The sequence below is a fragment of the Vanellus vanellus genome, assembly GCF_965231255.1.
Source record: "Vanellus vanellus genome assembly, chromosome: 3".
Taxonomy (NCBI): Eukaryota; Metazoa; Chordata; class Aves; order Charadriiformes; family Charadriidae; genus Vanellus; species Vanellus vanellus.
The window spans coordinates 128,754,573-129,000,781 of record NC_138907.1 but is presented as its reverse complement, the minus strand read 5'-3'; the positions used below and the strand labels follow the sequence as shown (position 1 = coordinate 129,000,781).

The 246,209-nt window shown below is 55.0% G+C and overlaps 3 protein-coding genes across 5 annotated transcripts; 2 read left to right on the top strand and 1 right to left on the bottom strand.

The window, feature by feature from the left end:
- Positions 1-2,249: 2,249 nt before the first annotated feature.
- Positions 2,250-10,594, top strand: LOC309670652 (interferon-induced very large GTPase 1-like; the record flags this gene model as incomplete). The annotated part of the gene is made up of 1 exon (XM_082481707.1): positions 2,250-10,594. One exon carries the CDS (start codon positions 2,250-2,252, stop codon positions 9,552-9,554), a length of 7,305 nt encoding a protein of 2,434 aa, XP_082337833.1. The 3' UTR covers positions 9,555-10,594.
- A 7,295-nt stretch (positions 10,595-17,889) lies between these two features.
- SELENOI (selenoprotein I) lies at positions 17,890-52,585 on the top strand (the record flags this gene model as incomplete). Its single annotated transcript, XM_082480955.1, has 10 exons — positions 17,890-17,937; positions 40,496-40,564; positions 40,883-40,991; positions 42,781-42,855; positions 43,291-43,553; positions 44,281-44,389; positions 46,279-46,327; positions 47,167-47,347; positions 48,170-48,352; positions 50,729-52,585. The coding sequence occupies 10 exons, from the start codon at positions 17,890-17,892 to the stop codon at positions 50,843-50,845; spliced, it is 1,203 nt and encodes a 400-aa protein (XP_082337081.1). The 3' UTR covers positions 50,846-52,585.
- A 13,013-nt stretch (positions 52,586-65,598) lies between these two features.
- On the bottom strand, positions 65,599-184,134 carry OTOF (otoferlin; the record flags this gene model as incomplete). Of its 3 annotated transcripts, XM_082481596.1 has the most annotated exons (50): positions 65,599-65,779; positions 66,314-66,414; positions 66,561-66,739; positions 67,403-67,644; positions 69,394-69,492; positions 71,820-71,908; positions 72,422-72,564; positions 73,266-73,426; positions 73,982-74,152; positions 74,729-74,856; positions 76,109-76,246; positions 77,168-77,302; positions 78,086-78,210; positions 80,873-80,939; positions 81,340-81,474; positions 82,154-82,183; positions 84,235-84,305; positions 85,293-85,455; positions 85,748-85,909; positions 87,029-87,148; positions 89,116-89,277; positions 89,749-89,883; positions 90,444-90,568; positions 90,966-91,155; positions 91,638-91,790; positions 93,027-93,143; positions 94,599-94,689; positions 95,142-95,242; positions 95,907-96,027; positions 98,549-98,732; positions 99,209-99,317; positions 100,357-100,580; positions 101,270-101,456; positions 102,067-102,253; positions 103,535-103,694; positions 104,857-104,941; positions 105,827-105,889; positions 106,351-106,482; positions 110,084-110,138; positions 110,441-110,567; positions 113,385-113,458; positions 119,396-119,425; positions 121,563-121,610; positions 122,581-122,601; positions 130,362-130,448; positions 135,059-135,270; positions 141,974-142,073; positions 164,883-164,971; positions 174,877-174,935; positions 184,056-184,134. In XM_082481596.1, 50 exons carry the CDS (start codon positions 184,132-184,134, stop codon positions 65,599-65,601), a joined length of 6,147 nt encoding a protein of 2,048 aa, XP_082337722.1. The 3 variants fall into 3 exon arrangements, with proteins under 3 accessions (XP_082337722.1, XP_082337723.1, XP_082337724.1); XM_082481597.1 differs by lacking the exons at positions 121,563-121,610; positions 122,581-122,601; positions 130,362-130,448 and having other exon boundaries at positions 84,235-84,365; XM_082481598.1 differs by lacking the exons at positions 119,396-119,425; positions 121,563-121,610; positions 122,581-122,601; positions 130,362-130,448 and having other exon boundaries at positions 84,235-84,365.
- Between the last annotated feature and the right edge of the window lie 62,075 nt (positions 184,135-246,209).

The window sequence follows — 246,209 nt, the reverse complement described above, 5'->3', positions numbered from 1 at the left end:
CCAGAGGAGAACCACGAGGATGATCTGAGGGCTGGAGCACCTCTCCTATGAGGAGAGGCTGAGAGAGTTGGGGCTGTTCAGCCTGGAGAAGAGAAGGCTCTGGGGAGACCTTCTTGCGGCTTTCCAGTCCCTAAAGGGGCCTACAGGAGAGCCGGGGAAGGACTTTTTACTGGGGCATGTAGCGATAGGAGGAGGGGGAATGGCTTCAAACTGGAAGAGGGCAGGTTCAGATTGAACATGAGGAAGAAGTTTTTCCCTGTGAGGGTGGTGAGGCACTGGCACAGGTTGCCCAGAGAGGCTGTTGAGGCCCCATCCCTGGAGGTGTTCAAGGCCAGGCTGGACGTGGCCATGGGCAACCTGGGCTGGGGCGAGGTGTCCCTGCCTATGGCAGGGGGGTTGGAACTCGATGGTCTTCAAGGTCTTTCCAACCTAAACCATTCTATGATTCTATGATTTTTCACATCCACTGGGGTGGGAATGACGTGTGTCCTGAGAACCAGCTCCTGGAGCAGAAGGGGTGTGGGTCGAGGGCTCTGCACTGGCAGCTGGAGTGGGAGCACAGGTCACCCCTCTGCCCGGTGCTCCATATTCGGGTGAGTGTGTCCTCTTGTGTGGTGCTGACCCTGGCTGGACGCTCGGTGCCCACCAAAGCCGCTCTGTCGCTGCTCTCCTCAGCCGGGCAGGGGAGAGAAATACAACAGGAGGCTCACGGGGTGAGATCAGGACAGGGGGATCACTCACCCATTACCCTCACGGGCAAAACAGACTGAAATTGGTGAAATTAATTTAATTTATTGCCAATTAGACGTCAGAGTAGGGTAATGAGAAGTAGAAATGAAATCTTAAAACACCTTCCCCCCCCTCCCTCCTTCCCGGGATCAACTCCACTCCCCATTTCTCCCTCTCCTCCCCCCGAGCGGCGCAGGGGGACGGGGAACGGGGGTTGTGGTCAGTCCATCACACAGCGTCTCTGCCGCTCCTTCCTCCTCAGGGGAGGACTCCTCACACTCTTCCCGGCTCCAGCGTGGGGTCCCTCCCACAGGAGACAGTCCTGCACGGACCTCTCCAATGGGAGTCCTTCCCATGGGCTGCAGTTCTTCACCAACTGCCCCAGTGCGAGTCCCTCCATGGGTGCAGTCCTTCAGGGACAGACTGTTGCAGCACGGGTCCCCCACAGGGCCACAGGTCCTGCCAGGAGCCTGCTCCAATGTGGGCTTCCCACAGGGTCACTGCCTCCTTTGGGCATCCACCTGCATCCCGTAGCGTCCTCCAGGGGCTGCAGAGGGATATCTGCTCCACCGCGGACCTCCACAGGCTGCAGGGGGATATCTGCTCCACAGTGGACCTCCATGGGCTGCAGGAGACAGCCCGCCTCACCATGGTCTTCACCACAGGCTGTAGGGGAACCTCTGCTCCAGCACCTGGAGCACCTCCTCCCCCTCCTTCTCCACTGACCTTGGTGTCTGCAGAGTTGTTGCTCTCACATTTTTTCACTCCTCTCCACTGGCTGCTGTTCCATGGGTTTTTTCCCCCTTAATTATGTTATCCAAGAGGTGCTACCACCATCGCTGTTGGGCTTGGTCTTGGCCAGTGGTGGGTCCATCTCGGAGCCGGCTGGCATTGGCTCAATCAGACATGGGGGAAGCTTCTGGCATCTTCTCGCAGAAGGCCCCCCTGTAGGCCCCCAATACAGAAACCTCACCATGCAAACCCAATACACCTGTGAGTGCGGGGGGCCGTGAGATGAGCACGTGAGTGTGCTCCTGTTTGCTGGTGAGCCCCAAGCTGGATCAGCCAGCAAGCAGGAGACCTGTGGGGCTGGTTAGAGGGTGCAGGATGCAGGCTGGGGTGTTGGATGGACGGGGGCTGTGCTGGTGCTCGAGGGAACCAGGAACACCCATGGCTGCCTGTACTTATGTGTTTATGAGTCCTGTTGGGTACATGCGGACACTGTTGAAGGCAGCACCTTGTCCACAGCAGGTTGTGTGGCCAAGTCAGAGTTGCGTCTGTGTGTGTTTGTGTGTTCTCTCTGGGATACACACTCAGCTTCAGGGTTGAACGTGCAAACAAAGCAGGCACATCCACTGCCCCAGGACAGAGACCCCCGGGTCTTGGGGTGTCCCAGGCTGGATTCCAGCAGCTGGGTAGGAGGAACCCCTGGGCCTGCAGCTGCTGGAGAGCCCTCTTATAACAGCCCACGGCCTCTTATAACATACCTTAAAGAAAGTCTGTTTTCCTTTTCCACAGCCATGGATTGTTCACAGGATGACAACCGAGAGGATGATAAAGAGGCACATCCTGCTAAAAAACTACTGGCAGAGGCATGTGAGAATGAAGGCCTGGATGCTGGACACTGGGTCTCCAAACTGTCGGAGATACTGGGAGTCAAGTCCAAAGAAGCCCTGAAACATCTTCAATATGAAGACTACCTTAAGCTGGAGTGTGAAGTACGGTACCCCTGGGAAACAAAGGCACTCCGAAAACTCCTGCAACTAGCAGACAACAAAGAAAGTTTTGAGGAGCTGCAAAAGAAGCGCTCGGAGATGACAAAGCGGAGACAAGAAGAGGCCAAGCAAGCCCTGAAGGAGCTGAAAGAAATACAAAAGAGCCGCAGCCACAGCAGGGATGTTATACGAGAGAAAGAGGAGGCTCTGTGGCAAGCCATGGAGATTCCCAAAGAGTTCTGGCCACCACCAGATAAGTCATTGGTGGATGTGCTGGAGAGCATCCAGAAAAACCTGGAGCAGCAGGAGTCATCAGTGGTCAGGGGTGGGAACGTCTCCGACGCGGAGGTGCTGAGGCTGGCATCGGGGGGACTGGCCCTGCAGGGCATTTACAGAACCAGCAGCGTTGGGGATGTGCTGGCAAAGCGAGACCAGCTCATCAGGCTTCCCGACGGATTCAAGCTCGCTGGTCCAGAGCAAGGGCCGCTGCTTGAGCGGAAGGAGTTCTCCTCCTCTGCAGCAGAAGCCACTTTCACCAAATCCGTGGAGCAGCTGGGGTTCAGCATCAGTGCCTCCGCCAAAGCCGGGTTCTGGGGGTTTAATGCTGAAGCTGGGCTAGATTATAGCAGCTCCTCGCAGTTGGAAGACACCCACCAGTCCCGCTTTGAGCAGAGCTACCATTGCATCACCAAGTACCAGTACATCCCTCTGGCCTCCTGCTACTTCCAAAAGCATCAGCTTTGCCTCTCGGACATGGCCCTGCGGGAGCTGCAAGACATCGAGCATCTTCTGAGCATCACTCAGGAAGCAGACAGGCCCAATATGCTGAAGAGCAGGTGCGCGAGCTTCTTCAGCAGGTTTGGGTCCCACGTAAACCAGGGTCCCCTCCACTTTGGGGGGATATTCTGGTGGAAGGCATCTACGGAAGGATTCAGAGCTGAGCAGCGGGAAGAGATGAAGCGACAAGTATCTGAAGCCCTGGACAGCTACATCGGGGCCAGCTACGGCGGCTTCAGCGTCAGCGTGGACATTTCGAAATCCAGCTTACAGGCTTCTTTTCAGAGAAGAGACGGACAGAGTGCCCACACAGCGGTTCAGCTCTACGTGACCAACACAGGGGGCCCATCAGGGATGGAGTCTCTTCTTCAGTGGAAAACGGGGCTTGTAACTAATAACTCAACCTGGTGCGTTATCGACCGAGGCTTTCAGCTCATCCCAGTGTGGGATATAATCCTGTTCAATCACAGCAGCGATTTTAAGTCCAGCTATCAAATGAGCAGCAGCCTCAGGGCTGCTTATGAAGCGCTAACGAATTACAGCGTCGGCACCATGTTTGGAGAGGATCTGCTCAGTGCGGTGAAAGATGCCAGAGCTTTCATAGAGGGTGTGAAGGCCTGGGAGGTGACGGCAGTTGAAAGGAAACTGCTCCGGCTGATAGAATTCAAACAGAATCTGAATGAAAAAACCAAAAACCATAGTGTCTGGATCAATGTATGCCTGTCAGACAAAGCACTGCAGGAGTTCCTGGTGAATACCGTTCTGTTTTGCAAGAGGTCACCTCCAGAAAACACCACCTATATCAAGTCTCTGTTGAGGTGTCTCCTGGATCCTCATGTCTATTCGGTCAAGGACTTCCCCAGGTCTTCTTTCATTATGCAATGGATCTTCCAGACTGAGCACGTGCTTCCCGAAACGCCCAATGTTTCTGAGCTTGAAGATCTCACCAAGACACTGCTGCAAATGAAGGATTACATCCAGGAAGTCACCTACGCACCAGAAACCTCTGCATCTGCCATTCACGAAGCAAAGATAAAAGCCACCTTGACTACAAGCCTAGCTGTTTATTCCTTACTCCAGTTTCTCCAGGAAAGGGCACAGAAAGACACAGAACTGTTGGTGCTCTTAATTATGACCAGCATGGGATACCAGGTGGAAAGCAGCACCTTTCGGTACCTACTCGGGTGTCCAGAAATTAACTTCATGATAAAAGAAATGCAAACGGGACATAAGGAGTATCTGAATCTGAAGGAGCAAGATGTTTACAGAGGCCAGGCCTTCCTGCTGCACATGGGTCTAACCGTAACACCCGACTATAAAGAGGTGTCCCCTGAGCAGAAGACAGAGCGTTTAGTTTTCATGGAAGATCAAATGAAAAACTTATGGTCCACAGAGATAAAAACTCTCCTGGAAAAGCACAGGGCCTTCAAAGACTGGGAGAAGCTGGAAAGTGACTTGCAATCCTTCATCAATGGGCACTTGGATGACACATGTGACGATGTGAAGAAACAAAGTATAATCAAAGACATGGAAGACACTTTCCAAAGAACAGAGCCTTCCACTCAGTCCAAACCCAAATCGGATGGCAGCGAATCCAAAGGAAATCAAGCCGCTGCAAACCAAGAGTTCCTCCGCTTACTTAAGCGCCTTGGACTAGAAAGTCACTATCCAAGAAAAATGGGAACAGAAGATTTCCACATCATATACAAGGCATCGTTGTATGACAGCCAGCCCAGCAAGGACGATGAACTACCCTTCTACTTCTTGCAAAAGCTATTAACCCTGGATTATCGGGTGAGGTACCTGACTTGCAAGGATGAGAGCAACCCAGGAGTTGCACCCGTGCCAAAACCCACAGAGAAAGAGCACGAACCCTCAGATTCCTTTGATGACTTTTTCTCTGATTTGGAGAAAGAAACCCCTAAATCTGCAACCAGGGACAGTCGTGTGCACCCCATGGACCTCCAGATGGCAATTTTCCATTGTGCCGATGATTTCATGAGACAGTACATTTCAACAAAGCTTGCTTTCTGCCAATTCGCGCTACCTCTCCTGGTACCAAACCCGTGCACTTCACAGATAGAGTTCCCCATCTGGTCCCTCAGCCAAATCAAGAAGAGCTGGAAAGGGACTGAGAAGTTGGGAAAGCAGGTCACTATTAACAGTTACAAAAACAAACTCATCTATCAGGCAGAGATACCCATTGTGTCCTTCCTACGGATCGGCAGTTCTCCCTCCTCTTCCAAGTCTCAGATCCTGAATGCTCTGCTGAGCAAACAAAAGCACGACACTTTTTTCCACCGACATTGCAAAGGCAGCACCAAAGACTGTTTGCTGATGAAAGGTGTCGTGGAGATCGCCTGGTACTGCCCCCGGGGCAGCGACGATGACAGCTTTGACTGCTGCGTTGCTTTCTGTAACCTGCACGGAGATGCAAGGGATCACCAAGAACAGCTGCAGTTTTTACAGGAGATATCTGCTGTGAACGTGGCTTTTGTATCCGAGTCTGATCAGAGCGACAAGAAAGGGATGAACATTTTACGTGACCTGTGGCAGTCGCAGAGGCCTTTGGTTTGTCTTTTCACTGAAAAAGAGAATGTTGCGGCTGGCCGATCTAGCCAAAACATAAAAATAGGTATGAAGAACAGAAATGAAGCAGAATTGATGGATGAGCTGACACGAACACTCAGGGATCTCCTGGAAAGGTCTAACACACTTTCCAGCCTTGACGCCTGCGTGGACAGAGCTCGCAAGCGCGGAATCTTAATCGATGAAGATACAGACGCGTGTGTGACAGCCAAAGAAAAGGCACAGGTGCTGATGGAGCTTCTGAAGAAAGAGAAGTTGTTTGAGATCAAATCCCAGCTGCTGCCTCTTCAAGGAAAACTGTGGTACACCTGGTGCAAAAAGGACAAAGAACTCACTCGCCTGCAGGAAAAGAGGAACAAGAGCATAGAGCATCATCGGAGCCAAATTGAATCAGAGAAGTCAGTGATAAGAAAAAAGCAGCTAGAGAAAGCATTCCCCCTCAACCAGCTGATGAAATCGGTCCTTAGCTTTCTCCAGTCACAGCCAGAAGATACCAAGAAATACTTCCTGCAGTGGATGAAGGTCTTTATGGATGACCTGTCCTCGGATCGCCTTGACGAACTGAGGAGACAATACCACCTGTTATGGTCTCAAATCCTGGCACTAAAGAAAAACAGTGAAAAAACCAATCTGAAATCTCTGTTGCTGAGTAAGTTAGATGACCTCTCCAATGAAATCAATGATTCCTCCATTGGCCTTGAGCATATTTTGAGAGAGGTAGGGCAGATCTATGAAGCTCTGGAATCAATGAACTCAAAGGATAAACATTTTGTCAAACTACCTGAAATTGCAGCTGATCTGATGGTTTCAGGGTATCCCATCGAGCTGATGGACGGTGATGCTTCTTACGTACCATTACGATGGGTCGGGGCAATCTTTGACAAATTAATCGAGATGCTAGGAGACAAACGAGTATTTGTTCTCTCAGTGCTTGGCATCCAGAGCACAGGGAAGTCAACCCTGTTGAATGCCATGTTTGGTCTTCAGTTTAATGTCAGTGCAGGGAGATGCACCCGGGGAGCGTTTATGCAGCTGATTAAAGTGGACGAGAAGCTGCAACGGGATTTGGACTTTGATTACATGCTAGTTGTTGACACAGAGGGACTTCGTGCCATAGAGTTGGCCAATAAACTGTCCCTTAATCATGACAACGAGCTGGCCACCTTTGTCATTGGCATCGGCAACATAACTCTGATCAATATCTTTGGAGAAAATCCTTCAGAGATGCAAGATGTCCTTCAGATTGCTGTGCAGGCTTTTCTGAGGATGAAGCAAGTAAACCTCTCCCCGAGCTGCCTGTTTGTACACCAAAACGTGGGAGAAATAACTGCCAGGGAACAGAACATGGAAGGACAAAGACGTCTGCAGGAAAAGCTGGATGAAATGACCGTGACCGCTGCCCAGCAGGAATTCTGTGATGTCTCCTGCTTCAGCGATGTCATCCGCTTTGACGTGAACACCCACATTCATTACTTTGCTCACCTGTGGGAAGGCAACCCCCCGATGGCACCACCCAACCCCACCTACAGCCAGAACGTCCAGGAATTAAAGAGCAAAATTCTCCAAGCTGCCAAGAAGGAGTCGCAGGGCAGCGTTTTGAGGCTCTCGAGCTTGAAAGTTCGAATTAATGACCTCTGGAATGCTTTGCTGAATGAAAACTTCATTTTCAGCTTCAAGAATTCAGTGGAGATTGCTGCCTACAAGAAACTGGAGACCGCATTTAGTGAGTGGACCTGGCAGCTGAGGAGTCACATCTTAGACTTGCAAATGAAACTGGACAATAAAATCCGGAATGGGGAATTGCAGAACGTCACCGCAGAATACCTTGAAAAACTCGTGCAAGGGACAAGCGAGGCCATCACGAAAGACATGGAAAAGTATTTCAGTGAAGACAGAGACTGTGAGATACTGGTCCAGTGGAAAAGCAGCACGGAAATGAAGCTGAAAGAACTAAAAGAATCTCTTCTTCTTGAAACTAGAAAGAAGTGCGAGAATCTTATTGAACTAAAGAAGAACCAGTGTAAACTGGATGAAAGGAAGTCAGAATATGAAAACGAGCTCCTGAAAAGGAGTAGGCAGTTGGCTCTGTCTCTGAAAGGCCAGAGACTAAGCGAAAGAGAACTGAGAGACAGCTTTATTTCTCTCTGGACAATCTGGGTTGCTGAAGTCTCCTCTGCTGCTCGCCCTCCGGAACAGGTTAATATTGATGTGGAAATAGAAGATGTCCTTCTAGAGCGCTTTAAGGAGCCGAAGGTACACGAACGAATCAGGGCGTTTCCCGCACAGACAGCATTTTCTGTTGACTTGGAGAAACACGTCTCTAGGAAAAGACGTTGGCACTTCTTCAATATGAATTTTGATGAAGCCGATAAAAACAACATAAACCACATTACAGACAGCATCATAGAGCGTGTGAAGGCAAATATTGATAAGAAGGAAAAGGAGAAAAGGGATTACAGTCGAAATTTTATTCATGAAATACTAAAGGAAGTAGAGAAAGGTATGAACTCTGTCCCTGAAAGTGCCAAATATAGTTTTAATAAGGATTACGGAATAGATTTGTCACTGCATCTGTGCATAATGGCAGCAGAAAGGTTTAAAGCCATGCACGCAGCATTCAGAAAAGCAAACGATCCAGTCATCTACCTGCAGAGCAAGAGAGAGGATTTCTTTAAATGTTTCCAGATTTCCTGCCAGGGAGCCACTTCTGTCACAACATTCGCTGTTTTCCTGTGCGACAAGATTGGCCCAGCTCTTCGCCAGGCGGTCTATGAGAAGACAGCTCTTGCCATAGCTCGAGACATGAAGGGTAAAATCCCAGATTTCAACGGCAATAGATCCTCTCTGGAAGTCTGCATACTGAGATACATGGCAGAAGAAGAAAACTTTGAGAATTTCAAGAAGTACCTTAGTTCCCCAGGAGACTTTTTACAGAGTTACATTGAGACACGTGTTGAGAGGTACTGTCTGGATAGGAACAGGAGGCTGGAGAAGTTTTTAGACGACTCCCTTACTCTCTGCTACGAATGCATCCAGTCAGCTGTTTTCACATCAACCAACATCGTCAAAGACAGAAAAGACAGAAAAGACAAAATCTCTCTTTGGCTGGATGAATTTTGCAAAGCCCTTGGAGAGGTGCTGAGCTTGCCCAGAAGCGACCTGAAGGGCATTGAGCATCAGGAGGTAACAGACATAGAGTTCCTGAACAATGCCATGACAGAAGCACTGGTTTCCGTGAGGAACGAGCTCAAGGAAGAGCTTGCTTGTGCTGATATGAGCTCATTTGAAAGGCAGCCTCACACAATCCTGGCGGAACAGTTTGCGGGGTGCTGGAACCAGTGTCCCTTTTGTGGGGCTGTTTGCACAAACACCATGCCGAATCACGATGGAGACCATCAGCTTGTCTTCCACCGTCCGCAAGTTTTGACGGGATACATGTGGTATAGAACAGACCATCTGGTCATCGATATTTGTTCCAGCAGCGTTGGAAGTGACTGTTCATTCAGGATTGGTGAAGACACATGGATCCCCTACAAGAAATACCGGGATGCAGGACCTCCTTATTCCACTTGGAACATTCCTCCTGATACATCCATGCAGACGTACTGGAAATGGTTTGTGTCTCATTTCAGGACAGACCTAGAAAAACTGTACAATGGGAAATTTCAAGGCAAAGGAGAAATCCCTGCTTCGTGGCAGAATATTACAAAGCAGAAAGCACTTGAGGGACTGGAGAAGATTTAGGCCAAGTTGATGCGAGGGAAGAACCACAACTGCTTTGCATTTTAGAAGAGCATAGTACAAGTATACCCGCAAAATATTGTTATAATGGCTTTGACCCCAAGCCACATGAAGAAAACAGTATCTAATTGCTCACCAAGCTGGGTGAATAAGGCGTGCTACTCCTGCCATCGCTCCGAAATTCCCTTGCTTCACGCTGAAGTCGGAACTTTCTTTCCTTCTTGCCATACACATTTACCTCCGCTTTGTCTCAGAGAAAAAACCACCAAAGCCCATCCCTGCAGCGAGCAGTCGTGTGGCCAAGATTAAGACCAAGTGCCACAGGAAGAGCAAAGGCAGCACAAGAAAATACCAGTTTGATCGGCTGCTAGGAGAAAATAAGTGGCGCTGGCAAAAAAAGACTTTTCCTGCAGCAGGCACTTGTCACGCTTAAAGAACGGGCTGCGGGATGTGGGCGCAGCTCAGCCTCGGCTGCAGGCTGTGCTGGTCTGCTTTGGGGCTGATCGTGCCCTCGTCGAACCCTTATTGATAAACTGAGCAGTGGCTGTTCTGTCTCCAATGGCATTAAAGCAGTTAACACAACAGCCTACGCGGGTTTAGGCAGTGGTTTAACTCAGTGTTTATCAGGTATACTTCACGGGTTAAGGTGCGCGACTCCTAGGCAGGTGCCTGGGCCTGATGAGCTTCCCTCCAGCTCTCGGCCGCAACAGCAACGGCTCTTGCCGTCGCCTCAGCTGCCGAGCAAAAGCCTTTGTATGATCAATGTGAAGAATTATGTATCTTTGCAGCTTCCTCAGCATCTGTCGGCAGCGTGTGAGGTTAGTGTTTGTGCCGTCAAGATGGGCTGGTGGCAAGGCAGCCATGGTCTGGAGAACATGTCACCAGCTGGGACTGCACCAGGGAGGTGGGCGGTGACTTTTGCTGCTGCATGGTTCCCGCAATGCTGCTGGAAAGGCAAGAAGCAAGCCCTCCTGGAGAGCCAGCCGCGGCAGTGATTCAGTATAATCCCTTGTAGCCTTTGCTAATAAACTAGTCGGGCTGGACTGGACTGGTCTCTGTATCCTTTATTTTCAGGGGAGCCACAGCTGTGTGTGACTTCAGCGTTGGTGCTGTGAAGACAGGCAGGTGACAACTGGGAGGTATAAGAACGGTCTGTGAAAGGGTGCGCGGAAGAAAAGTGTCTGCTCCTTTCTTGGCCTCGGGTCACGGACCTCGTTCAGTGTCTGAAGGGATCATAGTAAGAGGAGGATGCCATAAACAAGAACATCCAATTAAACAAATCTCCCTGACAAACGGTAAGGGAGGCAGTGGTGGGAACCCTAACTGATGAGCGAAAGGGTGGGAAGGTTTATTCCAGCAAAGTTATCTGACTGGGGAACTGACCAACTGGGAAACTAAGGGAAGAAAGGGGAACCAAACTCAAAATATACCAAGACACAGACCTGACAAAACAGAGGTGGAGATGACAGGAGACAAACCTCGCCAGTGTGAGCGTGCGCTGCAAGGACTCAGTGCCAGTTACTGGTGAGACCTCTGTGTGTGTGAGTGGATTTGGGGGCAGCTACTGGAGTCAGACTGGGAGTGTAGGTGCCTCTGGCCCATGGTGTCAGCTACTGGAGTGAATGGGGACCCACTGCAGGTACTGGAGTGAGTGGGGGGGATCTCAGTGTCAGGTACTGGAGTGAGCGGGGGTCTTTAAACTCCAGACACTGCGGTGGGAATGGTGTGTCCTGCACCCAGGGGGGGGCAGCCCCCGGTCCCAGCACAGGCTGGGGGTGGGGGGATGGAGAGCAGCCCTGCCGAGAGGGGCTCGGGGGTGCGGGGGGGGAAAGCTGGCCAGGAGCCGGCAGCGTGCGCTGGCAGCCCAGCGAGCCCCCGGCATCCCGGGCTGCATCCCCAGCAGCGTGGCCAGCAGGGCCAGGGGGGGCTGTGCCCCTCTGCTGCGCTCTGCTCTGCTCTGCTCTGGGGAGACCCCCCGCAGTGCTGCCTCCATCCTGAATACATGAAGTTCCATCTTAACATGAGGAGGAAAAACTTTCCTGTGGGGGCGGCAGAGCACTGGCACAGCTGCCCAGAGAGGGGGGGAGTCTCCCCCTCTGGAGCCATTCCAAACCCGCCTGGACGTGTCCTGTGCCACTGCTGGAGGTGCCCCTGCTCTGGCGGGGGGTGGCACTGGGGGAGCTCCAGAGGGCCCTTCCAACCCCCACCACTCTGGGATGCTGGGATTCTGTGATTCTGTGACTGGTGTGAATAAGGAGAGTGAAGGACTGAGCACCAGCAGCTGGAGCAGGACCACGGGTCACAGCCTTTAGGTAATCTTCATCTTTCAAATGTCCAAAGTCTAATGTCGTCAGTCTAACCTCGATACCAGGGAAGGTCATGGAGCAGGTCATCTTGAGTGCCATCAAAACCCACATAATGGGCAACCAGGGGGTCAGGCCTAGTCAGCATGGGTTTATGGAAGGCAGGTCCTGCCAAACGAACCTCATCTCCTTCTATGACAAGATAACCAGAATATTGGAGGAGGGATAGGCTGTTGATATTGTATACCTGGACTTTCGAAAAGCATTCGATACTGTCCCCCATACAATTCTTGTGGAAAAACTGGCTTCGCACGGCCTGGATGAGCATACGATCCGCTGGATCAAGCACTGGCTGACTGGAAGGTCCCAAAGAGTGGTGCTCAATGGATTTAAATCCAGCTGGCGGCCGGTCACAAGTGGTGTGCCTCAGGGCTCAGTGTCGGGACCATTTCTGTTCAACGTCTTTACTGATGATCTCGATAAGGACATAGGGTGTATCATCAGCAAGTTTGCAGATGACACCAAGTTAAGCAGGAGTGTTGATTCCCAGGAGGATAGGGAAGCTCTACAGAGGGACTTAGATAGATGGGATCACTGGGCCAACATCAATGGTATGAGTTTCAACAAGGGCAAGTGCCGGGTCCTGCACTTGGGCCACAATAACCCCGTGCAGCGCTACAGGCCTGGGGAGGTGTGGCTGGAAAGCTGCCGGGCAGAAAGAGACCTGGGGCTTCTCATTGACAAGCGGCTGAATATGAGCCGGCAGTGTGCCCAGGTGGCCAAGGAAGCCAACGGCATCCTGGCTTGTATTAGAAATAGCGTGGCCAGCAGAAGTAGGGAGACGATTGTGCCCCTGTACTCAGCACTGGTGAGGCCGCACCTCGAGTATGGTGTCCAGTTTTGGGCACCTCAATACAAGAGAGATATGGAGGTGCTGGAGGGAGTGCAGAGGAGGGCAACGAAGCTGGTGAAGGGCCTCGCAGGCAAATCCTATGAAGAGCGGCTGAAGGAGCTGGGACTGGTTAGTTGGAGGAGGAGGAGGCTGAGGGGAGACCTCATCACTCCCTACAACTATTTGAAAGGACACTGTAGAGAGGTTGGTGCTGGTCTCTTCTCACAGGTAATTAATGACAGAACAGAGGGAATGGCTTCAAGCTCCACCAGGGTAGGTTTAGACTGAACATTAGGAAAGAATTTTTCCCAGAAAGGGTGGTCGGGCATTGGAATAGACTGCCCAGGGAGGTGGTTGAGTCACCATCCCTGGATGTGTTTAAGAGACGTTGAGATGTGGTGTTGGGGGATATGGTGTAGGGGAGAACTTTGTAGAGTAGGGTAGGTGGTTGGACTCGATGACCCCAAGGGTCTCTTCCAACCGAGACAATTCTATGATTTTATGATTCTAAAGGCCTGTGTGCCAGTAATTCCCAGCTCCTCCTCCAGCACAGGGATCCAGTACTCTGCGTGGAGGCGCACGCCTTTCAGTATCTCTGTCAGTCTGTCCTGGCCCGCATCTCCCTCAGAGGGATCCTCTGGCATGTCCTTCCTTGCAGACATCACTGTGGGAAGGACTGCAAACATGGAAACATTTTTTGTTTTTGCCAAGAAAGGTTGGAACAGATGATCCTTGAGGTCCCTTCCAACCTGGTATTGTGACTCTATGCCTTCAGGTGACACAGGGATGCACTAGCTCTCCCTGTCTGCAAAGTTTGTAACTACGGTTGAAGACGTCCCTGCTCATTGCAGGGGTGTGGGACTAGAGGACCGTTATGGTTTGAGGAACCCACAACTATTTATTGTTGTTTAGACAATTATTCTGCCACCAGATGACCCCCCCCCAACGAGGAAAGGGAATTGGGAGAAAACAAGGAAACTCGAAGGTTCAAATATAAACAGATATAATAGAATAAGACTAGATCATAGAATCACAGAATGGTTTAGGTTGGAAGGGACCTTGAAGATCATCTAGTTCGAACACCCTGCCCTGGGCAGGGATACCCCCCCCCAGCACAGGTTGCTCCCAGCCCCGTCCAACCCGGCCTTGAACACGTCCAGGGATGGGGCAGCCACAGCTTCTCGGGGCAACCTGTGCCAGGGGCTCACCGCCCGCACAGGGAAGAATTTCTTCCTAATATCTCATGTAAATCTCCCCTCTTCCAGTTTAAAGCCATTCCCCCTCGTCCTATCCCTACATGCCCCAGTAAAAAGTCCCTCCCCCCCCCTCTCCTGTAGGCCCCTTTAGGGACTGGAAGGCCGCAATAAGGTCTCCCCGGAGCCTTCTCTTCTCCAGGCTGAACAGCCACAACTCTCTCAGCCTCTCCTCCCAGCAGAGGGGCTCCAGCCCTCGGATCATCTTTGTGGCCTCCTCTGGACCCACTCCAACAGGTCCATGTCTTTCTTATGTTGGGAGCTCCAGAGCTGGACACAGTACTCCAGGTGGGGTCTCATGAGAGCAGAGCAGAGGGGCAGAATCCCCTCCCTTGACCTGCTGGCCACACTCCTGATGCAGCCCAGGATACGGTTGGCCTTCTGGGCTGCGATCACACACTCTGGCTCATGTTGAGCTTCTCGTCAATCAGCACCCCCAGGGCCTTCTCCTCAGGGCTGCTCTCCAGCCATTCCCCGCCCAGCCTGGAGTTGGGCTTGGCATTGCCCCGACCCAGATGTAGGACCCTGCGCTTGGCCTTGTTGAACTGCATGAGGTTGGCTTGGGCCCACCTCTCCAGCCTGTCCAGGTCCCTCTGGATGCCATCCCTCCCCTCCAGCGTATGTATCTCGCCACACAGCTTGGTGTCATCGGCAAACTTGCTGAGGGTGCACTCGACCCCACTGCCAATGTCACCAAAAAAGATGTTGAACAGCGCTGGTCCCAGTACCGACCCCTGAGGAACACCACTTGTAACTGGTCTCCACTTGGACATTGAGCCATTGATCACAACTCTTTGTGTGCGACTGTCCAGCCAGTTCCTTATCCACTGAATGGTCCTTCTGTTGAATCCATGTCTCTCCAATTTAGAGACCAGGATATTGTGTGGGGCAGTGTCAAATATAAACAGATTTAATAGAATAAGACTGGATAGTTAACATTAATAACATTAAAGAACCAATATTGATCCCAATACAGATACAAAATACACAAGGATTATCTTCAGCCCATTCTATCAGTAGAAGCCATGTATTCCCGGCGGGCGACAGCAAACGTGGGACACTGTGAGTGCTGTGGCTTCGGGAGGAAGGGAAGGGCTCGGGAGTCTGGCACCAGGGCAAGAAGTTCTCAGGATGGCAGCCATCAAGGGAGAGAGAGAACGTTGCAGCAAACTTTCTAATTTATACTGAAAGTGATGCTCATGGCATGAAATAACCCTGTGTCCTGGTTTGAGGTAAAACAGGACGAATTTTGTTCAGTAACTTTACTTTTTAGCCGGGCCTCTTCTAACTACTGAAATAAACAGCATATTGTTCGCTCCCAGAGTGATCAGACCTACGTTTATAGTTGATGCCAAGGAATGGTGTGCAGAGAGGCTCTTGCTCATATTTATTGCTATCGGGAGCGGAAAAGCGTAATGGGGTCCCACCTGCGGGGAGGAGCGGACAGGACAGGTGACCCAAAACTGACCAACAGGGTATTCCATGCCATCTACCTCATGCTCAGTACAAAAGCTGAGGAATGAAAGGGTCAGCGCTCTCTTTCTTCAGTGGCCGACATCTGAGGAGGACTCTGTCTGTTTGTCTGCCTTTGATCCCGATCCTGAATCCAGAGCTGGAATCCAGTTCCTGTCCATCACTGAGTCCCATCTGGAACTTCCCCAGTTCCAGCCGGTGACGTGATTGTCACCCTGGAAGCTTGATACGGTTTTGTATATATTTCATTGTTTTCTTTTTATTTTATTATTAATATTTCATTGAAGTAGTTTAGTTCCTTCTAAACACATAAGTGTCTTTTTCCCTCCTCTGCCTCTCTCTTTGAGGAGGGGTATGGGGAGAGTATCTGTCGCTCGCCTGATAGCTGGTTTGCCTGAAACCACGACACCCCGTTGGCCAGCTTGGGTCAAGTGCCCGGGTCTCGCTCCTCCTCATCCCCGGGTTAACTCGGAAACACTGAGACCTTGAAAGCCCCATACCATAGCTGGCTATAAAGTAAATATTTTCACAAATTCAGACACTAGAGTTATCTAAAAGTGGAGCTTTCCCAAGCATTAGAAGAGACCTTACTGAAAAATAAAATTACTGAAAGGGAAATTAGTCCTGTGTCATTCAAACCAGGACAACGACCCTTAAAGATCCCTTCCAACCCAAACCATTCTGTGATTCCATCATTCTAAGGTTCTCAGTGACACTAACTCACTCAAAAGAAGTCATTAAGGAAGGCAAAAGCCCTGATGATGGTGGGATGTGAACGTAAAGCTGATCAGGAACTGCCTGGTAGGGATCTGTCTTATGCACATGGTGGGAAAGATGGGGGCTGCAGAAGGCAGGTGACGTGGCTGGGGCAACAGGCTGGTGCTGGAAGCAGAGATGGGGAGATCCGAGTGTACCGACTTTACTTTCACTTTCTCTTTGCCTTTTCCTTCTTTATCTTCTTCTCCCCCCTCCTTGCTCTAACCTTCCCATCCCTCCTCCCTCCATGTACCCCCCTATTCCTCCAACCCATGGGATCCCAAACACATATCCCTTATCCCACCTGTCCCTGGAGCCGGTGGGACACAGACAGGCTCCCCATGGAGCCCATCGGTTCCCCTCACCCCAGCCCTGCCCTAACTGCCCCTGGGATTCTCCCACCGGTCCCGGCCTCATGGCCGCTGGGACGCTCCCAGTCCAAACTGCATCAGGAAGGTCCCCCAGAACAGGGCCCTTTGGACCACCTTTCTCTTACACTTTCCTTTAAGGGAAAAATGATTAAACTTCAGTGAAACACACAAGTGGAGTGAGCAGGGCTGGGGCTGGGAAGATGTTCCTGTGAGATGGGAGACTGAAAATGTTGACGCTTTCCTTTCCATTTGGCGGAAAACATCGTAAAATCCCAGACCTCCCCATTGAACAGTGGTGGGGGATGAGGGGGGTGTGTGAAGATACACAGAATCACAGAATCACGTAGGTTGGAAGAGACCTTTAAGACTGAGTGCAAACATAAACCTCACGCTGCCACGTCCACTACTGCCACCGGTCCCCTCAGCAGAGCCCCAGCCGCCTGCGCCAGCCCCCGCTCCTTCTCTGGATGGAATCATTCAGGTTGGAAAAGAGCTTGAAGATCATCGAGTCCAACCATCAGCCCAGCACTGCCCAGCCCACCACCAACCCACGTCCCTCAGCACCACGGCTGACCCTCTGTTAAACCCCTCCAGGGACGGCGACTCCACCACGGCCCTGGGCAGCCTCTGCCAGTGCTTCACAACCCTTTTGGGGAGGACATTTTTCCTAATATCCATCCTGAACCTCCCCTGATGCAACTGGAGGCCGTTCCCTCCTGTCCCTTTGCCTGTTCCTGGGGAGCAGAGACCGCCCCCCCCTCGCTCCCCCCTCCTGTCAGGGCGCTGTAGGGAGCGAGAAGGTCTCCCCTCAGCCTCCTCTCCTCCAGGCTGAACACCCCCAGGGCCCTCAGCCGCCCCTCACCAGACGTGTGCTCCAGACCCTTCCCCTGAGGAGGACCTTCTTCTGAACCAAACACCTCCTCCCGGCCCGCAGGGGGGGTGAGCGGGTCCAGCACCCCCCCGGGATGGCGGCTGCGAGCCTGGCCTCCCCGAGACCACCCCTACGGCACCTCCTCAGGCCTTTATCTCCCCCCCAAAATGTCACTTTTTTACACCCAGCGGCAATGCCGCCCGCCCGCTCCCCTCAGCGCCCGCCGCCCTCCCGCCCTCCAGGGGGCGCTCTCTCGCAGCCGCCCCTCCCCACACACACCCCGCGCGGCGGGCGGGGCGCCGTGACGTCAGGGCCACGCCGGGTGGGCCGATGCGGCGGCGGGAGGCGGGTTACGGCGGCCGGCGGGGGCCTGGGCGGGCGCGGAGCGGCGGCACCGGCACCACCGACACCGGGTCGCCATGGAGTACGTGACCGCCGAGCAGCTGGCCGGCTTCAGCAAGTACAAGGTGCCGGCGGGGCGCGGGGTTTTCGGGGGGGGGGGCCGGCCTTAAGGCCCGGAGATGGGGGCCGGGGGGGCGCCTCGGGGCCTGACGCCGTGAGGGAGTGTCGGGGGGCGCCGTGTGGAAGGGAAATACGCGGGGACGCGGCCGCAGTGGGGCCGGGGGAGTGGGGGGTGCCGTGGGTCCTGGCTTCGGGGAGGGGGGGGGGGTGTGGGGCCCGGGGCCGTGGTGGGCCTGGAGGCAGGGGCTGCCGTGGGTCCTTACCCCGTGGAGGGGTGGCCGTGGAGCCCGGTGTCATGGGGTGGGGGGCAGCCGCAGCGGGGACCGGGGACCGGGGCTGGGGGGGGCTTGCCGTGGGTCCTGGCTCCGTGGAGGCGGGGGGCGTACGGCCCGGGGTCTGCAGGCAGGGGCTGCCGTGGGTCCTGGCCCCGTGGAGGGGAGCCGTGGGGCGGGGGGCAGCCACAGTGGGGCCCGCTGCCGTGGAGGGGGGTGCTGTGCAGTGGAAGGGTGGTTGTATGAAGTGTGTGATCCCCCCTCCCCCCCGGTGCCCAGCCGTGGGGCGCGGTGGGAGCTCGGCTCCGTGCAGGGAAAGGGGGTTCCCCCCCCATGTCTTGTTCCCCGGGTGGGCTGTGCAGTGGGGACCAGTGCAATGTAATAAAATGCTTCTTCTCCTCTCCCCTTTCCCTCCCGCCAGCTGTTTCATGGGTGGGTGTGGGGAAACATGTGAGACGTGGGACCCCCCCTGTGTGCCCCACAGCAAGTCAAGGGGTGTCTGCCTGCAAACCGCCCCCCCCCAGCCTGTTTCCCAGCAGGGACGAGGATGCCATGTGCAAAGCTGTGGGGTACAACATCCAGTGCAATACGGTGTGAGCATGTCTGTGTGCCAGGTGGTCACCCCCAGGCTGTTTGTCCCCCCCAGTGTGCTGTGCAGTGCGGTCCAGTGTGGGGACAGCAGGGTGTAGGTGGTGGCAGTGTGATTGCACACCAACTGTGCACCCCCAGCCATGCTCCTGAGTTGGGGACACACCTTAGAATCATTGAATAGTTTGGGTGGGAAGGAACCTTCAAAGGCCACCTAGTCCAACCGCCTGCCATGAGCAGGGACATCTTCAACCAGACCAGGTTGCTCCAAGCCCCGTCCAACCCGGCCTTGAATGTTTCCAGGGATGGGGCAGCCACAGCTTCTTGGGGCAACCTGCGCCAGGGGCTCACCACCCCCACAGTTAAGAATTTCTTCCTACTATCTCATCTAAATGTCCCCTCTTCCAGTGTCAAACCATTACCCCTGGTCCCACGGCTCCCCTCCCTGACCCAGAGTCCCTCCCCAGCTCTCCTGGAGCCCCTTTAGGCACTGGAAGGGGCTCAGAGGTCTGCGCAGAACCTTCTCTTCTCCAGGCTGACCCCCCCACCTCTCCCAGCCTGTCCTCCCAGCAGAGGGGCTCCAGCCCTCCCAGCATCTCCGGGGCCCCCTCTGGCCCCCCTCCACCAGCTCCATGTCTCTCCTGTGCTGAGGCCCCCGAGCTGGAGGCAGCACTGTGGGGGGTCTCCCCAGAGCAGAGCAGAGCGCAGCAGAGGGGCACAACCCCCCCTGGCCCTGCTGGCCACGCTGCTGGGGATGCAGCCCGGGATGCCGGGGGCTCGCTGGGCTGCCAGTGCACGCTGCTGGCTCCTGGCCAGTTTTCCCCCCCAGCACGCCCGAGCCCCTCTCGGCAGGGCTGCTCTCCATCCCTCCTCCCCAGCCTGTGCTGGGACCGGGGGCTGCCCCCCCCCCCGGGTGCAGGATGCTGCACTTGGCCTTGTTGGTCCTCAGGGGTTCACATGGGGCCACTTCTCCAGCCTGCCCAGGTCCCTCTGGATGGCATCCTGTCCCTCCTTCTCTTCCTACAGTACAGTGCAGTACCACATTGCTGAGTGGGGTGTGATCACATTGGAGATGTGTGCTGTCCCTGGGAGTGGGGGGCATTACTGGGCGCTGTGTGGGTTTGATTGCAAGCGGCGCTGTGGCAGCTTGCCTGTCCCCACACCCCTTCCTGGGCTGGCAGCGATGTGGTCAAGAAAGGCGTCTGCGGCATGTCACCCCACGCAGCGAGGACGGTCCCTTGCCCAGTTGTGCCGTGGCCTCCCCTGCTGTGAAAGGGCTGCAGAGGAGGGGGCTCTGGGTTCGTGCATGTCTGTTGCAGTGGGAGCAGGGCCAGCCCAGGGGCTCCCCCCACCTTTAGGTCAGGACCACATTGCGCTGCCCTGTGGTTGTTCTCTGCACAGTCAGACCCACCGAAGCGTGCCAGACATCGTCCCCATCTCCTTGTGCGAGTGTGCCAGTCTCTGTCTTGTTGAAAGAACTGGAAACCTTCTAAGGAAGCTGCTGTAAGTGCAAACAAGCTCTGCTCTGGCAGTTTGAATTCCGAGGGGCTGATTTTGGGCCAAATTATGTGGCATCCTTAACATAAGGTAACACTGGATTGCGTGTTTACGTGGAGGGGTGGGTGTTTACCACATTTTTTCTTCTCCCACACCAGCAGTGAAGCTAAAATGATTCACCTCACCTTCTCCTTTGCTTTGGTCATGTTCTTAGGATCCATCACATTGCGCACATTGCAGTCATCCTTCCATGGTGGTTCATGGACTGTCATTTAAGCGTGCAGGACAGTTAGGACAAGTCTGATGCGTTCCAGGAGTGAAGCAGGTGACGTGCTGTCTTGCTTAGCTGGGTGAGGCTGGCTGTGTGGGTCTGATCTCCTCCTGGAGCTGTCTGTGAGGGCAGGAGTGCTCTGGGCTTGCTCTCGCTCTCCTTTTGCACACTTGGAGCTGATGAGGTAGAGATAAATAGACTTGGTAGAGCGGGTTTGACCAATGTGACGGGTTGCATGAGGTTCCCCGTGGAAGAGGGATTGTATGGGGATTCAGCAGTAAACTTTAGGTGTGTTTAGAAAGGCAGCGAAAGAGGTGGTTTTGTGTGGGTGCTGGATAAAGGTAAACAAAACACACTCAGCTTTGAGCCAGGCCTCCCAAAGTGACTAATTCTGCTCCTGTGAAGATAATCCTTTTGTTTAAAGAGGGAGACTGTGGTGTCTTTGATCTCTTTCCAGTAGTGCTTGGGGGGATTTGTGGTGTTGCTGCCTTTCCTCCCAGTACCTGCGTGGTGAGAAGGGGGATCTTCACCCTCTTACAGATGGTGCTGGCAGTTGAACTTGGGAGTGTCCAGACAACTTCAGCGACCTTCTTGTTTGTGTAACAGGCACCAAAGACCAGCTCCCAGGTCATGGTCTCTCCAGAGATGCCCCTGATGGAAATGGCGTCGCAGTTAAATCTATGAACAGGACCCTGAGTGCAGACCAGGGCGAGGAGGAGAGTCCCGTCTTGCACATAAAGCATGTGTGGGCAGCATCGGTCGCTTACGGTCACCAGGAACAATGGTGTTGTGTTTACTGGCCTTCGTTTCGGATGGCGTAGGGCTGAAATGTGCGAGCAGGTCTCTGGAGGTATCAATCCCAGCCTGCCACAGCTGAACCAACAGGCAGAGGCCAATAAAGCTGTGTATGCCCCGAGGGCAGGAGTGCGGTCTTACTGGCAGAAGTAGCTTTGCTGGAGAGATTGTGGTTTTACTGAGTCAATCGGGACTTTGATAAGAGTGGGTGGTTCACACTTGGCACTCAAAGAGCATCATTCTGCCCTATGCTGACCCTCGTCTCCGCATGCTCATCGGCAGCGTGAGCACCCGTGGGTGAAACCGCTTTTCTGGAGCTTGCAATAAACTGTGTTAAGAAGAGCAATCAGTGCTGACACACCAGGCTGCCATGGGGGTAATGAAACCCCAGGCGGTCTCTCTGCACTGTTCCCTTCCTATGTGTCTTGTTTGCTTGGGCAGCTTTTTTTTTTTTTTTGCTATTTTAACCTTGAGAAAGTGGCTGATCCAGGCACAAATTGCTGATACTGGGTCTCATATTCCAGCCTTGTTTTAGGCATTGAGGCTTGTCCTGCTCTCCCCTTCTCTTGAAGGTGTGACTCTAGATCCATCACCGCTCTGTGGATGAAAAGCTGGTTGACCTTCTGGGTACAACTAACTCTTCTTGCCCAGAAAACTTCTGCAACAGGATAAACTGTCATCCCAAATGGACAGGGCAAGGAAGGAGCAGTGTGGGATGTGTACGGATGGGAGTGCGAAGTATCAGAAGAGTAATTTAGCTGTTGCTGAACTGCTTTGTCTGCATCGTCCCCGAAGTGGGCCTGTGTTTCTAACCTTAGTGGAAGAGGTCAGTGTGTGGCAGCAGCGCAGCAGGTCACCTGAGAAGGTGGTTCACCTTGTGTAACTTGAATATCTACCCAAAGCCAGTGTAGCTGGAAAGCAGCTAGGACGAGTGACTGCTCTTAGGTGGGACCAGCCACAAAGGTGGTCAGAACCAAACCCTCTGCAGGAAAACTGCACTGGTTCCTACTGCAAAGGGCTCCGCAGCCTTTGACTCTGCCTGGCAGTAGCTCTCCAGCCTTCCCGCAGTAGATCTGGAGAAGTGCAAGCAGATTTGGGGAGATATGGAGGAGGCAACATGTGTCCAAGGGAAGGAGCCTGTCCCTGCTCTCAGAGAGGAGCTAGTGTCTCTGGAGCCGTTACAGCAGGAGCAGAAGAGCTTCATGCAAGATGGTCCACAGCTTTCTCCAGCCCTGGCTGGTTTACTCCTCCCGTTGCTGCCAGGAGCGCATATGGGAAGCGGCGAGTCAGGAGTCCAGATGGTTTTAGCTTTGCAGCGTGCACATTTCTGCTGGCTGGGGGAGAGGTAGGTGTACGCTCCTTCTGTCACAGGCTGGCTGGGTGCCACGGGTGGTAGGGGTGTTGAGGGAACCGTCCTTTAGCTGCTCTTGAAGGGACACTGAAGAGCTCCTCTGCCTGAGGAAGCTGTGCAGCAAAAAGTGCAGCATTATCGGAGAGTTTTTAAGTGTACATCAGTTCTGCAGTAGGAGACTGTGGGATTTGGGTGTAGTGTATGTACCCCTGGAGACAATTTCATTTAAGCTAACCTAAAATGGGAAGGAAGGGTTTCTCTGCGGGAACGAATAGTTAATGCGTTACAGCCCTGCCTGGCAGCAGCGTGCTGAGGCTTCCCCCGAGGAGATGCTGTCCGCGGCGGTCAGAGAGCCGGATGAATCCTAAGCATGTGTGCTCCAGCACTTCCTCCGCCTTGTCAGCCTAGTGCAGATGATCGGTGTTTCTGTCAGGGTGGAGGTCTTGATATCAAAAATAAAGCTCTTGTTTTGAGGCTGTAGAGCAGGATGCATGTGTCAACCTTCCGAAGAAAGGCAAACCAGACGCTCTGCTGTTGCCCAGTATTGAATGTCCTCTGCCAAAACCAGACGGTCAGTTAGTGTTAAGTATTGAATGTCGTCTGCCAAGAAAGATGCAGCCAGGCACTGCTGTTTCGGAGTGTAAACCTTGCAGCTGGATGCCAGAGGTCATGATCTGCTTCATAAAAACCTGTCTGCAAATTGCTTTCTGGCAGGCTTCTGGGCAACCTCCTTCTATAAAATTATGGGGAGGGGGTGAAAATGGGACTGTCTGGAACATTCACAGAGGTGTCTGCTTTCTCTCGGAGAAAGACCTACCCCTTTCTTCCCCCCAGACTGCCTCCGAGTCCTCTTTTCACAGCGCAGCCCAAACAACTCTCCCTTATGCAAGTTGTCTCGGCTTTCCCTGAGCGTGGTGCCCAGAGCTGGATGCAGCAAGCGAGCTGGAGCCTCGCCGGCGCGGCGGAGAGGGGAAGGATGGCTTCGTGCATTGCATACAGCACTCGTATTACTTCTGCTTGTGCGTCTTGATGAGCTGCGTGTCGTTTTCTGTGGCATCGTGACTCTCGTGGCTCGTTTCAGTGGGCTGGGGAGGCTGCGCTCGCAGCTGCCGTGGTGCCAAAAGTGGCTGTGGAAAGTGAGACTGACTGCAAGTGAGGGCAGAGCGCTGCAACTTCACGTGTCCTGTTAGTTACAGACAGCTTTGGTGGTTTGTCGCTGTCTTTTTGTATTCCAGTCGCGTGCCCTGTGTTTCCCGTAGCCTTTCCTTGCCCGTTGTTGTCTGAGCTGCTTGTGAGTCTGCTTTATTCGGCTCTACCCTCTGCGGTCCTGCACTGTACTGGTGTCTTCTGGTGCGATGGAATTGCTGATGGCTGTTCCTGGGTCATGTCTTACAGCCAGACGTGGTTGCTGCATGGCTCTTCCTTCCAGGAAAGTATTTGAGCGATGTGTGTTGTGTGTGGGGCCCTGGCCACGTGTGTAAGTGGTCTCTGCTCCTCACCGCGTGAGCTGGGTGGAAATGCAGATACGAGCCTCTGCCGTGTGGCTGGCTGGACCTCAGCCTTTCCTAAAGGGTATGTTATCTGTCCTCAGATGTAATGGTTTGGGGGAAACGTCAGCAAAGGAGGACGTGGGAGTGCCACTCCTTACGTGTGGACCGAGCTGTCTCATGATAGGAAGGCGATGATGTGTGTCATGTTTGGGTCCAAAGGTGGGACAGGCTGGAGTCTCACTTGGGAGCAAGTATGAGTTCAGTAAGAGGAAAGTGGATTGGGGCTCGGGAAGTGCCTTTTACAGCAAAACTACTGCACCCAAAAATCCTTCCATTTCTGTGTCCCGGCTTCTGAGCAGGAGCTGGTGGTGGCAGCCCATGGGGACCATGCAACCAGCAGCGGCACGGGGGAGGCTGGTGACAGCCCGCTGGCTGGTGGCTCTCGTGAAGAGGTTCTTTGTCTCGTTACCTGCGTGGGCGGTGAAATGAAGTCCTCTTGGTGTCTGCTGCCACACGCCTGCTGGGCTGAGGCCTGGGGGCAGCTGGCAGTGCTCGAGCACTAAGAAAAAGTGTCCAGGCTTGATGCTTATCCCACCCTCTCTCTGCAGTGACCTGCACTTTGCTGTGGGTTTGGCCATTGACCTGCTTGAAGTTGGTACCGTTGTCCTAGCACGGCATCCCTCGGCAGGTCCCAGCATCACTCTTCTACCGAGACACCCAGCGTGGAGCTGCCCAGAGCAGCCACTGCAGGACGGCCACAGCAGCGAGGGGTGACGTCTCTTGCCTTGGGAAAGCAGGGCTCTTCCCCAGCTGCTTGTTCCTGAGAATGGAGAAGGCATCTCATGCTGAGCGTAGCTGTGCGGTTGAGAGCATGCAAGCCCTGTGGTGGGTTCATACATAGCAGAGATTTTGCAGCGGGAGGGGCTGGTCTGTTATCCCAATAAGAAGGGCACTCAGACTCTGTAAGGTGCCGTTTAAAATGCTGTTTATTAGAGCTAACACTACAAGGAGAGAATAGTATAGATAGTCTTACAACCCTTTTAGATGGTGGGAACCCCAGGTGGTGTAGCATCGGATGGGCCTCCAATCCACACGCAGCGTGCTGGGTGGACCCTGTCCGTAGAAGAAGCTTCCCCTGTTTTGACCATTTGAGCTATTATAGGATTTTCTTACAGGAAAACAACTCTATTCCTTATTTCCAGTGTCAGGTGGAAAGAATGTTCACATGAGAGCTTCTTGCTGCACTTCTAGATAAAGGCAAGGCCACGCAGGTGGCCCAGTCACCGACGCTGAGTGGGAGCTGCCCACAGGTTCCTCCGCTGCAGCGAGCTGCCTGAGTTTATCCTGCGTCCGAGGGATCTGTGCAGCGCAGCACGGGCCTGGGCACACTCGGGCTGACTGCAATGTGAGTCGCTGACTTCATCTACAGCAGTCACTGGGTCAGGGTCACCACGGGGTTTGCAGTAGCGTGTTGAGCACGGCTGGTGTGCAGCGTCAGATAGGATCTTAGCTTGGGAGACCTGGTGCACTGAATGCACCGAAGAGCTAGGCATCTAGCTTAAAGGATTTCCTTTTATTGTGGAAAGTACTCTCCTCCTGGGTGCTCTTCTCCCTTTTCTGCACCCTTCTTCCAGGTGGGAACCCCTGATCTCCTGGGCTGTCATCATCCTGAGCCAGTGCCGGCAGCAGACCTGCCAGGCAGGTCCACGAGTCGTGTGTGTATCATGCTTTGGCTGTTGATGGAACAGTTTCTATAGGTCCCTTAAGCAAACAGCAGCACGAAGCAGGACTTGCTGGTCCCACGTGGTGTCCTCTCTGCTCTGAAGTAGAGGGTCCTCTTCCCCTCAACCAGCCTCAAGAAATCCTCTTACCTTCAGACTCCAAGTGCCACGGAGAGCAGGGCTGCAGATGCTGCGTGACGGGGAGCAGATGGCTGGAAGCTGTCCCTGGCAGGCTTTTATAGGCTGCTCTGGAAAGACGAGCCCTAAAGAGATCTCTGCAGGGTTTACTCTGCCGAGCAGAGACACCAATGTGTGCCAGTGGCGGTTCAGACCGGTGGAACAACAACAAAACTGGTAGTGAGAGCAGTAGAAAGGAAGGCTTTTTGATGTTAGTGCTGTGGATGTGTGGCTCGAGGCCCTGGTGGTTAAGAGGCTGGTCTTCCTCACCCGGGGACATGCAGCTTGCCTTCTCCTGCAGGGGCCTTAGCAGGAAGGGTGTGAAGGAGAGGAAACCTTTGAGCCCTGTTCTTGAATCACTTAACTCCTTCCCCAAGGGCTCTTCTAATTGCTCTGAGGCTGTGAGTGTCTGCCTTTAAACGGCACACAGCTTCCCAAGGTGCTGCTCTGTGTCGTGGAGAATGCTGTAAGGACGTCCAGAAGTCCGGGCTGTGGGGCGAGGATGCACTGGTGGGGACAGGGCCAAGGCAGAGGCTGTGGGGCAGGGACAGGCGTGGGGACAGGGCCGTGGGGTGAGGACAGGCCTAAGGCAGGCGGTGTGGGGCAGGGACAGGTGTGGGGACTGGGCTGTGGGGCAGGAGCAGGCCGTGATACCTCAAGAGGCTCCTGTTGAACCCTACCTAACATGGCTTCCACAGCCCCATGCAGGGCTGGGGGGCAGGCAGGCGGTTTGGTTGTGCCTTGTGTCCTGGTTGTCAGTACCTTTGTGGGGCCCTGCCTGCCCCCGGCACAAGTGGACATGGGGGCTTTCACGTTACGAGTTATGTTACCTACAGTTCCTGGTACGTAGACGCCCCTACGTGTTACCAAAGGGTGTCGTTTCATGCCGCTCTTCATTGAACTATTGATTGCGTGCAGGACAGCTGTACAGGTGGTCTTCCTGCTCACCTTGACACATCATGGGGTTCATAGTATCATAGAATCATAGGGTTGGAAGGGACCTCTGGAGATCATCTAGTCCAACCCCCCCGCCAGAGCAGGGACACCTTAGAGCAGCTTGCACAGGAACGCGTCCAGACGGGTTTTGAATGTCTCCAAAGATGGAGACTCCACCACCTCCCTGGGCAGCCTGTTCCAGTGCTCTACCACCCTCAAGGTAAAGAAGTTCCTCCTCATGTTTAGGTGGAACTTCCTATACTCAAGTTTGTGCCCGTTACCTCTTGTCCTGTCACTGGGCACCACCGAAAAGAGCCTGGCCCCATCCTCCTGGTACCCACCCTTTAAGTATTTATAAGCATGGATCAGGTCCCCCCTCAACCGTCTTTTTTCCAGACTAAAGAGACCCAATTCCCTCAGTCTTTCTTCATAAGAGAGGTGTTCCTGTCCCCTAATCATCTTGGTGGCCCTGTGCTGCACCCTCTCCAGCAGTTCCCTCTCCTTCTTGAGCTGGGGAGCCCAGAACTGGACACAGTACTCCAGGTGCGGCCTCACCAAGGTTGAGCTCATGAAGGTTGAGCTCATGAAGGATGACATTGCCGCAAGCATCAGCCAGTGGGATGTTACATGGTTAGAAATTCTTTTAAACTAAAAGAGGGTGTATTCAGACTAAATATAAAGAAGAAATTTTTTACAGTGAGGGTGGTGAAACACTGGCCCAGGTTGCCCAGAGAGATGGTAGGTGCCCCATCCCTGGAAACATACAAGGTCAGGTTGGACAGGGCTCTGAGCGACCTGATATGGTTGCAGATAGAATCATAGAATCATAGAATCAGTGAGGTTGGAAGGGACCTTTAAGATCATCAAGTCCAACCATTAACCTACCCTGATAAAAACACCACCACTCCTAAACCATGTCCCTAAGCACCTCATCTACCCTTTTCTTAAACACCTCCAGGGATGGTGAATCCACCACCTCTCTGGGCAGCTTATTCCAATGTTTAATAACCCTTTCAGTGAAAAAATGCTTCCTAACATCTAATCTAAACCTGCCCTGACATAACTTGAACCCATTTCCTCTTGTCCTATCACTTGTCGCCAGGGAGAAGAGGTCAGCTCCCATCTCTCTAAAACCTCCTTTCAGGTAGTTGTAGAGGGTGATAAGGTCTCCCCTCAGCCTCCTCTTCTCCAGGCTAAACAACCCCAGATCCCTCAGTCGTTCCTCATAAGGTTTGTCCTCCAGACCCTTCACCAGCTTTGTAGCCCTTCTCTGGACACGCTCCAACACCTCAATGTCCTTCTTGTAGTGAGGGGCCCAAAACTGAACACAGTACTCGAGGTGAGGCCTCACCAGTGCCGAGTACAGGGGGATGATTACTTCCCTAGTCCGGCTCACCACACTATTCCTGATGCAGGCCAGGATGGTGTTGGCCTTCTTGGCTGCCTGGGCACACTGCTGGCTCATGCTCAGCCGGTTGTCCACCAACACCCCCAGGTCCTTTTCTGCCAGGCAGCTTTCGAGCCACTCCGCCCCCAGTCTGTAGCGCTGCATGGGGTTGTTGTGACCCAAGTGCAGGACCCGACACTTGGCCTTGTTGAACCTCATACCATTGGCCTCAGCCCATCTGTCCAGCCTGTCCAGATCCCTCTGCAGAGCCAATCTACCCTCAAGCAGATCAACACGCCCCCCCAGTTTAGTGTCGTCTGCGAACTTACTGAGGGAGCACTCGATCCCCTCATCCAGATCGTTGATAAAGATATTAAAGAGAACGGGCCCCAGCACCGATCCCTGGGGGACACCACTCGTCACTGGACACCAACTGGATTTAACTCCATTTACCACCACTCTCTGGACACGGCCATCCAGCCAGTTTTTTACCCAACGAAGAGTATACCTGTCCAGGCCATGAGCAGCCAGTTTCTCCAGGAGAATGCTATGGGAAACGGTGTCAAAAGCCTTGCAAAAATCCAGGTAGACAACATCCACAGCTTTTCCCTTGTCCAGCAAGTGGGTCACCTTGTCATAGAAGGAGATCAGGTTTGACAGGCACGACCTGCCTTTCACAAAGCCATGCTGACTGGGCCTGATCACCCTGTTCTCTTGCATGTGCCGTGTGATGGCACTGAGGATGATCTGCTCCATGACCTTCCCAGGCACCGATGTCAGACTGACTGGCCTGTAGTTCCCTGGATCCTCCTTCCGGCCCTTCTTATGGATGGGCGTCACATTTGCCAACCTCCAGTCAGCTGGGACCTCCCCAGTTATCCAGGACTGTTCATAAATGATGCACAGTGGGCCGGTGAGCACTTCCGCCAGCTCTCTCAGCACCCTTGGATGGATCCCATCCGGCCCCATAGATTTGTGCACCTCCAGGTGCTGAAGCAGGTCCCTCACCATTTCCCTTTGGACTACAGGGGCCTCACTCTGCTCCCCATCCCTGTATTCTAGCTCAGGGGTCGGAGAATTCAAGGAACAACTGGTCCTACTGCTGAAGACTGAGGCAAAGACGGCATTAAGTACCTCAGCCTTTTCCTCATCCTTGGTTACTATGTTACCAGCCCCATCTACTAGAGGACAGATATTATCCTTGGTCCTCTTTTTATCGCTAATATATTTATAGAAACTTTTTTTGTTGTCCTTGACAACAGAAGCTAGGTTTAGCTCTAGCTGAGCTTTGGCCCTTCTGATTTTTTCCCTACATCGCTTTACTACCTCTTTGTAATCCTCCTGGGTGGCCTGCCCTTCCTTCCAAAGGCCGTATATCCTTTTTTTTTCCCTAAGCTGCAACACTAGCTCCCTGCTTAGCCAGGCCGGTCTTTTTCCCAGATGTCCCTGCTGGTTGCAGGGGCGTTGGACTAGATGGCCTTTGAAGGTCCCTTCCAACCTAAACCATTCTATGATTCTATGACTTTTCAGATGAGCGGCTATAAAAATTTGAGGTGTTTTTCTCCTTTCTTCTATTGTTCTGCGGTTAAATTTGGAGTTTTGAACCTCTGCCCAGCTTAGTGGTTGGAGGACAGAGTAGCAGCACTTATAGGTTAACTGGAGACGATCTGGCTCACGAACCTTGGCTGATGTTTTGCTCTGTGCTAAGCAGCGAGAAGAGGGTAAGGGCTTTATTTTGCTTTCTAGAGGCACTTCTGACGTGTGTTGTAAGGTTTTGATGAGCGATGAGGTCCACTCCCAGAACCTAGCCTGTGTGTTACATCTCGTTATCTTCAACAATCCTGAAATTGCTGCCGGCAGCTTGGGGTGCTGTTTGCTGCTGCCACAGGTCTGGTTTCTGAGCGGTGGCCTTTGCTCTGTGGGGTATCAAAGATATCGAACCGTGTTTTGGTGGGGGATTCACAGACTCTCCGTTTTTAGCCACACAGTGGCAGTGATGAAGCCCTTTGTGGTTGGGGACCTACCACTACTTCAGGGCACGGTGGGTCCTGCAGGGTTTCCTAGGAGGAACTTCAAAACTCTGTGGGTTTTTGTGTGAGGAGATGACTCACCGGAGACACGTGGCTCAGCTGCATTGGCTGCCAAAGAGCCTGTGCATCAGCACGGCTGTTGGGCCACGGCTGCTCTTCTCTGGGTGGTTTGGTTGATGCTGACGGGGTGAGGTTTGTGCTGCTGCAAACCACCACTCTGCCCTTTCCTTCTGGGGACCTGAGCTGTCTTTGGCTCCACACTGCTGGCTGCCTGGGGTTTGCACCGCAGTCCCTGCCCTTAAAGGCATGAACTGGGCAGCTAACATGTTGTGGGTGGAGGTAGTGGGCTCCTTGCCCTGTCATAGAATCACAGAATGGTTTGGGTTGGAAGGGACCTTTAAAGGCCATCTAGTCCAACCCCCTGCCATGAGCAGGGACATGTGGGAGGTGATTCTGCCCCTCTACTCTGGTGAGACCTCACCTGTAGTACTGCGTCCAGCTCTGGAGCCCCCAACATAGGAAAGACATGGACATGGTGGAGTGGGTCCAGAGGAGGGCCACAAAGATGATCAGAGGGCTGGAGCCCCTCTGCTGGGAGGACAGGCTGGGAGAGTTGGGGGGATCAACCTGGAGAAGAGAAGGCTCTGGGGAGATGTTATAGCAGCCTTCCAGTGCCTAAAGGGGGCCTACAGGAGAGCTGGGGAGGGATGTTTTACAAAAGCATGTAGGGATAGGATGAGGGGGAATGGCTTCAAACGGAAAGAGTGGAGATTTACATGAGATATTAGGAGGAAATTTTTCAGTGTGAGGGTGGTGAGCCCCTGGCGCAGGGTGCCCCGAGAAGCTGTGGCTGCCCCATCCCTGGAGGTGTTCAAGGCCAGGTTGGACGGGGCTGGGAGCAACCTGGGCTGGGGGGAGGTGTCCCTGCCCAGGGCAGGGGGGTGGGACTGGGTGATCTTCAAGGTCCCTTCCAACCTAAACCATTCTGTGATTCTATGATCTTCAACTACATCAGGTCGCTCAGAGCCTTGTCCAGCCTGGCCTGGAATGTTTCCAAGGATGGGGCAGCCACCACCTCTCTGGGCAACCTGCGCCAGGTGCTCACTGCCCTCAGTGTAGAACATTTCTTCCTTATATCCGGTCTGAATCTCCCCTCTTTAAGTTTTAGGCCGTCACCACTTGCCCTATCGCAACAGGCCCTGCTAAAAAGTTTGTCCCCATCTTTCTTATACACCCCCTTTAACTACTGAAAGGCCACAGCGGGAGCCCTCCTGGCTCTTCTCTTGCTGTGCAGGTGAAGGATGCAACTCCTGCTCTGCCCAGCTGACTGCTGCCCGCATCCCTCTGCCTCCTTTGCCCCACCTGAAACAGAAGATTGCTGTCCCCGGCTCTGGGGGTTGGGGACATCTGCCAAAACCAGGCGCCTTTCTCAGGAGTAGGAAGCAGAGCTTCTCCTCAGCAGCCTTTTGCTCTTCAGATTCCCTTTAAAAAGAAAAAAGTATGTTACTTACTCTGCATTTTTGCTTTGGATATCTGATAGATCTTTGCTGTCCTGCTTGGAGTCTGCTGAGATGATTGTATCTGTCTCCCACACCCTCTATATGGAGCAGGCAGCTGGCCAAGTGCTCCGGCGCTGCTCGGCTCCCCTGTCCCCGTTGTCAGTGCAGAACTGGTCCCAAAATGGTCTTCTCTCTAGTAACAGATGATAGGACAAGAGGGAAGGGCCTCAAGTTGCACCAGGGGAGGTTTAGGATGGATATTAGGAAAAATTCTTTCCCTGAAAGTGTTGTGAAGCACTGGCAGAGGCTGCCCAGGGCAGTGGTGCAGTCGCCATCCCTGGAGGGGTTCAAAAGCCAGGCAGCTGTGGTGCTGAGGGACGTGGGTTAGTGGTGGGCTGGGCAGTGCTGGGTTGATGGTTGGACTCAATGATGACTTGATGGTGGGTGGCATGTGGAGGGAGCCAGGTCGCAGCTCTGCACTGAGTGCTCGCCCAGTGTCGTAAGATGTGCAAAGAGGTCATTTAAAAATAGCGTAGGCTGCTTGTCAGTCCATCTTGGGTCTCTTTAATTGCGCTGAAAGTTTACTGCGATGTTTATTGGTGTGTGTTGAATCCTGGCTACAGTGAACACCATCATAAAAGTCACTCTCTGCTAATTAGCAGCAAGTATTTGGCTGCTGGGACTGTTTGGAAGAGAACTGGAGTCCGTTGTGGAAATTAAAGTATCGCTTCCCGTAGCTGGCTCAGAAAATGGCCGTGTTGTTGGGGCTTGTATAATTGACCTGACTTGCTGTGCTTCAAGTCTTGCACGAAGCAGGATGTCAGGGCTTAGGAAGTAACACAGCTTTTTTCTGTTAGTTGTGAATTTCCTCTTCATGGGGAGGTGGGATGAGGGATATAGAGAGGCAGTGTTACGTGCTGTAGAGGGTGATGTGCTTTGGGAAGAAATGTTTTGTTGGTGCCTTTCACGTAGGCTCTGTCGAAACTTGAAGGTAGTCTTCCCCCTCCTTCCCCGCAGCGCCTTGGTTCATCTGTAATCATCTCCTGATGTGCGTGGGCTTGTGTTTTCCTTTGGTAGGTATGCTTAAAAGTTCAACTTGATTTATTTTTCTAGGGTTTGTAACGAACTCTCTTTTCTTGCACTGACTCGTGTATTCTCCTGGTTGGTGGGTTGGCATCAAACCCAACTCTTTCCTGGATTTGGCCCAGTTCTGCCGTGGCCTTGTGGTCCTCTGGAGAGGAGACTAGAGCTGCGATCTTGCAAGCATCCCTATCTCCCTGGAGGGAGCTGCAAGGGGCAGCCCAGGCTGGAGGGGCCAATTCACCTCGCCGACCCAGCAGAAAACGGGGTTTGGAGTGGTCTGCTGGGGGTGAAGGCCCTCGGGAGGGCACAGGGTGGAAGTCGAAGTGTTCCTGGGGATGGGGATGGAGGGCGGCTGCTGCCTCCTGCCCTGCCTCCTTGCCTGGGTTGCACTGCCATGCTCACCCTGGTCCCTTCTGTTCTCCTCGGGCACCAGGAGCAGGCTTGCAAAACTGCTCTGGTGCCCCTCTCAGGTACTTCAGCCCTCTTGTTCAAAGTTTATAACAGCTCTGGAAGCAGTAGGAAAGTTGGCTGTTGCAGCGTCATTGTAATGGGTTTCCTGTTTGTGCATTTTTGCTCCTGCCTTTTCTTCCTCCCCAGAGTCACTGCTCTGATCCCTCGGTTCCCACTCCAGAGGTTCCTCGCTGGCTGATCCTCCTCGAACTGCATCCCTGCCTCAGGGCCCTGACGGTTCATCTTTCCCGCTCCTGTGCTCACCATCTGTCCATCCTTTCTGCAGCTGATCACCTCGAACTGTAGCAGAAGTGGTGGTGACACGTATTCATGGATATTTAATGCTCCCAAACAGAGCACTCCTGGGTGCAGTGGAGACTGGCAGGCTGTTTGCTGAAGCCTGCCATCAACATCAAGTGTTGCTCCATGTTACGTATCCACAGGGAAATGATTTCCCTCCCCCAGCACCGTGATGGGATGGGGTTGGGAGTTGGCAGTAGGGTGGTGGGGTTGGCTGTCCACTCTGTCCCACTGCAGGGTGACCCTGGTGCTGGTGCGGAGTTGCAGCCCTCTGGATGAGGACTGACCGGTGTGCGGGGTCCCTGTCGGTGGGTCTTTGTAAGGTGAGCTCCTGGGGTGACCTCAGGCTGGTCCCTTCATGAGCCACTGTGCTGGAGAGCGAGTCTGGCCCGTGGAGGGGCTGGCTCTGGGTTAGGCTGGGTGGAGATGTGCTGTGTATTGGCTCTGCCCAGACCTCTTGCTGATGCTTGGCACCCAAGCGTGCTCGTTTTGTCCCCCTGCAGTACCTCTGCTCTGAGGCAGAGCTGTTGGCCCGATGAGGACTGCTCTCCCCACAGCTGATTCCTCCTGCTGGAGTGGGGCCGTTGCCACACGCTCCTCATCCACCACGTCAGCGGTCCCAAACTCCTCTTGTGCCCGTGGAGCTGCGGGGAAGAGCGAGCTTCTCCCTGACGCTTGTCACTATCGGCTTTGCTGGAGGAGTGGTCCCACCACCGTCTTTGCAGAAGGTGGGGGATAATCTCCCTGCTGGTGCCAGTGAGAGCTGAGGGTCTGAATGTGAGAGTGTCGGCAGGGCAGAAATCTGTTTTTCCCAATGAATTTGCACATCCCGCGGGGCTTGGGGAGCGGGAAGGAGGCTCCTGCTCAGTGTGGCCGTTCCCTATGGAGGAGAGGGGCTCTGACCTTGCTGGGACCCCTGCGTGCTGAAGCATCTTTAACTGCTAGGTGTCCAAACCCTGCATGATGGGAAACAGGCAGGAGGAGGGAAGCGATGCTGGCGTTGAAGCTTGCGCCGCCGGCTGCTCGGGCGGTCCTCCCTGCCGCAGGCGGGACGCTCTCCCTGCTGTTTTCTGACTGCTGAGCTGATGCTGCTCCTGGTGGGAGCCAAACCCTGGGGGGGCTCCTGTGGTGGTTGCAGGTTTACCGCTGCCAACGTGCTCCATTCTTATGCCAGCTGAGAAGTGACCTTAGAAAAAATAAACAGGTCTGGAGTTAATAAGTACCATTAAAGCATGATGTGACTGCTTGTGCGTCAGCGGAGTGTGGGCATAGTGCAAATGTGAATTGTTTGCACTGGCACGGCTCTGCTCAATTACGTTTGCCAGGGATTGTCATGTTCGCTGCCTCCTGGCTTATCTCAAGCCTGATGGGAGAAGGTTCTTAGCCTTGTGCCCTCTTCGTACTTAAGGAGATTTGTAGGAAACGGCCTTATGGACTTGATGGAGCTGCTCTGCCGAGGCTGCTTCTGACCCACTCCTGCCGCAAGCGGTGAAATGCAGGCTTGGGGCCGGCAGGGCAGGCTGCCATGGACCTTGCCGAAGCGCCTGCAAGTAAAACGGGGTGTACAAATCCATCTTTGCTTGCTGTCACCAGTGTGGGTGCCTCTGCCACCAGTGCTGTCCTCCCCCAGCCCACCCTGGATCTGCTTGGGTGTCTGACACCAGTGCGCCCAGGGCACTCCTGTGACAGTGTTCGGTCTGCTGCTGGCTCCGGGTAACCGGATTACTTAAAAGTGGAATTGTTTTTCTGGACAGGAAGGCTATTAGTAGAATCTGGGCTATAAATCTGTATATTTTTTTTTTTTCCTCCTTGGACACATAATTGGATCTTCCAGAAGCGTCCCGGTTGCATGATTAACATTGTTTTTAAGCTGTATGAGCCATTCGTGTCTTTAAATCCCATGACGGCAGTCAGCTTGCTGCTGATGGCTCCGTGGTAGCCGGCACTGTCTGCTGACTGTTGGGATGCCCCGTGGCGCCCTGCGGGGTGGCCGGATGGAGCGAGCCGGGGCTGAGCGATCCCGTGGCTGTCCTGGCAGGGATGGGGTACAGGGGAGGCTGCCGCCGCACAGTGCAGGTGATGAGATTGTTGCTGCAAAGTTGGCTTTGCTCTTTTCTTAAGAAGTTTAATACGAAATCCCGAGGGGACTGTCTGAGCTGGGCCGGCTCCTTCCTGCGATCAGGGAGAAGCGGCATCCGTGTGCGCGGTGCTAGTTTAGAGCAGGGCCTGGTATAAATGTCTGTCTGCTTTGAGAAGGAGCCTCTGGGGTGTATGAAATTCCTTCCGTGCGCTCACGCTTTTTGTTTGACCTTCTCTCCCTGAAAATGAGGGAGAAATCAAGAGTCCTAACTGGTGGGAGTCATCGGCTGCGATAGCAAAATGACTTGGAGAAGGAGAATAGTCACATGCGTGAGTCACTAGGCTGATGTGTAGAGATCCAAAATGGAAACGATGATGCTAATTTGCAGTGAGGATGAGATGAGTGAACGATGGAGTGTAGTGAGCTAAAGCACTGCTGTGTTTTACGAGTGTGTCATGAGAGCAACGGCAGCAGCAGAGTGGGAGATGAGCTCTGGGGGAGTACGAGCCCCGTGCCCCAGCCTGGCGCTCTCGGGGGCCGTTGGGCCCCTTCCTCAGCTTTTCTCTGAGGCACAACTGTGCATGAACAGGTGGATCGAGACAGATATCCTGAGCCTGTATTTCTCGGGAATGTCAGTCTCCAAAATCACTGACCCTGGAGAGCAGACATGGGAACGAGGAGCCTGGCTGAGGACTGCCTGTAAGGACAGGCTGCTGCCTCCATCACCAGCATGGCGTGACCGGCTCTCTTCAATTCATGGAATCATTGAATCGTCAAATAGTTTTGGTGGGAAGGGACCTTTAAAGGCCATCTGGTCCAACCCCCTGCTGTGAGCCGGGACATCTCCAACTAGACCAGGTTGCTCAGAGCCCCATCCAACTCGGCCTGGAATGTTTCCAGGGATGGGGCATCTCCCACCTCTCTGGGCAACCTGGGCCAGTGTCTCACCACCCTCAGTGTAAACAATTTCTTCTTGATATTTCATCTAAATCTCCCCACTTCCAGTTTAAAACCGTTCCCCCTCATCCCATGGCTCCCCTCCCTGATCCAGAGTCCCTCCCCAGCTCTCCCGGAGCCCCTTCAGGCACTGGAAGGGACTTGTGAAGCATCTCCGCAGCTTGCTTTGCTTCCAGCTCTGGCCATGCAGAGGACCTGCACCCGTAGAAGATGGTGATCGTGCCTGTGGTCCCTGTCCCTCCTCCTTCGCCCGCTGCCAGCGTCTCCGGCAGCGCTGCTGGCTTGCTGTCCCCTACGGAGCAGAAAGGTAGAAGAGGAGTGACTGCAGGAAGGAAACCAAATAATGAAAAGCAGTTGCGGGGAGGCTGGGTATGGTGGACGTTTTTGAGTTTTGCTGCTGCAGATGCCCGGCAGGTCATTGGTATTCTGGCAGGCGGCTGTCCTGGGCAGGCAGCCTTGTCCCGGCTGCCTGGGAGCGCTGTCCCTTCGGGTGGCAGGCAGCCTGGTGCCAGAGCCAGCCCCAGCTCGGTCGCTTTGGTCTGTTGCTGTCCTCTGAGCTGGCAGAGGACCTACCTGCCTTGCTCAGCAGGCAAAGGAGTGTCCCTCTGGAAGACCGGTTGAAGCTGGCATGGTTGTCTTGGCAAATCTCTGCAAGACAGCTGCCCTCTCCCCCGAGAAACCGGTCATTCCAGGTCTTTGAGTTCTGCAAGCAAGGTGGGAACATGTGTGACCGTGGGGAAAAGCTGCTTACTGGCTGTTATCCCCAGTCCCCAAGAGTGGGGGGAGAGGGGAAAGCTTCCCGGGACACGGGCCTGTGGAAACATCCCCGAGGTGCCTTATAAACATGAGCACAGAAACTCCAGAGCGCTTCCCCTGCCTTGCCCAAGCGTCGCATCTGTTTTCTTGTTCCAGGCTGTTTTGAGGATAATGAGATTTAATCAATCTCCACCTCTCCTCTTCCAGTGGTTCAAATCCTATTATCTCGTAAAGAGTTTGGAATTTTGTCCCCCAAAATTGCATTAAGCTGGGATGGAAATTCCTCGCGGCTTAAACCTTGCCTCCCCGTGCCATCGAGTTTGGGGTTTTGTAGCTGCTTGTTCTGCAGCTCCTACGGGCTTGCTGACATGGGGATGTAAGCACTGGGGCTAACCACCAACGAGATGGACTAACCCATCATGAGGAGGACAGGGAAGAGGTGCTGGGGGTCCAGAAATGCTTGCCAAGGATGGGATTCCCCCGATTAGGAAGAAATGCTGTGAGCTCTTAGCCTGTGTGCTCAGAGCCCGGCGAGACCTGGTGCCCCTTCTTGTGGGGTGTTGCTTTGCCCTTTCCCACCACTTTCACAGAGAATCACAGAATCCCAGGCTGGTCAGGGTTGGAAGGGACCTCTGGAGATCATCTAGTCCAACCCCCCACCAGAGCAGGGGCACCTCCAGCAGTTGCACAGGACGGCATCCAGGCGGGTTTGGAATGGCTCCAGAGTGGGAGACTCCACAACCTTTCTGGGCAGCCTGCTTTTGAAACGGACGGTCTGTCCCCTTTTCTTCCAGGGCTTCCAGCCAAGGAGAGGAGCACAGAGGGAGGAACAAGCCATGGGTGCAGAGACGGTGGCTGGTTGAAGGCCGTGGGGTGGGTGGGGACCCGGAGCTGATGGGTTTCCTTTTACCAGCCAAACTCCCCTTATCTCGAGGACATAATGTCGGTGGTGGTGCAGGAGGGGTGGAGGCTTTGATTACTTTCCATAACATTGCTCGGGATTCGACTTCCGTGGAATGGCAACAGATGCTGATGGTGGGGAGCTGCGGGGGTGTTGTCCCATCCGTGGGGTCCCAGGGTGGGTGGGTGGGCACGCGGACCTGCCCTGCTCAGCCCTGAGCATGTGAACTGAGGAGTTCTGTAGCGTATGACATTTTTTCTTGGGATTCTTATCAAAGTATTACTTAGGGAAGAGGACTTTAGACGGGGTAATCTTTTCTAGGAAAGGACTGTGAGCTGGAGAGCAGATAGCAGCTCATGGTGCTCTTCAGAGCCAAATGATGTCAAATTTTAACTTTCTAACTGGAAACTGTTTCACAGCTTGTCTAGGTCTTTGATTTTTATTTCTATTTTCATTTTCCCCACCACATACACACCCCAACCACCTCAAATGATCTGAAAGCAGTGGGGTGAGGGGCAAGAGCTCTTCCCCATTTCCCAAGGGCAGCAGCTGCCTCTGCGGAAATCGCAGTGCCTTAATGGAGAGGAGCCCTCTGACACCCGTCTCATGTGGGGTACCCACGGTCCTCTGGTGTTCACCCAGCAGTCCTCCCCCTTTGGAAACGTGGAGTCCAGCTCACCGAGCTGGACACAGGCAAGGAGCAAGATGCTGATCCTTCACCAGGTGAGCAGGCATCTGCTTCAAACTGCTCGGCCCCAACTGAAAAAGGAAAAATGACATGGGTCCTACCTCCAAACAGCGACATCTGTCACTTGTTTGGCTACGATTACTTCGCTCCCTTGCTGGTCCCAATCTCTGTCCCCTCCTCCTGCATTGGGGCCTGGTGCCTGTGAACCAGCCCAGGTCACCTGTGTGGCTGCACTGGGAAGCTGGTGCCTCTGTGTCTCTCTCTAGTGCCAAATGACCCTCTGTGCCTGAAACTTGACAGGATGTGTGGGATTTGGAGATACTTGCGGATGTGTGGTGGTATGGTGGTGTATGTGGTGTTTTGGAGTATCTGCAGGACAAGGGAGGACCTTGCTCATAAATGCCTGCTGTCTTTCCGGAAGGAGAAAGTCTCTTCCAAGTGACTGGAGATGGGTGAGACAGCGATAGCGGCCATCTCAATGGGCTTAGTCCTTGACGGAACCTCTCGTGCAGGACCTCTGGGGTCAGTCACTGGTTGTGTCTGTGTTGCTGGGAGCTGTCAGCACACAAATGTGTCTCTCTAAGCTCTCTGTTAGTATCCTGTCCATCAGAGAAGAGTCTTCCATTTTGGGGGCCCCACCAAGGGGGCTCATTGGTGTCCTGGAGCGTTTGGTGAAAGGGGAGCTGTGTGTGAGAGCTGAGGAGCCTGGAGACCAGTGGGGCTGCAGGAGTGGCCCCAGCTCTCATGGCTGGTGGGGAGGTGTCCCCCTCCCCTTCTGCACGGTGCCTTCGGGTGCTGAGCTGTGAAGGTCCCTGGTCCTGCTCATCTTGTGGGGCAGGACTCTAACAGGGTTGCTCAAGCAAGAGCAAGCCAAGCTGTCCTCTGTGGGTCGGTCCCATGCTGTGGATGCCTGGGGCCACGGACTGTCGCTTCTCCTCCAGCTTGTGAAGAGTGACCTGTGGGGTGGCCATCGGGGTGTGGGGCTCTGGCGGGAGCGTTGGCTGCAAAAGAGGTTGTGCGTCCCCGAGTCTCTCCCCACCTTCCAGAAACTGCCATGGTGGGCATGCTACCCACTCTTCTCGTGGGGCTGCTCAGGGCACCTCAGGGCTGCCTCTGCGGGTCCGTGGCCAGTGTCGCTGGAGCTCGTGGGCGCTTTTTGGGTTGTTTAGCACCCTCCCTGGTGAGACTCCATTCCTGACCGAAGTGTTCTTGCAATGCCAAGACTCAGGTAGCAGGTGTCCTCACAGAAAGCTCAATATTTGGGATTTCTGCCTTTTCGCAAGTGTTGTTGGAGTCCTAATCATTGTGTTTTGTTTTTCCCTTGTCGTTCACAGTACAGCGCCGTGGACAGCAACCCCCTGTCTCTGTACGTCATGCATCCCTTCTGGAACACGATAGTGAAGGTGAGACCTCGTCCTGCCCTGAGTGGGACAGCAAAACTCCAGCCACCACAAAGTCTTCTCTGTAAAACTGTCAGCTGAAAAGCCCTGCTTCGTTTGTGGTGCAACTAATTACAAAGGGTGCTGCCTTCCAGCCTGCCCTGAGCTCACTGCATCGCAGCCTAAAGCTTCCTGCTGCCCCGTGATATGCCAGATGCGACTCAGTGGTGTTGTCTGAGGCCTGGATGATTGTAACCAGGTCTCTGCCATGGCTGGGAGCAGCATGTGGTCCTTATTATGTGTTTTAATGAGTTCATGTGTTCTTTTGCTGCTTTCCCATAGATCTTCCCTACCTGGCTGGCCCCAAACTTGATAACGTTTTCTGGCTTCCTGCTGCTTGTCTTCAACTTCTTCCTCATGGCATACTTCGACCCTGACTTTTATGCTTCTGGTAAGGCTGCATGTTCCCGTTTGGATGTGGAGCATCGGAGCGGTGAAGTCTGTCACCTCCTCTGCCGTGACTTCTGGTTGATAAGACCTCTTAGTCTGGGCGTTCCCAGAGACAGGGGGCTGTGTCAGAGGAGAGACAAAGCTGAGGGGTTGAACTTGCTGGGCTTCATGATGAGGACTTGTCCGAATACGACGCCTTCCCTCTGGCTGCTGGGTGGACATGCGTCTGGCTGGCAGCCTGCGGGCGAGGGAGGAGGAAACAGCTGAAATCTTGAGTAGGAATTGGCTCTGCCTACAGAGCAGACAAGACCCCAGTGCCCTTAGTGTAAAATCTAACAGGGTAATGTAGGAAACTCTGCTTCCCTGAAGTCAGCAGGTAGAGCCTTGTTCTTTGCATCCCAACTAATTGCCCTCTCACAAAATTATGCCGGTGCCACATTCAGACTAACAAAGGCAAAATCCTCTTTCTCAGCTTCACCATTCTGCATAAGGCAAGGAGATGCACAACTTTAAACTTTCTAACAGTACCCATGTTCATCTGTTCGTGAATCCGAAGGTTCAGTTGTGTCCCCTTCCTCGGGGGGGTGTCCCAGATTAATACAGCGTGATAACTCTCAAGTCTCTTATCAATAGCTTCCTCTATATTTTTTTCTCCCTTTGCCCCTGTGAGGTTTGGTTTAGGTTGCTCAGAAGAGTTCATCTAGTTCTTCTAAAACTGAGCCAATCGTCAAAACACAGTTAAGTGGGAAAAATACTGGTGTCTTGGGATTGTCTTTATCAAGTAGGTAGATGAGTGCTGTTCTCAATGTGCCAGGCTGTCAAAAGCTTGGGTGGCATAGTGGCTGTTAGCTGAGATGTGGACTGTGTTTTGGACCATAAGCTATAGGAAGAAAAGCTGACAGTAGCTCAGGGAAGGAAGTTTGGTGTGAGAATCCCCAGGACATCAGATGTCCAGAAACTTGGGCTCTGCCAGAAGGATGGTGAAGCTCATGCTTTGGGACCTTTTGGGACCTGCTTGGAAAGAGAACTTTTCATTTTGCTGGTGAGGCCTCCAGAAGCTTGTGCCTCCCCTCCTCATCAGATGGTTTTGTAGATGTGACACCCTCCGTTTGCTGGTGGGAAGGCACCATCGTGCTACTCTAAGGAAACAGGAGGTGGCATGGGATGGCCATAGGATCATTGCTCCCCCTACGAGACCTCCATGTGCCCTGCTGCGAGGTTGCTGCCAAGAAGCCATGCCTCCTCCTGCTTTTTTTCACATGCACCTTTGGGCTCCCTCAGTTGCAGAGAGCTAGGCTGGCTGTCTGCCGACAGTGCTGGAGGAGGTGGAGATGTTATTAAGGAGGAACTCCGTTTCAATTGGCAGAATGCAGACTGGAGAGTGGGAGGGGAATCCTCACCTGTGTCTGCAGAGGCGCAGGGTGTTACCACATCTCAAAGAGGCTCTACTTGATGTTCTATGAGCAAGTCATTGAGGAGAGTCTGATCTGCATACAGTTCCATGCCATGCGTTTGGGCTGCAGTTGCTAGCTGCCATCACCAGTTCTTAGATCCTGTGACTTTGGGGGGCTGGGGACAGAGGAAAAGTATGTCCTGGAAACCAGAGTCCTCAGTGACCGTCTCTGCTGCCATGTCCCAGAAAGGTAACAGCTCAGTTCTGCTGTTTGAGTTGTGTAGGTGCTTTGTCTCAGTGAGCTGCCGGTCCTTGTTGCTGTGCCTCTTGTGCCAAAATAAACTCATTCAAAGTACATACTGAGCTGTCCTGACTTGGGTCTTTCTGATCTCTGCAGCTCCTGATCACCAGCATGTTCCAAACGGAGTGTGGGTCATTGTGGGCCTCCTCAACTTCATTGCCTATACATTAGGTAAGACTTTATCTAGTTGATTGTGGGGGTTTTTGTCTGTTGTCCATTCACGCTGCGTCTGCATGTCATCTTATCTCTGAGCCCGTTGAGAAATCTTTGATTCTGGGCTTCTGCCATGCACTATTCCAATTGCTGCTCAGGTCTAGAGCAGTTTCTGGGAGCTGCTTTGCAAAGTGAGTAGAAGGAAGTTGTCCCAGAGCAGCTGATGTGAAAGGAGGATGCTGGAACCGGCTTTGAGACAAATTCTGAAATTGTCTTTGGTCTGGTTTAAGTAAATATAATATCTTCAGACTTTATTGCAATTTTCAGTCTCAAGTAGAGTGGGGGGGTGGGAAGCACACTCCCCATTAGAGGATGGAGGTAGTGAAAGCTGCTGTTTGCTGGATTCACGCTTTGTCCAGCAAAAATCCCCATTTCTCCTCCTTCTCTTCCCAGACGGCGTTGACGGGAAACAGGCTCGCCGGACCAACTCCAGCACGCCCCTGGGAGAGCTCTTTGATCACGGCCTGGACAGCTGGGCATGCGTGTACTTTGTCGTGACAGTCTACTCCACCTTTGGACGGGGCTCCACGGGTGTCAGTGTCTTCGTTCTCTACCTCCTCTTATGGGTGGTCTTGTTTTCATTCATCCTCTCCCACTGGGAGAAGTATAACACAGGGATCCTCTTCCTGCCCTGGGGATATGACATCAGCCAGGTGGTAAGTACGCGCCGCAGCCGCTGGTCGGCTTCAGCAGCAGCTCAATAAACTGCTAGCGTGCCCGGGGTGCCATAGTGCCCACTGAGATGTGCGAGGGATGCATGCAGCTCTGGTATGTGTCCAGAGCCTGGTAAATTGGTCACTGCAACACGCTCTGGAGGTGGGTGTCTTCAGTCTGTCTCCAGGCATCATGGAGAAGGAGAGCTTTCCAATGGTGGGTTTAGATCTGATATTGGGAAGAAATTCTTGGCTGTGCGGGCGGTGAGCCCCTGGCGCAGGGTGCCCCGAGAAGCTGTGGCTGCCCCATCCCTGGAGGTGTTCAAGGCCGGGTTGGACGGGGCTGGGAGCAACCTGGGAGGGAGGTGGCCCTGCCCAGGGCGGCAGGGGGTGGTACTGGGTGGTCTTCAAGGTCCCTTCCAACCCAAACCCTTCTGTGATTCAAGCTGTGCGAGGGCATCTTTGCCCCTGCTGCGAGGAGCAGCTCCTGGTCGTATCCTTCTCAGCTACTACACTTATTAGACCTCATCTTGCAACATGGGATGTTTGTGGATTTTCTTTTTTTAATTATTTTATTTTTCTTGTTTCTGCCAGTGGGGAGAACTGAACATGGTGTAGCCTAAAGCATACTTGCCGAGCTGCCTGCCGCGCGCGTTGCGCTGCCGGGTCGGGCGCTGCCAGACTCGCCCGTGGGGCTGCTCACGCCTGCTTGTCCTGTGCTTTCTTTCAGACCATTTCAATTGTCTACATAGTGACAGCCATTGTGGGAGTTGAGGCCTGGTATGCACCTTTCCTGTTTAATTTCTTATATAGAGACCTATTCACTGCAATGATTATTGGTAAGAAACTCCATGTTGAAGCCTGTCTTTTAAACTCCACCTTTTTAATGAAACCCAATGTCTTAATTACATGATAACGCTGTTCTGTTTGCTGTAATGAAAGCTCCTGCAGGCTGTTATTGAAGTGACTAATTGAGGGTGTTCTCGCAGCCTGCCCTTTCCCAGCATTTCAAAGCATTGCTCTCTTCTGCTTAGTTGCTTTGCAGAAGTTAACTCCGGTCTGCCCGGGTCTGCGGTGACCAACACAGCAAGGCAGCGGAGCGCTGCGCTCGCGCCTCGGGTATATTTTGTGCCAGTCCTGAGGGTACGGGCGCACGCTGCCGCTCGGGGCATCGCCCCGGTGCCGCCTGCCTGGGGCTCAGGGTTTGTGCCGACAGACACTGGGTGTTTACCGGCCTGGAGCGGTGCAGTGGGCAGATGAGAGCTGCTGCTCCGGGGCCCGGTGTGCCACGGTGCTGGGATGCAGCCGGAGCTGAGCACCGGCCCCTGGACGGATGCAAAGCAGGAGACTCCCTCGTGCCCGGGACCTGCCAGCCTGTGAAAACCCAACACCTGCGTTGCCCGAGTGCTGGGGCTGTGGACTTTGCGTCACCCAGGGGAAGCACGCTTTGTTTTCAGCGAGAGATGGGGGGTTGCAGGGAATAAACTGCAGTCCGGTGTGCAGATGGGAGCCGGCAGCCCCCCCCCCCCCTCCAGCGCTCGGGCTGTTTGTAGAGCGTACTCTCGATTTGGGGCTCCCTCGCCCCGGGGCAGGACCCGGAGCCCAAACGCTGCGCGGGAGCCTGGGGCTGCTGCAGGAGGGAGGTTACATGGCGGTGGGGAAAAAGCACTCTGCTGCTTGGGGATCCTGCCCTCCATCCACCCATGGGAAAATTAAATACAAAAAAATAAATAAAGTTAAATAAAAGCCCAGCCTTTCTCTCCAGTGGTCAGCCAGAACCAGCCGCTGCAAAGCGGGGAGTAATGCAGGTGAAGCTTAGCGACGGAGAGCTGTCTTTGCTGGATGAAATTTGGCTTACTCAGAAGTTCCTGCTTAGTTTAATTTTTCTTAGTCTATGTCCCTTTCTTTAGGGATTAATTGTAACTACTTAATTTCAAGTCAGCTTGTCTTGAACTGCGTTGTCTAATGCTTGCACTTTCCTCGATCAGGTGGATATTCTGAGCTTTCCTTTGGCAGCCGTATAACTCAACATATGAATAATAAATGCACTTTTCCTTTGTGAAAAATAGGGCACGATGCCGACATTGGCTGGATTTGTGCACTTGGATAAGAGTTGGGTTATTAAAAGCAGGAATGATTACAGCTCTGTTAAAATACCTACTGCTGTATAAACATGGAAGGAGTTGTGAGAGACTCTCAGGGGTTTGACTGTAGCGGATGATGTTCCCCGTTGACGTCTAGAATTCCAAAGTTATTCAGACTCTTTGTATTATTTGTCAAGTTAAAAGACAAGAACTTTTTTGCACGATGGGAACTGAAAATGCTTCCTCACAGCGGGAGAAATAGCAAATTAGCTTTAGTACAAAGACTGAAAACTCTGTTGCGCACAGCCGTGTCGCTTGTGGAGTTTGAACTCGCCTCCTGTCTCATTAAAGACAGTATTATAATTAAACTTTGTAACTGTTTAAAGCATAATACTGGGCTCATTAATGCAAGTTTTTAAAATTGAGATGTCTTTAATTTATAGCAGAACTTGACTTGTAATTACAGCTCTTGGCCCAGAATTACGAGCACCTACTTTTAAATGTGCCGAGCTATTCTTGGTGCGCCCCTGAGCTATTTTTGTTGTCAGCAACTTAAACCAGAGCACAACCACCTGCGCGTTCGCGGGGTGCACGTGATGGTCTCCCTGTATCATGGGGCAGTAACGTGGCTCTTTCTCTTCCAGCTTGCGCGCTCACTGTGACGCTGCCCATGAGCCTCTATAACTTCTACAAGTAAGTTTCTCCGTCCTCAAGTCTCCCTCCCTGCACTAGCGCCTTTGCCAGAGCCCCCAAAGCCTCTTAGAACTTGGTTTCCATAGCAGTTTTCAGGCAACTGTCTTCAATGTGACAAAAGGGCTCTGACACACCAGGAGATGAGTTGGGTTTGTTCATCCTGGAGAAGAGAAGGCTCTGGGGAGACGTTGTAGCGGTGTTCCAGTATCTGAAGGGCGCCTACAAGAAAGCCGGAGAGGGGCTTTTTACAAAGGCATGTAGTGACAGGGTGAGGGGGAATGGCTTCAAACTGGAAGAGAGGAGATTTACATGAGATATGAGGAAGAAATTTTTCAGTGTGAGGGCGGTGAGCCCCCAGCACAGGGTGCCCCGAGAAGCTGTGGCTGCCCCATCCCTGGAGGTGTTCAAGGCCGGGTTGGACGGGGCTGGGAGCAACCTGGGCTGGGGGGAGGTGGCCCTGCCCAGGGCAGGGGGGTGGACTGGGTGATCTTCAAGGTCCCTTCCAACCCACACCATTCTGTGATTCTATGAAGGTCCCAGTTTGCAGGGTGCACTGGGAGCAGTGGGCTGTCAGCCTGCTCAGCAGGGGCTTGCAGGGAGGGGGCCCAGCTTTTGTAGGCTAGTCCTGCTGGTCACAACGCAGGGAGCCAGACACCCAGGAGCTTTTTGGGTTAACAATGAAGGTGTGCATCTTCCTCGCTTCACCATCGTTATGACTGATATCAGCAGTTTTGGGCAACAGTATGGCCAGTGAGATTTTGCAGCCCTCTCCTGAGGGCAGGGACCAGGTATTTCTACCTGTGGTTCCAGGTATTCTCATGTCTTCGCTTGCCTTTTAGGGCCTATAAAAATAACACCTTGAAGCACCACTCTGTGTATGAAATCATGCTGCCGCTGGTGTCCCCAGTGTTGCTCTTCCTGCTCTGCACCACGTGGATCTTCATGTCCCCGACGGACATCCTGGAGGTCCAGCCCAGGCTCTTCTATTTCATGGTGGGAACAGCCTTCGCTAACATTTCTGTAAGTAGCTTTTGCTTTATGCTCCAGTTTATCCCTGGGGGGTGTGAAGCCTGCCGGGCTGTTTGGGAGGCGGGAAGAAAAACACCAGCTCGAATGTGAGAGAAGGGAGACGCGAAGATTAACTTAACAGCTTTTCTGTTTTGCTGTGATTGAACGAACAAACAGGGAAGTAGACAGGGTTTGGGGTCTGCGAATTTTGCGCTGCAGCTCTCACTCTTGAGAAACTAGAGAATTAGTTAAATTGAGTGTGTTTACACTCGCGGGTGTCCTCTTGTGTTGTAGATAGCGAACTGCTAATACGAAAGGAGTTCCTGCTTCCTTTTTGGGGATAAGCATAAAAAGGGGAGGACTAAAGCTTTTGTCAAAATCTGATTTAGCGGCATTTTGCATTTTTGCTTGCCTGAGACCTTAACAAAGGCACTTGTGCTCATCACCTCAGATGTGCGGCTGTGTGTCCGTGCCCTGGGTCCAGCGGGTCACGCTGCTGCTTGGCAGGGTTTTCTGCTGATAGTGCAGATAATGCTGGTATGGCTCGGTCAGCTCAAAGGAACTCCTTTTACTTTTTAAGATGTCCTTGATACCTGTTTCCTAATTGCCTTCCTGCCTCGTGAGGCTTTGCTCTGTGTCCCCCCCCCCCCAGGAATTCTAATGCAAAGAAGGATCCCGAGTGAGAAACTCAGTGAAATTGCATGATGGTAGTTGTAAGTGGGTTGGCACAATTGGCACGTGTATGTGCGTGTCTGTCCTCTCTGCACTGTGGGCAGCTCTGGGCTTGCAGAGTCGATACTGGGCGCAAGCTCTGACAGCTTTCTCTTCCCACAGTGCCAACTGATCGTCTGTCAGATGAGCAGCACGCGCTGCCAGCCTCTGAACTGGATGCTGCTCCCCATAGCGGCGGTACTCTTTGTGGTGATGTCCGGGTTCGCGCCAAACAGCGAAACGCTTCTCCTCTACTTGTTAACTGCTTTCCTCACCCTGGCGCACATCCACTACGGAGTGGTCGTGGTAGGTGAACTCCGCACGTGGGCTTCAGGCTTGGCTGCCCTGCTCTGGCTGCGGGCGTTGCTTGGGCGCTGCTGCTGTTTGGAGCTTAAAAGCAGGAATGTCAGTGAGAGTAACGGGGAGTGCCGGGCTCTCCTTGTGCTGGCTGTGACCATGCAAGAGTTGAGCTGACTTCCTGGCGAGGGGCTTGTGCGGGCTGTCGCATGGGTTTGAAATGAACTTCACACAACGTGATGGGGGGCTGCTGTAGCGGTGATTAGTTCGAAACAAATACTTGCATCTCTGCTGCCGTGTTTAACTCATCCAGGCTGCGGTTGCAGCTTAGTGACCAGCTGGGATGAAAGGCAGCATGGGTGACTCCCACCCTGGGGCGGTGGGAAGGGAGCTCCGGGAGATGCCCGGAGCAGCAGGTACTGTGTCTGCCCATCGAGCAGGAGTGCTTAATTTGGGAGTCTTGGTATAAAAAGTTGGTGCTGTTGGTGTTACTTTGCTTGGTGAGTTTGGTCTGCGACCTTGCTGACATGCCCTGCACTGGAGTCACTGGGAGAGCTGGGATAGAGGGGGACGTCCCTGCTAGGGAAGGTGGGGACACTGCAGCTGCAACGCCTTCTCCCCCGCTGCAAGGGCTGTGTAGAGATCCAGCCACCTATTTCCTCCCCTTGCTCTGTGCCAGCTCTGCCCGGCTCCCCGAGTTTCGATAAAGAAAGAAAACAAACTCAGGGGAGACCCGAGTCCCACTGGAAATGCCCCGGGAAGCTGCTGAGGATCCAGGGCAAGGGACCCGATGTCCCCTGGGGAGCTGGCGCTGCCACGTGCATACACGCTCCTTGGGGAGCAGTCCCCTGGGAGCAGCAGCTCTAATGTGGAGCCTCCAGAGTCAAGTTTGAACTGTAATTACAGCAAAGAAGTAACAGCCAGGTTGTCTTGTCTTTCCAATTAGTGTAATGAGGCTTCTATGCAAGAAGGATTTGAATAGCTAAGAAGCTTAAATAAATTTGGTCTTGGAATCACAGCTGGAGATGGGGACTGACCGGGTGGTGTAATCCTCCTGCCCAGGCTGGCCCGTCCCCTGCGGCGAGCTGCTGGCCGCTCTGCGCCCCGGCGTTTGTGGCCCCCTCCTTCCCCCGCTCCCTCTTTCCAAGGGCCCGACTGCGTGGTCTCCTCTTCCAGGGTGAAAGAAACTTTGAGCCGAAGGGCCTTTTAAGGCTCTGTGACTGGGATGTAATCCCAAACTGCTCCGAACTGGGGAGTAATGATGAGGAGTAGACTCTGCGCTGACTCTGTGCCCAGCTCAGCCTCTGGCGCTGCTCGGCACCGCTCGCTCTTGGTTCTGCAGGGACCGTTACCTCGCAGTCACCAGATGCCGGTGCCACACCATCCATTTTATCCTCCTGTCTGCGGTTCTCTGAACCGTGCCTGAGAGCTCGTTTCCTGGTGCAGCTCTCAGTCCTTTGTGGTTTTCTCACGTCCTCAAAAGAGGTGGTGAAAGCTTCTTCCAACGGCTGTGTAAAAGGGGCCTGATTATCCACAGCCTGGTGTGCGGTTCCCCTCCGCTCTGCGTCCTCGTGGTCGGAGCGAAGTACCCGACCCTCAGCTTGAATTGCAGATGGAATCAGGGAGCAATTTTTCACGAAGGTATCCGAGATGATCAAATTAATTTAAGCAAATCATTAACAATTCTACTGAGAGGGGCAGAGAGGGAGCAGTCCCGCAGGGTAAAATCCTGCCTGCCTGGGCTCAGGGCAGGCGTTTCTGCCTCCAAGGAGGGCAGGGACAGAGGCGAGCCCGCTCCCGGACACGCCAGGCTGCTGCTCGGGACGGGAGCAAGGCTGTACCTTGCAGGACCATGCTCCCGGCCGGCCCGTAGCACGAGACGGAGGCTGCGGTCCAAGACCTGCGGTCCATGAGGATGGAGCCAGGCTCTTCTCAGTAGCAACCAATGATAGGACAAGGGGTAATGGATTCAAGCTGGAACACAAGAGGTTCCACTTAAATTTGAGAAGAAACTTCTTCTCAGTGAGGGTGACAGAGCACTGGAACAGGCTGCCCAGGGAGGTTGTGGAGTCTCCTTCTCTGGAGACATTCAAAACTCGCCTGGACGCCTTCCTGTGCAACCTCATCTGGGTGTTCCTGCTCCGACAGGGGGATTGGACTAGATGATCTTTGGAGGTCCCTTCCAATCCCTAGCATACTGTGATACTGTGATACCTGCCGCAGCCGGGGGGGAGCGTGTAGGGTGGGCAACGGTGGGGAAAGTGGGTGCGGGGAGGTGGCGGGGCTTTGTCGGCCGTGCGGGGAACTGGTCTGGCGCTCTGCCCGCTTTCCTCCTGGTCCCTCCCAGCCTCGCTAACCCGCTCCTGTTGTCTGCCTCGTCCCCAGGTGAGCCAGCTGAGCAGGCACTTCAATATACGGCCCTTCTCGCTAAAGAAGCCCACGCCAGATTGACTAGGAGGGGAGGAAGAGAAAATCAGCTTGCGGTCTGCAGAAGTACTGTAAATAACTGCTGCAAATACCTGTAAATACTTCGACCATCGCCACAGATCTAAACCTCTCCTCTGGACAGACATCAGGGCACAGTACGCACGGTATCCGGTGCAGCCAGGGCACGGCCGGTACGGGGCAGCCTGCGCTGCTGTTCTTCGAATGCAGGCTTTCGGTTTTGGGTGAAACTGGACGCGGAGGGTAGCCTTTCAGGTCACTATTACTGTATATTAGACCAGCTGAATGTTCCCGGTGAAACCTCAAACTCCGGCTCTTGCTGGGGTAAAGCTGGTTGGGGTATGCGAATGGCTTTACCTGAGCAAAGCATCTTGACCTGTCACCAAATTCCACATCACAGCTGATTTCTACAAGGTGAGGGGAGCATCCTGGTGGTGAGGGGGGTTCCTGTCTGTCCCTACTCCTGCTAGACAGCCCTCCTCCGGGGCTGGTACTTAGGGGGCAGACGGTGACAGTTCTCCCATGTTCTGTCCCGCCTTCCTGCACTCACCTAGTTGGGTAAACGCACCTTTTTTTTTTTTATTTAAGAGGAAAAAAAAGAACAACACACAAAACTTCGAGTCATATTCTGTATAGGGGGGTGCTTAGAAAATCGGGGCTCGGTTTCCTGTAAAAGCGGGAGGGCGGCTTCTGCCTCCCCTGCTTGAGCTGTGGGTACCGGGGACCACGCTCGGCTGTGTTCCCGTCTGTCCGCGTGCGTTCCCCGCCTGGCAGTGGGGTCCGGGCTCCCACGGGCAGCAGAGAGCGGCTGACCCCAGCCTGCCTACTCCCCGCTCTCCCTGCCAGTAGGAACTTGCTGTTTCAGGTCGGCTCTGCTGGGTCGCAGCACGCTGCCTGAGCCTCTTCTCCTGCAGCAGCGCAGCCAGGCTCAGCCCGCGCATCGCCCTTCCCACCAGACCATTGACGGCAGCAAATCCACCGCTTAGAGAAGCACCTTAATAAGTGTTGTGTTGGTTGTGTGTACACTTTCAGAAAGCTCACAGGTGTTTGTGTGGTGGGGTCCTCCCCAAATATCACTTTATTTTCAAAACCGTTGTCCCCAGCGGCTGCATGTTTCATCCAGGGATATATTTGTTTACTGTCCATTTGTAAAAGACACGTTTGCATCGATTGTTGGTTTTGTTTGGTTTTTTTTTTTTTTTTTTTTTTTTAAACTTGTTTTTATAATTGAGTTAGAGTGGGGTGGTGAAGACTGAATGCTGATTTTCTTTTCTGTTCACTTTATTTAATGAAGACCTGTGCTTGAATGAAGAGTGTAGCTTAAACCCAGGCTCTGGAAAGGCTGCATCCGGAAGCGAACAAGCACAGCAGATTGTGCATATGTAATCTACCATGGGAACAAAGTCGCTTATACACTGATTATTGTGCAACGTGGTTTGTAGAAGCTTGGTCACAGCGTTTTCCTTCTGCAGGCGAAGACTCCTCCTGCTTTAGGAAACCTTCAAACTGTAACTACTATTTAATGCTTTTTCTTTTGTAAATTTGAATCATCGTCACGCAGACTATGAGGCTTGAAATCCCGCTCACGCGTGCACGGGGGCGCGACGTCGGGGCCGCTCGGTCGCGGTGCGCCCTGCGAGGAGCGCGCCGGGGCGTTCGTCTGGGCTGATGTCGTGGGAGGGCTCGGCCAAACGCCGGTGCGCTCCTGTGTCTGTACGGCTACCACGGCTCTGGGAGGGCGGCTGGTCTGGGAGAGGGGGCAAATCGTTTTCAGAGTTTATTTAATAAAGTAGCTTACTCCTATATATTTTACTGATGTTGTACAGAAAAAAAACCCAACCCTAAGTGTACGAATGAATCGGGCTGCGCTTGAATTTTTGACTCTTGCTATTTAATGAAGTGTAACAGTTACGAACGGAGGATAAATTTAAGTCACGCTTGCACAAGAATCACAGGGAATCTTAAAATGGGACACAACGCTTACGTATGGGACGTGTTCAGATAGCAAAATCGTGCTAGCAGCGCTGACAAGGAGCGGCGGTTGGATGATTTACGTTCTAGTTACGTGTTTGCAGGACCGGGGAATAACTGAGCCGTTCCCTCGGGCTTCCAGCTGAGCTCTGGGCTCCCCAGCCTGGAGCTGGCCGTGTCCTGTCGCTTCCCGCTAGCGCTGCAGGGCCCTGAACGCTGGGCCGGTCCCAGTGCCCTGAGAAGTTGTCTGATCGTAAGTCTTAGGATGTCGCTTTGTCTCCGTAGTGCACTGTTAGTCTGTTGTCTCACCTGACCGTGAGCTGCTGTGCTTTTGCAGCCCCTCATACACCCTGGAAAACCCCTTTGGGAAGTTACAAGTGTGGGGAAGCCGGGCTTGCTCTCGAGAGTCCTGCGAGTACTTGTGCTGTAGGAGAAAGATCTCTCTTAAAAACTGGAACCGCTTCCTCTCTGCACAGGCTTTATCTTGGCAGAGTCCCGGATTTTTGGTGCCTTAATTTATTGCACCTTGAAGCTAGAAAAATATCTCCTTAAATCAGTGCTGGAAAACACTCGCTTGTCTCTAGAGCCCCCGGTGGTGGGGTGTGGCATGCAGGGAAACAAACTATATTGATAATAATGGTTTTAAGTCTTAAGAATAAATGTATTCCTCCCTCGCTGACAGCATCTGAGGGTAACTGTGTTACGGGGGTGGCTGCTTGCCTCGCTGGCTGACTGTTCCCAGGGTGGGATGTGCTCCTTGGGCCGGGACGGGGTCCTGCGCTCGCTCCGCAGCAACTCCTGCCTCCGAGAGCTGATCTGCGTTGTCTCTTCTTCCAGGGATAGTGTTAATCATAATTCCTTAATTACCGATGGACCCGCTGAGTTGATAACAGGACTGTCTTACACTTTCCTAAATCTGTTTTGCACATTTTATCTCAATCCAGAGTATCACCAGGCAGAGACCCTGTTCGGGGAGGGCTGTGCAGACCCGCTGGCATGTCCTTCTCCTGGCCTCGGGCTCCAGGCAGGTCCTTGTGCGGTGGGAAGAGGTGGCCAGTGCTGCCAGCTCCTCCTGGTCCTTGCCACGCGGCGGCCGGGCGGCCTTCGCTCTGAAGCAGGTTTTTGTGGGACCCTGGGACATGAGGACACGTCAGCGCAGGACTTGTGCGGCCGCACCGGAGAGGCAGCCCCGCTGGCAGCTGCCTTCGTCTCGGTGCTGTGGTTCGTATCACGGCTCCCGTCTCTGCGCCCATCCAGGGACCTGGTGCAGGAATTCCCAAGCGCAGCCGGTGCTGAGGGTGACGCGCAGGTTTTGGGACCTCCTGGGGTTTGGGTAAAACCGCCTGTTGTGCTAAAAGATAAGTTTTCCAAGTACAAAGCTTGCGGCTGACCTGCGGGCGTGCAAACGCTACGAACAGCGAGCAGCTCCCTAAGCGTGTTCCTTCCCCCGGTGCGTCTGTGTCGCGGTTAACTCCTCTCGCGCAGTGGGTCAGCGTAAGGTCTCTCCTGTAACCATCAGCCACCCGATCCAGGCGGCTTTGCCGGAGCCGGGGCAGCAGAACGTTGTAAGCGTGAGCTTCTGAGGGCTCTGGAAACGAATCTTTAAGCTCCTTAAATAGAGCTGGCCTGATGTTCCCTCCGGGTGCGGTGAGTACCTGCGGTTTGTAGTCTGAGCGCTGTTTTGATCTCGGACAGCTCAGTTCTAGCAAAGCCCCTAAACTCTTCTCCTCTGAGGGCATCTGTGCCTGCTTGTGATGGACCTGGGAAGCCTCTAGAGGAGAAGTGCTTGCTAGAAACTAGCTCAGATATCTTTTTTTTTTTTCTCTTTTTTTTTTTTTATTTCTTTTTTTTTTCTTTTTTTTTTTCCCCATCCACAGGTCTGAGGGAACAGTTGATTTTGCGCACACAAGCTGTAGCTGCGCTCTGGTCACTTTAGTTTATAGCAGAACTGTGCATTGGGGTTTCTGTATCCTTCTGAAACCTGCAGGAACGTTCCCAAAGCAGTCTTGTTTCCAGTTGTCCCTTTTTGCATATTGTGCACCACCGGCTTGAGGCGCGGGTGTCCTTCAGCGCAGCAGCATTCCCTCACACCTCTCCATCCCAGAGCCCTTCGGTGCCGCGTGTCAGCCTTGCTTTGGGGGCTGATGGACCTGGGTCAGCTCGTTTGCTCTTTGCTTTTCTAGCGCAGATCTGCAGCCCTGGCGGGGGGTCCCAAACGCGGCTCACCCCGCTTCTGCCCACCTAATTCTGCCTCGCTGTGCTGTGTCGAAGCAGTGGCCGAGGTGACATTGATGGGACATGGTGACGATGGGTGCTACGCTGACCTCTTTGCTTCTAGAAAAAGTTCATTGTTAGTTTGTAGAAGACCCCTTGGCCCATCCAGGTGTGGTCAGACCTGGCTTGAGAGGGCTCCAGGCTGGTCTCCAAGGCGCTGGTCAGGGCGTCACTGCCCCAGGAGCAGAGGTTCTCGGTGAAATTTGCCACTCGCCCTCCATGGTGCCGTTCATCCCAGGCAGCGGCGTCTGTGGTGGCTGTTTGGTGGGAGCTGGTGCTGCGCTTCAGGTTGAAGACCTCATTAATCAAAATATCCCCCCCTCTTCCCAGCAGTGTTTCAGACTGATCAGCTTCTGTCCCTCCGGCTTTCAGTGGCTGCTGCGTTCGGTACTGGTCCGCGTTGTGCTGGCGCCAGTGCCGCTGGAAGAGGAGGGTGGTGGGTCCCAGGCTGGTTTTGGCTCTGGTCTTCTGAGCGAGTGCTGAATCGCTCTCTTCCCCGGCTGTAACCCCGCACCTAAATGCAACGCAAAGCAGCAGCGGAGGAGTAAACTGGGGCATTTCCCACTCAACCCTTACACCTGAGTGGTTGTGCAAACAGTCCGGGCTCTCTGGGCTCCTGCTGCCAACGCAGGACAGGGACCTTCTCCCCAACCCCGCAGAGCATCTTCGCAGGTCTCTGTCCGTGTGGCTGTTCGGTTTTCCTGAGCAGGGTGGGGAAGGAGTTGGTGATGCTGCCTCGTCGTCATTCTAGAAGCAAAGTTGGAGGCACTAACTGGACTCTGCAGCTCGGTCTTCTGCCACCGACCCCCTGCGCAGTGGGGCTGGAGAGCCAAAGCTGCTGCCGGGGGCTGTGAAATGATGCGGGGAAAGATGTGTTTGGTGTGGTGCTTTGGTTCTGTCCCTTCCCCCTGAGCCTTTCTGAGGAGTTGCCATCAGCGGGAGTGCTCTGCCGGGCTCCACACCGGAGCCGAGCAAGCTCGGTCCCTCTGCGTGGGGTCGCCCCTAAACCCGGCTCAGATGGAGCAGCCTGGCTGTGGCAGCGGTCCCGGCACTGCCGCGGTGCCCCATCGCTTCCCTGGAGTGCTGTCGCTGGGGGTTTAGGTACTGCAGTGGGGTTGAATTCCAGCCTGTTGAATGCTATTACTGAAATATTTGTGTTTAAACCAAACAAAAAACTATTAAAGTTCAGTAAAGAATAAACTTTTCCAAGCCTTTTAATAGGGTTTGTCTTTTTTTCCCTTTCTGCTGAGCAGGCAGCCCAGCGCCAGGGCACGTCTGAGCCGCGGTGCCTGGGCTGGAGCTCCAGCCCCGCCTGGGGCAGCCCTGCATGCCATGGAAGAGGTGGAAAAGCTCCTGCGGGCTCTCCCTGGAGGGATGGGGTTTATTCACCTGCAGTGACAGGCTGCGGTGTGGTGCTTGTGGAGGTGCTGTGGGGAAGGCAGCGAGCTGGCTGCAGCACGGGGGAGGACCCGGAAAGGAGAAGGCAGCCCCATGCCTGACCCATAGAATCATCAAATGGGTCAGCTTGGAAGGAACCTTAAAGGCCATCGAGTTCCACCCCCCTGCAGGGGCAGGGACACCCCCCCAGCCCAGGTTGCTCCCAGCCCCGTCCAACCTGGCCTTGAACACCTCCAGGGATGGGGCAGCCACAGCTTCTCGGGGCACCCTGCACCAGGGGCTCACTGCCCCCACAGGAAGGAATTTCTTCCTTATATCCAATCTAAATCTCCCCTCTGTCAGTGTCAAACCGTTCCCCCTCGTGCCATGGCTCCCCTCCCTGACCCAGAGTCCCCCCCAGCTCTCCCGGAGCCCCTTTAGGCACTGGAAGGGGCTCGGAGGTCTCCGTGGAGCCTTCTCTTCTCCAGGCTGACCCCCCCACCTCTCCCAGCCTGTCCTCCCAGCAGAGGGGCTCCAGCCCTCCCAGCATCTCCGGGGCCCCCTCTGGCCCCGCTCCACCAGCCCCATGTCTCTCCTGTGCTGAGGCCCCCGAGCTGGAGGCAGCACTGCGGGGGGGGTCTCCCCAGAGCAGAGCAGAGCACAGCAGAGGGACACAACCCCCCCTGGCCCTGCTGGCTACGCTGCTGGGGATGCAGCCTGGGATGCCGGGGGCTCGCTGGGCTGCCAGCGCACGCTGCCGGCTCCTGGCCGGCTTTCCCCCCTGCACCCCCGAGCCCCTCTCGGCAGGGCTGCTCTCCATCCCTCCACCCCCAGCCTGTGCTGGCACCGGGGGCTGCCCCCCCCCCCCCGGGTGCAGGATGCTGCACTTGGCCTGGTTGGCCCTCAGGAAGATCACATGGGGCCACTTCTCCAGTTTGTCCAGGTCCCTCGGGATGGCATCCTGTCCCTCTAGTGTGTCACCACCCCGCTCAGCTTGGTGTTGTCTGCAAATCTGCTGAGGGTGCCCTCAATCCCACTGTCCATGTCATTGATGGAGATATTGGATAGTGCTGTTCCCAACTTCTAAAGAGCCCCTGGAGTAGGTGCTGTGTTTACACGGGCTGTGGGGCTGTGTGGGGCTGTGGCCACGGGGCCACCGGCTGCTCCCGTGGTCCACCTGCCCCAATATGTGGTGCTTGAAACATGGAGCGGGCAGAGATGCTGCGTTTCACGGGATGACCCTTTCCTGAATCCGGGATCATGGCCCACGTCAACCACAGCTCATCCCATGGGGCGCTCTCCCTGACTGCTCAGGAACGTGGTCCCGGAGAGGGAGGTTTGGTGTCACTGGAAACCGGTGTTTTCCCGACTGTCAGGACAAGTCGGGACTCAGCTCTGCCCCAGCGAAGCTGCGCCCCGTCACAGCGAGCTCAGCGCTGTCGGCTTCGGTGCTAATCGGGGAGATCCCGCCGATCCCTGCGCACGGGGCAATAAGCTGCTCTCGGCGGCTGCGGGCCCCGGGCAGGAGACCACAGAGACCCGATTTAGCCAGGGAGGCTGAGGTCAGGAATTAGGAATAACGTCCTCGCGAGCCCCAGACTGACCTTCTGCGGGGGGGTGCGGGGGGTCACCGCCCCTCTGGGCCACTCAGCTTCGCAGCAGCGGGACTGTGCTGGAGGTGGAGGTGGCCAGGGACACAGTCCTCGCTCCGGAGGGTGGCCCAGTGGTGGGGGAGGGGAGAAGAGCTGCCTTCTCCTTTCCAAACCCGCACCTCGGGGCTGGGGGGCACATCTTGCTTTGTGGCCACCAAATTGCATCAAAATTCCGCCCCGACGCGGAGGTCCGAGTGGCCGCTCTGGGCGTGCAGCTCCGGCTGTGCCTGGGGACGCGCACGGGTGGCACGGGGCTGAGCGGGGAGGGGTGGGCTGGTGGCAGCTTCGGCTGTCTGCGGGGAGAGGTCCCAGAGCAGAGCGCAGTGCTTCTGCCCCAGAAGCTCCTGGGGGACTCGGCAGACTGGCTGGGAGGTGCAGGATTTACATCTCATGCCCTAAATTCCCCCTCCATGACTTTTGCTCAGCAGATTCACAGCATCCCAGACTGGTGGGGGCTGGAAGGGCCCTCTGGAGCTCCCCCAGTCCCACCCCCCGCCAGAGCAGGGGCACCTCCAGCAGTGGCACAGGACACCTCCAGGCGGGTTTGGAATGGCTCCAGAGGGGGAGACTCCCCCCCTCTCTGGGCAGCTGTGCCAGTGCTCTGCCGCCCGCACAGGAAAGTTTTTCCTCGTGTTCAGGCAAATTTCCCGTGTTCCAGAAGGGAGAACGTGGTAAGTGGTCACAGGAGTTTCAGCCCCGGTGTCCCTCAGACTGATGCCATCATATTTGGGACCTCTCTGTGGTAGGGAAAGCTCTGTCTTCCTCCACCGGCGCAGAGGAACACGGGCACTGCGGTGGGGCGTCCTGGGGCCCCCGCGGTGCTGCTCCTTCCTGCAGTGCTCTGCACCGGCGGTGACCCCCGGGGACTGTCAGTGCCAGCCCACCTGCTGGCATTTCTACGGAAAATAGCAAGAATTGCTCAAATTGCCTGAAGAGAAGGCTCCGGGGAGACCTTATTGCAGCCTTTTGGTACCTAAAGGGTGCCAACATGGGAGGTTTAGGATGGATATTAGGAGAAATGTCTTCCCCAAAATGGTTGTGGAGCACTGGCAGAGGCTGCCCGGGGCAGTGGTGGAGTCACCATCTCAGGAGGGGTTTAACAGAGGGTCAGCCGTGGTGCTGAGGGACGTGGGTTGGTGGTGGGCTGGGCAGTGCTGGGTTGATGGTAGGACTCTATGATCTTCAAGCTCTTTTCCAACCTGAATGATTCTATGATTTTTCGGGAGAGCTGGGGAGGGACTCTTGATCAGGGAGAGGAGTGATGGGATGAGGGGGAATGGTTTTAAACTGAAAGCGGGGAGATTTAGACTAGATATAAGGAAGAAATTGTTTACGCTGAGGGTGGTGAAACCCTGGCCCAGGTTGCCTGGAGGGGTGGTAGGTGAAGTTGCTTTAGCAGGGGGGTTGGACTGGCTGGTGATCTCTAGAGGTCCTTCCAACCCCCACCATTCTCTGACTCTATGTGATTCTGTGGTGGCTGCCCCATCCCTGGAAACACTCCAGGCCAGCTTGGACGGGGCTTGGAGCAACCTGGTCTAGTTGAAGATGTCCCTGCTCATGGCAGGGGGTTGGACCAGATGGCCTTCGAAGGTCCCTTCCCACCCAAACCATTGTACTCTATGATTATAAATAAAGGTGCCCGATGGATGGTGGTGCTGGGGCAGGAACCTTGCTCTCCTGACAGTGAAATAAAACCATTGAATGGTTTGGGTTGGAAGGGACCTGAAAGACCATTCAGTCCCACCCCCTGCCCTGGGCAGGGACACCTCCCCCCAGCCCAGGTTGCTCCCAGCCCCGTCCAACCCGGCCTTGGATTGTGGGTGTGAAACAGCCCCAGGAGCCACTGTGCTCCCCAAGGGAAGGGGTTGCTCTGCATCCCGCAGCTCCATGGGGGATGACCGTTCCCCAGCCAGTGGGACATGGCAGCGGGCAGGGGCTCTGCCCCACTGCGGACCTACCCGAGCTGCTGCAGAGGGTGGGAAATCCTCGGGCTGTGGCACCGACCCAGGGGCCCCAAACTCTGGGGGAGGTCAGCTTGGGCCGGGCCACTTCTAACCCACCTTAGCAGGACGTGGGTGAGCAGCCACCGCGGTGCCGGGCTGGGGAACCTCTGAGCAGCGCGTGGGGGACGGGGTGAGGGCAGAGACAGGGACTTGGGGGCAGGAGCCGTCCTGGGAGCATGGGAGGAGGCTGCAGAGCCTTGAGCAGAGCCCGGGAGCCGTGGGCCACGAGCATTCCCTCCGGGCTAATGCCGAGATGTATTTAAGTGATGCCTCCTCCTTTATCAGCTGTCTCAACGGCTTCCTCTAAGAGGATTGCTGCGGTAGGTGTAATATACTTAAGGGATTGTTAATAACAATAGCGTTTCGGCAGCACACGTGTGCCGGCGGCCCCGGCTGGTCACGGACCATTCAGACCTCTCAGATTTACAGAACAACACACACAATAATTAAACTTTTATTTTACGAGCTTATTAGGAAAGAAAACAAACAAACAATGGCTCCATCCCTTTGTGCAGACTAAGGCAACATGGGAGTTCACTAATCACAAAGAGTGTGGCCAGCAGGGCGAGGGAGGTCATCCTCCCCCTCTGCTCTGCTCTGCTCTGCCCCGGGGAGGCCACATCTGGAGCACTGTGTCCAGTTCGGGGCTCCCCGGGTCAAGAAGGACCGGGAACTGCTGGAGAGGGTCCAGCAAAGGGCTACGGAGATGATGAGGGGACTGGAGCGTCTTTCTGATGAGAAAAGGCTGAGGGACTCGGGGCTGTTCAGTCTGGAGAAGAGAAGGCTGAGGGGGATCTTATCAACGCTTATCAATCCCCAAAGGGCGGGTGCCGGGGGATGGGAACAGGCTTTGTTCAGTGGTGCCCAGTGACAGGACAAGAGGGAACTGGCACAAACTTGACAGTGGGCAGTTCCATCTCAACCTGAGGAGGACCTTCTCTCCTGTGGGGGCGGCAGAGCACTGGCACAGCTGCCCAGAGAGGGGGGGAGTCTCCCCCTCTGGAGCCATTCCAAACCCGCCTGGAGGTGTCCTGTGCCACTGCTGGAGGTGCCCCTGCTCTGGCGGGGGGTGGCACTGGGGGAGCTCCAGAGGGCCCTTCCAGCCCCCACCACTCTGGGATGCTGTGCTCGGCAGCTCCCGGGAGGGCGTCAGCCCACCCCAAACCCCCCTTTATATCCCCCACCGTATCTTTGGTGGGTCGATGCTTCCTGTTTATAGGCAGGGAGGACGGCTTCTGCCTTCCTGGAAATCAGACCGTTGCCTGTAAATAGTGTGAAACTGAAATTGGCTGCTGTCGCCTGCGCTGGAGCTGAGCCCAGAGCCTCCGAAAGCAGCGGCAGCCCCCCGGGGAACCAACACCGGGTTCCCAAAACCTCTCCCGGGCTCTGCACAGCGGTGCCCCGGGGCGCCCGTCCAGCAGTGGCGGGGCGATGGCAAAGCTGCTGCCAGTGGCCATTGGGTGATGGGCGTCAGAGGCTGAGCGGGGCTGGGGGTCATGGCTGGAACCCCCCGACCTGCTCCTCTTACCCCTGAGTCGTGAAGACAGAAAGGTTTGGGTGGGAAGGGACCTTAAAGACCATCCAGTCCCCCCCCTGCCCTGGGCAGGGACACCTCCCCCCAGCCCAGGTTGCCCCAAGCCCCGTCCAACCCGGCCTTGACCACCTCCAGGGATGGGGCAGCCACAGCTTCTCGGGGCAGTTTGTTCCAGTGTCTCACCACCCTCATGGGGAAGAATTTATTCCTGATATCTCATCTCAATCTCCCCTCTTCCAGTGTCAAACCCTTCCCCCTGGTCCCACGGCTCCCCTCCCTGACCCAGAGTCCCTCCCCAGCTCTCCTGGAGCCCCTTTAGGCACTGGAAGGGGCTCGGAGGTCTGCGCGGAGCCTTCTCTTCTCCAGGCTGACCCCCCCACCTCTCCCAGCCTGTCCTCCCAGCAGAGGGGCTCCAGCCCTCCCAGCATCTCCGGGGGCCCTCTGGCCTCGCTCCACCAGCTCCCTGTGCATACATACGTGTGTGCATGTGCGTGTATGTGCACATACATGTCTCCATGTGTCACACACATGTGCATGCACTTGCATGTGTGTGCACAGCCCTCCTGCTGTGGGCTCTTTGCTGGACCCTCGGGCCACTCCGACATATGTGAGCCTCCATTCCCAGCAGTACGCGGAGCACCCTCTCCCTTCCTCCCCTCTGCCCCCCACCCCAAACCCTGTCCCCCCCTCCCCCATGTGGCTCCCCACCGCAGGGAGGGTCCCACGGCAGGAGCAGGACAGCCCTCCCCAGCGCATCATCCTCGCTCTTCTGGGCAGCCTCTGCCAGTGCTTGACAACCCTTTCCATGAGGACATTTCTCCTAATATCCATCCTAACCCCCCCCTGGCACAACTTGAGGCCGTTCCCTCTTGTCTTCTCAGGTAGAGTTGATTCTCCAAACCCCTCCAGAGGATGGAGGATGCCAAGAGGCGCCGCTTTGGCAGGTGCTCCCTGTAGGAACCAGCTGGACGAGGGCTCCCAGTGCTCCCACAGTCCCTGGGACCAGTGCCTGCGGGGCTGGAGCATCTCCTGCAGGGGCACCCAGAGGGATGCAGACCCTGTGACTGGCACCAGTGGGGCTTGAGCATCTCCTGCCGGGATGCAGCCCCTGGGACCAGCACCTCTGTGGCTGGAACATCTCCCACAGGGACACCCGGAGGGATGCAGCGAAGCACCCGCTGCTGCCAGGGCCTGACCCACGCGTGGCCAAGCCTGGAGCGAGAGGCAGGTGGCCCCGGGGCAGCCGGCCAGAGCCACTCTTCCGCGGAGGCAGAGGGACCCCTCTCTGCTGCCGAGAGCTCTCCCTGTGGTAGCTGAGCCCCCCCGGGGCCGCCCCGAGCGGCTGCGGTGTGAAAGTGGGACAATCCGCGTGGAGCAGAGGGGACGTGGGCTCGTCGGGATGAGGATGGGTAAACCCTGCCAGGCTGGTGGACTGGGGGATGCAAAGGGGAACACTGGGGAGAGGGCACTGGTGATGCAGGGATGGGGAAAGGAGGATTTGGGGTGGATTTGATGGACAGACTATCCTGTGGATGAGGAATTGGCTGGGCGGTCACATCCAGAGAGTAGTGGTCAACAGCCCAATGTCCGGATGGAGATTGGTGACAATTGGTGTCCTTCAGGGGTCTGTGCTGGGACCAGCACTGTTCAATATCTCCATCAATGACATGGACAGTGAGGGCACCCTCAGCAGGTCTGTGGGCGACACCAAGCTGAGCGGGGCAGTGATATGCCAGAACGGTGGGATGCCATCCCGAGGGACCGGCACAGGCTGGAGAAATGGCCCCGTGTGATCCTCCTGAGGGCCAACCAGGCCAAGTGCAGCATCCTGCACCCGGGGGGGGGGGGGCAGTTCCCGGTCCCAGCACAGGCTGGGGATGGAGGGGTGGAGAGCAGCCCTGCCGAGAGGGGCTCGGGGGTGCGGGGGGGGAAAGCCGGCCAGGAGCCGGCAGCGTGCGCTGGCAGCCCAGTGAGCCCCCGGCATCCCGGGCTGCATCCCCAGCAGCGTGGCCAGCAGGGCCAGGGGGGGCTGTGCCCCTCTGCTGCGCTCTGCTCTGCTCTGGGGAGACCCCCCCGCAGTGCTGCCTCCAGCTCGGGGGCCTCAGCACAGGAGAGACATGGAGCTGGTGGAGCGGGGCCAGAGGGGGCCCCGGAGCTGCTGGGAGGGCTGGAGCCCCTCTGCTGGGAGGACAGGCTGGGAGAGGTGGGGGGGTCAGCCTGGAGAAGAGAAGGCTCCACGGAGACCTCCGAGCCCCTTCCAGTGCCTAAAGGGGCTCCAGGAGAGCTGGGGGGGGACTCTGGGTCAGGGAGGGGAGCCGTGGGACGAGGGGGAACGGTTTTACACTCAAAGAGGGGAGACTGAGATGAGATCTGAGGAAGAAATTCTCTCCTGTGGGGGCGGTGAGCCCCTGGCGCAGGTTGCCCAGAGAAGCTGTGGCTGCCCCATCCCTGGAGGTGTTCAAGGCAAAGTTGGACGGGGTTGGGAGCAACCTGGGCTGGGGGGAGGTGTCCCTGCCCAGGGCAGAGGGGGGACTGGATGGCCTTAAATGTTCCTTCCAACCTGAACCATTTGATGATTCTATGATCTCTCACTATCATCCCAACTCTCCCACAGCATAGCATCTTGTCCTACAGAAGCACCTCCTGAACAATGCATCTTCAAAGGCCAGGGGAAGTGGGTGTCCTGTGGAGCTCACGGAGGGTAAGGGCTAATGCCAGGCATGCCCTGGAGGTGCCTGATGCCCACTGCTCACACACTCTGGCCGTAGCCGGCAGATAGTGGAGAGAAGTGACCGGGACTCCCCTGGCTACCAGCCACCTCTCTCGATCCCCGCTGTCCCCAGGAGGTGGCTGTCAGCCTGCCCAGAGGGGAAGGCAGGGCCCAGCTGGGTTTGCTCCCTGGGCAGCCGAGGGACCAGGCTGCCTCCCCGGGCACAGGAACCAGGGAGAGGCTGCGGGAAAAGAGGCTGCGACCGGGAAGCAGTGGGGAGACGGAGAGGAGGAGGAACGGGCTCCTCTTGGAAAGCAGCCGGCGACGACAGGTCTCTCTACTAACGCGAGAACTCAGCGAAGAACGCAGACGTGAAAGTTGACTTTTATTGACTCATTAAACCAGTAGTATCCCGAAAACCTCCCCGAGATGTCCTCAGTTATTCAGTGAGGGTCTTGCACGCTGGGAGCTGAGAGAGGTGGCTGTTCAACAGCTGAATATTGCAGCGAGCTGAGAAAAGAGCCCGTCCCTAATAAAGACAGCGAGAAAGACTCCAGCCGCAATACATGCCAATCCAAACAAAGTAAACCAGGAATGCAGAAGACCATGGGGAGCTCACCCTGGCTCCCTGTGAGCCCCAGGGATGTCCAGCCACCACCACCTCTGGGTCGGGAACCTTCGGAAGGTGTTTGAGCTGCTGGACACTTCCCTGCCTCTACCAGAGCCACGAGGAGGGACGGGCAGCGCCTGCCCTTGCGCAGCCCCAGGGCTCGCTGCAGGGCCTTGGGGCTGTCCCCTGCGGTGGCATGGGCCTTCTGTGCCGGGGGACAGTGACCTCCAGAGCTACGAGTGGAGCAGGGACGGTCCTGGCAGTGGGGACAGGCGTTGGGGTGCTGTCCCCACACCAGTGGGGCTTGCATGTCCCCAGCTGTCCCAGGTCCCTGCCCCATCCTTGTTTCTGAACATCCCTCCAAGGAGCCCTTGGCCCCCGTGGCAGCTCTGAGACCCCCCAGCCTGGTTGCCCTGCAGTAGCCCACTGGGCACCTCCACCAGCCCCGCTGAGGGATGCACAGCCTCAGGATCGATACCATCCTCCAGCCCCATTCCTCTGGGACTAAAGCTGCAAATGGGACCCACGGAGGAGGAATGCCAAGGAGGAGGTCCACCAGCAGCAGCAGCAGGGAGGAGATGTCCCCCGAAGCTGCTGAGAGGGTGCGGGGGGCAGGAGGACATGGGGCCAGGGGAGGTTGTGCCGTGGGGCTGGGGACACGGGGGAAGGCTCCCGTGCTTCATGCTCCCAGCAGCTTCTTGACCATGTACCCTGGCATGCTGTAGAGGAAGAGGGCGATCATGATGAGGAGCAGCAGGGCCAGCACGATTTTGATGATGAGCCACTTGTAGCGCGTGCAGATGAGGTATTTGATGGACTTGAGCGGGTTCAGGAACCAGATGAAGGACGTGTCCGGGCGGCTGCAGGGCAAGGAAATACCCATCATTAATGCCGTGGCCACGGAGAAGGGATGCACGGCCGGCAGTGCAACAACGGACACGGTGGGCAAAGGGAGGTGCAGGGTCACCTTCTAAAGCCTGCGCAGAGTGAAGGAGCCCAACCAGGACGGTGGACAAAGTGGGGTCAGCGTGGCATGTGCTGGATGGAGTAATGCAGGTTCATGAGGGAACACGAGGATTCCAATTGAAGCTGGAATCTGGTGGTGAGGAGTGGAGGGGAGGAGGAGGAGGAGGAGGAGGCAGTGGGAGGCCAAGGAAAGGGGATGGAGCCAGGGAGAGGGGCAGAGGAGGAACAGCGTAAGGAAAAGCAGCGGGGCAGTGAACAGCAGGCAATGGGGGGAACCAGTAGAGATGGCTCTGCCTGTGACCTTCATTCCTACATCCCCCGGTGCAACTCCTCCTCACCTCCCCATGACTGGCTCCCTCCCCGGGGGCCACCCTGCAGCATCTCCCAGGAGCCCAGGTTCCTGCTGGGGAGTGGGGTTTCCTCCTTACTTGGGTTTCTCCAGAGGATCGGGCTCGTTGCGAGCTAGCCCGGCGGGGGATTTCTCTGCCTCCTCTGCCGTCAGAAGGTGCAGTTCTGCCTCAACCTTCCCCTACAGGGAGCAGAGAGTTGTGCTGAGCCCCAGGCCATGCTCCCCACCTCAGCCCCCCAAGACATGGTGACAGAGGGGACCTGAGGGAACAGAGGCAAGAGTGCAATCCCCAGGATGCAAAATCCCTCCCTTTTCCCCATACTTACGGTGATCTCCAGCTCATCATTCTCATCTCTGGCCACGAAGGGCCACCAGCCCTTCACCCGCTTCTGCTTGAAGATGGAGACCATGGGCAGCTCTGTTTCGTTCGTCACCATCTCCAGGCTGCACTGTTTTGACGTCTTGGCTCCGCGGGGGAAGCGGTTCAGGTCCAGCTCAATGGCCCCTGGCAGAAGGATCCCAGACTGGTGGGGGTCGGAAGGGCCCTCTGGAGCTCCCCCATCCCACCCCCCGCCAGAGCAGGGGCACCTCCAGCAGTGGCACAGGACACCTCCAGGCGGGTTTGGAATGGCTCCAGAGGGGGAGACTCCCCCCCTCTCTGGGCAGCTGTGCCAGTGCTCTGCCGCCCCCACAGGAGAGAAGGTCCTCCTCAGGTTGAGATGGAACTGCCCATGGTCACGTTTGTGCCCGTTCCCTTTTGTCCTGTCACTGGGCACCACTGAAAAAAGACTGTTCCCATCCACCTGACAAGAAAGGGTAGCACAGATGTTGGCACCCCCAAAATGTAGAGTCCTTGGCTGGAGGTGACCTGGGCCACCATCTCCTGCCCTGGAGAGCAACCCTGAATGACCTCTTGGAACTGAAAAGCTGACATCTTTGCTAGAGGAGCTGCCTTTGAACAGCAGCAGCAGAGACAAGGGCTCTTATCCTACCTGCTCTTACCGGCAGCATCTAAAGGGGGTTTGTAGGATGTTGTGGACTTGAGGACCAGAGGCGCCCTTCCAGGTTCTGTTCCTATATAGGCTTTGCCTCATCCCACACTGCTCCCTCCTTGTCCATCCATGGGCTCCCTGCCCCACTGCCCCAGCTCAGCGGACCCTCCACTTACCAAGGAAATCATCGGCCGAGAAGTGGTCAGCATCCCAGACCTGCAGGGTGAGGCGAGCTGGGATCTTGTACTCGGTCTCATCCCAGGAGAACATGGACTCCTTCTTGGAGATGACGATCTTCTCCTCCGCCATCAGGTAGTCAAAGGGGAAGATGTAGCGCCAGTTGAAGTTGCCTTCACCAGTGAGTGAGTGGTAATGGACGTCTGTGTCTTGCTTGTCCTCCTGCTGTCCCTTCAGCCACCTGCAGGGCCCAGAGGGGTGAGAGGGGTGGCACACATTAGAGGAGGGAGGAGAGGGCACAGGACCGTCCTGTCCATGCAGCCAGGATCTCTCCAGGACAGACTATAAGGACCTAAAAAGGTGTGAGCTGGGGCTGCAGCAGCAGCTTCTCCAAGGGGCAGAATGGGCGTGGGGACAGGAGGGCCCTAGAAGGAACAGAGGGATTTGAGGGCAAGAAATGCAAGCGGGTTGTCAGGGGGCTTTCTCTGGGCAGGGAGATGATAAAGAGGTGGACAGGACCAGCACTGGGGAGTCTGGAGCAGAGCATGCTGGAAGGATGTCCCCATCTCGCACTGGTGGAGTGGACAGGCCCAGGGGAGGCTGCAGAGACCTTTTCACTCCACCACAGGGTAGTTTGCCCTCCCCTGATGGCAGCAGTCTGTGAGAAGGCGGCTCGGTCTATGCTGGCCACCACAGGCTCCCTGTGTCAGGGTACACCTCTCCGAGCCCACCAAGGTCCAGCTGTGGGCTCTGCTGGACGCTGGGGTTGGCTCTGCTGACCCAATCTCCAGCGAAGGGACCCGAAGTGCCCAGCTCAGATAGGCACTGTGGGCACCACGTCGCTGGAGACATTGGGACACAGTCCTGCCACCCTGGGAGATGGGGTGGCCATGCCCACCTTACCATCACTTGTGCTTGTGCCCTACATCTTCTGGCTCCAGCGAGCAGGATTCCCAGAGCAAAAGGGACACAGAGGACGGTCCACACCAGCAAGTCTGAGCTCCGGGGGGAACACGGTTTTGGTTTAGAGACTGTGAGTGCCCCGCCAGCCCCTTTCTCTGGTGAGCCAAGGCATCTCCGTTCCCCAGGGTGTGCTCAGGTTTTTGTGTGTCTGTTTGCCCTGCAGCCAGCAGGGACCACGAGTCCACGCTCAGGCACCTCGTGCAGGGTTGTTCTCTCAGGCTCTGAGTGTGGTGATGCTCTGCTCTGTCCCACAAGACACAAAGGCCAAGTGATCGCCCACCGCACAGATGGGGAAGGGCTGGAGCATCTCAGACTCAGAGCCACTGCAGGACAGCCACTGGACCCCAAAACAGACCCAGTTTTCTGAGATCAGCACGAGGAGTGAGCAGAGGAGACCTGGCCTGAGGCCACAGAGGACGCACTGAGTAGTTTGACAGACGGGTGGGAAATCACGGCATAGTCAACCACCAGCCTGGAATGCCGTCGCGTTGATTTGAGGTCCCGTAAAGAGTTGGGCCGTGGGGGCGTGAGTTCCCTCATCTCTGTATGGCCGAGTTTTGGAAGGGGCTTTCCCCTGCTGCTGGGGGAGAGCGAAGCGGAGATGGGAACTAACCACACGTTGGCTCCAGATGGTGGAACTGGAAGTTGCAGGGCTGAAATGCCAAGTGGGGGCAGCAAGACAAGCTCAAAAAGGGGGAGAGGGGCAGACGGGGACCAAGCAGCGAGACCTCGGCCATTACCCCCTGACATAGATGTCAGACATCTTCTCTCCCGCCAAGAAAGCATCATCTTCCAAAACCACCTCATCGGTGTTCCAGATAATAACCCGCAGCTCAAAGCTGGGCGGCCAAGCCAGCGGAGAGAGAGGGAGAGGCAAGAAACACAGCACAGAAGACAATGGCAGCGTTGGCACTATCTGACCCTGCACCACAGTCCATGTCGTACCACCCCCTCCCCGCTCCAAGACCGCCCGGGGGACCCAAGGAGAAGCAGAGGAGATGGCGCTGGCGTGCCACGCTGTACCTACCCCCTGACAAAAATGTCACTGGATTTCTCGCCAGTGAAGTAGTCATCGTCCTCCAGGATGACCTCGTCTGTGTTCCACACTATCACTCTAAGCTCATATCTGGCAGGAGGAAGGGAGACAAGGAGGTGAGGCATGGGAGCAGGGGAAGGAGGGAATAGGGTGATGCCACCAAAATCCAGGGCCAGGCACCGAGACGGCAGGAAGCTGCTCACAGGGATCTTCTCTGAGGGATCACAAGGGCAAGAACAGGAGGGGGACCTCCACACGGGCTCATACTAGCCCAGGCAGGGCAAGCAGAGCAGCAAGGGGGGCTTTACCTCCCTCTGCTCTGAACCTCTGCAAGGGCCAAGCCAAAGGCTCAAGGGAACAGCCCAGGCTTGGTCCTCGGTAGATTTGTGGCTAAAATGGGGTCTGCAAAACAGTCTGAGTGCGTCTGCCTCCCTGGTTTCCCCACCTTACCCAGCAGGGATGGCCGCCCCCTAGAAATGGCCATCAGAGTCCTTCTTGGGACTCCAGCAAGTTCAGAGACTCTGAGATATTCCCAGCACTGCACTTTGTGTGGAAACCTTTTTGGGTTTTCCAGTCACATTTGGCTTGGTTGGGAACTTTGGTGATGGAGAAAGCAGCTCCATTGGGAGCAGGGGGAGGAAGAGGAGAAGGCAGACTCCTCGCAGGGCACAGCTACAATGTGGGAAGGCTGGAGGAGGGCAGGGGGACGGCGGCAGAGAAAGGCAGCCCTGTGGCCACAAGCACAGAATCATAGAATGGTTTAGGTCGGAAGGGACCTTGAAGATCATCCAGTCCCACCCCCCTGCCCTGGGCAGGGACACCTCCCCCCAGCCCAGGTTGCTCCCAGCCCCGTCCAACCCGGCCTTGAACACCTCCAGGGATGGGGCAGCCACAGCTTCTCGGGGCACCCTGCGCCAGGGGCTCACCGCCCCCACAGCCAACAATTTCTTCCCATTATCTAATCCAAATCTCCCCTCTGTCAGTGTCAAACCGTTCCCCTTGGTCCCATGGCTCCCCTCCCTGATCCAGAGTCCCCCCCCAGCTCTCCTGGAGCCCCTTTAGGCACTGGAAGGGGCTCGGAGGTCTCTGTGGAGCCTTCTCTTCTCCAGGCTGAACAACCCTGACTCTCTCACCCTGAAGAAGTACCAGGGAGTCCTACAGGTGAGGTGAAGGGGATGTACAGCTTTCTTGACCCACCTCCTCTGGTATCTCCCTCTGGCACTGCCCTGGCTGAGCCCAGCTGTGGGACTCCTGCCGTCTCCTCCAGCCCCAGCTCCCTGCACCATGGGTGGGAGCTTGTCCTGTGCTGTGCCTCTCCAGCACCTAGCACCTACAGCTAGTGTCAGGTGGTGCCCAGTGCTCCCAGCAAAGACAGGGGAAATGGATTAAACCCCTAGGATGATAACCAGGCGCAACCTTGCTTGAAACAGGCTATCCACCTGAAAACCCTCTCTTCAGCCCATCAATAGGAACATCTCAGTTCCAGTTCATAGAATCACAGAATAGTCTAGGTTGGAAGGGACCTTTAAGATCATTGAGTCCAACAATTAACCCAGCACTGCCAAGCCCACCACTAACCCATGTCCCTCAGCACCATGTCTGCCCCTCTGTTATATCCCTCCAGGGATGGCGACTCCACCACTGCCCTGGGCAGCCTCTGCCAGTGCTTGATAACCACGGGGCACCGCTGGGCATGGTTGTCCTGGGCTGCACTGTAGACATCTCTCTGCTTTTCCAGTCCATGCTGGTGTCTGGACCTTGCCCTTGGCCTCAGCTTTCCTCCAGTTCAGACCCCATCTGCAGCCCACCGGGATCAAGGGACATTCTCTCCATCCAAAGCATGGTCTGCTGGGCACGGGCAGAGACTCCCACCAGGATTACCGGTGCTGACTCCATAGCCCGGTCCTGGGGGTGGGAAAAGGGGCTCAAGGACACAGTCTAGCAGGGTAAGGCAGGGCTAGGAGGGGTGTCGAGGGAAGAAATGTCTTTCTTCTCTCTAAATGAGTTGGGAGAGGGCAGGGTGGGGAGGGAAGAACTCTTTATCACACTGCCTGTTGCCTGCTCTGTCCTGCTTGGATTGACCAACTCTGTTCCAGCAGCCATCCTTGTCTTGGGCTCCATCCACCACCTCCTGGGAGGGGGCCAGGGCTGGGCACACTGGGTAACAATTTAGTTTCCCAGTCTACACAGACAAGAGAGACTGGGAGCTGCAGGGGATGGAACAGGGGGGATACTACCCTTCAGGAGCAGCCCTGGAAGGGGAAGACCTCTTGATGCCTCTGGAAATGCCGGCATGGGAGAGGGACCCCGCAGAGGGCTGGGCTGGGCCACGGAGCAGCAGCAGGAGAGGGGAGAAGCAGGGCTCCATCCCCAGCCTCGAGTTTTCCCTGGGGTTGGTGGGCTGGGAGGTTCCTTACTTCTTTGGTTTCCTGGGGGAAATATCAGTGGCAGGGCCGGGCGCCGGCATGTCCATGGGGAACATGTCCACCCACATCTCCAGGCGACCCTGCAAGGTTGAAAAGGTGCCGTCAGCTCCCATGAACCCTCCTTGCCCCCCTGCACCCAGCAGTATCCCTCCCAGCTCCTCTTGCCCTTCAACATCAGTCTGGCCATGCCAGACATGGGGGCAGGACCTGCAGCACTGAACCCTGCCAGATATGGGCCAAGGCAGGGCTCCTCCATGCCAGGAGTCCTTTTCCACCCCCTGCAGAAGTGTCTCATGGCTTGGCGTGGTGGCGAGGTGCACAGGCGTGGGGAATTGGGGGACCAAGGGACTTGGGGGTGTGATGTGGATGCAGGCTGGAGCAGGAGAGGCATGGAAAATTTAGTCTACTGTGTCAACAGATGACTATTAAGGGCTGTTGATGCCCAAGTGCCACTCTTTGCAGGATGCCTCCCCCACCTCCGCTGCCCACGACAAGGTGGGTTACGGCTCTTCTGCCCAGCTGACATCTCAACTCCCTACTTGGAGGCTCGGCCGCGTGGGCTGCCTCCACTTCTGCTCTGGGGCTTTGAGGACCTGCTCGATGCCCGGCTTGTCGGGGTTCAGCAGCGGACGTGTCTCCACGTGCTCGGGGACCAGCTTGCAGCCTGCCCGTGGGATGTCCTCCCAGTGGCGCAGCACGGTCAGGGCCAGGTGTTCATCTGTCTGCTTCTTCTGACCTGCGTGGGCAAAGGGAGGGCTGAGCTTGGAGAACTGGACAGAGAGACACTGGGGACAACAAACAACCCTGTTCTTCTACTCCAGGGTGGCAGAACTGCCTACTAGCTACACCTCTCCATTTCCTTGCGTACACTTTGTCCTTCAGCCAACACTTCCTCACTCCCCTCTTTCTCCTCTCTCTAACCCATGTCATTTACAGAAGGCCCAGATCCCCTCCCAGTCTGCATTTTCCCAGGCTGAACAAGCTCCATATCCATTGACCGTGTTCTCCTCTTCTGCGTCCCTCCTGGCATTCCTTCATCTTTCTTGAGCACAGGTTAGTGTGTTGGGACACAACCATTGTTTGGGGATGCAGTTACATGGAGAACGGCTTACTAAACCCTGGAAAGGCCAGTGTGGCTGCCGTCATGGCTCCTTTGGGCATACTCTTCCAGCAGGAAGTTTTCAAAGGCAGCTTTGGTGATGCTGTACCACGGACACCCCTGAGTGATTCTAAGAGCAACCCACTGGCTTGGGAAGTCTATAAGACCCTGTCTAACTGGTGACATACTGGAAGGTCCATTTAAGGTGGTGGATAGAGAGTGATTGCAGCACTGCTTTAGGGTGATGGGGCCACTACATCTGTCTCCAGTCCTGGATGATGAGGGGACACCCCAGACCCCTGCTCCCCTCCCCAACCTTCATCCCATGGGGAAGGTACCATTTTCGTCCTCAATCTCCGTGGGGCCGGTGAAGACCCTGTTGGCAACTTTCACTCTTCCTCCTGGCCCAAAGTGTGGCCCATCCACCTTGCCCTCTTTGCACAACTTGGACAGGATTTGGGAGGGCTTCATGGGGTCACGCCAGGTGTTATAACCATGTCTGTGAACAGGAGGGCAAGGTCAGTGAAGTAGTAGCAAGATATGGAGGAAAAAAGCGATTTAATTCCCTTCTGCCGGCAAAACAAATGCTACTGCCATGAAGGACCCAGGATTCACAGGGGAAGGATCTGTGGCAGAAAGCGTGAACCTTCAGCACAGACTAGGTCCCTCTGTGCCCCACATCCACCCTTTGCTAACCCCCTTCCACCCCAGCCCCTGTGTGCTGGCTCAACCTGACTTTGCCAGCACACCCCACTTGACGCAGCACTGCTCCTTTGGTCCTGCTGCTATCTCAGCTCTGATCTCACCCATCTATCCAGTCCCACCAGTGATCCTTGGTCCTGTCCTCCCTGCCACGGGCTCCTTACAACCCACCCCACTGCTGCCCTGCTGTGCTGGTCACAAAACCTGTCTTAAAAGTGAGGGTACAGCACAGACTCCTCCACTAGCAGGCAATAAAGGAGGGAAATTCCTGGAGGACGCCTAGGCTTGGTGTGGAAGATGAGACAGGCAGGTGTTCAGGCAGAAGGTTGGGTAGAGAGAGCTTTGCTCATACATGGAATAAGTCTGTGACACCCCACAAGTAGCTCGGTGCTTGCTGTAGTAGCGGTTCTCCAGATCAATCTTGGTCTCTCCAATGAGGTCGTCAGTCCCCACCAAGTCCCAGTCGTACACCGCCACTGTCAGCATGGACTCCATGGGGAAGGTGGCTTCGATGTCAAAGGATCTAAGCCAGAGGAAAGCAGGTGAGGGCAAAGAGAATAGCTGTTGAAGGTTTTGGCTACTACTCGGGACACATACGTGGGTGAGGTGGGTCTGCTCCAGTCTGTGGAGAGTGTTTAATTTGCATCTACCACTGCAGGACATTCGAGGTGGGGGTTTTAACTAAACCTCTGCATGGGTGGTTTCTGATCCAGCAGCCCTAAACAGGAGGTGGCACAGGGTGATTGCTTGACCTGGATGTCTCAGTGGCCCTGAGTGTGTCACTGGAGAGCCCGCCCATACTCTCACCGGAGTTGAGGCCTAATGATTCCTAAAGTAGGTGCTTAATCTTGATCAGATATGGACAACTCTTAAACACCCTTTACTGTATTGACCATGTGGCTGGCAAAGAAGGACAGATGGCTGAAATGAGGATGCCCACACTGCTCGCAAGGAAAGTTCTGTGTGATGAGTCCCATCTTTTGAACTAAAGCAGCAGCTGTGGGACAGCTAGGGTGGAGGTCCAAGGGCTGGCAAGGTTGGCTCAGGCTTAGCTCACCCCTTCCAGGTGCAGACAGGTAACAGGGCTGGGGCAACTCACTTTCCGAAGACAGGGTTCAACTGCTTGGAGATGTAGTTCTCCTTGTCTTTGATGTCTGTCTTCCCCAGCTTGATGGCAATATAGGGGTCGGCTTTCCCATTGATGTCAGCTGGGTGAAGGTCCGTGGCCTGCAGCGAACAGATGAGATGTACCAGTGCCGTTCACAGGAGCAAAGAATTCAGGGGTGGCCCCATTCTCCATCCCTCCATCCCGCTTAGCATGTGGCTAAGCACTTTGGTCCCCCAGACAGAGTGTCTTGGCTTAAATTGGGGATAAATCCTGCCTTGTGTTAATCCCTGTCCCGGTTTGGGGAGGGGGTTGGGGTTGGCCATGATCCCTCAGAGAGACAGAACCACAGTCTCCTTTGGCATCTCCTTCATCAGTGGAAAGAAACAGGCCCCTCTAAAGAAATAGCCAGAGCAAGAACCTAAGACGTCAAGAAGACTGTCCCCTTCCCCTCTTGTTCTCTCCACTCACTACATTAGGGCCAAGGGCTTCTTGCTTCTCCCCATAAAGGGGGTGAGTATCCCCAAACTCTTCAGTGCCAACCTCAACACACAACAGCAGATGGCCATGCTGGGACACATTCAGGACACAACCTGGTCGTTGGTGGTGCTGACCAGGCTGGTGTCTACCATTGCAGCCTCAGTCTGTTGGTGATGGATGGGAGACCTGCAACCCCATTGGGCAATGGGATGCAGCATGAGACAGAGAATCAGGCTAGTGGGAAATGTAGCCAAAAGTAGGTTGCATTTGTAAAACACAGGGACAAGGTGGTGACAAAGAGCAGCCCAGGTGCTTCTAGCAGGACTGAGATCCCTTTCAAGTTCCTGGTTACTGTACCTCACTCATGCTTGGGGACACAAGGATGACTAGTTTAGGGGTCAGGAAAAGACTTTTTCCAGAGCATACTCCATATAAAGAAATGTGCGTCAGATCAGCGCATGTTCAAGGAGGTGCCGTGACCTTCAACCAGTTCTACTAGACCCTGCCAGCTCCCGTTCGGCTCTGCATGTGCTTCACTGCGGTGTCATGGCTATGTAAAGCACCACAACCTCACAGTCCAGGCTGGTCCAAATTATTCAACTTGAGTTAAGCACTAGGACAGACAGGCCGGTCCATCCTACACACCAGGAGAAAGGTCTCTGGATCTGGCAGGAGCTTGGATTTAGCTTGCTCCCAGCGCTTGGATCACACAGTTATGGAGACACCATTCAAGTCCCCATGAATGAGTTACTTCAGTCCTCGTGCTGTGTTCTTGGCCCTCATGCAGTGAGAGCTGAAACCCAATATTCCTACAGCTTTGGGACCAGCTCCTGGGTGTGCGCCATGGAAGGGAGCACAGGATCACACCTTACCGCACCCCACGGTTATACTCACCCGCACAATGTAGACTCGGACCAGCACGTTGATGGGGTCGTTGCTGGGGATCCCCTGAAACATGCCGAAGCTGGGGTCATATCCTGCCTCCTTGGTGATATCATCAGGGAGCGGCACTTTGTAGACACACATGGAGCCCTAGTGTGAGGGAGCACACAGCCCGGTGAGAGTCCTGCTGCCCGGGGGCTCGGGGTAAGCAGACCCATCCCAAACCGCCCTCCCTGAGGACCCAGTCAATATCCTTGTTTCTAGCCATGTGCTGGAGCAGACAGGCCAGATCTGGGAAATTCCTCCACCACACAAGCATGTCTTCAGGGGTTGCAACCATGAGCAGAGAAATTGGACACAGGGAAGGAGGTCTGCAGAGGAACCAAGGAAGGTGCTCATGGGCGGGGATTTCCAAGGGTAAAACTGACAGGAGGACAAAGCAATGGGAATAAAGGGGTTGACGAGGGATGGGATGGAAAATGTAGGAACTACCACATGAAATACTGCTGATTTCTGTGCTCCCTAAGCATCTGACCCTAGCTAAGGTGAGGAACTGCCTGCTCATCTCCTCTGTTAAGCAAAGGGCAAAACTGGCATCAACGGGCTTCATCTGGCCAGGATCACACCCTCAGAAAGGTTCTTGTTGAAGAACCTTATAGCTGACAGATGTGCTCCTACATTGCCTGTGTCCTCGCAACAGTGCAACGTGGCCGTGAGCCCAGGTGACCGGTATTGATGAAAAAAGGTTCACAGAGATAACCCAGGGCACGACTTATTTCCACAGTGGGCAAGAAAGAGGATCTGCTTTTCCCTTGGCCTTCTGTAAGAATCATCAGGGGTCTGTTTGCCTGCACATCTCCACCTCTGTGGATGCACTCTTTGAAGCCATCTGATTTCTGGGGCTATCCTTGGAGGCTTTCCCTCCTTGCAAGGTGCCTGCAGCTGGCTCAACCTAAAATGGTTTCCATTGCATCCAACCCCTTCCTGCTGAACCAGCTTCAGAAGAGAAACCTGTTGGCAAGGGCTTCCCAAGCTGCCCCTGCCCTGGCCCGACTCAGCAACCAAACTCACTTTGAACCTCCCCACTATCCGTTCCTCTTCTGTTGCATTGTCGTCGTTGTCCCCAATCTTCCCACGGAGCAGGTTGAAGGTGTGCAGCCAGTCCTCAAAGTTATCAAACTCTGTTTCCAGCTCTTTGTTGAAGACCTGAGATGACAGAAAGTTAAAGGAGGTGAATTAGGTTAAAGAAAACAAAAAAAAAGGTGAGGAAAATATACGGTGACTACTCAAGTCAACTCAGAGGGAACATGGACACCTCAGCTCTCAATGCCCAGTTCTCTAGGAAGGGGAAGGATCTCTAGGGCCATTGTTGGACCTTGATGCCACAAGCACCTCCTGGATCCGATAACGTACAAGAAGGAAGCTCAGCTGCGCGGGCGCGATGGCTTTCCCTGCTCTGTGCGAGACGCAGGTTCAAACCCTTTCTGAACCCCAGAATCACAGACTACATTAATCCTAATAAACACCATGGGCCAGTACATTGACCCAGAGCCCATCCCCACCCTGATTCCTGGCTGGGCCACCTGGGCCAGGCTGGAAAGCTCTCCCCTCCATCCACAGCACATCCAAGCTGCCCCAGTCATAGAATACCAGGTTGGAAAGCACCTCAAGGATCATCTGGTCCAACCCTTCTTGGCAAAAGCACAGCCTAGACAAGGTGACCCTGTCCAACCCAAGGATGATCCTATCCCAGGGCAAACCCTCTTCTGTAACATTTGTTACCTCTGACTCCTTCAAACTATGGAGAGAAGCTGGCAGTCCCAAGGCACACCTCACCTAGGCTTAGATACCCCTCAGGTAGGCGAGGTGCCTCAGGCAGGGTTGATCCATCCTGCTCTGATCTCCAGATGGCTGGGACTGCCATCCTGCCAGACTTCCAGCCTCCCACCGAGCAGGCAAGTTCTCCTCCTCTCCTGCTGACGCACTCACCTTCAGTTCATCAATCTTCTGCTTGTTCTTCTTCTCAGGAAGCTCAGGGGCTGACTGTTGCTTCTTTTTCTTATCGTCTTTGGGTGCCTTGGACTTCTCCTTGTTCTTCCCCTGACCCTTGGAGCCTTTCATGGGAGAGTCATCAAGTTTGATTTCTGAGTCCGAGGGGAAGCGGCGGGGAGGGAGGAGATGGAAATGAGGGTGAGGAGGGGTGGAGGAGGCAGGGAGGGGGGACTTGATCAAAGTCCTTCAAACAGGAGAACATGAAAGCTGACAGCTGCTACTGCCTGCAACCCCCACCCCAGCCCTCTCCTGTCTTTCCATGACTCTGCCCACTGCTGCCCTGGTCACAGCATCTCCAGGAGCTCAGGGAGCTTCCAAAGTTGACCTAATCAGAAGTCATTTGAAGGACTACAAAACACGGACTGAGAGTGCTAGGCTCTGGCGAGCTTCAACGGTGGTGAGAAGACCTGATCCTGCCCACAGCATCTCCTTTTCTTCTTTCTACTGGAGACTTTTCCTGCTGTGTGCATCCTGGACAATAAAACCCCAGCCTAGGTATCACAGAGGGGGGGACAGTGCTTCATGCTCAGCACCAGAGGACAGGCTGCTGCCCTTCAAGAGGTGTTGCCCGTGACCAGCTGCAATGACAGGTTGTTAGGGTGCCTATTCAGAGCAACCACCGGCCAGGGACATCAGCTACACTGGGCACAGGCTGCCTGGAAAGGCACGTTCAAAGAAAACTTCTCCCACCCCTCTACAATCCCCGTCCCTCAATGCCTCTGCCAGCTTTCATGGCTGCTGGGCAATGCGGATGGGGACAGGCAGATGACAAAGACTTCATGTGGAAGAGGAGAGGAGGAAGGAATGGGAGTGCCAAGGGGAAACGGATCCTTCTCAGAAGACAGAAAGAAAACAATGGGGGACACAAGACAATCCCCAGTAACCCTGCTGTGACAGCAAGCCCAGGAAGAAGTCATTAAGAGTTGTCTCCAAGCTCAGCAAGACCCGGCCTCATCTCTTTCATGATATGAAGACTAGTCTTCCAAAAGAATTCAGGCTCTGTATTTGTCTCAGCTAATGGATTTTGCATTGCTCAGGCATGACAGCAACCCGCTCTCATGGGGACACGGAACATATGGAGAGCATGGGTGGACGTCCTCAGGGAAACCCCTCCAGGCCCTGCTGGTGGGACTGGCAAAGGAGTCTCCAGGCTGCAAATGGACAAAGTCACCCTTGACCAACACGCCCCAGCTCACCAGTATTCTTGGCCCACACCACTTGTGGTACAAAATTCATCTCATCCAACTTTAGACACCTTCAAGACCCCATCTAAGCTACAGACCCCTGACTTCCTTCAGAGAAAAATGCACTTAGGGCACAATTCATCTTATCGTAACATAGTGCTGAAAATAGGTCAGAGAACTCGCCCTAAGAACGCATATTTTTCTTCACTGCCTGTGCTAGAACAGCAGACAAGGAGTCCTCTACGTGCAGGTAAAAGTAGTCAGATTAGATGAATCCTGGACCTTTTGTCTGCTTGAAACTTCCCTTGTAAAACTGGCACACACACACAAAAAAAAAATTAAGCCTCCTGCAAAATGAGGATGGAAACCCCCACAAATGTGATCTAGAAGTACCTATTACTTGGTGTCCTCAACAGACTTCAAGAACCCAGGCCTATAGCTGACACACAGCCAAAGCCACAGGACTTTTATTGACACACTGACTTGTGGTTGCACAAAAATGTCCTCGGACAATGATACGGACCCTGGTCACTGGTCTGCATTACTCACACACTCCCAGCACGGATGGGCTGGAGGCTGCCATGATACCCTGCTCTGATTTGGATTCACCTGGCACTGGCATTGTTAGCCCAACACAGCCCACGCCAGCCCCGCATTTCACGAAAATCCATCACAGAATCCCAGACTGGTGGGGGTTGGAAGGGCCCTCTGGAGCTCCCCCAGTGCCACCCCCCGCCAGAGCAGGGGCACCTCCAGCAGTGGCACAGGACACCTCCAGGCGGGTTTGGAATGGCTCCAGAGGGGGAGACTCCCCCCCTCTCTGGGCAGCTGTGCCAGTGCTCTGCCGCCCACACAGGAGAGAAGGTCCTCCTCAGGTTGAGATGGAACTGCCCATGGTCATGTTTGTGCCCGTTCCCTCTTGTCCTGTCACTGGGCACCACTGAACAAAGCCTGTTCCCATCCCCCGGCACCCGCCCTTTGGGGATTGATAAGCGTCGATAAGATCCCCCTCAGCCTTCCCCTCTCCAGACTGAACAGCCCCGAGTCCCTCAGCCTTTCCTCATCAGAAAGACGCTCCGGTCCCCTTATGATCTCCGTAGCCCTTTGCTGGACCCTCTCCAGCAGTTCCCTGTCCTTCTCGACCCGGGGAGCCCTGAACTGGACACAGTGCTCCAGATGTGGCATCACCGGGGCAGAGCAGAGCAGAGGGGGAGGATGACCTCCCTCGCCCTGCTGGCCACACTCTGCTTGATGCCCCCCAGGATGCCATTGCCCTTCTTGGCCACCAGGGCACATTGCTGGCTCGTGGCCATCCTGTTGTCCCCCAGGACTCCCAGGTCCCTCTCTGCAGAGCTGCTCTCCAGCAGGTCAGCCCCCAGCCTGTACTGGTGCATCCTGCATGGGGATATACGAGGTGCTGGCAACGTCCGGTTCCACAGAAGAGCAGCAGTAGGCTCTGAAAGGGATGCCCGAGCACCAAAAGGAGTCTTGGTCCTTCCTTTCCCTGCCATGCTCCCTCTCCCATTCGCAACCCGCTTACCCTCCGCAATCTCCATCTCTTCCTTCTCCTCCGCTTCCGCCGCGGCTGCTTCTTGCTGCCGGAGTTGCTGTGGGGGGAAGAAATGAAACAAAGAGCGAGTGGGCGCTTGTGCCGAGGTGTCTGTGCTCATTGGACATGCCCAACTCAGGGGGACGGCTCGCTCCTCCCGTCTGAGCTGCCAGCGAGGTTCTGGCAGTGCTGGAGGAACCAGAGCTGCTGAGTGCAGCCTCCAGCACCCATGTGCCTGAGAACGAACTGGCCCACCCAGAGCACAACCCAAGAAAGGGGGAATCTGGCTCAGCTCCACCAGGTTATAAAAAGCCTCGTGGAGACTTGGGCAAGGTCATCGAGGAAAGCAGCACATCACCAAGGCTTTGGAAGCAGCTGGAAATAGGTGAGACCTTGCAGGCAGGGAATATTTTCCTCTTCCCTCCCCTCCATACACCCCTCCTCTGCTCTGCACCCACCTCCTTCATAGTCTCGATTGAAGCAAAATACTTGGACCACCAGTCCAGCATGCTCTCGTCCGGCTCCTCCTCTTCTACTTCCTCTCCTCCTCCTCCTTTCTTCTTCTTTTTCTTTTTCTCCTTCTCTTCCTCAGACTGCAGGGACAAGGGAAGCAAAGGCAGAGGAGGGAGAGAGATCAGATGAAAGCAAAATGTCTCTTGAAGGGCAAAGGTGGTGGGTGAAGCACCGGAGAAGGCAGAACCCTCCAGGCTGGGTGGCCTCATTAGCGCTTTCCCTCATTGACAGCCGCAGACACTGCGGCACAGAGCAGAGCAAGATGCCCAAGGCTTCAGGGGGACACAGTGTCAGAGTCACCATCCTTTCCATCCTCCCTTTCATCCACACGTTTCCCAGGCTACAGCACCGGAATCTTACACGGTAGCCATCCTCCCTCTGCCCGGCAAAGCGCCCCGGGGTCCGCCCAGTGCTGCAATGAAGCCTTTTGCTTCTGGTTTCTCCCATCACAACCTGGTTTCTGGTTGTGGTGGGAATAACCAACATCTCTCCACAGTGTGCTGCCTGCCCTGCTCCTCCTGGCACAGCTGGGCTGAGAAGAGCTGGCCCAGAAGGGCTTCCCAAGCTGCAGGAACCAGGCCACTGCCACATCTACCAATGAGACAGCGCTGCTCTGTCCCTGCCCTGGGACGAAGGGGCGCTGGTCCGCGCCTGTCTTGGGGTTGGTGAGGATGCACGGTCTGTTGAAAGCCGCACGGAAGGGTGGGGATGGGGTGTGGAGGGTTGGGAGCAGGGATGTAGAGCAGGTCCACCACTTACCACGTCCACCTTCACCACTGCATCGGAGTTCTGCCGCCCGGGGTGGAAGGGAACAGGCAGAGGGAGAGCAGGTTAGCAGCGCAGCCTCAGCCGAGTACACACACACACCGGCACACACATGCATTAGAGGTCCCAGGCAGCTCCCCAGGGATGAAGGAACCAAATGCCTTGAGTAAGGAGCCCTGGCTGGAAAAGCGCTGCATACAGGGGAGACATCTGCCGTGACCAAACACCAAACCCAACTCCCCATGGGAGACATCTCTCTTGCGCTCCGCTAAGGGAGAACCACAGTCTCTGACCGTGAGGGACTGGGTCTGGAAAGGCACCTTGGCTTTCAGCATGGCCTTCTTGAAGCTCTTGTCTCTCTAGGAAGGTCTGCAAGCTACTGCGGTAGATGTCAAGAAGCGTGTGGGCGCTGGGGTGTTCCAGACGTACCCATGGACACACACCCTGACGCTCCTCTGACTTGGAGCTGTGTGAGCCAACATACATGATACAGCTTCTTGTGCACATACGAGGAACTCTGCGTACAGGGACATACGTGTGAACGCACCCGGGACCTTGTGGGGTGTGTGTACGTGTGTGTATGTATTTGCATGTGCGCTTGTGGGGCTTTGTATGTGCCATAGCCTTCCCGTAAACATGCACAAGTGAGGGGCCGTGCATATTTGCAGCCCACAGCATGTCTGTAGGCACATGTGCTGCTTGTCTGGGGAGCTGTGTGTGCGTGTTGGCTGCCCAGAGAGGCTGTGGATGCCCCAACATTGGAAGTCTTCAAGGCCGGGTTGGACGGGGCTGGGAGCAACCTGGTCTAGTGGAAGGTGTCCCTGCCCAGGGCAGGGGGTTGGACTGAATGATCTTTACGGTCCCTTCCCACCCAAACCATTCTGTGATTCTATGTTGCTGCAAAGGGCTCCCTGCAAAAACAAATCTGTTTTTTTTTTTTTTTTGCTTGTTTGTTTTTTTTTTTGTTGTTGTTGTTTTTAGTGGAGGAAGCTCTGGAGCAGAAGGGTATGAGAAGGAGCTGAAATTCCTGTTCTGGGCAAGCAGATGGGTGCAGGCACATTCAGTGTGTGAACAAAGCCTGATGCCTCCGGGACACGTCGCCTGTCCAATGTGTGCAGTGCCAAATTTTCAGGGCTGACGAGCTTTGGCTGCCTCAGGCTGACTCTGTGTGCCTGGATCAGCTCTCTGCCCTGCGCGTCCGCTGGGCCCTCCCCGGCTCAGACGCGCTGCACCGTGGTTGTGCAGCGAGACGGCGCTGACGGCCCACCCGGACTGCTGAACGGGCATTTCAAAGAGCTGACGCAGCCATCTGAATGTCTCGAAACCACTGCAGAAAGGAAAAATGTACCCGGGAAATTCCGTGTGACCCTGGCGGCCTGCAGCGACGGCGCGGTGTGCAGTGCTTTGAAAGGACAGGGCCGGTGCGGCAGTGAAGGTGGGGGATTTCTGATGGGTCGCTCATGTCTGCGCTGGTCACAGACAGGGACAGGCGTTGTGCTCGTGGGTTCTTGTTCCCATCTGACTCATTTTGAAGGAGAACATAAAGCTGTCTAATTTGCATAGCCCAGGACAGTCCTTTCCCAGGCAGTGAGCACCAGCTAATTTCAGAGAGGACAGAAAGAGGCCAGTTTGGAGGAGTGACAATGACTCAAAGCACTTCATAGAATCACAGAATGGTTTGGGTTGGGAGGGACCTTAAAGATCATACAGTCCAACCCCCTGCCCTACGCAGGGCCACCTCCCCCCAGCCCAGGTTGCTCCCAGCCCCGTCCAACCCGGCCTTGAACACCTCCAGGGATGGGGCAGCCACAGCTTCTTGGGGCACCCTGCGCCAGGGGCTCAGCACCCTCAGAGGGAAAAATTTCCTCCTAATATCTCCTCTAAATCTCCCTTCTTCCAGTTTGAAGCCATCGCCCCTCATCCTATCACTACATGCCCTCTCCCTTCATTACAGGCATCATCCCAATTCCATGTTCAACAGGACAAGGCAGCCTCTGTTTGGGTGGAATCCCTCAAAGGTTGGCAATTGAGTGAGGAAAGAGACGTTAAAGTGGTGCTGACATACGGATACTCACCGCTTCCAGCTTCACCATCGTCTCCATCTTCTTGATGGGAACCTCGGGTTCCACGTTGACAACAATCTCCCCTGTGGGGCGAGAGCGATGGGCCCCGTTGGCCATTGCCAGATAGCCGTTGAGGTATTTAGCTGGACAGAGGACAGAGAAAGAGAAAGAACGAGAGAGGAGGATAGTGTAGGGGAGAAACTGAGAGCTCAGGCGAGATCCTACAGGATTCATGCAGGAATGATGTGTGACCACCTCGGTCGGAGGAGTGGAGGAAATGAGCGCAGACCCTTATAGCATGATTTAAACCCTCTTCCATAGCAAAGGAAAGCAGATGATGAGAAAAGATTAGGGTTTTTTGCACCTGCAGCAGCCTCCAGAGGAGAAGATGCAGAGAAGGTGATTGCCCTGAAAGTATCAGCATGGACGCAACCACAGGTCCAGACCTCTGGCTGGAATGAGGGAGGGCCCTTGGCAATCCCCCCCCGAGATCTCCTGTCTCTGCACAGCCAAGGGTTCCTCCACTTCCACCAAGGACCGGGAAGAGATGAGCAATTCCCATGGCTCACCAAGCCCTTGGCTGCTGTGCTGGTTGCAGAGGAAGTGGGTTTGTGACATTTTTTGCTGTGGGTGCTGGTAGATGGAATGGTGGTTGGGATTGAGGGGGTGGCCTTAATCTTTAGCTTTTACTTTTTTACTCTTTGCTCAAATGATAGCAGCAGCAGGCATGGAGCATGGCAAATTCACCTCCCAGTCTCGAGGAGCATTTGAGGAGTGTAGGGCCATGAAGCCACAGAGATGTTAGAGGTGAAACAGCCTTTCTTCTCGTACAGGTATCAGCACCCAGTTATCACAGTGAGACCCACAGATCAAAAAATCAAAGGGGAATCATGGCCTCACCCTGTGCCTTCACACCCCCTTGACCCAAACCCTGAATTGCTGATTGCTTAATCAACAAGTAGACGATATCCCATAGTCTTTACAGCCCTCTACCCATCTCCCTGTTCTCCATGTGTAATGTTCCACCAATGAACCATACCAGCCAGGTCCCCCTGGCCCAAGCCTGGTACCTGTCATATTCCAGTGTTGGGCTTTCTTATCTGGTGGACGGTAGATGAACTTTCGGAGGGAGCTGACGGCATGGGACCCCACCAGGGTGTAACGCCCGAAAGCCCGGCAGTCCACCACCCGGATGTTGAGGGGTGGATGGAGCAGCTCATTCTCCGGGAGGTCCTGTGAAGCAAAGGTGTGCTGGTTATCAAGGGCTGTGTGTGGGCTGTGGGCTGTCTGCTTTGGTGGTTGAAAAGGCCGGTAGGGACTAAAACAGGGATCGTGTTGGAGGAAGAAGTCTGGAGCAGCTCCAGCATGGCTTGGAAGCCCTCAGAAAGAGGCCATCACCAACTGGAATGGAGCTCATGTCCTCCATTGCTGTGGGAAGACTGAAGCAAAGGGCTAGAAACCATGGTTTGGGTTCCAGAAAATGTGGGTTTCAGCTGAGGGCTCAGAAGGAAGAGGAAACACTCACCACTTCGAACCACTTGACCAAAGTGCTGAAGTTGGGGTTTTTCTTGTAGTTCTGGATGAGGGATGACTGGACGCCCTTCCCAGCACACTCAATGTCCACACGGGGCCGGTCCACCTGGGCCAGGTTCACTCTCTTCAGATCCCTCAGCCCCCAAAACAAGATCTAGGGCAGGAGGAGGAGAAGGAAGAGCATGAATGTGAGAGGGACTGCCCCTGGCTGGAGCCAAGTTGGAGTCAAAGGAGTTGATTCTCCCTATGCCCCAAGTGCAGTGACTGAACGGCAAATGTCATCGTCTGTGCAGTGGTGGATCCCTGAGGTATCTTCTCCTTCATGTGGCTCAGGGCTGCAGCAGCACAGTCTCTCTCTGACAACCCATATACTCCACCCCACGCCTGATCTGCAGCAGCCTAAGATCCCCAACCTGCTGCCCTTGACTCCCTTTTCTGCCTTTCTAGACTTTTTCTCCCATGGGACTCCACAGAGCTGGACCAGACCAGCTTTGTCCATCCACAGTGGCTCTTGGTTCAGCACTGGCATCTTTTTGTCAAAATGATATCAGTATCATTGGGGAAACTTGCCTCTCCCTTCTTGGGGTAACAGACTGCCACCATGATCAAAAGTTCCCCTGAACTGAGATTTTTCCACCTCCTGATTCCCCATTGCTGTATTCATCTTGCACATCAGAGGAATATGAGTTATTTAACCAGATGCAAATGTCTGGAAGACCAGGAGCTAGGATCCCCTTAGAGACCTGGAGATCTGGTCAGCAGCATCTCACCTGAGCAGAGATACCTACAACCATGGCTGAATCGTGCACTGAACGTCACTGGCTGTATTGCCTGGATCACCACCATCTACCAAGACAGCCAAGGGAGAGGGACCTTGACTGGAAGCATCACCCTTTAGATATCTACAGATACATCTGAGGCGTCCCGCCCTTGATGCCTGGAGTTGGTGGGATGCAGCTCATCTGACCTATGTGACTACTTCAGGTGGAGATGTATGGCGTGTGAATCTCTAGCATGCCCTGCATTGCGTCTCAGCCCGAGTGCCATTTACTTGCTACGGTGCCCACATTTAAGACATCGAGGAGCGATCCAGTTCCCTGTTCTTTTAGGGTTGCTGCAGCCTCGCTCCCTGTGCAGCCAGTACAGACAGATCCTACTCCCCAGCTAGTCATCAGAGCCTCAGAGATCCCTCCCAACCCTCAAACACCCATGGACAGGCTCTCCTGCCCCACACAATGCTCAACATTAAAATTTGGTTCTCCGAGGCAATTACCTCCACTCTGTATTTACTCAGCACCGGCCGAATCCCCAATGGCACTGGCAGGATGGGGCCCCGGTCCATGTCTGTGGGGCCGTCGATTGGGGGCAGGTCTGACTTGCCCCCAGGGCCAATCTGGAAGAGACGCAGCGTGGGTTAGGACCTGTTCCTCTGAGATGGTGCTCACCGGCTGGGAAGCAGGTTTTTGTCAGTCTCAGCTGCAACTGGCACACCCTGGTCTCCTGCATTGGGTCTGTGCTGTCTTAGAGGGTGGAGGAGCAACGACGGTTGGTGGTCATCCAGACAATTGTGCCACGCAGGTACTTTGGGAGAAGGCGTACACATCAGCAGAAGGTGCTGGGCAGTGCTGTGCTTCCACACAGGACAGACCCAGCAGCAAAGCAAACTTCTCAGCCCACCAATGCACCCCAAACCCAGGGCTGTTCCTCTTCCTCCTGCGAAGAGTTACACCTGACTGGGCTGGGTGTGAAAAGGTGCAGAAATGGTCCAAGAGCTCAGCCCAGGCATGGCCAGCAGGGCCAGGGGGGGCTGTGCCCCTCTGCTGCGCTCTGCTCTGCTCTGCGGGGGAGACCCCCCCGCAGTGCTGCCTCCAGCTCGGGGGCCTCAGCACAGGAGAGACATGGGGCTGGTGGAGCGGGGCCAGAGGGGGCCCCGGAGATGCTGGGAGGGCTGGAGCCCCTCTGCTGGGAGGACAGGCTGGGAGAGGTGGGGGGGTCAGCCTGGAGAAGAGAAGGCTCCGCGGAGACCTCCGAGCCCCTTCCAGTGCCTAAAGGGGCTCCAGGAGAGCTGGGGGGGGACTCTGGGTCAGGGAGGGGGAACGGTTTGACACTGGAAGAGGGGAGACTGAGATGAGATATTGGGAAGAAATTGTTGGCTGTGGGGGCGGTGAGCCCCTGGCCCAGGTTGCCCCGAGAAGCTGTGGCTGCCCCATCCCTGGAGGTGTTCAAGGCCGGGTTGGACGGGGCTGGGAGCAACCTGGGCTGGGGGGAGGTGGCCCTGCCCAGAGCAGGGGGTTGGACTGTATGATCTTTAAGGTCCCTTCCCCCCAAACCACTCTGTGATTTGATGATTTCAGGTCCTGTTTCCAACCCAGGGCATGAGGGAGATCAAACATCCCAAGTGAGCCATTCCCTAGAGTAACCACCCCTCTGCAAGGAAAGTTGGGAGGGAGGAAAGGGCTTGGATGATGACCCTTCCCTGGCAGACAAAGGAGATGGGAAGAGCACCCTGGGGAGTGGGACACCAGGCTCAGCAGCAGCCTGCATGGCTGCCCTGATCTCACCGTCATCACAGGGCATCTGGGACACTGCAGACAGGAAAGTCTCCTCTGAAATAAAGGGGAGACCCAGAGGTGGAGGGAGCACATAGGCCCCAAGGGTCTACCTCCCCAGGCCCTGCCTGCTCCCGGCACACACAGATGCGAGGCCAGCCTTGGGACCTCTGTGCCTGGATGGTGCTCAGCTGTGTTAGAGGTGCCTCTGGCAGGTTGGTCCTTGCACATCCAAACCCACCAGCATGGTGCTGAGTTTGCTGGGGGCTTCCTGTCTTCAGCAGGGACATCTCATGTCCCCTGCACAACCAGGAGACCACTGAGACATGTCCATACAAATACAAGTGTCAGCACGAGGAAAGGAAGCATGAAAGTGGGAGGCTTTAACTCTGCTACACCCACAGGCTAAAATTTTACTGCATTATTGGAATGCTGCTATGAATTCACACCTCCTTTTTTCCTGAGACTTTCAAACTGGCATCTCCAAGAACACCAGGACACCCCTTGGCATCTCCCGTATCCCAGCGATGATGCAGAGTTTGGGCTAACGCAACACTTCAGTGGGGTGTCCTGTCCAGTAGGATGACTGGGACCCACCACACATCATCTTGACCAGCAGAACTGGGCAGGAGCTGCCCTCTCACTGGGTTAGTATCTGTGCTAAACCCTTCTAAGCCTTTCCAGGATGTATGGACTACCTGCTCTTTTCAGCACCGAAGATATATAAGCACGGGTTAATCCCCGGTCCCTTGCAACCTTCTGTCCCATCCTTCCCCTCCCTTGGTCTGGGGTGGCTTTGGCCAGCTGGTACCTGGAGCAGCTCAAAGGCAGCCAGCAGGTCACCTGCTGTGGAGTTGCCCCGGTAGATCTGGTAGTACTCCAGCTGCGGGGGGAAGCGCGGGGGGCAGTAGTGCTCATCTGACATCTTCACCACCGGTTTGGCAAAGGTGCGGCCCATGAAGTCAGCTTTGCCCTGGAGACGCAAAGAGAGCACTTGGGTTTGCTGACCCAACGCAAGGTCTTCCAAGTTACCCCCACAGCTCTCCCCATTGTGGTCAGAACAGGACCAGCCCCGTGGGCCTGGGACACCAAAGCTCAGTGACAGCTTTCACTCCCGGCTTCTTCAAATAAGGTGAAGGAGGTGGCCTAGGGCTGGGACAGTAAGGAGGCCAGGGCTGAGCAGCTTTTTGAGAGGGAAAGACTCAGGTAATATCTCCTTGCCTCCAGCCTCACAAGAGCTCTTGCTTCACTCTCCAAAAATAAGACCATTAAGTTGAGTCTGAGGTCTCATGAGCAGCAGAGGCTGCTCATGCCGTGGGAGGTGTAGGGGGGGACCATCTTGCAAGAGTCAGGCCAAAAGCTTCACCATCTGCCTGGCCTCCAGCTCAGGAGTGATCACAGCATCTAAATCATAAACATTTTCCTTTGCTGGGATTCATCTTACCACTGTGTCCTGGTCATAGATCTCAATGACAATTATGGGAGGGTCATCCCGCATCTCATGGGCTTCTCCATACAGCTCCACATTGTCGAAGACCAGCAGCTGGTCCCAGGTTGGGCAAAGGGTCTCATTGAGAACCTGGATGAATGGGAGAGAGACTCACTGCTCCAGACAGGGGCTAAGGCCCTGTGCACGGGCAGCAGACCGGGTGTCGGTCTCAGCCTGGCAGCACTAGTGGGTTGCTGCACACTTTTTTGGACCGGTGAGGCACGGGGTATCTCCCAAGGGACTCTTCTGGGGAAAAAAACAACAGCAGGCAAGCGACACAAATTATTTCCAGTGTCCACCAGGCTTGCTACAGCTTGGCAGCCATCAGCTCAGGAAGGGAAGACACAAGAAACACTTCAATGTGCTGCAGTTTCTCCTAACCAGGTGGGCGAATCACGGCCACAGCGACACGGGAGAGCTGTGTGCTGGTGTGGGGGACATGTTGTGAAGGTGCTCCTGGGGAAGGGGGTCCTGGAGATAGTCAAGCCCCACTGCTGTGGCTGCTTTCCCACCCCAGGACCCCACAATGAAGCTAATCCTTGATTTACTAGCAGTCATGAGACCCGTGGCAGAGGAGCAGGATGGAGGGCTGATGGGACATGCAACGCCAGAGCCTAGCCCAGCCCTCTAGGTCAGGAGATGGAGTTTACCTCGGTGCATTGGCTCTGGGAGATGAAGAAGACTCGTGCAAAGGGGTCTGAAAGGCCACTGCTGTCAGCTGCAAATAAACTCCTGGCTTGGTACATGTGGGCTCGCAGCTGGAAAACCTGTTTTTCTGCGGGAGAGAGGGGAAGTGAGACAGCTCGATACACAACCTTGGAGCCCAGCTGTGGAGCTCAGCCTGCAAAGCAAGGTCTCGGGGGCACGTTTTTGCTTGGGACCAGCAGTGATGAAGGATATAGGCTCAAAACATGTGTCCCAAATGGATACGGACTTCCTCAGCATCCTGCTCGCCGTGGGCAGAATGACAGCTATGAACAGGGTAGGGAAGAGCGTGCACAGTTCCCACACCCCAGCTCCCCATGGGAGCAGTGGGGGACCTCAGACTGGGGCAACTGGAATTATTTCCCCCTTAGCTCCTGGAAGCCCTTGGTCCAAGTGGTGTCCAGCCAGGCTCCCTCCTGCCCTCTCCATGTCCTGTCCCCAGACCCACTGCAGGCAGAAATTCTTACTGGTGTAAAGGAGGCTGATGGGTGGGAAGGACGGCAGGTTTTGGCCTCTGGCGGTCTTCTTCTCCTCAAAGCCACAGGGCAGGCCACTCAAGAAGTCTTTGCGCTGTTTGTTGAGGCCCAGCCACAAGTACATCTCCATCTTGGCCTGAACTGTCCAGCCAGCAGGTCCAAACCCCCTCTTCCCAGGCAGCTGGGCACAAAGGACAGAAGAGTTTACATGGATATAGGGAAGGCCTTAGAGACGGACAGATCACCTCTTGCAGCATCCAACTCCTTCTGGTGCATTGCTTTTACTGCTGCCCCTTAAAACCAGGGACCCAGCCCTTATCATTTTGGATCATGACACTACTCTGTCTCATGCGTTACCTTCTTCCCACCACGCTGGCTTCCTCTCTCTAAGCCAGCATCCTCTTTTGTGGCCAGCTGGATCAAATGCCTCTCTCCTTCCAGACATTTCTCGCTTACCAGGCTGGGTAAGGTCGGTGGTTCACCCCTCCTAGCAGCAGACTTCCACCCCTACCAGCAGAGCATGGGTCTGTTTTGCCTCATACTCAAACCCCAGCAAAACCGCATACCCAGCTCTCTCATCTCCATCTCCCATCCTCCCAGTCTGTCCTTCCTCCATCTCCCTCCTCTTTGGCTGCAGTTCCCCCAGGGAAGAGAGACCGGCACCTTGAGGAAGAGGGTCTTCACTTTGGCGCAGTCCTTGCCCATCTCCTCATCCACAATGGAGTAGAGGATATCCTTGGAAGGGACGCGGGCGTAGGCAATGCGCTTGTTGTTGCTCATCATCCAGATGAAGATGTCGGGAATGGTGTGCTGAGGCTGCGAAGAGCAGCAAACAGCCCTGTCAGTGTCTCAGCTCGCTCTGACCACTGAGGCACCAGCAGGGTTGGAGACCTTCTGAAGGCAAATTCAACAAGATGCCACAGGAGGTGGATGTACCTATTGCCACATTAGGGCCATTGAAATGGTTTTGAGCTTCCCACTGCAGAAGCTTCTCTGCTTAAGAAAAGCTTCCCAGAGCTAAGCTCAGCGGGGTGAAACCCAGTAGGCAATAAACTGGGATTTATGTTTGTTCTAATAAAAAAAAATATTTTGCATTAGAAGAGTAAAGATTTTCCTTCTCTCTTCATTCAGTGGCCATGGGGACTGCAGGGCAGGGGCCACATCTTCATTCCTCACCGTGGAAGAGGTCCCCTGGCTGGATGAGTCCCATCACACCTTATAGTCTGGTTTATGTTCTGCGGTGGTGACTCAAAGCCAAGGGAGGTCTTCCCATCATAAGGGATGCAGAGTCAGGGCTGGGAGCCTGCCATGGGGAATGAGAACAGGAGGTACAACAACTACAACTCCCGTAACCCCCAGTGCCTGACCCAGTCCAAAACTGTAAAAATATCAGAGGAATAATGTAATTTTCTGAAAGAAGGAAAAAATATTTTGCGGGTATTTGGAAAATATTTGGGAAATATTTCCTTTGGAGAAGCTGTGAGCAACTCAACTCTAATATATTGGATTATTATCTCCTACCCAGGAGCTGGAGCGAAGAAAGAGTACACTGCAGCAATAAAAATGAGATGGGTTGAGTTCTGCAAGAGGACAGGGCTTTATCCCACAGCCCATTGAAGAGCCACTTACTTTAACAACTCCCTACCTAGCCAGGATCAGAAACGGCTCCTGCTGCTGACTTGAGCGCTGCGTGGACATGTGCCACCTTCCGATGACTGATCCCCCAGGGAACTGCATGGTCTCGCCATGGCTGAGGCTGGAAAAACTGCCTTCAGTTCAGCTACAAGAGGACCCAGTTCTGTTACCAGCTGGGAAAGGCTCTTAAATTTATTTTAATGCCGATTCGTTCCAACCCAGCAGTGCATGGGCAAGCCTGGGAGGCATGGGGCACTGTGTAGACTGTGTAGACTTGGAGGGGCTCCGTGTCCAAGACCTATGCCACCAGGGACCTCACCCACCTACAGGGTTTGCAGAGAGGTCTCCATCCACCCCAGGTTGCTGTCGCCAGGCGCTGGCCCAGCTACCACCCCCTCTCCGTGCAGAGGGACTCACCTCATCCGCCAAGAACCGGAGCTTCTGCAGGAAGTTTTGCACCAGCTTCAGCTTGTCTTTCATGGTGTTCTTCTTCACCTGCGACCGCAGAGTCGTGGCTTGCTGCCCCATGTTTTCCTGCGGTCAAAGGGGAGCCCGGGACATCACGTGAGGAAGAGCAGAATGGAGCACAGAGAAGGGAGCAGCACCAGGCAGGTCCCCAACGTTTGGGAAGGGGTGGTGAGGAGGCATATGCCTTAATCCCACCACCGGCATCCTGGTGATGGTTCTACTGACAACCACCTTGGCAGGACGCAGGGAGGGCCCCTGACAGTGCCGAGACACCTGTCCCAGCGGACTGTACGCAGGACAGAGAGGTGTTGCCTGTGCTTAGGGCATTTTGGGGTGACTTCAAGCTTGGTGTTAATGATACCCTCTCCCCTTCTGCTGACTCAGCTGTAATTCACCACCTGACAGTTCAGAAAAGGCGACGTGGAGGTTTTCATGTGTTAAATTCACCGCTCTGTAGGATGCAGCTGGCTCCTGAAGCTGATGTCCTTGGCTGCGCCCGCTGGATAAGCCACCTGCTCTTTGATGTCTCTTTTGCACATCAGACTCCTTTGCAAGGAGACGGACTACCAGCCCCAAACATCCAGGCCATATCTGTCCCTGGAGCAGTTGTGCTCTGCAGGGTTCCCCTAACTCACTCCTTCCCAGTTCGCTCAGCTCCAAGGGAAAGCAGAGTGTGACAGAGAGGAGGCAGCAGTGTGGACCCAAGTGCCACCTGGCACCCATGCAAGTGGTGGCCAAGTGCCCAGGTGGCCAAGAAGGCCAACAGCACCCTGGCCTGTGTCAGGAATAGTGTGGCCAGCAGGACTGGGACAGTGATTGTCCTCCTGTACTCGGCACTGGTGAGGCCCCACCTCGAGTGCTGTGTTCAGTTTTGGGCCCCTCACGACAAGACAGACATTGAGGTATTGGAGCGTGTCCAGAAAAGGGCAACGGAGCTGTGAGGGGTCTGGAGGACAAATCTTATGAGGAATGACTGAGGGAACTGGGGTTGTTTAGCCTGGAGAAGAGGAGGCTGAGGGGAGACCTTCTCGCTCTCGACAGCGCCCTGACAGGAGGGGGTAGCGAGGGGGGGCGGTCTCTGCTCCCCAGGAACAGGCGATGGGACAGGAGGGAATGGCCTCAGGTTGCACCGGGGGAGGTTTAGGATGGATCTTACAAAAAATTTCTTCCCCAAAAGGGTTGTCAAGCACTGGCAGAGGCTGCCCAGGGCCGTGGTGGAGTCGCCATCCCTGGAGGGGTTTAACAGAGGGGCAGCCATGGTGCTGAGGGACGTGGGTTGGTGGGGGGCTGGGCAGTGCTGGGTTGATGGTTGGACTTGATGATCTTAAAGGTCCCTTCCAACCATAACGATTCTGTGATTCTAAGACCCCAGTGGTCTGGGGCTCCTCTCTTCAGAAATAAATCTCAAACCCTCAATCCACAGAGGCTGGAGATCAGCAGGCCTACAGACCAAAGTTCCCCACTGCATTGACAAGGTCCAGCTCATGAATCCTTCTCCCTGCCCAGCCGAACCCCACTCACCAGCTCTCTCATGCAGGACTTGAGTCTCTCCCGGTCCAGCCTCGTGCGGGAAGAGTGGTGCTGGTCTTTGTCAGCCAACGTCACGAAGCGCCTGGTGGAAAAGGTCGGCAGCATGAATCCCGTGGGAGCCTGTAGGCTCTCCCCAAGGACCTGGGGCTGGATGAATCTCTGCCAGCAGGAGAGCACCTCACTGGAGGAAAATGTCCTCATTCCCCCCCCAACGCAATCACGGCCAAGTGGCCTGTTTGCACCCAATGCTGAGCATCATGCATGGGGAGTAGGTGTCGATCAAGTACCAGCCTGTGGAGGCCACAAGACTGAGGCTTTCACCACTGGTTTGGGGTCTTTGGGGTGCAGATGTAAGCACCCCTTCACCCATGCTCCAAGCCAGAAGGCAGCTGATAGGGTGTTGTGCCAATGTGATGAAATGCTTGCCCATCATCTGGCAGATAAGGCGAGGTGGGCTTATGCCCAGGACCTTGCCCACAGCCCCGCAGAGAGCAAGGGTCTGCAGTGTGCCACCTCTGCCCATCTTTTACTCACAAGCACCCACTGCTCAGCTCCTCCAGGACCCCTCGGAGCCGACGTTCCGGGTGAGGCTTCTCCGTCTTGATCATTTCCTGCACATCGTTGAGCCCTTCCTCCTGCAGCATCAATGGGGGAAGCGGTGAGGGGGTGGCGGGGCAGAGCCCCGCCATGGGGCAAGGTCTCCCCTGAGGTCCAACCCCGCGTAGCGCAGCCCTGCGGGAGCTGCCAGTAGGAAACATCTGCTGCTTCTCCAGACCTGCTCGCCTCAGGTCTGGCACACGTTTGGGCTGTGGGGACCTGGCTCTGGGTGATGGGAATGGCTCCACTGCCCTCCATGAGACTAGTTGGCCAAGGTCCACCCCATCTTGGCTGGACCTCCCAGGCTCTCCCTTTGCAGATCCTGCTGTGACCCTGAAAGTGTGGAGCAGTCTCAAAGGCTCCTTGGGAATTAGTTGAGACTATTAAGGAGGGTTTGCCACACAAGCGGTTCTTCCCTGCAGTCCAGGAGGACAAAGCCTTCCTGCTCCTCCTGCCTTCAGTGGGGAAACCTGGGTCTGACCACAGAAAATTCGATGAGCTCTTGGGAGTTGGACATTCAAATTGGGGAGCATTTAGCACTGGGAAACTCCTTCCCCCTTTCTGGCACAAGTTTGGTAGTGGGCCCTTGCACCATTTGTCCCTGCTTTGCGACAAGCTGCAGAGATGCAGAAGGAACCTGGAGGTGCCTCATGCCAACCTCATGCCCCAAGCTGTCTCCCTCCCTCCCCAGCACGTACTGACCAGCTTGTCCGCAATCTTGTCCATGATGTTGGCGTTATACAATCTGCGGCGTTGGTCCTGCCACCAGCTCTTGATGTAGATGCAGGGCTTCTTCTCAAAGTATGGCAGGTGGAAGTAGTTCCTGCAAGAGAAGGCAGAAGAGATGTTCCATGGTGGTAGTGTTCCCAGCTCCCTCTAACACCCTTCTTCTGAATGCTGCGAACATCTCCTATAGCCCCCTGGCCTTCACAGCAGGCAGAGGTCTCTGCCTTTTGCAAAGCTGACAGGTTTCCATATGCTGGTGGGGTGGACCAGTAATGGTCATGGTACAGTTAAAGGGAGGATGGGGCTGAAGAATGGGTTCATGCTTCTTGGATGCCTCAGCACTGGCTATGGGCTGAGATCCATCCACTGCAGATCCTGAACTCCTTCACTGTACAGAGAAGGGCAGTGGAGCTGTGAGGGGTCTGGAGCACACGTCTGGTGAGGGGCTGCTGAGGGCCCTGGGGGTGTTCAGCCTGGAGAAGAGGAGGCTGAGGAGAGACCTTCTCACTCTCGACAGTGCCCGGAAAGGAGGGGATAGCAAGGGGGGGGCCGTCTCTGCTCCCCAGGAACAGGCGATGGGACAGGAGGGAACGGCCTCAAGTTGTGCCAGGGGAGGTTTAGGGTGGATATTAGGAGAAATGTCCTCATGGAAAGGGTTGTCAAGCACTGGCAGAGACTGCCCAGGGCAGTGGTGGAGTCGCCATCCCTGGAGGGGTTTAACAGAGGGTCAGCCGTGGTGCTGAGGGACGTGGGTTGGTGGGGGGCTGGGCAGTGCTGGGTTGATGGTTGGACTCGGTGATGTTAAAGGTCCCTTCCCACCATAACGATTCTATGATTCTATGATTCTTGCTGCAGCTGGGATCACCCTTAGTTAAAAACCAGCTTCAGCTCATCCTTCTGAAGCCATCAGGGTACTTCCAGCCAGAAGATGTCAGCAGAGCCCCACGGTTGAGCGTGAGGCTCCTGGCACTCCGGAGATGGAGACGTGGGGGAGAGAGCATGAGAGGCAGAGCCCAGGGGACAGGCTCAAAACACATCGGTCTTTCTCATCTGGGTTCGGCATTCACCTTGATAAGGAGCTGGTGAGCAAGAGCAGGAACCCCAGGCAGACACTTTTATCCGGGGCTCAAATACCCGCGATTCAGCCTGGTTTGTTTCATTTCCCAATTTAATTAAGTCAGCCGGTTAATTCTATTAACATCTATCTACTGGTATAACACGGTTAAAATCCACTTCAGGCATATCTCATCAGGTTAAATCCAATTAGCTTTCCTTAGCCCTAGTCCTTTGTATTCAAATCCAGGCTGTGGCCGAAGCCCAGCCCAGCCATCCCAAGACGTCTGCGCTGATCCCCTTCAGTTTGGGGCTTATCTGATTCAGCTGTTTGGGACAGAAAGCGCCCACCAGAATCACACCTGCAGCAGTCTGCATCTCGTCCGCATTTTAGGGCGACCTGCACATCACACAGCAATTTGTAAAGCGGACATAAAAAATTGTCTCAATTTTACAGCTGGGGAAAAATGGAAGCAGAGAGAACAGAAGAGATTTGTCCATTGACAACCAGCTGTGCACCGACAGAGCCGGGGTAGGACCCAGTTTCCTGATTCCCAGTCCAGTTAAACACCAGAGTGTGGCTATCAATGACCACAAGCAACGGGGACAGACAGACAGACTGCTCAAAAGAGAGATACCGCAAACTAGGGAGGCTGAGAGGACTTGAAGTCTTTTACCCCAATCTCTTGCCTAACACATTCTCAAAAACATTTTCCAGTGGTTTTTTGCATCCTCTCCCCTCTGCGTGTCTGTGACCTCGTCTGGCTTTTAAGATCCCAAGGGATGAAGAAATGTACTTTGTCTCAGCGCAAATTACCTTCACTACGGAAAGTGATATCATCTCTAGATGGACTTTGCCCGTCTCCACATGGTGCCCATGAAGTCCCTAAATGTCGGGCATACAGAGAGCACACAGATGCAAAGCCCAGACCTCTCCTCCCTGAAGTGCAGTGCTGGGCTGTGCCACCAACGGCGGCAGTGATCCCAGGGAAGGACCTGGTTTTAGACTGTTTTTTTTTAAATGTACAAAACTTTTATGTACGGGAGTGAACCTGTTTGTTCAGTGCCCACCAATGATTTTTTGAATACACTGGTTAAGTCCATCCCTATTTGCCACAGGGGAAGAGCACTAAAGGTATCAGATAGCCATGAGCTTGGGTGCACGTCTGGCCAGGTGGATGGAGGACGTCCTTTGTGGGGTAGCCTGGGAGGTAAATTCAGCCCTTATTGGACATCAGAGAATCCCCAGGAATGCTCAGAACTGTAGGAAATGGGGTGGGGGTTCACCTGGCAGACCGTAGTATCTAAGACAAGGTATCTACAGGTGGAATCTAATCTCCCTTTACAGGGCATGGAGATCTGGTCACCCCTGCTGCTCCCAGGTGTCTTTGGCAGAAGGACTGCAGGCCCCATTGAGGGCACTGACTTCATCTCTGACTTCCTCTCTGCAGAGACCGGTGGGAGCTCGGACATCCAGCACATGTGGGAACACTTCCAGACCATGGCTGAATTGAGAGCCACATCTCTGCCTGGTGGCACTTCAGTGGCCAGGTGGGCACACTTACCTGTCTGTGACCAAGGGCTTCACGGGTTGAGATGAGGAAACAGAGACCAGCTCTCCATCCTCATCACCTTCCTCCTCACTTGAGTTCTGGAGCAGCTCGGACTCCTCCTCCTCCCCATCCCCTCCTTCTTTCTTCCTCCGTAGGATGGGTTTGGTCATACCATCAATCTGGTTCCCATAGTTACCTCAAGGAAAAAACGTGGCATAAAGTCACACAATTGGGCTCAATCTCTTGGCTTTGATTCAGGTTGGGGAGAAATTTTCTCTACAGGAATTATGGGGGACAGTGGAGTTCAACTCTCCGAAACCATGCCCAGGCACCATAAATTAGTGATGGGCGTCTGTCCCCTGCTCATGTCCCCTCTCGAGCCAGTAGGAATACACGCCCTCTCTGTGGTGGCCAGCCTCAGGAGGCACAAAGCCAGGGTGAGAGAGGGAGCAGCTCCACTGCCCACAGCACAGCATGCACACAACAGATGACTGGGGGCCCCGTGTAGCTTGTGTCGGCAAAGGAGCCATCACCTTCTCCCTAAACTGAGAGCCCTGCATGCTCTAGCACGTGTTGGTATGGAAAATGGGGAATCAACCCTGCTCTCAGCCTTGGATCCTGCATTCCCAACCAGGCACGCTTCAAAACCACCCTCCCAAAGAAACAACCAACCTATTGTGACCTCAAAGTTGATGGGTTTGTCACCAATCTTCCTGTCGATCATGGTAGCTTCCAGGAAGGCTCCAAAGAGAAAGAACTCCTCCATCTTCCCGGTGCAGTTCTGGAAGAGAAATCATGGGGATCAGGGTTGAGGTCAGCTGGAGGGACACCAAGGAGGGCAGGTCCCCTTGGGCAGAGGGGTGCATCAACTGGCACCTCTGAGCACCCTCACGGGCTTTTTGAAGGTGAGATATCACTGCTCAGGCTTTCAAGGCGACCATGAGGCTTTTCTCTCCCCCAGCCCGAGCCATCTCTAGGCCCCGTGCAGAGAGAGTTTAATTAAAGATTTTAGCCTAACTTTTAAATGTGTTGAGATCAGTCATCCCTTGCACGTGAGGGCCTAAGGGACGTACGGGAGTATGAGCCTGAGTTTAGCCACAAATTGAACTAATCAAAGCACACTGAACCATCAGCCTGGGGGCTCTTTCAGAGCCGGTTTCTTTCCAGGTGGCTTCATTTCCCCTGGAGGTGAATTACAGCCACTTTACTTCTGAAGGACGTCCTTCGCACAGAGGGTGCACTGCCACCTGACTTCTCCATTTCTTCTTCACGCCTTCGGCTCATATAGATTGAGGTATGGGGGCATCCCCAGGTAGGACAAGCCTGGATGTGTCTGTTTAGGCAGAGAACAGACAGCAGCCTCGCAGGCTCTACACATTAGGACTAAAGCCGTGGGGCTTCTCCTGTCAAGAAACAGCCATGCAATTTCTCTGACCAGTTTCACCCTGCCAGAATTGGTTGGGACGTAGATTAGATTCTTGGCTTCTGTCTGAAATCCATCTTCAGGATAGGAGTGAGAGCCAGCACTAGGAGATATGTCTCTCTCTGTCCTTGTCTAACTCCCAACTGGAGAAATATTTCAAAGTTTAGGATTCTCCCTCACTCAGATATTTCTTCTGCCCAGTACTCCTAAGAGAGATGAGTATCTGAATGATCATAACATATGAAATTCTTGCAAGATTTGCTTTTGTTGGGCTGCCGGATCCAGAACACTTAGGACAACACTAACTGAAATCCTTAGTCTGTGAGATCAAAGATAAACCAAGAGGCCCAAGACCCAGGACTCACCACTGGCAGCTGTAGGGCTAAGGGCGACTTACGTCGGCAACTGATGTGGCCTGCTCGACTTGCACCTCGGTGGAGCTGTTGATCTCCGGGTTGGTGGTGTCCAAGATCTCCACAGCAAGACTCATCAAAAGCCTGGCCCGGAAGGAGACGCCTTCACCCAGACCCTCATTCAGCTCTTGGTGCTCGTCCATCAGGGTGTAGTTCCGAGTGGAGCCGTACATGTTCACCCACGCGGGGCCAAAGGTGGGCAGGAAGCCTGCGGCAGAGCGAACGTGCACGTTGGGAAGGATGTGCAAGGAGGAGGACATGTCTTTGCCTCAGGATTCAAACTCAGTCATGGATTGACATCACTTTCATGGTCTGTGTACAGTGACGTGGGCTTCAATATGTACGTGTGTGTGCATGGAAATGCATGCTTGCAGCCACGCATGGAGACGGTTTTGCGGTGGAGGCAGTGATGGGGACTGTGTGGTGCACCAGCCCAAAGACAGAGGTGAGTCTCCCACTGGGCAAGTTACCCAATGTGAGAGTCAAGGCGAAAGAGCGGCCCATTAGCCCTCTTTCTAGAGCTGTCTTTGGTTTCACATTGCTCCTGCCCACGTGTGCTGGTGTGTTCCTGTGTGCGTGAATGGCGGAGCCTGTCAGATATTCATCCATTCATAGCAATGAATTTTTTTGGAAGGCCAGGTTGTTCTGGGGTGTCCTTGTTTTCAAGTATTGGACTGAAGGCTTGTGATGGGACTTGGTTTTCAAAGAGTGTGTGTCCAGTGACCTCAAAAGACTACTGCAGTGAATCAAAGTTTCTCTAGCTGGGCACTAAGAAGCAGCTATCTCCAGGGGTGCAGAAGGAGCCTAGGCTATTTTGCTCTCTGCCAAAGGGATGTCTCTCTACCATCTACCATCTACCAAGAGGGTAGCTCTGTCTGCCCCCCACCTTAGCTTTACCTTTGTCTCCTTCATTAGAGATCTTCCGCAAATCAATGAAATGGGTACCAATGGCCACATCGTTGACTTTGTCTGAGTCTCGAATCTGGATCTTTATCCGCTTGCACAACGGGGGGAACATTTCAGTGAAGACTATTTGCTCGTTCCAGAGAGGCTCATAGCTGCTTTTTTGTACGGATGTCTTCCCCTGCCAAGTGGGAGGAGATAGATGTTTGACCAGGGTTTGAGCTCCCAAGCCATCCCTCACAACTCGAATCGCTACTTGCTAATGACCACTGAAATACGCATTCTGTCTTACGACTCTCCTCTCCCCAGGAACAGGCAATAGGACAAGAGGAAACGGCCTCAAGTTGCACCAGGGGAGGTTTAGGATGGATAATAGGAAACATTTCTTCACCAAAGGGTTGTCAACTATTGGAACAGGCTGCCCAGGGCAGTGGTGGAGTCACCGTCCCTGGAGGTGTTAAAAAGATGGGCAGACGTGGTGCTGAGGGACGTGGTTTAGTGGTGGGCTGGGCAGTGTTGGGTTAATGTTTGGACATGATCTTAAAGGTCTCTTCCAACTATAAAGATTCTATGTTTCTATGATTCTGAGCTCCTTTCCTCAACTGGAGAGTGTTGCAAATCCATCGTCAGTTTGCACAAGAGAGGGGAAACAGCCAACAAGGCAGCTTTGCCATGCATCTCAGCATCTACCTGCCAGGACAACTGATATCATCTCTGGCCACTGACACAATGGCTGGTCCTGCTCATGTTACCTCCCAGGGTCACCCTGGTACCGCATGCAGCTTGCTCACCTTCTGCCCTGCAAAGACCACCTGAACATAGGGGTCTACCAAGTCCTTGTTCTCCCCAATGAGAGCCTTCTTCACATTGGCCATGATGCTGGTGTTCATACGGGGCAGCCCCTCTGCTCGATAGATCTTGATGTAGAAACGAGCCCACTGCCTCTCCGGAGGTACCCCATCTGGGAGGAGGAGGTTCCTGCAACACCAACAGATAGGGTTGGAAACAGCTGCTGGGGCGTGCGGGTTCATCGGGAGAGGCTTATCAAAGAGGGAGAAGCTGCCCGGCTTTCTGAGCACAGGCTCTGTGGAGGTGAAAGGATGACCATTTCTGCAGCCATACCTTTTACGGCTGCCCTCTTTCTGCCCATCCTCCTGTTTTGGGGTGGGGAGTGGTGGTTTCGTAAGCAAAAACTTAGATACACCCCTTGAGGTGCCCCTGGGACAATGTGCATTCCACTAGAGGAATATAATCATTATTGTCGGTGGAGTCTAGAGGACAATTAAACTCAGCCTAATTTAGACACCTAAAGCAGGTCATATGAATGGGACATTAGAAGAGCCTTTTTTCTTTATGAGGGCACAAGGGGAGATGGGGTGATTATTTTTTTTGGGGGGGAGAGGGGGACTTGAACTCCGCCAAATTGTTTTTCTTGGCATATTTGGCTTTCCTCTTCTGGAGGAAGAAATGAGATCCATGGGGGATCCTGTGAACAGAACAATTTCTAGAGGAGTTGCTGGAGTTGTCAGTGAAAAAGTGGGATAATATCACCACTGCAGCATGGAACACTGGCCCAAAACAGTCCAGGTGGTGCCTCGAGCCTACTGGTCCCCAGCAAGTCAAGAAAGCCGCACTGGTATTTTGCTGCTGGTCTGGGTTTCTGACTATGTGGTGAGAGGCTGTAAGGTAGACTTGAGAGTCCATGGTTCCACTTGGAGATATTTAATTAGCCTGAAATGTTTTGGGGCTGGAACTAAGTCTTAAACTCTCCTGATTTTTCTTCTATGGCCTTTTAGATGTTCTGGGGAGTCACAGAGCCCTGTCCACCCACTCAGCCTGGGAAACCTCATCCAGACCTCCCTGCTCTGCTCTAGCTGTGGGTGATGAGACCCCATTCCACCCCACCCCACCCCATCTTGTCCCATCCCAGGGCCAAGAGGAGCATTAGGTAAACAGTGGGGACATAGGTTGGTTGACTTCAGGCTGCTGACTTCTCTGCTGTCAGATGCTCTGACCTCAGAGAAATGATTGCTTTGTACTTGATATGGCCTGGATTTGCACCAGTAATCTGCCACGTTCTCTCTTTTCAGCAACTTATTTTGTCCCTCTGGTTTCACTGCACAAGGTAAGCATGGGTACGAGAAGGGCTGTCAGCCTCATCTGGAAGGGATGCCGTCCTCGTCGCACAAGCCAAGGTGAAGAGCCATGAAAAGTCATTCCCAAGCAAGGCTGTGTGAAGGTGGCTCTGCAGATCCTTACCCTTCAATATCATCCTCGTCCGTCTCATTGGCTTTGTGTGGTGTCTTGATGTTGTCCCCTTTCCCTACCACAGCGATGTCACACTTCAGGTAACCTTTCAGCCCGGCGGTGAGATCCTCAGGGTCAGAAAGGATGGCCCATTTGTGGTAGAACTGGTGCTCTGGAAGCCAGGGGACAAGACAGTCATTTATCAGAATGAAATACAGCAATTACCGTGAGGACTGGAAACGTCCTTCTACTCGAGTGGGGGGACCTGCGCATATGCGTGAGACACATCTTCAGGTGTGAGGAATTCAGACAGAAACCCCTGAAAAACTCATTAGGAAGATGTGTCTCATGTTGGAGACAGAGAAGCAATGGGATGAACTGTCTGAAGGGGGGTAGAGTCTCCGTCACTGGAAGTCACCATTCCTGGAGGTATTTAAAAAGACGTGTAGATGTGGCGCTGAGGGACAACGTTTAGTGGTGGACTTGGCGGTGTTAGGTTAACAGTTGGACTCGATGATCTTAAGGGTCTTTTCCAACCTAAATGATTCTATGATTCTAAGTCTTTAAGGTCTCAGGTGCCTTTCGGATGGTGTTAATCCTTCTGTGGAGCAGAGAAGCAGACTAGATGCTCCCTTAAGGTCCCCCTCATCATCTGCTGGCAATCCCTCAAGTGCAGGCTCTGGAGGTTTCATTACATCTTAGCTCTGGGGCTTATTTCTAGAGGCAGAGAGCTGCAATAGGTGTGACGTAGGAGCAAGAAAAAAAAAACCCAAACCAAACATCACCCACAGGGATTTTGGAGGTATCTTTTCTGAAGGGGTGTTGCGTGTTCAGCTCTGGCGTGCTGCGAGTACCAGGTCCTCAACGGGGCATTGCTCTTCTGTTTAATCATCAGTGAGCAACACGCCAGGAACTCTAATCAACCTCTCCCTCTTCTCCATGGCACACCAGGCATCTTCCTTTCTTGGCGTACATGCCAGCCACAGAGGGCAAGATCCAGCCCATGACCTTCAGCTGTCTGGAAGGCTGATATCTTGCCTAAGCAAGTTGCCTTGGGCTTCCTTCCTCAGCAGGTCAGCAGAGAGAGACCAGCACACCCAGAGGGCATCTCACCCTTATTTCAGGATGGGATACGCAACCTTCTCTGAGAAGAGCTGAGTGCTCTTTCCTGACTGCAGAGGGAGCCCAGGTGACTTGCTTATATCTCGGATACCAGAATTAAGTTAGATAAGCGTCACCCAAGGAAACCGGCACCTGCTCGGCTACCTCACAAGGACTTTTATTCAATGGTGCAGGTAGGGACGTAGGACTGGTTGTGAACAGTGTTTACATACCGGGCTGAGTATAAACAGTTCCAACGTCCATCTTGAAGGAGCCTACCAAAGTTCCACTCCGCAAGAGGTTTTTTGAGTGGATCACCTGGAAATCAAGAGGGGAAAACAAGTCAGACTTTTTTCTGTGCCCGGGGAGCCAGGATGCTCTTTCCAGAGGTGTCCAGTGCCAGACTGGAACGGCATTGATGCATTTTCCTTGGTCTGGGAAGGACCTTGGTCTGTATAAGGACACTAAGAGGTACAGTGGGGTCGGCAGCTCTCGCTTAGCAGTATTGCAAGTGAGCGCATACTGGGATTGAACAAAAACACTGCAAAGAAATTAATCTTTGAAACAAGCTGCAGTTTTCTAGGCACTATGGCAACAAACACTGGTTAAATTTACCTGCAGGAAGGGTCTTTAGGATGCTCAAAATCTACGATCTAATTCCCTTTGCGGGAGAAATTGTACAGCCAGTCTGTGCATGGGGTCGGTACGGATACTCCTAATTAGCGTGTTTTGGTCAGTGAACGTGCAAATCTTGTTCATTGCCCTCCTCCGCGGCTCTGGGGGGGGGGGGGGCTGCAGTCTCTGCTTTGCCCTCAGCATCTGCAGCCCTCAATTCCCACAACAGCTCCGCCGGTCTCACGCCCCGGGAAAACCTCTGGCAGGCTCGGGAAGGTCTCGCTTCTCCCCAAGCCTAAACACATCCCGAGACTGGTTTAGATCTGCCTGGCTCTGAAATACTGGAGGTCAGCCACAGAGGGAGACGGCGAATGCAGGAGGGGACCTGTGTGGACCCAGCGACGAAGCTCAGCAACAGAAAGAGGGACTGGGGGTCTGCAGAAGAGGTGGGGCTCGCAGGACCGGACACCTGGGCTCCTGTTGGGGGTCTCGCATCAAGGACGTTAAATCTATCCCCAGTGCATACACAGAACGGGCTGGTTTCCTCCAAAGCCCCACGAAAAGGACAACGCAACCACGCTCACTTACGGACAGCTTGATGATCTTGTCGAACATGACATCTGGGGGGACATGGAAATCGAAGACGAAGTACTGAAAGAGAAAGAGCAGTTGTGAAGGAAAGAGAGCCGGGGAGGGCTCCTTTGGGGCTGAAAGGCAGCATTATGGTGCTCAGCCCAGCTGGAGAAGCTGTGACTGCCTGGAGAAGCATCCTGCGGCACACATCACAGCAGGGACGGATCCGGGCGAGCCCCGGCACTGACAGCCTCTGCAGTCTGGGGAACTGGAAGGAAGCACTAACTTCTTAGGAAAACCAAGAATAATTTAGCACAGATCAAGCGAGTGCACTTTTTGCCATCTTTTTGCAAAATACCAGAGGGCAAAGGCTTCGTTTCTTCTTCTGCGTGGTTTGAGGTCTCATCTTATTCTGACAAGAGGTGACAGAAGAAATAAAGAAAAAAGCCCAAGTGACAAGAAATTACATTTAATTGACTAACGGCTATGTAGACCTCGAGAAGCAGGTAGCCATGAGTGTCACTGGAGGACAGACCCACCTCGTTGTAGTAAGGGCAATTGGTCGATTCCTTCATGGACGTGTATTTCTTTTCCTCTCCAACCTCCACGCAGACCACGGGGTCCATGTTGAGCCCAACCAGCTGCCGGGCCTCGATGATGGTGATGCTGACCTGGGGAGAGGGATTCGTGCACCATCACTTCCTGAGAGCAGCACCAGATGCCGCTTGCTGCTGTAACCCCTGTCTCCCCATCTCCCCTTTTTTTGAGCCATTTTCAGGGTGATGGTGGCAGCTTTGGGGGCTACTGGTCACACCAAAGACAACAGGCTGCTTAGACCAGCCTGAGCAAGCTGCAACGTGGGTGTAGAAGACCCCGAGCATCCCTGTTGCATGCCACCAGAGCATGGGTGGCTTCAAGCGAGGTGTAAAGTCAAATGGATGTAGCTAAGCTGTGGGAGCAGAGCTCGGTTGGTGAGACCCCAACTGGCTTCACTTGCTTCTGCTAGAAGAGACAAAGGGTTACAGTTGGGCTCGATGATCGTTGTAGGTCCCTTCCAACTGAAATTCTGTTCTATTCTACTCTACTCTTTATTATTTCTGGAGCATTCCCCACCGTTTCGTGGTTCCATCCTCCTATAAGCATGCTTACACACATGCCGTTTTATTTAAATTAAGTACTTCTCTATGTGGTAGATGAAAAATGAACTACTTTCAACAGAATATGAGCAAATCATCCAGATGAAACACTTGCATGTATTTACGACACAGAAATTTGTCATTCACAATTCAATCCACCATGCGACATTAAATTAATAATAGGGATTTAGATCGTATCTAAATTCCTTCCTTGCAATACTAAATTCATATTAAGAATTCCTGCTTAGATTATGCCTAGATTTCTTAATTCAAATAAAAGTCATAAAGAGTAATTCCATGTAGGTAACAAATCTTTCCAATTTCCATCAGCCATTTTTCTAGAGCCATCTCTTTAAAATCTGTCACAAGTTGGTGGTAGGACAGGTAACCTCCAGGTTTCAAAGCACAGTGAATTTGGGTATCCCTTAAATTTTATTTTTTTTTTTAAATAACATTAACTCTCAGTCCTGGCTACCTTGAAGTCCAACAGATGAGTTAATTTACCCATGCCTTCTCTAGCCATCATTAACTATTTTTGTAACTTGAACTCAGCTTTATCTTAAATTATATAATAATGGAAAACAGAAAACTATTAAAAATTAAACTACTATTTTATGGGTAAATTTGGGGAAATTTTGTTTTGCTAACACATTAAGAGGCTCGACTTTCAATCAGATTTCTTTCAAAGAGGCTCAGATTCCAGTCCAAAAATTAAAAAGGATAAAAAAGAAACCACACCAGCAGTTGCTGGGAAGCTGTGATAATTTAAGATGAAATATTCTATTCTATTCTATTCTATTCTATTCTATTCTATTCTATTCTATTCTATTCTATTCTATTCTATTCTATTCCTCTTCCTCTTCCTATTCTCCCATCCCACACTTAGCACTGCAGTGGCTTAGGGAACCCGGCTTGGGTTTGCTCCTCACATACAGCGTGCCAAGCTGCGTGGAAACACCCCAAACGCCTTCTGGGGAGGGTTGCAGCCAGTGTCATCTCTGCCACAGACCGAGGCAGTGTCTCGAGGTTTCCCAGGGATGGGGCCTGGAAGATCAAGTCCCTTCCTCTTAATTCTCAGATGTTCCACAAAAGCCAGTTGTCAAAGGAAAGCAGACGTACAGAGGTCAGCCAGGCACGTACCTTGTTCATGGACCAGCCTAGCACTGCAAATCCTGTTATACTCCAGAAAGTCACAGCATCCCAGACTGGTGGGGGCTGGAAGGGCCCTCTGGAGCTCCCCCAGTGCCACCCCCCGCCAGAGCAGGGGCACCTCCAGCAGTGGCACAGGACACCTCCAGGCGGGTTTGGAATGGCTCCAGAGGGGGAGACTCCCCCCCTCTCTGGGCAGCTGTGCCACTGCTCTGCCGCCCGCACAGGAGAGAAGGTCCTCCGCAGGTTGAGATGGAACTGCCCATGGTCACGTTTGTGCCCGTTCCCTCTTGTCCTGTCACTGGGCACCACTGAACAAAGCCTGTTCCCATCCCCCGGCACCCGCCCTTGAAGGATTGATAAGCATTGATAAGATCCCCCTCAGCCTTCCCCTCTCCAGACTGCAAAGCCCCGAGTCCCTCAGCCCTTCCTCAGCAGAAAGACGCTCCAGTCCCCTCATCATCTCCATAGCCCTTTGCTGGACCCTCTCCAGCAGTCCCCTGTCCTTCCTGACCCGGGGAGCCCCAAACTGGACACAGTGCTCCAGATGTGGCCTCCCCGGGGCAGAGCAGAGCAGAGCAGAGCAGAGGGGGAGGATGACCTCCTTCGCCCTGCTGGCCACACTCTGCTTGATGCCCCCCAGGATGCCATTGGCCTTCTTGGCCACCGGGGCACATTGCTGGCTCGTGGGCATCCTTTTGGCCACCAGGACTGCCAGGTCCCTTTCCACAGAGCTGCTCTCCAGCAGGTCAGCCCCCAGTCTGTACTGGTGCAGGGGCTATTCCTCCCCAGATGCAGTACCCTACACTTGCCCTTGTTGAATTTCATGAGGTTTCTCTCTGCCCAACTCTCCAGCCTGTCTAGGTCAAATTATTCCCTAAGAACACCAACCTTCTGATCCTCCTGTCTGCCGTGGCCAAATAACTGTACCTTGTGTTCCTTCTGCCTCTTGGTTGTAATTCTTTTTGCACCTTCCCCCTCCTCTTGATGTTCTTTATGTCCCCCCTCCTGAACCAAGCCCACTCATGCCCTGCAAGCCTCACAATTCAGTCTGCAGCCAGTGCTGCATAAGTTCTGCAATAAATCTCTAACAAAAATCATTATTTGCATTGTTCCGAGATATCCCCAGGAACATGTTGCTGAGCTGAGAGGTGAGGGCATAAAGTTAAATCGCTGCTGAGTCAGCAGAACTTGAAAATGAGAAGAGGAGCCAATTTATGATTCATGCCGGCATCAACTAGTAAAAGAAAAGGGAGCAAAATGGACTGCCTGAGCCTTGGGAAACTAAACGTGTGGTTTTTCTAACTCTAGGTAAAGTGCTAAGAATGGAGCATCACTGAAGAGGACAACAGCAGCCATGCACCAGCCTATTTGAGGAGATCCCATGAGAAACCTACTGCCAGCCAGGGCTCACCGATCTTGAACACTAAACAGCATACTGAAAGCTTTTGGATAGGATGAGGGGGAATGGTTTGACACTCAAAGAGGGGAGATTTGGATGAGATATTGGGAAGAAATTCTCTCCTGTGGGGGTGGTGAGCCCCCGGCACAGGTTGCCCCGAGAAGCTGTGGCTGCCCCATCCCTGGAGGTGGTCAAGGCCGGGTTGGACGGGGCTGGGAGCAACCTGGGCTGGGGGGAGGTGGCCCTGCCCAGGGCAGGGAGGTGGGACAGGATGGTATGTAAAGGTCCCTTCCAACTCTAATGATTTGATGATTCTATGATTCCATTGAATTTATTGGCACCAGACTGTTTCAATCACAAGATAATTTGGGCTTTCTAGGCTTTACATGATGGAAAGAAAACCAGTTAATTACTTAATCTTGAGTTTATGACTCAGCCATTTAGATGCCAGCTCTTGGGAAGTTGTGCTTTGTGAGTGCAGGGCGCTGAAACCCAGCACGAACTTGTTCTCTGCAAAATGGTCCCCCCACCCCCTGAGTTGTGAACCCCGTGAGCAGAGGTTGAGGACACAACCTCGTCACCTACCTGGTAATCCATTGGTCTCCCAGCACTCGGCTCCATTTTAATGTCAGGCTTGGACCTTTGGAGGGGCAGAAGAAACCCGCAGTCAAACCACAGATGGACTTTCTGCAAGCTGTGACAGAGCACTTGCTGGGTCACCCCTTGAAGCTCCTGCCCTCTTGGATACTGAGGAATATAAACCCTGGGGGCACCACTGAACCTTGGTGCTCTTTGTAGCAGGTCAGATATTGCCAAAAAAACACCTGTTGCACGGGGCAGTGTGGTTTCCAACATACCCCACCTGAGGGGACATGGGGCTGTGGGATGTCTGCCAGCATGTCCTCACCCCCTGGCTTGCACAAGCTCACATCTGGCCCTCACCTCTTGTTTGAGACATTGGTGGTGACAGCTGTGACGGAGGCCAAGGAGATGGTGTCTGGCTCCAGTCCACATCCCTGTCTCATGGCTTTTCGGTCCAGGTCTTCTGCCTCCAAAACAGCGGGTTCATCTGCATAAAGGAGACAAAAGAATGTCTCTTATTGTTTCCACTCCGTGAATAATTAAAGGCGAAGAGAAAAGTAACCAATACGTCCTATCAACCTCACCTGATAGTACAAAGAACAATAGTCACCGGGTCAGGTCACAAACAACCTGGTCTAAAAAGGGATTAAAAAAGAGGTATTGCCTCCTGTGACACGTAATTCCACCTGGGCAGTATGCCTGTCCACGGTTTTGTGAAGGCAAATAGAAAATGGAAAATGACAAACACCCGAAACTTCAAGGGGTGAAAGAGCACTTGAACAAGTGCTGCAGTTCTAACTACCCAGAGAGCAGTTGCAAAGACGACCAAGCATCTAGCTTTGGGGTAGAGAGGGCTGAAGACACAGGAGAAAGGGGTCATTTCCCAAGAAGAAAAATTGCTGCAGGGAGAGTCGTGACCCCAGAACCCACCAGCACTGGGACACAACTGCTTTGTCCACTGGTCTGCGTTTCTACTGGAGGAAGTTGCTGAGATACTCCTTTCCTGTGCACAATCCATGTGCGTGTCATGCCTGCCCTTCCCACCTTTGCTCTGGTCAAGAAATGATCACAAAGCAGCAGTAGTTTTTTTATGTTGAGCCAAAATCCCCAGTATAGCTGTTGGGTCACTGGTTTGCTTTGGTGGCACAGCAGGGTATCACCAAATCCACCCATGCAGCACAGACTGCTCCTGGGAAACAGGTTCCCTGTCTCTTTACTAACCCAGGCAAGCTCATGGCTTGCTCCAGGAGATTGGCATGCTCCAGGAGACCAGAATTCAGGTTTTTCACCATATTCTGGCCTGGGTTTCTAAGATAATATGGGCTCCAGCTGAAGCAAGGGAGATCCAGGTGTTAGGAAAAGCTTTCCATCAGGGTGCAGAGACACACTGCTGCAGGTTCACAGAATCATAGAATGATTTGGGTTGGAATGGGCATTCAAGATCATCTGGTTCCAACCCCCTGCCATGGGGAGGGACACCTCCCACCAGCCCAGGTTGCTCACCAGCCCAGGTTGCTCCCAGCCCCATCCAACCTGGCCTTGAACATTTCCAGGGATGGAGGTTGGATGGGGAAAGGGTGTCCTCAACTCAACTGCAAGCTTTTGAGACCGAGTCAGAGCCACACCAGCCAGGAAGGACTGAAGTTGATCTGATCCTCCTACATGCGGGTGGGCAGACAGACTAGCACCCTCCCGGCTTGGTTTTTGGAGCCTCAGGGGGTCTGTTTGACCTGAGCAGGACCATCAGTCTGTGTGGAACGGTATAACGAAAGCAGCCCATGGTACAAGAGGGACGCTGGCTTGGCCAATGGGGAGTTCCCCTCCAGATCCTGGGGGCTCTGGGAAAAGGCTTTTGCAATCATTCGCCCTGTGCTAGCATCTCCCTTGCTTACGAGCCAACGCTTGACCCTCGGGAAGCTCCATGAGCACTGCAGTGTGTAGTCTGACAGGAGGATGCAACACATCCACCCTATCCCACCACCAGCTGGCCAGACCAAGGATAGGAATCACAACCGAGACAGCACTGGGGCTGAGAGAGGAGGGTGGTGTTAAGAGAGCAGAGCCCTGTGGAGAGCTGTCTCAAAGCCAGAGCTTCAGGGATAGCTGGAGAAGAAGCAATTGCTGTGTTAATATCAGCCACGAGATGAACGCCCAGGCACTGGGGGGAGATGGAGGCCACCCAGGTTTCAACACCATGCCTTCCCACAGGCTGCCAACGCCTCTACCCACACTCATGTCCCCAGCCAAATCCCCCTTTTCCCATCCTCAAACCTGGCTGAAAAACAGCGGAGATTTGCCCAGACACACCATCCAAAGCAACGCTTTGTCCTTGCCCGCAAACTTGCATTCCCCCATTTCTTTGCCGTTGCAACCCAATCCTTTGGTCTTGAATGGAAACAACGACAAATTTCCGATGGCTGACCCTCCCGCGCGTTTCCAGAAAGGCGTCCGATTTCAGCGCCGCCGCGGTGCCGAGCCAGAGGACAGGCAGCCCCGCAGCAGCTGAGCCCTTCCTTTGGTGGGGCTGCGGCTGCAGCGTGCGCCCAGCAAGGTGCAAGGGCTAAATCCTGCTTTGCATTGTCACATTTAAAAATCATAGAATCACAGAATGGTTTGGGTTGGAAGGGACCTTAAATATCATATAGTCCAACACCCCTGCCCTGGGCAGGGACACCTCCCACCAGCCCAGGTTGGTGCAAGCCCCCTCCAACCTGGCCAAATAAACTGGAAGGTGCCTGCATGACACTCAGGTGTTGCCACAGGTGAGATATCACGAGGTGGGTGATATCTGGCCAAGCCTTCAGTGGGAAAACTCCCTCCATCAGTTCCTACTTCCCATTTCCTTGTGGAGTCCCTCTCTCCAGCTCTCCTCCCCAGCACCCAACGCTCCATGTCTAATCCCTGAGCTGTGCCCAACGTGAGCTCCTTTGGGGACAGACTTTTCAGCAGGGCCTGTAGAGGTAGAACAAGGGGTGATGGCTTTAAACTGAAAGAGGGGAGATTCAGATTAGATATAAGGAAGAAACTCTTTCCTGTGAGGGTGGTGAGCCCCTGGCGCAGGTTGCCCAGAGAGGTGGTGGCTGCCCCATCCCTGGAAACATTCCAGGCCAGGCTGGATGGTGCTCTGAGCAACCTGGTCTAGTTGAGGATGTCCCTGCCCATGGAAGGGAGGTGGACTAGATGGCCTTTAGTGGTCCCTTCCAACCTAAACCATTCTATGTGTCTATGGAGTCTCTCATGACCTGGAGGACATCCAAAAAGCAGCACTGGAGCAGGGAACAACCTCCTCCCCAGAACAACATACCTTGTTTCCGATGGTCATCCTTTGACGGCCGTGTCTTGCCAAGCTTCATGGCTGAAAAAACTCCCTTCCCAGCTCTGGAAGAAGAGAGGAAGAAAAAAAACCACACCCCACAACCATCAATCACTGCATTTTCCTGCTGTTTCTGGGACTTGGGGGTGGGAACAGGAGGAACCTTTCATAGCTCAAAAGCAAGAGAAGACATATCAGCTGGAAGACTAAGCAGGGGCTGCAGCAAATGTGCCTCAGGGCAAAGACAGGATCGCAGCTAAACACACTGCCTTTGAGTCTTGGGTCTCGGTTTGTGGTTTGTTTTTTTTTCTGTCTCAGGGGATGCCACAACTTGGGATGAAACAGGCGGCTGGAGCACAGCACCAGGAACTCTTCCCCCCGCCCCGCGGCTGCCGTCTCTGCTGCCATCTCCCCGCCGCGCACAGACTTCTCATCTCTCCTGACCCCTTTCTGCAATTGCTCCCCAGTCACCTAAAACCATTTATCAAAAAACCACAAAATATGCTACCCCTTCCCCCACCACCTTGCTGTGAAAAACCGATAACCTCTTTGGCTAGATCAGCAGCAAACCTGTGCAGATCCGCAGGTTTTTCAGCAGCCCACCGGCAGCAACATGATTTTTCCCCCTCCAGCGTGGCACACACCAGCGCCGGGTCAGTCTTAGCTCCCCGTCTGCAGTCTGGGCTGGGGTCAAAGTCGCTCAGGGCGGTTTGGGCTGGATTGGCTGATAAAATGATGGTTTGAGAATTGCTTGCCAGTTGCTTTCTAAAAACACCGTTTTAAGGCAAGTTTAAGCGGTATAACTTCTAGCTCCAAATGCTTCAGCGGGGCTCGGACCGTTACTCCAGCTCAGAAGTCAGCCTGTGCGCGGACAAGCGCATGGACAGTCCGCAGTCCTGCGTTACCTGGTGTTTGTTACGTACACATACAGCAAATATACACACATAGAGCAGTCAATAAGTGACAGGATTTCTGCACTGCAACCTGGATTGCTCTCAAATGCAGATCCAGCAAACAGAGGTCGTTAAAGACAGTAAAAGCCTTGCAGATATTTGCAGGTGGCTGCTCCCTGGTATTTGGAGGTAAGCCCGTACCGCTGCCGCAGAGAGGTGGGAGGTTCTGAGTTACCCTGTGACAGTTATGGAGTCTGGAGGTAATATGGATTTTTAGCCTGAAGATTCAGCCAAAAACCTCAGCAGGAAAAACCCTCCACAGTATCTGTGAAACTGAAACCAGCAGGAAGCACAAGTGGACCCTGTGATAGCCCTGTTCTAGTATTGAAGAGCTGGAAAGAGACTTGAAGGCAATGGCCTCTGGCTCTCCCAAAAGCAGAAGGCGGTAAAGCCAAAGGGGATTATTTTTTACTGGAAAATTCCCATTATCTGAAAGTGTTGATCTTTGCAGAAACCTTGCAGGTTTGATGGGCATGTACCCATCAAACCTGCATGGACCCATGGCCTTCCAGTGCCTAAAGGGGGCCTACAGGAGAGCTGGGGAGGGACTTTTTACAAGGGTGTGTAGTGACAGGATGAGGGGGAATGGCTTCAAACCAGAAGAGGGGAGATTTAGAGAAGATCTGAGGAAGAAATTCCTTCCTGTGGGGGCGGTGAGCCCCTGGCGCAGGGTGCCCCGAGAAGCTGTGGCTGCCCCATCCCTGGGGGTGTTCAAGGCCGGGTTGGACGGGGCTGGGAGCAACCTGGGCTGGGGGGGGGGTGGCCCTGCCCAGGGCAAGGAGTTGGAACTTGATGATCTTTAAGGTCCCTTCCAACCTAAACCATTCTATGATTCTATGTTCTCAGGCCAGCTTGGAAGCACGGGGGAGCTGCACCCACAGCCTGGACCACACCTCCAGCCTGGACCTCATCCCCCAGCCTGGACCCCACCTCCAACCTGGCTGCCAGGACAGGGGAGCTGAGGCTCAGAACCAGCCCTGGACTCAGCAGGATTGGGATGCTCTGCCCATGAGCCAGGTGACAGCACCACAACTATGGGATTCCCCGGTCTCAGCTTTGATCACATCTGGCCTGGACCAAAGGATGGAGTTGACCCCTTTTTTTTTTTTGCAGCCAGCCCGATGCATTTGTTGTCTTAAACAACAACGGGAAGTTTGCAGGCTGCTGACGGAGCCAGAGCGAACGAGAAGAAAATTAAGGAGAATAGGAGGATAATGTATTCACCAAGGGAGGGGGGAATTCAATCGGGGCAGAAGGCCAGCATAAGTTGCAGGAACTATTTATAGCTGAGGTTTAATTGGGACTAAAGCAACGCTCGGGCCTCAAGGCAGCCTCTGGTAGCTGTGATTAATTCACGGGATCCTCAGCGAAAGGGCAGTTTCTCAGTGGGTAGAAGGAGGGAAGATGAGGGCTGGGTCTCCGGATCGGCAATCCTGCCAGGGAACATCCGCCTCGAGGTGCTACGGGGGAAGTAACACTTTTAAGCTATTTGCAAACTCATTCTTTCTTACGAGCCAACGCTGTAACAACAGCTCAGGCTGTGAAACTGCTCTGCAATCACTCTCCACCGCTGAGTGTGGGAAATCCGGCAGACTCACAGCCCCTCCGTAAGACAACACACCTCCGGGGTCCGTGACATTATATTCCCTTCTTTCCAATTAATTTCTTTAAAATGCAGGGGGAAAAAAAAAAAAAAAAGTCACGCCGGCCCCAGAGCTGGCATGCAGGCAATTTGCTCGTGGATGGTTAATGATAAAGCCACCGTATCTGTCCCTGAGGTTTTTTGGGAAGTAAAACAAAGCAGAAGAGCAACAGCCTCCAGAACATCCACGGGAGGATCCTCAGCTCTACCTGGTTCGGAGAGCAGAGTCCAGATGGCACAAGGTCCCTCAGTGGGATAGAACTTCAGGTGCCGTTCCCATGCCCACACCCCGGCCACATCTCCCTGCGGCTCTTCTCAGCCCCAGTTACCACATCTGGTCCTGCCTCCTTCCTTCACCGCTGCCCTGACTGGTATTACAGAATCCCAGACTCACAGACTGGTGGGGGCTGGAAGGGCCCTCTGGAGCTCCCCCAGTCCCACCCCCCGCCAGAGCAGGGGCACCTCCAGCAGTGGCACAGGACACCTCCAGGCGGGTTTGGAATGGCTCCAGAGGGGGAGACTCCCCCCCTCTCTGGGCAGCTGTGCCACTGCTCTGCCGCCCCCACAGGAGAGAAGGTCCTCCTCGGGTTGAGATGGAACTGCCCATGGTCACCTTTGTGCCCGTTCCCTCTTGTCCTGTCACTGGGCACCACTGAACAAAGCCTGTTCCCATCCCCCGGCACCCGCCCTTTGGGGATTGATAAGCATTGAGAAGATCCCCCCTCAGCCTTCCCCTCTCCAGACTGAACAGCCCCGAGTCCCTCAGCCTTTCCTCATCAGAAAGATGCTCCAGTCCCCTCATCATCTCCGTAGCCCTTTGCTGGACCCTCTCCAGCAGTTCCCTGTCCTTCTTGACCCGGGGAGCCCTGAACTGGACACAGCGCTCCAGATGTGGCCTCCCCGGGGCAGAGTATTATTGCAGTGGACTGGAGTCCCAGGCAGGTAAATATCTAGGAAACAATGGATTTTGGAGGTCACTGAGAAAAGAAGAAAGAGAGGAAGAAGAGAGGAAGAAGAGAGGAAGAAGAGAGGAAGAAGAGAGGAAGAAGAGAGGAAGAAGAGAGGAAGAAGAGAGGAAGAAGAGAAAGAAAACAAAGTGGATTTTGGTGATGTCCTGGTTTCAGCATACTTTGTATGCGCTGAGGAGGAGGGAAGAAGCAAGTGAAGGCTGAGGAAGGAGCCATCCCAGATGTTTTGGAGGCCGATGCCCAGTGGCTCACCCTCATCCCACAGCCCCTTCCCAAGCCCCATCTGTCACCTTTTCCAAGCCAGGTGAGCACCGACACATCCCATACAACCCCCCCTTCCCCATCCTACCCCTCGGGGGTACTACCTTCACCCGCTGGCCATCCAGGACTTGGCTTTCCCCAGGAGGAGATGCTGGAAGAGCTCAGCCGAGACAGGAGAGCAGCCAGCGGCACGTCTAGCGTGGGTTGAGCATCCCGGTGCCGGGGGCAGAGCCGTTGCCCCACATGCAGGTCAGGACCAAGCAGGGATGGGGACCCCGGCCAAGCTCCTCTCTGGGCACAGCAGGGACTTTTCAGCATTAAACAAAGGTCGTGCCAACCCCTCCGCCGCTCCTGCCAGGCATCCGCCGGCACGGATGGGACACCGGCGCTGGCGGAGAGCTGACACCATCCCCAGATGAATATTACATGAGAAGCCGCGAACCTGAGATGCCGATGCGGGCTGGGTGGTGGCACCAAGAGCCCCCCCTTTGCCAAAACCTGGGTTTAGCCTGGTTTCCTAAAGAACTGAGATGCTGGAGAGGATGCTGCTGCCCGCCTGCCCGCTCCCCTCCAAACCACTGCAAGCTGATGGCCCATTGCAACCCAGTTTGGCAGAAAGGTCAAGCCTGGTGTCCTGCAAGTTTGAGGATGTAGGACTGAACACCTCAACCCTATTCCCAAGGGGGAACTGCCTTTGTGAGCCTCTGAGCAAGCTTAAACCTGTATGAGACACCCGAGTATCCACCCAGCCTCCCACGGCACTCTCCCTGTGGATTTTCTGGCGTCTAATACGGGTCTGAGCAGACGGATTATCTGCAGTTGATGGCAAAGCACGCATCCTTCGCTCAGTTTGCTGCTCCCAGAAGCACTTGGCTTTGTCCTTTAGGGGTTTGCCCATGTGGTTTTCCAGGAGGGGAGCACAGAGGGACAGAGGAATTTTGAAGCATGGGCAGGGAGGTGGAGGCAGTCTCTCTCCTGGCCAGCTTCTAGTTAAAGATAGGGTTGCAGTTTACTGGTTAATTATTCATGGCCAAAAGGACATTTTAATCATTGCTTTTTACTGGGGAGTTGGGAGCAGGGAACAGAGTTTCCATGGCTCATTTCTTTGCAGGAATTACACCCGTCAGGTGGGTGCTGCCTCCATCACCCCCATGCTAACAAGATTTCCAGTTCTCCCACCTGTACTGGGGACAGACCCCACCGCCGGCCCCATAGGGTCATCCTACACCCACCTCCCTTGAGCCCAGGGAAGACCCTGACCCTCAGACCCAGGCAGCCTCTTCCCCCTTCCCCGCACAGCCAAACTGGGGAGGGGGAGCCAGCAAGGACCGGGCTGTTTGGTGCAGGGTGATCGCTTCCCATCTTTTCTTGAGCCCGCCCTCTCCTTGCTCACTGTTTGAAGACATTTCTCTCCTTTCCCCACCTCATCTCTGCCTCCTCGCTTTACACCGTTAATCAGGAGGGCCCATCAGTAAGGCACTGCCACAAACCGGTCCTTAAGATGTGGTGCAACAAACACGAGACCTCACTGATTGGGAAGCGCCCTGCGGTGGCTGCAGGGATCATCCCCTGCAGAGCAGGAGATTAGCCTGCGCTCGCAAGAGATTTGAGCTTAAATTTCAGCAGATCTGCTAAGCCGGAGAGCCGGAGGATGCTGCTGTTGGGAGACACTCTGCTCTGGTATCAACACAGCAGCCGGGGACGAAAGGAAGGCAGGACCTGAAGATACTTGTCTCCATGGATGACAAGGGCACAGGAGCTGCAAAGCTGGTCCTAAGTCCCGTTAGCCCAGCCCCGTGCTGGTGACCTGTGCCCAGACCCTCTCCTGCCCTGAGTCCTAGCCAGGATGTCCGTGCCCAAGCTGGAAAACTCTTCCCACAGCCAGGACCCCTCCGAACCTGATGGGAGCCAGGATTCTCTCAAGACCTCACAGTTTCCTTCCAGTGCTGTCAGCGACCGCTCCAAGCCTGTCTTTTACATGTGGCTTTTGCTGTAGATACATATTCCCTGCAGGCTCCGAGACCTCAGGCCACACATCCAAGAGACCCAAGCTCCTCCAGGGCTGCCAGGCTCAGCTTTAGAGAAAGGGAGAGCACTCCGCGTACGGGATCAGCCACAACATGAGCTAGGAAAGTTGGAAGCAAGAAGGAAGAGAAGGAGCAAGGAGAGCAAACCTACTTGTGCTCCTTCGTCTTCTCTTTGCCTTTGCTGGAGCCGGTGGCCACGTGTCAAGGGAACAAAAGGCAAACAAGCTTCAGTGCACTTCAAGTGCTTCAAGTCAGACCATAACACCAGAAGAAGCTGCTCTTCCCTTGGAGCTTCCCTGCTCCTCACTCGAGCTCCAAGTGCCCCACCCCCAGGCTGCGGTCATGGGCGACCTTCCTCAGCAGGGCTGACCCCAAACACCCCTGTCCTGCCCACAGCTGTAATTTGGGTGAGTAACATCTCTGCATGACCTTCTGCTGGGCGAGAGGGGCTGAGGGCAACCACAGCTCCTTGGACGAGGAGCTGGAGGTGATGAGCATTGACTGGATGCATGTGTGGGGCCAGTAGAGCAGGTACAGCTGTGCACACACACGTGTGAGTGGGTATGTGCTCAGACTGGGGGTGCTGCCAGGGCAGGAGACAATGCTCCTTCTCCTTTTAGGTAGAGGGTAGTGGTCTTCCTTACCCTCCCACAAAGGTGTATTCATGTCCTCCCTCCAGAGAGGGCTCAGCTGGAGGAGATGGGCTGGATTGGGGGTCCTCATCCCTGCCCAGACTGACACTGTGTCCTCCTGCCCTCACACCATGCAGGAAACACCAGCTCCTCTCCTCTCTGGTCCTCTTTGCAGGTTCCTGCCCTGTCTCCACTTTCTGTCCTTTCAAACCTGTTTTACTCCTCTTACGGCTCCCATATGTCTCTGTTTGGGTCCTGTCTCCCTGTTTTCCTCCCCAGTCACTTCCCTGGCTAATCTCCCCCATTGTGCATCATCGAAGTGGGGAGGAGAAAGTGGTTAACCAGCTCTAGAAAGTAATTAGGAGGGCTGTTTTTTAATTACAGCTTGTTACTCCACTTCGAGGAGTACATGTCTGTGCTGGGGACATGGGGCAGGAGGGTGGCTTTGGAGCCTGAAGCTCCATCTCTCTGTGCACTGAGCTGCTGGAAAACCACCCAGAAAAAAAACAAAAACCAAAACAAAAACCACATTTTTGTTTGCTCTGCTGCCAGATGGGTTTTTAGGGAGGTGAAGTCCAGAAGAGCAGCTCCAGCACAAGACGAGGGAGTAGGACCCAGCACTGGGTGGGAGCCTGGGAAGAGCAGGGTCAGCACGGGCAGGGATGAGCACCTGGGCTGGAAAACAGCCACAGAAACCCATCCAGAAGCCGCTTCTGAAACAAGCAGTCCTGCTTCCTCTCTGCTCTGACACTTGCTCTCAGAGCAAACCAGCAGAAATTATTCCCTCACCAGCCGAGCTCGTCACGGGAGCAATCAAACACCCAAGCCAGCAGCTCAGCTGGTTCATCAGCACTGTAAAAGCTGCCCCAGTGCCAGGAGAGGATTTAAATCACTCCGTGCTTTCTCCTGCAGCTGGTGGATGTGGTCCGAGCTCTCTGCAAAGCCCCGGCTCATCACAGTCTCACCCCGAGCATGGCCAGCTCTGAACGCCCGAGCCCTCTGTGTGGCTGTGGGGACCAGTGGCTGCATCTCCCCGAGCGCCACGCGGCTGCGGGATGATGCCAGGACGGGGACCGACATCCTCGGGTGGGTGGGCCAGGGCAGCGCCTGAGCCTGCATCCTTTCCCCGTTCCTTTCCCTGGGGTAAACGTGGCCTGGATGAGGGACACTAGAAGGAAGCTGTGGCTGCCCTCGTGCTCCGAGCGTCTCCCTCCTCCTGCACCCCTCTGCTCTCCTGGCTCCCGCATGCACCACGCATGGTGCTGGTGGTCCTGGGCACTGGGATCATCAGTGCCTGGGTGAACGAGGTGACTGCACCACGTGAGAGGTCTGGAGATCCCTCTCCGAGAGCCTGCTGGAGCAGCTAACACCAGGTTGCTCTTTCTCCCTCCCCTCTTTCATCCCTCGCCCCTTCCACGCCGACCCTCACTGCAAAAAGGTGCCTCTCTGACTCCAGACAGCCGCAGTTTGGGCTTTGGGGGCCTGAAAGGGGCACAGATTTCCCGTTAGTGGCACCACCAGAGAATTCGCATTTTATGCCTTCACGCAACTCGGTTTTAAGCACTCTCACTAGCACAGAGGAACTTGTGGTCCTGCCCTGCAGCCGTTGCAGGGGGACACAGGAACTGCTGCTGAGGACTGGAAGGTGAGCCCGGGCACAGGCAGGGACGGGAGGAAACAGGGTACCTGAATGGCAACACGAGGTGTCTTTTCTCTTTCCCCTTAGCCTTAGCTCTGCAATCACAAAGAGCAATTCATTCGGGTGTGATTCATCCCGCTGTGGTGACAAAGACCCTTCTCCCCTCAAAACCCCCCTGAGCAACATGCACCAAGCGATCAACCAAACCCAATTCCCGAGCATGCCAGAGGGCGATCGCGCTGCAACAGGACTTCCCAACCCGCTGGCATCCAGGGAGCTGGGTACAGAGATAGGGACAGTACTGGTGGCGCTGGAATGGACGGGGAGAAGAGAGAGTGCATGAGCAAGACAGAACAACTGACAGAAAAAGAGCATTTCTTCAGGATGGATGGACTGACAGTATCACAGTAGGATGGATGGAATGGCACTGGCATGAATGGACAGGTAGGGCTTTACCGGGATGAATGGATGGATGGATGGATGAATGGATGGATGGATGGATGGATGGATGGATGGATGGATGGATGGAATGGCACTGGCATGAACGGACAGGTAGATAGAACTGTACTGGGATGGAGGGATGGATGGGTGGATGGATGGATGGATAGATAGATGGTGAGATGGATGCAGTGATGGATGGAAAGAAATGCAACAAGGTGGATGGATGGATGGATGGATGGATGGATAGGATTGTATTGAGATGGACAGATGGACAGCTTGGTGAGAACTGCATTGGGATGGATGGATGGATGGATGGATGGATGGATGGATGGATGGATAGGCAGACAGACAAATATTTTCCTTGAAGCCCCTTGAGCAGAAGGAAACATGTCCTTGCTGGTCACAGGGGAGAATAGACTGAACACAAAGAAGCCCTTCGGGGAGAAGGGGACGGGGTGAATACAGGAAAGCTCTGCCCCCCGTTAAGAAGAGGGCAGGAAGCAGTTAGGCCCTTTCCCTGGGTCCAAACGCCATGCAGGGATTAGTATGCCAACATGCATGTCACATGCATGCACACAGCATGCCCAAAGGGCCTGAGCGAAGCAGGGATTCCATGCCTGGTACCTGAGGTCTTCAGGGTCTTCACTGTTTGGAAGAGACACAGCCAGGAGGATGAACGTGAGGAAGAAACAAACCCACCCAAACAGACATAACCCCCCACGGCCCACGGGAGGTGGCCAGGCCAGGGGAAGGGGCTAATGGCTGCTACCACCCCGGGGAGGACCATCCTGGGCTGATGCTGGGAAGGTTCATTCAGTGCCCACCAGAGGCCAAGGTCCCAGCCTGGCCCTGGCCAGCACTGCGTGGCCGGGTACTAAGGAGACAATGTCCCACAGCTCTTTGCCACTACTCAGGTCCTGCTTCCAGTGGCCAGCCAGCACTCTTCTGCAGTTTTTTTCTGCATCCTCTCCACCTCTGCCCCAACACTGAGCAGCAGCAATGAAGAACAGACTTACAGGGATGGGTTGGGGCTGGGACCATTGTCCTGGACTCACCCATGCCAGACAAATTTACTTATGTAGATGTATTCTCATTCATGGTGCCCTTGGGACTCCACTAGCCCTACCAGCAGGGTGATCACCATCATAGTATATGGGATTTGGCTGTAGAGGGACCACAGGACCTACTTCTCTTTTGCCATGTGACATGGAGGAAGTTTGCAGGTGAGGGTGGGTCCCACAGAAAGCTCCTGGAGCACAGGGCTCGGGCAGCTCTTCCTCCCTTGCAGGCTTCAACTCCACCTTCAGAGCACTCATGTGCTCTATGCTTGCAGAGATGCAGTACTGGGATATGCTGGTGCATGAACCAGTGGCTTCACCCAGGTCCACATACCCTGCTCTCCTGGCTTAAGACTTGGGAATTAATTTGAATTAAGGAAGATTTGGAGCTTAAACCAGATTGGTCTGTATCCCAAATCATGGTCATATTTATGCCTGGACAGTCACATATTAGTGGGATGTGGGGTGACTGGGATGGACTGGGATGAGAGGTGTCCCCCCAAAAAAGCCAACATCCCACCAGCCATGACATTTTGGTACCTTGCTACTGACTTGTATCCATCGTTAAACTTAATCCTGAGTAAGGCACCGAAAAGAGAAAGAGAGAAAAAAAAAAAAAAACAAACAGTAAACCAGTGTCAGGCTTCTCGAAGCAGCCCACCAGCAGCAAGGGACACACGGTCCTGGTGAGTGCAGGGACATCCCTTCCAAAGAGAGGTGGTGGTGCGTCCAAGCCACAGTTCCCTGCTGCAGGGTGCTCCAAGTAACTTGGGGAGTTGCTTCAGCTGTGTGCACCCAGCCTGGATCTCCTACACTGGAACAGTTTGGGGTCAATCTAGATCACGGGTGCTAACAGCTTCCAGGAAATATCTCAGGCTGCTGGAGGGTTTGGGACTCATGGCAGCACCCAGTACATGGCTTTGAACACCTTTTCCTAGCCCTTTTCCTGCTTTTCAGGGTCCTCAGGATGCATTTTTTTTCCTAGCAATTGAATGGCACATTGGAAGGGTTGCAAAAAGGATGGAGGAAACTTGACAGGGGCTCTTTGCGAAATTGTTTTGCTTTTCTTTCCTCAAGACGAAAAGGATCCTGGACTTGCCCGTTTATGCTGATGGAGGCAATGGTCCAGTGTGTGACATCCCTAAGATGTGTGCCCAAATGCTGCGCTTGAGTTAGCAATTTTGGACCCTCCTCATCTGCTTGGACATGGAAGTTATGAACTGTCCACACTGTTCTTCCACAACAGCCAAGGATGGAGACACGCATCCAAAGGCCGAGTCAGATCCTACGTGGGTAAACATCCCTTGGGAGACCCCTCTTTCCTTTGACTTATAGGGGCAACCTAGGAAGACTGGGATCATAGCAAGAGCCTTGCTGAGCTTCCTAGTGCCACGCAGGATAGTGCTGGGATGCGCTTCCCTGCACTTCCTAATTTCTACCTCTCTATGGACACAGCAGCCCTGGAAAGCCACCGTGAGCAGCAACAGTGCCAAGCAAAGGTGTTTGCACCATTGACCAGCCCAGGCTGACCAACAAAGTGCCCAGGCCTGACAGAAGAAGGGAGTCCTGCCTCTCCCAGCCTCCCCTCTTGGGTATCTTCATCACCAAGTTCAACTCCAGTGCTTGGCAATGACCCCAGTTTTGGAGCAAGTGACCCAGGGGGCTAATTAGCGGCAGGCGGAGAGTTGAACCCAGTCAGAGGCGCCTTGGATCCGCTGGGCATGCACGAGAAAAGACATGATCAATAATTCACCGTGACCAGATTGCTTTCGGCTGCGGGGCTCTGTCCTGCCCATGAATATTTCAAGGTCAACAGCTATCAGGTGATGCTTCCTGGGATCTCAGTTTCCAGGTGGTCGGGAACTGTGACGTGCACAGCCCTGTCCCACCCAAATTCTGACAGTCCAGTGGGGTGTCTGCTCTCCCTGAACCACACGGGGAAGTGCCCACCTCTACTGGCCGCAGAGGGAAAGTAAGGGTGTGTTTATATCGGTAAATAAATGGACGAAGGCTCATTCTCTGACCACGACACAGCTTGTGTCTGTAGAGGTGAAGTCCCCCCTCTCCACAGACTGCACCCAGGCTGCTGCTGGGGGGCGGTCCCTGGTCTATCATAACCAAGTCCCTGTGCTATCATAAACCACCCCAGACATATACTGAGCCAAAGCCATGCCAAGGACCACTCTAACGCCCTGACGGATGGGAAGGTGCTGTCCCCTGTGCCTTGGCGTGCTCCATCATATGGATGCTGTGAAGGTTGAGCGGGCTCCTAGCCCGTGAGCCCCGGTGAAACACATAAATCTTGACTTAACAGATCCGGGCCTCCAAGTTTTGACATTTAAGCCTGGAGGTAAGGAAGCGCTCTCTGGAGAGCAAGATTTTGAACGTGCCTCAGCACTGCAGAGGCAGGGTTTCAGGGCCACCATCTGAGCAGAGCTGGTGTGGGTATTTACCTAGTGTGCTGCTCTTCTTCTGCATCGTCTCCAAGGCTAGGGCATTGACAGAGAGAGAGGAAAAAAACACTGTGATATGAAGATGGAAGGCTCTTCCATTGTGTCAGCATTTTGAGAAAAGGGGATGACTCGCTTCAGTACAGGAAGAACTTCAGACCATACCAACACAGCAAATCACTCCATGCATGAGAATCAACAATTGCACTGGGCTGATCCTCCCTCTGCCACTCCTGCCTGTGCCTGCAGGGTCCATGCTTGACCCAAACTGGTCTTCTGTGGCTATTTGGCTGGCTGAGCTCCAGGCTATGGTGGAAGCGAACCGGTCCCCTCCACCCCAACCTCCTTCCTCCCTTCTGCTCAGGGTGAATTTGCTCAGGGAAAAGCTGCGTAGGCTGGAAAAAGCTATGTTGGGTCAGTGCTGTATCTGCTGCCAGGCTGCCTGGAAGGAGGGAAGATGACTTACCAGCTGCTTTTCCCTTGGAAAGTCCTGCCCTCACCCCATCCTGGCTGAGGTTGTAGAGAGGTGGGGGTCAGTCTCTTCGCCCAAGGAACAGGTGATAGGAGAAGAGGAAACAGCCTCAAGTTGTGCCAGGGGAGGTTTAGGATGGATATTAGGAAAAATGTCTTCCCCGAAAGTGTTGTGGAGCACTGGCAGAGGCTGCCCCGGGGCAGTGGTGGAGTCACCATCCCTGGAGGGGTTTAACAGAGGGGCGGCTGTGGTGCTGAGGGACGTGGGTTGGTGGGAGGCTGGCAGTGCTGGGTTGATGGTTGGACTTGATGATGTTAAAGGTCCCTTCCCACCGTAACGATTCTGTGATTCTATGATTCTATTGCAGCGCTGTCCATGAGCAGTGGGCATCAAGCCAGGCTTCAGGTTTTCCAAAGCCCACCAGCTCCCTCCCCAGCACAAACACGAGGCCAATATAATAAGAGCAGTTACCACAGCTTGTAAACTGAGGCCGCATCCTGCAAACAACCTGTGCAGCAACCTCAGGGGGATTCTGCACCGCTCTAAGGGGTCTGAGAACGAAGCTCTGGTGGTTTCAGCAGCACTGGTCCAAGACATTCCTGCTCCCAGCTCTGCTGGAGCTGCTTCCCCTTCCCGAGAGCCACCCTTCAGGTGGATCTGGTTCCTCTGGTACTAGCAGGAGGAGGTGAGACCCTGGAGCACAACCCCCAAAAGCCTTGATGAAGATTTGGAGGCTGGGGCATTGCTCTGCTCCATGGGACGGTGGCAGGGCTGCCCCGGACCGTGCTGGGGCTGGATGGGGCTGCACCTCTGCTAGACCTACCAAAGCCACGTGATCTCTGGGCTGAGCCATCTCAGGGGTGTCTATGTCTGAGTCCCAACAGAGTGACCTGGAGGAAAAGGAGAGCCCCGGGTCTCAAAGCTGGGAGTGGGGTGAAAGGAAGGCACAGCAAGGAAGGAAGATGCCTGAGATGATAGGAAAGGTCATTTGCAAAGCTGGGAGTTAAACCAGGTCCCCATGTCTCGGTACAGACTTTTTAGCAGGGCCTGGTGCAGTAGAACAAGGGGTGATGGCTTTAAACGGAAAGAGGGGAGATCAGACTAGATATTAGGAAGAAATTTTTCACTCTGAGGGCGGTGAGCCCCCGGCGCAGGTTGCCCCGAGAAGCTGTGGCTGCCCCATCCCTGGAGGTGTTCAAGGCCGGGTTGGACGGGGCTGGGAGCAACCTGGGCTGGGGGGAGGTGGCCCTGCCCAGGGCAGGGGGCAGACCAGATGGCCTTTAAAGGTCCCTTCCAACCTAAACCATTCTGTGTCTCCAGGGCTGTAGGCTGGCTTGGCCCATGATCCCTTAGGCTGCTCCTGTGACATCCAAGGCACAGAAAGGGCCATGCCTCCTTAACCCCCCTTCTCCTCTCCGTTCCCTCCCTGCTCCTCTCTGCCTGCTCCTGCACCCAGATCCAGCTGCCTGCACCTTGTCCCAGCTGTCCTGATGCAAACCATCAATCTTCAGTGTAGGATGGATGGTCCAAGGTGTTCCTCAGGCTGGAAGAAGGGTACCCTCGGGTCTGTGATGTTCTCGGCACAGCCGCAGGGAAGGGGAGGGGAGGACGAGGATGAGGATGGTCAGGAGAGGGTCTAATGGGAGCCCTCCCCAGAAGGGAAGGGAAGGGAAGGGAAGGGAAGGGAAGGGAAGGGAAGGGAAGGGAAGGGAAGGGAAGGGAAGGGAAGGGAAGGGAAGGGAAGGGAAGGGAAGGGAAGGGAAGGGAAGGGAAGGGAAGGGAAGGGAAGGGAAGGGAAGGGAAGGGAAGGGAAGGGAAGGGAAGGGAAGGGAAGGGAAGGGAAGGGAAGGGAAGGGAAGGGAAGGGAAGGGAAGGGAAGGGAAGGGAAGGGAAGGGAAGGGAAGGGAAGGGAAGGGAAGGGAAGGGAAGGGAAGGGAAGGGAAGGGAAGGGAAGGGAAGGGAAGGGAAGGGAAGGGAAGGGAAGGGAAGGGAAGGGAAGGGAAGGGAAGGGAAGGGAAGGGAAGGGAAGGGAAGGGAAGGGAAGGGAAGGGAAGGGAAGGGAAGGGAAGGGAAGGGACTAAAACAGCGAATTGTGACTGGCGCTTACAGCTTTTTCTGCCTTTCACTGTCTCAAAGCCCAACCCTCACCAGTGCTCCCATTTGGGCCATTTATTTATGCCATATGAACTTGCCTCCCCTGTCTCATTCCCTCACCCAAAATTTTGTCCAGAAAATGAGAGAATTCACCTTGTGCAAACACCTCCCGTGATGTGAAGTGGTTGCTCTGGGCACGGAGGAGTTACAAGAGCAAATATGGTGTTTCCCTGCAAAGGTGTGTGCCTCCTCCTGACAGCGCAGGGACTGAGCCTGACTGCAAATAACTCTGATATAATCCCCACCGCCGGCACAGGTCTCCAACCCGCGTCTCGCCAGCATCGCTGGCACCTCGATTAGGCTGCAAGAGAACGGCTGAGAAGTGCTTGGCAAGCCCAGCGCTATTTATACATCCCTTGTTGTTGCTGCTGCTCTTCCCATTTCAAGGTCTGTTTGTTTCCCAACCCCCCCTCCCCTCTTCTGCATCCCCTCAGGAAAGGGAATCGGCTGAATAACAAAATAATGTCCCTAATGAGCCAGGGGAGGAGGTAAACAGCTTTGTGATGGAGATGACACTGACAGCAGGCCTGTGGAAATCCAGGGAGATCTTTCCACTGCCTTCATTCCGATTCAAAGCCCCCCCAGGGGGACCCAGAAGATGGAAACAGACTGTGAAGATGCACAGAATTGCAGGCAAAGGGGCTGCCAAGAAGATTTCAAGTCCAACTCCTTCCCCCAGGGGGATCAGCTCGCCCCAAACCCTTCCTCAGATGTGCATCCAGCTTGTACTGAAGCATCTCTGGGGACAGGAGCTGAACTCCCTCCCAGTCAGACCTCAGGTTCCTCTCTCCTCGTCCCTACAGCGTATCTCACTGCCGCCTTGCAGAAATTAGATTTTCGGCTGTTCTGTGCCAAAATGATGAGCAGCTCATCCTGAACCCGACCCGACCCTTGAAGGCAAGGCAGGAGATGGACTTGGCTTCTTTGGTTTGGCCGGGTCCACAGGTTGGTGTGGCAGAGCAGGGCTGCCCCTCTCAGCCCCCCCACCCAGCAGTGGTGCCCACGGGAAGCTGAAGGCATCACGCAGCAGTGCCCCATCCAACGTGTGGACTGATGGCTCCCGCACCTGGGCTCGGCCCAAGTGGCTTTTGGGGGACTCCCAGGCATCCAGCAGCCATGCCAGAGCACTTTGACTGTCCCTCCGTCACCCAGACGTCCCAGATGCATCCACAGCCTGGGGCACGTGCGGGAACAGACGTGCTTCTGGTGTGTCCTGCTCACTGCGTGTGTGCTACAGCCACATACCTCTGCGCTACGAAATCAGAAGTTCAAGGGCACAGTCCCTGCTTTTGAAGCCAAACTGCCTGGCGCGCATTCCACCCACCTCAATGCTTCCCATCCAAAGAAAGGGTTTGGATGGGCAGTCCCTCATCTGCCCTTTGGGACTGGCCCGTGGCTGTTGCACCTCCTGACCCTGCCCGGGGCTGGTTTGGGTCAGCGCTAGGGAGTCAAAGCCTTCTCAGAAACTGTCCTAATAATTTATTAACGTTACGGGCACTTCAGGGGCTTGGCCTGGCACTGTCTAATTAATGAGACGTGACAGAGGTGTTTACCAGTTACGATGTGGCCATAAATTCCCATGATGGAGAATCAATATCTTCACGCCAGTGACGCTTGAGGCACTCGGTGACAGGCTGCATGGGGAGCTGCTGTGAGAAACGAGTTCCCCAGAAGAGCCATGCGTAGGAACAACCCCCCTCATGTGCTTTCCACCATCACCGCACCCATGCGAGTTGAGGAGTCCCCCCTAGAATGCTCCTTCCTTTGGTTGAGCTGCTCCCAGAGGCATTGACTTGGCCTCTGGTTTTTACCTGAACTGCTTTTCGCAGCTCCTCCCCAAACTCTTTCTGGCACACAGTGGGTAACAACTCACGGCACCGCACCGCAGGAAAAGCCACTGCAAACAGAAATCAGATCCTCATGCACATCGACAGGAGCGCTTCCCCGTGCGCTGGACGTGGCTGATCTCTGGTTCTGGGGACAGCTGGGCCTGACGTGTGGTGGGACCTGGAGAAGGCCCTCAAAGGCGAGGTGGTACCTCCTGCAGCCTCACCCCAAGGCCCTTTCTCCATCCCAGCACCCCTCCTGAGCATCCTTTCCAAGGACGCTTTTCCAGCTGCTCCATCACTTCTCCCCACCAGCTCTCCTGCAGCCACGGACGGGGAATCCAGGGGCAATGCTTGTGGGACCTCCACAGGGACAAGGCAGGAGCAACACAGCACTGCAAACCCCACTGCCACCGGCCCCACTGGGTGCTGACCGGCTCCCTACCTCGTGTTGAGGGATCCCTGGCTAAGGGTGTCCCCCTCTCCCAGAAGTTCATCTTCACTGTGGTAATACATCTCGTCCTCTTCCATCCTGCGTGGGCGGTGACACGGAAAACATCAGCTCTTGCCCTCCTCGGTATTGGTAACGGTAGTGGTGGTGGCATTAATGACCAACCCTTGGGGTTGGCAGAGGTGAGTGCAGGACAGCAAGACACAGCCAAGCCCGACAGCCCCCTGCGCTCACAATGACCTGCTGTGGGACGAGACTCCAAACCAGAGGACACAGGGAAGCTCCCTGGGACAAAAGCAGCAGGTGAAACCAGTTTTAGTACAATTGCCCACGTGCAAACTTAAGCTTGGGACAGTGGGATTAACATGCCTTGCTTTTTTGGTGCGTCCATTGAGGGATGCTCCTCCCTGTCCTACACGGTGTATCAGCTTGCTTACGGCGCAGGACCGCACAGCCCTCTCCTGTGGGCCGGGAAGCAAGGGCAAGGGGCTGTAGTGGTTCTCTTGGCAGCACAGGGGACAACGGGCAGCGCTCGGCCACGCTCGGCATAAGCCATATGTACAAAGGGATTTTTTTTCAAAAGCATTGTGGATCTGAAGGAGAAACTGAAGCCAAATATCAAGAGATTTTCACAGCATCCCAGACTGGTGGGGGCTGGAGGGGCCCTCTGGAGCTCCCCCAGTCCCACCCCCCGCCAGAGCAGGGGCACCTCCAGCAGTGGCACAGGACACCTCCAGGCGGGTTTGGAATGGCTCCAGAGGGGGAGACTCCCCCCCTCTCTGGGCAGCTGTGCCACTGCTCTGCCACCCGCACAGGAGAGAAGTCCCTCCTCAGGTTGACATGGAACTGCCCATGGTCACCTTTGTGCCCGTTCCCTCTTGTCCTGTCACTGGGCACCACTCAAAATACACTGTTCCCATCCCCCCGGCACCCTCCCTTTGGGGATTGATAAGCATTGATAAGATCCCCCTCAGCCTTCACTTCTCCAGACTAAAAGCCCCGAGTCCCTCAGCCTTTCCTCATCAGAAAGACGCTCCAGTCCCCTCATCATCTCCGTAGCCCTTTGCTGGACCCTCTCCAGCAGTTCCCTGTCCTTCTTGACCCGGGGAGCCCCGAACTGGACACAGTGCTCCAGATGTGGCCTCCCCGGGGCAGAGCAGAGGGGGGGGATGACCTCCCTCGCCCTGCTGGCCACACTCTGCTTGATGCCCCCCAGGATGCCATTGGCCTTCTTGGCCACCAGGGCACATTGCTGGCTCGTGGGCATCCTGTTGTCCCAACTGTGACCACGGGGAACCACTCTCCCACCTGCTAAGCTCTGCCAACCCCGGCGGGGAAGCGCAGGGCAAGCATCAGCACCACGGTACCATTTGCAGGTGCCGCAGCAGTATGTAACCTCCACGTGGACCCGCTGCCTGTTTATGAAGTGCTGTGTTTACTTCAGCTCTCCAACAGGAAGGATTTTCCACCAACTATTTGCAAACCAACCTCAAAAAGTCCTTCCGCCGCACGCAGCCAGCACGGCTCAGACACCAGGCAGCTCCGTGCCTGGCCGGCGTCTCCCAGGCTAGATGTGGCTGTCCTCACCCTCCAGCTGAGCTGGTCACCTTAGATTTACTTTACAGTCCCCGGAGACCTAATCCAGAGCCTCAACTCATCCGACCACAGGTGATGCATCAGCCACACGGCGTTAATTACACCTCCGGTGAGAGTAAAGTCATGCTCGCATCACACTCCGAAGTCCGTGTGGCGCAGGCAAGACGCTGATTTCCCGACATACGGGGCTGGCGGACAGAGAGAAACCCACTCCATCCGCCTTTAAAATCCTTCGGCATCTTCCCAGTTCAGCCACATCACGGTCCGCTGAGCCGGGAAACGAACCCGCGCTTCCAATTTGCTTGAAAATTCACAGGTTTCAGCCCAATTCACACAGTTAATTAACTGCCTAGGAGTGATGTGAGCAACTGGAGATGTCTTCTCTCCATCTCGCACCGTGGGGAAAAAGAAATTTTGCCCTTATATGGCCGCAATAAAGTGCTAAACCCAGACAGAAAGCAAATGCTACTGAATTGCACAAACCCAGCGTGGGGGGTGTACAGCCGCCACAGCGCCTGTGATGGAAATGCTACTAAAAAAGCAGCCGACTCCTAGGAGTATGTTTGGATTCATATAGAATCATTGAGTGGTTTGGGTTGGGAGGGACCTTAAACACCATCCAGTCCACCCCCCTGCCCTGGGCAGGGCCACCTCCCCCCAGCCCAGGTTGCTCCCAGCCCCGTCCAACCCGGCCTTGAACACCTCCAGGGATGGGGCAGCCACAGCTTCTCGGGGCACCCTGCGCCAGGGGCCCACCGCCCCCACAGGAAACAATTTCTTCACAATATCTAATCTAAATCTTCTCTCTTTCAGTGTAAAACCGTTCCCCCTCATCCTATCACTACATGCCCCAGTAAAAATCCCTCCCCAGCTCTCCTGGAGCCCCTTTAGGGACTGGAAGGGGGTCTAAGGTTTTCCCAGAAGCTTCGCTTCTCCAGGCTGAACTACCCCAACTCTCTCAGCCTGTCTTCATAGGAGAGGTGCCCCAGCCCTTAGATCATCTTTGTGGCCCTCCTCTGGACCCGCTCCAACAGGTCCATGTCTCTCCTGTGCTGAGGGCCCCAGAGCTGGATGCAGTACTCCAGGTGGGGTCTCCTGAGAGTGGAGTAGAGGGGCAGAATCCCCTCCCTTGACCTGCTGGCCACACTTCTGATGCAGCCCAGGGTACGGTTGGCCTTCTGGGCTGCGATCGCACACTCTGGCTCATGTTGAGCTTCTCGTCAATCAGCACCCCCAGGGCCTTCTCCTCAGGGCGGCTCTCCAGCCATTCCCCGCCCAGCCTGGAGCTGGGCTTGGGATTGCCCCGGCCCAGATGTAGGACCTTGCACTTGGCCTTGCTGAACTGCATGAGGTTCTCCAGCCTAGGCTCCCTTGTGGGTTTGGAAACACAAGGGCTCTCCATCTTTGGGACTGTAGCCCTCGGACAAGGGCTGTCCTCTTCCCTGGAGTGCGGTGGGTGACCTGAGGAGCTGGCTCTGCCCGGGCTGTCGGCACTCTCTGCCTGTCCCACTCATAGAGTCTCTCACCTCTACCAGTTTATCTCTTTCCACGAGACTTTTAGCAAGTTCAGGACTTTGATGTCTCCACTCTTCCAACTGAAAGAGGCCGATGGGTTCGATAGTCTCTACTGGAACTCTAGAGGTTCCAGTCTCTACTGGAGTGGAGACTGATGGACAAAATCACTACGGTGGACAACACAACTGCACAAACTACGTAAATCTGCCTGAAAATCTGGTTTAGCAACCCGTGCACCCAATATATTTATACACAAGTGATTTTACAACTTGCAAAGCTCTGTTGTCTGATGAGCTGGGCGAGGATTTGAGCACGGGGTTCGGAGCACCCATGATGGGGTGGGCTGAATCTGGCCCAGCATCACAGGGTCGTCAGTGTCCATCCGTGCCTTGGCCTCGTGGCTGCACAGGAGGTGGTGAAGGGGCTGCTTCTCCCAGCAGGGACTGAGCCCTGAGCACCCATAAGCCACAGCTCATGGTAGAACTGGTCCCAGCTTGCACTTCATCCCAACGGACAGCCAACTGCTGTGTCCTCAGTCCTGAGCCCTCTCCACCTGTCCCAGTCACCAGGCTGGATTTGCAACTGGTTGCAGTGGCTTTGTGTCAAGAAACAGGAGGATGCAGTCCCTGGGCTTGTTTTCATCCAGTGTCAGGTCCCATGAGGTTAGAAAGACACACGGGTGATGCTAAGGATCCTTAAATGAATAGAGAGCTGGTAACAGCATCCCTTAGAAGAACTGGAGGTGTCCCCACCTGCCACCACAAGGTGAGGGGACCCTCAGATAATCCAAACAAGTCTCACCTGCCCAGGCACCGCCTTCGGTATGGGGTTTCATTTAAGCCTGGTGAGGTACAGACCGCTGTAGAGGGGGTTTGAAAATGCCTTTGAGACACTTAAGTGATTGTTTGAGGGTCAATACTGCAAGGGGGTTCCAGGGCTCATTCCCTCCTCCGTGCCACAGTGTGCCTGGTTTCTTCTCCAGCCTCTGCTGTGCCAGCTGCCTTGCCATGGGATGTGCACACTCATGATGCCCCTCAACACACGGACACTGGTCAGGGGCACTGTCACTGTCACCTTCCACCCCAGAAGCATCCACACAGGTGCGGTTTTGTGGCCCACATGCCCTCCTACCCCTGCCCCTTGCTGCAGATACACTTGCTCCTCGGCACACATCCAGCTCAATTCTGGGAGAATCATGAGCTCCATTGAGATGCAAGACCCCACACGTGGCTCTACCCCATACGTGGCTCTAATCCCATCTACTATGAGCCCTGACAAACAGTCAGACCCTTAATCCTTACTGAACCTGTACTTAATTACATTTGCTCTCCAGCATCTGCCGCGTGCTACAAACCTCAGCGCTTGTTGGAAGGTTCAGCTCTGTGCTGGACAGGCATGGTGGAGCACCAGGGACCTGCTGGCCCCTCCATGCCTTGAGCTGTGATAATGGGTCTTCTGACGGCCAGGAGATGTGATGCACCTTAGAGGAGCACTGGGGCAATGCTACCCTTTCATGACAAGCCAAGCCCTCCCCATCCCTGCTGCCATCACACATCTCCAAGTGCTGAGCATCACATTACCTTCTGAAGCTCCTCTCTGCGGACTGCTGGTTGGATTTGCCTGGAGAGACATCCGAGCCCTGCCGGTGGCCAGAGAGGAGGCTGTCTGTCTCTAAGGGGTACCTGCCATCCCCCTCTGAGTGGACGCTGGGGGTCTCCAGGAACTCCTTGTCGTTCCATGTGCCCACTGTCCCGTCCAGAGCCTGGTACCTGATCTCTATGGAGATGCTGGTCTGCAACACACAAGAAAGACACCATCAGCCCCCAAGGGCAGCACAGGGAGGGAGGGAGGAAGGAAGGCCTTGTGAAATCTGAAAGGCAGGAAGAGCTTTTGCATCAGCTGGCTTGATCTCTGAGCCTTACTGACCCCGAAGTCTCCTCTTTCCAAGTACCTGAGACAGTTGGAGAGCAGGTCTTTGGATTCAGGAGGCGTTCTGACCCCGCTCACGCATGGTGGTGCAGCCTCCCTCCGGCTCAGGGACCTGATTCACTTGGAGCTGCTTGTGCGTCCCAGACCAGCTACGTCAGATATGAGAGACGCCAAAAGCCCTGAACAGCAGACAAACCCTTCAAGCAGCTGAAGGCACCACCAGCAGATGAAGCCAAGTCGTGTTGGTGGGTTTTTCTCTCTGGTGCATCAACTCTTTAAGAACCTGTGCCCTGCCATTAAGTGCTGGGCTGCCAAGCCCCATGGATGCACGGTGCCTTGCTCCTGCCTGGCCCCATCCCACCCCCGGGCAGGGCTGGGCAAGGGATGGACATCCCCAGGATGTTTGGGCAGATCCTGGTTTGGGGAGGGGGTCTCCCAGCCTGGCCATGACCAGCCCAGTGGGGGCTCGGGGATGGGAAGGGACCTGGTACTGGGTCTGTCCAAGCTTGAGCTAAAGCTCCTTCTGGATGAACCGAGTAAGAGTAAGGTCCTCTCCATCTTCTACGTGGTCATCCCCCGCCCACACCCCCAAAATTGCAACAGGCTGCTGCGGCAAATTCAGGGTTGGACCTCTTGAACACTTCCCCAAAAAATCTTTCTCTGGATTTAAAATGCAATCAAGTATGTAAGAGGTCATCTCACTGCAAGGAACTGCTGGCACCACCTCTGCCCTGATGTCCAAAGGCCTTCTAAAATCACAGCTTTGGACAAAGCAGCCAGAAAAATCACTCTCCTGAAAACGTACCTGATTTTGAAAGGCAAAGAGCTGCTACAAGGATCAAAGCAAAAGCAAAAACCCTTCTCCACCTCCACTCTACTTCCACGGAGAAATTTGAAGTTAGATTCCGTGCAAAGGCAATTGATTTTAGACATGAGGACCAAAGGGAAAGGCTAACAGACCGGAGCGAGAAGATTTATTAGGAAATCTTCCTTTTTTCATCTGCGTGTTTTGAGAGGAGGTGCGGCACCCTGACTTGCTCCAACCACAGCTTGTCACAGGGATGATATGAAAGTCTGGAAAATACAAGACGTGGCCTGGAAGGCTTCTGGGCACGTAGCAAATGAGAGCGAAGGGGTGACTCAGACCCAGCGGGAAACAGAGCTTTGTGGAAGGTTTTGACTGATTTTCGTTCTTCGTAGGGCAAAATACGAGTTGGAGTCAATCAAACTGATTTGCCACACTGTGCTGACCTCACCAAGCTGTTTCGGATTGTTTAAAAAAACAAATGCAGAGGAGAGACAAAGATTCATGTTGAAACATAAACCTTTCACGTTTTTCAAACCACCTCAATGCTGTTGTGAAACATTTGATTTTGAGATCTCATTTTTAAACTGTATTTAAAGGTGTGAAAATCCTTTAAAATAAATGAAAAATTATAGGTGTAATAAACTGAAAGATTTTGGTTTGGGCTGAATAAAATCATCACTTGTCTGAAGGGAAATTAGTAGGTGTAAGCTGAAACCAGAAGAAATTCACACTGGAAACAAAACTCTCAATTTAACAGTAACGAAAATTAATGAGCGGAATGATTCACTGGAGGGCTGGTGGATTGCTCCGTCACTGGGCATTTTAAAATCATATTTATTTGGTTGGTTTTTTTCACCGCTTGAGATAACACAGAATTCTGAGACATCCCTGAGCCCCTCTTGTAGGAAGCCGGGGGACACGATCGGAATATCCCTCCTGGCTTGACAATTCCTGGCTCTTTTAACGTCTTTGCTCAGGCAACTCAATAACGCTGTTGGGGCTGGCTGGAAGCTGCCAGCGACGTTTTGCAGTCAGCCCAGAGAAAGGAAAACAATTTTCAACCTATCCTTTGCGTTTCATTACAGAAAGGCGATGGTATGTCTGGAAAGTGCTTTCCAAGAAATGACGGCAGTGCAGATGCGCCTCTCCCTTCACGCAGGGTTGGGGGCTGGTGAAGCTGGACACCCTTCAGACCTGTCGTGGTTTCGGCTGGGAGGGGGCTGACTCTCCTGCGGGCAGCCGGGGCGGTGCTGCGCTTTGGGTTTGGGATGAGAACAGCGCCGATGGCACACCGGCGGGTTTGGCTGTCGCTGAGCTCTCAGGGCCGTTCCTGCTCCTCACACCGCCCCACCGGCGATGGGCCGGGGGGCACGAGGAGCTGGGGGGGGACACGGCCGGTTCAGCCGACCCCAGCGGAGCACGGGGCTGTGCCATGCCGTGGGATGTCACGCTCGGGGTACGGAGCTGGGGAAGGGGAAGGGGAAGGACGGGGGGAGGTTGGGAGCGATGGCGTTTGTCTGCCTGAGTCACCGTTAGGCGCGATGGAGCCCGGCTGTCCCGGGGATGGCTGAGCACCCCCTGCCGTGGGGAGCGGGGAAGGAATGCCGTGCGCTGCTTTGCTTGGGCACGGCTTTTGCTCTACCTATTAAACTGTCTCTATCTCAACCCACGAGTTTTTCCTCCTTTTTACTCTTCCAGTTCTCTCCCCCATCCCACCTGGGGGGTGAGTGAGTGGTTGCACGGTCCTAGTTTCTGGCTGGGGTTAAACCATGACAACACCGAAGCGTGGCCACCCCAGGCTGGGTTTGGAGGTGGGATGGTAGGACCTCAGTGAGCACAGTCTGCAGGAGGCATCCCTGGTGCCAGCCCGGCATCTTGCAGAAACAGAGCTGTGCTGCATTACAGCACCTCCAGGATCTGTGCCGTGCTTGCCCACCGCCCTTCTGGAGATAATGCACTGCCAGATCTTGTTCAGGTGCCTTTGCAGAGGAAACATGCCTTTAAAATCACAGGTTTTAAGGAGCTAAGAGAGGCAAGGTTTGCCAAGAGGGGACATACGGAGATTGCTTTATTTCCTAATCCTGGAGGTGATTTTTCCAACCCTCGTGTGTGATTTGTCTTTGAGTTTGCTCAACACGAGGAACATGTTGCTTCTGAGCAAAACCTTTTTCTTCACATCTCAAAGGATGTAGAGTGCAGACAGCTGCTTATCCCATCTCAGCTGATGGGCAGTGGCTTTCCATAGAATTATAGCATTGTTTGGGTGGGAAGGGACCTTGAAGACCATCCAGTTCCAACCACCTGCCCTGGGCAGGGCCACCTCCCCCCAGCCCAGGTTGCTCCCAGCCCCGTCCAACCCGGCCTTGAACACCTCCAGGGATGGGGCAGCCACAGCTTCTCGGGGCAACCTGTTCCAGTGCCTTACCCATCCACCTCTGCCTCCTCAATATGTTTGATCATTTTTCAGTCCCCTTCTCCTCTTGCAACAGCCCTCACTGGCTGTGGTCCACTGCTATGACTACTAAAAACCCCAGCATCTTTGAGGCTGGGAGAAAGCGGGTCACCTCTCCAGGAGGGCTGACTCTGCTGCCCATCAGCAGCTATTCCATGTTTATATTTCCACTAACATTTCTCCATGCAAAACATCCCAGGGTTGCCCTCTGGATTCTCTCTTCTCGAGGCTCCCCCAGTCCAAATTTATCCACTTGCTGGAGCAAAGGCTGGGAGAGGGTGGTTTGGGGAGGGACTTTATGAAGCTGAGTTGTTTCTGTGCCCCTGAAGCTGCAGTGGATACTGCGGGGGAGAAGGGATCCCAAATCCTGCTGAAAGCCCAACATGCAAATGCATTCCCTCACCTCCCAGCTCCAGTTTGAACTGGGGTGACCTCGCGCTAAAGACAGTGCCCCAGAAATGTAGGGGAAATACAGGGACGTGGCATTTCTGCTCAAAGCAAGCTCCAGAGATGCGGGATGTGCTCCTGTGCATCCATATGGCTCGCAGCGGGCAGAACATAGAATCACAGACTGATTTGGGTTGGAAAGCAACTGTAACACCCCAAACATCTCCCCCAGCCTACCCTAGAGCGCTGGTTACCTCCTTGGGCAGCCCCTGGATGTAGAATCATAGAATGGTTTAGGTTGGAAAGGACCTTGAAGATCATGGAGTTCCAACCCCCTGCCAGAGGCAGGGACACCTCCCCCCAGCCCAGGTTGCCCAAGGCCACGTCCAGCCTGGCCTTGAACACCTCCAGGGATGGGGCCTCAACAGCCTCTCTGGGCAACCTGTGCCAGTGCCTCACCACCCTCACAGGGAAAAACTTCTTCCTAATGTTCAAACTGAACCTGCTCTCTTCCAGTTTAAAGCCATTCCCCCTCCTCCTATCACTATATGCCCCAGTAAAATGTCCTTCCCCGGCTCTCCTGTAGGCCCCTTTAGGGACTGGAAGGCCTCAAGAAGGTCTCCCTGGAGCCTTCTCTTCTCCAGGCTGAACAGCCCCAGCTCTCTCAGCCTCTCCTCATAGGAGAGGTGCTCCAGCCCTCAGATCATCCTCGTGGCTCTCCTCTGGACACGCTCCAGCAGGTCCATGTCCTTCTTCTGTTGGGGACTCCCAAGCAGGAGGCAGTACTCCAGGTGGGGTCTCACGAGGTGTGATGTACGTGGGGGTTTTATTGTCTTACCCAAGGGAGACCTATGCTCCAGGAAAGTCTGCCTTGCCCAGGCTGCCCCAGTTTTGTTGCAATAGACAACAGTCAGTATTTATGTTTTCCGGAGCACTGGGTGGATACCAACCCAAAGAACTCCAGCGGACCTGCCACGACACAGAGGAGATGTAGACATGAGGTCCTCAGAGGGGAGGTGGTGAGCACAGGTTATCTGGCACATCAGGCACGGGCTGGGGAAGGTCGTTTCTCCTCCAGGTGCCTCCAGTTAGAAGCCCAAAGCTAATAAAGAGGCGAAGGGTAGCAGACCACTTGCTTTGACCTACAGTGCAGCTACACCGAGCTCCTGGCCAGGCTGCAAGGCACCAGTCAAAGCTGGTACTGCCCCAGGTTAGTGCGTTCTAAAAATTTCATTGTTATTGACATCAAGAAGTTGTATGTATTTAATTTTCATCCATTGATCTTCCTCTGTCTTCCCCCCCCCCCCCCCGTGGTGCTGAAGTGTCTTAAGAATATGGGATTTTCTTTCCTTTGGAGCGCCCCGTGGACTTTAATCAGGCGAATTCTCAGTCTAATAAACTAAGAGAACCATTTTCTCCAACACTAAAATTATTGTTGCACCCTGGGTCTGCAGCCCCTCCATCTTTTCTCCCTCCTCTGGACTGTGTTCCTTGTACTTTTATTGGTTTCATTCCCTCTGCCCCCACAGAAGTCACCTCCTGTCTCCTCCTAATGAAACCATTCGTCTTTTCATTGCTAATTGCTTGTTGTTAGCACAGAGGGTTGCATGCAATTGCACTTTTCCTTTACGCTGAGTGTAGGAAGCAGCTTAAAAAGGAATAAGAAGGGGGGGGGGGGGAGCTGAGTTTTTATCTTTTAATTAAAACACCGGGGTTTTGATACCCCAGAAGATCAGAAGGAGCCGTGTTTCCAAGCGTGTTATAAAACTCAGTCTCCATGGGAAACGGCTCCCATGCGATGCGTTAACCAGACAGAAACACACGGCAGCTGCTCTGCAGCCAGGGAGCCTTTTCCTCGGCGTCGGGGGCTCTGCGTGAGGGGCGCAGACCCCGACCGGGCTGCTATTGCTTGTCCTGATTTGCCCCAGAGGGGTCTAAAAGGTGCTGCACGAGGTATTCTCATGCGCTACAGGGGTCAGGAGAAAAAAAAAAAAAAAGGCAGCGTTGAGGTCAGAAAAAAATAATGTAGATGTCGAGCATTTCAAGCGCCCAGTGCTACCAGTATGGATTAAAGCTGATCCACTGGTGGCTGGGGCAGAGCCAGCATGGCATTGCTCAGGGGCAGGAGGAGAGCACTGGGAGCAGAGCTCAGCGTGGCACTGTGGTCACAGCATCTCTACGGGGATCTGAGGACCGCGCGGTGCTCTGAGCTGCTGCGGGTCTCCAGCAGCGGGGCGCTTGCAGGCTGTCGCTATTTCTGAGCTGTGCCCGAGCCACGGCTCCCTGTCTGGGTGCAGGTTAAACCCGGTCCCTTCCTGCTTTGCCCCCATCCGTCGCTTCTCACAGCATGCAGAACAGCCAGCCCTTGCTGCGCACCCTCAGTCCTTCAGACCAAGAATAACGGGGTGAAGGAAAGGTGGATTCAGGGGATTCAGGTGCGTAACAGAGTTGGGGGGGTCAGCCTGGAGAAGAGAAGGCTCCGCGCAGACCTCCGAGCCCCTTCCAGTGCCTAAAGGGGCTCCAGGAGAGCTGGGGAGGGACTCTGGGTCAGGGACGGGAGCCGTGGGACGAGGGGGAACGGTTGGACACTGACAGAGGGGAGATTGAGATGAGATCTGAGGAAGAAATTCTTTCCTGTGGGGGTGGTGAGCCCCTGGTGCAGGTTGCCCCGAGAAGCTGTGGCTGCCCCATCCCTGGAGGTGTTCAAGGCCGGGTTGGATGGGGCTGGGAGCAACCTGGGCTGGGGGAAGGTGTCCCTGCCCAGGGCAGGGGGGTGGACTGGATGATCTTTTAGGTCCCTTCCCACCCAAACCATTCTGTGACTCTATGATGACACAGACTTATCTGTTCCCAGAGAAATACCGACAGATGGACCAATGACTGAAGGGCAGCAGTGGCTGCTTATCCCTCAGGACCTACCTGAATGGCTGAATTATTGTCGTCTATGAGCGTGTCCGTCACCTCTACCTGCCCTTCCTCCACCACTTTTTGCAGGACCATCCGGAAGGTGCCAATGAGCCTATGGAGCAAAGAAGAGAACAGTCGGGTGAGCTGTGGTGAGCACCCACTACCTTTTAATGGGAAAGGGCTTTGCTGGCCAAGTTGCCAGAGTTTGTGTGGCTGTTTTTGCTTCCCATTTGCCTTAAGAGGAGGTAGACATGACACGCAGGATCAGAGCATGGCCGAGGACTCTGGCAGCTGCAGCCAGTGACCCCAGCTCAGCGGAGATGGTGAGCAAAGGAGAAGCCATTTCAAGATGACACTGCTGGGATACGTAGAGAAGGAGACCTTAGGAACCACCAGTCTTTTATTACTGGGATGCAACTAAAGGAACCCAAACTGACCTTTTCCATCCTGAATGTCTGCAGTTATATCTGTGCTAGCAAATTGAACAAGGCAAGAACCAGGGCACTGTCCCTCACTCATCTGCACTAGGACTGCACAGGCCACGGCATGGGGAGGTCCCAGGTCACCATGCCTGGCCCCAACCCATCCACCTAGGAGGGGTTATCCTGGGGCAGAGCATCCCTGGAGGAATTTGGATGTGCTTGGTTGTGTGTAGGATGAGTTGAACATCCCAGCCCAGATGGGTTGGCACAGGGTTGGAGAACAGGGATCATGTTGGTTAGTTTACTTGGATGGACATAGCCTGAAGGAGCGGCACTTGAGTCTGAAAGCTGCTCAGAGGAGAAGACTGAGTCCCTTCTGCTAAGGGAGGTCTAATCATAACTGATGCCTGAAGGCTCGTGTCCTTGTCCCAGCCCTCTCCCAGCCTGCTAGCTATCTTCCAGCAGCGCAGCAGAGACTCAGGGAGGTTAGGCTGTCTACATGTCTACATCCTGGGGGCTTCCACGCTCCAACTGGAGAAACCCAAGAGCCACCCGGTGTGAGGTCACACTGACCCAGCTTTGAGCACAAGGCTGGACTGGAGATCTGAAATGCCTTCCAGTCTGAATTATCTTGTCATCGTTTGGTATGATCCTATGATCCTTCATCATACAATAACATCACCTGTAGTGTGTGGGGAGAGCTGCATGCCAGTGTTCAGTCCCTGTGTGGTTGTCACACCTGCCACAGTTGGTGACAGCTTCACCTGAGCCAGGACAACATGTCCCAGAGCCAGAAGGGCTTCTTAGAATCATAGAACCATGCAGTTGTTGAGGTTGGAAGGGACCTTTAAGATCATCAAGTCCAACCATTAACCTGCCCTGACAAAACCACTTCTAAACCATGTCCCCAAGCACCATGTCCACCTTTTCTTTACACTCCTCCAGGGATGGCGACTCCACCCCCTCCCTGGGCAGCCCCTTCCAATGTTTGATAACCCTTTCAGTGAAAAAAATTTTCCTAATGCCCAATCTAAACCTCACCTGGCATAGCTTGAACCCATTTCCTCTCATCCTATCACTTGTCACCAGGGAGAAGAGGTCAGCCCCCACCGCTCTACAACCTCCTTTCAGGTAGTTGTAGAGAGTGATAAGGTCTCCCCCCAGGGAGACATTTACAGTAGGCATGGAGTGATGGTTTAACACATTATTTCCTCCTTCCGGGGTTGTTTCCACTCTTGTGCTGGGTGCTGTTGGTCTGACAGCAGAGCACTCCCATCTCTCCTTCAGTGGAAAACCCCAACCCCACCACTGCACCGAGCAGACCTGCGTGTCCTGACCCCACCATGGGCTGAGACAAACGCTGAGGTGAGGGTGTATAACACCGTCCAACCACCATGGCCATCTCTCCCCTGAGCATCTGATCACCTCCTAAACTCCCGCAAGATGAGTTGGATGAAGGCATCTAATTGCTCTTAGCGGCTCTTGTCTGGGCTTGCTGCAGCCTGCTGCTGTCACAGCCGGGCAGCGCAGCACCATGTGTGCTAAAAGCAGCCCCGTTCGTTAAATTACAGGTCCAAAGAGATACCACAGAGAGCGGACAAGCCTGGCGCTCTCTAATAAAAGTCATTACTTATTTGGCAGCTCATGGCTTGTCAAGGAGCCGTGGCTTTTATGTTCTTCATGTTCTGCTGTTGCGCCAGAGGGACCTTCCCAGCCTGAGACGAGCCAGCTATGGATCAACAAGTGACTCCCGACATGGAAAAAGCCCCGAAACAGTGAATGCGGAGCTGTCTGCCTTGCATGTCATCTCCAGCGCCGTGATCCCAGATGACAGCGACGATATTACACAGCACACCAGGAATATGTCTGCAGCGCTCTGTGGACTGGGGCCGGCGAGAAAGCTGCTGCTGATTAAACTTCTTCCTTGCGAGCCTTGAGGCGTCGCCTATTGCCGTGTGGATTTAGCGAGACGTGATTTCAGAGAGGGAGATGAGAACTCCCTGAACTGTGCGGTGGGATGTTGAGGGGCTCCTCTCCTGCCTCTGCCCCTGTGGAAGCCGAGCACCCGATGCTGTGCAGACCCGAGATAAATTCAGGGTTTGCTCTGGGTCAGACTATGGCAGAGCTGAGGATGGAATCCTGGCCGATGGCATCCTGGGCTGCACAGGGAAGAGTGTGGCCAGTAGGTCGAGGGAGGTCATTCTCCCCCTCTGCTGTGCACTGGTGAGGCCACAACTGGAATACTGTGTCCAGTTTTGGGCTCCCCAGTTCAAGAGGGACAGGGAACTGCTGGAGCGAGTCCAGCGAAGGGCAACTAAGATGATGGAGGGATCGGAGCATCTCCCGTATGAGGAAAGGCTGAGAGCGCTGGGACTCTTTAGCCTGGAGAAGAGAAGGCTGAGGGGAGACCTTCTTATGGCGTACAAGTATCTAAAGGGTGGGTTGAAGGAGGATGGAGCCGGGCTCTTTTCAATGGTTCCCAGTGACAGGACGAGGGGCAATGGGCACAAGTTGGAACACGGGAAGCTCCGTTCAAATACACGGAAACACTTCTTTCCGGTTCGGGTGGCAGAGCACGGGCACAGCTGCCCAGGGAGGGGGGGAGTGCCCTTCTCTGGAGAGTTTCCAGACCCGCCTGGATGCAGTCCTGAGGGATGTGCTCCGGGCAGTCCTGCTGTGGCAGGGGAGTGGGGCTGGGTGATCTCGAGAGGTCCCTTCCAACTCTGAAACTCCGTGATTCATGGCGTTTGTCTTTCCCAGCTCTCCAGCCGTCCCCTCGTGCTCTGAGGCACAACGCTGGATGGAAGGGCAGGGTCTGCTCAGCCCTGCTCAGCTCCCTGGGGTCTCCGCTGGCTTTGGGGTTTGATTTGCCCAAGTCCTGCCTCTGCCAACCCTATTTTGTTTGGTTTTTTTTGTTCCCCACCCAAATGGCCTTTCTTCATACGGGTCCCCTTGTCCCCTTGTGCCCACACCTGGGTGCGTGGGGATCAGATGCTACTGCCATGGGTGTTTCTCTGAGCAAAGTAATCAAACTGTGCTGTGCAGTTATCCCACTGTACATCACTCATCATTTATAATAATAAACTACCCGAGGAAATTAATAAACTACCTGAGGAAAACAGAAAAATGACCTTACGGTTGCTCATCTGCTTATCTAGCTCCCTCTGGCTTGCAGCAGCAGTGGGGAGGTCCTGTTTTCCAACAGACCTTTGATGGGTCCTGCTGTAGCTTGCTGGTGGCACGTGATGCTCCAGGAGCAGAGGAGAGCGGTGGCAGCCCTGTCCCGGGGTGCTGTGCAGGATGGGGCCCTTCCCTGCAGGGCTTTCACCTCCACTCTGCAGCTCCCATGTGCTGTGCACAGGGGGAATCCCAGCACCAAGCGCCTTTAACTCTACCTCCATGGTCCCATGTAGGGCATTGACCATGAAGACCTCTTCTTTGGGAGCTTCGCATTGCTTCGTGCACAATGAATAATGCGTCGCCGCCTCCCACGGAGACCTGCTTCTTCTCCGAGATGGGCTTATTGGTGGGGAAAGGCTGCCGTACCAGCCTGGATTTGAGGGTTTGTGAAATAACGTTATTTGCTGTTTGCAAGAGCAGTGGCTCTCTTCTTTTGGAAAGGTTTCCTTGAGAGAAGTCCACACTTTATTTCTCCGGATTGGAGCACAGGCTCAGGGGGGCTGTCCCCTGCTCATGGCCGGGTTTGCTTTCAGCAGGTCAGCTCGGAGGGATGCTCTTGTGGCCTGAGCTCCAAAATCAAGTTATTTTAGTGCAGTTGCTTACGAGTTAGATGTGTCTGTGAAGGTTCCCAGGCTCAGCCAGTGACACACTGCACAGTTCTTGCTCTCACATGGATTTGTAGCTGTCATTATTTAACCTGTTTGCTGATGGCACGTCATAAAAATGCAGCCCCTTGGCAATGCCACGCAGCTCCAAGGTGTGGTGGTGGCTTCTCTGCTCCTCTTAGGTCAGGATGGACCCAGGTACCTTTGGCTCACAGATTCAAGTTCCTCTAGAGTGTCCTGATGAGGGTTAGGAAGCTTCTTGGATGGACACAGTGATGGCAGATGTGTCTGTAAGTGGGCGCACCTCTCAGCCGTGAGGAAAGTCCTTACTGCTGTGATGGGAAATGCAAAATGACCTGGAACCAGCCTGGTCTCCGGAGAACTTAGCCTGGGCTCAGGCTCCCTCCCAGCAGCTGTGGTTTGCTGAATTTCCCTCAGGGAAGAGCCGTGGTTTCAAGACAAGCCGTGCTCCTTTGCTGAGGGACACGGTATGGCTTCCACGGCACTGAGGAAGAGCCAAGATTTTACTTGTCTTTCCAGTGGGCTATGAGTACACGGAGAGTCTTCAAAGCTCAGCTACCATCAACCAAACACGTCTCTGACACCAGAACTCACCAAGTTCGGACAGAAAACTGAATTTTCCTGATCAATTTAATGCTCTGGAAAAGCTGACTTACAGGAGACTGCAGTCCACCTTCCACTCCAGTATCCCCGGGCTGATGGAGGATGAACAACGTTGGGCATTCCCGGTTTCCATTTCAGCTGCAGAGGCTGCTCCGAAGAGGTTTCAAGCCGCCTTGCCCTATTTTGCAATGGCAGGGGGTAGGGATGTGCCTGTACCCACTTCTCCCTGCCCGAACATCTCCTGGGTTACCCTCTGAAGCCCCCTGCTGCCCACTGCTCACAGCGGCTGCTTTAGCAACAAATCAGCGCAGGGCTGAAATGTTTCCTGAGGGATCTCGTGGCAGGGCTCAGGGCTTTTTGTTCAAGGGGCAGTACGTTTGAATCTGTTGGCACAGGCTGCCCGGGGCAGCGGTGGAGTCGCCATCCCTGGAGGTATTTAAGAGACGTGTAGACGTGGTGCTGAGGGACATGGGTTAGTGGTGGGTTTGGCAGTGTTGGGCTGATGGTTGGACTCGATGACCTTAAAGGTCCCTCCCAACCTCGACAATTCTATGATTCTAATCAAAGACCTGCTCCCTGGAAGGGACATCCTGCACTGAGCAAGATCATCGCCAACTCTGGATGAGTTTGACTATGGCTTTATCCAGCTAAGCCTCAGAAACCTCCATGGATGGAGACCCCTCCACCTTCTTGCTGACCTGTTGAGGCTTCACCACCCTCCTGGGGAAGAATATTTCCCTGCTATCCAAACTGAACCTCCCAAGCCAGAGTCTATGCCTGTTGCTCCTTGTTATTTCACCTGTCACTAAGGGCACCTCTGTAACTCCCCTTCAAGTGGCTGCAGGCTGCTGTTAGGTGGTCCCTTGGTTTCCTCTCCACCAGACCAACCAACCCCTGCTCTCTCCACCTCTCCCTGCAGGTCGCGTGCTCCAGGTCTAGTCAGTTGAGGGTTCAGTTATCGTAGTGGTGGTAGTTTCAGCTGATGGCTGGTGGTGTTGACCCCTCCAAAGAAGCAGCTAAAGTCTTAAATGAGTCATGACAAGACTTTGCAATGAATTGGTACCTCCATGGAACTCCATCCCATGGGAAATACCTAAAGGTATCCTAAGGGATATGCTGGGGGAACGAGGGGCTTTTCTGTTTCCTCTAAAACCCCTTGCTGGTGGTGGTGGGACAGGGCACAGGAGAGGGTGGTCTGAAAGAGCGGGGCTTTGCTGGTGACAATGCACATGAATCTCCCTGGTGTTTTGTGAGTGAAGCCCACCATAGCTGGCAAGTCTGAGAGGCCACAGATCCGCTCATCTCACAACATGTCACATCTTAACACCAACAGCGCTTTAGAACCAGGAGTAACTGGGGGGGGTTCTCTGGTGTAGGTGTTGTGGCTTTGCCGGGCGGAGTACGAGAGCTGCGGCAGCTTGTGTGTGCTCAAGGCTTTACGGCGTGGTAGCAACCACACACCCCTTCGGGGGTTCTCCCTGAGAGCATCTGGATCTGACCCTGTCAAACCAAATAACAAAAAGAGCGGGGAAAAAAAAAAAAACAGGAGTCAAACAGGGTGCAAGCGCCTCCAAGAGGCACTTCACGCCCAGCCCTCCGCGCTGGCCCAGGAGCGTGGCTGTGGGATGGGACCCCAGAGTCAGGCGACGTCTCCGCATGAGAACAGGGCGGTGGGGATGTGCCAGGCAGAGGGACCCATCAGGACAGCACATGCCCCAACTGCAGCAGAGAGCGGGGAGCCCCTCCTGACCCCCCAAACTGACTTGCTGGACACCTCCTGCTTCTGCAACCTGCTGCGGTGCTGCCTCTGTCTGGGACAAGGTCACCCGAGAGGAGCCCAGAGGCTGCGGCAGCATCACCACGTCCATCTCCACCACCTCGATGCTCTCCCCAGCTGAGCTACAGTCGAATGCGGCTGCAAGCGCTGGCAATCACGGGCTGTTGCCACCGTGGGAGCGGATAAGAACAGGTATGTCACAGCCAGTCCCAGACCCGTGGCAGCGTTTCCCCAGGCGCAATATCTGGATGGTGACAACAGGCAAAGAGGGGATGCTCCCATCTACCTGAGAAGTCGGTGAGGTGTAGGTCCTTTCAGCATCCCCTTAGCGCGTCTCTGCAACCCTTTCAGCCCGATTTATGTGCCTCTGCGCTCCCCAGCGCTGCTCGCGGACCTCGGGCCAGCTCGTCTGCGAGGGTGCGAATTATTGGGAAGATGCCGCAGCATTAGGCTTGGGATAACGCGGACCCCTCCCAACCCGCTTCCCCTGGCAGGCAAGAGCCAAGCGAAAGGCAATGAAATATTCAGCACTTGCCTACACAGCCTTTCATTTCCAAGTGTTTCATAATTCATCGAGCGCCCCGCTCCGCTCCCTGGCATTTCTGCTGATGGAAAGAGAGGGAGTTTTTCTGGGTCACTCGTAATTTTATCAGACTGTAGGAACATCTCTTGTTTCAAACCCAGCCCGGCTGGTTCGGTCCTTGGAGCTCGCTCAAAGTCTTGGACCGGGGCAGTCTGGGGCTGCTGCGCACCCCACGACGTGCCGCTCTTTGCCCTTGTGGCACATGCCATCTTTCAACGAAGCCGCCTGCGTGCCCGGTGCAGCTCAGGAGAGACAGTGGCTGGGGGTGATGGTGAACCCCACCAGGCATTGCCAGCGCTGAAGTGCCCACTCTGTCCAAGCAAGGGCTCTGAGGCCAAGACGAGCACCTGGCTTTGATAAGAGCATCCTCCAGCCCACAAAAACCTGTGTCCCCACCCCTTCCCTGATAGCTCAGCCCTTGGATGCTCTTTGCTCCCTGGGCAAGTTCTGTTCCTGCAGCCAGGGAGAGCCTCTGATGGGGTGGCGGCATCTCCATCCATCCACCCACCCATCCATCCACCCGTCATCAGATCCTGGGAAGTGACAAAAGGCAAATTGTGGCATCTCTGACCTGGTTTGGTCTGGTCCCCACCTTCAGACACCCCTCGCAAGGTAAGGTGGGGAAAGCAGAGGGATGATGCTGCTTTTAACCCATTGCCAGGCCCCCAAAAGCCCGCGAGACTGGAATGAAGGCTCAGCTGCCCAAGGGAGGATCCAACCTGCACTGAGAGCAAAGACCTCAGGAAGAGCTGATCTCCTGCTCCTGAACCACTTGGAGTGGTTGGCTCCATCTAAATTAGGGAATTAAGTGCTGCTGGGCACTGTCCCTCTCCCATCCACACTGGGATGCTGCTGGCCAGGGTTGGCCAGGCCAGTGCGCTGTCCCCAACCCATCCCGGGGATGCAGGGGTTAGCCAGGGCAGCCCCAGGGTGGTTTGGAGAGGAGAGCTTCCCCTTGGCCATGGCCAACCCAGCCGGGGGCTTGGGACAGAAAAGGACCCTGGAGGTGTCTGCGTAGGGCACTAGGATAGATGGAGAAATTGGGTCAGGCCCAAATCAAAGATCTGGGATTGAGATTAGGATTGTAATCTGACGGAAAACATGGGGGGGGGGGGGGGGGGGGGGGGGAGGAAAAAAAAAATCCCACTTCTTGATCCATGATCAGGCCACCTCTTCCTGCCCTTACAAACAAGCCAAACAGATAGAGCTGCTGATGGCTTCAGGGTCGGTTTGAATAGCTTTGGCTGCTCCTCTCCAACCATACCCGCTTTTCCAGCACCCTTCTGAAGTGGTGAGCTCTGAAACTAGACACTTTTGGTTTTTTTTTTTCCCCACCGCACTGAAGCACATAACGCTGTTATTCCCGGGCTGCCAAGCAATTGCGGCAGCTCCATACCAGCTTTCCCACGCTGTTGCCCGTGCTGCCAGCCCTAACTGCGCCCTGCGCGCGGGGAGGGCTGGTCCCCGCAGGGCTCCGCCGGCTGCCAGCATCCTCGGGGAGGAATCCCTGCCTGCGCTCACCCCCGAGCCCCCCTCACGTGCCTAACACCTTCAAGCACCCGCCGCGTCAAATTTCCCCAGAATTTTTCATTTCTTAATCAAAATATTGCGTGACACCATTTCAAACACGGTGCGGATGTCTAAGTATACCCAAATTACCACTTTAGCAACCAGCTCTGTAATCTCATCCCCAATTAGTTACCTGACAGGATATATTGCAATATGACAGGGCTGACTGGCACTCATTATGCTGTTCCACTTGTCTTCCGGGGTGAAAAGAAAATCCATTTATATTTAATGAGAATTTTTTTTTTTTGCAAGGGTTTGCTGAAAAAAAGTTAATTCACAGAAGAACTTTTGATACCTGGAGGCTGCTGAGCTGGAAGAGCTGTTGTATCCTACATTTCACCAGGTTATCCAAACGTTAACGAAACAATAGTAATTACGTACACTCTGACTTGCCTACCGCGCAGGCTGGGTGCGGAGAGGGTAATTAGGAGGGAAGTGATTTAGGAAGCTTTAACTTAAAGAGCAGATGATTACAGATGACACCGCAATTTGGCTAGACAGGGAAAAAGGCTCTTCGTTTTGGTCCGAGCTCCAGGGCGCTCGTCGCATAAGCCGCGAGAGGCAACAGTTTGCGTTTATCAGCGCTGCCCAAACACGGGTTTGTACATAAATACAGGCACTGCAGCTTCCAGACGTACCATCGGCCGCGCCGGTATCCAACAGCAACTCCCTTTCAGCTCATTTACTTTCTGCTTTTCCAGCCTGAGCTCCCGGAGAGCCATTGCCTCTCCCCCCACCGGGTACCCCAAAAAGCTTCACAGACCAACCAGACCCCCTCTCATGCTCATCAGAGCAGACCCCTGGTTTCTCGTCACACATTTTTGGACCCCCCCCCCCCCCCCCCCCCCCCCCCCCGCACATCTCTGGTTTCCCAGCCAGTCCTGGCTGGTTGCAAGGCACCACAGAACCAAAGGACAGCCGCCGCTGGGGTGAAGTAAGAAGGTCCCGCAGCAAAGAAACCTTTCTTGGAGGCAAGGTGCCCACAGCTTAGCCCTTGGTGCATGTATGTCTCAGCACGTGCATCACGGAATCACGGAGTTTCAGAGTTGGACGGGACCTCTAGAGATCACCCAGCCCCACTCCCCTGCCACAGCAGGACTGCCCAGAGCACATCCCTCAGCACTGCATCCAGGCGGGTCTGGAAACTCTCCAGAGAAGGGCACTCCCCCCTCCCTGGGCAGCTGTGCCCGTGCTCTGCCACCCGAACCGGAAAGAAGTGTTCCCGTGTATTTGAACGGGACTTCCCGTGTTCCAACTTGTGCCCATTGCCCCTCGTCCTGTCACTGGGAACCATTGAAAAGAGGCTCCATCCTCCTTCAACCCCCCCTTTAGATACTTGTACGCCATAAGAAGGTCTCCCCTCAGCCCTCTCTTCTCCAGGCTAAAGAGTCCCAGCGCTCTCAGCCTTTCCTCATACGGGAGATGCTCCGATCCCTCCATCACCTTAGTTGCCCTTCGCTGGACTCGCTCCAGCAGTTCCCTGTCCCTCTTGAACTGGGGAGCCCAAAACTGGACACAGTATTCCAGTTGTGGCCTCACCAGTGCAGAGCAGAGGGGGAGAATGACCTCCCTTGACCTACTGGCCACACTCTTCCCTGTGTAGCCCAGGATGCCATTGGCCTTTTTGGCAACAAGGGCACATTGCTGGGCCATGGATAATTTACTGTCTACCAGTACCCCCAGACCCTTCTCAGAACTGCTTCCCAGCAGGTCCACCCCTAGCCTATACTGGTGCCCAGCGTTCTTCCTCCCCAGGTGCAGGACCCCACACTTGCTCTTGTTGAACCTCATCAGGTTCTTCCCTGCCCAGGTCTCCAGCCTGTCCAGGGCATGCTGGATGGCAGCGCGGCCCTCTGGGGTGTCAGCCACCCCTCCCAATTTGGTATCATCAGCGAACTTGCATCCTCACGTGCTGGGGGACAGAGAAATTATAATGCCTGAAAATGCTACAGATGGCTGGGAAAAAAAAAAAGAAATCACTTTTTTTCAACTTTTCAAGCCACTTTTGGCAAAGGAGGGCTTGGGTTTTCAGCTGCATGAATCTAGAAGCTGTATGGAAACAACTGTAACCCATGAAGGATCATTTTACCGACCCAGGTCTGCAGAAGCAGTGAAGGCTTTGAGGCAAAATGCTCAGCACTCTCCAAGGTGAGAGGGATGGGATGTGCAAAGGGGAAACGCACAGCCGACCTCCACGTGCCAAACCGAGTTGTGTTTGGCACATCACCGTTGAGCTGTGACCGGAGTTGGGCCACGGTAAGTCCAGGGCAGAGGCTCAGCGATCCCCTTTGCACGGCTCTGCTGCACAAGCCTTCTCCATGTCCACCTCCTGCCTGGAGGGCTTCGCTCCGCCCCGGAGGCAGAGCTGCCAAGGTGGCTCTCTCTGAATGTCCCAGGCTGCCTCCAAGGAGGACTTTGGGCTTGAGATCCCACCCAGAGATCGTTTTGAAGCTATCCTAGGTGTAAAAAAAGAAAATGGTGTCGGGTCAGGTACATTTATGTCTTTGCATAAAGAATAACAGAAGTGCTCTCATCTTTTCCTTTTTTTCCCTTTTCCAGACACCCACGTTGCCCAGTGATATCAGATCTGGCCTTCGTTGCGGTTTGTGGGAAGCCCACCTATGCTCTGTGTGCTTTTAAAAATTAAATATAAAGCTGAGGAATCATCAAAGACTCCCTGTCTCAAAACCAGACATTGCTCAAAGACCAAAAATGTGTTAAATGAAACCAAACAAAACCCCCAAAGGCAAAGAGCCCTGATGCAGCTTAAAATCATCAGGGTTTAAAATGAACTGGTGATGGCTCATTGTCCTCTCTCCCTGGGGAAGGGTCCATCCCACCTACACGTAGCTCTCCTGAAGTTCACCCTGAGGCCCTGAGCTCTCCCTGCTCAAATGGAAGGACTGTTCCAGCTTGAGGGAAATCCATCCCAGATGCCTTAGATGTGTCTGAGTTGGAGAGAAAATGATTGCAGGAGTTTCATAGAATCATAGAATGGTTCAGGTTGGAAGGGACCTTGAGGATCATCGAGTTCCAACGCTCCTGCCCTGGCAGGGGCACCTCCCCCCAGCCCAGGTTGCTCCCAGCCCCGTCCAACCCGGCCTTGAACACCTCCAGGGATGGGGCAGCCACAGCTTCTCGGGGCACCCTGTGCCAGGGGCTCACCGTCCCCACAGTGGAAAATTTCTTCCTAATATTTGATCTAAATCTCCCCTCTTCCAGTCTGAAGCCATTCCCCCTCATCCTATCACTACACGCCCTTGGAAAAAGTCCTTCCCTGGCTCTCTTGTAGGCCCATTTTAGGTACTGGAAGGCCGCTATAAGGTCTCCTCAGAGCCTTCTCTTCTCCAGGCTGAACAACCCCAGTTTCTGGTCTTTCTCTGCTGAGTGTTGGACTTAAACCCCACGACGAGGTTACAGCCGACGAAGCTGGGTGGTGGGAATTGTCCTGTTGCTGCAGGAGATCTTAAGGCAATGTGTTTTCCTGGCGATGCACAATGAGTTTGGTGGGGATCAGTCCAGAGAAGGAAGGGTCTTTTCTTGAAAGTGCCCAAACACAAACCCCGCCAGACCTCCAGGCAGAGGATCTGAATTTCTATAGTTACAAAAAGCAAGGGGTTTGAAAGCCGGCAAAGTATCATTTAACTTAGGAGCCAAGCACCCAGCCTTCCTCGGGAGGTAATAAAAAATGAAAGAAAGAGCTCAAACCTCTTCCTCTGCATGGCCTGCCCTACACAAGCCCCATCACCACTCGCTGGCCATGTCCACCTCGAGCTGAGCCAACTGCCCCAGCTGCCTTCTCCCCTGCTGGCATTACTCCGGCTTTCGGTGAGCCAAGATGATTTGCAGCTCCTCCTGGGAAGTCTGGACTCTGCTCATCTCCATCTCTGCGGCTTCCCGCCTCCACGGGGCTCAGCATTGCAGCTCTTTGTTCACGTGCCAGCCTCGCCTGCAGAACTGGGCAAGTTGTATGACATGGTATCGCTCACCAAAAGGCTGAGCTGATACCTCCGTAGACACCTCGGCTGATTAGCTTGCATCTCTGACATGGGATGGAAACTTCTGCCTTTCCGCGTTCCTGCCCCTGGTGACATCAGTCCTCTCAGGTCATAACCAAGCACACCTCGTCCATCTATCTTTTACCTTCTGTGGAAGCTGATGCTACAAAGTCTTAATGAGACTTCAGCCTTGTTTGCTGCAGCCACCCCATTGCAAGGGGCTTCGTGCAGGAGAAAGGTTTCAGGTAGATGATACATGTGCTTGCGGACCAGGCACCCGTCGGTGTACCACAGGCACCAGCCCTGAGGGCCGGGAAGATGCGCTGGGCTTTATGAACCTCAGGCTCTGGAGCACTGGCCACCCTTGTGAGAGGAGACCCCGCTCACTGGACTGATCTCCACCAGACATACTTTGCATCAACTAGAAAAAACTTTGACTAGGGTCTTCCTCTGAGGGGAATAATCCCACAGCTCAAGAAGTGCAATGGACAATGGAGAAGAAAAAAAGGGCTGTTTTAAGAAGAAACATGAAAAGAAAGAGCGTAGCCCATGGGTCAGGAGAACTGGGGAGCCTGGGCTCTCAGGAGGACGAATCCATTTGTAATGATAACCCAGATACGTCAGGAAGGACCACAGTCCATCAAACCTTGTTATCCCAAGTATGAATCTTTTGGCCTACAGATGTCCACCTTAGGGCTCCTGGGGCCAGAGGGGATACCTTTGCGTTCAGGAAACTCATGCAGATTTTTCTTCCGTGAAGATGTCAAATTGAGTTTTGAAACTAAACTTTCAGTGTCCACCAGATCTCGTGGTGGGGCTCTCCACAGCCCACCCAGCGTCACCTGAAGACCCACTGCATCCCGCGCCTGCCTCCTGCAACCTTCATCTTCACATCTTCCGAGTTCTTCTGCTGAAACAGATCATGCATAAGTGCTTCCTCCCCAGTTTAACCTTGTGGCCATTCATTATGTCCTCTTTTGAACTGGAGTAATTTAAATATAAACATTTAAATAGAAAAGCCGTGCCAGAGCTTTGGTCTGTTCGATTGGGTCCTTTTTGCTTCTGCACTGTTAATAACACAAAACCAAAGGGCTCTTACAACCAACAGCTTCTTGCAAAGACAGCCTGTGACAGCATTGGGGAGCGAATTTCTGCGTCTTCAGAGCTGAAAGGATTAGTGGAAAAAGTTGTCTTAATGATGTTTGGATAATCATGGGTACTGGGTTGCTCCCACCTACTAAGACAGGCGTAAGATTCTCACCAGGAGACCTGCCCGGTCTAGACATCACGTAATAAAGTTTGGGCATCCAAATCACACATGAAAATGACAAATATAAACCCTGAGTTGCGCAGGTGGCCCCCAAATCCCGTGAGATCTTCCCGCAGGGTTGTTTTTTTGTTGGTACCCCTGGGACCTCCCACACGGAGAGGGAAGGAAATGGGGAGAACCGCATCTCCTGCATCCCTGACGATGCTCCGAGGGCTGCAGCTCAGACCCCTGCAACATCTAAGCGAGCCGGGCAGGGGAAAGGCTCGCCCAGCTGCGGTCCACGCACCCTCTCAAGGAAACCGTGGCACCTTCTGGTTTGCGAAACGCAGCTCTGGCGGCGTCCTACCTGCCCAGGGTCTGCCCGCCAAGCACCGCTCTGCACGGGGAGGGCGCCCCGATGAGAGGGGAAACCTACGGCACCGGCGTTAATAATTTTTTTCCCGTTATATTCTTCCCGCAGCGACTCTGCAGCAGATTGTTTTCCGCGGGTGAAACGGTGAGCACCCCGCTTTCTGCAAGTTGGAGGCAGTTTCACACAAAACGAGGTGAATCCTGCGAAGATATAAATTGCTGGGGAAGCCGGAGCACAAAGGACAAAACAAAGCTCTATTTCTACGCCGGAGAGCACAGCGCTGTATTAAAAACCTTTGGTATTATTCTCTTTGTCTCTCTGTCAGGTAAGGAGAGCCAGCTCCCGCCTCTTCCCCAGGGGTATCGGTTTCCTGCAGGGGGATGTTATCTGTGCCCCCACCGCTGCGTCGCCCGGCGGGCCGGCGGGGACCCGGCGGGTTTGTAATGTGGCTTTTGGTCTTTGACCAGATCCAGTTACTGCTTCTCGCCCCGGAGAGGAAAACAGTGACACAGAGGAAAACAAACCACTCCGAAGCGAAAGCTCTGCGCAGCCTTCCTCACCCTTAAGGGATGTGGCCGTTGACTGGTGGTGTCCCAGTTTCATGCCCAAGGGAAACATGTGGCCCAGAAGAGGCTTGTCCAGGATGTCCCAGCAGGTCAGGAGTGGGAGCAGCAGCAGGGACCGGACCTCCTGCCTCAGGGATGATGCTCTGTGGCTGCCACACCACACGGCCATCCTCTGATGTCTCACCTCCACTTGCTTCTTGCATCTCCACCTCTCCTGTGCATACGGTCCTCCACCCCATGTCACTCGTACGTGTCCCGCAGTGTCTTCTTCTGCTCAGACACACTCAAATCCACATCTGGGACCTCGCATCATGGACCTGCCTCCTCCTCTTGCCTTCTCCCACGGCTCTTCACTGTGGGACCACATCCTACAAATTTTCACCCATCTTGAAGGTATTTTGCAGGTCTCCCCAGAGGACCAGAAGAGAAAGGACAGAGATGAATAGAGTTCCAGTAGGAACTTGGTATTTTTACCCAGGTCATCCCACCATGCAGCAGTTATTTGGCTTCACCACCTGCTTTCCAAGATGGGATACATGGCATCAGATGAAGCATCTCACGTCTGCAGGATGGGTGTGTAGGACCCAGTTTTCACTGTGAGGGTGGTAAGGCACTGGAACAGGTTGCCCCGAGAAGCTGTGGCTGCCCCATCCCTGGAGGTGTTCAAGGCCGGGTTGGACGGGGCTGGGAGCAACCTGGGCTGGGGGGAGGTGTCCCTGCCCAGGGCAGGGTGTTGGACCAGATGGCCTTTAAAGGTCCCTTCCAACCCAAACCGTTCTGTGATTCTATATTTCTGTGACCCATGATTATTGGTTCTTCTCTTGTGTGGAGCATTTTCAACCAGTAAATTAACCATGGGCAGGATGTGACAGTGTCCCTCATCCACCCGCACCAGGACAGGGCATCCCTGGGCTGGTTTCGATGGCTCTCGGCTGGAGGACAGAGTCCCAGCCTGGGAATGCCCTGCCCAGTTAGGGGCTGGAGACAGGTTTCTGAGCTGGTGGCACCACTGGTCTTGCCCATTTGAGTTGTCCTCATGGACTATCTCCCCACCTCCATGCTCTGCCCCTTTCTTTGGGCACGACTCCCAGGGACAGCTACCATCCCAGAGCCGAGACCCACCGGAGCCCACGGCCCCTCCGAGGAGCTGACACGCAGTCAGCTGCTCTAAGGAGGCTGAGGCACCGGCTGGACCGGGAAAGGATTATCTTACTAGCTAATTAGCTGCATGCTGATGGCCACCGAGGCAGGAAACAAAAGCAACTCAATGAGCTGGGCACCGGCCCCCTCCATTATTCAGGGTGGACCTGCATCAGGTGTCATGCCTTTATCTGGGGCTTTGATAAATAGCCCTAATCAGCTGCACGTGAATTATTCAGAGACCGCGGCTCACCTTTCCCAGCCCCAGCGCCAGGGCTCTGCTTCTCCCCACTCCTCTCCCTCCTCTCCAAGACTTATGTCTGTCCATCCTCCTCCTCCAACTCATTTCTGTGCAAGGAGGATGGGCCGCAGCTATGGCACTGGCTTGTGGCCCCGGGCTTTAATTTTTTGGTTTTGTACCACAGATCCCCTCCATCCCCTTGAGGCAAGATCACTGCCGGTGGTGGGATGGGGCAGGTTCATTGGCCGTGCCTTGTTGCTAATATCCCGGTGTGGACATTTCTTAGCCAGCAGGAGGAATGCTGTGAGTCTGAATATAAACTCTTGGCGAATCCCTTTATATTTATGCCTTGAAGTAGTCTATTCTGCAGGTTGGTTCCTGCCGTGGATGCTCAGATCTGAAACGTATTCCTTCCTCTGCCAGTAGGCGGCTTATAGGGTTGGACTAAGGCTGTTCTGTCGTTGCCTTCTTTGGGGTCCCAGTTGCCTTCTGCTTCAGGGAACTTCAGCCTTTTCAGACCAACCTTCAGCCACAGCCAGTTCTCAGTTCCTCGTGCCCAAAGCGCATCGCCCCGACGCCAGACATGCCTTGCTGGTCCTGGCTCTCCCAGACCGCTCTCCAGCCATTGGGGGTTCAGCTCCATCCCCTAAACATGAGTCCCCGTTGCCATGGATTTGTCCTGGGATGTCTGAGACAAACACAGGGCTGGCGGATACAGCTTTGGATCTACAGGAGACACGGGTCCTTCCAGAAGCTGGACACTCAAAGGGCACTGGAGATCCATGTGGGCACCTAAGCTGAGCCCTACCTCCCCATGGACACCTACACTGCAGCGAGAGAAGATGAAGCCCCTTTTGGGACCCTGATTCCCAGGGAAGATGCCTTGTTTGGTGTTTGGTGGTTGCCGAAGGGGCTCTCTGATCCCAGCTCCTCTCCTGGGCTGGGCTGCCGGGATGAGCTGCTCCGACGGCCCAAAGCAAAGACGGGCAGCAAGGAGAGCACGCCATGCGGGGCCTCTTAATTGCTGAGGGCCAGACTGGACACACACTGTCACAGACAGGCTTGGAGGTTCATTTTACCACTGCCTGCTAATGCCAGCATGAGGAAACTGTTTCTAACCTGAAGGGCTTTTTAATTTAGTGGAGAGAGACAGAACGGGTAATTAAACTCTGGCAAACATCTGCAGGGAGGTGCTGGACAGTCCACCGCCGTGCTGGATGCTCCACCGCTGTGCTGGACACCCCACCGCCGCCCTGGGCAGCTGCTCTGAGGCTGTGGTGACGCTGGTCCAGCTGCACCCCACAGCGGGGTGAGAGGAGGCTCTAACCGGGGAGGACAAGCTCGGCATTTCAGTACTTAAAGTGGGCTCGTAAGAAAGATGGGGACTGACTTTTCAGCAGAGCCTGCTACCATAGGACAAGGGGTGATGGCTTTAAACTGAAAGAGGGGAGATTTAGACTGAATATAAGGAAGAAATTCCTTCCTGTGGGGGCGGTGAGCCCCTGGCGCAGGGTGCCCCGAGAAGCTGTGGCTGCCCCATCCCTGGAGGTGTTCAAGGCCGGGTTGGACGGGGCTGGGAGCAACCTGGGCTGGGGGGAGGTGGCCCTGCCCAGGGCAGGGGGGGGGACTAGATGGCCTTTAAAGGTCCCTTCCCACCCAAACTATTCTGTGATTCTGTGATTTCAAGGCAAATGTATCCCAGAAACAGCAGCTCCTCTTCCAGCCCGTAACGACGCAAAGCAGGCGAATACGCTGGATAAGTATTTCCGTTGGTAGTTGCAGGTCAGGGGTAGTTTGTGGATAACCATCATCAAAGAACCAGCAGCCTCTGATCCACCGATATCAATTTTTAATGAAGTTGGAATAACAGAGAAATCCCAGCACAGCAAAGGGTTCATATTGGGAGGACGGGGAGAGCCGGGCTAACCTGGCAGCCATCCTCGGAAAAGAATAGGAAAGCCTGTACAGGACTCAACGAAGAAGCAATTAAAGACAGGAGTGTAATCAATGACATTCACGGTAGGTTTATGAGGAGACAGAGCCTGTCAAAACAAGCTTGGTTTGCTTCTTTGGAGCCGGTTTGTTTGGTAACGGCCCGAAAGGAGCGGGTTCTCGCGAAATGTTTGGTTTGACGCTGCCTGCTCTCGGTGCTGCACGCCAACAGGAGCAGATTAATGCAGAAACTCTAAAAATAAGGCGTCAGCTGAGAATCGTCTTGGAAGGACAGTGCCCCGGTGCAATTTTGCTATTAAGCCCGTGACTACTACATCGGTGACTGGGACGTAAAAATAACTTGCAATCAGATGGTCAAATAACGTGAAGACTGACAGAGCAGTCAACCAGGAGAGAGCGGGGGCTGCCACGCAGAGCAGCAGGGACCTCGGGATGTGCCTGCGCCAGACAAAAAGGACCAAAAAACACCGCCAAGAAGCCGTATCTGCACCTCAGGCTGGCGGAAAATGGACCTGACTTCCATGAAAGCAACAGCTCCGGGGAGGGCAGTGCAGCATCAGCCCGGCATGGCGAATAAACAGCCAATTAACGCTGATCTGCAAGGACGGAGGAGGGATGGGGGAGAGGAGAGAAGTGTTTCATCCTTGGTCTGTAGGGCTGGGGAGACGCAGGGCAGCAGCGGACGCATCCCGCCTGCGCCTTGTGCTTCAGCTGGAAATTGATCTTTAGTGGGATAAGGAGCCGCAAAGATGATGTGAGACGGTAAAAACCACCACGCAATGAGAGGTGCCAAGAGCGGCCGTCTCAAAAACAAGACTGAGAGGTGCTTTGACTGCAAATGAGCTTTCGAGGGAAGAAAATACCTGCCCAGCAACGGGCAGAGATGCTCCTGGTTTCATGTGCTGTAGACACCACGACGGGGGAGCCCAACTGCCCCAGCTCAGATGCCTGTGTCCCTGGGACACGACCCACAGCATGGGGGGGGGGGGTGTCATTTGTGGGAGGGAAGACTAAATTGATGGAAGGAGCCAATTCTCATGGGGTGTTGGAACCAGATTCCGGCTCACTGCAGATCTGGCCATCCCTTAGTGGTGAGAAATAAAGTTAATGGCACTGCTCAGTTCATGACAGGCTGGGAGAGGTGGGGGGGTCAGCCTGGAGAAGAGAAGGCTCCGCGCAGACCTCCGAGCCCCTTCCAGTGACTAAAGGGGCTCCGGGAGAGCTGGGGAGGGACTCTGGGTCAGGGAGGGGGGCCATGGGATGAGGGGGGATGGTTTGACACTGACAGAGGGGAGATTTGGATGAGATATTGGGAAGAAATTCTTCACTGTGGGGGCAGTGAGCCCCTGGCGCAGGGTGCCCCGAGAAGCTGTGGCTGCCCCATCCCTGGAGGTGCCCAAGGCCGGGTTGGACGGGGCTGGGAGCAACCTGGGCTGGGGGGGGGTGTCCCTCAGGGGGTTGGAACTGGATGGCCTTTAAAGGTCCCTTCCAACCCAAACCATTCTGTGATTCTGTGATCCTGTGCTGACGATGGAGTCGCAGCACGCAAGCAGCAGTTGAGCTAATGAAGATTACAGTGGAAGAAAAAGTTATGTAGGCTTCATCCCAGGCTGCAGCCCGCTCCCCCGCAGCATCAGCAATTGCTGCTCAAAGGTAAGGCTGATCCTCTGCGGCAGCCCAGGCCCTCACGAGTCAAAGGGAAACTGAGGAAAATGCCCAAAATGATGAGAATGATAAAAGAGAAGGTCGTCCTGGAAGCAGAAGTGGCTCTTGGCTAGCTGATAGAACATAGGAAGTTCCGTTCAAATACACAGAAACACTTCTTTCCGGTTCGGGTGGCAGAGCACGGGCACAGCTGCCCAGGGAGGGGGGGAGTGCCCTTCTCTGGAGGGTTTCCAGACCCGCCTGGATGCAGTCCTGAGGGATGTGCTCTGGGCAGTCCTGCTGTGGCAGGGGAGTGGGGCTGGATGGTCTCTAGAGGTCCCTTCCAACTCTGAAACTCCGTGATTCCGTGATACAGCCAATCTCTTTGCATATGCAGCTCACCAATGGAAAAAAGGCTCTTGAAGCAATTTGGCTGAACTAACTGGATGTTCATTTTGTGTTGGGTATTTGGAAATTTCTAAGAGACTTTGGTCACCTTGAAAGTGGAAGGAATTACCTGAAGTGGTCACTCTCTCAGCCTCTAACCAGTGCAACCTGCTGGTACGCCCTGGCCTTTCCCGTTCCCAGTTCCATGGAGGAACAGTGATGGTTCTTCATTTCCAGATGCAGAAAAACATCACTTTCTGCTTTTTATTGCATCTTTCCAGTGGATCTTTTTTTTCTTTCAGGTTTTAAGACAGAGAGCGAAGGGATTGCTCCTTTGTGTGCAGAGCACGCAGCATTGCTGTCCAGGAGGTAAATTGGGCACACCTTGACGTGCGGCTTGTTAGGGCGAAAGCTTCTGATTCAGCTGGCGTGTTTTCATTCCCTTCGGCTGGGTGATGATGGAGGGATCATCATGGATGGAGGGATGCTCTGTCCCTTCGTGTTGTCCAGCTGACGGCTGCACTAAGCCCGTGCAAATGCATGGCAGTGTGCAGGCTGTATGCTCGCACCGGGGGAGTAGAAAGTGAAGGAAGGCATTGAAGGAGCATCCAGTCAAAGAAAAAACACTGCTGTCCTGGGTGCAACATGAAGAGCAGGTTCCAGAGGCTGGAGCTGACACTGGCTGGGGAAGGAGGTGGATCTCCAGGTCTGCATCTGTGCATGTCAGTCTCCCATCGCCCATCCCATTGGAATACCGTGGCCAGTTCCGGGCTCCCCAGGTCAAGAAATACAGAGAACTACTGGAGAGAGTCCAGTGGAGGGCTATGGAGATGCTCAGGAACTGGAGCACCTCTCTGGTGAGGAGCGGCTGAGAGCCCCGCGGCTGTCCAGCCCGGGGAAGGGAAGGCTGAGAGGGGATCTCATCAATGCTGATCAATACCTACAGGGCGGGTGGCAAGAGGATGGGGCCAGACTCTTTCCAGTGGAGCCCAGCGACAGGACAAGGGACAACGGGCACAAACTGGAACACGGGACATTCCATCTCAACATGAAGAGGAATTTCTTTACCTCGAGGGTGGCAGAGCACTGGCACAGGCTGCCCAGAGAGGCTGTGGAGTCTCCTTCGCTGGAGCTACTCAAAACCCATCTGGATGCGTTCCTGCCCAACCTGCTGTAGGTGCCCCTGCTTTGGCGGGGGCATTGGACAAGATGGTCTCCAGAGGTCCCTTCCAACCCTGACCAGTCTGTGTTTCGTTCTGCTGCCCACAGCCCCTGAGGAGTCCCTTCTCACACGGACCCTGGGACAGTTGGGGGCTGCAGAAAGAATTGAGATCTCCTATTCCATGTGCCCATCGCTCAGGAACTTATTGGCCGCCACAACTGTGCTATCTCAATGCAGGTGCCTAAAGGAGACAGTCTGAACACAACTCAAAGTAACTTGTACTACATATGGCTCCTGCGGCGGAGCTGAGACCTCCCCACCAGCCCTGGACCACTCTTCTGCCTGTATCTGCCATCCATCCCCCACCCAACGCATCCACCTGGGCTGGGACCCTCTGGGGGCTCCTTTGCCTTTCTCCTCCCAGACAGCAACTGAATAAAGCAAGTTTTTTCAACTGTCCTTCTGCTACTCAAGTTCCTACTTAAAAGAAAAACAAGGGGAGGGTTTTTTTCTCTGTTTGCTGTTTTTTGTTTGCGTTTTTTTTTGTGGCTTGCTTTTTTTTTTTTTCTAAATCATGTATATTTAGCACGCCTGCCCTGCATGCCATCTGTCTGTCTCCTCATTTTTGTTGGCTCTGAAGGAAGCTTTTGCCTGAACGTGCACCTGGGAGATGTTGAGCTCCAGCTGGGGAAGAGACTGGATTTCAGGGCAAAAATGTTAGTGCAACGTCCAAGCACAAGCAAGAGCCCTTCCTCGGCTCTTTTTTTTCTCTTTCCCCTCTTTAATGTCAGTGCAAATGTTCTGTAGGACAATTCACGTGTGCCACCATGTTTTTGTCAAATTCTCCCATATTTTTGCAACGACAGCATGGACAAATGTAGGAGATACACCAAGGCTGACAGAAGGGACAGACAAACTTTCCTTCTCTCATGTTCATTATTAACGTGGGGGCAAAACTTAGACTGTAAGAAACTTTAAAAAATGTTCATAACTTTGAACACTCTACATAAGTCCTGGCAACCGCCATAGTATCTATGTGAGAAAAAAAAAATACAAGAATAAGATAAATAAATACTTGCAAAATTTGCAAAAGCTGGGGAACTCCATTTAGGTATCAACGTCCACCTTGATAATTAACCAAAAAGATTTCCGCTTCTCTAAAACACGTGCAAACTGTATTGAACCAAACGGCGGCACCTTGGGAGAACCATGGCACAGACATGGCACTGACCCCCATCTAGCTGCTGGTGGTCAGCATCCTCACCCGCCGAGCTGTCACATTCCATCTCAGCTTCCTTGCCTTTCTCAGGAGACATCACCAATGTCTTCCTCACCCTCCAGCCTCCACCCCAAACAGGGACGTGGCTCCAGCCCAAGCAGGAGCTCCCTCTTCCCACCACAGAGGACCTGGGGGGTTGGTGGGAAGGAGGAACAGACCACGCTCTTACCTGTTGGTGAAGACTTTGCTGTAGTTGAACACTTGGATCTCCAGGATCTCGTTCCCATCGATATTGCTTGCCACCGGCCAGCGGAAGGTCTGCGGAGAAAGGATGGGAGGGAGATGGAGCTGAGATGACCATGGAAAAAGGCTAATTAGCCTAATTTTTTTCCCAGCAAAAAGGCAGGCAGGGCTGTTTTACACAGGTCTCGATAAGAATGTGCCTCGGTGCCAAATATTTTGTATATATAGTATGACTATTAATATACACTGTACAAATGTGTATAAATGTTTTATATATACCCGTTTTACATTTATACATCTACACATCTACGCATTTATACATACACAGAAAACGTATGTGTAAATATATAAAAATCACTTTCATTTGTGATGTTTTTTGGTTTTTTTTGCTTCCCAAGGTGGGACGTCCATCCGCCAGGCTAAATCACCTGAGCTGGCCTCAGTCTTCCAAGTCACGGGTGTCCTGTGGCCTCCCGAAGCCAAGCACACCCCACTGCCGGGCAGCCCTTGGTGCATCGGCGGGAACGTGCTGTGACGCCCCAGATGCGGAGGCAGCGGGGTTGAGCCCTGCATCGCTTGCAGGAGCGGCAGGACCGCCTTCAGAGCCTTGAAAGGAAAGCGCTCAGCAAGCAACTTCACAGGAAGAAATTAGTGACTCTTCAGAAATATGCCAACGCTCATTTTTAAGCTATTTTTCCCCTCCTTTTACGTTTTCTGCAGTGAGTCAAGGAAGCAAATGAAAAAAAAATAAATCATGAAATACATAAGAAAACTAGAAATGGCCCCACACCAGTGATATAATTTTGCTTATGGCCCAGCCTGACTCGGCATTCCCCAGCTGGATTTACTCTGGGCTCTCCATTGTGAGGATGGAACTCAGCCCTTCCCCTCACAGCACGGGCACTGCTCTCTGCTCCCTCCATCAGCAGTACTAGCCAGGTTGATAAACGCAACCAGCAATCCCATCCTGCCATCACCACGCCTCTCCAGGCTGAGAAGTTGTCCTACCCTGACTGTTCAGGGCTCCTGGTCCAGCGGAAGGTGTCCCTGCCCAGGGCAGGGGGGTTGGAACTCGAAGATCTTCAAGGTTCCTTCCAACTCTAACCATTCTGTGATTCCATGATCCTAAGTCCTGCTGTACAGTTCGGTCTTCTGTAATCATAGAATTGTTCAGGTTGGAAGAGACCTTCAAGACCATGGCATCCAACCGTGACCAGACCCCAGAGCTCAAGCGTGGCTACCAAGATAAGGTACAGAAATCATAGAATCATGGAATGGTTTAGGTTGGAAAGGACCTTGAAGATCATGGAGTTCCAACCCCCCTGCCATGGGCAGGGACACCTCCCCCCAGCCCAGGTTGCCCACAGCCACGTCCAGCCTGGCCTTGAACACCTCCAGGGATGGGGCCTCAACAGCCTCTCTGGGCAACCTGTCCCAGTGCCTCACCACCCTCACAGGGAAAAACTTCTTCCTAAGGTTCAATCTGAACCTGCCCTCTTCCAGTTTAAAGCCATTCCCCCTCCTCCTATCGCTACATGCCCCAGTAAAAAGTCCCTGCCCAGGACGTGCAGGTTCCCCCCTCTCGGTTAGAGCTTTGTCAGGCAGAAAAATAACAGATTTGGAAAGCGCGGTGGCCTAGAAAGGCTCCCGAGGTCCCCGCTGAACAGCCTCGCTGACAGCTTTCCGTGCCGAGAACTTCGTCCGGGGATGTTCGCGCCGCAGCCCATCAGCAGCAAACTCTGGGGGGGGCGGCATGCGGTGGGCGGTGCGGAGGAGCACACTCCATCTGCCGCGCTCTGCCATGTGCCGTATCGTCCCGGGAGCGCTCCTCGCACACCTCCAGCTCCACAGGGACTCGCCCGGCCAGAGCCGCTAAAGCGATTTGCTCAAAGCACTCGGACTTTTGCCTAAAATCCTGGGGAACGCAACGCAGGGTACCATTCTCCACCGTGCGAAATCATCCTTTCAGGCTGCAGCCCCTGGTTTCTTGGGGCTGGGCTTCGGAAAGGGGCTCGGATCCGAATTCTGCTGCAGAGCCCCTGGATTTGGCTGAGTCGCTTGGGACAGAACGCAGATGCTCTGCGTTTGGGGCTTAAAAATCAGGGTTGGGATCCCTCCACTTTGCCTTAGATGCTTAGAGGTTACCTACCGAAACCAACACTCCTCCTCCGGGTTCTCCATCACTGGAGAAACCCCGGCACGTCCCGGGCACAAACCGAGCCCCTTCGGGAGGGGACCACACTCCTTTCTGGAGAGACTGTCCAGCCGTGACTATATGCCTCGGATTAGGGGAAGGCACCCTGCTCTGGAAGGTGCACCCTGGTCCCCCCAACCCCCCCTGACGGGACAAGGAAGGGGCACGCAGACCCTCGGGCTGCGAACAAACGCCTGCACCGTGTTCCCCAGCCCGCGACCGGGCTGCCTGCTCACCCTCAGCCTCCTCCCAGTTTTATCCCCGTTGTTGGAAAACCACTCCAACCCACTTGTGGCACCCAGCCACGACTTTTACAAACTTATTTTTTCCCCCTTTTTGTTTCGCAAACGCGCTGCCCCGTGCACCAGTGAATCCCCGGGCGTTGCACCCCCCAACCCCCCCAAAGCTGCTCTCAGCTTCCCTGTCCTCCCCTTGATTTTGAGTGTTTTGGAGAGGCGGGTGGTGGATCTGGAGCACCCAGACCATGTCCATCACCTTGTGGGCGGAGGTGTGACCACGGCAAGTCAGCCCGGCGGCCAAATGAAGATGCAAATCTCTGTGCTTATCGCTCTGAGGTACAGCCACCTCAGCCTCCGCAGGGAAAGAAAACCAAAACAGCTCAAAGGAACTGTGTGATATGGTTTCCCTCCTAAGATAGCTATTTTTTTATTATCATTATTATTATCTTTTAAGCCTGGGGAAGATTATTAGAGTCGCTCAGTCTGACCTCGTAAACAACCCGGTCTGCGGATTTTCGTGTTTCACTCAAAGGCTCCTAAATCAAAGAGAGATATGCCTTGTAGCTCAGTCAGAATGCGTTTTAACAGGGAAAAAGTTAAAAAAGACATGCCAGAATTCAAGCAACAGCATTTAATTACGCTCCCGAGTAAGTGGTTTCCACAGCTGATTGCCTCCCGAGATAAACCTTCGCGCCGTACTTCTGCTTTGAACGTACGGGCTTCGGCTCCTCAGGCTGCGCCCTGTGTTCTCCCACCAAGCCAGGGGCTGCCTCACGTCTTTCATTTGGCTTTTTAGAAGCTGTTCCTTGTTGCCTGCGGAGATGCACCAAGGGTCCTGCACCCGGGGGGATGGAGAGCAGCCCTGCCGAGAGGGGCTCGGGGGTGCGGGGGGGGGAAAGCTGGCCAGGAGCCGGCAGCGTGCGCTGGCAGCCCAGCGAGCCCCCGGCATCCCGGGCTGCATCCCCAGCAGCGTGGCCAGCAGGGCGAAGGGGGATTGTGCCCCTCTGCTGCGCTCTGCTCTGCTCTGGGGAGACCCCCCCGCAGTGCTGCCTCCAGCTCGGGGGGCTCAGCGCAGGAGAGACATGGAGCTGGTGGAGGGGGCCAGAGGGGGCCCCGGAGATGCTGGGAGGGCTGGAGCCCCTCTGCTGGGAGGACGGGCTGGGAGAGGTGGGGGGGTCAGCCTGGAGAAGAGAAGGCTCCGCGCAGACCTCCAAGCCCCTTCCAGTGCCTAAAGGGGCTCCAGGAGAGCTGGGGAGGGACTTTGGGTCAGGGAGGGGAGCCGTGGCACAAGGAGGGGGGGGGGGTTGACACTGGAAGAGGGGAGATTTGGATGAGATATTGGGAAGAAATTGTTGGCTGTGGGGGCGGTGAGCCCCTGGCGCAGGGTGCCCCGAGGAGCTGTGGCTGCCCCATCCCTGGAGGTGTTCAAGGCCGGGTTGGACGGGGCTGGGAGCACCCTGGGCTGGGGGGAGGTGGCCCTGCCCAGGGCAGGGGGGGACTGGGTGGTCTGTATAGGTCTCTCCCAACCGAAACCATTCCATGATTTGATGATTCTATGAAATTGCACTTCACATTTCTGTAGGGAAAAGTAACGGGGACGCGGTCATGGGAGAAAAGATGAGTGTGATGCACCAAAGAAAGAAGTGGGAACCGGGAACAAGACAGCATTTAAGGCTCAAGGGAAGCACAGAAAGGGAAGAACAAGACCCTGCGCTACCCGTCACCGCCGTGCTGGGGGGTTGTTACAGCGGGGTGGCTGCAGGAGCCCCTGCTACACCGTCCCGCTCCAGGACCCATCAGGAGAAAACCGTCCCTGGGGGACCGCTGTGCCAGCACCCCCTATCAAGGCTGGTCCAGCTGTGTGCCAGATGTGGAAGAGGGACAGAGCGCAGCACAGCTGGAGCAGCACTTGGCAGCGTCGGCACCGCTGTTGATAGCCGAGTTGACAGCAAGCAGCGCCCGGCGTGGGGCTCAGCACCATCCTGGCCACCTCTGGGATGCTCCCCCCGCTCCATCCCCACCGGCCCCATGAGGTCCGGGAGCGCATCCGCCACAGCGGCATCGCGCGGGGCCGCGGCTGCCCCCAAAGGCTGCCCCCCTCTCATTGCCCTCCTCCTGCCCCGCCTGGCTGCCTGGTTATTCTCCTTTCTGGGTTTATTGTTAAAAGCCCCGTGCGAAGCTAAGCAAGTGATACTCGCTGGGTCAATTTTATCTGGTTTTACTAACGAAGGGAAAAAATAAATAAAAAAAAAGATAGAGGCAGAGAAATGCCTTGGCAGAATGCAGAAGTCGACACTCCCAGTGAGACTGCTTTAAGTGGGCTGGGAAAGGGCATCTTTGCAAGCCACGCCACCCCTTTGCAAGCCGTGTCTTCCATTTTTTAAGCCGTGCCACCACTTTTTCAGCCACACCTCCCGTTTTTAAGCCATGCCACCCCTTTTTAAGCCATGTCTCTCCTTTTTAAACTGTCTCCTGTTTTTAAGCCATCTCCCCTTTTTAAGGCATGCCACCCCTTATTAAGCCACTTCGCCCCTTTTTAAACCATTTGTCCCGTTTTTAAGTCATGACATTCTCTTTTAAGCCACGTCTCCTGTTTTTAAGCCACATCTCCCATTTTTAAGCTGTCTCCTGTTTTTAAGCCATGCCACCCCTTTTTAACCCATCTCCCTTTTTTAAACCATCTCCTGTTTTTAAACCATGTCTCCCCTTTTTAAGCCATGTGTCCCCTTTTTAAGCCATGTGTCCTGTTTTTAAGCCATGTGTCCTGTTTTTAAGCCGTGTCCCATTTTTAAGCCATGTCACCCCTTTTTAAGCCATGCCTCCCCCTTTTAAGCCACGTCTCCCATTTTTAAGCCGTCTCCCATTTTTAAACCATCTCCTGTTTTTAAGCCATGCCTCCCCTTTTTAAGCCGTCACCCCTTTTTCACGGAATCACAGAATCACGGCGTTTCAGAGTTGGACGGGACCTCTCGAGATCACCCAGCCCCACTCCCCTGCCACAGCAGGACTGCCCGGAGCACATCCCTCAGCACTGCATCCCGGCGGGTCTGGAAACTCTCCAGAGAAGGGCACTCCCCCCCTCCCTGGGCAGCTGTGCCCGTGCTCTGTCACCCGAACCGGAAAGAAGTGTTTCCGTGTATTTGAACGGAACTTCCCGTGTTCCAACTTGTGCCCATTGCCCCTCGTCCTGTCACTGGGAACCATTGAAAAGAGGCTCCATCCTCCTTCAGCCCACCCTTTAGATACTTGTACGCCATAAGAAGGTCTCCCCTCAGCCTTCTCTTCTCCAGGCTAAAGAGTCCCAGCGCTCTCAGCCTTTCCTCATACGGGAGATGCTCCGATCCCTCCATCATCTTAGTTGCCCTTCGCTGGACTCGCTCCAGCAGTTCCCTGTCCCTCTTGAACTGGGGAGCCCAGAACTGGACACAGTATTCCAGTTGTGGCCTCACCAGTGCAGAGCAGAGGGGGAGAATGACCTCCCTCGACCTACTGGCCACACTCTTCCCTGTGCAGCCCAGGATGCCATTGGCCTTTTTAAGCCACGTGTCCCCTTTTTAAGCCGTGCCACCACTTTTTAAGCCATGTCATCCCTTTTTGAGCCATGTCTCCCCTTTTTAAGCCATGCCTCCCCTCTTTCTGCAGCAGCCGGGAGCCTTGGCTGCCTGCTCACCCTGCCTGTCATCTCCCAGCCTGATGGGAGGGCATTTCCAGCTGTGCAGGTCAAGGCTGCAGCTCTGAGACTCGGCTCTCTTGACTTAAGTAGCACTTAAGCATGTCCTGGACCCTTTCGGAGAGACCGAATGCAGGCAAGGAAGACCGCACAGGACCCAACCATGGCTCTCCATGCCCAGCACCACCACCGGAGTCCCCTTTCCTCCTGCACCAGGAGAGCTGCAGGACAAGTCCCTCCAAGAAGAAACCCTTTGGGGTGCAGGCAGGACACAACGCAGCCGTTCCTGATAAGGTAAAACACAGCCGTAGTGCCGTAGCTACCCTCTGGAACAGCCAGCAGCTTCTCTTCCCCAGGCCCTGGGGAAGCACAGGCTTTGCATTATTCATTAAGCAATAAATAAAAATAATTGCAAAAGGAAGCGAGTGAAACCAAACAAATGGAAACCACTGGGGCAGCCCAAATTCAGCCTGGTATAACGGGTCCTCATGAATGTTAAGTGGTGGCAGGGAAGGCTGATGTACTCATTAGCACCGCCAAAAAAAACCCCAACCTCTGGCTTCACATGAAGCTAATGTGAATTTTCTGTTGGCAGAGAGCATCCTCTTCATCCTCACCCCATTTTCTCTCCTCTCACAGAGGTGAGAAATTGGACAGCTCAGCTTCAAAAGCCTTCCCCACACGGGGGATGAGACGTCCCCCCACCCAAACCGCTGCTCCCAGACAAAAGGTCACCATTTTACCCCATTTTGAGGGGAAAACAGGAGGAAATGGGATCATTTCTGAAGCTTCTCACCCAGGGTTTCCCTGCAGGTTTTTCACCACACCCCACACCCCCCCCGTGCATCCCAGCCCGGTGCAGAGAACCTCCTGCCCCACAGTCTGCATCAAAACTGGTGTCTCCTGTGCACAGCACCTTCTCCGAGCCATGGACCTCTCTAGATTACCTCATTTTGCGGGACAGCCCGCCCCGCTGACAGCCTAGCTGCCGAAATTACCACCCAGCTACTCCACACCGGTAGGAAGAGAGGTGCACTGGCACCAAGGGTGGTCCCCTTCGCCGGGCAGCTAATGGCAAAAATTCACAGAGTGGAGCAATCACCTCTGCGTGAGGGAGCTGGCACCCCTCGATACTGCTCCAGCCAGCGGGGCTCATCTAGAAGACAGCTCCATTTTGTGCACTTCACAAGCGGTACAGACCATCACCACCTCCCTGCAAAAGCCCCCTGTGGGATAGCCACGCGTGGGGAATAGTTGAGCGCTGCAGTGATGCGATAATAAAATTTTATTGGCTAGGGTTCATCAGCTGGGCTTGTCAGCAATGGCAGGATGACTTGCCTTGTGTATACACCCAAAGGGAAATATCTGCTTTCCTGGACAGCCTCATCAGCTAATTACTCCAGGCAGCCCAAGGCACGTTCCCTAGCTCACGGCAGGTTCCTTGTCCCGTGGCCATTGCATCAGGGAGTCCTTCAGCAGCATGAGATAATCATAGAATGGTTTGTGTGGGAAGGGACCTTAAAGACCATCCAGTCCCACCCCCCTGCCCTGGGCAGGGACACCTCCCCCCAGCCCTGGTTGCTCCCAGCCCCGTCCAACCCGGCCTTGAACCCCTCCAGGGATGGGGCAGCCACAGCTTCTCGGGGCACCCTGCGCCAGGGGCTCACCGCCCACACACTGAAAAATTTCTTCCTAATATCTCACCTATATCTCCCCTCTTCCAGTGTCAAACCGTTCCCCCTCGTGCCACGGCTCCCCTCCCTGACCCAGAGTCCCTCCCCAGCTCTCCTGGAGCCCCTTTAGGCACTGGAAGGGGCTCGGAGGTCTGCGCGGAGCCTTCTCTTCTCCAGGCTGACCCCCCCACCTCTCCCAGCCTGTCCTCCCAGCAGAGGGGCTCCAGCCCTCCCAGCATCTCCAGGGCCCCCTCTGGCCCCGCTCCAGCAGGTCCGTGCCTTTGCAAGAGAAATGAGAGATTTAATTTAAGGGGAAGTGCAACCAGGACTGCACCTCTACCACCCTGAGGATAAAAGCCTGACTGATGGGGCAATCATTCAGGGCGAGGGAGGGGATTCTGCCCCTCTGCTTCGCTCTGGGAAGATCCTCCCAACCCAAACCATTCTGTGATTCTATGATGACATAGACTTCTCTATTCCGACAGAGTCAGCAGAAATACCGACAGATGGACCAATGACTGAAGGGCAGCAGTGGCTTCTTATTCCTCACGCCCTACCTGAATGGCTGAACTATTGTCATCTATGAACATGTCCATCACCTCTATATGAAAATATGATGCACACTGTGCGGGATGCTCAGTGCGTGGCTGAGATGCTCAGAGCATGGCTGGGATGTGCCCAGATGGCTGTGCGGGATGCTCAGAGCGTGGCTGGGGGGCTCAGAGCGTGGTTGGGATGCTCAGAGCGTGGCTGGGATGCTCAGAGCGCGGCTGGGATGCTCAGAATGCAACTGGGATGCTCAGAGCGCGGCTGGGATGCTCCCAGACGGCTGTGCAGCGAGCGGAGCCTCCAGCCCTCCGGCCCCGGCAGGGAAGCATCTCCTCATTCAAATCACAAAGAGTTTTGCGATGCAGGCAGCTCCGCTGCTGCACACCTCCGTGGTTGTTATTCAAATCAGTTATTATACTAACAGATTGCCGCGTGCAGATGTATAGAAACCCGCATGCCATTAGCAGCAGCAGCTTCCCCCGGCTGCCTCGGCTCTGTAGGAGCGTGGTTGGAGGCACATCTCCAGCCCCCTTCTCCCTGTGCCCCACCAACCCCGTGCAGCCCTGCGGGTACCGGTGGCACATCCCACCCTGGCCGTGCCCTGGGATCCCTCTGCCCCTTGATCCTCCCTGGCAGTTTAGGGGAGCCTGAGTTTAAGCTCTTCCCCTAAAACCCAGAGCGAGGACTAACCCGTGCCAGGGCGCAGCGGGGCAGGGGGAGCTGGGTGTGCTTCTGGCCACGCAAGCTGGGAGCACCACGGGATTTATCACCCTGCAAAAACACCTCACGCCTGGAACCAGGGTGAAACCGTATTTTTCTAAAGGTGGAAAAAGCTTTAGAAAGCGATAAACAACTTAAAGATCTTAATATTCCTCATAACCTCTGGTATCCTCCAGCCCCTGCTAACAGGTTATCTTCTTGAGAAACACAAAGCGATCAGAAGAAGCATCCATTCCCTTTTGAAAGCATATTTCCATGCTGAACGTGGCTTCTTAGCAGCACCTCTATTCGCTGCGTGTGTGGGTGACCCTATTTCAATCATCTCAGAATATTTTCTTGGTAACTGCTTAGGAAAAGGCTGTATTTTAAAGCCACACAGAACCTGGGTTTCGGTTCCTTCTCCCTCCCTTCCCAAGCCCAAAGCCGAGCGCTGAAGGCCGATCCATCATGCGATGGGCACCCAAAGCAGATCAATGGGCTTGTCGCCCCGCGGGAGCCGAGGGACGCAGACGGGGGGAGGGGGGCTGGCAGCCTGAGCGTCTGCAACTGAGCCAACGGAGATTTGAGACAAGGAGGAGTTTCCCCCCTCCCCCCCCAAGTCAAGGAAAAGGAGAGCCAAGAGCCCAGTGGGATTTGCCCAGTGGAGACGAGCAATTTTTCCTGAAACTTCAGTGCAAGCGTGGATTTTTTTTTTTTTTTTTAATTAATCACCCCAAGGGGAAATGCTGTAGGGCTGTTCCCACGGCACGGGTAGCACCGTGTCCTCAGCCCCAGCCAGACCGTGGCCAAGGGACCCATTTGGTGCCTCCCAGGAGAAACCCTGCAGCAGACAAGGAAGATGCCAACACACTTAAACTGGGGAACAGGACAGGGAGACACAGCAAAGCAAACCAGATGTGGGAGACAGACCAGGAGGAAAACACGTCTTCTCTTACCTCATCAAACCTGGCCTCGTCCTCGCAGTTTTCAAGCACTCGGGTGTAGAAGGAGAGCCCTGGAGAGGGGAGAGGAGAAACAGGTCGGTTGCAGTGAGACATCGTGAAGTTCACCAAGGCCAAGTGCAGCGTCCTGCACGTGGGTCGGAGCAATCCCATGCACAAATCCAGGCTAGGGATGGCGGGATGGAGAGCAGCCCTGCCGAGAGGGGCTCGGGGGTGCGGGGGGGAAAGCTCACCAGGAGCCGGCACCGTGCACTGGCAGCCCAGCGAGCCCCCGGCATCCCGGGCTGCATCCCCAGCAGCGTGGCCAGCAGGGCCAGGGGGGGCTGTGCCCCTCTGCTGCACTCTGCTCTGCTCTGCTCTGGGGAGACCCCCCCGCAGTGCTGCCTCCAGCTCGGGGGCCTCAGCACAGGAGAGACATGGGGCTGGTGGAGCGAGGCCAGAGGGGGCCCCGGAGATGCTGGGAGGGCTGGAGCCCCTCTGCTGGGAGGACAGGCTGGGAGAGGTGGGGGGGTCAGCCTGGAGAAGAGAAGGCTCCGCAGAGACCTCCGAGCCCCTTCCAGTGCCTAAAGGGGCTCCAGGAGAGCTGGGGAGGGACTCTGGGTCAGGGAGGGGAGCCATGGCACGAGGGGGAACGGTTTGACACTGACAGAGGGGAGATTTGGATGAGATATTGGGAAGAAATTCTTGGCTGTGGGGGCGGTGAGCCCCTGGCGCAGGGTGCCCCGAGAAGCTGTGGCTGCCCCATCCCTGGAGGTGCTCAAGGCCGGGTTGGACGGGGCTGGGAGCAACCTGGGCTGGGGGGAGGTGGCCCTGCCCGGGGCAGGGGGGGGCACTGGATGGTCTTCAAGGTCCCTTCCAACCCAAACCATTCTATGATTCTATGATGCGAGGGGCTGCTGGGGTAGGAGACACAGGTGGGGGCTGCACAGCACCAGTGGCAGTGAGACCCCGGGGTTGGGATCTGTGGCGGTGGTCTGGATGGAGCACAGGCTGTGGGCATTGCCTGGGACAGGGAAAAGGCATCTGCGAAGGTGTGACAGTGCGGCAGGCACGTGTGTGTCTGTGCAAAGGGGCTGTAGAGGGGACACAGCCCAGGCAAGAGGGTGAACCCAGCTTCAGCTCCCCCACACTGGCACTAAACACCACATTAACCTGCTTTAAGAGCTAATGAAGAAGGTTTTTCTGGAGCGTACCTTATCGGTGTGTTCAAGTCTTGCAGATGAACCAGAGCATAGGGATGGGGATGGGGATGGGGAAGGGGATGGGGATGGGGATGGGGATGGGGATGGGGATGGGGATGGGGATGGGGATGGTGGCAGCATCTGCAGTGGCTTTTACATTGGTTATACAGGGGTTCCTCAAGCTTTGGGGTATTGGGCTGCAGGTCTACACACCCAGAAGCGTCCTCAAAGCCCAGGGATGAGATTTGGGAGCAGCTTCCCCAAGAAAACCACCCCAGCTCCTGCACAGAGCAGAGCATCTGCACGTGTGAGCCCAACCGCAGGGACGAGGCCACCCCCATGGCAGCATCCCTCCATCCATCCACCTCCGCGGCCCCGCGTCCACTGGGCGCTGCCCCGGGGCACGGGCTCGGGGAGGACGAGGAGCTCAAGCTGCGCTGCCTGCGAAGGCAGAGGAGCCTCGAAAGCCCCCGGTGAGGGGAACGAGAGGAGCTGCTGGGGAGGGGAAGCCCAGGGAGAGCAGCCAAGCACGTGCATTTGGTATTGAAATCATCAGGTTTTTCCCCAAGGAGCCCCAGCTCATAGGCTGGCCCGGGCTTTCAGCTGCTCCCCGCAGGATAACCTCACCCACCCACACCCCCCAAATCAATATTTCTAGTTAATATCCACTTCATAGAATCATAGAATCATAGAATCATAGAATCGTCTCGGTTGGAAGAGACCCTTGGGGTCATCGAGTCCAACCACCTACCCTACTCTACTAAGTTCTCCCCTACACCATATCCCCCAACACCACATCTCAACGTCTCTTAAACACATCCGGGGATGGTGACTCAACCACCTCCCTGGGCAGTCTGTTCCAATGCCCCACCACCCTTTCTGGGAAAAATTCTTTCCTAATGTTCAGTCTAAACCTACCCTGGTGGAGCTTGAAGCCATTCCCTCTTGTTCTCTCATTAATTACCTGTGAGGAGAGACCAGCACCAACCTCTCTACAGTGTCCTTTCAAATAGTTGTAGGGAGTGATGAGGTCTCCCCTCAGCCTCCTCCTCCTCAAACTAACCAGTCCCAGCTCCTTCAGCCGCTCTTCATAGGATTTGCCTGCGAGGCCCTTCACCAGCTTCGTTGCCCTCCTCTGCACTCCGCACTTCATAACACGGCAGGAGGAAAACTTATAAAAATGCTAATATTTAATCACTGAATCACATCGAGACCTTCCCTTCCAGGAAGGAAAACTGTCTCCCGGGTAATTAAAAACACCTCTGTGCGCGAGGCCTGTTTGGGCCCAGCGCTGCGCAGACAGCCTGCCCTCGGGGAGAGCGGAGGCCAGGGCAGCCCTCGCTGCCGCGGGGGTCACCTCTCAGTGTATTTTACCAAAGACTGAGGGACGCTGCCGGCACGGCTCTTCGCAGGGAACGCCCCCTCCCCATAGCCCGCTCCTTTCTGATTTAACTGTCACGCGAGGAGAGCCGGAAAATCATTTTGTTGGGCTTTCTGCTGCCGGCAGCGTCCCACCTGGGTAACGCAAACCCAGGAGGTGCCTCCAGTATCCCGAAGCACCCTCCCAGTTCCCTGCCATGCATCACCTCACCCACGGATGCACGAGTTTCTCGGGCGCATAGGCACAGCACTGTATGTGTCTCATGCCAAGCGACGCTGGGGGAGGGTGGAGGAGACCCACGAACCTCGCTGGTTGCCCCCAGTGCTGGTTCCCTCCTTGCTTTCCATGGGGTGGGATGGGAGCTGCAGTGGGATGCAGCCCGGCCCCTCCTCGCCCAACAGAGGGGACCTGGAATGGGAATGGGTCCACTCCTCTGCTGGGATGGAGCCACCAGGAGTAGGGCTCTAGAGATGCTGGGAGGGCTGGAGCCCCTCTGCTGGGAGGACAGGCTGGGAGAGGTGGGGGGTCAGCCTGGAGAAGAGAAGGCTCCGCGGAGACCTCCGAGCCCCTTCCAGTGCCTAAAGGGGCTCCAGGAGAGCTGGGGAGGGACTCTGGGTCAGGGAGGGGAGCCGTGGGACGAGGGGGAACGGTTTCACACTGACAGAGGGGAGATTTGGATTAGATAATGGGAAGAAATTGTTGCCTGTGGGGGCGGTGAGCCCCTGGCGCAGGGTGCCCCGAGAAGCTGTGGCTGCCCCATCCCTGGAGGTGGTCAAGGCCGGGTTGGACGGGGCTGGGAGCAACCTGGGCTGGGGGGAGGTGGCCCTGCCCAGGGCAGGGGGGTGGACTGGATGGTCTTTAAGGTCCCTTCCAACCAAACCCATTCTGTGATTCTAGGACCCCACACCTCCTAGGCGATGGGACAGGCGCCAGATGCCAGAGGCACAGCCACCATCTCACCCTTGGTGCGGGATCAAGGGGAGGCTGCAGAGCACCCTCATGTAGATACGGGACCAAAGTAACAAGGAGACATGTCCCCATCAGGGCGTGAATCAGCTGTTAGGAGCAGTATCTGGGAGAAGACATTCCAATCTGCCACCTGAAATATTTCTCTGAAGAGCACAACTCAAGAGAAGCCGACACGGCGGGACCCTCCCTGCTCCATCCTCTCCCAAGCCAGCAAGCATCACGCCGATGTTTCATTACAGCGGAATCGTTATCCACCGGTGCCCGGTGGTGCTCCAGGGGGTATCCGTGAGTGATCTCCCTCATTTACACACACCAATCCAGAGGGGAAACCTCGCCAAGAAGCTCTTTATAACTCCATCTGTGATCAATTAGCTGACAAGCTCTCTAATTGCACCGGGGCACAAGTCTTCTCCTTCCAAACGCAATTAGGCTGGTCTAAGAGTGAAAACGCTGCTACGGCCAAGAGACCCTGTACGAGCTCCGTCCCTGCTGGGGGACAGGAGGGAACACCCCTGAAATGGGCAGGCTGAAGAAAAATCACTATTTTTCTGCTCTTCCCTGGCAGGCAGCCTGAGGAGCAAGGATTTGCAGAAAATCCCAAATCCACCCCTAGTTGAGTTTCACCTGCAGAGCAAAGAGGCGGAGAAGTGGAGAGCTGCAACGGCAACAGATTTGGGGCTTTGGAGCCCTTTTCAGCCAACCTGGAGCACGCACAGGGTGGCCGCTGGGGAGCGGTGGGTGCCTTATGGGTCACTGGACTTCAAAACCAGCCCCAAATCTCCTACGAACAACCGGGAGGGTGATAAAGGTGAGGGATCTTGTTGGTTAACATCACCCCCCACCCTCCCAGGGTAGGGGCATCCCCTGGGAGTTCAGTGAGTCAAACCCAACGCCGTGGGGGGACACGACTCCCGGACGCTCAGGGGTGGGAGTAGATTTTGGTCACCCTGCAGAGCCCACCTCTTCCCTCCACATCCAGACTGGGACCTGGATAACCCAGCTTGTCCCATGGGTGCAGAACTGGGAGCTCTCCTGTCCGTGCCTCAGTTTCTCCCATTTGCAAATAGTGCCGCTACGGCTCACGGGGGCCGCCGGCAGCGCGGGGATCGCTGGGAGAAGAGGAGCAGCGTTCTTCCGTAGCCATCCCACACGGCTGTCAGTCTCAGCCCTTTCTCGGGAACGCTTTTATCCAGGCTGTGATTTATTCATCTCCCACCTGAGCTGAAGTGGAGCAGCGCTGCAGAGCACTGCCCACCTGCAGGAGGGCACACGGCAGCCTGTCACACCGACTCGAACTCTTTCTTTAACTTCTTTTCCTGCAATAACAGGTGCTTTTGGCTGCATGAACAAACACCCACTTGGGGAGCTCTGCCCGACCCCCCGGGCTGTGCTGCCGGCGGGTGAGGAGAGGGAGGAGGAGGTTGGACGGCAGCTTGACTAGCGAAGAGCATCCCTCTCTGCAACGCTCAGGAACTCCAGGAAAACCGGGGTGGTGAGGAGCATCAACACAACACTCAACCTGTCCGGTGCTGTGAGGAGCAGTGAGGGACGCCAGGCTGGTGAAAGTCAACACGCTCCACGCGGAAGGGGTCTAAAGTTCCCTCTAAAGGAATTGGAGAAAGGCAGGGGACTCTTCCCTCTAGACACTATGGCACCAAAACACGACGATCCATGCCAGGATGTTCACAGAATGGTTTGAGTTGGAAGGGACTGTTAAAGACCACCCAGTCCACCCCCCTGCCCTGGGCAGGGCCACCTCCCCCCAGACCAGGTTGCCCCAAGCCCCGTCCAACCCGGCCTTGAACACCCCCAGGGATGGGGCAGCCACAGCTTCTCGGGGAAACCTGCGCCAGGGGCTCACCACCTCCACAGGAAAGAACTTCTTCCCAATATCTCACCTAAATCTCCCCTCTTCCAGTGTCAAACCGTTCCCCCTCGTGCCACGGCTCCCATCCCTGACCCAGAGTCCCTCCCCAGCTCTCCCGGAGCCCCTTTAGGCACTGGAAGGCCACAATAAGGTCTCCCCGGAGCCTTCTCTTCTCCAGGCTGACCCCCCCACCTCTCCCAGCCTGTCCTCCCAGCAGAGGGGCTCCAGCCCTCCCAGCATCTCCGGGGCCCCCTCTGGCCCCTCTCCACCAGCCCCATGTCTCTCCTGTGCTGAGGCCCCCGAGCTGGAGGCAGCACTGCGGGGGGTCTCCCCAGAGCAGAGCAGAGCGCAGCAAAGGGGCACAATCACCCGGGTCTGGCACTGGGGGTCCAGACCAACATGCCTGGCTCCATCCCATCCCATCCCATCCCATCCCATCCCATCCCATCCCATCCCACCCCATCCCAGGGTAGGGGTTAGCCCGAGGCTGGGCAGTCCTGGGGCAGCTTGGATGGACGCTGGTTGGAGGGAAGAGCCATGGCCAGCATGGATGGGGATCAGAGCAGTGATGGTGCAGCATCATTTTAATCAAAGCACAAAAATAGAGCCAGGGATCTCAAGAGTCGGTCAGAGAGGATGAGACAGCCAACAGGATAAATAAGGGATGTCCACAGCAGCACTGGACTCGCCGTGCCATGACTCTGCTCCCCATCACTCCCAGATTCTCACGGGGCAAGGGGACAGCAAAGCACTGCCTGTGCCACAGAGACACTAAACACCGGAGGAGCTCAGCCCCATCCGTGTGCCGAGCTCCCGGAGTGCTGGGACGCTTCACGGCCACCTCCAGCGTGGGACCCGGTGGGGAGCAGACCCTGTTCTCAACTCCGGGATGTGCCTACGCACCCATTAGTCCAACTGCAACACGGCCGTGCCCTGAACGCCCCGGGGGCAGGCGAGCCTTCTCGCAGAAGGCAATGCAACACGGTGCTGTGCATCCCCAGAGACTGCTGTCAGGAGCCACTGGCTGAAACCCACCGCTGGGACCCACCGGGGCAGGACAAGGTCCAGCCCAGGCGCCTGCGGGACCCGGCCCCGGCTCCTCCAAGGCAAGGAGCAACGTGGCGTGAGCCAATCCTCACAAGTACCATAAAGCACATCAAGAAAAGACTGCGAGCGTGTGAGAACGCCGATCTTACTATTACTACAACTGTTGAACCCCTCGGTGTGTCAGAAAGTTCACCTTTCCACAAGGATCATACTGCTTCTGTGTCCTCACGGTGTGATAAATCCAGTCCCCTCATCCAGAACAAGGTCCTGTCCCCCACGCAAGGTCCTGTCCTGGATCCACGTCTCGTATTCGCCCCAGGTGCCCCAGGCTGAGTGCTCTCCCCCAACCCGAACCGATGCTCCTGCGTCTCAGAGCTACGCAGGGGACCTGCCCCTGGACTTCCCTGTCCGCAGGGCAGACACGGAGCTGCCTCCACAGGTTCCTCTTTTGGGACGAGGAATTTGGGGAAGATGTAGAATCATAGAATCAGAATCATAGAATTGTCTGGGTTGGAAGAGACCCTTGGGGTCATCGAGTCCAACCATCTACCCTACTCTACAAAGTTCTCCCCTACACCATATCCCCCAACACCACATCTCAACGTCTCTTAAACACATCCGGGGATGGTGACTCAAGTGGTCACTCGTGGTGACTACTGACTATGTAGATAGGCTCTGGAGCTAAACGTTAACGTAAGATGTTAAACTGCTGTGCCCGATACAGGCGAGGCTTGCTGCAGCTTTGGGCACGCACCGAGCGGCACGAACAGGGAACGAGACCAAACCCCTCTCATCGGCCATCCCGTCCGAGGGATGGGTCGGTCCCAACCCACTCCCCTCCCCCGACCCAGCCACGTGGGGGGTCGCTCCCTGAGCCACCTCCACCACCCTTTTAGCAGTAGGATTTTGCTCGCCACAACCTCAGGCTCCAGCCCTGCTGGGTCTGGTCACCAGGAGCCTCTCCCCTAGGATGGAGCTTGCAGAAGACACCAGCATCGGGTGTCCCGGTCACGAGCTCCACGGCTGCCCGGGACAAGCAGGGGAAGAGGCAGGTATCGGTGATACCTGTTACATTCACAGCGTGACACTAAACCCCCTCTTTGCACAGAAATCGATTGCAGCAAACTACCAGGAAAAAAAATTTCCGAACCCTGACCCAACTGTCCTCGAAGACGACACCAAACCTCTTCCGTGGGGAAGAAATGTCCAGGAGGAGCCCAGCTCCTCGCGACTCAGCACCGGGGAAGGAAATAGCTGTGAAATTTAGTGTCGTCCTCCCTGGACGGCGTGACAGCAATGGCAGTCCCGCACGGCGTGGCAGCCAGCTCGCGCCTGGGAGGACGACGGGGATGGGAATATGGGGAGCCCTGGAGAAACGTCCTGGTGCCCCATTAAGGGCTCTGACGAGGGAAGCGGCAGGGGCAGGAGAGGGTGGGTGCAGCGGGAGCACAGCGGGCGCAGTGTGGCATCTCGAGGCGCCGCTCAGCACGGCTGCCAGCCGCGGCGGTGTGGCAGGGACGAGGCAGCACCTCAAAGCCGGTGTCATTCACACCACCCGTCGGTTGGACCTGTGGGGTCTCACAGCGGCTCTTAGGCAAAGATCTTGAGGCAGGGACGGATCCGTGCCCCGTGGGCTTGGGGCCAGGCACGCTCCGGACTGGAAATACGGGTCCTCCTCACCAGGGAAACCCGTGGCGGCCTCTGGTCCTCCTGCAGATCCCCCCTTCCCCACGGCCAGGGGAGGTGGTGGGGTGTCCCCAGAGGTGGCTTAGGGCTGGGACCACTCCAGCGCTGGTTCGGGGGTACGACCTGCTCCCAGGGGTGTTACTTAACCTGCGTAACCTGGCCCCCTGCACTGGCGCTGGGAGGCAGGGACGGGGAAATACGGGGGTAATTATGCTTTTTTAATGACACTACGGGCACTAAAGCAGTGCAGGGAAGGCCACTTCAGGCAGGGCTGGCTGGGAGGCGATGAAAATACCTGCTCCCCCCTGCTCTCCCGCGGCGCGTCCGCAGAGCGGAGGGATTGCTGTCCCCGTCAAACCGTCCCACAGCCGCCTCTGCCCCGCCGGTGGGCTCCCGCCCGTGGGAGGACGGATCCGGCACCACGCAGCCAGCTCACGCCGAGCCTGCCCCAAGCCCTTGGGGGTGGAGGGGGGCTCGGAAAAGGTTTGGCGGCTGCTACGGTTGTGCATCCCTGGGGAGTTTTCGCTCCTTTTGCAGCTTGCCTTGGGAAGCGTCGGAGCTGGCGCGGGGCCGAGCAGGAGAACCAACGCTGCTGCCGCGGCATCCTTAGAAGAAGCCCAAGCGGACGGCGGGTCCCGGCGCGAGGCAAGTTGTCCCTCCTGCCCCTTCCAGTGACACCTCCTTGGTGGCACAGCTTGGCCACCAAGCCCTTCACCCTACGGCAGGAGTCCAGTTTCCCCCAGTTGGGGCACAGTCCCTCTCCCGGGGGGGGGGGGGTCACCCTGAGACTTCACCCGGACAAACCCTCCTCGCCAAGGTCTGCCCATGGGGGGGATAATGGGGGGGCTGCGCCGTCCCAGACCGGGAGCAGGCAGGCGGGGGGGACCCCGGGAGAGCGGTTCTGGTACCCCAAACGGGGAGGGGAGGGTGGGCTCGCGTCCCCCCCTTCCCAACCCAAGCACGGTGGGGAAACTGAGGCAGGGGGCGGCGGGGCACAGCCCGTCCCGGGACAACCCCCCACCCCCCCCTCGACACCCCCTACCTCGGAAAGCCGCTTTGGCGATGCGGTCGGCTTTGCCGCGGAGGCCGGAGACGGTGCGGAGCTGCAGCAGCAGAGCCATAGTGCGCGGAGCGGCGCGGCGCGGAGAGATGCGCGGTGCGGTGCGGAGCGCGGGGCGGTGCGCGGAGAGATGCGCGGTGCGGTGCGCGCTGCGATGCGCGGTGCCGCGGTCCCGACTGCGCTCCCAAACGCGGTGCGGTGCGCGGAGCGGTGCCCCCCCCCCCTTCCCACCCAGTGTTGAATTATTCAGCAGCGGCGCCGCCGGCCCTCCCCTCCCCTCCCCTCCCCTCCCCTCCCCTCCCCTCCCATTCCTCCCTCCCCCCTTCCCCACCCCTCCTCTCTCCTCCCCTCCCTTCCTCTCCTGTTCCTCTTCCCTTCCCCTCCTATTCCTCCCCTCCCCTTTCCTTCCCGGGGGAAGGCGGGTGGTCGGGGGGGATCTGAACTTCCTGATATCTCACCTAAATCTCCCCTCTGTCAGTGTCAAACCGTCCCCCCTCGTCCCACGGCTCCCCTCCCTGACCCAGAGTCCCCCCCCAGCTCTCCTGGAGCCCCTTTAGGCACTGGAAGGGGCTCGGAGGTCTGCGTGGAGCCTTCTCTTCTCCAGGCTGACCCCCCCACCTCTCCCAGCCTGTCCTCCCAGCAGAGGGGCTCCAGCCCTCCCAGCATCTCCGGGGCCCCCTCTGGCCCCGCTCCACCAGCTCCGTGTCTCTCCTGTGCTGAGGCCCCCGAGCTGGAGGCAGCACTGCGGGGGGGTCTCCCCAGAGCAGAGCAGAGCAGAGCGCAGCAGAGGGGCACAGCCCCCCCTGGCCCTGCTGGCCACGCTGCGGGGGATGCAGCCCAGGATGCCGGGGGCTCGCTGGGCTGCCAGTGCACACTGCCGGCTCCTGGCCAGCTTTCCCCCCCACACCCCCGAGCCCCTCTCGGCAGGGCTGCTCTCCATCCCGCCATCCCCCAAACTCGTCCTTTGTTTCAAGGAAGCTGATTAACACACGCATTTGGGAAGAGGAAGAGCACAAACACAAGGGACTTTGAGCCTCACACATCTTCCTTTCCTGCTTGGGCACTTCCAGGAAAAAGCCATCTGCGGTGAAGAGCAAACCCAGGAGATCTTTAGCACCGTCAGAGAGAGAGAAGTGGGGGTGAAACCCTCATAAATAGATAATAAAACACTGCCAATAAGACATCTGTTTCCTTCTACCACCTCAGGTTCCGTTAGGGAGGCTGGACCCCTGTCCTCCTGCCAGCGCAGAAGTTCATTATGCTCATTCACAAGTGCATGAGAGTGAAGAAACTTGTGGGGATTAACGTGGCCAGCAGAAGTAGGGAGGCGATTGTGCCCCTGTGCTCAGCACTGGTGAGGCCACACCTCAAGTATGGTGTCCAGTTTTGGATACCATCTCAATACAAGAGAGATGTTGAGGTGCTGGAGGGAGTGCAGAGGAGGGCAACGAAGCTGGTGAAGGGCCTCGCAGGCAAATCCTATGAAGAGCGGCTGAAGGAGCTGGGACTGGTTAGTTTGAGGAGGAGGAGGCTGAGGGGAGACCTCATCACTCCCTACAACTATTTGAAAGGACACTGTAGAGAGGTCGGTGCTGGTCTCTCCTCACAGGTAATTAATGACAGAACAAGAGGGAATGGCTTCAAGCTCCACCAGGGTAGGTTTAGACTGAACATTAGGAAAGAATTTTTCACAGAAAGGGTGGTCGGGCATTGGAATAGACTGCCCAGGGAGGTGGTTGAGTCCCCATCCCTGGATGTGTTTAAGAGGCGTTGAGATGTGGTGTTGGGGGATATGGTGTAGGGGAGAACTTTGTAGAGTAGGGTAGGTGGTTGGACTCGATGACCCCAAGGGTCTCTTCCAACCTACACAATTCTATGATTCTGTGATTCTATGATTAACAGCAGGAGCTGTTTCTCATTAGGTTCATAACTACCTCCCGGCAGCACAGCCCAGAGGCGAGGGTGCCGTGGCGGGGAGGGAGGAGGTGTCGGGGATGGCAGCAGCACGCTGGGCGCCGGTGGCTGCTGAGGGCTCAGGAGAAGTGATATCAGGTGCAGCCTCGACCAACCTGTGAACGAGAGTTTGGGGCCATGCAAGAGCTCAGGAGGTGAGACTGCGCACGAGGCAGAGATGGGTCCAGTGTGTCACTGCTAAACCAGCTTTTTTTGGTCTCTGGTTGGTCTTTCTCAGCTGAGCCATCCCGACTGGTGCTGCTTTTTGCCACCCCTTTCACCCTTCTGCCGTCAGTCTTGCTAAGAAGATGGAGTTTGGAGGCAGTGAGGGTTTCTCTGGGGTTTATCCTGCTTGTTTGGAGAAGGTCTCATGGGTTTCACAACGTGGTTTGACTCCACTTGGCCTTTTCCAGGTGCTTGGCTCTCCCCTGCGGTGTAGTCAATGTGCAGCTCTATAAACATCAACCAAAATACTGCTCTGACCCTTATTGTCGAGCAGCTCTGGTGGGACATGACAGCCATGTGAAGCCCCTCAGTGAAAGACTGCTCATCTTTTCTGGTGGTCCAGCAGAAGATGTCCTCACCTTCCTCTCCCCCAGCTCCGCTTCTCCCATTCACTCCATTCGAGAGCAAGAAAATGACACCAGCGTTTCCAGGAGGCACCTTTGGAGCAACCCACGTTGGTTTTAGGCACAAGTACCACAGAAAACACCTTCTACTTCACATAGTTAATTTCGAACCTCTTATTCAGTGTCAGAAAGTAGACAAAGAAGGAAAAAAAATCCAGCGTAAGGGGTGTGACTGAAGATACGCATTGCAAGAGACAGTAGGATGGCTCGCTTAGAGCTGCAACGTGCGGTAGATGAGCGATGGTAGATGGCCACCGTGAAAACCCCAGCCTGAAGGACCTGATAATGATTATGACTTCATTTTTCCTGATTTTATGTGAAATCCTAGATGTGATTTAACTGTTTCTACTGGAAAAGCACAGGTGGAAGGGTCTTGGGGAGCGGTAACCCGTAGTTTTACTCCCAGGCTTAAATAAAGAGACACAGCAAAGCAAGAAAGAAGAAATGAAGACAAGAAGATGATGGGGGGGGGGGGGGTCTTTAGTGCGGTGCGTGAATCCCATCCCACAGACTGGTGGGGGCTGGAAGGGCCCTCTGGAGCTCCCCCAGTGCCACCCCCCGCCAGAGCAGGGGCACCTCCAGCAGTGGCACAGGACATGTCCAGGCGGGTTTGGAATGGCTCCAGAGGGGGACACTCCCCCCCTCTCTGGGCAGCTGTGCCAGTGCTCTGCCGCCCCCACAGGAGAGAAGTCCCTCCTCAGGTTGAGATGGAACTTCCTATGGTCACGTTTGTGCCCGTTCCCTCTTGTCCTGTCACTGGGCACCACTGAACAAAGCCTGTTCCCATCCCCCGGCACCCTCCCGTTAAGGATTGATAAGCGTTGATAAGATCCCCCTCAGCCTTCTCTTCTCCAGACTGAACAGCCCCGAGTCCCTCAGCCCTTCCTCATCAGAAAGACGCTCCAGTCCCCTCATCATCTCCGTAGCCCTTTGCTGAACCCTCTCCAGCAGTCCCCTGTCCTTCTTGACCCGAGGAGCCCCGAACTGGACACAGTGCTCCAGATGTGGCCTCCCCGGGGCAGAGCAGAGCAGAGGGGGAGGATGACCTCCCTCGCCCTGCTGGCCACACTCTGCTTGATGCCCCCCAGTATGCCATTGGCCTTCTTGGCCACCAGGGCACATTGCTGGCTCATGGCCATCCTGTTGTCCCCCAGGACTGCCAGGTCCCTTTCCACAGAGCTGCTCTCCAGCAGGTCAGCCCCCAGCCTGTACTGGTGCAGAAACCTGGCTGAGATCTGGCGACTGGAGTCTCTGAAAGAAACTCCTGCCCTTCGGCTGCTGGACAAAAGCATCCTCCTAGGAGGCCTTAGCCCAGCAAAGTTTCTGTATTCATATCTAAGAGACCTCCGGAGCTCGATGCTCGTTCTGGATGGTGGAAGATCTCCACTTGCGCCCCTGGTGATTTCTCCACCCGTTCTACCCATAAATCGGATAATGAAGCTGAGCAGGAGCGGCGTAGGAACCCAACTGCAACAAAGCCAGGGAAGCAGGAGGGTTGTCAAAGTACGGCGTGATAAAAACGCTCTCTCCAGCTCGCGAGCGAGAGAGGCCTGCCTGTGATTAACAGGGCAGGATGGGAAAATGCCCGTTATAAACATTAATTTTGTTTTTTCACAACGTCTCTGCAATTTTCACATAGCTGCATATGAATAAAATTACACACCCACCTCTGAATCACTGATGATTGCTCTTATTTACTACGGGTTTACACCAAAAACTTCTTCCCGTGGCAGAATCAGTCCTTAACCAGTCCCTCCGCGTGCACCTCCCACAGCACCAGTGTCCCATTAAAACAAACCCAATTGCACATGCTGAAGCGATCCTCTTGTGATGATTCTACAGAACATTAAGTCCAAAATTAATGAAATTTTCTCCTCTTAACTCTTTTTCTCTATTATTTTTTTCCCCCAGCTCTTCTCTTCCCACGCTTGGAAAAATCATATCAGCCTCCCCATTTGTCAAACCACTCAAATCCTGTCTATTAATTACAGACAGTTGCCGTGATTTTCTTTTCCTACTTTTTTGGGGGTGTTGCCTGAAAGTTGGACAAAGGCATCGCTCCCGGGGGCTGATTTTGGCCCCTTTCACCAGCAGGAATCTCCGAGACAGGCTTGGAGAACCATCCCCTTTCAGTTGCTGATTGACGAGAAGCTCAACACGAGCCGGCAGTGTGCGATGGCAGCCCAGAAGGCCAACCGCACCCTGGGCTGCACCAGAAGTGTGGCCAGCAGGTCAAGGGAGGGGGTTCTGCCCCTCTGCTCTGCTCTGGGGAGACCCCCCCGCAGTGCTGCCTCCAGCTCGGGGGCCTCAGCACAGGAGAGACACGGAGCTGGTGCCCACTGGCGCGGTGATGCTTCTTGAGGAATTTGGTGTTTTAACGAAACCGCTCATAAGAGGGGGTTCCCCCACGCGGGGCGTGGGCAGGGAGGTGGCTCTCTGCGGGTGTCCCAGGAGGTTGCGTCCCACCCCACCGCCCGCTCTCCTCTCCCTGGGAGGATGTGGGGAGCGCCGGGCAGAGCCCGCGACCGCCCAGCAGACGAAGCCCCGAGGAGGGTCCTGGTGTCCTACCGGCTGCAGGCAGCGTGTCTGGGGACAATGAGCCTTGGGGACAGTGTCTTTTGGGGACAGCATGATTTGGGGACAATGAGATTTAGGGACAGTGTGTTTTGGGGACAGCATGATTTGGGGACTGCATGATTTGGGGACAATGAGATTTGGGGACAGTGTGCTTTGGAGACTACATGCTTTGGGGATAGTGTTTTGGGGAAAACAAACTTTGGGGATAGCATGATTTGGAGACAATGAGATTTGGGAACAGTGCAGTTTGGGGCCAATGAGCTTTGGGGACAGCATGCTTTGGGGACAATAAACTTTGAGGACAATGAGCTTTGGGGACAGTGTGCTTTGGGTACTGCAGGTTTTAGGGACAGTAGGTTTTGGGGACAATGAGCTTTGGGGACAGCATGCTTTGGGGACAATGGGCTGTGGGGACAGTGTGCTTTGGGGACAGCAGGTTTGGGGGACAGTAGATTTTGGGGACAATGAGCTATGGGGACAGTGTGCTTTGGAGACAACAGGTTTCTGGGACAGTGTGCTTTGGGGACTGTGAGCTTTGGGGATAACGTGCATTAGGGACGCTGTGCTTTGTGGACGGCGTGTTGGTGGGGCAGCGGTGGTGGCAGGGCGACGCAGCGGCGGGTGGAGGGGAGAAGCAGAGAACCCCCGTGCAGCTCCGGCTGATGGTCTCCTTCCAGACGGAGACAACGCCCGTGTCAGAGCTCCGGCGCCGGGACACGCCGCAGCTCTCCGTCCATCGCATCTCCCCGCCGGCGATCCTGCTAAGAGGAATGTCGCCCGCCCTTTCCTCCAGCCTGCTTTGTTCACTCACCAAAGCCTCCGCGCGCCGCGCTCGGCACCTTCCCGTGCTGGGTCCGCGGTCTGCCGAGGACACCGGTGGCTGCGGTGGTCCTCTCTCCCATGGGCGGCTGAAGTCCCAAATCCTGCAGAACAGGAGCAGCGACCAGACCGGCTTTTTCCTGGAGAGGAGCCCTGGCCGGGCGGCAGAGAGCTGTTGCTGGAGGCACAACAAAAAGGAGCAGAAAAGACCCTTCTCCTGCAATGCACATGTTCTCCAGACCACGTCCAGTGCCCGTGGTCGCAGGCAGCAGATGCCGGAGCCTCCTCGCCCTGAGGGACAGCAACGTGCATTTCTTCATTTCCCATCGGACTCTCTTTTTTGGCCCCGCTCTTCCTTGTGCCGACGCTGCTCCTCTGCCCCGACAGCAAGAACTGAGCTAGAGCCCCGGAGGGCGCCAAGGGGACCCTCATGGAGGGCAAATATCCAAACCGAAGCACCTCTCTGGAGCTTCCCCAGCCCTTTCCCTGGGGAGCTGTCAAGTGCTTTACAAATACCGCTTACACCGCAGCTCCCTGGAGAGCGGTCGCACCAGCTCAGCCCCACGCTGAAGCCCCCCATGGAAGAACCGCCCCGTGGAGCAGTGGCTGTGTCCCGTGGGTGCATGGAGAGCATCCAAGAGACTGACTCGTGCCTGTGGAAATTGAGGCCAAGGAATGAGCAGGAAAAGGGCTGGGAGCAGCCATCACCCACCGCCACCTTTCATCACCACGCTGACGGGCTCCGTCTGTCAGATCCCGGCTCTCCCCGACCTTGGCTCCACCACTGCCAGCCGCCCCCCGCCTGCCGCCATCCCCCCCCGCCATCGATCCTCTTTCCTTATAAAGAATTTCAGGGGTGCAGCTGCCAGGCGTGAGGCTTTGTGGGGTAAAGCTGCCTCGTAGCATCATCTGTGATCCCGAGTGCTGCAGTGGGCGGCTCTGCACGTGTGTTATCGGTCTCTGGAAAAAAAAAAAGAAAAAAAAAAAAAAAGAAAAAGGGCGAAAACCGCTGTGGATGCAGATTTTGTACATAAGCAGAAGTGTGAGCAAGAGAAAGGGTTTGCTGAGAACGGGGCAGTGCCAAACCCGCGGTAGACAGTGCTGTGCAAAGCAGTGCTTGCAAGGTGTCCTCATCAGATCTTCTGGACGGAGCGTCCTGCCCTGGGGCAGCCATGCAGGGGACAGGCGAGAGCTCTGCGCCCTCGGCAGCAGCCGGCCCTTCTGTCATAGGAGCACACAATCATTCCGGTTGGAAAAGACCCTTGAGACCATCGAGTCCAACCATCAGCCCAGCACTGCCCAGCCCACCACCAACCCACGTCCCTCAGCACCACGGCTGCCCCTCTGTTAAACCCCTCCAGGGACGGCGACTCCACCACTGCCCCGGGCAGCCTCTGCCAGTGCTTCACAACCCTTTCGGGGAAGGAATTTCTCCTAATCTCCACCCTAAACCTCCCCTGGCGCAGCTTGAGGCCATTCCCTGGAGTGATGTCTTCCCCGTGGAACAATGACAAGACCCTCACTCATTTTTAGAGCAGCTGAAAGTTCTGCCTGGGGTTTCCTGGTGGGGCTGAGCCGGTTTGTGCATGGACGGAGTGTCCCGGGCTCTGTTATACTCCTCACATCTGCAGAGGAGACACCTGAGCTAGGGCTCCCCGCCAGCCCACCCAAAAGCACCATTTCCAAGCAGGCAAAAACGATGGGCACAGGGGAACCCAAACCTTCGGCAGCTCTGAGAGAGCAGCTCCGAGCACCCTGGCACAACGCTCCTCCCAAAAGTGACCTCTGTCACAAGCCTGAGAAGTTTCTGCCTCTGTGGCTGCTGTTGGAAAGCCCCAGGTCTGGTGGCCAGGAGGCTTTGGCTAACCTGCAGCCTCCCCCGGTCGCGGTTATCTTCCTGCTCCGGCAGAGGTGGAGTATTACATTTCATTATCCTTTTCCCTCTTTCTCACTCCTCCTCCCTTCCCCTTTTACCCTCCACGTGAGTTCCTCAAATGCCATCCTCTCCCCTCAGCCTCTCTTTTGCTTATCTAAACAAGCCCAGCTCTTCTCGTCTCCTCCTGGTGGACAGGACCTCTCTTCCCTCACCATCCTTACCTGCAGCTCCGCAGGCCAGGATGAGCACGGCGGTACCTGGGGCTCCACATCTTCCCCCCAGGCCATGCCGAGGGCACGACCAGCTCCGGGGCTTGGCACCCAGCAACACCTCCTTGCAGGTCCAGGACCCCAGGCGCGCTCAGATCCTTTTCCATGGTCTCTGGTGCATCCCCGTGAGGGATTTCCGTGCGGTGTTCCCACCCTCCCTCCCAGCACGTCCTCCCCAGGTTTATCCGCTAGAGAAAGCGTTGGGGTGCAGCAGGTCCCACGTTTGGCTCCCCAAGAGCTTTCCTCCTTGAGGTGACCCCTCTCCCTCCACCGCAACCCCTCTCCTCTCCCTCAGCCGCTTCTTGGCCCCCTTCAAACCTCCCACCAGCTCCCCTCTCCTCCAGCCGCCCCAGCAGCCCCTCTCCAACCCCAGCTGGATGAGGACCGGTCCCCTTCCCTTGCCAGAAAACCGGCGATTTCCAAAGCAAGCGATCAGGTCAGTCTAGCAGGGCTGACTTTTGCTAAATCCACTTGGCCTTTTGCGTCGTTTTCCATTTACTTTCTTATTTTCCCACTGCATCCTCCCGGAGGGGTCGGAAAGCCGTGCGGACACGAGGTCGTGAGCCCGCAGCGAACCAGACAACCTTCTCACCGCTTCTGAAATGCCAGAGCTGGTCCTGTTGGGCAGCAGCTGTAGCGATGCAGCAGCTCTCAAAGGGCAGAAATTTTCTGTGCTATTATTATTTCTTAAATTCCGACACGGAGGTTTTCCCACGTTCTTGAATTCAGCGCAATTAGCAAACGGAGCTTTCCTCATCTGTCCGCCCCGCAGAGCGGAGCCAGCTGTAAGGCCGGGCGGCGGGTTCCTGCGTGGGGTCTGCTGTGCCCACAGCAAACTCCTGGTGATGGATCCCACCCCTCCCGGTTTGTCCCCAGTCCCACGGTGGCTGAATCCACATAGAATGGTTTGGGTTGGAAGGGACTGTTAAAGACCATCTCATTCCACCCCCTGCCCTGGGCAGGGCCACCTCCCCCCAGCCCAGGTTGCTCCCAGCCCCGTCCAACCCGGCCTTGAACACCTCCAGGGATGGGGCAGCCACAGCTTCTCGGGGCACCCTGCGCCAGGGGCTCACTGCCCCCACAGCCAACAATTTCTTCCCAATATCTCATCCAAATCTCCCATCTGTCAGTGTCAAACCATTACCCCTGGTCCCATGGCTCCCCTCCCTGACCCAGAGTCCCCCCCCCCAGCTCTCCTGGAGCCCCTTTAGGCACTGGAAGGGGCTCGGAGGTCTGCGCGGAGCCTTCTCTTCTCCAGGCTGACCCCCCCACCTCTCCAAGCCTGTCCTCCCAGCAGAGGGGCTCCAGCCCTCCCAGCATCTCCGGGGCCCCCTCTGGACCCGCTCCACCAGCTCTGTGTCTTTCCTATCTTGGGTGCTCCAGAGCTGGGAATTCTCACTGGGAATTAGAGAAGACGGCAGCAGCAGCTCGGGCAGCTTGGCCACCGAGCCGCAGGGATGGGGATGCGCAGCTCGACCCGGGAACGGCCCATTGACTCCACAGCAGATCTGTCCTCCGGGAAAGCAATGTCCCACAGCTGTTGGAGATGCTGAAACTTGAGGCTGCGCGACCCTGTGAGACCAACACGCACCTCTGCTGCGTGACCCAGCTGGGAGAGAAGGTGGCTGGGAGACCTTCTCCAGAGCTGGCACGGTAATGTCCTGGCGTGAGGAAGGCGCTGAAAGCCCCTGGATTTCTATCTTCTTTCCTTTTTCTTTTCTTCTGATTTTATTTTTTTTTATTATTATTATTTGAAATATCTCAGAGCTTAGACGCCAATCAAGAACAGCCCCTCCGATTCCTGCCCCTCCCAGTGCCCTTTACAAGCCAGGATCATTTTACAAGGATTATTTTAATAGAATGTGCAGATCTCTGTGTGGAATTATTACTTTTCTTTTTTGCATTGGTTCTTTACAGGCAGCTGACCCTTCCCAAAGCCTTTCCAGGACAGGTCCCTGGTTGCCCTCCTGGGGCAGGAACAGCGCCCACTATTCCCCTTACTGGGGAAAAGCCTAAAAAATTCAAACGTTTGGACATTTCTGGTGGGCAGGGGGTGTGGGGGCTGTTGGGGAGGGGTGCAGGGGATGTTCAAGAGTGGGTGCTAGGGGTCTCAGGGTGCTGTGGGGGGTGAAGGGGGGTTCAGTGGGGTGTTGCTGGGCTCCAACTGTTGCCCGGTGATGGTGTTTGTGACTCAGTTGGGCTACACAGGACCAAACAGGACAGATCCGGAGGCAGCTGTGGCACGGGGACCCTCCACAGCCCGGACACGGCTGGCAGCAGGTAGGGGCTGAGCATGGACAGACCTGCATCCTGGGGCCCTACAGACACTGCCTATGGACCCTCCACTCTTCACAGGTCCTGCACCCTGCCCCAAAACCCCTGCACCCTTCATGGGTCCTGCACCCTGCCCCATGGACCCTCCACCCTTCAGGGGTCCTGCACCCTGCCCCATGGACCCTCTACCCTTCCTCTTATAAGACTGCATTCAGCATGTGCTGTAGGAGCCGGGCACCGCAGGTACTCCATCTCCCGACTGCTCTGCCCTTGCAACCCCACGTCTTCATGTTTCCTCGGGCTCTTTTACACGGGTCAGGGGTTGTCCTTTCTCTCAGTGGCTGGAGAGGGTGGATTTCCTCACCTCCTCATGCGTATCGCACGAGAGCGGTGAATAATGCATGCAGCCTTTGAGAGAGGCAGACGACTCCTGTGCACCCTTCTAACGCACCCGCCTGCTCCTGGGAGGACTTTGGGGGCTTCTCCTCTCCCCGACAGACCCCAACTCTCTCTTCCCCGCGCGAGCCGCACTGAGTTTCAGCTCGTCCCCCTCCCTGCTTCCCCAGCCTTTTCCCGTCATCACGTATTTTCTCTTTCCCTTCTCTTGTTTTCTTTCATGTCTCCTTTTGTTTGTGCAAGAAGAGCTGCGTGCTGCAGCTAGCGCCGGTCCAAACTGCCGGGGATGCCCTTGCCCCGGGGCAGCCCTTGCCCTGGGTGAGAATTCCGGTCCCCGGCAGCTTTCCCCAGACATCGAGCCAGCCCGGGTGCCCGTGCTGCGTGTCCCGTGCACCCAGGAGGTGCACCCGCACCCCGCGGGCTCCTGGGCGGTGGGGTTATGCGTGTGGCTGGTACCCATCCCTCTCCCCGCTGCTCTCCCAGAGCAGAGAGATGCCGGAGTCCATCTCTCCCTTGCAGGCAGAGCTATATTTGTAGGAGATATATGTATATATACTTCTGGCTGAGAGTTGGGGGGGTCAGCCTGGAGAAGAGAAGGCTCCGGGGAGACCTCCGAGCCCCTTCCAGTGCCTAAAGGGGCTCCAGGAGAGCTGGGGAGGGACTCTGGATCAGGGAGGGGAGCCATGGGACCAGGGGGAACGGTTTGACACTGACAGAGGGGAGATTGAGATGAGATATTGGGAAGAAATTTTTCACTCTGAGGGTGGTGAGGGACTGGAACAAATATCCCTGAGAAGCTGTGGCTGCCCCATCCCTGGAGGTGGTCAAGGCCGGGTTGGACGCGGCTGGGAGCAACCTGGGCTGGGGGGTGGTGTCCCTGCCCAGGGCAGGGGGGTGGAATGAGATGGTCTTCAAGGTTCCTTCCCACCCAAACCATTCCATGATTCTATGATTATATAAATATATATATATATAAAAAATTTTTCCTCTGGTCTTTTGAGAGCATCATTTTCAGCTTTGGTTGACAGCCCACTCCCCGTTCGCGTCTCACCGCTTAAACCCCAACGTGGGTTTGCCTCCCAATCTCTCGCTTTTCCTCTTCCTCAGCTGCTCTGGCGCACAGCAAACCCGCAGCCACGCTGCCGAGAGAAGCACCCGAAGGCGGGGAGCTGCGGGGCCTGATGCCCCGGGCGATGGGCTCCTCTCCCCCTGCCCTGGGTGCAGGTTGGGCACCTGCCCGGCTGCACGGGAGCTCACATGCTTAGATGGTATCCTGCATTTTTGGGACCCGTTCACACAAATATTCCCCGTGCTGTGGAGGGTGGCAGGCCACAAGGTGCTTACACAGTAGATGTCTTTATCGACTGCTTTGCTTTGGATTCGTGGTCTGTTAACATGAGTAAAGGGGAACAGCATTGCAGGGCAATGTCACCGGCCGCACGTAGAATAATCAAATGGTTTGGGTTGGAAGTGACATTAGAGACCATCTGGTGGTCCCTGGGGAGGGGGCACAAGGCACAGGGCTCAGTGAGCCCCGGCCTCTCGTTGCCCAGGGGATGCACTAAGTAGTTTGTCATTGATTTTTGCCTTCGGTTATCTCCTTTCTTCAACAGCTCTGTTCTCTCCGCCCTGGCAGCAAGGGGAAAGGGCTATATATTTCCTTCTTTTTCCCTTAGAGCTTCCTTTCCTTCTCCTGGCTTTTGCGGGACGGTACAGCTCTGCGCTCAGAGCCACGGGTCTCCTGCACCAGCTGAAAGGCTGCTTTCGGGTTGGAGGCAGAGGCAGAGCATCCCAGGCGGCAGCAAAACCAACTCCGATGTGCCTCGGGTGAGGTTGCTTGGCCAAACAAAGCCGTTTCCACCGCCTCCCGTGAAATGCGGCAGTGCCTTTGCCGGAAAGCCCATCTCTCATAGCCATTGCAAGAAGCTGGAGGGAGAGTAATGCCACATCCCCGCGCTGTGGGAACACCCGGGTAGTCCTGCGAGCTCTCTGGGGTGGCTGAAGGGGTGAATGCGGTTTCGGTTTTTACCATTCGTTATTAGCGATAACTGGATTTCCAGCTCTGAGCGTGCAAAGAGCTAAGGGAACTTCCAAATAACGTCTTCGTGAGGCAGCTGAAGTGGTAGAACGGAGCCTGGGCAGCCCTCCCCTGCCCCCAGGGCCAACCGGTGCCGCGTCCCAATGAACTCCCTGCCCCAGCCTGGCTTTTGGAAAGAGGACATCTGTGGGGCTATTCCCTGATCGAGGGAGGCTCCTGGTTGCTTTATGGGATGCAGCATCATGGGGCCTCTGGGACCATCCCAGCAGAAGACTGGTCCCCCGAGATGCTCTGCAGCATCTCCCCGCCTCCCCTGAGCCCTCTGCCAGCCGGCCGGTAGGAGTGCATTGAGTTTGGTACCATCCTCAGCCTGAACCCCCATGGTCCATGGGAGGCGAGGCCACCGGGAGACAGCTGGCCAAAAGCCATGCCAACCTCTCCTGCATGCCTGGGCTCTGCGGGTTTGGGACAGAGGGGTCCCATTCACTGTCCCTGCGGGTTTTCTGCCAGGAGCTGCTCCCCTTCCCCATTCCTGGGGTGCACGGCCAGTCTCGGCACAGCCGGGGATGTGGCGAACCCCACTCTGCCGGCAGCGGCTCCCTGTCTGGGGCACCCCGAAAACGCAGGGAAGGGTGCTTGAAAGGGAAAATGAAAACTGCGCATCTCCTGGGACATGAAGGAGCCGTTCCCTCCATCACCAGGATCCCCTGAGCAGCCGTTTATCCCCAGACGCGATGCTGCGCGTCCAATGTGTCTCTTCACCAAAAGGGGGTTATTTAAACCCAGCGAGGCGGGTGCTGGCGCCCATCGGCGCTTTGCAGAGCCGGGGAGGAGAAAGGAGCTCCCTGCTCCTGGAAAGCCCCAGCGTGGCCCTTGCCGACCACGTTTCCCACGCAAGTGTTGAAGGCACATGCCCAAACCAACCTTTTCCTTCAGAAACACCCGTGGGAAGGCCACCGTGAGATACCCCCAGGGTGCCCAGATGGTGACGGCGTGCCAAGCAGAGGGCCGGGAGCTGTACCGCATCCCACTGCACACCCGCTTCTGCCTGGACGGCGGCCGATCGCAGGAGCTGAGCAGGTTTTACCAGGTGAGGACACAGCGGGGGGACCGTGGAGGGGAGCCGGGGTGGCCATGGCATGACGCAAGCCACGCTGCCAAATTAATGAGGCGAGCACGGATGCCGCTTATTAATTTGCCTGTTAGAGCAGCAGCCCGAGCGCGTGAGGCAGGGCAGGGGCACGGCTGTGGGGGGCAGTTCTGCACAGGTCGAGGGGGGAGGTGGTCGCCATGTGCTTGCAGTAGTAAACCCTGCGAAATCCCAGTGCCAACAAGATTTGGAGCACTGAACTCAGCTGACACGTCGGGACGCTTGCCTTTATCTGCAGCTGACCCAGCAGCACCGTGAGTTTTACCAGGACAAGAGCGGGACGCTGCACCCCCTTCCCTACTTTGTGCTGCCCGCCAAGGAAAAGGAGAGATACCCTCATCCACTCGACCTGTGAGTACTGATGTCCCTCAGATGTGGTGGTCAACCTGTGAGTATCGATGTCCCTAGGACATGGTGGTCAACCTGTTGAATACCAATGTCCCTCAGACATAGTGGTCAACCTGTTGAGTACTGGTGTCCCTAGGATGTCATGGTCAATCTGTACCAATGTCCCTAGGACACGGTGGTCAACCTGTGAGTACCAATGCCCCTAGGACATTGTGGTCAAATTGTTGAGTACCGATGTCCCTAGGACATCATGGTCAACCTGTGAGTGCCAATGTCCCTAGAATGTGGTGGTCAACCTGTGAGTACTGATGTCCCTAGGATGTGGTGGCTGACCTGTTGAGTACCGATGTCCCTAGGACATGGTAGCACCCAGTTCCCAGGGCCTGGGCTGGTGGGATGAAACTGGAGAGATCTCCGGGAGAGTCAGCCCCACACCTGATCTTCCTCCCTCTCTTCACCCAAACCTTCTGTCCTCAGAAAAACGAGAGCAGAAGAAACCAGATTAACCTGAAAGGAAAGAATAGGTGGGCGGCGTGCCAGGCTTTGAGGCTTTTTTTTTTCCAAGTTAGAAATCCCAGGGCTTTTTTTAAAAGCAAGCACCCTCCTGGCTGTGTTTTTGAAATCCTGCATGTTTATTTATTTCAAAGCCCTCACAAAAACTGGAGCAGCATCCCATGGGGCTCTGTGCCCCGTCTCCTCCCTTGCTCGTTGCTGTGGGGCATCCCATAGGGTTTGCTGCTCCCCGGGACCTTTCCCACCACCAGCGTGGTGACTCCAACTGCTTTACTTGAATATTATAGCAGAGTGGCCGCTGAAAAAGGCATGAGTTTAGCAAACCATGGCCAAAGGTCTGGTTGCCTCCCCCCAAGTTGCCACCCAAGCCATCACCAACAGGTGAGGTCTTCAAGTCACCATGGCCATGAATTGATGGGGGAACCCCAGCCCTTTCCCACAGCTTCCTGTTGCCTCCCCATAGCCAGGCTGGCTGGGCATGGGCAGCACTGGGGCTCCTCTCCTCTGAGCTGGTGGATCCAGTCCTCTGCTGACCAGGTGCCTCCAAAATCCAGGGTTCTGGAGAGGGGAGGAGGTTGTAAAAACCAAAAGGCAAAAATTGCCCTTTTGTTAGTGCTCAAATACTCATTTATGGAAAAAAAGACATCCAAGAGTGAAGCTCCCGGGTATTCCTCATCCCTCCTGGACTCATCTCCATGTCTGACCAAGCGGAGGGTCAGAAAGACGGAGCGACCCTGGGGAGCAGCACGAGGGTGTTGTTCCTCGTCCAGCCCTTGGTGTATCTCCCCCTTCTCAGGGCTGGGTTCCATCTGCTGCACCCTTTGCCGTGCGCAGTGTGCCCAATGGCACAGCTTCACAGTTTCCGTGCTAACAACCACGTGAGGGTCACTGAGACCTTACAGATGTCCTCCCTAAACTGCTGGTGTCAGAACAGCTCAGACTCACAGACGGCTTGCCGAAACAACTGTTATCACCCAGAATTTAACCTTCTCGTTGCCCCACCTGAGGGTGTCCAACCCCATTAGCAGACCCCCGGCAGAGCTGCAAACCAGGACAGATGAGTGCTGTGGTTATGATAGACACGAACCTTTGGTCTTTGCTTCTCCTCCACCCGTCTTTGCTACAGGTCTGCACGTGGCAGTCCCGCAGCAAGGGGGGTATGTGCGCTTGAACGCTGCAGAGCCCCACGTCCGCAGCCTGGGGTGCGTACGCCGAAATGCTGATGCTGAAGTGATGTTTGAAGGATCCGTTTGAGCTCCTCGCTCAATGGCTGTGGCAGCTGAAACCTCAGCATCGCCCCAACATGCAGAGGGGCCAAGCAGCCCCCAAACACCTCGCTGAGAGGGTCACATGGGGAACTTCTCCTACTGGGGGTGCTGGGGCAGATGCTGTAGCTGTTGGAGCATATGTGGGAGCTTGTCAGCATCTCTGGGGAAGAGAAGTTGGCACAGCACTGCTGGAAGTTGGACAAAGTGGCTGGGTATTTCCCTTCAGCACTGAAAGCACAGTGGGTATGGTGGGAATGGAAAGAATTAGGCATAAATATTTTTTAGCAAGAAAAAAGGGAAAGTAAAACTTGGTGGGGACATGGAGTAGCTCAGACCACAGCCCACATTCAGGGAGCAGCGAGGCTAAACTCCCCTGGAGACAGTGCTGCCTCCAGCTCGGGGCCTTCAGCACAGGAGAGACATGGAGCTGGTGGAGCGGGGCCAGAGGGGGCCCTGGAGGTGCTGGGAGGGCTGGAGCCCCTCTGCTGGGAGGACAGGCTGGGAGAGGTGGGGGGGTCAGCCTGGAGAAGAGAAGGCTCCGCGCAGACCTCCGAGCCCCTTCCAGTGCCTAAAGGGGTTCCAGGAGAGCTGGGGGGGGACTCTGGGTCAGGGAGGGGAGCCGTGGGACGAGGGGGAACGGTTTGACACTGACAGAGGGGAGATTGAGATGAGATATTGGGAAGAAATTGTTGGCTGTGGGGGCAGTGAGCCCCTGGCGCAGGGTGCCCCGAGAAGCTGTGGCTGCCCCATCCCTGGAGGTGTTCAAGGCCAGGTTGGACGGGGCTGGGAGCAACCTGGGCTGGGGGGGGGTGTCCCTGCCCAGGGCAGGGGGGGGGACTAGATAATCTTTAGGGTCTCTTCCAAGTCTCACCCTTCTGTGATTCTATGATTTCAGGTCCCATTTCCAACCCGGGGCATGAGGGAGATCACATATCCCAAGTGAGCCATTCCCTAGAGAAACCACCCCTCTGCAAGGAAAGTTGGGGGGCGGGGGGAGGGGCTTGGATGATGACCCTGCCCTGGCAGACAAAGGAGACGGGAAGAGCACCCTGAGGAGTGGGACACCAGGCTCAGCAGCAGCCTGCATGGCTGCCCTGATCTCACCGTCATCACAGGGCATCTGGGACATTGCAGACAGGAAAGTCTCCTCTGAAATAAAGGAGTCATCAGGAGGAATGTATTGCTCTCAACCAACACTGGTTGTAGCTCGCATCCGAAATTCCCTCTTGCCTTGAGCTCCGAGCACAACACTGGCCTCCTGGGATGATTCCACTGGACCTGAAATGGGCTGAAAATCACCTACAGGGCTGCCAGCCCAGCAACTGGGAGCTGAGTGGTGCTGGGAGGCAGCCGGACCAGCCGCCAGCAGAAATACGTGGGTGCCCTCTAGTGCTGTATTCCTGTGGCTCAACAGGAGCCTAAAATCCAGGAAAAAAAAAATGCCTGCAGTCATCTTCAGAGGGCTTCAGATAAAATATTTTCAAATATTTTGGTTAGATCTGGCTGGGTATCCCCGTGTTTTAACTTGTGCCCATCGCTGCTCTTATCAGCATGCACTTCGAAATTCAAGGTGCATCCAGCCTCCTCCATCTCCACACCCCCTAGATCCTCTCTTCTCTGCTACCTGCCCTTAGGTGGCTCCAGACAACAGGAAGATCCCCCTTTGCCTTCTCCTCTGGAGGCAAACCCAGCTCTCTGCCTCTCCTTGCACATAGACTCATCGAATCGCAGAATGGTTTGGGTGGGAAGGGACCTTTAAAGGCCATCCAGTCCCCCCCCTGCCCTGGGCAGGGCCACCCCCCCCAGCCCAGGTTGCTCCCAGCCCCGTCCAACCCGGCCTTGAACACCTCCAGGGATGGGGCAGCCACAGCTTCTCGGGGCACCCTGCCCCAGGGGCTCACCGCCCTCACAGGGGAGAATTTCTCCCTTAAATCTCATCTCAGTCTCCCCTCTGTCAGTGTCAAACCCTTCCCCCTGGTCCCACGGCTCCCCTCCCCGATCCAGAGTCCCTCCCCAGCTCTCCTGGAGCCCCTTTAGGCACTGGAAGGGGCTCGGAGGTCTCCGCGGAGCCTTCTCTTCTCCAGGCTGCCCCCCCACCTCTCCCAGCAGAGGGGCTCCAGCCCTCCCAGCATCTCTGGGGCCCCCTCTGGCCCCGCTCCACCAGCTCCATGTCTCTCCTGTGCTGAAGGCCCCGAGCTGGACAGAGTACTCCAGGTGGGGTCCATACCATGTGCTCCAGCCCATCTCGGTGGCCCTTGCTGCAATATGTCCATGTCTTCTTTGCACAGGGGACCTCAGACCAGCCACAGCACTGGAGACACCGACGAGGGTGGCTGGGTGCTGCCTCTGCCCCATGGGTGACTCTCCTGCTCACACAGCCCAGGAGGCGGCTGGACCCTCCTTGCTGTGAGACGGGAAGTCGTGGGGATGCCATGAACTATGGCCAGCCGTGGAAGCCCGTGAATCTGATAAGTTTTGTGTGTGGAGCTCAGAGAAGCCGCTTAAATGAGAGGTTAATTGATGGGCGCTGAGTGTTCCATCCTGGCTGTGTGCCGTGGCTATCTCACGCCTTCTTATCAACCCTTGGCTGCCTGTGAGAAACGAGCAGGAGTGGGGGAGGCTGTCCTTCACCCAGGCCAGGTCTCACGGCAAGAGGGAGCAATGTGTGGGACGAGGAGCACAGATGGAAGTGGATGGAGTAACACAGGCACCGTCGGGGCCGTGAGCGCATCCCCCTTCCAGGAGTTTAGCTGGCAGAGCCCAAGGTCAGCCCCGGCGCTGATAAGAGCTGTTGAGAGTGAAGCTGGAGGTGATGGGCGGCACCCCCCTTCCTTCGGGGTCTGTTTTTAAGCTGCAGATTTACCACCCACCCTGGCCTGTGCAGCTGTGCCACAGCTGGCTCTGCACCCAGGCTTGGACCTCCTCCGCTTCAGCCCGGACCTGGCTCTGGGCTTGACCTCAGGCCCTCCTCACTGCTGGGTGGCCCTTGGGCTGTGTCTGACCCGGACCACCATCTCCAGACCTGATCCTGACCCTGACTTGCTGCTGCGCGCCCCTGCGCCCTGCTGCTGAGGACCTCGCTGCTCCCTCACCCTTCCCCACAGAAGTGGTTTGACTTTGACCCGTTCCTGGAGGGTCAGGCAAGGAGTCCCCAAAGGGGCACCAGCAGCGGTGGCCTTGAAAGTAATATCTACTGTCCCTCTGTCCCTTCAAACGCCTCCCCATCCACCCCCAGGGTCCTTCCTCATGCAGATGTGTGACTGAACCCATCTGGGCGATGCCGATGTGCAGAGCTGCGTCTGCATTAATATTTGTGGCCCGGAGGTCAGCGGCGCTCGCCAACAGGAGGCCACCGCTTGGCCTCGCAGTGACAGCTCTGAACATGGCACAGACAAAAATCTCCCAATTCTGCGTTGTTTTTTTTCCTTGCACTTGGCCGTCGGTGCTGCCCGCGCCTGCGCAGTCCGTGACGGCAAGGCTCTGGGAGCACGTGGTGGGGCGCAGGAGCAGGCAGAGCCAGCGGGAGCGTGGGAATTGGGACCCTCGGGGTCACATCAGCCCGGTGCACGGTCAGGTTGAACATGTCCTCTTGGGGACAGGGGGGAAATGCTGCAAGCTCGCCTGCTTCTGCAGCTCTGCCGGGGTGACCAGTGCCAGGGAGACCCTGGAGCACAGCCCTACCTCCGAGCCCTGCCTGCACCCCTGGAACCCCTGCCTGCACCTCCCTGCCTGCTGCCTGCACCTCTGTAACCCTCCCTGATGCTCTGCTCCTCCCCAGCCCACCGCTCAGCGCGAAGACCCGCTGGCACTTGCTGCGAGTGTCACCGATGAACCGGTGGACCTACCAGACCTTCCCCTCGGGGAAGAGAGTCACCTCCCAGGAGAGAGCGATCCGAGACAGCTTTTTCGAGTGCCGAGCCTAAGCCGTGGTGTCCACCCTGGTTTTCCAGTTGGGAGAGGAACGATGGGAAAATAAAGGCAAGGGAGCTGCTTGCTGTCTGGGGCTCTGTGTGCCATGGGGACCTGCCCACACACGGTGGGGATGCTCTTTGTCCATGGCCTCCAAGGAGAGGGGGCAGCTGCCCACCACGCAGCTTCTCCTGCCATGAGACAGGGTCACCCAGGACCCCCTCACCTGGGCTGGGATGGGTGCTGAAGCGTTGCAATGGTGGGGAAGAGCACATGGACATCAGTGTAGTCACCAGTGACCTCAGATGGGGTGATGAGGGACTCTGGATCAGGGAGGGGAGCCATAGGACGAGGAGGAATGGTTTTAAACTGAAAGAGGAGAGATTGAGATGAGATCTGAGGGAGAAATTGTTGGCTGTGGGGGCGGTGAGCCCCTGGGGCAGGGTGCCCCGAGAAGCTGTGGCTGCCCCATCCCTGGAGGTGTTCAAGGCCGGGTTGGACGGGGCTGGGAGCAACCTGGGCTGGGGGGAGGTGGCCCTGCCCGGGGCAGGGGGGGTTGAAACCAGATCTTTAAAGTCCCTTCCAACTCCAACCATTCAATGATTCTACGATTCTTTGATTCTATGACTGTTTGATTCTATGACCCTGTGGACAGCACAAAATCATCCAGGGTACCGAAGAGAAGGCTGCAGGAGGGTCTCTGGGGAAGGTGCTGCTGGATCACCCGCAGGCTCCCAGCCCAGCAGTACCACCCAGCAGGCAGACCATGGCTTTACAGCAGGTGGGTGGTTGGCTGGCAGTGGTCAAAAATGCAAATCATCCTGCAGGAATAATTAGGAAAGGAGTGGAGAGCAGAGCAGGCAGCACTGGGAGCCAACGGGGGTGTCCCCTCCCTGCTGCTTGTGCATGGCCGTCTGCCTCCAGGAGATGCTGCAGTAGGAGAGGGGGAGATGCTGGAGCAGGAGAGGGTTCAGCGAAGGGCATTGGAGCAGTTGGAGGTCCACGTGGCATCCCTGTGAGAAACGGCTGTGCAAGTCAGAGGCCGTCATCCTGGAAGAGAGAGGACGAGGGGAGCCGGGGCAGAGGGTCAGTGGAGCCGGTTGTCCACTCTCCCATCCCATACAAGAGCAGAACAGGAGGTGACCACCTGCCAGGTTGAAAGCAAACCCAACAGAGTAATTCTTCTAAACCATGGGGCTCTCCTTCCCAGCATGCTGCACACAGCAAAATTTGAGACGGTTTCAAGAAGCTGCCAGTGAAATCGGTGGAAGAGAACTACTGTCAGGATGACTGACTACGAGGACAGGGAGTCTGGGGCAGGTGTGCTGTGCCAGGAGGAAGGGGAGCTTCATTCCTCCATCCTCTGGGAGGGCTGGTGCTCCCTGGAGGGCACGTCAGGATGGGATAAGCCATGCCAGGACTGACAAAATAGTGTCCCGGTGTGGGCAAGGGGCAGCCTGCAGCCTTAGCCCTGCTTAATTTATTTGAGGAGACATATTTTCTCCTGCGATTTTGGAAGTGGGTGACATGAGGTCTGTCACTGAGGCTAGCGACCGGGGCTCTGCCCCTGTGTGCCATCCAACCGTGCGGGGTCTGGCACCTTTTTGGGCCACCAGCGAGCACCCTTGCAAGCAGTGCCTGTGTTTGAGAGACATCTGATTACCTCTGAGGAGCATCTCCCTGGGCGTCAGCCTGTGCCCTTTGCCCACAGGGCTGGAGAAGGGGTCCTGACCCCTCTTCTGCACCATTACAGGCAGATCTCCACCTCCTGCCCTGCTGGCAGGGAGGGCAGAGGCAGGACAGGAGCACGGCCGGGGACAGGAGCAGCCCGGTGTCCTCACCCCGCTGCCACCCCAGCCGCCTCCCCGGGCTCTTTCCTGCTGGGCTGCTTCACAACCGGCCTCAGGTCCGATTCCCATCCCTGATTCGGAACACAAAAGTGCCCCAGCAACGAGGGGCTCTTTGTAACAGCTATTTTGGAAACCCAGAGATGAGTTTTTAGCAGCTTTTTATTGATTCCCCCCTCCACTCGCTGACATCTCAAGCGAAATAACCCTCCTAAACTTATCTCCACATCACTGCCCAGCCAGCACACTTCACCCAGTTAGAGCAAGCTGGTGGGGGCTAACCACTGCAGCACTTCAAAAGCTCGGGTTTAACACACCAAGGAAAGTCCTTGTGTTTTTCAGTGCATTTCTAAAATCACTTTAAACTCCAGTCAGGTCATCATTTGCAGCCAGACAGAGCCTGTGCGTGGTTTTTTAGGGCTCGTTCCTTGGCCAAGATCAACGGCGCAGCATTTACGGGGGAGGGAGGATGTGTACAGCAGCCACAAGGAAGGAACCCACTTTGTGCCAGCGGTGCAAAAGGTCAAACGCGAAGAGACATCCATTTATTTGGACTATAAGACAAAATTCCTTAACGGAATTTTTGCCATCATTGCCACCAAATTTCATTTGCCTCCCTGGAAGGGCTTTTCGTGTTGACCTTGAGGTGGCTGCTGAGGGGTCCCGGGGAGGTCCTTGCCCAGGCGCTGTATCGTGCGATGGATCCCTGAATTAAACGAGGTTTGAGATGTTTAGTGCGGAGGGCCAGGCTGGGTGGAGATCAGCAGCTCACAAGGGTCTTCCCTTGGAGTTCCAGGATCTGATCCTGAAATTGCTTTTAGGCGCCCGGAGGGATGCTGCAGGAGTGGGACCTGAGCACCTGCCCGCCCGCCTGGGCGGCAGAGGGGGCCTGTGAGCATCTCAGCCCTCACCCCCCTCCCAGGGGGTCTCTGGTGGGTTTGTGGGGGCTGCTGGGGTTCATGGATCACCCCTACCTGCTCTCCCCAGCTCATAGCTCCCACCCCGGGGTGGCCAAGCCCAAATCCTCCTTCGCTGATGGCTCTGGACCATGGCCAACTTGGAACCTAACATTTTAGATGCTAAGTGACGACTTTTTTTGCCTTTTTATTGCTTTTTCACACTCTTGTGAGCCCCCTCTGCAGCTCCTCACCATCAGCCTGAGCCCCTCAGCGTCACCACCCTGCTCCCTGTAGATGCTGGAGGAGCTCCATAACCCTGTCCTTGGAGCTCCCTGGAGCTCCCCTGCACATCAAAGCCGGTGCTGCAAATAAATCTCTCTTATTTTCTTTGCTCTGGCCAAGACTTCCAAGACAAACTCATCCTTCCAGCCGCCCCGGCACGTAGAGAAACCCCATGTCTTTAACTGGTGCATGGCATGGCCCAAGCACCAAACCCTACGAGGTGGTTCCCCGTCTGTGATGGAGAGAAAGAAACTTTACTGTGAGGTTCAAACTAACGATTTATTTGAACGTCACTCACAGGTCCAATACGCCGCTATCGCAGATTTTGTGGATACAACGGAGGAATGCATTATTGCAATTTAAAAAACAATTCATGGGTACACTATTACAATCTACAAGTGATTCCTGGAATGGACTAACGCAAACCACAAGCATGCTAGATATTAATACCTTAAAACAGTGCACTAATTACGATCCTAAAGCACGCCAAATACCATACGTGTGCTTCTTAATCACCTACCCTCTCCCTCGGGAAAGGCCTCCTACTCCCTGGGAAGTTACCTTGTATGGTGTCCTGGATAAAGGGGGAAGAATCTCCTGCAGGCCAGCTATATCGTTGGAAAAGACTCCCCATTTTCTACCCAAACCTTACAGGTTTTATTTCCTGATTTGATGGGTGGGCAGGATTATGCCTGAGGGGGTTACACTATTGGGAATGTTTATCTCAGGTGGTGTGATGGCCCCTTAGTCTGTACTGCTAATTTTGTGATGTCTAGTACACAAAGTTGCTGAATAGTGGTGGAATGGGACTCGGGGCATTTTGTTTGTTAAGGGTTTTTTCAAGGCTCTGTTCAGGTTTCGGTTCTTCGTATGATGCACTGTTCAGGCAATGCAGGGCTGAGCCGATTCCACAGCTCCCCCCGAGTCATAGAACCATCGAATCACAGAATGGTTTGGGTTGAAGGGACCTTTAAAGGCCATCTAGTTCCACCATCTGCCCCGGGCAGGGCCACCCCCCCCCAGCCCAGGTCACTCCCAGCCCCGTCCAACCCGGCCTTGAACACCTCCAGGGATGGGGCAGCCACAGCTTCTCGGGGCACCCTGCGCCAGGGGCTCACCGCCCCCACAGGCAACAATTTCTTCCCATTATCTAATCCAAATCTCCCCTCTGTCAGTGTGAAACCGTTCCCCCTCGTCCCACGGCTCCCCTCCCTGACCCAGAGTCCCTCCCCAGCTCTCCTGGAGCCCCTTTAGGCACTGGAAGGGGCTCGGAGGTCTCCCCGGAGCCTTCTCCTCTCCAGGCTGACCCCCCCACCTCTCCCAGCCTGTCCTCCCAGCAGAGGGGCTCCAGCCCTCCCAGCATCTCTGGGGCCCCCTCTGGCCCCGCTCCACCAGCCCCATGTCTCTCCTGTGCTGAGGCCCCCGAGCTGGAGGCAGCACTGCGGGGGGGTCTCCCCAGAGCAGAGCAGAGCAGAGCGCAGCAGAGGGGCACAGCCCCCCCTGGCCCTGCTGGCCACGCTGCTGGGGATGCAGCCCGGGATGCCGGGGGCTCGCTGGGCTGCCAGTGCACGGTGCCGGCTCACATTGATACGGATCTGTCAAGTTTCGCCCTTCTGCTCTGAATCCTCTGTAGCCGGGTGATCCCATACCCATCTCCCTCTTCTCCCAGTCCATGAAAGGTGGTGGCAGCAGCCAGGGAGCACAGGGGTTACCAAACCACGTCCCCATGAGATGACTCGTCCGTCACCGCGTCCCCTGGGGAAGAGCTGCCTGGCAGGGAGCTGGCAGGGGAGGTGATCTTACCGCAAATACCCGACGAGGGGACTATTTTTAGCCTGGGACATGCTTTGTCAGTGCCCAGCGTGTCCTCGGGGGCAGGAGGGTGGTGTGCGGAGGACACGGTGCGGGCTCGGTGCCTGGCAGGGGTGACCCGCAGGCCGGGAAAAGAGTGTTGCCTGAGTAACCCCTGCAGGGTTTAAGTACAGGAAAGCGAAGGAAAACAGGCAAAAAAGCATCCCATGGTGCAGAAACCTCCCTGAGAACATCAGAGTGGGTTTTCCAAGCTTTCAACCATGCTGGCAATTGTTGTGTCCTGTCTAACAGAGGCAACAGCATCTCCAATGGCTTTCCTGGCTCCTTCTCCCTCCACCTCCCCAGCACCCCCGTGAAGGCACCAAGACCACCTCGGCCATTCCAGGAGATATCTTAAAGACCTGACCCTGGTGTTGCGATTTCAGTAGTGCTTTATTGCAAAGAAAAATGAAGACGTTTGCAGCCTGTGAGCACCTAAACCCTCCCAAGGCCACACACAACCCTTCTCGCATTTCTAAATGTCTTTAACAGGAAAATATTGAAGGTAGGGGAAGGGGAAAGCCCTGCAGCACCCCCTGCACAGCCCTCCCCACTGCAGGGGGACCATTGGGGTGAATTATCAGTGTTTTTAGTGCAATACCCCCTCCCTGGGGCTCTCGCAGCCGTGGTATGTCGGTGACATGGACAGTGGGGTCGAGTGCACCCTCAGCAAGTTTGCCGATGACACCAAGCTGTTTGGTGAGGCAGACACGCTGGAGGGGAGGGATGGCATCCAGAGGGACCTGGACAGGCTGCAGAGGTGGGCCCAAGCCAATCTCAGGCAGTTCAACAAGGCCAAGTGCAGGGTCCTACATCTGGGTCGGGGCAATCCCAAGCCCAACTCCAGGCTGGGTGGGGAATGGCTGGAGAGCAGCCCTGAGGAGAAGGCCCTGGGGGTGCTGATTGACGAGAAGCTCAACATGAGCCAGAGTGTGCGATCGCAGCCCAGAAGGCCAACCGTACCCTGGGCTGCATCAGAAGTGTGGCCAGCAGGTCAAGGGAGGGGATTCTGCCCCTCTGCTCCACTCTGGTGAGACCCCACCTGGAGTACTGCCTCCAGCTCGGGAGTCCCCAACAGAAGAAGGACATGGACCTGCTGGAGCGTGTCCAGAGGAGAGCCACGAGGATGATCCGAGGGCTGGAGCACCTCTCCTATGAGGAGAGGCTGAGAGAGTGGGGGGGGGAGAGTTGGGGGGGTTCAGCCTGGAGAAGAGAAGGCTCCGGGAAGATCTTCTTGTGGCCTTCCAGTCCCTAAAGGGGCCTACAGGAGAGCTGGGGAAGGACTTTTTACTGGGGCATGTAGCGATAGGAGGAGGGGGAATGGCTTTAAACTGGAAGAGGGCAGGTTCAGGCTGAACATTAGGAAGAAGTTTTTCCCTGTGAGGGTGGTGAGGAACAGGTTGCCCAGAGAGGCTGTTGAGGCCCCATCCCTGGAGGTGTTCAAGGCCAGGCTGGATGTGGCCTTGGGCAACCTGGGCTGGTGGGAGGTGTCCCTGCCGAGGGCAGGGGGATGGAACTCCATGATCTTCAAGGTCCTTTCCAACCTAAACCATTCTATGATTCTATATCTGCCCTCCATCAGCCCAGGAGGGTGGGTGCATCTCCCATCCCTCCTCCTACGCGGCACAGATCCAGCAAACAGCCCCGTTTCTGGGGTTTCCCCCATTGCAGAGGGGGTTGGGGCTGCAGCAGCAGATGGGCTGGCCACGGCAGTGGGCGACATGCCTGGGTGCCAACCTTGGCGGGCTTGTTGTAGTAAAATTGACGTTAAACTAGGAAAATGAAATGTAAAATGTAATTGAAGCAACCGAAGAAATCCGCTGCTGCTCAAGTCCTTTGTCCGGCCCCAACCCTATTTAATTATTTAGAATCATAGAATCATAGAATCATAGAATCAGTGAGGTTGGAAGGGACCTTTAAGATCATCAAGTCCAACCATTAACCTACCCTGATAAAAACACCACCACTCCTAAACCATGTCCCTAAGCACCTCATCTACCCTTTTCTTAAACACCTCCAGGATGGTGAATCCACCCCCTCCCTGGGCAGCCTATTCCAATGTTTAATAACCCTTTCAGTGAAAAAATGCTTCCTAACATCTAATCTAAACCTGCCCTGACATAACTTGAACCCATTTCCTCTTGTCCTATCACTTGTCACCAGGGAGAAGAGGTCAGCTCCCATCTCTCTAAAACCTCCTTTCAGGTAGTTGTAGAGGGTGATAAGGTCTCCCCTCAGCCTCCTCTTCTCCAGGCTAAACAACCCCAGATCCCTCAGTCGTTCATCATAAGGTTTGTCCTCCAGACCCTTCACCAGCTTTGTAGCCCTTCTCTGGACACGCTCCAACACCTCAATGTCCTTCTTGTAGTGAGGGGCCCAAAACTGAACACAGTACTCGAGGTGAGGCCTCACCAGTGCCGAGTACAGGGGGATGATGACTTCCCTAGTCCGGCTCACCACACTATTCCTGATGCAGGCCAGGATGGTGTTGGCCTTCTTGGCTGCCTGGGCACACTGCTGGCTCATGCTCAGCCGGTTGTCCACCAACACCCCCAGGTCCTTTTCTGCCAGGCAGCTTTCGAGCCACTCCGCCCCCAGTCTGTAGCGCTGCATGGGGTTGTTGTGACCCAAGTGCAGGGCCCGACACTTGGCCTTGTTGAACCTCATACCATTGGCCTCGGCCCATCTGTCCAGCCTGTCCAGATCCCTCTGCAGAGCCAATCTACCCTCAAGCAGATCAACACGCCCCCCCAGTTTAGTGTCGTCTGCGAACTTACTGAGGGAGCACTCGATCCCCTCATCCAGATCGTTGATAAAGATATTAAAGAGAACGGGCCCCAGCACCGATCCCTGGGGGACACCACTCGTCACTGGACACCAACTGGATTTAACTCCATTTACCACCACATTTACCTAAGATTAAAATAGAGAAATAGTAACTAGACGTGATTTGTCTATGATTCAATTAAGGAACTAACCAGCAGACAATGGAGCATTGTTGATAAGCAGGGGATTGCTGTCAAGAGAGCGATGAACTGTGGGCCTGGTCAGCAAACCGAGAAAACCGCTTGGAACTGCCAAGATCAGAGGAGAAGTGAGTAAAAGGTAATTCCAGTGGGGGGAGATCATGACCACCGACTCGTTGACCACCTCCTCAAATGATACCACCTACTCAAAAGAGAACAATGGAAGAGGAAGGGTCTGCGCGCTAATTTACATGGGAAGCGAAGAAATCTTGACCAATCATCAAAGAGAATAACAACGAAGATGTATTAATTGTTTGAATATGTAATGATCAATGTATAAAAGTAGAGATTTTTGGAACTAAGGTGTGCTCCTGTTATGGGACGAGCACCCCATTTCTGCGCATTAATAGAATAATGGAATAAACTGAGAAATACCTCTGCCCTGTGTGTTCTTGGCTTGCACACCGGGTAAAGTACCCAGATTTGGGACAACAGGCTGAGGACTAACATGGTCCTGATGAAGTACATATTGGGGGGGGGGGGGGGGGGGGGGGGCATTTAAAGCTGTAAAACTCTCAAGAGAACAAGAAGTAAATTCAAACTACCTCAAGTTTATACCTTTAAAACCTCTCTCGGGGTTTCTGCGGCTTTCCAGCGCTCATCAGGGCTTCGATGATCTTTGCTCCGCAGCCCTGGCATCTCGCAGGCAGGGTCGGAGCCGGGGGGGGACCGGGCTGTTGGGGCGGTGGTGGTGGTGGAAGGACCCCTCCCCACCAAATCCACGCTGTGTTTCCGAAGCAGAAGACGTCTGTCCTGCAGCAAGGGTGTCTGTCCTGGGGACAAAGCTGCTGGGACTTATTCCCTTATTCCCTTTAGAGGGCACCAGCAGCTCGCAAACCGTGCTGGGTGGTCGCTTGGGGCAGAAGGTGGGTTATGGGACACCCCATCCCCCCCAGTCCTTTGGGCTGGTTGCATGGAGACCAAGTTGGCCTCTCTGCATCTCCACTCGTGTTTCATCCCACGCTGGTGCCACCAGGTCGGGGTGGCCTGTGCCTTGCTCGCTGCAGAGGGCAGCCGCGGCACAGGGACGCCCCATGGGTGTGCAGGCAAGGCAAAGGAGCACCGCTTTCCCCTGCCTCAGTTTCCCCTATCGCTCATTCGCACTACGCGACCGGGGACTTGCCTGGGTGTGGGGGGAGCCGGAGGCACCCAGACCCCATGGGGACTGTCCCTGTGGTCAGGCATCCCTCCTGCTGCCAGCACGGGGCCGGGGTGAGCCGCAGGGGAAGGATAAGGTGGAAATAAGGGGGTGCCCCCAGCCTGGGCGGCAGAGCTGGGGCAGGGACAGGCTCCCGGTTTGCAAAACCCAACTGTGTTTTCCAGCTGCTTTGGCTCCCAGCCTTCTGAGATGGCGTTCCTCGTCTGTAGGACGCCCTCCCTGACCCGGGCGCCTGGGGAGAAGGGAGAGGTACAAACACCCCCGGGGGCACAGGGAGCCCCATGGGGCTGTCACCCCGGTCTGGGGCACGGGGACGCTCCACTGGGATGGCTCAGCTCTGTCTGGGATTAAAACCCACCATCCGAGCAAGGCTGTTGCATTGTTGCTGGCGCAGGGGGAAGAGATAACCCCAAATTTGAGGGGGTGGCGGGGAGGGCGGGGGGGGGAGGAGCAGCAGCCAGGGTAGAAATAAAGGGTTGGAGCATCCCCTCTGCAGCGAAAGCCAAGGGCGGGATATTCTGTGGATCTATGATGCTGTGAGGGTGGCCTTGAAATAGCCTGAGAGGGCTGGAGTGCGTGGGGGGAAATGTCTTCAAAAAACCCCCCTTCATCAGCCCTTGAGGGGTGAGACCTCCCCACGCGGAGCCCCCCTGGAACCCCCACCGGGCTGACCCCAAGCAGCTCCCTCAGGAGGTGGGGGGGTGGGGGGGAGGGGGGAGGGGGGTGTTACCTGCAGACCCCACGAGAGACATGAGAAACCTTCTGGGGGGGTCCTGTTGGTGTGGAAATCACACGTGCCAGCCACCATCCCGGGGCTCAACTCCAGGTTCCCACATAAGCTGAAAGACATTCCTTTAGGAAAGATTCCTTTAGGAAAGCACTTTTTTATGAACAGCGCTTCAGGGTCCCGAAGAGGGACCCCGAACAAAGCGATCCCCGGGCAGTGACACCCTTACAATCCAAGTTCCCCACCCCTCCCGCGACAGTTTGGACCGACAGTAATGTTAAGGTCTGGGGTCGTCCTGCTTTGGATGGGTTTGATTCGTTCGCTGTTGCGTTACCAGGCGGTTGCTATGCCGTCATCTTCTTACACAGCGTCCGGCGGTCCTGCATCCCGTTTCACATCCTCGCAGGTGGGTTTCAGCCGGTTCTGTGGTCAGCTATTCCGCGTGTCGTAATGCCGTTGTCGCATTTCATATACCACGGTGTGTAGGCTTCGTCTACATTAGCTATTAATTTTTAAGCTGCTGAGTTTCGACTTAGGATGAGAGGAAATAGGTTCAAGTTATGTCAAGGGAGGTTTAGACTGGATATTGGGAAAAATTTTTTCACTGAAAGAGTTATCAAACATTGGAAGGGGCTGCCCAGGGAGGGGGTGGAGTCGCCATCCCTGGTGGAGGTGTTTAAAAAAAAGGTGGACGTGGTGCTTGGGGACGTGGTTTAGAAGTGGTTTTGTCAGGTTGGGTTAATGGTTGGACTTGATGGTCTTAAAGGTCCCTTCCAACCTTAACAGTTCTATGATTCTATGACTTAACTTTTTCTATGACACCTGTGAGGAGGAGCTGGTGGTCCGGGGCACCCTGGGCAGGGACCCAGCACCCTGCCCTGCAGCCACCACTGGAGCCAAGCTGGATAACTTGGAGGTGGAGATGCTGGGAGCAGGTCCCCTGTCCCGGGACGCTCCGCAGAGAGGCCAGGCAGAGCCCGCCGGGACCCGGCCCGGGCATCAGCGAGAGGTCACTGAACCTGAGATACTGAAAAAACAAACAAAACCACGCGGTGCTCCAGGGACCAGCATTTTCCAAAGGAATTTTACTTTGCTGGGAAAGCTCCAACCATCAAAACGACGACGTAGGGACAAAATCCAAAGTGTCAGGGAGGACTATATAAGGCGGTGCGTAGACGGTACGATGTCGTCAGTCATTAAAACATGCTAGGGAGCTCTGAGGTGCGCTGCTACGGCAGAAATTTGAAGGCCATCCCCTCAAAGGAGATGCTGGTGTCACTGGGAGCACCCTGGGATTTCCAGGTCCAGGAGCTGCACTGCTGGCTGGTGGGATCCACCGCTGGATTAGGAGGAGGAATATGGACACAGTCACAAGGGCTGATGGGGAAGTCACCCACTGACGGGGACAGTGCGAGTGTCACCAACACACCTGGTACCCAAAGGGAGTGAAATCCTCATTAAACCTGAGGGATGGTGCCGAGCGCTCTCCTGCAGCTCTAGGGAAGGGGACAGCGGCTCCTCCAAGCTGCAGGGGAAGGGGAAGGTGCTCCTCGACCTGGAGAAAGGTTGCACGGCAAAGAGGTCTGCATGGGACAGGCTGCATCCCCGCAGCTGTGGTTTGGGAACCGCGGTGCGTGTGCCACTGTCCTGGGGCGCTGCTCCTGCTGGCAGCGTTGGCCACGTTGGAGCGGTGGCTGCTCTTGAGCAGGGTGAGGTGAGGAGCTGCTCGTCTCAGCTCACCCATCACAGGCTGTCCGTGTGGCACCATGGTGCCCAGCTCCACGTGCCCCTGGGCATCTCAGTGCCGCTCACGCTGATTCTGCTCACCTTGGTGTGTCTGTAATACCCAGGGGCTGGAGAAGCAGCATCCCTGGGCATGTCCAGGCATCTTCTCACTTATGAGTGTCTGAACAGTGACCCTAAACAGTATGGATCCGCTCTGTGTAAGTCAGAGGGCCCATATCCCGGGCTGCATCCCCAGCAGCGTGGCCAGCAGGGCGAGGGGGGGCTGTGACCCTCTGCTGCGCTCTGCTCTGGGGAGACCCCCCCGCAGTGCTGCCTCCAGCTCGGGGGCCTCAGCACAGGAGAGACATGGGGCTGGTGGAGCGGGGCCAGAGGGGGCCCCGGAGCTGCTGGGAGGGCTGGAGCCCCTCTGCTGGGAGGACAGGCGGGGAGAGGTGGGGGGGTCAGCCTGGAGAAGAGAAGGCTCCGCGCAGACCTCCGAGCCCCTTCCAGTGCCTAAAGGGGCTCCAGGAGAGCTGGGGAGGGACTCTGGGTCAGGGAGGGGAGCCATGGCATGAGGGGGAACGGTTGGACACTGACAGAGGGGAGATTTGGATGAAATATTGGGAAGAAGTTCTTGGCTGTGGGGGTGGTGAGCCCCCAGCGCAGGGTGCCCTGAGAAGCTGTGGCTGCCCCATCCCTGGAGGTGTTCAAGGTCGGGTTGGACGGGGCTGGGAGCAACCTGGGCTGGGGGGAGGTGTCCCTGCCCAGGGCATGAGGTTGGACTAGATGGCCTTTAAAGGTCTCTTCCCATGCAAACCGTTCTGTGATTCTGTGCTCCACCACAGAAGAGACGTCAGGGATGGATGACATGGTTGTTTACCACACTCTTCCCACCCTCCAGCATGTCCCATTAATTAAGTCAGTGTTTTGCAAACGCAACATGATTTTGTCCAGACCCGGCTTAGCTCCGAGCAAGACCTCTCCTCCTCCTCCTCCTCTTCCTCCCTGGAAAACCGCCTCTCCCTCTGACCGCCGCTGCCCCTTCCTCACCCCATCTGCTCCCAGATCCCCCCTCAGACCCCTCCTCAAGGTGGGGTCCCCCCTCTCCACCAGCCCAGCCGTCCCCCAGCACCACCACCGGCACCGTTTAACCTGGTAAAGGTTAACCCACCCCTACAGCCCCAGCTCCTGTCCTGCTGTGTTTTTCCGGCTGCGGAAGTGGGCAGGTGGATGTTTACAGGATCGATCTGCTGCTCTTTACCCTCTTTGACAACTTGTTTAACCTTCCCATGTTCCGGCTCCCCGAGCCAGTGGCGTTGGGTTTTTCCCACCTTTCCGTGCTCAGACTGGAGCGCGTTTGGACTGGAGATGCGTTTTATTGCGCACCCACCCAGCCGGCGGCACAAAGCATGCCTGGCGCTGGGCAGGGCTGTTAGATACTCCCATAAAAGAGATGATCCGTAATAATAAAGTGTTTGTTTTCTGACTCCCAACATGAAAAAAAAAATAAACCAAAAACAAAACCAAAAAAACCTCTCTACCCCCCGCCCCCAGCTCTGTGCAAAATCCGGTTGTAGAAAGGCCAACCGGAGCCTTTCCCTGCCAGTGCCGCTGCGCTCAGTGCCGGGTTATCTGCATAAAGCAATCAAGGCAGCGCGCTGCCTGCCGCAGCCCTCCCTCCTGCTGTTGGGGGAACACGCACCGTTGTGTCTTCTTTATTGTCTGTTGTGCGGGTAATGACTGCGGAGGCAGCCCGGGAAAGGCTCGCTCGAGCGTTTTATAGCCCTCCCGAAATGCAAAGTGCTCATCTGAAATGATCCACGGCAGACGCGTGGCGAGACTCCGGCGGTCTCTGGCTCAGTCTGCGCCGGGGATGCTGCAGGAATAAATAAGAAGCGGGGAGGCTCAGCGCTGGTCCGCTCGCCTGGGAGGGGTGGTGGCCTTGTTTCCCAAGGGGGAGATTTCTGCTGGGGAGGAGGGAGTAGAGCTGCAAGGCATCAGGGCCAGCACCCCAAAGTCATAGAATCATAGAATCACAGAATCACAGAATCGTAGAATCATAGAATCGTAGAACCATAGAATCACAAAATTGTAGAATCGTACAATCATAGAATCATAGAATCGTGGAATCATAGAATCGTAGAACCATAGAATCATAGAATTGTAGAATCGTACAAACATAGAATCATAGAATCGTGGAATCATAGAATTGTAGAATCGTAGAATCATAGAATCATATAATCCCAGGCTGGAATGGACCTCAAGGATCACCCGGTTCAACCTTTCTTGGCAAGAAAAAAAGAAAACAAGGTGGTGATTTGTGACAGCCAGCATGGCTTCACCAAGGGCACCTCATGCCTGACAAATTTGGTGGCCTTCTATGAAGGGGTTACAGTGGCAGTGGATAAGGGAAGATCAACTGATGTCATCTACCTGGAGTTGTGCAAAGCGTTTGACACCGTCCCACACGATATCCTGGTCTCTAAATTGAAGAGACATGGACTCAACAAAAGGACAACTCGGTGGATAAAGAACTGGCTGGACGGTCGCACTCAAAGAGTTGCAGTCAATGGCTCGATGGCCAAGTGGAGAGCAATGACGAGTGGCGTTCCTCAGGGGTTGGTACTGGGACCAGTACTGTTCAAGATCTTTCAGTGACATGGACAGTGGGGTCGAGTGCACCCTCAGCGAGTTTGCCGATGACACCAAGGTGTGTGGCGAGGTAGACACGCTGGAGGGGAGGGATGCCATCCAGAGGGACCTGGACAGGCTGGAGAGGTGGGCCCAAGCCAGTCTCAGGCAGTTCAACGAGTCCAAGTGCAGGGTCCTACATCTGGGTCGGGGCAATCCCAAGCCCAACTCCAGGCTGGGTGGGGAATGGCTGGAGAGCCGCCCTGAGGAGAAGGCCCTGGGGGTGCTGATTGACGAGAAGCTCACCATGAGCCAGCAGTGTGCGATCGCAGCCCAGAAGGCCAACCGTACCCTGGGCCGCATCAGAAGTGTGGCCAGCAGGTCAAAGGAGGGGATTCTGCCCCTCTGCTCTGCTCTCATGAGACCCCACCTGCAGTACTGCCTCCAGCTCGGGAGTCCCCAACACAAGAAGGACATGGACCTGCTGGAGCGTGTCCAGAGGAGAGCCACGAGGATGATCCGAGGGCTGGAGCACCTCTCCTATGAGAAGAGGCTGAGAGAGTTGGGGCTGTTCAGCCTGGAGAAGAGAAGGCTCCAGGGAGATCTTCTTGCGGCCTTCCAGTCCCTAAAGGGGCCTACAGGAGAATTGGGGAAGGACTTTTTACTGGGGCATGTAGCGGTAGGAGGAGGGGGAATGGCTTTAAACTGGAAGAGGGCAGGTTCAGATTGAACATTAGGAAGAAGTTTTTCCCTGTGAGGGTGGTGAGGCACTGGAACTGCACACGTATTCCATGTGTGGCCTGACAAACACTGAGTAGAGTGGGATAACGACTTCTTTCTCTCTCCTGGTGATGCCCTTGTTGATGCAGCCCAACATCCTTGTTGATCCAAGCTGGTCCCGCCTGCAGGAAGGGGTCTTCTGCTCATCTGGGAGAAACCCCTCCAGACAGGAGCCTTTTGAGTGGGTGCAGGTCAATGGGACTCATCCTGCACCTCCTCACCCTCAGGGCTGTTGCTGGCTCTGCAAAGGGGGACCCCGCTGCTCTGGAGCCCCCCCGCCCTGTGGCAGGGGACCTGCAGCCGAGCGGTGAGGGTGGTGGGACCGCCATGCCAGCACAGAGCAGAATCCATCCCCAGCACGGCAATGTGTGCAGCAGGCAGATCCTCATCAGAGCTACTTTTTACAGCGGGAGACACACAAATTTGTTCAAACAGCCACTCCAGGAGGAGGTAAATCACACCCAGGAGACACCTCTTTGTCCCCACAGCCTGGAAAGACACCTAAAGCTGGACTGTCACACTGACCATGGTCCCAGCAGCGTTTGTGAGCCACCTCTCTGCCACAGCCTTCCTGCGGGATTCCCATCCCGTCTGCCTTGCTTACCAGCACAGTGGCACGTTGTCCCAAAGGGACAAAAAGCCCTTCACGTGTCCTGCTGGCAAGCTGGAGAGGGACACAGAGTCGCATTATTAAACATGAGGATGGGGAAGGCCAACACTTAGCAGGAGGAAGCAACCACCCAAGGCTGAGATTGGGACCATGTGGAGGGGGAAAGCTGTGGAGAACATGTCCCAGGATCCAGGCTGGCTGGTGAGCAGCCTTGGTGTTGTATGATCTTCAAGACCCTTGGAGGAATCCTTCAGCAGTGGGTGACAGTGAGTTCAGTACCCCCTGGTTTGGAAGAGGACATGCACCAGGAGGATGGGGTCCAAAGAAGAGTGAGAGCCACTGGACACCTTGGATAGAGACTGAGTGAGAAGATGCCGAGCCTGTTCAGCTGTAATGGAAAAACCTTTCTTAGAATCATAGAATTGTCTGGGTTGGAAGAGACCCTTTGGGGTCATCGAGTCCAACCACCTACCCTACTCTGCAAAGTTCTCCCCTACACCATATCCCCCAACACCACATCTCAACGTCTCTTAAACACATCCAGGGATGGGGACTCAACCGCCTCCCTGGGCAGTCTATTCCAATGCCCGACCATTCTTTCTGGGAAAAATTCTTTCCTAACGTTCAGTCTAAACCTACCCTGGTGGAGCTTGAAGCCATTCCCTCTGTTCTGTCATTAATTACCTGTGAGGAGAGACCAGCACCAACCTCTCTACAGTGTCCTTTCAAATAGTTGTAGGGAGTGATGAGGTCTCCCCTCAGCCTCCTCCTCCTCCAACTAACCAGTCCCAGCTCCTTCAGCCGCTCTTCATAGGATTTGCCTGCGAGGCCCTTCACCAGCTTCGTTGCCCTCCTCTGCACTCCCTCCAGCACCTCGACATCTCTCTTGTATTGAGGTGCCCAAAACTGGACACCATACTCGAGGTGTGGCCTCACCAGTGCTGAGTACAGGGGCACAATCGCCTCCCTACTTCTGCTGGCCACACTATTTCTAATACAAGCCAGGATGCCGTTGGCTTCCTTGGCCACCTGGGCACACTGCCGGCTCATATTCAACCATATTCATCTTCATGGTGGAGGGAAGAGAAGCTGCTCCTGCAGTGGGAAGGGGTGCAGGGGGTGACCTTCAAAGCACCCTTCTAACCCTGTTTCTCTTAGGTTTTATGATTCTGGCACACGCCTGAGTCCAGAGAGAGAAATGAAGAGGGCCCAGCAGATCAAAGGGAAGCATCTGGATTGCATGGTAAGCAAGCAACAGAGCAACACACTATAAAGAGGTCTGCAGCAGGTATTTCAGTGGCCCAGAGAGGTGCTGCTGCCATCCCAGAACCCAACAGTGACATGTCCTGGACCACCCCAGCAGGTTTTGAAGCTGGCCTTCAACTCCTTTGGTTTGAAACCCCATCATCCTCGGGCTGAGTGAGACTTTGCAGGCAGAGTCCCAAGGAAGCTTTGCCCAGGGGGTATCCTGGTGGGATAGGCACGGACAGGTTGGGTGCATCAACTATAGGGATGCTCAGGAGTGCAAGTCCTCGCACTTGGTCAGGGGGGAAAGGAGCACCAGGTTGGGCATCAAATCAGGATAAACCTGGGGATTTTCAGCCTCAAATTGGTCCATATTTTTGTAGAAAACACCTTCATGACTTTGAGATGCCAAGCTCTGGTGAAAGATCACACAGAGGAGCATAGATGCAAACTTGAGCAGTGGGGGAAAATGTGTCTTTGAGTATCTTCTGGTTGTTTGGTTTGGAGATGTGAAAATTATATAGATTTTTGGTTTGCTGTGTTAAAGAGGAAAAGAAGACAGGCTGTGCTCAGAGGTGGGCTCTCCCATCAGCTCTTTACAGACGTCTGCCAAGGTTGCATCACACAGAAAGAGCAGAAAACGGTTTCCCTGAGCGCTGTTCCTCTGCCGTGAGTAGAGTTTGGGGAGGACCAGGAGCTGAGTCCTGGCTCGCTTCACCCCCCGGGGCCCACGTGGGACATGTGTCGCATGGTGTGGAGATCGTGGTGGGGGGATGCCTGCACTGACAGGTGGGGGTGGGAAGCGCAGAAGAATCAGCTGGGTTCATTCATACTTGCAGAGATGATTTGGCAGGTCCAGAGGAGGCCACAGAGATGCTGTGAGCATCTCTGCTCACAGCAGAGGACAGGCTGAGAGTTGGGGTTGACCAGCCTGGAGAAGAGAAGGCTCTGGGAGACCTCCAAGCCCCTTCCAGTGCCTAAAGGGGCTCCAGGAGAGCTGGGGAGGGACTCTGGGTCAGGGAGGGGAGCCGTGGGATGAGGGGGAACAGTTTGACACTGACAGAGGGGAGATTGAGATGAGATATTGGGAAGAAGTTCTTGGCTGTGGGGGTGGTGAGCCCCCGGCGCAGGTTGCCCCGAGAAGCTGTGGCTGCCCCATCCCTGGAGGTGTTCAAGGCCGGGTTGGACGGGGCTGGGAGCAACCTGGGCTGGTGGGGGGTGGCCCTGCCCAGGGCAGGGGGGTGGGACTGGGTGGTCTTCAAGGTCCCTTCCAACCCAAACCATTCTGTGATTTGATGATTCTATGAATCATGGCTGCTGGGAAGGGGCTGGAAATAAATCCGCGAGCCAAGAGGCATCGCTCAGTGTGAGTGGGTCAGGAGTGAATGTGTTCCTTTCTCCCCCCAGCCAGGAAAAAAACCCACAACCTTGGGATGCTCCAAGTGAGGCTTTTCTGGAGAAAACCTGCTCTCTGGGGCAAGAATGGCCTAAGGCAGCAGGGCTGGGGCTGGTGATGCTCCCACCCATGGAGGGGGATGCTGGGGGGGAGCAGAGGGGAGGCAGCACGTTTCGGTCATGCCACGCTGGCGATGCCGCTCGGTGACATGCCCCTGGCCGCCGCGGTGGCCGAGGTAATCTTAGCCGTGTCGTCGAGTGGAAATAAGCGCAAAGTCTGCCACAGCCGAGCGTGTTTGCATAACTCCAAATGTCAAGTGGCGAAGGCAAAAACAGCGGAGAGCGATATTAAAACACAGGGTAATTAGCACGGGCTCTCAGGCAGCGCGCGGGTGATGGCGGTGACATGGTGCACGGGACGGCTGGCACCGGGGGGAACCCGCCTGGCGCCTGTTCTGGGAGGTTTCAGCGTCGCGGAGGTTGGTTTTCCCCCCAGGCTGGAGGGGCACCGGCCGGGCGTGGGGCTCTGCCTGGCACGAATAAACAACTTCATCTGTGCTCTTGCTCAGCCCAGGCGGGTTTTGGGAGAAAAGGAGGGGAAAGAGAGTCATCCCCCCATCCCTGGAGGTGTCCAAGGCCGGGTTGGACGGGGCTGGGAGCAACCTGGGCTGGGGGGAGGTGGCCCTGCCCAGGGCAGGGGGGGGGACTGGGTGATCTTTAAGATCCCTTCCCACCCAAACCATTCTGTGATTCTACGAAAGAAAAAAAAAACAAACTTGTGGGTTGAGATAATGACAGTTTAATAGAACAATATCAGCAAAGGAACATAGCAATAATAATAATAATGGTAATGATAACGATAATGATGATGATGATGATAATAGTAATAGTAGTAGTAATAATAATAATAATAATAGTAAAAGAATATACAAGACACAAGTCACTCTCACCACCCAGTGAACTGACGAATTGGCGCCATCCCGAGCAGTGATCCTACGTACTCACCCCCAGCTAACCCCATTTATTTTCCGAGCATGACGCCTATGGTACAGAATATTCCACTGGCCGTTCCATCGCGCTGTCTATGCTCCTTCTCAGCTTCCACGGGAAGCGGAAAAAAAGTCCTTGAAAAATATAAACATCGCCTGGCAACAACTAAACCAATAAGCATTATTGACATTCCTCTGATACCACATGGGAAAACACAGCAAGAGCTAAAAGAAAATTAACTCTGTCCCAGCTGAAACCAGGACACAAGTGCAGCATCCCGTGGGGAGGTGGGAATGGGGCATCTCCCCCAAACCTCAGCAGGATGGCGGGGGGGATATCTGCTATGAGCTCCCATGGCAGCAGCCCTGCCCAGAGCATGACCCCACAGTCCCAGATCTCAATGCATATCCAGAATGCAAAAATCCTCCCCAAAACACCCCCCTCTCTCCCACCCCTCCTATGCAGTGCTCCTCCCATTTTTTTCAGTTTTCTTTTAACTTTTAGTGCCTCTGAGAGCTCTTCACTCTTAAAGCGTTTGTGCCGGGAGCTTGTAAAGTTGAGCTGTGAGATTTGTGCTGCCTGTCATGCGTAGAACTTTAATTAAACATGTGGAAGTCAAACGCACTTGGTGTAATTCAGAGTGACAGTGTATCTAAATATATTTAGTTCCTGGATTTTAATTAAGTCCTTCAGAGCAATTGTTTGATTCCTTACGCAGAACTCAGTCTTTTTCCTTTTTCCTTTTTTTCAGCTGCTCCTTGGGACAGAGGAGCGTGTTTCCAGCCTGGATATTTGCATTGGAGTGATTTCGCATGTTTTAAGTTCCTGACAGGTGATGGATGCCCGTGACGTCAGAAGGAAACCTGGATGGGTCCCAAGAAGAGACTCTCTCTCACTGTAGAAAAGGCAAGGTTGCTCATTTTTTACCTTCCAAGAGAAACAATATATTATTTTTTTTAAGATCGTAAATATTCCAGAAATGAACTATCAGCACTGAAAACCCCTGCAGGAACTCTACATAGTACTCTACAAAGTACTCAGAGAAACCTTATGAAGTTCAACAAGGGCAAGTGTAGGGTCCTGCACCCGGGGAGGAATAACCCCCTGCACCAGTACAGGCTGGGGGCTGACCTGCTGGAGAGCAGCTCTGCAGAGAGGGACCTGGCAGTCCTGGTGGCCAACAGGATGCCCACGAGCCAGCAATGTGCCCTGGTGGCCAAGAAGGCCAATGGCATCCTGGGGGGCATCAAGCAGAGTGTGGCCAGCAGGGCGAGGGAGGTCATCCTCCCCCTCTGCTCTGCTCTGCCCCGGGGAGGCCACATCTGGAGCACTGTGTCCAGTTCGGGGCTCCCCGGGTCAAGAAGGACCGGGAACTGCTGGAGAGGGTCCAGCAAAGGGCTACGGAGATGATGAGGGGACTGGAGCGTCTTTCTGATGAGGAAAGGCTGAGGGAGTTGGGGCTGTTCAGTCTGGAGAAGAGAAGGCTGAGGGGGATCTTATCAATGCTTATCAATCCCCAAAGGGCGGGTGCCGGGGGATGGGAACAGGCTTTGTTCAGTGGTGCCCAGTGACAGGACAAGAGGGAACGGGCACAAAGGTGACCATGGGCAGTTCCATCTCAACCTGAGGAGGGACTTCTCTCCTGTGGGGGCGGCAGAGCACTGGCACAGCTGCCCAGAGAGGGGGGGAGTGTCCCCCTCTGGAGCCATTCCAAACCCGCCTGGAGGTGTCCTGTGCCACTGCTGGAGGTGCCCCTGCTCTGGCGGGGGGTGGGATGGGGGAGCTCCAGAGGGCCCTTCCAGCCCCCACCAGTCTGGGATGCTGTGTCGCGCCTGAGACGAGCATGGGGGAGACACCGCGGTGTGGTTTGCTTTGGTCCGTGGCTGGAGTGGGATGAGGGATGGAGAAACACCCCCAGAGAGTGTCTCCAACCCCCCCGCAGCAAGGTGTCCCCAGATGCTCCTCTCTTGCCTCTGAGAGCAAATTTGTGGTATTAAGTGAAATAGCGGTATTAAGTGAAACACATTTCTTCCCCCTTGCATCTGCCCTGCTTTTCTCTAATCAGTGTAATCCCTGTAATTACACGGTTAGGGCACTTGAAATTGGTGATGACAACTGCTAGACCCTTCTTGGGACCTCTTGGGGTCCAGGTCGGGCTCATACCCGGCTGTCCCAGGACTCCGGGGGGCTCTGGGCAGAGGCATCCTCTTTTCCAGTATCTCCCAGTTGCTTGCTGGGGCCGGGGCTCGGTTTGGGAACCACCACGTCTTGCCGTGAGCTCGCCATGAACATCTGTCTCCCGCCCCCCGCCCTGCCCATGCCATCTGTCCGGTGGAGGGGAAGTAATTAAATGAGACTGTTCATTAATATGTCCTTGATGCCACAGCACCCTGGGAAAGGAGAAGCCTCTTCCCTGACAGGGACGTGGAATTATACAGCGGCACAGTTTTACGTGTATGGCTTGCGTGGCCCCATGGGTATAGGGGCAGTTAAGGAAAGGTTGGGGCCACCTTATTACCATCCTTTTATACTTCTCTTATTACCATCCTTTGACTTTTTTCCTCCTTCCCAGCCGCTTCCCCGCCTTTGCCCCGCTCTTATTCGGGGCAGCCCACGCGCGTCGTCGCTTTTAGGGACCCGCGCTTTGGCTGCCGGCGAGGCGAGGTGCAAACCCCACGCGGGGCCAGGCAGCAGCGAGCAATTCGGGGACCCCATATCATGTGGGTTTTTTTAATATTTTTTTGATTTTTTTTGTTTTTTTTGGCAAGCAAGCTCCAGCGCAGCTGTTTGCCCATCGCAGGAGTCGGCTGGCGGGGCCTGGAGGAAGCTCTGCTGGAAAGAACAGAGTTGCCCTGGGGTGGGGAGCGCGAGAGGCAAGCCACAGCTGAAAATGCAAGGTCAAGATCTAACCAGGAGGATTGGAGCTGGCAGGGGGGAAAGAAAGCAAAATCCAGGAGCAGTTCTTAAACAAGTAGACAAGTAGACGGTCTTCTCGTTTTTTTGTTTTTTTCTTCAAAAAACAGCTTTGGCAGCCCCCTTTCTCTGCTCCATAGCTATCCCAGAGCTGGAAAAACTACAAGGCAGGGAAAAAAAGACAAAAGGAAAAAAAGGAACAGCAGGGAAGATGTGAAAAGATTTGAGACTTCAGCATGATTCATTTGTATTTTGAGTCAAAAGAGGAGAGAAAATCCGAATAAATCTTTTCTGGGTTCTGCAGGCGTTTGGGGAAGCTGTGTGGAGGTGAGGTTAGGGGTGGCCAAAGTCCCCTGTAGGGTTACTTTTGGCAGAGGACAACCTTTCACATGAGTTCAGAGCCAATTCCCAACTCCTCACGGATGTAAAAGCAGGATGTCCTCACCGTGGCCGGGACACAGCAGCTTTGCCTCCTCCACAGCTGCCCTGGGGCTTCGGGAACCAGAAGCCCAACTACGACATCTTCCCGCGTTGCTGCAGTTGGGAATGGGATTTGCCCTCAAAAGAAGTTTTGCAGTTTTGCATGAAAGCCCAAAAGATGGTTTTAGGGGAACAGTTGGGGAAGTTCTTTAGGACCAACGTCATGCACATCAAGCAGGACTGCATCCCTCTCTCTGGAATTGCTGCGTAGCCTTCAGCCCTGGAAATCACATACGATGCTCATACAGTGACAGCCAAACGGTTTGCAGCCTGCCGAACCCTGGAGGAGCTTGAGCCACAGTTAAGGGATTTAAACGTGGTGCCCAGGCCAGGCCCCAGCAGGTGTCTGAGTACTGGTGGTGGGGAGAAGATAAGGAGGGGGTAACGAGGGGGGATCGGTCTCTGCTCCCACGGGACAGGTGATGGGACAGGAGGGAACGGCCTCAAGTTACGCCAGGGGAGGTTTAGGGTGGGTATTAGGAGAAATGTCTTCCCCGAAAGGGTTGTGGAGCACTGGCAGAGGCTGCCCGGGGCAGTGGTGGAGTCGCCGTCCCTGGAGGGGTTTAACAGAGGGGCGGCCGTGGTGCTGAGGGACGTGGGTTGGTGGGGGGCTGGGCAGTGCTGGGCTGATGGTTGGACTCGATGATCTTAAAGGTCCCTTCCAACCAAAACGATTCTGTGATAAGAGGTTGAGAGCCGAGCACGGAGCGGGCTGTGGGTACCAGGAGCACTGCACCAGGCTGGGGACCGGGTCCTAACACGTTTCTCCACCCCTTTCTGCACACAGACGTCCAGGGTGGTCCATGTCCTGATGGGGAGGTCAGGAGAGGCACCTCCTGGGCTGCCCCTGCAGAGCCCCTCCATGCTTCATCCTTGAAAGCCTTCAGGGAGGTTTCCTAAATGAACGTGAAGGCTTCATCTGAACGCCCAGAGCCCAGGGGTGGCCCAGTCCCCTTGGAAAGGTTGTCCTGGGAAGCTCTGATCTTGTTCCTACCTTCATCTTTGCTCCTTTCAACTTTAGCCTCCAGCTCTTTCAACCTGCCTCTGCCCGCTTGATTAAAGAGCCTCCACTCCGAATCGCTTCCCCCCAGGAGAGGCCATTAGATGCTGCGACAAGTTTTCTCCCTCACCTTTGTTTTGATGGGTGAAAGAGCCTGAGCACACCGCGGGAAGGACTTGGCAGACTTCTGTCAACTCCTAACTCTCGTCTTCATTGTCCCTTGCAGAGAGGGACCCTTTTGGGTACAGAGGTGATGCCCGTGTCCCCTTCCATCCCCTGGCCACGCACCCTCGGGCGGAGGGGGATGCTGCAAGGGGCGAAGAGGGAAAAAACTTGTTGCTATTTCTGCCTTAAACCCTGCGCTGCTTAATGGTCCCTAAAGTGATCCACCACCGCTCTGCACCAGCGTCTCGGCTGCGCCGCTGTTCTCCCATCCGTCATTGTGTCGGAGGCAAAAGCTCTCGGGAAGGATTTAAGGTTGGCTGTGGGCGCGTCGAGGGGAATACTGAGCAGCGCGGGGCTGGGAGCCATTCGTTAACCTCGCTGCAGAAACGTGCATTTTCCTTCCCACTGGGTAGATAAGTCAGCGCTATTTCTAAAACCTTAACATGTGTAGTTTCTCCGTTAAGAAAATACAGACATTATTCTCAGCGCATATAGACTGTCGGCATCGTGTCATCTCTTTCAGGGAAACGAGATACGCCTAACACGAAATTTTCTAACGAGGCGTTTAATCCCCAAAGCGTGCAAAATTATTAAAAAGGGAAAAGACAAAGGGAAAATTAAAAAAAAAAAAAAAAAAAAAAAAGAAAAAGAAGGAAGATGTGGCTGCATGCTACGCATATCTAATCCCCTTTGGATGCGATGTAGCAGACGGATTAACCCCAGCTACCCGCCTTTTCTGGACGTGCTAGGCTGTCCGCCTTGAAGATGCTGCTCTCGGCAGACAGGGGAAAACATGTTATAAACCCCCGACCCCCAATGGGAAGCTCAAAGTGATTTTCAGATCGTCCTCCAAGGCTCTTGCGTGTCGCTCCGTTGGCAGGACAGATGTTTTTCCTGGGCGGGAGGTGTCTCGAACAAGCTGTGCTCGCTTGCTCCTGGGCGGATGCTGCTGCCGGCGTCACCTCGTGTGACCTGAGCTTGGCGGTACCCAGGGAGCCCCCACGCGCCTCTGGGTGCTCCGAGACCACGGTGGGAGATGTGCTGCTCTTCCCCAAGAGCCGCGCTCCCGGCTCAACGTCTCCAGCTGGACCTGGTGCCGGAGGGGGAGCAGATTTTGTCTTTAGCTCCCTGCCTTGTCCCCACACGCTGCGAGGGTTTGAAGGGCTGTGGGTACTTCCCCAACTGCACGTGCTGCTCCCTGCATAACACAATAAAACTCTTTCTTTCTCCTTTTTCTGCATCTTTGACAGCCAGCATACCCCATTGAGAGGCACGAGAAAACCCGAACCAGACTATGCTACATCTGGCTTCACGAATTTCCCTATTCACAGAACAACTTGGGGGTTTGACTCCTCAGATCAGTCGCTAAACCAAATTATCCCTTATTTACCCGCCTCTGCTCAGCATCGCTCTTGTTAGCATCCTCCTTTCAATTATGGCAGCGTCGGAGAGTGGGTTTCCCAGGGCAAGGGATGAGATGTGAGTAAAATAACCCATGTGTTTCCCTCATGCCTGCCGCCCGTGGGAGGTAACTAATGAACAAGAGCTGCAGATCACACTTATCCTAAATACAAATCAGCATGAGCAGTCGCACACAGCGGAGTTAAGAGAGTCATCACTGAGCTTGAGCCACAGGTAAGACAACCCCATTTCACTGGGATCGCTGGGGGGATTTGGGGGAGGTTAATGGGCTGGCAGGTGGTTTTGTCTTGAAATAAGAAGCTCTGCTCACATGGAATGGAGATGTTGGAGCATTTCCTACTTAAAAGAGTTGGAGCCTCACGACACGCAGGGCTGAGGATGGGCACGAAAAGCCTTTGCAGCCTCCCTGGAGGATGCCGGCGCTGAGATGGTGAAGGGAAAAGTGATGCTTGGTCCTTTTCTGCAGTTTGGGATAAGCAGGGTTAGGAAGGGTCACCCTGCCGCCACCTTTGAGCTGTGCAGAGCCACACCGCACCAAAACCCCGTCCCCAGGAGACGTCTGTGCAATGGGACGCTTCACCCCACGGGGGTGGTGCCACCAGGCTGGCAGCATCCTTGAGCGCATCCGCTGTGGTCCTGCCTTCACTTGCTGCCTGTGGCCCAGCTCTGCCCGACACCAAGTCTTGGGGTGACACCATCCTCCCCGACCCTGCTCCGCTCTCCTCCCACTGATGTCCTGGGGTCCATGCTGGCTTGGGGCATTTCCACAGATCCTGCTGTTCCCAACCCCCTGAGTGCTGCTGGTTCTTCAGGGCTTCTTGGCACTGGGTTGTCTCCTCCAACATCTGCAGCACTGGCACAGGTTGCCCAGAGAGGCTGTTGAGGCCCCATCCCTGGAGGTGTTCAAGGCCAGGGTGGACATGGCCGTGGGCAACCTGGGCTGGGGGGAGGTGTCCTTGCCCGTGGCAGGGGGGTTGGAACTCGATGATCTTCAAGATCCTTTCCAACCTAAGCCATTCTATGATTCTATGATTCTAACATCAACCCTTGTGCTTTTACCAGCAGGCTGGTAGCTCGTGCCCAGGACTTTGCTCTCCACCACCTTGGGAGACAACAGAGCCACTTCACCCCTTCTCACCCCATGGGCTTTGGGTGGCTAGGACACTCACCACCCTTCTAGGACAGGGACAACTGCCCTCCCAGCACTACCTGCTGCCCCATACCAGTAGTTTGATCGCCATGGTTTCCCTGCTGGGTGTTACCGTGGTTACCTGATTCCTTTTTTCATGAGGAGAAGCAAACTCTGACAGTTCTTGTCTTGTGTCTGCCACCTCCTCGAGCTCTCTGGGCTCTTGCACAGGCTGGTTAGAGGGGACGGAGCGAACTTTGCCTGGGACAAGGGTGATGGTGGGGCATCCCCGAGCCAGTCCAGCCACTGCTCTAGGAGAGCATGGGCAGACCTGGAGGCTGTTGGTGGACTCGAAAGACTATGTTAACCCTCTGCATCTTGGCTGGGGGAAAAGAGAATGGAAAGTGGATGCTGTGACCAGGACTTTCCTTCTGCAATTAGGTTGCATTGAGTTGTACCTGGGGTAAGGAGCATCCTTACTCAACAGAAGTGAGGCTATCCAAGTCAAAAGCCTCCCCAGAGGCATGAGCTGTCACCAGTGCCTCCACCCCCTAGTCCAGGTGCATCTTTTCCCTGCCCTGTCCCCTCTCATAAGCGGTGAGCGAGGCAGGAAGACAGATATGCTTTTAGCAAACCTAAACAGTCTTCACCCCCACCGCATCCATTTCCTCCTCGGGCGGCTGGAGGACAGACTGATGGATGGGCTGGTGCGTCTCTTGACTCATTTCCAGAAAGTGCTTGGAAAAGAGGGAGGAGGAATGCTATCAGCACCTGCCCCAAACCATCCTCCCTGGCTGGCACCAGTGGCTGGGGCAGGAGTCCCCTCCAGATGCAGGTCCCAAACTGTGTCCTGGCATCAGTGCTGGTGGTGCCTGGCTCCCGTGGCAGCCCACGGAGACCTGACCTGGGGAGCAATCCAGCTCTCCTTGGGCTTGGGCAGCTGAATTGCTCTGGGCACAGTCCCAAAGTCCAGACAAAGGCGCAGATCTCCCCTAAAACCCGTGTGGATGCCTCTGATGCCCACGGACATCTCTTCTCGTTACGATCCCTGGCATCCCAGCCTCGCTCGAGTAACGGCGTGTCTGCGAAGGGGAACAGCTCCAGCCTGGTTAACGGGATGGAAAGACGCTCCTGCCAGCTTTGTCCCAAGCACCCTCCTGAAAGGCTATGTGCGGAAAGCACCAGTAGCCTGAGTAATACATTGCAAGTGCTGTACTTGGAGGAATTAATTTCTCTGGGGAACTGGCTAGATAATTATTGCCCTTTTAGTGCGTTACTTGGACACGTTGGCGCTCTCCGGCCTCCCTGGCCCCCCTTGGCTTGCCTGCGTTCTCTCAATCATCAAACACATTCGGGCGGTGAAATTTCCAAGAAAATGTAATAAACTGGTCCTTAGAGACTCTATTTCACGTCGTGTCGGAGATGAAAGCTAAGAGGAGCCGGGTCACACGAGAACTCCCTGCACTTACAGACGCTGTCTCCACTTGGAAGATGACTCAGGCTGTCCTCAGCAGAGGACGATGCTAGGCAGAGCTGGATGAGGGGAAAAGGCTCATCAGGCCATCTCGTGCAGATGTGCCGGTCTGGACATGCCCCCTTACCCCAGCAGTGCAGAGTCACCCTCTGCCATGTGGGCTCCAGGGCGGTGGCAGAGGCAGTAGGGACCTGGGCGATGCTCTCCAGGCACCACCGTGGGAGTCACTGGGAGAGGAGTCAGCAGGTTTACGGGCAAAATATTCTCAGGGGGTGGAAGAGGTGAGCAACGTCCTTTCTGCCATGCAAGCCATGGGGTAACGTGAGGGAAGTATGTAGAAGCAATGAGAACACCTGAGCGTCGGTTGTTCACACAAGAGCACAACCTGAACCTCTTCACCTCTCCGCAACGCAGGAAGGAAAACACCCTCTTGCTTTTCTCCATCTCGAAAGAGGATGGAATGAGGTAATTTCATACAACTGTTGTTCTCTTTTGTCTTGCTGTTCCTCCATGCGTGAAAGGAAGCGAGAACTCTCCTAATTAAATTGTTGTTGGGCAAATGTATGAGCCACTGAGGGACGTAAAAGAATAAAATAGAATAGATTGCAGCTTCCCTGAGAGGTTTTCATTCAGGAGGATGGAACTGTGCAGGGCTGTTATTTTTTCATCCAGTTTTAGTAGAGAAACAATTAGAGTCCCCTCTTTGTCGAAGAGCAGAGCTCCAGAAGGCAGCAGAGTGAAGACATCTTTTCTGCCTGTTGCACACTGAGTGTAGAAACGGTAGCTGCTTCTCACAGAAAGGAGGCGTGAAAAGTGAGGGAAAAGGGGGGAAATAGGATATACATTTCTTCAGCACAACAAACATTTTCTTCAGAGTTCAGTTTGCTCATCCGGCTTGTTCCTAGCAGGGAGCAGTTACCAGTTCAGTGTGTTTGATTGGTGCATCCTGCTGATGCTTGGGAGAGCTGGGACATTCCATCAGGGCAGGAAATCCTTTCCCTGTTCCAGATCCCGGGGGTTTTACCTCCCAGCAAGTGATGCCTTCTTTGGCTGCTGCCGCTTCCATCCCTTTGGGGGGCTTTTGATTAAGAATGGGATAGAGGAATTGGGTCATATACTCAAGGGCCCTGTGATGCCCAACACCATCTTGTCTCATCATCTGATCTTATCATCCCATCCCATCCCATCCCACCCCATCCCACCCCATCCCACCCCATCCTATCCCATCCCACCCCATCCCATCCCATCCCATCCCATCCCATCCCATCCCATCCCATCCCATCCCATCCCATCCCACCCCATCCCATCCCACAGAATCCCAGACTGGTGGGGGTTGGAAGGGCCCTCTGGAGCTCCCCCATCCCACCCCCCGCCAGAGCAGGGGCACCTCCAGCAGTGGCACAGGACACGTCCAGGCGGGTTTGGAATGGCTCCAGAGGGGGAGACTCCCCCCCTCTCTGGGCAGCTGTGCCAGTGCTCTGCCGCCCGCACAGGAGAGAAGTCCCTCCTCAGGTTGAGATGGAACTGCCCATGGTCACGTTTGTGCCTGTTCCCCCTTGTCCTGTCACTGGGCACCACTGAAAAAAACTGTATCCCATCCCATCCCATCTCATCTCCTGAATCTGAAATAATTCAGGCTTAAAAACGCCAAAGCTGGACGGCTCTCCTTCACTGTGATGAAGAACAGCCAACGGTGCGGGGACAAGGTCCACGTGGCCCAGTTCTGTGCTCCCAGCAGATGTCTGAGAACTGGGGCAGAGCGGTGTTTGTCTGGAGCTTTCACCCACCCTCCACCGAACTGTGTTTCAAGGAGCCAGAGACGGAACAGGCCACTGGATAACACTCTGATCTTACGTACTTTTCCTGAGCAATCACTACTGGAACTGGAGAGGGCACATTCGGTCAAGATGAGCCTTGGCATGGGCTGAAAATGGCCATTCTTAAGTTAGGAATATCTTCTAATTCACAAGCTTAGTTTACTCGTTTGCAGCCTGTTTCTATTCACTGTTATGCTGTAGGTTGGACAAGTTGCCTCCCCACCCCTGGTGCTCAGCACCACACGGTTATTGGGAGCGCCCCCATCTCAGCCCCTTTATCTTTTGCCGTTGCCTTTTTTTTCCTGAAGTCAGTACTTTGGTCCTGACAAATAACCTGACAGATGGATGCCCCCGCGTTATCCGGAGTGGTTGGACTTTCAACCTGGGGAGAAGATAACAGGCCTCAAACACAAACAAGGAAGTATTTCTGCACATCGCATCTGTTGTTAAATGGTATTGAAGGCGTCAAAAAATATACATGCATTCAAAACAGAGCCAGCCTGATTCCTGGGGGACTGGTCCTCTGTGGTCGGTCATCGTGCATGCAACGTCTGGCTCAGGGAGTCCTTCCAGGGGTGTCTGACCAGAGAAACGATCCATCGCGCGGGTCCTGTACTGGGCTTCTGCTCCCGGTCACGCTTGGAGGCAGCACCCAGGGCAGGAGGATGCCCCTACAGCTGATCTTGCCTTTGTAACGAGGCGTGAGGTATCCACCTCCCCAAAACCTCGCGAGTCGCATCAACAGGACTCGCAGGCTCTGGCTCTCAAAGGGTGCTGGCAAACTGCTGGAGCTGCCTCCCTCGCCAAAAGGAGGTAGGGAACGGTTCAGATGACCCAAAATGGGTTTTTCAACATCTCCGCAGCGGTAGGAGAGGCGGGCAGCATCGTTCAAGTTGTATAAACATGACCCCCTCTCGCTGCCTGCCAGATATTTTGGTTCCTGTCCTCCCGGGGATTAATCTGTTTGTTTCCATTGTCCACAGCGGAATCAGGTTGTGCAATGTCTCTTGCCTTGTGTTATTATGATTTCAAAACTCCTCCGTTTCAGATCCCTTAATCCACTTGCTACCATAAAATTCAATTACGCGTCTTAGGCAGATGTCCCTCACCATTCCTGCCGGCGTGTTTATTAAACTGCCGGTGCTGCTGAGGGTGAGCGTTTCAGCTCTCTTCCCCGGTCTCCGGGAGACACAACAGCCTCCTCGTTGCTGTTTGAACTCTGAGAGGCAGAGCCCAGTGCTCTGCCCGGGGCAGCTCCGAGTCGGGACTTGGAGGTGTTCACCCTGGCTCTGTCACCTGCATCCTGGCCGGGTGCTGCACTGGATGCAGGGTGGCCTTATTTTAGCTATGCCTTAGTACCGCTCGTGCTCAGCTCTGTGTCCCGGTGGGGACAAGCCCTTTGCAGGTGTCCTTGTCCATGGAAACCCCCATCTCCGTTACCTCTGCAGCATTCACAAGAATTCACCCAGAGTTTCCTCTGTTCCAGATTCTCCTGCCCTGCAAGGTTCAGGACAACTGCCAGAGGACCTGAAGTGGCAATGCCAGAAGATTTTTCCACCTGCTTCCCTCCTTCTTCCCAACCCCACCAGGACAGGCAGTGATAGGATGAAGAGTAACATTTTTAATATTAAAGAGGGATGAGATATTAGGAAGAGAGATTATTGCCTGTGAGGGCGGTGAGCCCCCGGCGCAGGGTGCCCCGAGAAGCTGTGGCTGCCCCATCCCTGGAGGTGTTCGAGGCCAGGTTGGACGGGGCTTGGAGCAACCTGGGCTGGGGGGAGGTGTCCCTGCCCAGGGCAGGGGTTGGAACTGGATGGTCTTTAAGGTCCTTTCCACCCCAAACCATTCTGTGATTCTATGTGGTGGCCGTTAGCCTTTGGGCCAGCAGCTGTGCTGTGGTTCTAGGAGTGGAAGGATCCCGAGAGGACATCTCTATTGCATCCACTTATGGACAGTGCCAACCTGTCCTATGTGTTTAGGAGCTCCAGATGGGGGAGACAGGGTGAAAGGATATCTTACTACTGTCCCCGTGCTGTTGGCTGCATCCAGACCAGGAACCACCAGTAGCAAGTTGGCTGCATCCAGAGCAGTAACCATCAGTAGCAAATACCATCTGCGGCCAAACAGGTTGGGTAACAGGCAAAGCCCTTCTCTGAACTTGGATAATTTTGGAAAACATTTGCTGTGTGTCAGCCCCAATGCTTTGAGCAGGCTGCAGTGTGCAAGGAGAGTGTGCAAATAGAGGTGGCAACCAGGTGGGCACCACCATGCCAGTGAGAATTCCTGCAGAAGGAAAGATCCTGCTCTTTCCTCTGTGCTCACCAGGACAAGGCAGGGATGGGGTGTCCTGAGTGGCACGGGAGGGTGAGGTTAGGTGACATGGCATGGGAAGGTTGAGGATAGGTGACTTGGCACGGGAGGGTGAGGTTAGGTGATGTGACACGGGACGGTGAGATTAAGCACTGGAGGGACAGTCTCAGACAAGTGAAACTCTGGGGTAGATTGGGAAGGGGTGGAGGCTCCATCTCAGCGTGGGATGATTGGCTATCTGGGGTGACACATGAAGAACTGATCCCAATTTGGGGCAGGACTGTCCTCTCCCAGCCCCACCAGCCTCAGCCCTGCTGCCCCGGCATCAAGCATACGTGCTCCAGGTGAAGGGAGGTTGTCCCGTGTCCTGCAGGCTCCACCGTTACACCATGCTGCACTTTTCCAGGGAGTTGGTTTCGGCTGCCTGTTCGCTGCTGCTGCTGCTAAGCATCCTGCTCCACGAGCTGTGGGTGTGGAGCTCAGGACTGAAGCTTAAACCATCCTGCCTATGTAATTGAATTAAGCGCCTTAATAAAGCCAGTTGTTATTTCCTTAATTCCCTACAGACTCCCTAATGCTATTACCTCAACACAACACTGTTTAAATAGCTTATTATCGATTGGTTGGCAAAGCAAACGCCGTTTGCTGTGGCACCGGGCACTTGGGAGACCAGATCAAACACAAGTGGACAACACTGCCCAGTGTGCAAGAATGCAAAGATGCAGTCAAGGGTAAACTCAAAGTTAAAGGCAGCCAGAGGCGGTGGCTGAGACCCAACCAGGCAGTCAGTGTGGCTGATGGGGCACAGCCTGGAGCATCTGCTCCAGGCCGGGACCTTCTACTTTCCATATTGCTTATGGAAAGGCGCATGTTCAGGTCGGACTGCGTTCAGGCTCTGGATCTCAACCGTATTCAACATCTTGGGGCAGACGGCAGCTGGATGCAGTTCCTCCCTCCACTGTATTGTGGCTGTTTTCAAGAGATGGAGAGGTACAAACACTTGAGTGGCTTCAGGGCTATGCCCAACAGCCTCTGGGTCATGATGTTTGGCGTGGTACCTCTCCATCTTCTCCTCCTCTTCACCTGGAAGAGCTGACATAGTCCTTGGCTGCAGCTAGTCCAGGAGCTAGGAGAGGATGGCCGTGCCCAGAGAGTGGAGGTGAATGGAGTTAAATCCAGTTGGTGTCCAGTCACAAGTGGTGTCCCCCAGGGCTCAGTGCTGGGGCCCGTTCTCTTTAATATCTTTATCAATGACCTGGATGAGGGGATCGAATGCACCCTCAGTAAGTTCGCAGATGACACTAAGCTAGGCGGGCGTGTTGATCTGCTGGAGGGTAGGATGGCTCTGCAGAGGGATCTGGACAGACTGGACCGATGGGCCGAGGCCAACAGTGTGAGGTTCAACAAGGCCAAGTGCCAGGTCCTGCACTTGGGTCACACCAACCCCATGGGTGCTACAGGATTGGGGCGGAGTTGTTGGAAAGCTGCCCGGCAGAGAAGGACCTGTTGGCATTGCCCAGAGAGGTTGTTGAGGCCCCATCCCTGGAGGTGTTCATGGCCAGGCTGGACGTGGCCGTGGGCAACCTGGTCTGGTGGGAGGTGTCGCTGCCTATGGCAGGGGGGTTGGAACTCAATGATCTCCAAGGTCCTTTCCAACCTAACCCACTCTATGATTCTGTGATTGCCCTGCATAGTTGTGGACCTTCTCTCTGCTCTCCTTGGCCCCAGACCCCATCTGCAACCTTCTCCTCAGCACATTTTCCAGCTCCACCATCCATCCGGTCCACACCTACCCAATAGCCATGGCTGCCCATGGCTTCATTGCTCATCTGGGGACAAAGGAGGATGGTGTGAGGCTGGGATGTTCTGTTGATCCCCAAAGCCTGGGACCTGCTGGTCTAATTAACCCCAACAAGCAGTGCCTGGAGGACATCTGGAGATTGGCCCAACTAGACAAAATATGTCTGTATTCCTCCCTGAGTCAGTTGCCTTTGGAGGAAGGAGAAGAAAAGGGTACTTCTAGGGAATGACTCATCCCAGCCAAGAGAGAGAAACTCCTCCTGGAAGGGCTCAGGTCTGTGCGACAGGAGCACGAGGTGCTTCACCTCCGGGGAGGCACGGAGACTGTCGGAGAACTCAGAATCATGCCACACCTGCGGTGCTCCACAGCAATTAATTTACTTATCATCTTGCCCATCTGAGCTGTGTATTACATGAGGAGAACAGGTGTTCCTTTCACTCTCATATGATGGTTTTACCCCGAAGGGCTGCTCGGCGGGGGAGCTCGGTCCCTTTGCTTTCTGGATGACTTGGCATTTGCTTGGAGTCATGAAAAATCTGGAGCTACGACACAGAGGTACCTCCAGCACCTCTGTATAAAAGAAACGTCCACCCAGACTTGCTCAAATCACCCTTCCCTTAATTACAGAAGCAGCTCGGCTGATTTGCGCTGCTCACCAGAGGCGAGAAGCCGGCCACGTTGTGCCTGGGCATCGCGCCCCGCATCCCATGTGCCGCGGCTGAAGATGCAGCAGCAGAGTGGCACATCCCGGGCAAGCGTCATGCTGGTGCCTTCTGCCTTGGTGAGACCCAGAAGCAGAGAAGATGAATGCCCACGCCACACCGCTTGTGTGACTCCATATCTTGCAGAAATCAGGATCTTGGGCTGCCCCAGGTGTCGATGTGCTGACGGTGCAGAATTAGGCTCTTACCCAGAAAGCTGGGCTTGGCCGCTAGCGCAGGAGGGAGTCCAGGAGATGACATTTCCGTTAACTCGTGATTATTATCAGGAATTGTTTTTGGTGACCGACCAAGTATTAAGCAGTAATAACACAACCATGGCAATAGGGTAGTAAATGTTGATGGGGGACTGACGTAAAATTGAGTGATTTGAGTAGTCTATAAGAACTCAGTATCCCCCAGAGTAAAGCAAATATAGCTCAGAAAAAGCATAGCGGTCTCCAAGGGCGGAAAGACCTTATCCAGGGGCAGTTCCTTGGAGCTGCCGTGGGCAGGAGGTGATTTGTACCAATACATCCTGCTCCCGTTTCACTCTCCCAAATGGAAAGGACTGATGATACCGTCAGGACCAACAAGCTGCACCGGGAATGCTTGTCCTGGATGAACCCCTGCCTTGGCCAAGGGTGGCGATAGGTGTGTTGTCCATGGTTCGCCCATGCCAGGGCCATGCTGATGGACAATGGGCTGTAGCAAACAGCTTTGTCTGCAGCAGTAGGGAAGCAAAGTTAAGGAGCGTCATCTCTCACCCTCTGCCAAACTAATCCTGTTCTCCACGCAGCAGTTTTGGGACAGTTTGTCTGGGACCCACCTGGCAGAGGCACCAATGCTCGCATGGTCCCAACTGCAGCAACAGGTTATGTGAACCTGAAGTCCCCTTCCCTGGTGTCCCACAAAAGCAGCCGATGGCAGTGCCCTCCGGACCAAAGGGGCTGAGTTAAGGTTGTGGCACCAACCTGGAGTCCAACTGACCCTGGACTTTGAATATTTATATTTCTCCTTTTAACGGCTTTTGGCTCGCAAGACTCTTTCTACCTTCCTGGGCTGTGTTCTGAAACACAGGCATTAATTATTTGCCGAACAGGGAGCAGTTACACTATAAATCGACTCAAACAGATCAGATCAGGTCAGAAATACTATCTTTGCAGAGATCTTATTTATCCAAGGATTTAGATTCTGCAAGAAGAAAAATGGGATTCTTTAGAGGAAAGCAGAGTTTAAAAATAAGCTCTTCGATTGCTTCAAAGGCACAAAAAAAAAAAAAATCAATTCCTCATCATTCTTGAGAACAGCCAAGAACCTGACACAGAGCAGAGATGCCAATTAGAGCTACAGAGAAAGGGACCGATGTGCTTTGCCATGAGGCACAGCATGGAAAGATGAAGGACCGGAGAGTCTTTTACCCGGTGTGGGAAGTCAAGCGGAAAACAGCCAAAGAATGTTTTATGCCCTAATTTTCTTTCATTCAAAGCTGTCGACCCCGTCCTCCTCCTGCCGCCGGTCGGTGGTTCCCACATCCCGTCTCCATCCCCCTTCTGCAGGTGGGAAAGGGATGGGACGGGTGCAGGAGAGGCTGGAGGAGGGCAGGATCAGGGCAAAGCTCCTCGCTCCTCCCAGCACCCCACACCTGCAACAAAAAGGGGTTTATTTGTCCCTCTCCGCTTTCGGAAGTGCTGGCGTTAAATAGCGGTGAACGAGGAAAGCAACCTCAGCGCTGGCCGAATCCCCTCCTGCCTCCGCCAGCTGTACGCAGCGGGCTGGGAGGGAGGGACGGTGACATTTGAGGCCACCCTGGGACCCAAATCCAGAGGTGGAGGACCCTAAACTGTGATGCTCAGCGGTGGCATCAAATCGCTCTCCTAAGCCGCGCCGGTGGAACCGAGGCGCCTGGGCTTTGGCTGCTCTTTCCACGCCAGGTGACCTCCGTTCCGTCTGTGAGCGGCTCGTAAGCAGACCTCGGTGGTGTTTGGATTTTTGCTCTGCCAACTCGCTGGGTTGCCACTTAAAATCTTCCTTCCCCTCGCAAAACGTTACCCAGTGACACCGCGGTGGCGTTATCCACAGGGTTTATCTGAACGGCCAAAAGCTTGCCCTGCAGGCCCTGGCTAGTCCATCGCTGTTGGAAGGTGCAGCCACCCCAGATGGGCTGGACTTGGCTGTTTAAAAGCATTAATTGCATTTAGGGGACCTGTTGCAGCAATCTCTGCTTTCCATCAAACACCTGGCTCGTCTAACAAGCCTCTGTTCGCACACACCCCGTCGGTCCCGGCTCTTGGCTTGCTAGCAGACGCTTCAAACCCAGCCCTTGCATCCTCCCTGATCCCGGTGCCAGGGATGCTCAGATGCGGTCAGGACGAGTGTGGCCGGTTCTCATACCTGTGTTTGGCTCCATGGCTTTATCCAATGGCTCTTGGGCAGACGGGAAAACCAGCCTGGGATATTGCTCTTAAAATCACCCCCAGGAAGGAGAGATGGGTACAGGAGGGACCAGGGGAGGGATGCAGGAACCCTGTGCCATGTGAGACACAGGTGGTGCAGCATCCCATCTCCCAGGGCGCCGGTATTGGGTTTGCAGGGTGAGGTTTTAGTAGTGGGGGGGTATAGGGGGGGCTTCTGTGAGAAGATGCCAGAAGCTTCCCCCGTGTCCAATCAAGCCAACGCCGGCCGGCTCTGAGATGGACCCACTGCTGGCCAAGGCTGAGCCCACCAACGATGGTGGTAGCACCTCTAGGGTAACATAGTTAAGAAGGGGAAAAAAACCCATGGAACAGCAGCCGGTGGAGAGGCGTGAGAAAATGTGAGAGCAACAACTCTGCAGACACCAAGGTCAGTGGAGAAGGAGGGGGAGGAGGTGCTCCAGGTGCTGGAGCAGAGGTTCCCCTACAGCCTGTGGTGAAGACCATGGTGAGGCGGGCTGTCTCCCTGCGGCCTGTGCAGGTCCATGGTGGAGCAGATATCCCCCCACAGCCTGTGGAGGTCCATGGTGGAGCAGATATCCCCCCACAGCCTGTGGAGGTCCGCGGTGGAGCAGATATCCCTCTGCAGCCCCTGGAGGACGCTACGGGATGCAGGTGGATGCCCAAAGGAGGCAGTGACCCTGTGGGAAGCCCACATTGGAGCAGGCTCCTGGCAGGACCTGTGGCCCTGTGGGGGACCCGTGCTGCAACAGTCTGTCCCTGAAGGACTGCACCCATGGAGGGACTCGCACTGGGGCAGTTGGTGAAGAACTGCAGCCCATGGGAAGGACTCCTGTTGGAGAGGTCCGTGCAGGACTGTCTCCTGTGGGAGGGACCCCACGCTGGAGCCGGGAAGAGTGTGAGGAGTCCTCCCCTGAGGAGGAAGGAGCGGCAGAGACGCCGTGTGATGGACTGACCACAACCCCCGTTCCCCGTCCCCCTGCGCCGCTCGGGGGGAGGAGGGGGAGAAATGGGGAGTGGAGTTGATCCCGGGAAGGAGGGAGGGGGGGGAAGGTGTTTTAAGGTTTCATTTCTACTTCTCATTACCCTACTCTGACGTCTAATTGGCAATAAATTAAATTAATTTCACCAATTTCAGTCTGTTTTGCCCGTGAGGGTAATGGGTGAGTGATCTCCCTGTCCTGATCTCACCCCGTGAGCCTCCTGTTGTATTTCTCTCCCCTGCCCGGCTGAGGAGAGCAGCGACAGAGCAGCTTTGGTGGGCACCGGGTGTCCAGCCAGGGTCAGCACCGCACAGCATCCCATCTTCTGCCTGTGCTCTCTCCAGGCAGGGATGGGCTGACCCCCTGGGCTGGCCTCTTTTGGGTCAAGGTCTCTGGAAGATGTTTTCTCCACGAACCTTCCTTGCTACATCTCCCTGCCTCCTCTGCTGCACAGGCAGCTCCAGGCTGGAGTGGAGGGGTTTGAAGGTGGTCCAAACCCTGCTCCAAGCTTCAAGGCAAGACTTCACTAAAGTAGAAGTTAACCAAGGAGGACAAAGAGTGTTATTCTGCTACTGATGTCATCTGTGTGGATTTGTGCAAAGCGTTTGACTCTGCCCCACACGATATCCTGGTCTCTAAATTGGAGAAACACAGATTTGACAGATGAAACACTCGGTGCATAAAGAACTGGCTGGACGGTCGCACTCAAAGAGTTGTGGTCGATGGTTTGATGTCCAAGTAGAGACCAGTTGCTGGTGGTGTTCCTCAGGCGTTGGTACTGGGACCAGTGCTGTTCAACATCTTTGTTGGTGACATGGACAGTGGGATCAAGCCCAACCTCAGCAAGTTTGCCAACGATACTAAGCTCTTTGGCGAGGTAGACACGCTGGAGGGGAGGGATGGCATCCAGAGGGACCTGGACAGGCTGGAGAGGTGGGCCCAAGCCAACCTCAGGCAGTTCAACAAGGCCAAGTGCAGGGTACTACATCTGGGTCGGGGCAATCCCAAGCCCAACTCCAGGCTGGGCGGGGAACGGCTGGAGAGCCGCCCTGAGGAGAAGGCCCTGGGGGTGCTGATTGACGAGAAGCTCAACATGAGCCAGAGTGTGCGATCGCAGCCCAGAAGGCCAACCGCATCCTGGGCTGCATCAGAAGTGTGGCCAGCAGGTCAAGGGAGGGGATTCTGCCCCTCTGCTCCACTCTGGGGAGACCCCACCTGGAGTACTGCCTCCAGCTCTGGAGTCCCCAGCAGAAGAAGGACATGGACCTGCTGGAGCGTGTCCAGAGGAGGCCCCGGAGATGCTGGGAGGGCTGGAGCCCCTCTGTTGGGAGGACAGGCTGGGAGAGTTGGGGGGAATCATAGAACCATTCTATGGTTCTATGATTCTCTTCCCCTTATTTGCCCGTCATCCATCTGTTAGCACTAAGACGATGAGCAGGGAGGTGGCTATCAGGGTCTTCCTTTTTTAATTGAATATCTCAGTGTCCCTTAGGAAGACTGCTACCTCGGATCTAGTCTGAAGGGCTGGAGGAGGTCATCAGGAGGGAGGCTGGGCTACTCTGGCCGATGGATGGCATTGCTGTGGCTGAACCCCCCTTGCACGGGTAGAAACACAGCTTACCGCTCCGCTCAGCCGCTCCTACAGCCCGTTGGCTTCGGCAAAGCCGGCACTGGCTCTTGATGGTAAATGCGGAAGCGCGATCCTACTGAATAGGGTCAATAAGATAACGCTCAGCCGGGGGGCCGGCCGCGTGCAGACAGAGACATACAAATTTAGGCGTTTCAAGGAAAAACGCCGGTGCTTGCCACAGTCTTGTTTGGGAAGACGGATCGTTTTCTCTCCCGGGCTCACTGAGAAATTGTGGCAGAAGGAGTGAAGGGGAACGTTGCTGCCTGGAAGGGCTGGGGGGTGCTCGGGGGCGATGCCAGCGCTGGGAAGGGAAGCTCACAGCTCGGAAGCTCATTTGCAGCGGTGGAGCCATGCAGGGAGCTGCTTGGATGAGGATCAAATGCTTCAGACATTTCTTTGCATTAATAAAGATGAAAATACTCCTGAGGGCTAGCAACGGAGTCCTGGGTACCCCATCTCCATCCGCTGACAAACGCTTATCAGGCGGAACAGTCCTGAGGCCGGTGACAGCCTTTCCAGCGGGGTTGAGTCAGCGGATGAGCAGAGCTCAAGCAGCAAAGGCATTCAAAGCACAGGACCGGGCTGAATTTAAGCACAAGATAAATGCCTTCAGTACCTGAAGGGGGCCTACAGGAGAGCTGGGGAGGGGCTTTTTCCAAGGGCATGTAGTGACAGGACGAGGGGGAACGGCTTCAAACCGGAAGAGGGGAGATTTAGAGAAGATCTGAGGAAGAAATTCCTTCCTGTGCGGGCGGTGAGCCCCTGGCGCAGGGTGCCCCGAGAAGCTGTGGCTGCCCCATCCCTGGGGGTGTTCAAGGCCGGGTTGGACGGGGCTGGGAGCAACCTGGGCTGGTGGGAGGTGTCCCTGCCCATGGCATGGGGTTTGGAACTTGATGATCTTCGAGGTCCCTTCCAACCCGAACCATTCCATGATTCTATGAATCATATCATAGATACGATTCTAAAACCAATTGAGTTGGAACTAGATGGTCTTTAAGGTCCTTTCCAACCTAAACCATTCTATGAGCCTATGATTCTATGCTGATGTTTCCCACGGTCCTGTTCGGAAAGATGGATCATTTCCTTTGGGCGGTCAACCCCTGGCACAGGCTTCCTGGAGAGGTGGTCAATGCCCCAAGCCTGGCAGTTCTTAAGAGGCAGTTGGACAGCGCCCTTAATAATATGCTTTAACTTTTGGTCAGCCCTGAAATGGTCAGGCAGTTGGGCTAGGTGATCGTTGTAGGTGCCTTCCAACTGAAATAGTCTCTTCTATCTTCTATCTTCTATCTTCTATCTTCTATCTTCTATCTTCTATCTTCTATCCTATCCTATCCTATCCTATCCTATCCTATCCTATCCTATCCTATCCTATCCTATCCTATTCTTTTCTTCCAGAAGAGCACCACTCCTTGCACAGGGCAGAAAGCCAAGTGCTTTTCAACGCCACGTTGCTCTTATTGGGGCAATAGGATAAAGATAACCCAGGTAATGGGAAAAAAAATAAGTAATTTAGCTGGGAGAGTAAAGGAGAGTGCGACACTGAGGAACCCAAGTGCCTCTGTGGGGACCCAGCTCAGGTCCTGGGGGGTTATTGGCTCTGAATCAGCCCTTGGAAGTCCTCATGGACATCCAGGCAGGGTGTCTGCATCCCGGGGAAGCTGGTGGGGCAGGTCCCTTCTTGACCAAAACACGACTCTAACCCATCTCCTGTCCCCAAAGGACAGACAAGTACAAACCCCATCCCTGGAGAACCCCCCTGAGGTGAGACACCGGGGGCCATCCGTGTCCTGCGGGACAGCACCCCCATGCCAGGGCTGCCTGCAGAGAAATTTATTCCCAGGTAGGGATCCTGCCAGCTCATCCCCGGCCAGAGGGACACACAGCGGCCATCGGTGTCCAGTTTCGGTGGCCGTGACCCTCTGTGTCCCCCCGCAGCCAGTGAGACAAGCAGCAGCAGCTGGATACGCCCCCGCATATGGAGCTGGACACAGGATCGCTTAGATAAAAACAAAAGCTTTGAGCACAGCCCCGCGCTCCAGCCCTTCCTTTTGGGGCTGCTTGGGGAAAAAATTCTTAAGGACCGAGTGAAAAATCAGGTTTTCATAACCACATAGGCGCCGGAGGGCTGCGGCATCCCCGTCCTCCCCGCCGGTTCCTCCTGCTTCCCTGCCTGACGGTGTGGGCAGGGGTCAGCTCATCCGGCAGCGGGGTCTGGCCGCTCTCAGCTGGATTAGCACCTTTTGGCTGTTGTGCCCGGCATCGCCTCCCCAGCCCCTCACGGCCACGGCTCTGCCCGCCCGGAGCTGGCAGCATCCCTCCCGCCCCGGGGCAGCCGGCGCATCCATCCCTCCCCTGCCCTGGCACAGACCAAAGTCTGTTTTTACAGTGCTGACCTGCGGACGGGCCCCGGGGCCGCTGCTGTTCTGGCAAAGTCAGGGGGACAGGATGGTCCCTCCATATGGGGCAGATTCCTGCAAAGTGAGTCACGGGCACACAGCGGCAGCCAGTGCTGCCCGGGATGGTTTCCCCCTAAATATCCTTTAGTCCTCCCTGGCACCCAGGCAGAGCTAAAACAGGGCTGTGATTCGGGTGGTCTGCCATGGGCTGCGCGTCTCCTGCGGGAGGAGAGGGGCGGAGAGGGGAGCAGCATCTAAGGGGGGATTCTCTAAACAGCCCCCGGCGAGGACCTGCTC